The sequence below is a fragment of the Cetorhinus maximus genome, chromosome 14, assembly GCF_964194155.1.
Source record: "Cetorhinus maximus chromosome 14, sCetMax3.hap1.1, whole genome shotgun sequence".
In the NCBI taxonomy this organism is placed as follows: Eukaryota; Metazoa; Chordata; class Chondrichthyes; order Lamniformes; family Cetorhinidae; genus Cetorhinus; species Cetorhinus maximus.
The window spans coordinates 39775197-40011895 of record NC_135892.1 but is presented as its reverse complement, the minus strand read 5'-3'; the positions used below and the strand labels follow the sequence as shown (position 1 = coordinate 40011895).

The following is a 236699-nucleotide window of genomic DNA, read 5'->3' as shown; positions in this document are numbered from 1 at the left end:
GGCCTAGAAAAATTAAGGAATTCTAATCACAGGTGGTTGCACGGGTGAACATATTTTGTTGCTTTATAATCTGAAAATATATTCACTTCTCTTTCAGTTGTCCACCTGAGCTGACCTGCATCTCCACCTACCCACTGATGCAGCACCTGTGCCCATCCAACATGAGGCTTTGCTCTTTTTCAATTTTGATAACGATGTTCGTAGTGAAGTTTTGGATCAGCTATCCTCATTCTTTCCCCTCCCCCAGTCACCCATGTCCTTTCCCCCATCACTGGCATCACCTTCCACCTCTCCACCTACACCTAACAACCTGAACCCATTTCTTTCCAGGATGTCCAGGTGAATGTGCACATTCCTGACCTTCCTGAGAATCCCACCCCCATCCTCGTTGACCTCCCCGACCTCCTCCTTCCCACCCCCTGGATCCGTGTGCCTGCCTCCGAATCCCCAACAATCACCCTCGCCATCCCTTCTACCACTAATGACGCACACTCACCCGGCTCCTTCTGCCCCCTCTCATTGTCACCATTCCCTCCTACCACACCTACCCTCAGTTTGCTCCCCAGGAGGCAGTCATTGACTCTACAGACCCCTCCCTTGCACGTTCACCTGGACATTTCCCACCCCTTACTCCTTCCTCCACCCTTACTCCCTCCTGCCCCCAGACACCTTCCGCACTCTGAGCTCCCTTCCCCTCCTCCCGATACCTTCCCCCCCCTCTAAACACCCTCCTCCCCCCAGAAACCTTTCCCCCTCCAAAATCATTTCTCCCCCAGACACCTTCCTCCTCCCCTCCAGACACCAACCTCCCCCCAACACCTTCCTCCAACTCCTTCCCTTCTCTGAACTCCTTCCCCCCATCAGCTCCTTCTCTCCTCGAAAATTCCTCCCTTACACCTTCCTGCTTACACCTTCCTCCCCGCTTACATCTACCTCCTCACTTGCCGCATTCTCCCCGTTACACCCTCCACTTCCCAACCTCACGCCCCCAACACGGTACACATAGAAACATAGAAACTAGGAGCAGGAGTAGGCCATTCAGCCCTTCAAGCCTGCTCTGCCATTCATTATGATCATGGCTGATCATCCAACTCAATAACCTGCTCCTGCTTTCTTCCCATACCCTTTGATCCCTTTCGACCCAAGAGCTATATCTAACTCCTTCTTGAAAACATGCAATGTTTTGGTCTCAACTACTTTCCGTGGTAATGAATTCCACAGGCTCATCACTCTCTGGGTGAAGAAATTTCTCCTCATCTCAGTCCTAAATGGTCTACCCCATATCCTCAGACTGTGACCCCTGGTTCTGGACTCCCCCACCATCGGGAACATCCTTCCTGTATCTACCCTGTCTAGTCCTGTTAGAATTTTATATGTTTCTATAAGATCCCCCCTCATTCTTCTGAACTCCAGCGAATATAACCCTAATCGACTCAATCTATCCTCATATGTCAGTCCCGCCACCCCAGGAATCAGTCTGGTAAACCTTCGTTGCACTCCCTCTATAGCAAGTACATCCTTCCTCAGATAAGGAGACCAAAACTGCACACAATATTCCAGGTGTGGTCTCACCAAGGCCCTGTACAATTGAAGCAAGACATCCCTGCTCCTGTGCTGGAATCCTCTGGCTATGAAGGCCAACTTACCATTTGCCTTCTTTACCGCCTGCTGCGCCTGTATGCTTACCTTCAGCGACTGGTGCACAAGGTCACCCAGGTCTCGTTGCACATTCCCCTCTCTGAATTTATAGCCATTCAGATAATAATCTACCTTCCTGTTTTTGCTATCAAAGTGGATAACCTCACAATAATCCACGTTATACTGCATCTGCCATGCATTTGCCCACTCACTCAGTTTGTCCAAATCACACTGAAGCATCTCTGCATCCTTCTCACAGCTCACCCTCCCACCCAGCTTTGTGTTGTCTGCAAATTTGGAGATATTACATTTAATTTCCTCATCTAAATAATTAATATATATTGTGAATAGCTGGGGTCCCAGCACCGAATCCTGCGGTACCCCACTAGTCACTGCCTGCCATTCGGAAAAAGACCCGTTTATTCCTACTCTTTGTTTCCCATGACGAGGAAGGCAAGAGCAGGTCCAAGGCCTGAGGTTTGGGATCCGAGGCTGGGGTAGGGGAGGGAGCACAGGTTTGAGAGTGGGGCCGGCAGGAGTAGAGCGGGTCCAAGCCCTGTGGCTGGGATCTGGGACAGTGGGTGAGGGTGGGAGTGGGGCCATTGGCGCGGTAGGAGCGGGTTGTTGGAGTGGGGAAAAGGGTGGAGGAAGAGGAGGGCCAGTAGTTTAGGAGCACGGCCTAGGAATGACATTTGGGCCCTGATAGCCGCTACTGTCCCACATCAATCAATGTTTTATTAAGATTTAGGATTTGAGTCTAACTTATAAAATGTTTCCATTTTATTGTCACTGCTTTTCCATTCCAGCTGGCCCATATCTAGGCAAGATGGAGCAATGCAGGTAGGGAGGAAGGATTTCCTCATGCTTGGGCTTTAAGGTAGTTGTAGTGAGGGCGAAAAGAAGAGACTGTGGGATTTGATTTGAAACTGTGCACACAGAATCTGTCAAAACCAAGTTGCTCCAGTATCTGTCATGTTAAAAAGTCATTGGTACCAAAAATTAAATCAGATTGATTTGATCAGAATTATTTCACAAAATCATAAGAAAATTGATCAGATTCACTTTAATAAGTCAAACTTATACATATTTTAAAAATCAGATAAATCTTCTTAAAAAGTGACATGCATTGAAATGTAAAAAAATCAGATAAATCTTGTTCAAGTCATACATTTAAAAAGTCTGATAAACCATGTTTTTTAACATATTTTTATATTTTTCGTTAAAATATTTACCAAGTCAAATAAATCTTGCTAAATCCATTTGAGCATTTAAGAAGTTAGATCAATAATGCTAATAAGTCATATACATGAAAAGCAATTTAAAAGTCAGATAAACATTGTTAAACCATTTTAATATTTAAAAAGTCTTGATTAATTGAGTATTGATAAAAAAAAGACATGCTGTCAAAGCTTTACGTTTTACACTCAGGCCAGATGCAAGAATGCCAAATTTCAAAGGAAGCAACAATTTATACTGCAAGAGAGCGGGTGCTGATTGGTTTGAGATGTTGCCATGGAGAAATGCAGTAGGAAACAATTGTCCTCCATGCTTCTGTTAATCCAAAAAAGCTGCAATTGCCTGGACATATTCCTTCTGCCGCAGAGGACAGGTCCCTGCATATGAATATATGTAGCTCCTGGCAAGCATGAGCGAGCCACATTGTGAGCCCAACTGATAATCTTAAATTAGTTTGATAAGTTAAATTTGAGGAAAGTAGATGAAGGTAGATATACCTTTGTCCGACAGCTGCTTTGAAAGTTCCCTTCTGTTGCCTGTGTCCTCATTAAGTATTTGCAAAATGAGATGAAGCTTCTAGTGCCTCAAAATAGCAACCTTAAGCTTCTTTATTCAGAACAATTTGTAATTAGTGCATAATCAGCCCAAATTGTTGCAACTGCCATGTCTCTTGTTTTAAACTGCAGATTGGTGACTGACACTATAAAACCTTCATAAAAGTGGAGATTGGCTCACCACAGCTTCTGGATTTATACACTACAGTATGCATGTAGAAGTTGCTGGGCTTTCATACCAACCAATGACGGTGAATGCTGAAAGCTTCACCATCATAGAATAATAGAATGGTTACAGGACAGAAGGGAGCTATTCGATCGATCGAATCTGTGGCAGCCCTCTGCAAGAAAAATTCAGCTAGTCCAAGTCCCCTGCCCTTTTGCTGCAGGCCTTCAATTTTTTTCTCTTCAGGTGTTTATCCAATTCCCTTTTGAAAGCCACAATTGAATCTGCTTCCACCACCCTCTCACTGCAGTCCTGATCCTAATCACTTTCTGTGTAAAAAGGCTTTTCTTCATGGCCGCCTTTGGTCTTTTTGGCAATCAGTGTCTTCTGGTTCTCAGCCCTTATGGGACAAGTGTAGTGTCTCAGCCTGTGATCAGACTCAACAGCACACCACTGGAAGCAGCCAGAAAATTCTGCTACATTGGATCTATGGTGACAGACAACCTGTCTCTTGACAAAGAGCTGAGCACATGTATTCGAAAGGCAGCCACCGACTTTGACCGACTAACAAAACCGGCATAGAGAAACAACAAACTGACTTGCAGGGCCAATATATTTATTTACAGTGCCTGTATCCTTAGCACCTTGCTGTATGGCACCGAAACCTGTACGACTTACACTTGCCAACAGCAAAGACTCAATAACTCCCATCTCCGTTGTCTATGATGTATCTGTACTGTGTACAGTATTGGTCTCCTTATTTAAGGAAGGATGTAAATGCATTAGAAGCAGTTCAGAGGAGGTTTACTAGATTAATACCTGGAATGGGCAGGTTGTCTTATGAGAAAAGGTTGAACAGGCTAGGCTTGTGTCCGCTGGAGTAAGAGGTGACTTGATTGAAACATAGAATCACAGAATCTTTACAGTGCAGAAGGAGGCCATTTAGCCCATTGAGTCTGCACAGAGCAATCTACCTAATCCCATTCCCTGGCCTTATCCCTGTAACCTTGCACATTCTTCCTTTTCAGATAATAATCCAATTCCCTTTTGAATCCCTCAATCAAACCTTTCAGGAAGTTCATTCCTGACTCCAACTACCCACTGGGTGAAAACATTTTTCCTACATCACTTCTATTCCTTTTGCCCATTATTTTGAATCTTTGCCCTCTAGTTCTTGACATACCCTTGAGAGGGAACAGTTTCTCACTATATTTACCTTGTCCATACCCCTCAGGATCTTGGGTATCTCTATCAAGTGTCCTCTCAGCCTTCTTTCCTCCAATAAAAACAGTCCCAACCTCTCCAATCGATCCTCATAGCTACAGCTCTTCATCCCTGGAATCATTCTTGTGAATCTCCTCTGTACTCTCTCCAATGCCTTCACATCCTTCCTCAAGTATGAGGCCAAGAACTGGATGCAGTACTCCAGATGAGGCCTAACTCATGTCTTAGATAAGTTTAACATGACCTCCTTACTCTTATACTCAATGTCCCTATTAATAAAACCTAGGATACCATATGCTTTATTACCTGCTCCCTCAACATGCCCTGCTACTTTCAATGACTTATGTACATATACACCGAGGTCCCTTTGATCCTGCACCTCCTTTAGAGTCTCTCCCTTTATTTTATATCGTCTCTCCATATTCTTCCTGACAAAATGAATCACCTCACACTTCTCTGCATTGAAATTCATCTGCCATTTATCTGCCCGATCCACCAATATGTCTATATCCTTTTGAAGTTCAAGACTATCCTCATCATAGTTGACAATGCTTCCAATCTTCATATCATCCACAAATTTTGAAATCATGCCCTGCACACCACAGTCTCGGTCATTAATATATATCAAGAAGAGTAAGGATCCCAACACTGAGCCCTGGGGAACTCCACTACAAACCTTCCTCCAATCTGAAAAATAACCATTTATCACTACTCTCTGTTTCCTGTCATTCAGCCAATTTCTTATCCAAGTGCCTACTTTCCATTTTATTCCATGGGCTAGAATTTTGCTCACAAGTCTGTTGTGTGGCACCATATCAAATACCTTTTGAAAATCCATATACACCACATCAATAGCATTGCCCTTACCAACCTCCTCTGTTACCAGCTCAAAAAAACTCCAGCAAGTTAGTTAAACATGATTTTCCTATTTTAAGTAAAGATAGCCTTTCTAACACCTCCTTCTTCTCAATTGTAAATTCCTCACGTATACCTCGGCCTGAGTAGCATCCTCTTCCTTTGTAACGACAGATGCAAAGTACTCATTTAATACCTCTGCTACTTCTCCTGCTTCCACATGCAAATCTCCTTTTTTTTAAATCTCTAATTGGCCCTACTCTTTCTTTTACCACCCTTTTATTATTTACATGCTTATAGAAGACCCTTTTATGTTAGCTGCTAGTCTCTTTTCATGCTCCCGCCTTGCTTTTCTGATTAATTTTTTCACTTCCCCTTTGACCCTTCTTTATTCAGCCTGATTCTCCATTGTATTTTCTACCTGACATCTGTCATACGCGTACTTCTTCCTTTTCAACTTCACCTCTATCGCTCTCACCATCCAGGGTGCTCTGGATTTATTTGTCCTACTTTTCCCCTTCAAGGGATTATACCTTGACATTGCTTGCAATACTATCTCTGAAGGTAGCCCATTGTGCAGCCACCGTCTTTTCCGCCAACATTTGATTCCAACTCACTCGACTCAGATGCATTCTCATCCCGTCGAAGTTGGCTTTCCCCCAATTAATTATCCCTGCTCTGGATTGCTCCATGTCCTTCTCCATGGCTAACCTAAACCTTATGATACAATAATCATTGTCCCCGAGAGGCTTTCCCACTGATCTTTGATTCACTTGGGCCAACTCATTCCCCAGAACCAGGTCCAATAGTATCTGCCCTCCCATTGGACCAGAAACATACTGCTGCAGAAAATTATCTTGAACACATTCCAGGAACTCTCACCGTTCTTGTCCCTTTGCACTATCCCAATCCCAGTCTATATTTGGAGAATTGAAGTCCCCCATTATGATTACTCTATAATTCTTGCACCTTTCTGTAATTTCTTTGCAAATTTGTTTCTCTACACCCCTTCCGCTAGTTAGTGGTCTATATACTACACTGATCAATGTTATTGCACATTTTTCATTCCTTACCTCTAGCCAGAGAGATTCCGTCCTTAGACCCTCTGGAACATCCTCTCTCTCCAGTACTGTAATACCATCTTTAATCAATACTGCCACTCCCTGCCCCCCGACTTTTCTTCCTTTCCTGTTTCTCCTAAATGCCTTGTACCCAGGAAAACACCCAGCCCTGCCCTTCTTTGAGCCAGATCTCTGTTATAGCAATAATATCATAATTCCATTTGGCAACCTGTGCAATCTTGTTAGCCACACTCCATGCATTCACATACATGCACGTTAATCCTGATGTAGGCTTTTTAACTTTCTGCCTTGATGTGACCTCATCTAATGATTTACTATAACCTACTCTAGTTCTATCAAACTCTCCAAGTATTCTATTTACTTTGATGCTACTCTGACATATCCTCTTTATCAATTAATACTTCACTACTTCCCACTGCCAGTTTTTCACCTCTCCTTTCTGAATTTCCCCTCAGGTTCCCATCCCCCTGCCAATCTAGTTTAAACCTTCCCCAACATATCAGATCCTGAGGGGTATTGACAAGGTGAATGTGGAAAGGATGTTTCCTCTTGTGGGAAAATCTAGAACTAGGGGTCACTGTTTAAAAATAAGGGATCACCCATTTAAGACAGAGATGAGGAGAATTTTTTTTCTTTCAGAGGATCATGAATCTTTGGAACTCTTCCAGAAAAGGTGATGGAAGAAGAGCCTTTGAATATTTTTAAGGCAGAGGTAGATAGATTCTTGGTGAGCAAGGGTGTGAAAGATTATAGGGGGTAGGTGGGAATGTGGAGTTAAGGTTACAATCAGATCAGCCATGATCTTATTAGATGGTGGAGTGGGCTTGAGCGGCCAAGTGGCCTACTCCTGCTTGTAATGAGTATGTTTGTATGTTCGTAACCATTATATCACGTGGATAAAGGCAAAAGTCACCAATGAAGCAGTCCTTTCTACGGTAAACATGTGAAGCATGCCAGTGCTAATCAAGCGAAGAAGGCTTTGCTGGCTTGGGCATGTGCACAGAACAGAATACGGCCACATCCTCAAGGACTTGATATATGGGGAGGTAGCCCATGCCAAGGGACCAACAGGGCACCCAAAGGTACAGTTCAAAAATGTTATCAAAAGAGACATGAAAGCCCTCAACATCAATCATAACAAGTGGGAAACTCTAGCTGATGATTAATTTAAATTGTGACACTAGCTGAGGGCAGGAATTAGGCACCATGACTTGTGGTTTCAGAAGCTCCAAAGCAGACGCCAGCCCTGTGAATGAGCCATCAGCAGAGATCATCCCGCATCAATGGCAAGGAACAACTTCATGTGTGACACTTGTGGCGGACTTTGTCTTTCCAGTATCAGCTTGTTCAACCATCAAAAGCAATGCAGCAGCTGATTTGAACTGACTTCACCAAAGTTCTGAAGGTGCATTACCATCATCTCTTGCAGATGGAAGGATGCCAAACAAAGCACTTGGGGACACAGATTTAAGGTTTTGGACAAGAGATACAGGGGTTATGAGGAAGAACCTTTTATGCAGCAAGTGGTAATAACCTGGACCTTGTTGCCTACAAGCAGTGACAATCAATGATTTCAAAAAGAAATTGGTTAGCCACTTGAGGGAAATAAGCTTGCAGGGCTACGGGGATAGCTTGAGGGAATGTGACTGGCTGGATTGCTCTACAGAGGCCAAATTTTGAGAGCAATGGCAGCATAGTGGTAATGTCACTGAACTGGTAATTCAGAGGCTTAGTTGAATGCCCTGAGGACAGGGGTTCAAATCCCACCATAACAGCTTGTGAAATTTAAGTTCAATTAATAAAAAGAGTCTGGAATTGAAAGCTAGTATCAGTATTGATAATTATGGAACTATCATTGATCTTTTAAAAACCCATCTGGTTCACCAGTGCCCTTTAGGGAAGGAAACGTAATGTACTTACCTGGTCTGGCCTACATGTGGCATAGAGAGGGGCAACAGGTACATGGGAATACCACCACCTGGAAGTTCCTCTCCAAGCCACTCGCCATCCTGACTTGGAAATATATTGCCATCCTTCGTTGTCACTGAGTCAAATTCCTGGAACTCCCGTCCCAACAGCACTGTGTGTGTACCTACACCACATGGACTGCAGTGATTCAAGATGGCAGCTAAGCACCACCTTCTCAAGGGCAATTAGGGATGGGCAAAAAATGCTCTCCTAGCCAACAATGCCCACATCCCATGAAAGAATAAAGAAAACAAAGGCCTCTTTCTGTTGCTGGAATGATTCTGTGGGCAGCATTTTCCACTCTGGAGACTCAGTGCGGTAGTGGACAGGAAAGGTGGCGCGTTTCCTGCTGGCCAGAATGACGGTTTTCCATGCCAGATCATCCAGTTTTCAGCTCACTAAATATCCATGAACAGAAAGCACGTCAGATCCCATAGCGGGACGTGCTGCGATTCATTCACCCCACCGTGACCTCATCAGATCATCTTTCTGGACGCCATATTTAAACCGTGTCCACAGGCTTCCTTCACTGTCTGAAGCCCAGGACTGGTTGAGAGTGATGGCCACGAAAGGGAAGAGGCCGAGTGCCCCAAAGTTCAGTGACATTGCGCCGACGTGACTTCTGGATGCGGTGGAGGCACACCCAGTGATAGAAGAAGGAGGTCCACCAACCTCACTACTTCAACTTGGAAGGAGGTGGCCAGCATGGTCAGCGCCAACTCACACTTACTAAAATCGGAACGATACAGAGAAGATTAGCATGGCCCCTGTGCAAGGATGACATGCAAATTCGTGATCCAGTGCAGAAAAAGGATGAATGATCTTATCCGCACAGCGAGGGTAAGTCAACCTTCTCCTCACTCTCAGCTCTCATACTCTCGAGCCCAACAGGCATTCACAGAGTTACAGTCCACAGGGATCTCACATATTAAAGGAAGTAGGTACAGAGATAGTGGATGCACTGGTAGTAATCTTCCAAGAATCCTTAGCTTCTGGAAAAGTCCCAGAGGGTTGGAGAACAGCCAATGTAACACCCTTATTCAAAGAGGGAGAGAGACAAAAAAGAGGTTACTATAGGCCAGTTAGCTTAACATCTGTCATTGGGAAATGTTGGAGTCTATTTTAAAGGGTGTAATAGCATAACATTTAGAAATACATAATCTAATCAAGCAGAGTCAGCATGTCTTCATGAAGGGGAAATCATACCTGACAAATTTATTAAAATTCTTTGAGGAGGATTTTCAAAAGACGTTCAGTAAGGTACCGCACATAAGGCTACTTAATAAGATAAGAGCTCATGGTGTTGAGGGTAGTATATTAGCATGGATGAAGGATTGGCTAACGAATAGAAGACAGAGAGTTGGGATAAGGGGGGAGTTTTCGGGATGGCAACCTGTAACTAGTGGAGTACCACAGGGATCAGTGCTGGGGGCCTCAATTATTTACAATATTAATGACTTAGATGAGGGAAGTGAATGTACTATCGCCAAGTTTGCGGATGACACAAAAATAGGTGGGAAGGCAAGTGGTGAGGATGACACAAGAAGCCTGCAGAGGGATATAGACAGGTTAAATGAGTAGGTAAAAACTTGGCAAACGGAATATAATGTGGGAAAATGTAAGGTTATGTACTTTGGCAGGAAGAATAGAGGAGCTGAATATTATTTAAATGGAGAAAGACTACAGAAAGCTGTGGCACAGGGGGATTTGGGAGTCCTTGTGCATGAATCACAAAAAGCTAACATACAAGTTCAGCAGGTAATAGGGAAGGCAAATGGAATTTTGGCCTTTGTTTCAAAGGAAATGGAGTATAAAAATAGGGAAGTCTTGCCAGAACTTTCATCATCTCAGAGCAAGGGGGTGCCCATTTAAAACAGAGATCAGGAGGAATTTCTTCTCTCAGAGGGTAGTCAATCTATGGAATTCTTTACCGGAGAGGACTGTAGAGGCTGGGTCATTAAGTATATTCAAGGCTGAGATAGACAGATTTTTAATCAGTAAGGGAATCAAGGGTTATAGGGAAAAGGCGGGGAAGTGGAGTTGAGGATTATCAGATCAGCCATTGAATGGCGGAGCAGACTCGATGGGCCTGTGCAGCTCATGCCCTCAGCCCTTACAGAGACCCATTCAGCACCCACAGAAAGCAGGCATCCTTATCATCTGTCTTGGCATCTGTCCTGCTCATAGTCTGTCCATTTGACTTTATGCAGGAGAAGATCACCCACAACAAAAGGGAAAGATTCCAGACCGGAGGGTGGGATGCCTGAGCTCAGGCCCCTCACTCAGTTTGAAGGGCAGACGGTAGAGCTGGCCGGTGAAGACCAAGACTGTGCCTGTGCCAAGGGTGAGACTGGCGCCACCCATGCAAGTGATGACCCATCACCAGCTCATTGTTCACCCAATGAAACTGAGTGCTTAGTAATGTTGGTGACTAGCAGCAAATCTCTAATTGCTTCTTCTCTCTTTGACAGGCACCAGTGGGAAATGGAAGGGGTCCACTGGCAGCCAGCCCCTCTGCCCCTGTCCCTGGAACACCTTGGATGAGGACCCACTAGATGTAGAGCCATCATAGCAATCACCTGCACCCTTTACCAGTGCAGAGACATTTACCTCGGTGAGACCTAGTTCTAGAGCAGGCTCAGGGCCATAATCTGATGAGCATAGCACAGATTCGGGTCCACAACAGGCAGAGGCAGGGACATCCAAGGTCACTGGCACTTGGAGGACTGCTGGAGGCCAGGCTTATGCTGAGTCCAAGTCAGATGATGAGCCTGTGGACTCAGCCCTAACACAGATGTTGGAGCTGCAGTGACAGACACAGGAATGTCAGGCATGGTTGTCAGATGCGTCAACTGATTGCAACGGACAATGGAGGAGTCCATCCACATTCAGCCTGAGGTAATAGTGCCAGCATGCCAGCTCGCCAAGGTCAATGTTGGTCAGATGGCAACCACCATGGAAACCTTGGCCCAGGACATAGGTCCTTATGTGCGTCGGGAGTTGCACCCCATCATTATAGGCGTAGGCGGGATGGAAGGGTGCACTTCAATCTCACTCATAGTGTACCTTCTCCTCAAGGAGTTAGCCTGGGCCCTTGAACACCCATAGGGACGAGGACCAGCAACTGGACATCCTGGGCCATCCACCCAGGTGACTCTGAGTGTCTCCAGCCAATCCCAGTCTGCTATGGCTGTGACCCCATCAGCTGCAGCTCTTATGCACTGCAGTCTGCCTGCAGCATTATCTCATGTCCACGAGCCAAGATGTATCCTTGGCTGTACATCATGCCAAGATTAGTGCCCACCTTCCCACCTCCATGTTTTAGAGATTTCAACTTCACTGACACATATTGGTTCTTGCGTTTCCTGCTAGATGGTTAAAAATGTGCGACCCAGAAGTTGTGTGCAAAGGCCCCAGGTGGCTACCATGAACATGGGAGGGTACAGAGCTGGGCTATAGGTCTGGCTAGCATGTCCTGACATTAACCATCTGCCAGCTACCAGATGTTCAATCAAAATGCCTATATGCAGCTAACAATGGCATCCATGTATCTGGTTTCCATGTGCATATGTCAGACTGTTAGGATGAAAATGTGTAGCCCTGAAATGGGATCAGAGTGGGGCTGCAACACGTGTGATATTTGCTCTTTATTTTCAATGATTTGTGTCCTTAAGGGCTAGATGGAGTGTCAGCATTTTTGGGAGCACAAATGTGGCCAGACATCAAGGGGAAATTGGGAGACTCCAAACTCCAAACATGTCATGAGCGGCAGGCAGATTTCAGAATATGCTACTCGTAAAGTTGTTGAGGTCCATTGAAAGGTGAGCTGAACTTCAGCCTCATATCCTTCACTGAGAGTTACAGATGACTGTGTCCCGAGGATGTATGTGACACTGAAGACTGAGTATGATGAAGAGGCATCAACACTTGTCTTAAATGAATGAATGCCTATGTGGAAAAAAATCACAGTGCGGAATCAGAATCAAATCACACATGAAAATTGATCTCCTTGAGGCACCTTGTTGCAAATCAGGCATACTGACAAAGTGCACTGAGGATTGCAGTGCTGCTCCAGCCTCTTGTAGGATCCCTTTGGAGTGCCAGGTTGTGTAGGGCACCACAAGCCACAATGATGCAACTAACTCTCTGGGGAGAGTGCTGGAGAGTTCCGTCTGACCTGCCCAGACATTGAAAGCACACCTTCAATGGTCTGCTCTATTAATGAGCGCGTTGCAGAATGAACAGCGTTGTACCTCTACTCTGAGGTACTTTGTGGCCACCATGGGCATCATCAGCTTCCTTTGTGGGTGGCCTTTGTCACCGAGGAGCCAACGCTGGATATGCTGAGGGCCCTTGAAAATCTGCGAGTGACCCAAGATGTATGAGTCATGGGAGCTTCCAGCGTATCTTGCACAGACCTGCATAATCTGTTTGTGGTAGTTGCAGACCAGCTGCACATTGAGAGAATAGAACCCTTTCCTTTTGATGAATTGTAGTGGCTGCTGCCAGGGAGCTCTTAAAGTCACTTGAGTGCAGTCGATGGCACCCTAAACCTGTGGGATTCTGGGGATCACTGCAAATCTCACTGGTCTGGCAGCCTCATAGACGTTTACAGCACAGAAGGAGGCCATTTGGCCCAGCGTGTCCGTCCCAGTCAACAAAGATCTGACTACATTAATCCCATTTTCCTGTGCTTGGCCCAGAGCCCTGGTGGCTATGGTAACGCAAGTGAATATCTAAATGCTTCTTAAATGTTACGAGAGTTTTTGACTCAACCACCCTTTCAGGCAGTGAGTTCCAGACTCCCACTGCCCTCTGGGTGAAAGATTTTCTCCTCAACTCCCCTCTTAGCCTTCTACCTCTTACCTTAAATCTATGCCCCTGGTTATTGACCCCTCTACTAATGGGAAAAGTGCCATCCTATCCACCCTAAATATGCCCCTCATAATTTTATACACCTCTATCAGATCTCTTCTCAGCCTTTGTTGCTCCAAGGAAAACTACCCCAGCCTATCCAATCTTTCCTCATAGCTCCGACCCTCCAGCCCAGGCAGCATCCTGGTAAATCTCCTCTGCACTCCCTCCAATGCAATCACATCCTTCCTATAATGTGGTGACCAGAACTGCACACAGTACTCCAATTGTGGCCTAACCAGCATTTTATACAGTTCCAGCCTAACCTCCCTGCTCTTGTATTCTATGCCTCGGCTAATAAAGGCAAGCATCCCATATGCCTTCTTAACCGCCTTATCTACCTGCCCTGCTACCTTCCAGGATCTCTGGGCACACCAAGGTCCCTCTGATCTTCAGTACTTTCCAGGGTCCTACCATTCATAGTGTAATCCCTTACCTGATTAGCCCTCCCCAAGTGCATTACCTCACACTTTTCTGGGTTGAATTCCATTTGCCACTGCTCTGCCCACCTGACCAGTTCACAGATATCCTCCTGCAGTTTATAGCTATCCTCCACACTATTTACCACCCTACCAATTGAAGCCTGGCTGGCTTCATCTAGAGAAAACTGGATGTAATTGTGCGCCTTGTTAAACGGGGCGTTCGTAACCTCTTGGATGCTCTTATGAGCAAATGTTTGAGGAATCCCGCAGAGGTCCCCAGTGGAGCCCTGGAACGAGCCACTCGCAAAGAAGTTCAGAGCGGCAGTCGCTTTGAGAGCCACTGGCAATGGATGGCCTCCCAGTCCCTGCGGCATCAGCTCCTCTCGGAGAATGTGGCAAATGTGAGCCACCACACCCCTCGACATGTGAAGGCATCAACGGCACTGTCTCTCGCTCATCTGGAGATATGAGAAGCATCTTCTGTACACCCTTGGTCTTGCCAGGCACCTCCGCTCAATGACTTTTCAGCCTCACCTTCTGGGTTTTAAGGGCCCTTGTTGATCAAGGTGAGGCTGTTCCCTTTGCCCAGCCTAGCAATAACGCGCCCTTCTTCTCGTCCTTTTTAGTTGCCTGATGCCAAGATGAACACAACATTGGCTGCTCCATCTATGTTTCCCCATCTCTGCAGGAACACTGAACAGACACATGAAGGCATTAGTCTCCAAAGGTCATCTTCCTGTTGCTTACTAGGGAGTGACTGTGGAGCCAAAGGGTTACTTTCATCCCAGCATTGCATCCCCACTTTGCAGCACTATTACAGTCTAAAGAGCACTCACCACCTCACCACCCCTCCGCAGCAAATGCAACCCTAATGAAAGTGATTTGACACAGGGGCTTGAAGCCTCCGGTAGGGCACACTCAGACTATATCCTTTGGTTTACACAGCAGCCCCAACTTGCAATGATGGAATGAGAGATTGTTGGGCATGGGTAGGGGGTTCCCATATCAGAACTTGCCAGCTGTAAGGTTTAGTGGTCTTATGGGCACCAGGCATCTGCATTTTGGCCTGTGTTCCCTTTTCAATTGCTTCTTTCTGATACTTAGGATTTCCCATGACTGGGACAAAGGGTCTTTGCAAGGTAATCATACAATGGCTTAAATCACAATTATACATTCGCATGAATGTGCTATAAGGGTTTATGTGCCAAATTCCCTAAATTGACATTTGACTGCCCCTAACATGTCTTAGCTGTGCCTTCCTCTCCATTTGGAAAAATGGACATTAGTAGGGTGCCCCTTCAACTGGCCCATAAGTGCAGGGGTTGAATGCTCCCACAAGCCATGAAAGCCCTCCCCTGGCAATGTTTTTCATACTTTCTTTTTCAATTGTGTCATTGATTCAGCTTGGAAAATGGTGCTGAGGTTCTACTACCAGAGCAACTTCGACCCTCCCTCTGTGACTATGGAAATCCCTCCTATCGTGCTGGAGGAGCATCATGTTCAGGTTTCACTCCCTCCAATCATTCTCCTTCATCCCCCTCTAATCCTTGATCCATCGTTATAGTCATGGATATCTCTGTCCTTCCTCCTGAACCTTTTGATGTTTATGTTCCTATGCTCCCTGTGTTCCTATGCTCCCTGTAGACCTGACCCCTCCTCATCTGGAGGCCTTTTGCACTGTAACCTACAGAGAATGTCCCTCCCCCACCATGAGACCATCAAGTGGTTGCCCCTCCATTACCCCTTTCCCACCTACAGGCTGCAGATGCTTTCCTTGACTGACTGTGCAACTGCAGCCCAGTATGAAGCCAGAAACCCCCAGGACTGACATGTGTGAGAGACCACGCCCTGCGTACACCATGTTGGGCATGACTGACACAGGACCAACAGGCCCTCCCCTCCCTGGACTGGGACAAGGGCAGTCATTCCAAGCACAGCCCTCTAAATTGTGGCACAGAGCCACAGGACTGTCTATGCATTCTGGTCTCAACTGCGTCTTGTGCTCTTGCCCAAGACTGTTAGTGCTTTTGGGCCCCAAATAATATACGCCTCCCTCCCCCCACTGCAAGTCATGCATCTATGTGCACCCTTCCCCAGTCTTCCCCCTCAACGCTCCCCAGTTAAGCCTTTGCCCTCCAGCCCCTTCCCTTGCCTCTGTCTTGTCTCACAACCACTCTCCCCAACCAGTCAGCCTTTGCACTCCAGGACCCCACCCACCTTACCAGTGGTCTGGAATGGAGAGTCTTGGTTCTGAACCCCGCTTGAGCTCCCGCTGGTCTTGCCTGTGCAGCCTGGCAAGCAGTCTGAGCAGCCATGAGCACAGCACTTAGAAAGGTAGGCGAACATACCACAAGTATATGACATAGTCACAAGTGAAGTGCAGCTCACCAGGTGCACATCACTTATACCTAGTCGTGAATCACGCCAGTCTAATTAGCTGTCAGCATGGCCATTTGATCTGGAGTGGGGGCGTGATTTTGGCAAGCTGGCTTTTTAATGAGTATTCATGACATTTAAATACATGCAAATGTGGTTCCTGACATGGCGTGGCAGACTACATGAGCGCCATTGAAGTTCAGAGCAGCGGGAAACTGATTTTTGGACAACCACCAAATTTTCTCATCCCGCCCGTATTGACGCCCGCCGCTGGCAGGACCAGAAAATCCCACCCTGTGACTCTATGGCCAGAATTATTCTGCTGGTGAGTTGGGGGCGGGGCCCACTCGCTCAACGCGGGATGACGTCGGGGGAAACCCCCGCAGATGACATGAAAATTGGTGGGTGGTAAATAGTGAGGAGGATAGCCGTAAACTGCAGGAGGATATCAATGCACTAGTCAGGTGGGTAGAGCAGTGGCAAATGGAATTCAACCCGGAAAAGTGTGAGGTAATGCACTTGGAGAGGGCTAACAAGGCAAGGGATTACACTATGAATGGTAGGACCCTGGAAAGTACTGAAGATCAGAGGGGCCATAGATATCCATAGATCCCTGAAGGTAGCAGGGCAGGTAGATAAAGGTGGTTAAGAAGGCATATGGGATACTTGCCTTTATTAGCTAAGGCATAGAATACAAAGGCAGGGAAGTTATACTGGAACTGTATAAAACGCTGGTTAGGCCACAACTGGAGTACTGTGTGCAGTTCTGGTCACCACATTATAGGAAGGATGTGATTGCACTGGAGAGAGCACAGAGGAGATTTACCAGAATGCTGCCTGGTCTGGACGGTCTGAGCTATGAGGAAAGATTGGATAGGCTGGGGTTTTTTTCCTTGGAGCAGCGAAGGTTGAGAGGGGACCAGATAGAGGTGTATAAGATTATGAGAGGCATAGATAGCGTGGATAGGACGGCACTTTTCCCATTAGTAGAGGGTCAATAACCAAGGGGCATAGATTTAAGGTAAGAGGTAGAAGGCTAAGAGGGGAGTTGAGGAGAAAGTTTTTCACCAGAGGGTGGTGGGAGTCTGGAACTCACTGCCTGAAAGGGTGGTTGAGTCAGAAACTCCTGTAACATTTAAGAAGCATTTAGATATTCACTTGCGTTGCCATAGCCTCCAGGGCTATGGGTCAAGCACTGGGAAATGGGATTAGTGTAGTCAGATCTTTGTTGACCAGCATGGGCATGATGGGCCGAATGGCCTCCTTCTGTGCTGTAGACATCTATGAGCTAGCTCGGATTGTTTCCTCAGCGATATTTCATCTTATGCTGCCTATTTGGGTATTTCTTTATACTTGTAGGAGATGGCAGCTCTAAGACACACCCGTACCTTACGTGCTCAGTTAGGAGCCAGCCTTTCAGCACCATCTGTATGTGCAAGACATGGCAATCATATATGTATGTGTCCAAAGGCACCTTTGTTCAGGCAGTAGGATTCCTGAAGGAAACAGTCACTGATCCGGATACACATCTGAAGCCAGAGCTAGCAACTAGTTCCAGAACAGGGATGGCTTTGTCAGTGGTTGTGCAGGTAACAGCTGGCTAACTATTGGTTCCAAATTTCCCAACCTCCAATGACATTGCATTATGTAAGTCTTAGATGCCTTGTTTGCCTCAAAAAGTCATGTCACCAGCAAAACAAGAGAGTTATACACTTTAATCTTTGGGTCACATTCTTCAATCTGCAGAGTGTTATGGATGATATTTATACATATACTTTCAAGTATACCTCCTTCAAGAATGGAAAAGAGTTCCTTGAGAGAGTCCATGAATGTGTAGCTGGTCTGTAATCATAGATACAGAAACATACACGTGAATGCTCTATACCGTCCACTATTTCACAAGACAGGAAGATTGGATGGATGACTGCTGGAGAACAAGGCTGTACAGTGCACACTGGGCTGCTACCTCATTGAGGTACACAAGGATGAGACTTGAGGAATGATATGAGTTGCATACTACAGAGTTGGGAATAGGCCAATCCCTTCAATCGACAAAGTTTGCTCCAAAAAATGTTTGGAAAATCTAGATTTAGGTTTCAGTTTAGGCTTAATCACTGGAGAGATGTAGACTTTGATGGCTCTTCAAAATGATGAGGGAAATATTAGATTCTGTTCAGGTTATCTGAGCTCAATAAGGAGGAGAAACCGTAAGGAATTCCCATCTTGCAGTTTCCTGGAATTTGTTTGATCAGCTTTGGAAGTTGCACAGAAAATTTTAGGTGTTTTTTTCCTAAATTGGCTTAAGAGTTTTTATACTATCCCAGGAGACTGACAGCTTGAGATGGGAGGACAATGGTTAATTGATCTCATAGGCTAAATCAAATCTGGATGGGACTAATTGGATGGAAGTTGCCAAATGTGGATGGTAATTGCTACTTGTTACCAGTTTTCTAATCCAACTAAGCTTGGAAAACCTTTTTTGTCCTTCCAAAAATTGCTCTCTGTCCTCCTCCAACCTGTCCTCCTCCAACTAATGGCTTAGAATCTTGTGTGCAGCAGTTTGTTTTGTTACTGACAGCTAAGTAATGGATTACCTGTAGTTCGAAGTGCAAACCAGTTTTTGGGAAATATTAACAGAATTATCAGCCTTAATTGACAAAATTTAAAGATGAAGAGATCCTTCTCCCGTTACTAAGCATAACTGTTTTGCTCTCTCTCTTTCAGTTTTTTTCTTTTTTTGCAATGGAAGTCTTGAGGCAAAATAAAAGGCTATTATATTTTGGTGGGCAGATTTAAAACTTGCCAAAATGGGACCGAGTCTTCACCCACTCTTCTCTAATTAGTATCATAAGTAATATCTTCAAATTCACCAGTGACTATGACAGATGTCTAACCTCAATTTGTAAGTAATTTGTGGAATGAAAATGCAAGGCCCTTTGATCCTAACCAAAGTATCTGGAGTAACCAGATGGTTCCTAACTTGCACCTGCACCACTAAGGAGAATGTCCGGTGTCTGTTATGTATTTACTGTGTTGCTGCAATGAGGAAGGATGCTAGGTCTAAATCCAAACAGTTTATTTACAGAACTTTAACATAGAGAAGTGTGAGGTCATACATTTAGGGAGGTCAAACAGTTACAGGGATTACAATAAATGGGAATATACTAAGAGGGGTAGATGAAGTGAGAGCTCTTGGCGTACATGTACACAGGTCCCTGAAGGCAGCAGTTCAAGTAGACAAGGTTGTAAAGAAGACATATGGAATGCTCTCCTTCATTGGCAGAGGTATAGAATATAAAAGTAAGGATATAATGTTGGAATTGTATAAAACACTGGTGAGGCCACAACTGGAGTATTGTGTGCAGTTCTGGTCACCACATTACAGGAAGGACGTAATAGCTCTGGAGAGAGTGCAGAGGAGATTTACAAGAATGTTGCCAGGGTTAGAAAAGTGTAGCTATGAGGAGAGATTGACTAGGTTGGGGTTATTTTCCTTAGAACAAAGAAGGCTGAGAGGTGACTTGATTGAGGTGTACAAAATTATGAGGGGAATAGATAGAATGGACAGGATAAAATTGTTTCCCTTGGTGGAGAATTCTAGAACCAGGGGACATAGATTCAAGATAAGTGGCAGAAGGTGTAGGGGGGACATGAGGAAGAACTTTTTTACGGAAAGGGTAGTGGGTGTCTGGAATTCGCTGCCCAAGTTGGTGGTAGAGGCAGAAACTCTAAACTCTTTTAAAAAGTACCTGGATCTGCACCTTAAGTGCTGTAAACTGCAGGGCTATGGGCCGGGTGCAGGAAGGTGGGATTAGAAAGAGCACCTGGGTGTCCTCGGGCTGGCATGGACAAGATAGGCCGAATAGCCTCCTTCTGTGCTATAACTTTTCTATGGTTCTATATCCAACAGTGCAGTGCTCATTTAGAACTTCACTGGAGTCAGCTTAGGTTCTTGTGCTCAAATTGCTGGAGTGAGATTTGAACCCATAACTTTTTGACTCAGAGGCAAGGGCACTACCAAATAAGCCATGGCCAACATTTCATGATGCTTTAAAATTACTTTTTGTGGCTGTTCACTAGTTTTAAACTGTAAAAAATACTGTCCATGGCACCTAAATCTCTCTGATCCTCCACAGTTCCTAGCTTTTCACCATTTGGAAAATGTTCTCATCTAACTTTAATAGATCGAAAAGGGATAACCTCGGGACTTCTCAATGTTGAATTCCATGGTCCAGTTCTCTCCTGATTTTGCTAAACACTCTGCTAAGTACTCGGGTGACAATTTGAAAATTTATTTTTCCTTTCCAAATCAGATTTTTGTGGCCAATTAACCAAACTCTGGTGCTACAAGTTGTTGATGACATACAAACAAGATGTTTAACTAGAGGATATAATCACAAAATGGGATTTGAATGGACCCCTATAAGTTTGCCAGAGTGAAAATTCCCCCTCACCAAATTCCTCCTAACATTTTAGCTTTAAACCTAACATGAAAGCAAAATACTGAAATAAAAACGGAAAATGCTGTGAATACTCAACAGATCAGACAGCATCTGTCAAGAAAGAAAGAGTCTATGCTTCAGATCAACAACTTTTCATTAGAACTTGGAAAAGTTAAAAATGGTAATAGGTTTTAAGCAAGTGAATGGGTTGCGGGTGGAGGGTGGGTTGGAAAATGATCTGTGGTAGGGTGGTAGGAAGGAGAGATTAAATAGCAAAAGAGGCTGTGGTGCAAGGCCAAAAGGAGTGGTAACAGGACAAATAAAGAAATGAAAAAGGTTTCTGGAGGAGGTGTGAATAGCAGAATAATGAACAGCTGCATTCGAAAGCAAAACCAAGGGGAAAATCAGAGTAAAACCAAAAGCTGTACAGACAAAGTGGTCAAAGTGGGAAAGGTTGCAGTCTGAAATTGTTGTATTGAATGATGAGTCTGGAAGGCTGTAAAGTCTCTAAACAAAAGATGCGATAATGTTGCTCAAACTTCTGTTGAGTTTCATTGGATCACTGCAGGCAGCCAAGGACAGAGAGGTCAACATTAGAGCAAAGTGGAAGATTAAAATGACAGGCAACTAAAATCGTAGGGTCATGTTTGGAGGCTGAAGGGAGTTGTTCCACAAAGCAGTCACCCAATCTGTGTTTGGTCTCCCTAGTGTAGAGCAGACCACATTGTGAGCAGAGAATAGTTTATACTAAATTGAAAGAAGTACACATGAATCATTGTTTCATTTGGATAAGTGTTTAGGGCTTTGGAGGGTGAGGAGGCGGAGGGGCAGGTGTTACATCTCCTGCATTTGGATGGAAGGCTGCAGTGGAAAGGCAACCGGGTATTTGGGCTGATTGAGGAGTGGACCAGGGGTGTTGTGGAGGAAAAAGTCCCTAGAACACTGAAAGTAGAGGGGAAGGTGTTTGGTGGTGGTGCCATGCTGGAGGTGGCAGAAATGGTGGAAGATGTTTCATTGAATACGGATGTTGGTGAGTTGGAAGGTGAGGACAAGGGGTACTCTCCTGGTTCAAGGAATGAGGGGAAGGGGTGAGAGCAGAAGTAAGGGAAATGGGACCAAAAAAACTGGGGGAATTCCTTGCAGGAAGGAGGCTGTGAGGGAGTGTAGCTTAGAAATCTGTGGCAGTTTATAGTGGATATTCTTTGGTAGCCTATCCCCAGAAATTGAGACAGGGAAGTCAGGGAACTGAAGGGACCATGTAAAAAGGAGAGAAGGATGGAAATTGGAAGCAAAGTTGATTAAATTTTCCAGTTCAGACAAGAGCAGGTAAAAAAAAGCAGACATAGCTAGGGCCCATGCAGGTATTACCTTTTATTTGGAGGAAGTAAGTGTCGTTAAAGGGGCAATGTTCAGCCAGTTGGAGGAGAGTGCTGATGGGTGGAGATTGGTTGGGCCTTCATTCAAGGAATAAGTGGAGATCCTTAGATTGTCCTGTTGGGGTTTGGAGGTCTAGAGACATTGGACGTCCATAGCGGTTAGGGCCAAGAACTGGGAAACTGTTAAAGTTATGGAGGACATCGAAGATTCAAGGATGTAGATTAGAGGAGACTGGACAAGGGGATACCAATAGAGTGGAGATAGAAAGAAATTAGTCCAGTGGGTAAGGAACCAGCTGAAACAATAGGTGCTGTCTGAGGATCTTGAAAAGGAGGTAGATGTAGGCTGTTTGAGTTTGGGGAACTGTGAGGTTCATTAAAGGGAGGATCTCCAGTGGAGACGAGTTCAGTGACACATCTGGAGATGATGGCTTGATGTTCGGTGGTGGCATCATGAACCAAGGGGAGGTAGGAAGAAGTGCTGGGGAATTAGCATTTTCAGCCTCTGCTGGGTAACTGTCATTTGCCAGGCAACAACAGCACTACCCTTGTCTGGAGGTTTGATGGTGATGTTAGGGTTGGACCTGAGAGAACCTCTCTTCCTCAATTCCCACGTTTCTGCTCAACCGGCAATGCTGGGAGTGGCTTGAAGGTGGGACAGAAAACCGCATGGCCCTTTGAAAAGGCAAGCAGCAGCCAATACTGGACTGGCCGGTCACTGTGGAAATGTCTGCACAGGGAGCCATGTGGGATTGGGATGGCTCTGTAAGGGGCAGCAGGGCATGGCTAGCCCCAAGATGCTTCCCTGGAGTTCCTCACTGAGGCTGCGGTCAAGAGGCAGGAGATTTTGTTCCTAGCCTTCGGCTGAGAAGAACACCCCCCAGGAGATTGAAAGGGCATGGCTGGAGTTGGCAGAGGAGGAGAGTTGTCACAGCATGACCAAGAGGATGTGGCCTCATAAGATCTGAGAGAATGAGTGGCAAGCTGCACTTGACTGGTCTCCAACTCTGTACACAGCAGCATTCACACAATCTCAGCATGGTGCTCCTTAACATTTTGTGAGTGCCCAGTTGCATCATTGAGATGTCAGCCACCCTCACTATGGAATGAAAATAAGAAGGGGGCACCATTGAGTAGTGCAATAGCTCATGTCTATGTGAGAGTTAAAGGAGGGCAGCCTACTCAAGCATTATTCTCTCCACCTCTTGGAGAGAAGGGAGCTCGCAATGCCCTGGAGATGGTGCACACAGGAAGTAGAGTGCTGGACCTGTACCAGCTCACAGCCATGGAGGAGGCGGCACTGGGCAACGTGCGGGTGTTATCATGGCAAGCCAGCAGCAATGGAAAGGCTGGAAGCTGAGAAGAAGGTGGTCATTCGCTAGCTCTATGCTTAGGTGAAGGGCATGGAGGAGACGTCTGTCCAATGTGTGCACATTGACTCATCGTCCACTGTTACCAATGGGGTTGGTTGTGCTGATGCACCTGCTGTGTTGTCTGAGTTCTCATTAGCACTTTCTTCTTCTTGTCTCTCCTACAGGCCCTGCAGCCTGGGTCGCACAAAGTTAACCAACAAGAACACCGCCAGCCTTCGTGGCACAGTCACATCTTACCTCCACACCAACTGCCAGTACAGACAGGCACACACCTTAGTGGGGCCAAAATCTAGCTTAGAATGGGCAGCACAGGGTAAGCAGCACATCAGGAGTGAGGAGCACGGTTCGTCAGAGTCAACTGCAGACAGTCCCTTTTGGCAGTTACAACCATGCTCCACAGGGTGAAGGTGCTGGTTTCGGATGTCACATACAAGGAGGATCATTTTGGAGCATCAAGGCAAATGTTATCGGAGATCCCTGGAGCATTGCGGAGCCATGTGCAGTCAGCGGAGGAGTCCGTGTAGTGCATGTGCTCCGTCATGGCTCAGGCATTTCAGCACATGAGTTCCTCCATTGAGAGAATGGCCAACCTCATGGAGCGGATGCTGGAGTAGCGTGTTGATATGCTTAGAAAGAGTGAGATTCTCTGTAGTATTAAATGCTCAGTGTCACTGATGGCCCAGAGATGCTTGGAGTAGCTGCCAGCTGCAGTGGCTTCATCCAGCATTGAAGGGTACCATGAAATGGCAGAGGTAGTCAAGAGGCTGAAGAGGGGGCCACACCTTGGGGAACAACAGTGTCATCCTCGCTTCCATGACCCCTCTGAATCAGTCTAGCTGCAAGACCTTGTTACAGAGGCTGTCCCTGCGATGACACCAGCTCACAGACACATCTGAGATGACAACAGAAACCATGGTCTGCTCATCCAGATGCAGATGCAATGGACAGACTGCCTCCACCTGATCTGCAGTCACAGGGGAGCAATAGTAAGGGTGAGCATATGGTGCCACACTGTTAATTACAGATGAAAGGGCACCTGGGAGAAGTTCTCTCTGTTTCTTATTTGATTAAAATAGTTGCAATAATATTGTTTGATGGTATTGATCAATCTTCTGTGCATTAGTGGATTGGAAACAAACAGGTGGAAGGTGGGTGCCAATGTGTGGGCGGGGCCGGGGTTTCCATAGGCTTGTTACGGGTGCGTGGTCTCTGATGTGGGCTGATGCTGGTGGTGGAGACCTCATGTTTTCTGTCTTTGAATGGCAATGAGATTCTCCAGATCCATGTGCTTGATAGATAATTTATCTCTCTGATGGAAGTTCAGTTTTGCAGTCATCTACCACAGACGTATGAGCCCTCAGTTGAAGTGTTGCCAAATCAGCCAGGCCAGCCTGCTGATCACTGTAAAGCCTGGGACAGCATTGGCAGTCTCCCTCCAATGCATGAGCACCAGGCTCTTCTGCAGCCACTACTTTGTCTTCCTCTTCCTCCTCCCCACCCTCCTGAGAGGAAGAGTGGTGTATAATTCCCTCCTCATCTAGTACAGTCATACTGTGGAGAGAGCAGCAAACAACCACAAAACGGGACACCTGGCTGGTTTATTATGGAGGGCAAAACACAACTGGTCAAGGCAATGGAAGCATATCTTCAAGATGCCAATGGTCTGCTCAAGGCAGGTTCATGTTAGGAGATGGCTCTGATTGTAGTGCCTCTCTGCATTTGTGTCTGAGTACTGGACAGAAACAAGAAGCCAAACATATCTTTCTGGTCAGGACCAGGCCAGATGAGCAAGAAGATGCCAGGACCCAAGATATCAGGTGTACTGCCCAACTGTTTTGAAAGTGCCAATGCTGGCAGAGACTGTGCCTATCCAGGCAGATAATCTCAGACATTACACTCTAGGCTACTGTGACCTGAAATGAAAGTCTCCTACCTGCAGCCGTCAAGATCACCATTGGCCTGAATTTTTATGCATCTAAGTCATTCCAGGGATCAGCTGCATTCCTGGCTGGCATCTCAAAGTTGCCAGCTCATCACGCCATCTGCCAGGTCACTGATGCTCTATTCTGGACGGTGGATGCTGAGCGGCATATTTTTCGCAACAGTGGGAGGTACTGAGAAGGGCATCAGGCTGCTGGCATTACCTGGGCAGCAGAAGATGGCAGAGGAAGCCCTGCTGTACAAACAGCTTGCAGCTCAGGGATTGGGTATAGAAACAGGCTATTCTGACATTGTGCTGAGACTCTGCGACTGTGTTGAGCAGCTGAGCATGTTTGTCCAGCTTTTGTATGAGTTTCCAGGTGCCTCCATTAGCCCTGATAGCACACCAGGTACACCGAAACTATCACTGTGGGTTCCCTGTACCTGCTGATTGAGAATCTTGAACTGGCCCAGTGAGGCCTTTTAATTATCTCTACAACTAGCTTAATAGGCACTTAATTGGAGGAGTGGTGGATTCCAGACACCCATCCCCCTGACATCCACTGCACTTCCATTGAAAATTTCACTGCATTCCAGAGGAGGCAGGATATATTGCACCTATTCCAGACCCCATCCACAATTGCAAATCCAGCCCCTGGTGTCTGTGGTTCCCAGGGCTTGTGATATCATGGCACTTAGGAAATCATAATACGGTTGCACAAGGATTTATGAAAGGAAAATCTTGTTTGACAATTCTCTTAACTTTGAGTTTGTAACCAGCCAGGTGGATTAGGGGGAAGACATAGAAAATAGGGTATCTAGATTTTCAAAAACCATTCAATAAGGTGTCACTCAAGGGGACCTGGAAAAATTTATTAATTTTGCTTCCAATCTCCACCCTTCCATCATCTTCACATGGTCCATCTCTGACACTTCTCCCCTTCCTTGACCTCTTTGTCTCAATTTCTGATGATAGACTGTCCACCAATATCCATTACAAGCCTACCGACTCCCACAGCTACCTCGACTACAGCTCCTCACACCCCGCTTCTTGTAAAGACTCCATCCCATTCTCTCAGTTCCTTCGCCTCCGTCGCATCTGTTCTGATGACGCTACCTTCAAAAACAGCTCCTCTGACATGTCCTCCTTCTTCCTTAACCGAGGTTTTCCATCCACGGTCGTTGACAGGGCCCTCAATCCCGCGCATCCCCCCTCACGCCTTCTCCTCCTTCCCAGAAACATGATAGGGTCCCCCTTGTCCTCACTTATCACGCCACCAGCCTCCGCATCCAAAGGATCATCCTCCGCCATTTCCGCCAACTCCAGCATGATGCCACCACCAAACACATCTTCCCTTCACCCCCACTGACGGCATTCCGTAGGGATCGTTCCCTCCGGGACACCCTGGTCCACTCCTCCATCACCCCCTACTCCTCAACCCCCACTTATGGCACCTCCCCATGCCCACGCAGAAGATGCAACACCTGCCCCTTCACTTCCTCTCTCCTCACCGTCCAAGGGCCCAAACACTCCTTTCAAGTGAAGCAGCATTTCACTTGCATTTCCCCTAACTTAGTCTACTGCATTCGTTGCTCCCAATGCGGTCTCCTCTACATTGGAGAGACCAAACGCAAACTGGGCGACCGTTTTGCGGAACACCTGCGGTCTGTCCGCAAGAAAGACCCAAACCTCCCTGTCGCTTGCCATTTTAACACTCCACCCTGTTCTCTTGCCCACATGTCTGTCCTTGGCTTGCTGCATTGTTCCAGTGAAGCCCAACGCAAACTGGAGGAACAGCACCTCATCTTCCGACTAGGCACTTTACAGCCTTCCGGGCTGAATATTGAATTCAACAACTTTAGATCTTAAACTCCCCCTCCCCTCATCCCCACCCCGTTTCTTACCCCCCCCCACCCCTCCCCCGGCTTTTTTTTTCAATAATTTATATAGATTCTTCTTTCCCCACCTATTTCCATTATTTTTAAATCTAAACTAAAACCTTGTTAGTCTTTCCACCCCACCCCCACTAGAGCTGTACTTTGAATATCCTGTCTTCCATTCTTAATTAGCACTTTTCTCAGACAAATATCACCACCTTCAACACCTCTTTGACCCTTTTGTCTGTGACATCTTTTGATTATCTGCTCATCTCCACAATCACCACACCCTCAATGTCTCTCTCTCTCTCTCTCTCTCTTCCCACCCCTCCCACCCACCTTAAACCAATTTATATTTCTCCCTTCTTCTAACTATGCTTCAGTTCTGCCGAAGGGCCATGAAGGCTCGAAACGTTAACTGATTTCTTCTCCGCCGATGCTGCCAGACCTGCTGAGTTTTTCCAGGTAATTCTGTTTTTGTTTTAGGTTACTACAAATAACTGGGGATAGAGATTTTGTTAATGACAGAAAACAGACAGGAGGAATAAACAGGTAATTTTTGATTTGGAAGTTGGTAACTAATTGGGTACGCAAGGATCAGCTATTTATGATCTATAACAATGACTTAGATATGGGGTGACAGTGTAATGTATGCGTAATGAACACTCAAGAAACCAGACTCAGAGGGGCACAGATACCTTGGAGGACTGTGGGACTGGAGGACATAGGGAAGTCATGAGGCCTTAGAGGATTTGAAACAAGGAAGAGAATCTTAAAACCAAAACGCGAGTTGAATGGGAGCTAATGTAGGTCAGCGAGGAAAGGGATAGTAGGTGAACGAGACTTGGTGCAGGTTACGATAAGAGTTTTGGATGACGTCAAGTTCACAGAGGGTGGGACATAAGGGACAATCCAGGAGCATGTTAGAATAGTCAAGTCAAGCTACAGAATGAGAGGTAGGCTATTTAGGACTGAGATGAGGAAGAACTTCTTCACTCAGAGAGTGTTAAATCTTTGGGATTCTCTATCTCCAGGGGCTGTGGAGGCTCAGTCATAGAGTATGTTCAAGACAGACATCAATAGATATCTAGATATTAAAGATTTCAAGGGATATGAGGATAGAGCAGGAAAATGGTGTTGAGGTAGAAGATCAGCCATGACCTAGTTGAATGGAGGAACAGGCTTGAGTAGCTGAATGGCCTACTCTTGCTCCCATGTTCCTAAGTTCCTTTCCTAAGTCTGGAGGTAACAAAAGAAGATGGGAGATGGGGCAAAGTCAGGCAATGTTGCAGAGTTGGAAATGGGCGGTCTTAGTAATGGTGTGAACCTGTGGTTGGAAGCTTGTTTTGGAGTTAAATGTGACACTAAGATTGAAAACAGACTACTGCAATCTCAGACTGTTGCCTGGGAGAAGTATGGAGTTGGAAGTTGGGTAGTTTGGAGCGAGGACCAAAAACAATGGTTTCAGTCTTCCCAATATTTAATTGGAGAAAATTTCTGCTCATCCAGTACTGTTTATAACATTGTTAATAATAGTTTCTAACATTTTCCCTATGTCAGATGTTAAACTTTATTCCTTCTGATACTTAATATTCTTCTCTCATACCTGCCAATCCATCTCTATTTATTTAGCAGACACTGAGTTATGTTATCAGATAAACAGTCTGATAATTTAGCAACAATGAAGGAATCAAGAGAGGTGGTGATGAGGTAGAAGCTGAGTGTTGCCAACATACATGTAAAAACTAATGATGTGCTTTCGGATGATGTTGAGAGGCAACATATAGATGAGAAAAGGGGGGCCAAGGATAGATCCTTGGGAGGTACCAGAGGTAACAATGCAGGAAGGAGAAGAGAAACCACTGCATGTGATTCCCTGGCAACAGTTAGATTGATAAGAATGGAACTAGGTGAGAGCAGTCCCATCCACAGCAGTGGCGAGGCGGTGGGGGAGAATGGTATGTCAGCCATGTCAAAGGCCGCAGACAGGTCAAAAGGACGAGAAGGGAAAGTTACCTTTGACTATATAACAAAAGAAATCCTGATAAACAAGAATAATTATGTCACAGTATGTAAAGGGTTCAGTTAGTTTATTTAATGTAGCTGCAAAATGACAGCAATACATGCTGAACTATACCGAAAACATGTAGACAGTTGAGGAGCTGCATTTCTTATTGATTTCAGATCTTGATACAAGGCGATTCCAGATTGTAAACTGGGAGTTTCCACTGAGACCCTAGTGGCACAATCTACAAAATGACACAAATATAAAATATATTAAATTACTACAATTGTCAACAAAAATCACAGGAGTATTTACATATAACTCAGTGTCTGCTAAACAAATAGAGATGGATTGGCAGGTAAGAGAGAAGAATAGTAAGTATCAGAAGGAATAAAGTTTAACATCTGACATAGGTAAAATGTTAGAAACTATTATTAACAATGTTATAACAGGGCTCTTAGATAAATTCAAGGTAATCAGGCAGAGTCAACATGGTTTTGTGAAAGGGAATCATTTTTAACTAACTTATTGGAGCTCTTTGAGGAAGTAACATATGCTGTGGATAAGAGGGAACCAGTGGATGTGCTGTACTTGGATTTCCAGAGGCATTTGATAAGGTTATTGAGGAAAGTTAAAGCTTATGGTGTAGAGGGTAACATATTAGCATGGATAGAAGATTGGCTAGCAACTGGTTGGCAAGATGTAATGAGTGGTGTGCCACAGGGATCAGTGCTGGGGCCTCAAATTTTACAATTTATATAAATGACTTGGATGAAGGGACAGAGGTATGGTTGCTAAATTTGCTGATGACATAAAGATTGGTAGAAAAGTAAGCTGTGAAGAGGATATGAGGAGTCTACAGAGGGATATAGATAGGTTAAGTGAGAGGGCAAAAGTCTGGCAAATGGAGTATAATGTGGGAAAATGTGGAATTTTGCATTTTGGCAGGAAGAATAAAAAAGCATATTATTTAAAAGGTGAGAGATTGCAGAACACTGAGATGCAGAGAAATATGGGTATCCTAATGCATGAATTGCAAAAGGCTAGTATGCAGGTACACAAGAAATTAGGAAAGCTAATGGAATGTTACCATTTATTGTGAGCAGAATTGAATACAAAAGAAGGGAGGTTATACTTCAGTTATACAGTACATTGGTAAGACTGGATTACTGTGGAGTACTCTGGAGTATTGTGTACAGCATTGGTCTCCTTATTAAAGAAGGATGTAAATGTGTTGCAAGCAGTTGAGAGAAGGTTTACTAGACTAATACCTGGAATGGGCGGGTTGTCTTATGAGAAAAGGTTAAACAGGCTAGGCTTGTATCTGCTGGAGTTTAGAACAGTAAGAGGCAACTTGATCAAAACATATAAGGGGTCTTAACAGCGTGAATGTGGAAAGGATGTTTCCTCTTGTGGGAGAATCTAGAACAGGGGTCACTGTTTAAAAATAAGGGATCACCCATTTAGGACAGAGATAAGGAGAAGTTTTTTTCTCAGAGGGTCATGAGTCTTTGGAACTGTCTTCCAAAAAAGGCGATGGAAGCATTCTTTGAATATTTTTAAGGCAGGGCTAGATAGATTCTTGATAAGCAAGGGGATAAAAGGTTATCAGGGGTAGGTGGAATGTGGAGTTAAGGTTACAATCAGATCAGCCATGATTGTATTGAATGGTGGAGCAGGTTTGATAGGCTGAGTGGCCTACTCCTGCTCCTAATTCATATGTTCGTATGTAACCTCTTTGCAACCTTAACAACAAATCAAAGGTCACAACTCACCATTAAACACATACCTATGTATATTTGTTATTAATATAATACATAAATAGATACAAGGTTTGTGGAAAATACTGGAATCAGATTAACAGAGGGTCTTGTTTGGAAATTCACACTGTATGGGTACAGACTGTAAATTGGAATATTGCGAGGACCATACTGAAGTGACAGTGCATGAATTATAATGCAGAGCATGTACACAAGGTGCAATTTTATATTGAACTACACAGGGCTTTTTGTATATATTATAAATAGAAAAAGAATAATCTTGAATTTATATAGTGTCTTTCACAATCTCAGGACGTCTTATGTGCTTCACAACTAATGACGTGCACTGTTGTAATGTTCGATGCATGGCAGCCAATATGCACAAAGTCCCACAAACAACACTGACAAAATGACCAGGTAGTCTGTTTCAGTGCTAACTGGTACAGAGTGGGAATTACTGAGAGTTTGGTAAGGGATTTCGGTGAGTAAAGGAGGGAGGTTTATTTCGTCGCATTCTGAGATCCACACTTAGTGCCATGCGCCGCCATATGAACACACTCGACCTCTCCCTCCAGCAGCACCGCCGCACCCTTTTTCAAAATTGCGCGTGCCCCCAGTTTCATTTTATTCTTCGTCTCATCCGACACCTCAACAAGAAATTTTTTCACTTTCTCTCAAGTGCTAAGGAACGCAAGCTCCAACAACTCATCGACACCAACACCCATCTAGGACCCTCCACCCCTGCTTGTCCCTCCGTCCCCACCCCATCTTCCAATCCCAGCCCCAGCCGCGTATTCACTATACCCCCTGACCTTCCCCTCTCCGATGCTGAACGTTCAGTGCTCAGCAAAGGATTTAGTTTCGTACCCTTATGCCCTCATCTCAATGAATTTCGGGCTCGGCATGATGATGAACTCTTCTTCCCCCGTCTTCATCTCCGTGCTCACTTCTTTGGGCAGGAGTCCTCTCCCCATTCAACGGATCCTTTTACCCACCTCCAATATTCTCCCTCCACCTGGACCCCTCCCTCTGGATTCTTACCTTCTCTTGATCTTTTCATTGAGAACTGTCGGCGTGACATTAGTCGTCTCAATTTCTCTGCTCCTCTCACCCATTCTAATCTGTCTCTCTCTGAATTTACTGCACTCCATTCTCTCAGGTCCAACCCCAACATTGTAATCAAACCCGCTGACAAGGGTGGTGCTGTTGTTGTCTGGCGCACTGACCTCTACCTCGCGGAAGCTGAGCGTCAACTCGCAGACACTTCCTCCTACCTCTCCCTGGACCCTGACCCCACCACTGAACATCAAGCCATTGTTTCCAGGACTGTCACTGACCTCATCTCCTCTGGAGATCTTCCTCCCACAGCTTCCAACCTGGTAGTCACCCAACCTCGGACGGCCCGCTTCTACCTCCTACCCAAAATCCACAAACAGAACTGTCCCGACAGACCGATCGTGTCAGCCTGTTCCTGCCCCACGGAACTCATTTCTTGCTATCTTGACTCCATTCTCTCTCCCCTGGTCCAGTCCCTTCCCACCTACATCCGTGATTCCTCTGACATCTTACGTCACATCAACAATTTCCAGTTCCCTGGCCCCAACCACTTCCTCTTCACCATGGACGTCCAATCCCTCTACACCAGGATGGTCTGAGGGCCCTTAGCTTCTTCCTTGAACAGAGGCCCGAACAATCCCCATCCACCACTACTCTCCTCCGTCTGGCTGAACTTGTTCTCACACTGAATAATTTCTCCTTTAACTCCTCTCACTTCCTCCAAATAAAAGGTGTGGCTATGGGTACCCGCATGGGCCCCAGCTATGCCTGTCTCTTTATGGGGTATGTGGAACATTCCTTGTTCCAGTCCTACTCTGGCCTCCTGCCACAACTCTTTCTGCGGTACATCGATGATTGCTTCGGTGCTGCTTCATGCTCTCGTCTGGATCTGGAAAAATTTATTTAATTTTGCTTCCAATTTCCACCCCTCCATCATTTTCACATGATCCATCTCTGACACTTCCCTTCCCTTCCTTGACCTCTCTGTCTCAATTTCTGGTGATAGACTGTCCACCAATATTCATTACAAGCCTACCGGCTCCCACAGCTACCTCGACTACAGCTCCTCACACCCCGCTTCCTGTAAGGACTCCATCCCATTCTCTCAGTTCCTTTGCCTCCGTCGCATCTGTTCTGATGATGCTACCTTCAAAAACAGTTCCTCTGACATGTCCTCCTTCTTCCTTAACCGAGGTTTTCCACATCTTCCCTTCACCCACCCCGGCAGCATTCCGTAGGGATCGTTCCCTCCAGGACACCCTGGCCCACTCCTCCATCACCCCCTACTCCTCAACCCCCACCTATGGCACCTCCCCATGCCCACGCAGAAGATGCAACAGCTGCCCATTCACTTCCTCTCTCTTCACCGTCCAAGGGCCCAAACACTCCTTTCAAGTGAAGCAGCATTTCACTTGCATTTCCCCTAACTTAGTCTACTGCATTCGTTGCTCCCAATGCGGTCTCCTCTACATTGGAGAGACCAAACGCAAACTGGGCGACCACTTTGCAGAACACCTGCGGTCTGTTCGCAAGAAAGACCCAAACCTCCCTGTCGCTTGCCGTTTTAACACTCCACCCTGCTCTCTTGCTCACATGTCTGTCCTTGGCTTGCTGCATTGTTCCAGTGAAGCCCAACGCAAACTGGAGGAACAGCACCCCATCTTCTGACTAGGCACTTTACAGCCTTCCGGACTGAATATTGAATTCAACAACTTTAGATCTTGAACTCTCTCCCTCATTCCCACCCCCTTTCTGTTTCTTCCCCCTCCCTTTTGTTTTTTCCAATAATTTATATAGATTTTTCTTTTCCCACCTATTTCCATTATTTTTAAATCTATACCTGTAATGCCCTGTCAGTCTTTCCACCCCACCCCCACTAGAGCTGTACCTTGAGTGTCCTGCCATCCATTCTTAATTAGCACATTCTCTTAGATAATATCACCACCTTTTACACGTCTTTGTTCCTTTGTCTGTGACATCCTTTGATTATTTGCTCCTATCACTGCTTGCTTGTCCCTACAACCACACCCCCCTCCCAACTTCTCTTCCCCCCCCACCCACCCCCCCACAACCCCCAACCTTAAACCAGCTTATATTTCACCCCTCTCCTAACTTTACTCAGTTCTGCTGAAGGGTCATGAGGACTCAAAATGTCAACTCTTTTCTTCTCCGCCGATGCTGCCAGACCTGCTGAGTTTTTCCAGGTAATTCTGGTTTTGTTTTAGGTTTATTTCTTGCTCTTTTCTTTTTCTTTCAGGGCAGCTAATGAGAAACTTGAGTACCACTATGTTTTTCAAATCAAAGGTGAGCATGTTGGACGGGCACAGGTGCTGCATGGGAGAGTGATCATTGGGTGGGTGGAGATGCAGGTCAGCTCAGATGGACAACTGAAAGAGAACCCCAGCCAGCAGCATTGAAAATGCTCAGGACAGTGAGAGGAGTGTAATGGATGAAGGCTCCATGTGCATGGGAGAGTGCTTGTACGAGGCTCTGAAAGGCCCTGCCTCACACACACTTACCCCTCCAGAATTACTCATGGTCCGGCTGCGACAGGGTGGGTGGGGGGAGGGACTCGTGAAGCCTGTAAATGAAGCTGAAACATTACACATTCAGTGAAAGTGAATACATTTTCAGGTTATAAAGTGACAAAATGTGTTCACCTGAGCACCCACTTGTGATCAGGATTTTTTAAGTTTTCTAGGCCTATCACTTCTTCTAGGTGCTGCCCTGACATCCGCAGGAGGGGTGCAGACAGCCTGTGCAATGGTTGGCCCTGTTGCCTCTGATGACTTCGGCATGCGTCCTCTGGAGAGCCAAGGCCTTGAGGGCCCTGGCTTGTTTTGGCTGTCCTGCTGTGGGCCAGCTGCTCCCTCTGCAGTGACAGAGATGAGGTTGAGGGAGTCACAGGCAAAGGAGACTCTGAGGGAGTGGACAGCCTCTGAAATTCCAGCCTCTGTCCAGCTGCTGCTCCTCCTCCCTTTTGGTGCCCAAGGGCCCCAGCCTGACTCCTTGAGAGGAAGGATCACCTGGAGGAACGTTGAGTTGCCCTGTTTCCTCTCACATTGCCACTTCAGGAACTCACCCATGGCTACCGCAATGGAGCGCAGGTTTGCACGCATCTCTGCGTTCTTCTGGAACAGGGTCTCCATGGTGTCCACCATCCTTCCCATGGAGACCTTCATGCGTGCACATGAGGACACCACTTCATCAGACAGCAGGCGGATGCACTCCTCCAACTTGTAAGCCACTCTGTTGAGGGCTTCCAACAACTCTACGTGATGTTCCCCAGTCCTCTGCCGACTCTCCAGGATGAGCTGGAAGGCTAAATCCAGACTCTGACAAATCTGACTCGGACCTCACAGTCTTCCCTAGCAGCCTTCCGAGTGCCGGGGAGCTCGGCTGAACTTGCCTCCTCATGCTGTGGACATGTCTCTGTGCGGTGACAACCAGATTGTGAACCCGAGCCTGCTCTAAGTCTAAATCCCACTGGGGTGTGTGTCTCTGTGCTGGTGGAGGGTGTGGATAAGCACTGTGATGGATCTTCCAGGCTGATCATTTCCAGCTCTTCAATGGAGGAGGTTTCCTCTTGGCTGGAGGTGAGGACGTAAATGGAGCTGAGGGCCTGGCTGACTGAGGGTGTTGGCAACATAGCAGAGAAGAAAAGAAGAAGAACAAAAGTGCACGTCAGCAGAGTAAAAACCAGGAGAGAGAGCACTCACAGTTGCATTGAGAGAGGGATGATCTGTGCAGGATCCTCATGTTGGTGTTCGCCACCGACCTCACTGTCACTGCAGGCAGGGTCAACGCCCTCACCGGTTAGTGTGATGGCACACTCCTCAAAATGAGTGAGGGGCCTAATGTCGGCCACTCCACCACACCCCCCCCCCCGGTCTGGGACCTCTCCCTCCTGTTGTGAGCCACCTTCTCCTGCAATGAAAACAGATGGAGAGAGTGTGAGCAGGATGCATGGCCCTGCATGGAATGTTTGTGTGGTGAGCGGAGCCATGGATGAGATGAGGACACAAGCTCCAGAGGATATGAGCCTGATGGAGATGTGAGGGTGTGTGTGAGAGTTAGTGGTGTTGTCCATTGAGGTGAGAGATCCCTGTGGATGTGTGATGTGTTTGTGAGTGTGAGAGTTGAGAGTGATGAGGTGGTTGACTTAACCCTGCGGAACAGATGAGACCATTCATCCTCTTCCTGCACCAGGTGGCTGACCTCATTGGTGCTGACCGCTGCTGCCACCACTTCCCAGGCCAGATTGGTGAGAATCCCCTGCACTAAGGGTTCCGCTCGCCAGTCGGTGTTCCATTTTGAATACTAATGATTCCTCAGAGAAGTGCAATCAGAGCTACGTTTGTGGCACCACAGGTGACTCTGCTGTACAGGGGAGGAGGAAGAAAGGAAGAGCAGTAGTGATAGGGGATTTGTTAGTAGGGAAACAGACAGGTGTTCCTGTGGCCGTTGATGTGAGTCCAGGATGGTATTGGGACTGGTTCTGGGGAAGATGGGATCTGTACAAGCTGGATGGTCTACACCTGAACAGGGCTAGGACGAATTTCATTCCAATATTTAAACCAGATCCCGCAGGGAGATTTGCTAGTGCAAAGGGGGGAGGGGGGGGATGGAGGGGTTGGTGGGGGGGGGGGGGGGTGTCGGTGAAGAGGGAAGTGGTGGTTTAAACTAGATTGACAGGGGCATGGGAACCTGAAGGCAAATCCAGAGCAGGGGACAGGAGATGGAGAATTAGTGAGTGGCTCTGAAAGGCAGAATGCAGGTTAAAAAGTGTATAGCACAGGAATTTGACAGTGTTAAAAGGTATATATGTAAATGCAAGGAGTATAGCAAATTAAGCCAATGGGCTGAGGACACAGATTGACACATGCAGCATGATATCATCGATATAATGGAAACTTGGCTTAAAGAGGGACAAAAATGGCAGCTCAGCATCCTGGATATAGAGTTTTCCGACAGGATAGAGATAACAAAAGTGGGGGTGTAGCATTATTGGTTAAAGAATCAATTACAGCTATGAGGAGGGATGATATACTAAATGAAGCATCAAATGAGGCCATATGGGTTGAGCTCAGAAATAAAAATGGGGCAGCCACACTGCTAGGAGTGTACTATAGATGCCCAAATTGTGAGAGGGAGATAGAAAAGCAAATATATAGACAGATTTCTGAGCACAACAACAATAGGACAGTAATAGTTGGGGACTTCAACTACCCTAAATTCAGTTGGGATATGAACAGTGTGAAGGGCACAGAGAGCACAAAATTTTTGAGCGGCAGTCAAGAAAACTTTTTTAGTCAGCACGTAACAAGCCCAACGAGAGGGGGTGCAGTTCCAGATTTAGTCTTTGGAAATGAAGCTGGGCAAGTGGATGATGTAGCAGTGAGGGACCATTTTGGAGATAGTGACCATAATAGAACAAAGAACAAAGAAAAGTACAGCACAGGAACAGGCCCTTCGGCCCTCCAAGCCTGCGCCGATCATATTGCCCGTCAAACTAAAACATTTTGCACTTCCGGGGTCCGTATCCCTCTATTCCCATCCTATTCATGTATTTGTCAAGCTGCCTCTTAAACACCACTACGTACCTGCTTCCACCACCTCCTCTGGCAGCGAATTCCAGACACTCACTACCCTCTGCGTAAAAAACTTGCCCCACACATCTCCTCTATTGTTTTCTCCTCTCACCTTAAATCTATGTCCTCTAGTAATTGACTCTTCCACCCTGGGAAAAAGCTTCTGACTATCTACCCTCTCCATGCCACTCATAATTTTGTAAACTTCTATCAAGTCGCCCCTCAATCTCCGTCGCTCTAGTGAGAACAATCCGAGTTTTCTCCAACCTCTAATATAGTTGGATTTAGCGTCATTATGGAAAAGGACAAAGATAGAACAGAAGTAAAAGTTCTAAATTGAGGGAAGACAACCTCTTACAAAGCTGGGAGGTGAACTGGCAAAAGTGGACTGGATACAGCTATTAGAAGGAAAAATTGTGTCAAATCAGTGAGAGGTATCAAAACGGGCACATGTCTCCACAAAAAAAAGGGCGGTACTGCCAAATCTAGAGACCCCTGGTTATCTAGAGGCATACAAGATAAGATAAAGCAGAAAAAGAAAGCTTATGACAGTCACAAAAAAGTTTAATCCTGTAGAAAGCCTAGAGGAGTATAGAAAGTACAGGGCTGAAGTAAAAAAGGAAATTAGGAAAGCAAAGAGAGGATATGTAAATATATTGGCAGGTAAAGTCAAAGAAAACCCAAAGATGTTTTACCAGTACATTAAGAACAAGATAATAACTAAAGAAAGGATAGGGCCGTTCAGAGATGTACATGATAACTTGTGCGTTGATGCAGAAGATATGGGCAGGGTTCTCAGTCAGTACTTTGTCTCTGTCTTCACTAAGGAGAGGGATGATGCAGACATTTTAATTAAAGAGGTGGAGTGTGAAATTTTAGAATACAATAAGCACAGTGAGAAAGGAAGCATTGGAAGGACTGATTTCCTTATAGGTGGATAAATCATCAGGGCCGGATGGATTGTATCCCAGGCTGTTATAGGAAGCCAGAGAGGGAATAGCGGATGTTCTGACAATTATTTTCCAATCCCCACTAGTTACAGGTGAGGTGCCAGAGGATTGGAGGTCTGCGAATGTTGTACCATTATTTAGAAAGGGTGTGAGGGATAGGTCAGAAAATTATAGGCTGGTCAGACTGACTTCGGTGGTGGGCAAATTATTGGAAACAATTCTGAGAGACGGAATAAACTGTCATTTTGAAAGGCATGAATTGATCAGGGATAGTCAGCATGGTTTTGTTAGGGGAGGATCGTGTCTTACTAACCTAATCAAATTTTTTGAGGAAGTAACAAGGAGGATTGATGAGGGTAGTGCAGTGATATTGTCTACATGGATTTCAGTAAGGCATTTGATAGGGTCCCACATGGCAGACTGGTCAGGAAAGTGAGATCCCATGGGATACAGGGAAAGGTGGATTCAAAATTGGCTCAATGACAGGAAACAAAGGGTAATGATTGCTAGATGCTTTTGCGAATGGAAAGTGGTTTCCAGTGGCATTCCACAGGGCTCAGTGTTGGGGCCCTTGCTGTTTGACATACATATTAATGAGTTGGACTTAAATATGGGAGGCATGATTGGGAAATTTGCAGATGACACGAAAATTGGCTGTGTGGTTGATAGTGAAGAGGATAGCTGTTGTCTCCAGAATGATATCAATGGTTGAGTGGGCAGAAAAGTGGCAAATGGATTTCAGTCTGGAAAAGTGTGAGGTAATGCATTTGGGGAGGACAAGCAAAGCTAGAGAATACATAAGAAACAGAAGGATAGTGAGAGGGGCTGAGGAAGTGAGAGACCTTGGAGTGCATGTCCACAGGTCCCTGAAGGTGGCAGGACAGGTGGATAAGGTTGTAAAGAAAGCATATGGAATAATTTCCTTTATTGGATGTGGCATAGAATAAAAATGCAGGGAGGTAATGCTGGAACTGTATAATATGCTGGTTAGGCCACAGCCGGAATTTGTGTATAGTTCTGGTCACCACATTACAGGAAGGACATAATTGCTCTGGAGAGAATGCGGAGGAGATTTACAAGATTGTTGCCAGGGCTTGAAAATTGCAGCTATGAGGAAAGATTGGATAGGCTAAGATTGTTTTCCTTAGAATAGAGGAGGCTAAGAGGTGACCAAATTGAGATGTACAAAATTATGAAGGGCCTAGATAGGGTAGATAGGAAATACCTGTTTCCCCTAGCTGAGGGATCAAATACCAGGGGGCATAGATTTAAGGTGATTGGTAGAAGGATTAGAGGGGACATGAGGAAGTGTTTTTTCACCCAGAAGGTGGTGGGTGTCTAGAATTCACTGCCTAAGTTGGCGGTTGAGGCCGAAATGCTCAACTTATTTAAAAGGTACCTGGATCTACAGCAGCAGTACCGTAACCTGCAAGGCTATGGACCAAGTACTGGAAAGTGGAATTAATATGAATGGCTAGTTTCTCTTTTCTCTCTTTTTTGGCCTGCATAGACATGGTAGGCTGAATGGCCTCTTTCTGCACCGTAACTTTTCTATAGCCCTATTAAAGCTGCGAAAATTAGTTGAGACAAACAGAGAATCATAGAATCATAAAATGGTTTCAGCATAGAAGGAGACAATTCGGGCCATCGTGTCTGTGCCAGCTCTCTGCAAGAGCAACTCTTCTGGTCCCACTCCCCAGCCTTGTCTCAGTAGCACTGAAAATATTTTCTCTTCGAGTAATTAGCCAATTCTCTTTTGAAAGCTACAATTAAATCTTCCTCCAACAGCTAAATAATCCCACTACCAAAGGATCAGATCTAAGCTCTGCAGTCCAGCCATATCCAGTCGTGAATGGTGGAGAATTAAACAACCAATTAGAGGAGGAGGCTCCACAAACACCCCCATCCTCAATGATGGAACAGCCCAGTACATCAATGAAAAAGACAAGGCTAAGCATTTGCAACCATCTTCAGTTGGAAACGCTGAGTGGATGATCCATCTCGGCCTCCTCCAGAGTTCCACAGCATCATAGATGCCAGTCTTCAGCTGATTCGATTCATGTGATATCAAGAAACGGCTGAAGGTACTGTATACAGCAAATGCTATGGTTCCTGGCAACATCCCAGCTGTAGTACTAGTGAGCACTTGTCTTCCAGAATAGCTGCACCCCTAGCTAAGTTGTTCCAGTATAGCTACACCATTGGCATCCACGTGACACAAAAAGCAGGACAAATTCAATCCGGCCAATTGCAGCCCCATCAGACATCAATCATCAGTAAAGTCATGGAAGGTGTCATCAAGAGTGCCATCAATCAGCATTACTCAGCAATATCCTGCTTAGCCTGGGTTCTGCCAGAGGCGCTTAGCTCCAGACCTCATTCCAGCCTTGGACCAAATATGGAACAAAGAGCTGAATTCCAGATGTGAAGTGAAAGCGACAATCCTTGATATCAAGGTGGAATTTGACAGAGCATGACATCAACAAATCCTAATGAAATTCAACTCAATAGGAATTAGGGGAAAATCTCTGTTGCAAACCAATCATTTCAGCAGCAAGATATTGCTGCAGGAGCTCCTCAGGGTGATGTTCTAGGCCCAACCATCTTCAGCTGCTTCATCATTGACCTTCCCTCCATCATAAGGTCAGGAATGAGGATGTTCGCTGATGATTGCACAATGTTCAGCACCATTTGCGACTCTTCAGAAGCAGTTCTTGTCTACATGTAGCAAGACTTGGATAACATTCAGGCTTGGGTTGGTAAGTGGCAAATAACATTCATATCACACAAGTGCCAGGCAAAGACCATCTCCAAAAAAAGAGAATCAATCATCTCCCCTTGATGTTCAATAGCATTACTATCACTGAATCCCCCAATATCCTGGGGTTACCATTGAGCAGAAACTTAACTGGTCCAGCCATATAAATACTATGGCTACAGGAGCAGGTCAGAGGCTAGGAATTTACAATAAGTATCTCACTTCCTGACTCCACAATGCCTGTCCACCATCTACCTACACCAGATGGACTGCAACAGTTCAAGAAGGCAATTCACTACCACCTTCTCAAGGACAATTAGGGATGGATAACAAATGCTGGCCTTTCCCAGGATGCTCACATCCACAAAAGAATTTTAAAAAAGTAACCAAGAGGGTTGATAAAGATAGTGGAGTATAAAATGGATTGTACTTATCCACTTTCAAAGGGCTTTTGATAAAGTTCTGCATGACCGACTTATACGAAAAATAGAAGTATGTTATACAAATGTAACAATGGTAATTCGAGTACAGAATTAGCTAAAGAGTAGGAGGCAGAATGGATGTCCTTCTGACTGAAGATAGGTATTCAGTGAAGTCCCATCAGGATAAATGTAGCACTTCAGGGAAAACAGCATGGAAAAGTGACTTATGTTCAATTTTTAGAGAATCACAGAATTGTTAATTTGCAGAAGGAGGCCATTCTGCCCATCATTGTCTGCACCAGCTCTCTGAGCATTTTAACTTAGTGCTAATCTCCTGCTTTTTCCCTGTAACCCAGCACATTGTTTCTATTTAAATAATCACCCAATGCCCTCTTGAATGTCTCAATTGAACCTGCACCCACCACACTTCCAGGCAGTGCATTCCAAACCCTAACTACTTGCTGTGTGAAATAATTTTTCTTCACCTTTGCTTCTTTTGCAAAACACTTTAAAACTGTGCCCTCTGGTTCTCGATTTGTTTACGAGTGGGAACAGTTTCTTCCTGTCCAGTCTGTCCAGATCCCTCATGATTTTGAAAACTTCTATCAAGTCTCCTCTTAGCCTTCTCCTCTCCAAAGAAAACAGTCCCAACTTCTCCAATCTTTCCTCATAACTGAAGTGTCTCATCTCTGGAACCATTCTCGTAAACTTCTTCTGTGGATAAGCACGCTCCATTTTATACTGTTCTCCAATGTGTTCACATCCTTCCTATAGTGTGGCATCCGGAACTGTACACAAAACTCCAGCTGACGTCTAACCAGTGTCCTATATAAGTTCATCATGACCTCCCTGCTCTTGTACTCTATTTCCCTGTTAATGAAGCCTAGGATACTGTATGCTTTAGAAACAGCTCTCTCTACCTGTCCTGCCACCTTTAATGATTATGTACATATACACGCAGGTCTCTTTGCTCCTACACACCCTTTATTTTATACTGTCTCTCCATGTTCTTTGTACCGAAGTGTATCACCTCACACTTCTCCGCATTGAACTTTATCTGCCACCTATCTGCCCACACCACCAATGCGTCAATGTCCTTTTGAAGTTCTACACTGTCCTCCTCACAGTTTACAATTCTCCCAAGTTTTGTGGCATCCGCAAACTTTTAAATTTTTCCCTAAACACCAAGATCTAGATTACTTATAAATATCAGGAAAAGCAAGGGTCCCAATACCCTGGGGAGCTCCACTACAAACCTTCTTCCAGCCCGAAAAATACCCATTAACCATTACTCTCTGTTTCCCGTCCCTCAGCCAATTTTGTATCTATGTTGCTACTGTCTCTTTTATTCCATAATGTTCCTCACAAGCCTGTTACATGGCACTGTATTGAACACCATACCAATGGTCTTGCTCTCATCAACCATCTGTTACCTCTTCAAAAAATTCCAGCAAGTTAGTTAGACACGATTTTCCTTTAACAAATCCAAGCTGACTCTTCTGAATCACTCCACATTTTTCCATGTGACTAATAATTGTTTCTAGAAGTTTCCCCACCGCCGAAGTTAAACTGACTGGTCTGTAACTGCAAGGCAGAACTTCACAGCCTTTTTTGAACAAGGGCATAACGTTTGCAATTCTCCAGTCCTCCGGCACCTCCCAGAATCCAGGGAACATTGAAAGATTATTGTCAGTGCCTCTGTAATTTCCACTCTCGCTTCCTTCAATATTCTTGGATGCATCTCATTCGACCCTGGTGCCTTATCAACTTTAAGCACCAGCAGCTTATCCAATATCTCCTCCTTATCAATTTTAAACCCTCCTAGTGACTGAGTTTCCTCCTCTGTTTTGGGCATCACAGTTTAGCAAGAGCGTTAAGATCTCAGAGACGCTGCAGAGGAAGTTAACTAGGATGATTCTGGGGTGAGGAACTTCAGTTATATGAAGAGATAGCAGAAGCTGGGTTTGTTCACCTTAGAGCAGAGAGATTAGGGGCAGAGCTGGTCGAGTTGTAAATGGCAGAAATATCACCAAAGTGTAGGAAGTGCAATATCTGCCCATTTACCTCTTCCTTCTCCCTAGGTAAGATCCCACATAGTCCTTCCAGATGAAACAACAATTGACTTGTATTTCTTTCATTTAGTACATTGTATTCGCTCCTCACAGTGTGGTCTTCTTAACATTGGGAATGCCAAACAAGATTGGGTAACCACTTTGCAGGACACCTCTGTTAATCTGTATACAGGACTCTGAGATCCCAGCCACCTATCAATTTAATACTCCACCCCACTCGCACTCTGACCTCTCAGTCCTCAGCTTCCTACATTATTACAATGAAGCTCAATGTAGGCTTGAGGACCTCATCTTTTGATTAGGCACTTCACAGCCTTCTGAATTCAACATTGAGTTCAATAATTTTGATCATAACCTCTGCCTCTATTTTCTTAGGTGGGGGCATGATAGCTGTTGGTGATCCTTCTGTTTTGTCTCATTTACGCCTCCTCCAGATCTATCTTTTGTTTCTTTGCTTGTCCCATTACCATCTCATTTTGCTTTGCACCATCATTCCTTTTGCCATTTAACCTCTCCTACTTTCCATCCTAACATAGACCTTTTATTTTGTTCTCCCCCAAACCCCCTTTCCCTGTTCTGTACTTTCATAAAACCTGTTACAATTCTTTTTCAGTTCTTATGAATGCTTATTGATCTGAAACATCTGTTCTCTATCAAGTAATGCTGTCTGAACTCCTGAGCATTTCCAGCATTCTTTGTTTTTTTTTCAAATTTCCAGAATGCATAGCTATTTTGCTTTTGTAAGAGTGTTGATACAGTTATATTCATTACAATCGAGAATTCATTCTAATTAAGCATCAGAAGAGAGTTGATGCAATGTATCAACATACACTGATTCAGCACCTTTCATTCCCAATATATGACATGAGAGTCAATACATTCTGATTCAGTGTCGCTCCTCATTCACAATACATGAAGTGAGGATGGATGTGTTCTGATTCAGCATTATTCACATCTCATGCCCAATATATGACATAAGATGTGACTCAGTATGGGCTGAACTTTACAGGCCCCCGGGAGGGGTGAAGGGGGCCACAGGGTGTGATAAAATCACAGGGAGGAGAGGTTGGATTGCCTCCCCAATGTGGTTCCGCCATCAGTGTATTTTACGGATGGCGGGACCAGAAGCGGACAGGTTTCCTGCCCCCAAGGAGGCAAGCAGCCAATTTCCATAATCAAAGGCTCTATTAAGGACCGTTTTATCGCAAAATGCTGCCAGTATTTTGGCCCAACGACCTTCCCGAAGGTCACCTCCAACCCTGTGAATTTTAAAATGAATTAAGTTAAAGAGCATGGAGAGCTCGTCCACAATTGCAAATAGGAGGCTGCCTATGGTAAAATTGTCGAGCATGTCCTGCTGTCAGGCAGCTGCATGGTTGGGACCCGGTTTTTACCTGCCCCTAATTATCCTCAACTCCCTTCAACCTCCATTGCTCTTTGGTGTAGAGAATTCCAAGGATTAATGATGCTTTGAAAGAAGAAATTTCTTCTCATCTCCATTTTAAATAGGAGACCCCTTATTTTGAAACCATGCACAGGTTCTAGATTCCTCCATAAAAGGAAAATCCTCTCAGCATTTACCCTGTCAAGCCACCTCAATCTTCTAAGTTTCAATAAGATCACCTTTTGTTCTTCTATATTCCAGCATCGGCCTAACCCACTCAGCCTTTCCTCATAATACAATCCCTTCATCCCAGGAATCAACCCAGTAAACCTTCTCTGAACTGCTTTCAATGAAAATATATCCCTCCTTACGTAAGGAGACCAAAATTGTACATAGTACTCTAGGTGTGGTCTCACAAATGCCCTGTACAGTTGCAGCAAGACTTCTCTAATTTGATACCCACACTCCCCCATCCCGTGCAATAAAGGCCATCATTCTATTTGCCTTCCTAATTACTTGCTGTACCTGCATGCTGACTTTTTTTGATTCATGCACGAGGACACCCAGATCACTACCACAGTATTCTACAGTATCCATTTGAATAATACTCTGCTTTTCTATTCTTCCTGCCAAAGTGTACAAGCTCACATTTACCATATTATTCTTTATCTGCCAATTTTTTTCCCACTCACAACCAACCTATATTTATATTGTTGGCAAGCCATTAATTATTTGAGGCCCCAGCACTGATCCTTGTGGCATCACACAGCTACAGTTTCCCAACCTGAAAATTATGCATTTATCCCGGTTCTGTTTCCTGTTAGTCTATACATATTACCCCCAACACTGTGGCCAGAATTTTTCCGTCAGCGAGTTGGGGGCAGGGCCCACTCGCCGACGCAAAAATAACGCGGGATGATGTCGGGGGGAAGCCGACATCATCCCGCCCCATTTAAATATTCAGGAAGGCAGGCAGACAGCGAAATCAGCTGTCCGCCTGTCGACCTGTCAATGGCCAATTGAGGCCATTGACAGGGTAGTTAACCTAATTAAAGACCCTGCCCATCCAACCTTAAGTCTGGTGGGCAGGCCAGGAGCCCCAGCGGGCTTCTGATAATACATGAAACCTCATCCACTGGCGGGATAAGGTTTCATGTCCGTTTTTAAAAGGTTAATAAAGTTTCTGTGCTTTTTATTAACATGTCCCATCTCGTGTGACAATTGGGGAATCCCTCCCCATAGGAAGCGTACCCATCAAGGGCAAAATTCTGCCCTGTAAGTTCTTACCTTGTGCAGTAACTTTTTACTTGGCATCTTATCAATGCCTTTTGGAAATCCAAATACACTACATCTACTGGTTCCCCTTTATCCACCCTGCCTTTAAAGAACTCTAATAAATTTGTCAACCACAGTTTCCCTTTCATAAAACTACTTTGACTTTGCTTGATTTATTAAACCATAATACAATGTCCTGCTACTACTTCCTTAATAATGGATTTTATCTTTTTTCCAATGACAGGTAGTAGGTTAACTGGCCGAAAGTTTCCTGCTTTCTGTCTCCCCACCTTCTTGATTAGAGGTGTTACATTTGTAGTTTTCTAATCTGCTGGAACCTTTCCAGAATCTAGGAAATTTTGAAAGATTACAACCAATGCATCCACTATCTCTGCAGCCACTTCTTTTAAGATACTAGGATGCAGGCAAGTCCAGGATTTGTTAGCCTTTAGTCCTAGTAGTTTTCCTAGCACTTATTCTCCAGTGACAATTTTTTTACGGTCCTCCCTCATTTTTTCTCCTTGATTTTCTATTATTCTTGGGATGCTTTTAGTGTAAATTTTAGATTTGTTTACGGGATGTGGTCATCGCTGCTAGGCCAGCATTTATTGTCATCCCTAATTGCCCTTGAGAAGGTAGTGGAGAGCTGCCTCTTGAACTGCTGCAGTCCCTGTGGTGTAGGTACACCCATAGTGCTGTTAGGGAGGGAGTTCCAGGATTTTTACCCAGCGACAGTGAAGGAACAGCGATATATTTCCAAGTCAGGATGGCGAGTGGCTTGGAGGGGAACTTCCAGGTGGTGGTGTTCCCATCTATCTGCTGCCCTTATCCTTCTAGATGGTAACAGTCGTGGGTTTGGAAGGTGCTGCCTAAGGAGTCTTGGTGAACTTCTACAGTGCATCTTGTAGATGGTACACACTGCTGCTACTGTGCGTCAGTGGTGGAGGGAGTGAATATTTGTGGATGTGGTGCCAATTAAGCGAGCTGCTTTGTCCTGGATGGTGTCAAGCTTCTTGAGTATTGTTGGAGCTGCACTCATCCAGACAAGTGGAGAGTATTCCATCACACTCCTGACTTGTGCCTTGTAGATGGTGTAAGGCTTCGGGGAGTCAAGAGGTGAGTTACTTGCCGCAGGATTCCTGGCCTCTGACCTGCTGTTGTAGCCATAGTATTTATATGGCTAGTCCAGTTCAGGTTCTAGTCAATGGTAACCCCCAGGATGTTGATAGTGGGGAATTCAGCAATGGTAATGCCATTGAATGTCAAGGGATGATGTTTAGATTCTCTGTTCTTGGAGATGGTCATTGCTTGTCACTTGTGTGGCGCGAATGTTACTTGCAACTTGTCAGTCCAAGCCTGGATATTATCCAGGTCTTGCTGCATTTGGACATGGACTGCTTCAGTATCTGAGGAGTCACGAATGGTGCTGAACATTGTGCAATCATCAGCGAACATCCCACTTCTGACCTTATGATGGAAGGAAGGTCATTGATGAAGTAGCTGAAGATGGTTAGGCAAGGGCACTACTCTGTAGATCTCCTGCAGTAATGTCCTGGAACTGAGATGATTGACTTCCAACAACCACAAGCATCTTCCTTTGAGTTAGGTATGACTCCAGTTTCCCTGATTCCCATTGACTCCAGTTTTGCTAGGCCTCCTTGATGCTACACTCAGTCAAATGCTGCCCTGATGTCAAGGGCAGTTACTCTCACCTCACCGTGAAGACAGATTTAAAATACATGTTCAAAGCTTCAGCCATTTCCTTGTTTCTCATTATTAATTCTCCAGTCTCAGCCTCCATGGGACCAATGCTCGCTTTAGGCACTCTGTTCTTTTTACATACTTGTAAAATACCTTATTGTCTGTTTTTATATTGCTCGCTCATTTACTCTCATATTCTAATTTCTGCCTCTTTTTTTTTGGTTATTCCTTGCTGATTTCTAAAACTTTCCCAACCTTCTGGCCTACCAGTAATCTTCACAGCATTATATGCCTTTTCTTTCAATTTGACACCATCCTTAACTTCCTTAGTTAGTCACAGATGATGCATACTTCTTGTAGAGGTTTTACAGGGTGACTAAGCCAATGGATGAGTGCCCCTCTCAGCCGTGCACCCTTTTATGAGCCCAAACATTGAATGGCGTTGCCACCTACTTCTAACAGGACTGCCCCAGGTCCAGAATAAAGCCCATGCTTTCTCACAAAAATTGCACACCAGTCCTTAATAACCTGACAACAAAGTCGTTAACGAGTTTAGCTGGCCACTGCTCCAAATCTGGTTGGTTTCCAGGTCCCATCTTCCCTCTTTCTCAGCAAAGTTGCTGACAGTGGGAATGGCATCAGGAGACCAACATGGTGGCTGGTGTGGAAAAGTACACATCTGGCTCAGTTGCGGCTCCATTTGGCCACTAAAACCCTGCCCCACATCTCATTTCCAATACAAAAAAAAATGGAAAACTTTCATTTATACGGCCCCCATAATGCTTGGAGAATATCCCAAGCACTTTACTACAAACTGCAGAAAGCACTTCATTGGTTGCAATGTAGGAAATGTGGCAGCCAATCTGCACACAGCAAGCTCCTGCCATCAATAATGTGTTGATGACCAGAGAGAGTTGAAACAGTGTAATTCAGCACTATTTATATTTCATTCACAGTACATGGAGGAGAGTTGCTAGTTTGATTCAGAACTAGTAATTAGCCATAGTTCACAAAGGTCCTTTAGCATATCTCTCTCCATTAGGGAGAGACAATTGGTTATACATAGCTTGAAGGGCACCTCTCTGCAAGTGTGGAGCAAGGTGAGGATGCAGGCCTCCATGAGCTACCACAGCCAGTACAGGGACTGAACATTGGATATTGGACATTGAACATTGAATGTTGACATCATTCTGCAAGCTCAGATGTCATTCCAGTTAGAGAGCAATTGAGAATTGATGCATTGTGATTCAGCACCACAAAGATCACATCACAAATACATGGGGAGAGTTGATACAGTTTGGTTCAAATCGTAGTACATTTTGAACAATAGGTTAATGCAGTGCAACTCACAATTCATTTCCAATATTGCAGGAAGAATTAATGCAATTTGCAATACATTGGAGGATAGTTGATTAGCTGTGATACAGCAGTAACTGCACCTCATTCCCAATACATTGAGGGACAACTGGTACAGTTTGATTCAGCACACTCACGTCCCATTCCAAACCCATTGGGAATGTTGATATTATGTGATTCAGCAATACTCACATTTCATTCCCAATGCATGGAAAAAAGAGTTGATGCAGTTTCATTCAGAAACTGTCTCCCCCATTTATGCTTTCTTATGGTGGACATAAAGGATCCCAAGGCACTATTTTGAAGGCGACCAGTGGAGTTCTGGCCATCTTTACAACTCAAAGTGAAGCAGGGGGAAAATTCTCAAACTGCCTGAAGTCATGCCTAACACAAAGGAAGAAGGACTATCCCAGCAGACCGATCATGTCAGCCTGTTCCTGCCCCATGGAACTCATTTCTTGCTATCTTGACTCCATTCTTTCTCCCCTTGTCTAGTCCCTTCCCACCTACATCCGTGATTCCTCTGACACCCTACATCATATCAACAATTTCCAGTTCCCTGGCCCCAACCGCCTCCTCTTCACCATGGACATCCAATCCCTCTACACCTCCATCCCCCACCGGGATGGTCTGATCGCTCTCCGCTTCTTCCTTGAACAGAGGCCTGAACAATCCCCATCCACCACTACTCTCCTCCGTCTGGCTGAACTTGTTCTCACATTGAACAATTTCTCCTTAAACTCCTCTCACTTCCTCCAAATAAAAGGTGTGGCTATGGGTACCCGCATGGGCCCCAGTTATGCCCGTCTCTTTATGGGGTATGTGGAACATTCCTTGTTCCAGTCCTACTCTGGCCTCCTGCCACAACTCTTTCTGCGGTACATCGATGATTGCTTCGGTGCTGCTTCATGCTCTCGTCTGGATCTGGAAAAATTTATTTAATTTTGCTTCCAATTTCCACCCCTCCATCATTTTCACATGATCCATCTCTGACACTTCCCTTCCCTTCCTTGACCTCTCTGTTTCAATTTCTGATGATAGCCTGTCCACCAATATTCATTACAAGCCTACCGGCTCCCACAGCTACCTCGACTACAGCTCCTCACACCCCGCTTCCTGTAAGGACTCCATCCCATTCCCTCAGTTTCTTCGCCTCCGTCGCATCTGTTCTGATGATGCCACTTTCAAAAACAGTTCCTCTGGCATGTCTTCATTCTTCCTTAACCGAGGCTTTCCACCCACAGTGGTTGACAGGGCCCTCAACTGTGTCCGGCCTCATCTCCCGCGCATCCGCCCTCACACCCTCCTCTCGCTCCCAGAACCATGATAGGGTCCCCCTTGTCCTCACTTATCACCCCACCAACCTCCGCGTTCAAAGGATCGTCCTCTGCCATTTCCACCAACTCCAGCATGATGCCACCACCAAACACATCTTCCCTTCACCCCCACTGGCGGCATTCCACAGGGATCATTCCCTCCAGGACACCCTGGTCCACTCCTCCATCACCCCCAACACCTCAACCCCCTCCCACAGCACCTTCTCATGCAACCGCAGAAGGTGCAACACCAGCCCCTTTACTTCCCCCCTCCTCACTGTCCAAGGGCCCAAACACTCCTTTCAAGTGAAGCAGCATTTCACTTGCACTTCTCTCAATTTAGTCTACTGCATTCGCTGCTCCCAATGCGGTCTCCTCTACATTGGAGAGACCAAACGCAGACTGGGTGACTGCTTTGCGGAACACCTTCAGTCTGTCCACAAGCTTGAATCAGACCTCCCTGTCACTTGCCATTTCAACACACCACCCTGCTCTCATGCCCACATGTCCGTCCTTGGCCTGCTGCATTGTTCCAGTGAAGCTCAACGCAAACTGGAGGAACAGCACCTCATCTTCCGACTAGGCACTTTACAGCCTTCCAGACTGAATATTGAGTTCAACAATTTTAAATCATGAACTCTCTCCTCCATCCCCACCCCCTTTCCGATCCCCCTTTTTTCCAATAATTTACATAGATTTTTCTTTTCCCACCTATTTCCTTTATTTTTAAATGTATTTCCATCCATTGTTTCATCTCTGCCTTTTAGCCTATTTTGATCCCTTCCCCCCATCCCACCCCCACTAGGGCTATCTGTACCTTTATTATCACATTCCTTAGATAATATCACCAGCTTCAAGACCTCTTTGTCCTTTTGTCTATGACATCTTTTGGCTATCTCCACCTATCACTGGCCCTCTATGCAGTTCTACCTGTCCCACCACCCCACCCCCTCCTTAAACCAGCTTATATTTCACCTCTTTTCTATTTTTCCTTAGTTCTGTTGAAGAGTCATACGGACTCGAAACGTTAACTGTGTTCCTCTCCGCAGATGCTGTCAAACCTGCTGAGTTTTTCCAGGTATTTTTGTTTTTGTTTTGGATTTCCAGCATCTGCAGTTTTTTGCTTTTAACAAAGGAAGAAGGTTGTGGTTGTTGGAAGCCAACCATCTCAGCCTCAGGACATTGCTGCAGGACTTCACAGTGTCCTAGGCCCAACCATCTTCAGCTGCTTCATCAATGAGCTTCCCTCCATCATAAGGTCAGAAGTGGAGATGTCCACTGAAAATTGCACAATGTTCGGTCCATTCGTAACTCGTCAGATACTGAAGCAGTTTGTGCACACATACAGCAAGACCTAGACAACACTCAGGCTTGGGCTGATTAGTGGCATGTAGCATTCATGTCACAAAAATGCCAGGTAATGACCAAAGAGAGAGAATGTAGCCATCTCTCCTTGAAATTCAACAGCGTGGCCATCATTGAATCCCCCACCACTAACACTCTGGGGGTTATCATTGACCAGGAGCTGAACTGGATCAGCCAAACAAATGCCACAAGAGCAGGTCAGAAGCTTGGAATGCTGTGACAAATAGTTCACCTCCTGCCTCCCTAAACCATGTCTACCATCCACAAGGCACAAAGCAGGAGTGTGATGGAATACTCTCCACTTGCCTAGATAAATGCAACTTTAACAACACTCAAGAGGTTCGACACCATTCAGGGCAAAGAAGCCCACTTGATCGGCACCCCATTCCACCTTAAACATTCACCACATCCATCACTGGTGCACAGTAGCAGCAGAGTGACCATTTAAGAAATGCACTGCAGCAACTCGCCAAGGCTCCTTTGACAGCACCTTCCAAACTCATGACCTCTACCAACTAGAAGAACAAAGACAGCATTGGAACATCACTACCTGCAAGTTCCCTTCCAATTCACACATCAGCCTGATTTGGAAATTTATCACTGTTTCTTCACTGGGTCAAAATCCTGAAACCCAAACTGCACTGTGGGTGTACCTACACCACAAAGACAGTAGCATCTTCTCAAGGGCAATTATGCATGGGTAATAAATGCTGTTTTTGCCAGTGACACCTATATCCTATGAATCAATAAGTGAAAGTGAGCTGAGAGTTGCTACAGTACAATTCAGCACCTCATGTATCGCATTCCCGATGCATGAGATAAGAGGTAATGCAGTGTGGTTCAGCTCATATCGCATTCTTGATTAATGGGGAGAGAGTTGCTGCAGTTTGATTCAGTACTGTTCAGACATCAGTCCCATAACATGGGGAAGAGAGTTCACAGAATCACCAGAACCACAGAAGTTTAACAGCACAGGAGGCGGCCATTCGGCGCAGCGTATCTGCGCCAGCTCTCCAAATGAGCATTATGACCTAGTGCCATTGCCCTGCCTTTTCCCCATACCCCTGCACATTGTTTCTATTCAAATAATCATCTAATGCCCTCTTGAATGCCTCGATTGAAGCTGCCTCCATCACACTTCCAGGCAGTGCATTCCAGACCCAAACCACTCGCGCAAAAAAGTTTTTTCTTACATCACATTTGCTTCTTTTGCAAATCACTTTAAATCTGTGCCCTCTCATTCTTGATCCTTTTACAAACAGGAACAGCTTCTCCCCATCTACTCTGTCCAGCCCCCTCATGATTTTGAGCATCTCTATCAAATCTCCTCTTATTCTTCTTCTCTCCATGGAGAACAGTCCCAACCTCGCCAATCTATCTTTGTAACTGAAGTTATATGAGAAAGGGTGAGACTGTGATTCAGCACCACTAATGCTCAATGTTCCCCATTGTGTAGACACACCATGCAGTCTGTGCACAGGTTGGCTCTTTAAGTCACCACATGCGCACAACTGCAAATAAAACTTTAAAACAAATAGTCTGCAATTTCCAAAAACAAAATTAGTGGATACATTGCTCACGTTCCAAATAGATGGGGTGGGAGTTGATACAGTATGATTCAGCATTGCTCATACTTTTGGAGGTCAATCATCTCAGCCCCACGACATCACTGCAGGAGCTCCTCAGGGCAGTGTCCCAGGCCCAACCATCTTCAGCTGCTTCATCAATGACCTTTCTTCCATCATAAGGTCAGAAGTGGGGATGTTCGCTGAAGATTGCATAATGTTCAGCACCATTTGTGATTCCTCAGATGCTGAAGGTGTCCTTGTCCATATACAGAAAGACCTGGATATAGATCCAAGCTTGGGCTGACAACTGACAAGTAACATTTGCCCAACACAAGTGCCAGGCAATGACCATCTCCAACAAGACAGAATCTAACCATCACCCCTTGATGTTCAATGGCATTACTATCACTGAATCCCCCACTATCAACATCTTGGGGGCTCCCATTGACTGGAAATTGAACTGGAGCAGCCATATAAATACTGTGGCTACAAGAGCAGGTCAGAGGCTGGGAATTCTACAGAACTCACCTTCTGACTCCCCAAAGCCTTTAAACCATCTATAAGGCACAAGTCAGGAATGTGATGGAATACTCTCCACTTGCCTGGATGAGTGCAGCTCCCACAACACTCAAGAAGCTGACACCGTCCAGGGCAAAGCTGCCTGCTATATTGGCAAGTCAACTGCAGCAACTCACCAAGGCTCCTTCAACAGTACTTTCCAAACCCATGACCCCTACTACCTAGAAGGACAAGTAGAGCAGATACATGGGAACACCACCATGTCCAAGTTCCCCTCCAAGTCACACCCCATCCTGATTTGGAACTATATCATCATTCCTTCGCTGTTGCTGCGTCAAAATCCTGGAACTCCCTTCTTAACAGCACTGTGGGTGTACATACACCACATGGACTGCAGAAGTTCAAGAAAGCAGCTCACCACCACCTTCTCAGGGGCAATTAGGGATGGGCAATAAATGCTGGTCTAGCCAGTGATGCCCACATCCCAGCAATGAATAAATAAAGTTCATTTCTAACACATGGGGGGAGAGAGTTGCTATGGTGTGATTGAGCACTACTCGCAACCCATCCAAAATACATGGAGGTAAGCTAATACAGTGCAATTCAGCACTGCTGACACCTCATTCTGAATAGATGGGGGAAATGGTTGATAAGAGTTTGATGCAGCACTATGCACGTCTAATTTCCAATACATCTGGAGAGAGTTGATGCAGCTTCGTTCAAGACTAATCACACCTTTCTGATGTATAGGAACTTGATAATGCAACGGGATTCCTGACTACACAGCTCATTCCCAATATATGGGAGCAGAATTGATATATTGAGATTAAGCATTACTCATTTCCAATACATGGGGAAAAAGAAAAAAGAAAGTCCTGTATTCACATAGAGCTCTTCTTGACCACTGGATGTCTCAAAGTGTTTTACAGCCTATGAAATACTTTTGAAATGTAATCATTGTTGCACTGTAGGAAACGTGGCAGATAATTTGTACACAGCAAACTCACACAAACAGCAATGCGATAATGACCAAATAATCTAGGATTTTTTGCGCTGTTGATTAAAGGATAAATATTGGCCAGGACACCAAGGATAACACCCCTGTTCTTCTTCAAAATAGTGCTACGGAATCTTACATGCTCCCAAGCAGGAAGAAGGGGCCTCAGTTTAACATCTCATCCAAAAGATGGCACCTCCAACAGTACAGCACTCTCTCAGTACTGCACTGGAATGCCTTGAGTTTTGTGCTTATGCCCTGGAGTGGGACTTGAGCCAGAATTTTGAGGTGCGAGTGCTGCCAACTGAGCCACAACAAGAATTGATACCATTCGATTCACCACCTTATTCTCAGTATGTACTGGAGAGTTGATACAGTTTGATTCAACACCTTTTAGATCTCATTCCCAATACATCTGAGGCAAGTTGATATTGTGTGATTCAGTAATTTTTGTATTGCAGTATTATAACCATCATCAGTTGAAAGCTTTTCGCTAAACTTTTTACTTGATTTTCTTTGATAATCTTTTCACTAGTTGGATACATAAGCTTATCATCCCCGTATAGACTAATAACTGTTAAAAAGAAATTTGGACTTCCATTTAATAGCTGAATGAATGACACAACAAAATTTCATGTTTTAAGATGTTTACTGTAGCAAAAAGCCTAAAAGCACTATTGACTAAAGGCTGCATTTCCTGCCAACTTTTTGATTCAGCATTTCTCAGATCTCATTCCTACACATGGGGAGAGTTGATTCAGTCTAATGAAGAATGAAGTGTGAGTAACTTGAATGTAATAATAATAATAATAATACATGTCCCATTTGCATGCACAGTTGATGCGTGGCCACCATCTTTATAGGGGGCAATGCACAGTAGGGCACACGCACGGTCATCACTGGCCCTGGAATTGCAAATATTACAGTGCCGGCAACATCAAGTTAATACTTTTAACAATCTCCTCCATCCACAGCTCACTCCAAACCTCACAGACAGGGCTGGAAAGAGCAAGTGGCAAATGGGACCCAATCTATCCACTCATCCTCACACTCAACCCACAATTAAAGTGACACATCGAGTTGGTCTCTTTTTAGAAATTTATTAAAAGATAAAATATCAAAAGAAATATTTTTTGTGGTATAAATCATTTTGGGGATACATGGGCAATGATTCATTACTCATTATTAGAAGTTTGAAGACTACCAAAAAGAACCTGCCAGTGTTTATGAGTGGATTTGTGTGTCCTGCAAATGGTATTAGTAGATACTGCACATGTGCTGCAAGTGCACATGCGCAGACAGATATCAGCTGCTATCTTGCATGGTAATGTTGCGTTGTGTTTCTGTGTGTTGGCATGGCACACAATGATTGACTAAACAGTATTTTTGTAGGTAACTTGTACTTTAAACTACAGAACAGAATTTTAACACAACCAATAAAACCCACTTCAAGTATACATTACACTGTCCTTTAAGCAGACATTTACTTCTCCCAGAATCAGTCCAAAATGATCCTTAACTCCCAATCTTTTTCTTTCCCAGCCTGGAAACTTTTAACTCTAGAACTGTCTTTCAAGGTACAAGTTTTCCTGGAGACTTTTCCCTCTAGCTAAAGTTACACAAATTTTCCAGCCTTGTTTTAACTTCTCAGAAATTTGGTCTTTCCAATCCGAGTGCAAGCACCCACCCACATTCCTGTGCAGTGAACCACAGACACCTTCGGCCTCTTTCTCACCTGGACCCTGGCAGACAAATCTCATCTGTGGGTGTTTAAGTATATCTTAGATCCTTCCTAACTCAAAGTCCGTCTCCATGGCAATGTGAACTACATAGGCCTTGTATCCAGGGTTAGTTATCCCTGAAACCCCAGCTCTCTTTTATCTTGGAAGTAAATGGACAGTTTAAAGCACAACTATTTACAACCTAACATTTTCAACAATTTTCTGTGACTTTGGAGACTCACAGTCTATCCACTGTTAGCACACAGGCTGTTGACGCTGTCTCCAAGTGTAAACACCTTGCACCTTCTTTGCAGAAAACAACCTGGGCCTTCTTTAATCTCTAACAATCAAATCACCCAGGCTTGCTGTCGGGAAGGCTTTACAAAAAGTCACCTGACCTCCTTCATTTTACTTTAAATTGAACAGGCAATCCCAAAACATAATTTTATACTTCATAATTGTCATATTACAAATTTAATTTTCAGTCCAGGTACCTAAATTTATATTTAAAGCGTTAAAAATACCACTGAGATCTTCAAGTTTAAAATATTGTATGAAGACACTTGTTCTTCAATGTAATCCTGGGTCATGCACTGGCATTACCTTGTCTCGTAGCTGGTACCAGTTGTATGACTGGGTTGAGTTATCTTCAAACTTCCAGTCCTCAAAGGGAATCTGTAACTCTCCCAGAAACACTTTCCGTTTGAGTGTTGTACAGTGCCACACAGACACTTGAAGTGTCCTCATCTCCAACTGTGATCGTTCAATGTTGTACTGTGGAATGCAAAGTAGAATACTGAATTTGAAAAATTATTGATCTAGGAAACTTCTGGATAACCACCCTTAAGTTTTATTAGATTTGCCATATAGTGTCATCTTGCCAGTGACACTAAGTTAGGTGGCTCACTAAGTGGTGTAGATGCAAACAAAAAGTTCCAAAGGGACATTGACAGATCAAGCGAGTGGGAAAAGCTATAGCAGATGCAATTTCATGTTGGGAAATGTGAAGCCATTCACTTTGGGCCTAAAGAAAGATAGATCAGAATATCTTCTAAATAACAAGAAGCTAGGAACTGTAAAGAAGCAGGCAGATTTAGGGATCCATGAACAGAAGTCATTAAAAGCCAGTCACGAAGCTATGATACAAAGTGTTGATAGATAAACTATGGTTAGGTAAAGCTCTAGTTGGACTGCATTTGGACTGATGCTTCACTTCTGGGCCCCTCACCTCAGGAAGGATATTTTGATCTTAGAGAAGGTATGGTGCAGATGCACTAGCATGGCAACAGGGCTAAAAGGATCAACTTATGAGGAAAGATTGCAAATAAGAATTACATTATGAGAACTGTGCCCTTGAGTATTGAAGTTTAAAGGGATGATCTAATTGAGGTGTTTGAGATAATTATAGGATTTGAACAGGTAGGTTGTGAGAAATTATTCCTTCTATTTGGAAGCCCAAAAGAAGAGGGCATAAACTTAAAATTAGGGCTTGGCCATTAAGCACTTCTTCAGACACAGTGTGAAAACCTGGAACTCTGCCCCTCAAAAGGCTGTTAAGACTAGGTCAAATTCAAAATTTGAAAACTTATTTAAACAGATTTTTGCTAAATCAGGGAATTGAAACATATGGATCAAAATGGGTAAATGGAATTAAAGTATAGATCAACTACAACCTAATTGAATGTCCTACTTCTGCTCCCATAAGAACATAAGAAATAGGAATTTGAGTAAGCCTTTCGGCCCTTCAGCCTCCTCCACCATTGAATAAGATCATGGCTGTTTTTCTACCTCAACTTCACCATTCAGCACTATCCCCACATTCCTTAATTCCCTTAATATCCAAAAATCCATTAGCCTCTATTTTGAATACTCAATGACATCCTGGGGTGTGGAATTCCAAAGATTCATGACCCTTTGAGAGAAGAAATTTCCCCTCATCTCCCAACAGTCCTAACAGGCACCCGAAGTACCAGATTCCCCAGACAGGCAAAACATTTTCTCAGCACCTACCCTGTCAATCCCTTTAAGAATTTATATGTTTCAATTAGATCACATCTCATTCTTCCAAAATTCCGGGAATATAAGGCTAGTCTACTCAATCTCTCATCACAGGACAATTCCCTCATCCCAGGGACCAGTCTAGTGAACATTCATTGTCTTTCCTTAGGTAAGGAGACTAAACATGCAGAGAGGTGTGGCCTCACCAATGTTCTGTACAATTGTAATAAGACTTCTTCATGCTTGTATTCTAATCTATTTGAAACAAAATCTAACATGCCATTTGCCTTCCTAATTGTATGCTATAACTGCATGTTTAATTTTTACATATAAGAACAAGTACTGATCATTGCAGTACCCTGCTCATTACAGGCTGCCAACCTGAAAATGTCTTGTTTATTCCTGCTCTCTGTTTTCCTCCATTAACCAATCCTCAATGTATGCTAATATATTAGCCTCAATCCCATGAATTCTAATTTTGCGTATTAACCTCTTGTGTGACACTTTATTGAATGTTATTTGAAAATCCGATATGGTAAATCCGCTAGTTCCCCCTTATCCATACTAGCTGCAGCCTCATAAAAACTTTAACAGATTTGTCAAACACAATTTCATAGCATCATAGGCTAGAATTTTATGTGCTGCAATTGGACACGCAGCCAAACTGAACTAGTGCAAGGGCGTGCGTCCCAGCATTGTCCATGTTACAGTCGGCGGGCACGAACGGTAGTTGGAAGTACGCCTGCCAACAATTAAAGTGGCAATTAACCCAATTAAAAAGCCAGTTCAGATTTCCAGCATCTGCAGTATTTTACTTTCATACAATTAAAAATGAATTTTACATGGCACGTGTGAGTTAGCAGTCGGTGCATGGGCAAAATGGGCAGGCAGCCATCTTGGTTTTAATGGTTTCCCAATCCAGGGCATGATAAAAGTCGCCCGGATTCAAGCCAATGTGAGTAGTTAGGAGTTTAGGTGAGAGTTTGGTGTTGGTTTATTCCTGTCAGCTCAAAGCTTTTTCAGTGCTTTCTGGAGGATTCTTTTGCTTACAAGCTTTTTAATTCAGGACGCTTAGGCTTTCAAACTTAGTTGGAGACTTTCTGCCGAGTGCACCCTTCAGTGCACGAGATGGTGCCATCTTCATTTCTGCAAATGGCGATTGTATACTCTACTGGTGGGACCTCCTCTGAGGAGGAAGGGAGAGCTAGAAGGGAGGGGAGAGCAGGTATTCGCAGGCAGGGTCTAGAGAGCGACCTATGGGAAGAGAGGTGCAACCACATGGAGTGCAGGCCATGAGGAAGTGCAAGGCAGAAGGGTCTACAGAATACGCCACTATCCTGCATCCAGAATGTACAGACAGTGCTCCAGCTACCTCAACATGTCTGAGATCCAGTGCAGAAAGAGGCTCCACCTCTCTATGGAAATTGTAACCTCCATATGCCAAGATGATTGGGCCGGAGATTGCCTCCAACTGCATAGGTGGTCACCCTATGCCAGTGGCTCTAAAGGTTACAGCAGCCCTCAACTTTATTGCCTGGATCGTTACAGGGCTCAGTGGGAAATCTGTGTGGTGTCTCAATCAGCTGCCCACAACTGTGTCAAACTGGTCACTGACGCTCTCTTCAGACAGGTTATTACATTCATTTATTTCTGGACCGATGAAGCAAGCCAAGCTGAGCGAGCCAGAGGCTTTGCAGCAATTACTGGGCGCTCTGCATTCAGGGTGCTATAGACTGCACTCATGTGGCTATCAAGACACCAGCCAGTGAGCCGGGTGCCTTTGTCAACAGAAAGGGGCTCCACTCCATGAACGTGCAGATAGTTTCTGATCACATGACACAGATTCTGCAAGTCTGTGCAAGGTACCCTGGCAGCTTCCATGTTGCCTACATCCTGTGGCACTCCTGGTACCAAGGCTGTTTGTGGCTCCAGGTCAGTTCGATGGTTGGCTCCTGGGTGACAAAGAGTAGCCGTGAAAAGGTGGTTCACGATGCCACTTCGGTACCCAAGGACAGAAGCAGAGGAAAGAAACAATAGGAGTCATGCCTCCACAAGGACAGTAATTGAGAAGAGCATTGGGTTGCTGAAGATGAGGTTCAGATGCCTAGACCAATCAGGGGAGCACTGCAAAATCCATCAGAGTTTATAGTCATTGTGCGTTGTGCTATGCATAATCTGGCTCTGACATTGGGGACCCAATGGAGGATGAAGACATCGAAGCAGTTCCACAGGTCACAGAGGATGACTCGTGATGGTTCTAATGATGAGCCGGGGGAGGCCTAGGGTGAAGATGTGGATGCAGACGTGGGGAACTTTCCGGGAGGCAGGGACACCAGGGAGGTCTTGATTCGCCGCGTGTTCAGCTAGGATTCCAAGGCATGACTTGGAACTTAGGGCAAGGTTGGCACCTCCTTACTGAACATTGCTGACGAGGTCATCCTCTGACCCCAGTGTCGAATCACAACCTCTGAAATATAGTTTGCAACCCCTACAGTCTGTCACAAGCCACTCCTGTGCTCAGCACCTATGAAAAGCATGAAGGACACTCAGGCCATGAAAAAAAGTTATTTACCTGTCTTGAGGGTCACACAAAATGAACATAAATTGATCTCTTGTTAACAGTGATGCAAAAAGAACATCTAACATGTTCAAATGAAATAATCTCAGCTGTGAAAATCCCCTCTGGTGCTCATGGTGCCTTAAACTTTTGCTTGTGAGTGCTACGTCTTGGTGCTGCCCCTACAACACCCCCACACCTCACTGGCAACAGTACTGGGAGCAGCCTGCTGGCTCTGCTGCCCTGTTGGCCTTGATGACATTGGTGGTCATCCTCTGGCCGGCGGAGCCTATGCAGGTGCTGCCTGGGCCATGATTCAGTCATCGCGGTCTCATCAGCTGCAACGGTCACCGGCAGAGGGGCAGAGGAGCTGCTGCCACCATCCAGAGAGCCCTGAGGGGAGTCCGCAGAGATGACAAGCAGCTTGTCCGCCAGCGTGAGGTCAGTCTGAACCTCTCTGCTCACCATTGATGGACAGGCACCTAGCAGAGAGACAAGATGCCTCATCCATCTCTCTGTGAGAGGGCTTGCAAGTCCAAGCACAACCCCAGGAGCCCCTAATTCTGTTCCTGGAGCTGTCTCTCCATGAGAGTCGCCACTCTCTCCATGGAGGAGGCTGTGCGCTCGGAGCTCTGGGTCAACACAGTGTTCATGCTCCGCATGGACTCCTCTAATATAGAGTCCATGGTGCGCAAACCCTCAGGGATCTCTGCCATATTTTCATGTACATCTTGCTGGACATCCAGCACCTGCCACCTGATGTGATTTGGACTTAGACTCAGCTTGATCTGAGGAAGCTACCAACTCAGGCATGTATACAAGTTCTACAGCTTTGTAATACTGCTACCAACCACTGAAAAATCCCTAATAACGGCATCCTTAGGTAGCAGCGACCACAATATGACTGAATTTTACATCCAGTATGAAAGGGAGAAGAGTGGGTCTAAGACTAGTATTTTAAACTTAAATAAGGGCAGCTATGTGGGCATGAAAGCTGAGCTTGCTGAAGTGAACTGGGATACTAGGCTAAAGATTAGATCAATAGAGAAGCAGTGGCAGACATTTAAGGGGATATTTCAGAATACTCAGCACAAGCATATTGCTACTGTAAAGAAAAATTCTAAGGGAGGACCCACCATCCGCAGTTAATGAAAGAAGTTAAGGGAAGCATCAAACCTAAGGAAAAAGCATATAACTGTGCAAAGATGAGTGGCAGGTCAGATGATTGGTCAGAATATAAAGAACAGCAGAGAATGACTGAAAGGTTAATAAGGAGAATGAAATTAGAGTATGAGAAGAAGCTAGCTAGAAATGTAAAAACAGATAGCAAGAGTTTCTACAGGTATTTAAAAAGAAAAGAGTAAGTAAAGTGAGTGTTGGTCCTTTAGAGAGTGAGAATGGGGAGTTAATAATAAATAATAAGGAAATTGTGAATGAAATGAACAAATATTTTGGAAAGGGGAAAAGATATAGGTGAAATTCCAATTACTAGGGAAACGGTACTGAGCAAACTGATGGAGCTGCGGACTGACAAGTCTCTGGGTCTTGGTGGACTTCATCTTGGGTCTTAAAAGAGGTGGCTAATGATGCGTTGGTGTTACTTTTTCAAAATTTGCTAGATTCTGGAAAGGTTCCATCAGGCTAGAAAGTAGCAAATATAACCCCTCTGTTCAAGAAGGGAGGGAGGCAGGAAACAGGAAACTATAGGCCAGTTAGTTTGATGCCTGTCGTGGGGAAGGTGTTAGAATTGATCATTAAGGAGGTTATAGCTGGGCACTTAGAAAAACTCAAGGTAATCTAGAAGAGTCAGCATGGTTTTGTGAAAGGGAAATCATGTCTAACTAATTTATTGGAGTTCATTGAAGGAGCAACATGCGCTGGGAATAAAGGGGAACCTGTAGATGTACTGTACTTAGATTTCCAGAAGGCATTTGATAAGGTGCCACATCAAAGATTATATTGCAGAAAATAAAAGCTCATGGTGCAGGGGTAACATATTGGCTTGGATAGAGGATTGGCTGGATGGCAGAAAAAAGAGAGTATGCTTAAATTGGTCTTTTTCTGATTGGCAGGATGTGACAAATTGAGTCCTGCAGGAGTCTGTGCTGGGGCCTCAGCTTTTTACAATTAATATCAATGACTTAGATGAGGGGAGCGAAGGCATGGCATTTAAATTTGGAGATGACACAAAGATAGATAGAAAAGTATGTTGTGAAGGAGGTTGCAGACGGATATAGATAGGTTGAGTGAGTGGGCAAAAATCTGGCAGATGGAGTATAATGTGGGAAAATGTGAAGTTGTTCACTTTGGCAGGAAGAATAAAAAAGCAGCGTATTACTTAAATGGAGAATGACTGCAGAATTCTGAGGTGCAGAGGGATTTGGGTGTTGTAGTGCTTGAGTCACAAAAAGTTAGTATGCAGGTACAGCAAGTAATTAAGAAGGCTGGTGGAATGCTATCTTTTATTACGAGAGGAATTGAACATAAAAGTAATACATTTATACAGGGCATTGGTGAGACCACATCTCGAATACTGTGTGCAGTTTTGATCTCCTTATTTAAGGAAGGATGTAAACGCATTAAACGCAATTCAGAGGAAGTTTACTAGATTGATACCTGGAATGAGCAGGTTGTCTTATGAGGAAAGGTTGGACAGACTGGACTGTTTCCACTGGAGTTTAGAAGAGTGAGAGTGTCTTGATTGATGTATACAAGATCCTGAACAGTCTCAAAAAGATGGACATGGAAAGGATGTTTCCTTTTGTGGGTGAGTCCAGAACAAGGGGGCACTATTTTAAAATTACAGGTTGCCCTTTTAGGACAGAGATTAGGAGAATTTTTTTCTCGCAGAGGGTTGTGCTACTTTGGAACTCTTTGCCTCAGAAGGCAGTGGAGGTGGGGTCATTGAATATTTTTTAAGGTGGAGGTAGATAGATTCTTGTTAGGCCAGGGAATCAAAGGTTATTGGAGATAGATGGGGATGTGGAATTCGAAACACAAACAGATCAGCCATGATCTTATTGAATGGCGGAGCAGGCTCGAGGGGCCGAATGGCCTAACTCAGCTCCTATTCGTATGTTCATATGTTCTTATGCATTTTTATGTTAACCAATCCATTATACATGGTTGGTGACTTGATGTTTATCTAGTAAGCAAGCACAAGGAGAAGGAAAACACAACAGCTGCAAGGGTCTCTAGTGAAATGGATAGCTCCTCAAGGGTATGCATTCACAGCACAAACTATTTACAACCTGGCAATCAATACACAAAGCTCAGCAGGAATTCACAATGTTTAACCTTAAATGCCCATTATATATTCAAAGTAAGCTTATTTTAGTAATTCATTAACTGATAGACAGATAACTAATTAAAAACTCAACAGAAGTCCTTGAAACTGAATTCATTTGCCAACTTTAAAAGAAGCAATATTCTCTCATCAGCCAAGAATGTATTACCCTTAATGTTTCATTAAAAACTGGATCCACCGTGTTCTTCTTCACTGTGCTCTTCAGCTTACTCTGAGGAGATTTGTCAGGAAGCAAATAGGTCTTCACATACCTAAAAAGTACAAGAAAAGAGTCATAAAGTCTTGTGGTTTCAGTAACTATATATACAATGCTCTTTGTTCCAATTCTTAGGTTCCACTAATAATTGCACAAATTCAGGGTAAGCAAGGTTTGGAATTAAATAGCTTAGGCTAATTAACTTTTAAAAAGATAGACAAAATGGAAAAAGGGAGCGGAGACAGCACTGATAATAAAGCATGAGATAAAGACAGTCATTAAAAAAGATCTCAGCCCAAAAAATCAGGATGTAGAATCAGTATGGGTAGAGAGAAGAAAGAGCTAAGGATAGAAAACACTGATGGAAATTTAGAGCCCCCCCACCACCCCCCCAGCAGTCACTATAGTGTTGGACAGAGTATAAGTCAAAGGAGCATGTAACAAAAGCAATATAATAATCTTGGTGCATTTTAATCTTCATATAGGCTAGGTGAAATGAATTGGTAAAAGTGGTTTGGAGGATGAGAATGTTTTTGACAGTTTTCTAGAACAATGGACATGATTTTCTCACGGGCTTTGGGATGTCAATGTTGGGATGAAATAGGGGCCTCAAGCCTTCGCTTGCTGGCAGTGAGACTCACTCGGCTATTTCCTGGGGTGACTGCATAATCTTGCTGTACAATTAAGGATGGCAACAGCATGTGGATGCTGCTGGCCCAATCAGAGTGCTCGCAGCTCTGGAGCCCCCACAGCCTCACCGAGAGGGGGTGTTGCTGAGGCAGCTCAGAGAACACAAGGCTGGCGAGGTTGAAAATTTAATCCTAGAGTGGTCAAGGAGGCAGGATCTTCCAGATGGCCCATTGGGACTGTAGAGGCCACCCTCCCTGCCACGACTGCCTCTGCAGAGCATGGAGTCTCTGGCTGCAATGGCCACCCAGGCTAGCTGGCAGCTTCCCCACAATTTAGGCAACCACCCCATTGCTGGCAAAGTGCTGGTGGCTTCACTTAATGGAAGCCTTTAATATGCAAATCGGCTGTCCGCTTGCATGGAGTGGGCAGCTGATCCGCACCCGGCCTGCCTCCTGTCCGCCACTGGAAAAACCTGCCGACAGCAGGAGGGCATTGGGGAACCAACAGGGGACCAGTGTCCTCATGGAGATGTTCACTAGTGTGCTTGGGAAAAGTTTAAAATAAATTGATTTGTTAGATGCCAAGAGACTGTTTCTGCCGACTGGGGAATCTAAAATGTGGGGCATAGTCTCAGGGTAAGGGACTGATCATGAGGAGAAATTACTTCAAAGGATTGTGAATCTTTGGAATTCTCTACCCCAGAGGCTGTGGATGCTCCATCATTGAATACATTTAAGGCTGGGATAGATACATTTTTGGTCTCCCAGGGAATTAAGGGATATGGGGAGCAAGTAGGAAAATGGAGTTGAAGTCCAAGATCTGCCTTGATTGTATTGAATGGTGGGGCAGGCTCAATGGACCATATGGTCTTCTCCTGCTCCAAGTTCTTGTGTTCTTGTTAGACTAGTAATGGAGAAAAGCAAGGAACAATTAACGTAAAAATTCTAAATTGGAAGAGGGCTAACTTGAATGGGATGAGAGGAGATCTAACTAGGGTAAAATATAACCAAAGACTGACAGGAAAAACAGTAATGGAACAACAGGTAACCTTTAAGGAGATGTTTTAGGTATAGGCCAGGTACATTCCAACAAGGACAAAAGATAGGAGAACCAAAGCCTTTGATGAGGAGGGAGATAGACAATATGATGAAACCAAAAAAGAGGGTGTATGATGCATGGCAGGTGAATTCTACAAGTGAGAACCAGACTAAATACAATACATTGACAGGGGAGATGAAGAGAAAAATAAGACTGGTGAAGGGATAACAAGAGACTTGAATGGCAGTTAACATAAAAGAGAACCCAAAAATCTTCAACTAGCATGTAAATTTGAAGTGGGTAGTAAGGAACAGGCTAGGTCCTATTAGGGACAAAGGGGGTGATATATGCTTACAGTCACAGGGCAAGATTAGAATACTTAATGAATACTTTGTATCGGTGTTTATTAAGGAAGAGAATACTGCTAAAATGTCATTAGAAGTGGAGACTGTAAAATGTAATGGTGGAGTAAAAACTGATAGGTAGGCCATGCTGGAAAGGCTTGCTATGCTTAGAATGGAAAAGTCACCTGGATCGGATGGCTTGTATCCCAGTTTGCTAAAGGAAGTGGGAGTGAAGTCAGCAGAAGTGCTTGTCATAAAGTTTCCATCTTCTCTGGATTCAGGGGAGATGCCAGAAGATTGCTGATTGGCAAATTGGGCGCCCTTGTTCAGGAAAGGGTGTAAGGACATTCCTAATAACTGTAGGCCAGTCAGTTTAACATCAGTGATGGATAAGGTTTTAGAATCAATAATCAGGGAAAAAACCAACTGGTGCTTGAACAGTTTTGAGTTAAATGAGGATTGCCTGCATGGATTTGTGAAAGGCAGATTGCTACAAATACAAAGTTTATAAGTTTGTTATGTTTTGGGGGCTGTCTGTTTAATTTATGGTAAAATTGAGGAATGAAGGGGAGTATGAGGAATGACCCATTCCGAATTCTGCCTAACAACAAACCTTGGTGGTTTCCTTGTTAAAGGTTAAAAGGGAGCCCAGGTTGTCTTACTAGAAAGAAGGTGCTAGATGTTCACAGCTGTACACAATGGTAGGAGCAGTTGTGCTGACTGTGGGTAGATTGTTAGTCTCCAAATCTCACCGGGAGGCGTTAAGAATGTCAGGTTTTATAAATGGTTGTACTTTGAACTGTCTGTGTAATTCCAATATAGAATGGAGTTGGGGGTCCAGATGGTAGCTATTAGCATTTCTTCCTGGGTTGAAGGCCCATGTGGTTCATGTTGCCATGGAAATGGACTTTAGGAAGAGAAAGCCATTGCAGTATCAAGTTACAGGGTTTCTAAGATATCCCTGAAACTCACAGACACAAGTCAGTCTGCCGCCATCTGAGAGGCAGGGAGCAGGAGATAGAGGCAACTAGTCCTGCACCTGAAGCAGAGAAAATGCTGACCCTATTGTTCACCATGCAGATTATGGGTGGGAGCTCGCACTCAGATTGAAGAGACCAAGTTTGTGAGGATTTAAAGGAGGCTGCAAGATTTGCTTAGCTTGAGCTAGAGGGAAGGAATCTCCAGTATAACCCTCACAGTGAAAGTTAGTTTGTTTTCCTGGCTGGGAAAGGAAAAAGGGCACAGGCCACCTGGAGTGAAGAATAGGTTTGGACAGGTTCTGGGAGAATTAAGTGTCCACTTAAGAGACTGCATAAAGTATAACCGAGGCGTGGGACTGTCGGTCATATTAAAAGTCACATGGGGATCTTTTATGGAGTTTAAAGTATAAGTTGCCCCCTAGCAAGTGGTTAGTCAATGATCCTTTTAATTCATTTGTTTCAGTGAAAGTTTCAAAGCTTGAAATGTTTTCAGTCAGGCACTGGAAATTCAAATATCTTTTTTTAAAAGTTATCGGTCTCGACTGGAATGGTAACAAGATCATGCTTGATGAATCTAATTGAATTTTTTGATGAATTCACAAAGATGAAGGGAGTGAAGTGGTGTTGTCTATACAGATTTTAAGGAAGTGTTTAACAAAATGCCATATAAAAGGCTGATTAACAAAATTTGCTGATGTTTGCAGACTTGGAGGTGTGGCAAGGGAGGATGATACCAATCGACTGCAACAGAACATAGACAGGCTAGCAGAATGGGCAGAGAAGTGGTAGTTGTAATTTAATACAGAGAAGTGTGTGTGGTGATGTGACAGAAGTGATAGGGAGAGGTAATATATGGGGTTCATGTACATAGATCTTTGAAGATGGCTGGACATGTTGAGAGAGTAATTAGCAAAGTATATGGGAGCTTTGGCTTCATAAATACAGGCATCGAGGACAAAATGAGGCAAGTTATACTGAACCTATATAAACTTCTTGTTAGGCTATAACTAGAGTATTGTGTTCGGTTCCAGTCATATTTTGGAAAGTTGCAAATATCCTTGAGAGGGTACAGAGATGTAAATGGACATGTAAATTTTTTAAAAAGATGTACAGGGTGCTTCCATGGATGAGGCATTTTAGCAACAAGATTAGTTTGGAGATGCTGGGGTTGTTCTGCTTAAAGCAAAGGAGATTGAGGGGATATTGATAGAGGTGCACAAGATTATAACAGGTTTAAAAAAGATAGACAAAGAAAAGCTGCTCTGTTTGGCTGATGGTACATGGAGTAGGGGACAGAGATTTAAGTTTTGGGCAAGAAGGTTGGGGCGGGGTGGTAGGGTGAGGGTCAGGGTGCAGTGGTGTCGGTGGGGAATGAAGAAAGCCTTTCTTATGCAGTGAGTGCTAATGACCTGAAACATGCTGCCTATGAGGGTAGTTAAAGCAGAGATGACCTACGATTTCAAAAGGAAATTGAAAGGGTACGTAAGAGCAATTAACTGCAGGAAGTGAGCAAGGGGGTGGCTCTATAGAAAGCCAGCATGGATACAAAGGGCCAAATGGCTTTCTTCTATGCTGAAATTATTATTAGTCTTTGACTCAGGCTAGGTCACAGGCTATTTTAGATCCAGTATTGTGTAATGGGGCAGGGTTAATCAGTAATCTCATAGTAAAGGCCCCTGGGGAAGATTAAACAATTATAGAAGTACAGACATTTATGGCAGAGAGGGAGGACATTCAACTCACTGTATGTGTGCTGGCCAATAAAGGGCAATCCAGCCTAATCCCACTGCTAGGTTACAGCACAACAAGCGCATATCCAAGTGCTTTTTAAATCTATTTCCACCACCATTTCCAGCAATGAGAAACAGAGTTAACATTTTGAGTCCATGTGACTCTTCTTCAAAAGGACATAAACAGGTTGGTGAAATGGGTAGACAAGTGGTAGTTGAAATCTAATGCAGAGAAATGTGAAGTGATTCATTTTGGTAGGAAGAATGCAGTGAGACAAGATAAAATAAAGGGTACATTTCTAACAGGAGTGCAGGAGCAGAGGGACTCTGGTGTATATGTGCATAAATCATTGAAGGTGGCAGGACAGGTGGAGAGAGCAGTTAATAAAGCATATAGGGTTTGGGAAAAGCAAGGAAGTTATGTTAAACTTGTGTAGCACACTGGTTCGGTCTCAACTGGAGTATTGTGTCCAGTTCAGGGCACCACACTTTAGGGGGGATGTGAAGAGATTAGAGACAGTGCTAGAAAGATTCCTGACAAGTTGCCAGGGATGAGGAAATTCAATTATGTAGATAGTTTGAAAAAGTTGGGACTGTTTTCCTTGAAGAAAAGAAGGTTGAGAAGAGATTTGATAGAGCTATGAAAAAGCATAAGGGATCGGGAAGAGTAGATACGGAAAACAGTTTCCATGGGTGGAAGGATCAAGAACAAGAGGGCACAGATTTAAGGTAATTGGCAAAAGAAACAATATCGATATGAGAAAAACCTTTCTTGCGTAGAAAGTGGATAGAATCTAGAATGCGCTGCCTGACAGTGTGGTGGAGAGAGTGCCAATCGAGGAATTCAATAGGGAATTGGATTGTTATCTGAAAAGGAAGGCCAGGATTTTCCGGCCTGTCGTGGTGGGACCCGTCACGGGATATTCGGCAGCTCAGCCAAAAGTCCATTTTGGCAGGACCAGACGATCCCAGTGGTGTTTGGGGCCAGAAAATCTCATCCGAAGAACGTGCAGGCTATGGGGAGAAGGGGGGAGTGTAGCAGCAGGTAAATTGCTTCTACGGAGAACCAGCACAGACACGACAAGCCAAATGGCCTCCTTCTGTGCGGTAACAATCCCGCGATTCTATCTAGGTCTGTCAATCTTATCCATCTACAAACTTCATAATCTTGTTCCATACATTTAAGTTCAAATCATTGATATATAGCACAGGAAACAATTTTCTAGTTGCAATAATCGACCATTACACTTTGCTTCCTGCTACTGAACCAATTTTGGATCCAACGCATTAATTTCCCTTGAATCCATAGGATTTCACTTTTCTGACTAGTCTTCTATGTGAGACCATATCAAAGGTCTTGTTAAAATGCATGCAGACAACATCAAACACACTACCTGCATTGACCCTCTTTGTTACCTCCTGAAAAAATTCCATTAAGTTAGTCAGACACAACCCACCTTTAAGAAATTAACGTTGACAGTTGTCAATTAATCCATGCCTTTCTAAATGACAATTATCACTGTCCCTTAGAATATTTTCAATGCTTCATCCACCACTGAGGTTAAGATGGCTGGTCGGTAACTACTGAAAGGAAATAAGAGAGGCAAAGAGAGCAGTTGAGAAGAGATGGGCAAAAGTGGTTAGGATCTGGAATGCACTGCTTGAGAGTTTAGTGGTGTTGCATAAGTGACTAAAGAGAAAAAATTCTCAGCACTGGGAGAAAGGGTTGGGGAGAGGGACTAGCTGATTTGCTCTTGCAGCGAGCTGGCACAGACACAACACAGCCAACATGTAACCCACAAAAGCCAAAATTCCAACACTCCCAGCTCAACATTCAACTCAGTGAGGCAAACATCAAGCTCACCCAGCCCAAAATCCAACTCACCCAGAATAAAAGCTGAGCTACACAGTTCAACATGTAACATACTGCTTCCAACATTGAACTCACCTAGACAAATGTCAAACTCATCAAGCCCACCTTTCAACTCAACATTCTAGCATCCGACCATCCAACCCAGCATCCAAACCCCCCAGCCCTGTATCAAACCAACCCAGCATTCAACCTCCCTAGCCTAGTGTATAACCCATCAGTCCAGCATCAAACCCAATCAGCCCTGCCACTAACACACCCAGCGCAACTCCCAACTCACTCAGCCCAACAACCACCTCATCTATCTGAATATCTAACCACACAACTCAACATCCTAATCACCCAGCTCAACCTCAAACTCATCAAGCCCAAATCTGACCACCCAACCTGACATCTAGCACAATATTTCATTCACCCAGGCCAGCATTCAACTGACCCAGACCAGCATCTGACCACCTTCAACTCCACAATCAGCCACACAGCCCTACAACAAACTAACCCAATCTGGCATTCAACTCATCCTACCAGCATCTGAGTGACACGTTCAACAAGCAACATACTCAGCCCAAAATTGAACATGCCTAGCCCAGCATCCAATCACTCAGCTCAGCATCCAACGTCATAAACCCAACTCCTAAATCTATCAGCACAACATCCACATCATCTTGCTGAATATCTACCTACATATCCAGTCTGGCATACAACCTATATATGACAACATGACATAGATGGGATGGTGAAATGGGCAGAAACATGGCAGAAGGAGTTCAATACAAAAAAGTGTGAAGTGATGCTTTTTGGGAAGACTAATATGAAAAGACAATATATTATAAGTAACACAGGTTTAGAAAGTGTAGGTGAGCAGAGACACTTGGGTGTCCATTTACACAAATCTTTAAATGTTCAGAGGCACCTAATAGAGTTTTACAAGAAAATTAGAGGTTTTGACATAGAAAACAGAAAAACTATTCCGTCTGGCGAGTGGGTCATTTATTAGAGGTCATAGACTTAAAGTCATTGGCATAAGATCCAGAGGAGAACATTTTTCATTCAGAAATTTGTTGAGATGTGGAACATTCTACTGAGAATCTGATGAAGCCAATTCCTTAAATAAAGGGAGTTGGACAAGCGCTTAAGGATGAGGAATTTACAGGGTTAAAAAGCAGGGATGTGAGATTTAGCATGACTACTCTTTTAAAAAGAGCACATGCACAATGGCCTGAAAGTTCTCCTTCAGCGCCATTAATTTCCATGATTCAATGAAAAAAGATTATCTGGTCATTATCTTGATGTCTGTGGGATCTTGAAAATTGGTTGCCTCAGTTTTTACATTATAATAATGTCTAGACTTTAAAATTACTTAATTGGCTGTGAAGAACTTTGGCCATCCAGATTTCACAAAAGGCCTGGAAAAATAGAAGTATTTCCTTTTTAATAAAAAGCTTGATCTAGAAATATGCACTTACGGGTTACATTTTTTCTTTTTCTCATCTCCATAAGCTAGTTTTTTGCACGCTTTGATGTGGATTTCCAGTGCCACAGCCTTAAAGTTGTACTGGATAGAGAGCTCAATTTCACCAGTAACATTCGCATTGTCCAAAGTCTCTGGTTCCGTGCAGGTGCTGATGCTGTATACACTACCCTATAAAAACATGATGAAGGACATTACAATTCATGTCTTACAATGGTGAGGATACTTTTGACGTACACTTGCCCTCAGTTTTGATTCTGATTCTTTGTTTTCTTTTGAACCAGTGAGTTGTCTCTTCACTTTAATCAAAAAAATGCATTTTTTGCCAACTTCAGTAATTCTGCCCAAGTCACTTCCATAATATTGCTTAGAAGCTATAACAGACAACTAGGCCATTGAGCCCAACTAGTCTGTGTTGGTGCTTATCGCCCACATGAGCAGTAGACCTAATCCCAGATTCCTTCTCTGTTCCCATATACCCTCTCCCTCTCCTTCAAATATCTATCAATCTATTCTTAAATGTTAGTATGAACAAAGAACAAAGAAAAGTACAGCACAGGAACAGGCCCTTCGGCCCGCCAAGCCTGTGCCGATCACATTGCCTGTCAAACTAAAACATTTTGCACTTCCGGGGTCCGTATCCCTCTATTCCCATCCTATTCGTGTATTTGTCAAGCTGCCTCTTAAACACCACTATCGTACCTGCTTCCACCACCTCCTCTGGCAATATGGTCTTTACTTTAATCACCAACTTAGGTAGTGATTCCACAGCCTAACAACCTCAGTGTAAAAATGTTTGTCTTGTTTTCTGTTCAATATCTCTTACATTTAATAGTATATCTATGTCTACTCATTCTAGGCTCCTCAACTACTGGAAACGGTCTGTTTCTCTCTTAATCCGTCCAATCCTTTCACAGTTTTAAACACATCTATTAAATCACCCCTTAATCTCCTCCGTTCTGATGAAAACAGACCCAGCGTTTCAAGACAAAAACAGAATTACCTGGAAAAACTCAGCAGGTCTGGCAGCATCGGCGGAGAAGAAAAGAGTTGACGTTTCGAGTCCTCATGACCCTTCAAGTATCAGTTTGTATTTGGATTTCCTCATACCAGGCAATAACCTAGCTAATCCAGTACCATCTTTGTTGCCTCAACATCCTTACTACTGTCTGAAGCCAAATGTGCTCAGCACACCTGTTGTGATCTTACTAAAGGTTAAAGTGTATTAATTATTAGGTCTCAACTTTTATATTCTGTATCTCTTCTAAAGCACACCACTAAAACAAAAAATTAAAATGACACAGACTGGAAACTCAGGATCATGCTTGCAAACTGATCTGCATTTAGTCTCCCTGATGTAGAGGAGGCTGCATTGTGAACAGCGAAATCATTATACAAAATTTAAAGAAGTATAAGTAAATTGCTGTTTCACCTGGAAGGAGTATTTGGGCAATGGACAGTGAGAAGGAAAGAGGTAAAAGGGCAGAACCAGCATCTCCTGTGCTTTCATGGAAAGATGCCGAGGGAACAAGAGGGAATGTTGCGGCGATAGAGAAATAGACCACTGCGCCACGGAGGGAACAATGCCTCTACTCCATTCCTAATCTGATGTCCCTATATTCAGCCTTCCACACTGTTCCAATGAAGCTCAACGTAAACTTGAGGAACAACACTTCATCTTTAAATTATGCACTTTACAGCCTTCAACATTGAGTTTAACAATTTCAGCTCATAACTTGTTTGTTTTTGAATGGTAGCTGTTGGTTATGATTCTGCATTGTCCCAGTAATATATCTTCAGACACAGCTTTTCTTAACGTACCCCATTATCATCCCCCTTTTGCCTTGCACTATAATTTCTTTTGATATTTAATCTCTCATGACTATCACTCTATCGCAGATCTCCCCTTTTGTTCTTTTCCTTCGCCCCCCCCCCCCCGCCCTCCCCCCACCCTTGGCCTGCCTCTGTACTTGCTTTAAATCTGTTACCTTTCTGACCCTTATCAGTTCAAATGAAAGGTCATTGACCTAAATGTTAACTCTGTTTCTCCCTTCACAGATGCTGCCAGGCCTGCTTAAATATTTCCAGCAATTTCTGTTTTTATTTCAGATTGGCAGCCTTCACAGTATTTTGTTCTTGTTACTGATGTTGTTCATCGTAGGCAAGCCAGGAATAATGAGGATGTCTTCTTAAATCAGAGGTCTTACTTTGTAACGGTAGAGGAAAAACAAACAAACTAGTTCATATTGATAGGGCCTATTGTTTTCATTTTTATGCCTAAGATGATAATGCAATAAAAAAAATTACAAGGAGCAAGAGAAAGAACACTTCCATATAATATCAAAGAAAAGGCTGAAGGCACTGGAAACTGCAAAAGCTATGGGCACTGACAACATCCCGGCAATAGTACTTAAGGATTGTGTTCCAGAACTATCCACAACCCTAGCCAAGCTGTTCCAGTACAGCTACAACATTGGCATCTACCCAACAATGTGGAAATTTGCCCAGGTATGTCCTGTCCACAAAAAGCAGGGATAATCAAACCCAGTTAATTACCACCCATCAGCTTACTCTCAAAGATGGCAGCTGTTGCCAATAGTGCTATCAAGGGGCACTTACTCAGCAATAACCTGCTCACTGATGCTCAGTTTGGGTTTTACCAGGGCCACTCAACTTCTGACTTCATTACAGCCTTGGTTCAAAAATGAACAAAAAAGCTGAACTCAAGCGGGGAGCTGAGAATGACTGCCCTTGACATCAAGGCAGCATTTGACCAAGTGTGGTAGCAAGGAGCCCTAGCAAAACTGAAGTCAATGGGAATCTGGGGGAAAGCTCTCCACTGGTTGGAGTCATACCTAGCACAAGGAAGATGGTTGTGGTTGTTAGAGATCAATCATCTCAGTCCCAGACCCAACCATCTTCAGCTGCTTCATCAATGACCCTCCCTCCATATAAGGTCAGAAGTGCGAACGTTCGCACAATGTTCAGCATCATTCGCAACTCCTCAGATACTAAAGTGGTTTGTGGCCATATGCAGCAAATCGTGAGGGGAGCAGAGAAATTAAATGCCAATGTCATGCTGATAGTTCCCAACGAAAAGATCAAGAGCAGGTAACTCATGACCAAAGAGGCCAGAGGCGAGCACAGAGCACAAAGAGGAAGACTTAACATCGTGATGAGCTCGAAATTCATTGAGGCAGCATCAAAATCCTGGAACTCCCTCCCTAACAGCACTGTGGGTGAACCCACACCGCATGGACTGCAGTGGTTCATGAAGGCAGCTCACCACTACCTTCTCAAGGTCAATTAGGGATGGGCAATAAATGCTGGCCTAGCCAGCGATGCCCACATCCCATGAATGAATAAAAAAAGGAGATAAAGCTGAGTACTTTGCTAAATATAGATTGTTCAGCATCAGAGAGGGGAAGGTCAGAGGGTATTGTGAATATACAGCAAGAGGTGTGATTAGGAGAAGGGATGGGGTTAGAGGGAAGTGAAGGGGATGAAAGAACTGGAGGGGTGTTGGTATCCATGAACTTTTGGAGCTTGTGTATCTTAACACCTAAAAGGAAGAGAAAAAGATTTTTGGTAAAGCATCGGATGAGACGAAGACAGTCACTAACAATGGGTTGTGGCTGTGAAAGTAAATGTTGGCAGAAACCTTATCAAACACCAGGAGGGAAATGGATTGCCTCTGCTATTTCTACCTTTGCTTCTATGTGGTGCCGATCAAGCGGGCTGCTTTGCCCTGGATGGTATCGAGCTTCTTGAGTGTTGTTGGAGTAGAATTTATCCAGGTGAGGGTGGAGATCATAAAATCATAAGTTCATTAGAAACAGAGCAGGATTAGGCCACGTGGCCCATCACGGCTGCTCCGTCATTCAATAAGATTATGGCTGAACTGCTTATGGTCTTAACTGCCAGTCCTCCATAACCCTTGATTCCCTTGTTGATCAAAAATCATCAAGGGAGGCAATGTTTATTCTTCCTAAACTGAGGTTTTCTACCCATGGTGGTTGACAGGGCCCTCAACCATGTCCGGCCCATCTCCCGCGCATCCGCCCTCACACCTTCCTCTCCCTCCCAGAACCATGATAGGGTCCCCCTTGTTCTCACTTGTCACCCCACCAGCCTCCACATTCAAAGGATCATCCTCCACCATTTCCGCCAACTCCAGCATGATGCCACCACCAAACACATTTTCCCTTCACCCCCCCCCGGTGGCTTTCCGCAGGGATCATTGCCTCCAGGACACCCTGGTCCACTCCTCCATCACCCCCCACACCTCAACCCCCTCCCACGGCACCTTCCCATGCAACCACAGAAGGTGCAATGCCTGCCCCTTTACTTCCCCCCTCCTCAGCGTCCAAGAGCCCAAACACTCCTTTCAAGTGAAGCAGCATTTCACTTGCCTTTCCTCAATTTAGTCTACTGCATTCGCTGCTCCCAATGCGGTCTCTTCTACATTGGAGAGACCAAACGCAGACTGGGTGACCACTTTGCAGAACACCTTCAGTCTGTCCGCAAGCATGACCCAGACCTCCCTGTCGCTTGCCATTTCAACACACCACCCTGCTCTCATGCCCACATGTCCGTCCTTGGCCTGCTACAATGTTCCAGTGAAGCTCAACGCAAACTGGAGGAACAGCACCTTATCTTCCGACTAGGCATTTTACAGCCTTCCAGACTGAATATTGAGTTCAACAATTTCAGATCATGAACTCTCTCCTCCATCCCCACCCCCTTTCCGATCCCCCTTTTCCCAATAATTTATAATTAAAAAAAATATATATTTTTCTTTTCCCACTAATTTTTAAATTTATTTTGATCTATTGTTTTATCTCCACCTTTTAGCCCATTTTGATCCCTTCCCCCCACCCCACCCCCACTAGGGCCATCTGCCACTAGCTTGTCCTGCTTGCTACCCTTAATGACCCCATTAGCACATTCCTTAGATAATATCACCACTGTCAACGCCCCTTTATCCTTTTGTCTATGATATCTTTGGCAATATCTTCTTTGCCTCCACCTATCACTGGCCCCCTATCCAGCTCTACCTGTCCCACCCCCCTCTACCAGCTTATATTTCACCTCATTTGTCTATTTCCTTAGTTCTGATGAAGAGTCATATGGACTCGAAACATCAACTGTATTCCTCTCCGCAGATGCTGTCAGACATGCTGAGTTTTTCCAGGTATTTTTGTTTTTGTTTCAGATTTCCAACATCCACAGTATATTGCTTTTATCTCAATGTTTATTGGGGACAGGCGAGAGTATTCCATCATACTCTTGACTTTGCCCTGTAGATGATAGACAGGATTTGTGGATCAGGGGGTGAGTTACTCACCTCACCCAGCCTCTGACCTGCTCCTGTAGAAACAGGGTTTATATGGATGGTTCAGTTAAGTTTCTGGTCATTGGTAACCCCCAGGGTATTGATGGTGTGGGATTCAGTGATGGTAATGCCATTGTATGTCAAGGGAAGATGGTCAGATTCTCTCTTGTTGGAGATGGTCATTACCTGGCACTTGTGTGGCAGATTGTCACTTACCACTTATTACCCCAAACCTGAATATTGTCCAGGTCTTGCTTCAAGTGGTCACAGACTGCTACAGTATCTGAGAAGTCACAAATGGTGCTGAACATTATGCAATCATCAGCGATCAACCCCATTTCTGACCTGATGATGGCGGGAAGGTCATTGATGAAGCAGCTGAATTTGGTTCTGCAACAATATACTGTGACTGAGATGACTGACCTCCACTAAGCACAACCTTCTTCCCTTGTGCTCTGTTTGACTCCATCCCGTGGAGAGTTTTCGCCTTGATTTCCATTGACTCCAGTTTTGCCAAGGCTTCTTAATGCCACGCTTGGTCAAATGCTGCCTTGATGTCAAAGGTGTAGTACAAAGGGTTAGCAGATAGGATATGCTAATGTATGACAGAGATGATGTTGTAACACTATCACTAGTCAGTCATGTTTTAGACTCTCTCTCTCTCTCTCTCTTGGAATCATGCCCAAGAGCTACGTGCCTACTCTGTAACCTGTTTGGATGTAGTACTAACAAACAGGTGCTAAATAATGTCACAGTATCTCTACAATCTGTCTAAGAACCAAGTCCCATGCCTAGAAGGACCCAATCTTAGAACATGGTGGCAGCCGTGGAGACATCGTTATAAAAAGACACATTGGTGTTATTGAAGGAACCACAGAACAAAGAAACTTTTGAAAGCAGCTTGAGAAATTTCACTGATAGAATGAGGCACACTGGAGAGAGGTAACGATGACTGTACCTGGTGATCAGTCCCTGCCCTTTCCCCGCCCGTCTGACTGCCTCGAGGACCCACAGAGAAACCATCAGTGGGAGTTATGGAAATGCCATTTTCTCCAGTGCCTAGCAGTGTCAGATCTTCACAAAACAGAGCCAAAGCTCCAAGTTGGTTCCTTTCTTTATGCAATAGGTCCAGTAGCAGATGGCATTCTCTTTAGGCAGGGTGTGCAGGAGTCCACCACGGATTTTGATTAAAAGGCTTTGATACCTTTTTTAATCCGACATGGAACTCTGTTATTGAGCAGGCAGGTCAGTGTACAATGCACCCCAATTCCAAGCATCGAATCAGGTTATTCGTGGCGACTCTGAGGCTTCATATGACTCCATATATTGGGTAGGCCCATGGACAGTGGCCCCAACCATACAAAAGCCCACCAAACCAACTGAAAGGGCGGGAAACTCCACACTAGCAGCCACTTTAAGATGCGTGCGTTGTAGCGCAAAAACCCAGCATAGACACAAGACTGTCCAGCAGACTGTCCAGGAGAATGCTTCCAGTGCAGTAAAACTGGATTTTTCCAATGTTTCTGCAAATCCAGTCATTTTAATCGAGGTCACAGACCAGCAAGTATTTATGATATGTATTCCTTCCAAGAAACGGAAAGTCCAAAAAACAACAACCCTACAGAGTACTTCAATACTTCTTTTAAAATTGATACTGGAATGGCTGTTCACATATTAGCAGATAACCTCGACTGGTTTTAGCCAAGGACATTTCATCCATCAGACATCAAGTTACAAGGTCCAGGCGGCATAGACCTTCCAATCAAAGTCCTCCTCTTAGGTACAAGGGGTGACAGCTAGAAGCATAGAAAATAGGAGCAGGAGTAGGTCATTCGGCCCTTCTAGCCTGCTCCGCGATTCAATATGATCATGGCTGATCCTCTATCTCAACGCCATACACCCGTGCTCTCCCCATACCCCTTGACACCTTTACTGTCCAGAAATCTATCTATTTCCTTCTTAAATATATTCAGTGACTTGGCCTCCACAGCCCTCTGTGGTAGAGAATTCCATAGATTTACCACCCTCTAAGTGAAGAAGTTTCTCCTCAGTTCAGTCCTAAATGGTCCACCCTGTATCCTGAGATTGAGACCTCCTTGTTCTAGACCCCCCAGCCAGAGGAAATATCATCCCTGCATTCAGTCTGCCCATTCCTGACAGTCTTACAGGAAGTTGGTCAATTTTTTCTTCATCGTTTAAGTTCATTGAAATCTCAGATCTTTCATGCCTTTTCAGTCTTTGATACAGCAGTAAATGATACGGCTGAGAGTCTTTTCAAGAGTTGAAGAACATTCCTCTTCTGAAGCTTCTTCCCAGAGTTCTTTGAGGGAGCAAAAGGTTCCTCAAAGTCCTGATTTCTTCTCTTCTAGTCCCAGAGAGTCCAAATATCCATTCTCTTCAGTCTTCTCTTCTGAATCAGTATTTAGTTTAAAAGTCTTCCTTGTTCTTGCAGTTCCGTCATTCTGAAACCTACACTCAGCTTCCCAGCTGTGCTGACAGCAAAGATGATAAAGTGTTGTCTTACCCTGCAGATGATGAAGTCCTGCCAGATGCAGAAGAAGGTGCTCATGTCTCCAAGATGTCTTCCCTAAGCCGAGAATACTGAAGGAGATTGAATCTCCCAGGGCTGTGACTTGGGAGGGTGGGAGTTGGAGTTGAGTAGAGTCTGTAGTTGTAAAAAGGGAGTTACAGAAATGTAATGTGAATAGTTAAAGACATAGGGCAGAATTTTGTCTTGGTGGGCGTGCGGGCCCCACCGGCGCGGCGGCAATCAACACCCGCCGCCGAAACGGGGCCCGCCGCCATTTTGAGTGGCGGGCCTGCCCAGCAGCTTGCCCGACAGGAAACGCTATGTGCTTCCAGTGCAGAGGGTGGAGAGGGAATCCCCAACTGTCAAAGTGCTCTCTTTCACGCATGCGCGCAAAAGAGCGCACTGCTCCCTGAGGCAAAGTGCTGTCTCAGGGAGTTTACTGACAGGTAAGAGAAGTCAAAAAATAGAGAAATATTAAAATTATTAACATGTCTCCCTCATGTGACAAATAAAGCTTATTAAATTTTTAAAAAACGGACATGAAACTTCATCCCACCAGTGGATAAAGTTTCATGAATAATCTGGAGCCCGCTGGGGCTCCTGGCCTGCCCACCAGCCTTAAACTGGGATGGGCAGGGTCTTTAACAAGGTTAATTAGCCTGTCAATGGCCTTAATTAGCTGATTTCGCTGTCTGCCCACCTTCCTGAAGATGTAGAGGTGTCAGCTGTGGCTCAGTTCATAGCACCCTCGCCTTTGAATCAGAGGGTTGTGGGTTCATGTCCCACTCCCGGAAAACCAAGTACTGTGATTGTACTCGAAAGAAGTTGCAATCTGTGACTGTTGGTAACTCGAAAGAGTTTCTTGAAGATTTAGAGGTGTCAGCTGTGGCTCAGTTCATAGCACCCTCGCCTTTGAATCAGAGGGTTGTGGGTTCATGTCCCACTCCCGGAAAACCAAGAACTGTGATCGTACTCGAAAGAAGTTGCAATCTGTGACTGTTGGTAACTCGAAAGAGTTTCCTGAAGATTTAAATGGACCGGGATGACTTCGGGGGTTCCTTCTGACACCATCCCACATCATTTTCCCCTCGGCGAGCAGGCCCCGCCCCCAAATCGCCGTGGGGAAAATCCTGCAGATAGTTTCACGTTGTTGTTAAAAAGTAGGATAGCATACTTGGGTTGGGGGGGTGGGGGGGGCTGCAGTTTAGTATAAAGGGTTAACAGATAAGATATGACGTAGATGATGACGTACCACTGACACTAGTCAATCATGCGTTAGACCATTAGGTCCTGGGGATTTATCAGGTTTTAGTCTCTTAAGTTTCTCAAGTAATTTTTCTCTGCTGATATTAATTACCTTAATTTCCTCACTCTTATTAGCCCCTAGATTACCCTCTATTTCTGGTGTGTAACTTGTGACTTCTACTGTAAAGACAGACACAAAATATTTATTCCATCTCTCTGCTGTTTCCTCATTCCCCATGATAATTTCTCCTGTCTCTGCCTCTAAGGGATCCATGTTTACTAAAGCTACTTTCCTCCTTTTCATATGGTTGTAAAAATTCTTACAATCTATTTTATGGGAAGAATTTTCCCCCCGTAGTGGGGGAAGTGCAGGAGTAGACGCGCACGCGAAAGAGCACACTCATCTCCCTGAGGCTAAGTGCTGCCTCAGGGAGATCAGCGCCAAATTTAAAAATGGTGAAGGGGCAAAAATAAAACTTCCCTGAGGTCCCCTCATGTGACACTGTCACATGAGTTGGGACATGTCCATAACTTTAAAGCATACATTTATTAAAATTTTTAAAACCTTCATGAAACCTCATCCTGCCTGTGGATGAGGTTTCATGCTTTTTCTGAAGCTCGCCAGGTCTCTCGGCCTGCCCGCCAACCTTAAGGTAGGACGGGCAGGTCCATTAAGTATCTCAGTTACTTTTTAAATGGCCTCAATAGGCCGTTGACAGGTCGGCGGGCGCACAGCTGATTCAGCCGCGCCCCCGCCCACCTGAAAATTGAAATATTCCGCCCGACGTCATCCCGCGTCATTTTACCCGTCAGTGAGCAGGCCCGGCCCCCCCGCTCACCAACCTAAAGATCCTGGCCTATATTGCTGGTTAGTTTGCTCTAATACAGGTACAAAGTCTCAAAGTCGGCAACCTCGGGACCAAGGCCACACCGAATTTCAGATCTTGTCAGATTTCAGGTTGGGCAGTCCAGGCAGTGGGCAGTTTGGATCAAGGGTCATTTGGAGTGCAGAATAGCCTGGCGTGTGAAGTGGCAAAGCAGATAGCTTGTCCGGCCACCCTGCACCTAGCTGAATTTGTCCATGTAAGTTATTTTTTTATTTTACTCAATTAAAATTGATGCATGGCACATTTTAAAAATATCTGGTTTTTGTACATCTTCAGTTTTTGGACAGCTGGATTTGAGACACTGTCCCTGTATTTTCTTTTCCCTTTTTATCAACATTTTGGTAGTACTTTGCTGGTTTCTAAAACATCCCCAATACTCAGGCTTACTACAATTCTTTGCAACATTATAAACTTCATCCTTTAATCTAATACTACTCTTAACTTCCTTATAAAAGCACAGATTTATCTTTTTTGCTGAATTTTTGTTTTTTAATGCAATGTATTTTTGTTGAACATTTTGAATTATTTCTTTAAATATTTCCCACTTTCTATTTACTGCCATATTTTTTAGTCTTTTTACCTAATCAGCCTTATGCCTTTATAATTGGCTTTGTTTAAGCTTCAGATTCTTGGAAGATGGGAAGTCACCCAACATAGTATTGGAATAATACTCAAAGACGTAAGTGTTTCCAGAGGTCACCGCCAAGTACTAACCCACTGAGGTATTTCATGCTGAGTAGGAACTTGGCTTCTTCTTGGGTAGAGTTGATTCGATGTAGAATTGACTTCTTCTGTCTGCTGCAAATCTACTTCCTGCAAAGTTCCTCCATCCTTTTCGTCCTGCTTGCTGACTCTGAGGAGACTGGCTGAGGCTGATAGCTGCAGCATAATTGGAAACATCATTTAGTAATGAGCTGGTTGGAAAGTGTCAACACTGTACAGATTCGATGATGGTTGAATCAAATTTCTCTAAACTTTGGCTGAATGAAGTTACCCTTCCTTTCATTATATTTTGGCATATACACTATATTTGCCTTATGTGGGGGTGCTATATGAGCTATCATGAGTGAAATCATAAACTGCTTTATAAAGGTGGGGGAAGGTTTATGATTATCCTACGCATAAAGCTTAAAGAGGTACCCCATTTTCTCATATCCCACCCATACTAAAAGAATTTCTACAGAAACTCCGCCAGATTCAGAACGCTTAAAAGGTCAGGAAAATTTACATATAATAAAGCAGAAATTGTTGGAAATACTTAACAGATCAGGCAGCATTTGTGGAATGAGAAACAGAACTTCACCCATACATGGGGCAGAATTTTACCTGTGGCGTAAGGACTCGGCGGGGGCAGGCGGCAGCAGTCGGGAAGCCGACCACTGCCTGCGATCGGCAGCACACCACGATTTCATGCTGGCAGGCCAACTGCCCGCCCAGCGTGAAAGGCGGCTGGGGAATCAGCAAGAAGGAATGGGCTGGGGCAGGGGCATGATGTCCGCCGGGTCCAATGGTAACCTGGTGGCTGATACATAACTGGCCCAGGCAGCCCCTGGAAGGCTGCCACGGAAGGACGCTGAAGTCTCCATGGGCCCCATTGTGGTTGGACATGGCAGGCAGGAGGGCAGGTCAGTGGGGCAGTCGGCCCCATGTTTCTCAGCTGAGTGCCTCGCAGCCCCCCTGGAGGAGGTTGCAGCAAGGAGGGAAACACTTGTCTCCAGAAATAGGAGAAGGAGGTACCCACACCTCACCAAAAAGTCCTGGGAGAAGGTGGCATCCAGGGTCAACATCCACGATGTGGTGAGGCACACATGGGTGCAGTGCCAGAAGCACTTCAACGATCTGCTGCGATCGGGAAGGGTAAGTACCGTGTTGGTATGGGTCACTTTGCAGAACAGTTAAGAGCTAGCCATCCCCCTCGCACTGTGGACCTCAGAGGCGTTAGAGTGTGAGTGGCAAATGTCATTGAGGTAGGAGCTGGCCAAAGAGGTGAAGCCTGGCTGCTTGGACTGAGTGCCTTGTGACTCCAGGGTCATGAATCGAATGAGCCCTGCGAGGTGTTCCTCAGGTGGGGTTGGCCAGGCTGCAATGGCGCTGCAGGTGGAGAGTGGTCTAATCAATCCTCTATCCTTTCAGGAGAAGATATCCCATAACAACATTGAGAGGTCGTGGATTGGCGGGCGACCCCCACACCTCCTAATCCTCACAACATTACGAGCAGGAGGCCCTGAAGCTGGAGAGGCACCATGCACCTCCGTCAGGAGGCTGGGGTGCCAGACGAACTGCACTGAGGTGAGAATGTCAGTGTAGTCTCTATATTGATGTGAGCCTCGAACCTGAAATCCCCATTGATAATGGAAAGACAAGGGCACCATGATGCATATCCCTGTCTCACCAGGGTGTCAGGCATGCACACTGACAGTCCAATGACTTAAACTTAAACTAATGACATGTCCTTATTGTCCCTTTTAGGCTCACCAACAGGCGGTCGCTGTGAGGAGCCTGGAGGACCATCATGCTCACCACGCACATGTGTCACACTCTCTCTGTCAAGCAGGCACCAGGCAGATACCAGCACCTCAGTGGGCATAAGATTGCCATCTAGTATCTCGGTGCACATTGGTGAGGGCACTTCACACTTGCTTGAAATGCAGGCGGAGGCAGAGAGTGCTCAGGGCACTGGCAGTTGGAGGACTGCTGAGGACCAGGACAGTGCTCAGCTGATAGCTGATGATGGGCCTCCGGAGTTGTCCATTAGGCAGCAGATGCTGGATGTCCAGTGGGGTGTGTGGGAGGATCTGGTGGAGATACATGAGGGAATGCGTGCCACGGTGTCCGTTCTGGAGGAGTCTTTGCGGAGTATGACCACTGTGTTGAGCCTCATAGCCGAACACAATGCCTCCTCCATGGAGAGTGGTGACTCTCATGGAGAGACTGCTCCAGAGACTCAATAAGGGGTCCCTGCGGATGCGGGCCTGCAAGCCCTCACACCGGCAATGACCTCAGCTGGTCAGTGTCAGTGTGGGAGATGGATTGGGCGCCCAGTATCCCAGCTAGGTGCTTGACAGTCAATGGTGAGCAGGGAGGTCCAATGCAACCTCACGGTGGCGCACGAGCTGCCTGTCATCTCTGTGGGCTCCTTTCAGGGTGCTCTGGTTGACGCAGCAGCTCCTCCACCCTTCTGCCAGTGACTATAGCATCTGATGGGGCTGCGGCGACTGGGGAGATACCAGTCATGGCATTGGCTGCTCCCTCCCAGCTGGGGCCTTCATAGGCCCCACGGGCCAGAGGACAACCACCAAGGTCATCAAGGCCAACAGAACAGCAGAGTGAGCAGGCTGTCTCCAATGCCAGTGCCAGCTAGGGGGAAGCACCTAGACATAGCATTCGCAAATGTAAATGTAAAGCACCTTAAGCACATGACGGATTTATCAAGGGTGATATTTTGTTCCCCCATTTTGCATTAAATTTTTTCATGGTGTGATCAAAAACACTGGTTAATGTTCATTTCAGCTATGTTTCACATTCACAATTAAATGAGATGTTATTTTGTGCTATTGGCCACTGTATACTTCATTTGTTCTGTAGGTGCAAGGAAGGCCATTATGTAATGATGGATGCATGCCTCCTGAAACTTTATTGCAAAGAACAGAGTGTATGTTTCTGGCCAAGGAACTGGTCTTGTCAGGGATCATGTATGGAGCCTGCAGCCCTGGCATGTGGTGGTGGTTCTTATTTGGTAGGCTAGCTGAAGGAGCATTGGATCAAAGTGTCCCGGGTGTCGCTGCCTCCCTGGAGGTTACCCAGGTCAGTGTCTATGCCCTCAGTGTTCTCCTGACCGTGCTCGTCCTCGGACTCATTACTGGACTCATCATCTGTTGCCTGTGCAGATGCATCAAGATCTTCTTCCTCCAGTGGATTCACCCCTTACCGGTGCCAGATTGTGGAGTGTGCAGCATGCAACCACTATCAGTGACACCCGCTCTGGGATATTGCAGTGCGCCCCCTGCACAGTCCAGGCATCGGAAGCGCATCTTGAGAAGACCTATGGTTCTTTCTACCAACGTCCTTGTGGAGGCGTGGCTTCTATTGTACTGCTGCTCGGCCTCTGTTCTTGGGTGGTGGAGAGGCGCCATGAGCCACCTTTTTAGGGGATAGCCCTTGTCGTCCAGCAGCCATCCATCCAGCCGAGCTGGAGCACTGAAGAGCCTCAGCACCTTAGTCTCAGGACGTAAGCGTTATGGGAGCTGCCTGGGTACCTTGCACAGACTTGCAGAATCTGCATCTTGTGATCAGGGACTATCTGCACGTTCATGGAGTGGAATCCCTTCTTGTTGACAAAGTCACCCGGCTCACCCACTGGCGCCTTGATGGTCACATGGGTGCAGTCGGTTGCACCCTGGATGCAGGGGAACCTAGCAATCGTGGCAAAGTCTCTGGCTCGCTTTGCCTGTCTGGCCTCGTCCGTATGGTAATGAATGAAAGTCAATGCATACCTGAATAGAACTTCTGTCACCAGCTTGATGCAACTGTGCACAGCTGATTGGGAGACTCCACACAGATCCCTCACTGAGCCCTAGAAAGTACCGGAGGCACAGAAGTTGAGGGCCACTGTGACCTTCAGAGCCACTGGCATGGGGTGTCCACCTACACAGTAGGAGCTGATCTCAGACCCAATCATCTGAAAAATAGAGGTCACTGTCTCCCTTGAGAGGCAGAGCCTTCTTCAGCATTGCACTTTGGGATATATCGAGGTAGCTGTATCGCTGCCTGTAAACCCTGGCAGCGGGACAGTGCCGTCTTCTGCAGCCTCTTCTGCCTTGGACTACCTGCTGGCCCTGCGCCCCTTGTGCCTGCACCTCTTCTCCCACAGATCGTTCCCCCGGAAGCTGCACTGGGACACCTGGTCTCCTCTCCCTTCTGCCCCTCTCGTCCTCCTCAGAGGAGGTGCCTCCAGCAGAGACCACAATCCCTATTACCAGGGTTATGGAAGGCTGTCTGATACCTGGAATCCTCCAGGGGCCTGGAAGACAATGAGTCCTGAAATGAAGCCTAAAAATGCTCAGAATGCAGCTCTGAAGTGAGATGAAGCTGTCCAGCTCACAGAAGCAACCAGCAGCAAGTTAGATCCAAAACTCCTCACTCCTCGCATTGACAATGCCACTGACCTTTCTTATCCTGCTGTGAATGAGCTTTTGTTAATTGCGGCCTGTCCGTTCTCCCCGTGCGACGGCCGAAAAATCATATGGGCTACGTAAAGTTGGAGGCAATTGGTGTGTCAAGGGCCTTAACTGGCCTCTTAATTAATGGCCTCCACTCCAGCGCACGCCCGCCTAGCGAAATATCACGAGAGCGCGCGTTGGCGTCGGCACGGTCAGCCGACATCATCGCATGTTATTTCATGTTCAAGCGGGTCAGGCATGCACATGTCCGCCGAGTGAAAAATTCTGCCCATTGTATCAGGGAAATGTGGCTGGTAAAAGGAAACATAGCACATTCACACTCCATTCTTGTTAATTATCAATTGAAGATTTACGGTCTATTCTTCTTTCAAATTTCCTGGCATGCTATGTGGTTTAATGTTGCCAAAGAGATGGCAACATATAATATTGTTTTAATTTATTATATGCGATAGGGAGACATGTTTAAGTGTCAGTTTGTCTCAGCAGTAGCACTTATACCTCCCAGTCAACAATTTGCATTTATATAAAGGCTTTAAATCTCTCAAGGTGCTTCACAGGAGCATTATCAAACAAAATTTGACACTGAGTCATATAAGGAAATATTAGGACAGGTGACCAAAAGCTTGGTCAAGGAAGTATGTTTTAATGAACTTCGTAAAGGTGAAGAGGTAAAGAGGCAGAGCAGTTTCGGGAGGGAATTACAGAACTTATGTCTTAGGCAGCTGAAGGCACTTGTGGAGCAATTAAAAATGGAATGCTGAAGAGGCCAGAATTGGAGGAATGCAGCGATTTCGGAGGGTTGTAAGGCTGGTATTAAGGGTGCGGTAGGAGCTTGGAAATGTCAGTGACTCATTTACTACGCCAGTCATATTTTTGCTCTAGGCACCGTCACTTTGGTAGAAGCACAGCCAAAATGGTCAACTGTTTCGGTTGGTAGGTCACTCTTAATATTGTCAGGAAGATATAATAATTTTCATAATGTTATTGGAATTTATTGTAGAGTAATAGTGGGGTTTGCGTCTATGTTGTGTGTGAGGGAAGACTTTCTAAGATCCAGCACAAGTATGTAAAGCCTCCAGCATCTAAGCCTCAAGCTGCTGTCTACAAGGAACTGAAGCTGAGAAAAACTCACTTTGAATTCGACTGATCAGGGTATTGTTTGTTACTTTATCTGGGTCTTTTAAAATCTATGTGTTTCACTGTTGCCTTAATGGAGGTGCAACAGGGGTTTAGATTAATTGGGGGATTTACAAGTTATCATAGTAGTAATTTGTAGATCTATATACATGTTTAAAATCATTTCTTCTATTAATAAAGGTTTAATTTAATTTTGTAAGAAACCTATGAGACTTGGTGACCTTTTTACTGAATTCAAAGCCCACATCTTGAAATAAGTACAAATTGCAAATAGTTGTAGCTGCTGCTTCAAGTTTCCCTCTGGGATTTAGGCAGCTTGGCATTTACCATCTGCCTGCCATAATAATATGAAAAACAAGGTCCTTTATTATCTACATGGAATTCCAATTGCAATCTTGACTTATCCTGGCTTCACCTAATAGTCTCAGTATTGTGGACACTCTTAAAGAGACCTCTGGAGGCACAGAAAGGAAGGACTAAAAACCTTTTTCCAGGAGGAACTTTGGATCTCCCCCATCCATCCGGCCTCCCATTCCTTCAAGCCCATATTGCCGACCAGACCCAGCTGATATAATGCCCTCCCCAACTGGTGAGCTCCATCTAATATGCCAGTCTCTGCTCGTCAGATCTTGACAAATGAGTTTGGGTCCCAAAATGCCATGGTTCTCATGGCAGCAACAATGGATAAGCCGCAGCAAAGCACAGGATATTAAAAATGGGTCACAGGGACTTTCCTGACTTGTATGGGTTCAGTTATTAAAGACAGAAAATCAGTAAACCATTGTGGGCACTCCCTTTACAGCCAACAAGTAAACTAATAAATCTTCATTATGATTAAAACTGCTGGAACAAATCTATGCGATAGGGGCCTCTGACATCAACAGCTTTCTTACTTGTCACCTCTGTGCTCCCACTGTTAGTTGTCTTTAAGATGAGGACAACAGAGTTTCCACAGATGTATAACAACTTCAAAATACATTATAGATAAATCAGGAGTCATTTCATGGAATTATCCTCATGAAGCATTGAGCTTCACCGCCCTGGAATTAAGGTGTACAACAGTAAGTTGTTTTTATATAGCACCTTCAACGTATAACAACTTTCCAAGTCTCTTCACAGAAGACTAAAGAAAAAAATTGATGTTAAGCCAAAGGAGAAGATATTCATATCTGTCCATTTGGGTGGGTGATTTGGCTGCCATTCTGGACTCAAGCCCAAGATTTCTATTATCATGGCCAGGCTTTTATGGCCCCGCTGCAGCATGTCTCCCCCCGACGGATGCGGTGAGACATTTAAGTCTACATTCAGTTCAGCGGGAGGGGCCGTAAAATCCTGGCTCATGTTTTCTCCCACTTTTTTTTTACCTCTTTCTCTTTACCCTTCTTGCCTGTCATCATGCCTTCTTTTAGTTTTCCCCACTTCAGAACTCTACATTCCCAAATCCCTATGTCAATCCTTTAGTGCTTTCCCAACTTGACGCCCTCTTAGACAAAGCCTACCATTTCCTTCTGTGCCTTTCTTGGCATGCCCTGAAGGACCCATTGAAACATCATCACTGCCTTCTTATGAGCAACAACTCCAACATTGTTAATCCCACTCTCCTTTCGACTTTACCATCCAGTGAGTCCACTGTGGGGTGAATGTTGCCATTCTCCTTCCTATTCAATCACCCAACACAGTGCTGACCCTGTGGACTCAGCCAGTGGATCAGCTATCACATCATATCCCTCCAAAATGTCAGTTTACTTGTGCTATTTCCAGCACCATGAGTTCATTGCATTTATATTATGACCTGGATCAGGAGTGAAGACACCCTTGTCCTAATGAAGCCTCCTCCTGGCTGGTGATACATTCCACCACTTGTTCCATTGTAATGGTGACATGACTCTTACCACCAAATCACATTTTGATCTCTGCTTTTACTCCTGTGGCACTTTGAACATCTTACCTTGTTCCACCCATCTTGCCTCCCATTTAAAATCCTTGTTCTTTACTGCCCATCCAGTACTGTCAAAGTTTTCTCACTGAGATACCCTCACAACTTTCTTCCTCCACCTCTGCATGGAGGGACTTCTCCTCCTTGGTGAATTCAACCATCATCGCAATTCATCATGCACTTCCAAGTTCACTGCCCTCCTATACTCCCTTAATCTCTCCTACCATATAAACTCTCCTACCCACAATCTTGGACATTCCCTTAACCTTGCCATTTCACATGGTTTTGCTACTTCCATCATGTCAATCACAGATAAGGCCATCTCTGACCATTTTCTTCTTTTGCTCTCCAGCCACATATATCTTCCCCTTCACAGTCTTGCTTTATGTAGTTTCTGCTTCTGGAAAAAGCTCTCTCCCAATTCACTTACAACTGCAATTTCAAAATCTCAACTGTCTAACCTTTGGCCCTCCATTTACCACAACATTACTGCAATAATTAAATAGCTCCACCTTTGATGTCTTCATCCTCATTAAACCATTACTCTCTTTCACCCTGCCTATTCACCCTGGTACAGCCCTCATTTCAATTCCCTTAAATTCAAGAGATGTAGACTAGGATGGATGTGGTTGGAAACTAGATCTAGCTGGACCACGTAAAGCACAATTGAATCCTGCTCTCATCTGCCAAAATTGCTCACTAATCCAGCATCATCCTGGAATTCAAAGATAACCCCAAGCTTCTTTTCTCTAAGACAATCTGTCTGATTTAACCCCTCCTCCATACTTACTTCCAATAAGTGCAAGCAGCTCATGGATCTCCTTATCACTAAGATTGAGGCCGTCCAATCAGTTGCTCCTACACTTAGGAAACACAGGAACAGGAATATGCTATTTAGCCCTGATCTGTGATCTAAATCCATATACTTTCCTTTGTTCCATAATCATTAATGTCTTTGGATAACAAACATCTGTCAATCTCAGATTTAAAATCTACAGTTGACCTACCATCAAGCGTCACTTGTAGAAAAAGTTCCAAACTGCTACCATCCTTTGTGTGTACGAGTGTTTCCTAACTTCACTTCTAAAATATCTGTCTCAAATTTTTAGGCAATGCCCCCTAATTCTAGGGAGAGGTTAGTGGTGCAGTGGCTAGTGTCACCGCCTCTGAGCTGCAAAGCTCTGGGTTCAACTTGATGTCCACAGAAGGTGCTTTCATAACATAGCCAAACAGGTTGATTATCAACCTGCAAATCTTTCCAACATGCCTATAGCAGGTGGAAAGAGCAGGAGAGACATCAAGATGTGGAGTGGCTCCAGCTATAGGCTCTACCTTCAGGCTAGTGACCTATTCCAGGAAGAACTAGCTATGGAAAACTGATGTAAGCATTTGCTTCATCCATTTCTAGATGAACTAAGTCTAGTCCTAGGCCGCCCAACTAGTGAAAATAGTTTCAATCTATCCTATCTGTTTCCTTTAATATCTTGAAAATTTTGATCAAATTACCCCTTAACCTTCTAAATTCCAGGGAATACAATGTAAGTTTGCCTGGATAAGTACAGCTTCAACAACACTCAAGAAGCTTGACACCATCCAGGACAAAGCAGCCCGCTTGATTGGCACCCCTTCCACAAACATTCACTCCCCACCACTGACACACAGTAGCAACAGTGTGTACCATCTACAAGATGCACTGCAGGAACCCACCAAGGCTCCTTAGATAGCACCTTCCAAACCCATGACCACTACCATCTAGAAAGACAAGGGCAGAAGGCACATGGGAACACCACACCTGTAAGTTCCCCTCCAAGCCACTCACCACCCTGCCTTGGGAATATATTGCCGTTCCTTCACTGTCGCTGGGTCAAAATCCTGGAACTCCCTCCCTAACAGTACTGTGGTTGTACCTAATGCACATGGGCTGCAGCGGTTCAAGAAGGCAACTCCCCATCACTTTCTCAAGGGCAATTAGGGATTGGCAATAAATGCTGGCCTAGCCAACAACTCCCACATCCCATGAGTGAGTTTTAAAAACTCTCCTCGTAATTTAACCCATGGAGTCCAGGTATCATTCTAGTAAACCTACATTGTGCTCCCTCCAAAGCCAAAAAACCCTTCCTCAGGTGTGGTGCCCAGAATTGTTCATTGTACTCCAGGTGTAATTGAATCAGGGCTTTCTTTAACTGAAGCATTACTTCTATCCCTTATATTCTAGTCCTCTAGATATAAAGGCCAGCATTCTATTTGCCTTTTTGATTATTTTTTGTACACATTCATGACAATGATCTATCAACCTGGACCCCTAAAGTCTCTTTGGAAATCTGGTTTCTAGCTTTTCCCATTTGGAAAGTGCCCTATTCTATCCTTTTAAGTCACCAAGCGACCTCACATGTGACAACATCAAAATATATTTACCACAGTTTTACCCATTCATTTAATAAATCAATATCACTTTGTAATTTTATGCTTTCATCGACACTTCTTACAATGTCAGCTACCTTTGTGGCAATGGCAAATTTGGATATGTGGCTTTCTATTCCTTCATCTAAATTATTATTAAATGCAACACATAGTTGAGGCTCAATACTGCTGCTTGCAGGACACCTCTAGTCATATCCTGCCAATTATAGTACCTATACATCTTTCCTACTCTCTGTCTCCTACCGCTCAGCAAATTTGCTAACCACTGCTTAAGTGGTTAAGCAAAGTGGATAATGGGGATCCTGTAGATGTAGTATATCTGGACTTCCAGAAGGCCTTTGATAAGGTGCCGCACAAAAGATTAATACACAAGATAAGATCACACGGAGTTAGGGGTAATATACTAGCTTGGATAGAGGATTGGCTAACCAACAGAAAACAGAGAGTCGGGATAAATGGGTCTTCTTCTAGATGGCAAGCTGTAACTAGTGGGGTGCCACAGGGTTCGGTCCTTGGGCCCCAACTATTTACAATCTATATTAATGACTTGGATTCAGGGATAGAAGGTACTATAGCTAAATTTGCAGATGACACCAAAATAGGTGGGAAAGTAAGTTGCAATGGAGAAATGAGAAACTTACAAATGGATATGGACAGGTTAGGTGAATGGGCCAAAATTTGGCAGATGGACTTTAACGTGGATAAGTGTGAGGTTATCCATTTTGGTCGGAAGAATAAAAAGGCAACTTATTATTTAAATGGAGAGAAACTTCAGAATGCTTCAGTGTAGAGGGATCTGGGTGTCCTCGTGCATGAATCGCTGAAAGCTAGTATGTAGGTACAGCAGGTAATAAGGAAGGCAAATGGAATTTTGACATTTATTGCTAAAGGAATAGAGTATAAAAATAGGGAAGTGTTGTTGCAACTGTACAAGGCATTGGTGAGACTGCACCTGGAATACTGTACACAGTTTTGGCCCCCTTACTTGAGGAAGGATGTAGTTGCATTGGAGGCAGTTCAGAGGAGGTTCACTAGATTGATTCCAGAGATGCGGGGCTTGTCTTATGAGGAGAGATTGAGCAGTTTAGGCCTATACTTGCTAGAGTTTAGAAGGATGAGAGGAAATCTAATTGAGGTATATAAGATGCTAAAGGGGATAGACAAAGTAGATGTGGAGCGGATGTTTCCCCTTGAGGAGCATTCTAGAATGAGAGGCCATAGTTTTAAGCTAAGGGGTGGTAGATTTAAATTAGAGATGAGGGGGAATTACTTTTCTCAAAGGGTCGTGAATCTGTGGAATTCACTGCCTCAGAGCGCAGTGGATGCCGGGACTTTGAATAAATTTAAGGAGGAGATAGACAGATTTTTAATTAGCAGTGGGTTGAAAGGTTATGGGGAGAGGGCGGGAAATTGGAGTTGAGGCCAAAATGAGATCAGCCACGATCGTAATGATGGAGGGGCAGGTTCGAGGAGCTGAATTGCCTACTCCTGCTTCTAGTTCTTATGTTCTATGTTCTTAAGTGCCCTCCTCAGAATATTCAATCAGGTGTATCAGGCATGAACTACTCTTTAGAAATCTATGATGGCTGTCTCTGATCAGCTGAAAACTTTCAAGGTGTTCAGTCCAAGGCCCGCGAGGAGTGGTGCATAAGATACAAAACATCAGGGCCCATGCCTTCGGGGGAGCCGCGCTCAACTTGCAGCTTTTGCCTTTGCCTTTACCGGCAGTATAGTATAAAAGGTTAACAGATAGGATATGCTAATGTATGACGTAGATAGCGATGTACTACTGACACTAGTGTTAGACACTCCAAATCTCTCTCCCTCTCTCTCTCTCTCTCTCTCGAGAAGTTGGGATCATGCCTAAGAGCTACTTGCCTACTCTGTAGCCTGCTTAGAAGTAATACTAATAACAAGTGTTAAGGATATACCAGAGTATATCTACAGACTAAGAGCCAAGTCCCACGCTTAAGGTCCAAAACAGAAGGACTCAGTCACAGAACAGGCAGCGTCACCCTCCTCTCACCACACTGTTCTTGCACACATACGTATGGTGGGGGCTCTGCTCCAGGACAAAGTTCCTGTGCTCGAGATCCAATTGCCCTGGAGTGACAGTCTGAGTCCATGCAGCCACTTGTTTAACAGTGTGCATTCTGGATGATGTCATCTGACCTTGGCCATACTCTTGTCCTCCCACTCAGGTGCAGCCCACTAAAGGACTACATGAGTCGCCCTCACATCAAGATGGTGGTGGTGGTGGGGGGTGGGGGGCGGGATGGAAGCTTGGCCTCAGGAGCAGTGATTGCAGAGAGAGTGTGAGAGAGCATGGGAGCAAGAGAGTGAGTGTGAGAGTGAGAGTGTGTGACAATGCTAGAGTGTGAGAGTGAGACAGTGTGAGAATATAAGAGTATGAACTTGTGAGAGTATGAGAGTGTGACAGTGAGTGAGAGTGAGAATGCGTGAGAGTGAGAAAGTGTGAGAGTGAGAAAGTGTGAGCATGAGCGAGAGAGTGTGACATTGTGAGCATGAGTCTATGTGAGTGTGAGCATAAGTGTGTTTGAGAGTGAGTGACAGAGTGAGAATGTGAAAGCATGAAAGTGAAAAGTGAGTGTGAGTGAGAAAGGTGTGAGATTGAGAATGAGAGTGAGTGAGAGTGAGAATGTGAGAGTGTGAGAGTGAGCAAGAGAGAGCGTGAGACAGCGTGAGAGAGAGTAAGAGTGAGAGAGAGACTGAGAGAGAGTGTGAGAGTGAGAGAGAGACTGAGAGAGAGTGTGAGAGTGAGCGAGAGAGAGAGTGAGAACGTGAGAGCGTGAGAGCGAGAGAGTGAGGATGTGAGAGTGTGAGAGAGAGACTGAGAGAGAGTGTGAGACCATGAGTAAGGCCTGGGGCAGCTGGAGTGTTAGACAGGGCGGAGATGAAACAGCCTTCACAGCCATCCTGAACTCCTCCTCAGCAATATTAATCTCCAAACCTCCCAGGCCCAAAGGAGTGATTGAGTGGGCAAGTATGAGAGTGAGTGAGTGTGAAAGGCAGTGAGAATGAGTAAGTAGGAGTGAGTGTGTGAGAAAGTGTGTGTGAGCGAGTGTGAGACTGAGAGTGTGAGAGTATGTGATCATGAGTGAGTGTGAGGCAGTGAGAATGTGAGAGGATGACAGTATGAGAGAGTATGAGTGAGTGTGAGTGTCAGTGTGAGAGTGAGTGTTAGTGTGAGAGTGAGCGTTAGTGCGAGAGTGAGTGTAAGAGTGCATGTGTGAGTGAGCGAGTGAGAAAGTGAGAGAGCGAGATAGTGTGAGTGTAAGAGAGTGTGTGAGAGTGTGTCACTGTGAGCATGTGAGCAAGGTGAGAGAGTGAGAGTGTAAGAGGCTGAAAGTATAAAAGTGTGGGAGAGTGAGAGATTGGGGGAGTGTGAGTGATAAAACGTGAGACTGAAAGAATATGAGAGTGAGAGAATGTGAGAGTGTGAGTGAGACAGAGTGAGATAGAATAAGATGTTGTGCGTGAGCATGGGTGAGAGTGTGAGAAAATGAGAGAGTGAGAGTGAGAGAGAATGTGAGAGTGAGAGAATGTGAGTGAGATAATATGAGTGAGTGTGGGTGTAAGAGTATGAGAAAGTGAGAGTGGGAGAGAGTGGGAGAGTGTGACTGAGAGAAAGTGAGAGTGTAAGTGAGTCAGAGTGTGAGCGTGAGAGAGAGTTAGCGCAGCCAGGCGCAGCTGCAATTTTAGACAGGGCAAAGAGGAAGCACATCTTGCCACCTTCATACTCTCCCTGAACTCTTCAGCAGCGATGTTAATCTCCAAACCTCCCAGGCCCAAGGGACTGAGTGAGTGTGAGAGTGAGAGTGTGAGAGAGTATATAAAAGTGAGAGAGAAAGAAAGTGAGAGAGTTGGGGAGTATGGGGGTGAAAAAATGTGAGTGAGATAGTGTGGGTGTGAGAGTGAGAAAGTGAGAGTGTGTGTGAGAATGAATGAGAGAGTGCACGAGCGAGGGTGTGTGAGAGGGTGAGAGTGAGAGAGAGAGACTCTGAGTGAGAGTTTGAGTGAGAGAGTGTGAGGGCGTGAGAGAATGAAAGAGTGTAAGAATGAGAGAGTGTGAGAGTGAGGGTGTGTGAGTGAATGAGTGTGAGAGAGTGTGAGTGTGTAAGAGAGTGAGAGTGTGAGCAAGGTCAGGGGCAATTGGAGTGTTAGACAGGGTAGAGAGGAAGCACATCTTGCCACCTTCACACTCCACCTGAACTCCTCCGCGATATTAATCGATATTAATCTCCAAACCTCCCGGGCCCAGGGGAGTGAGTGAGTGTGAGTGTGAGAGTGAGTGTGAATGAGTGACAGTGTGAGAGTGTGAGAGTGTGAGAGTGAGAAAATGAGAGTGAGATATTATGAGTGTAAGAGTGTGAGTGTATATAACTGAGTGTGTGAGCAAGTGAGAGAATGAGAGAGTGAGAGTATAAAAGTGAGAGAGAGTGAGAGAGTGGGGGAATGTGAGAGTGAGAATGTGAGAGAGAGAGAGAATGTGAGAGAGAGAGAATGTGAGAGAGAGAGAATGTGAGAGAGAGAGAGAATGTGAGAGAGAAATTGTGAGTGTGAGAAATTGAGTGAGTGAGAGATTGAAAGAGTGTAAAAGTGAGAGTGTGAGTGAGAGATTGAGAGAGTGTAAGAGTGAGATTGAGAGTGTGAGTGAGAGAGTGAGTGAGGCCAGGGACAGCTGGAGTGTTAGACAGGGCAAAGAGTGAGCACATCTTGCAACCCTCACCCTTCCTGAATTCCTGCACAGCGATATTAATCTCCAAACCTCCCAGACCAAGGGGAGGGAGTGAGTGTGAGAGTGAGAATGTGAGAGAGTATAAAAGTGAGAGAGAGAGTCGGGGAGTGAGAGAGTGAGAAAATGTGAGAGTGAAAGAATGTGAGAGTAAGATATTGTGGTGTGAGTGAGAGAGTGAGAGACTGAGAGAGTAAGCGAGTGTAAGAGTGAGAGAGTGTAAGAGTGTGTGTGTAAGAGAGTGAGAGTGTGAGAAAGGCCAGGGGCTGTTGGAGTGTTAAACAGGGCAGGGAAGAAGCACATCTTGCCACTTTCACATCTGCCCAGAACTCCTCCTCAGCTATAATAAATCTTCAAACCTCCCAGGCCCAGGGAAATGAGTGAGAGTGAGAATGAGGCTGATGAGTGTGAGAGTGAGTGTAAGAGTGTAAGAGTGAATGAATATGAGATAAGTGAGTGTGAAAGTGAGTGAGAATGACTGAATGTGACAGTGAGTGAGTGTGAAAGTAAGACTGAGAGAGTGTGAGAGTTTGGGAGTTGGAGAGGCAGCAGACCTGCAAGGAACCAGCCCGGAGCGGGAGATTATAAATTTGGGCCAAGGCTTGAGGCTTACACTTGCCTGGGAACTGGAGAGATGGACCTATCAGCTGCTGGGAACCAGCCCACACTGAGTTTGAAAGAAGAGTGAAAAACACAGTGACATCACAACAAAGAAGCAATATGATTGGTTGGATAAGAGACTAGATGTTTGGTAAGTATCTGGTGAGTATCTAGTAAGTGGTTAAAGTCTATTCCTAAGGTTTAACATAGTATAGGAACTGTATTTTTGGTTAGTAAGGGACACACGGTCAGGAGACCACACCTGAGTGAGATGTAGACAGAGTGAGTAGTGAATTAGGTTCATGTGGGAAGTCGGTGCATGGGGAAAGAGAAGCTTTAAGTATATTGCAAGTCGTAAAGTGTGTTAATTATTTGGATTTATTGGGACTAGTAAGGTTTATCAATAGTTGCAAGGTTTATTAAGTTGAGGCTAAGTAAAATAAAGTTAATATAAGCAAATCAAAGTAAAATAAAATTAACATAAGTGAAGTAAAGACATGGCAAGACAGCTCGGTTGCGTGGGAATGCATGTACTGTAATATGTGAGAAGCTGTGGATGCTACCAGTGGCCTAGACAACCACATGTGTAGGAGGTGTCACCAGCTGCAGAAACTTGAGCTCTGGGTTTTGGAGCTTGAGTGGCGGCTGGAGTCACTGTGGCACATCTGCAAGGCTGAGAGCCACATGGATAGCACGTTCAGAGAGGTGGTCACACCGCAGGCTAGGAGCATGAAGGTGGAAAGGGACAACCAGGCAGTCCAAGAGAACCAGGCAGGTAGTGCAGGAGTCCCCTGAGGTTTTCCGTTTCCTCTGGTTCCTCTGAGAAGTGCAGTCATAGCCAAGTTCGTGGCACCATTAGCAGCTCAGCTGTACAGGAGGGGAGGAAGAAGAGGGGAGGAGCAGGAGTGATAGGGGATTCATTAGTTAGAGGAACAGACAGGCGTTTCTGTGGCTGTGACTCCAGAATGGTATGTTGCCTCCCTGGTGCCAGGGTTAAGGATGTCACACGTTCTTCTGGGGGAGGGTGAACAGCCAGAGGTTGTGGTCCACGTCGGTACCAATGATTTAGTTAGGAAAGGGGATGAGGTCCTGAAAGCAGATTTCAGAAAGCTAGGAGGGGAGATTGAAAAGCAGGACCTCTAAAGCAGTAATCTCAGGATTACTCCCAGTCCCATGTGCTTGTGAGCATAGAAATAGGAGAATTGAGTGATTAAACACGTGGCTGGAGAACAGGTGTAGGAGAGAGTGCATCCGATTTCTGAGGCATTGGGACCGGTTCTGGGGCAGGTGGGACCTGTACAAGCTGGATGGGCTGCATCTTAGCAGGTCCGGGCCTCACATCCTCGCAGGGAGATTCCCTAGTGCTGCTGCGGAGGGTTTAAACTAGATTGGCAGGGGGATGGAAACCTGAGAGGGAGCTCGGATTTGAGGGAAGCAAAACTGGTAAAAGGAAGTACAAAAGTTGAAAACAAAAATAAAAGACAGACGAAGCATAGGCAAGCATCATATAGGATCAGAATAGAGAATAAAGTTAAAAAAGCAGAATTAAAGGCACTCTATCTGAATGCACAGAGCGGTCTCAAAAAACTCAATGATTTGAATGCACAAATTGAGATAAATGGGTATGATTCCATTGCCATTACAGAGACGTGGCACAGAGTGACCAACATTGGGAAACGAATATCTAAGGATATTCAGCATTTAGGAGGGACAGGTTAAAAGGAAAAGGAGGTGGGGTAGCACTCTTAATAAGGGGTGAGATCAGTGCATTAGTAAGAGGATCTAAGATTGAAGGATCAAGATGTAAAATCAGTTTGGGTGGAGCTCAGAAACAGCAAGGGGCAGCAAACATTGGTGGGAGTTGTTCACAGGCCACCAGATTGTAGTGGTAGTGTTGGGCAGGCTTTAAATCAGGAAATTTGAGATGCATATAACTTGGATACAGTAACAATGGGTGACTTCAATTTACACATTAACGGGTTAACCAAATCAGCACAAATGCTGTGGAGGATGAATTCCTGAGGTGCATATGAGATGGGTTTTTGGAGCAGTACGTTGAAGAGCCAAGTAGAGGTTGGGCTATTTTGAATTTAGAGTTGTGTAATGAGAAAGGGCTAATTAATAACCTTGCTGTAAAGGAGCTTTTGGGAAATAGTGACCATAATATGATAGAATTTCACTGTAAGTTTGAATGCGATATAGTTCATTTTGAAACTAAGGTCCTAAATCTGAAGAAAGGAAATTGTGAAGATATGAGGGGCAAGTTGGCTATGGTGGATTAAGAAAATACACTAAAAGCTTTGATGGTATGAAGGCAATGGCTAGCATTTAAGACAACAAATATACATTCCTGTAAGGCACAAACACTCGAAGGGAAAGGTGAATTCAACTGTGGTTGATGAAAGAAGTAAAAATTGGATTAAATTAAAGGAAGTTGCTTATAAGGTGCCAGAAAAAGTGGTAAGGCTGAGGATTGGGAGCAATTTAGAACCCAGCAAGGGAGGACTAAGAAACGGATTAAGAAAGAGAAAAGATAATATGAATACAGACTAGCGAGGAACATAAAGGCTTCTTTAGGTACGTGAAAAGGAAAAGATTAGCTAGGACAAATGTTGACCCATTACAGGTGGGGACAGGAGAATATATAGTGGAGAACAGGAAAATGGTGGAGAAACCTAAACAGTTACTTTGCGTCTGTCTTCACGGAAAAAGATAAGAAAATCTTCCGGAAATATTAGGCAACCAAGGGCCTTGTGAAACTGTGGAACTAAAAAGTATTACTAAAGAGATAGTACATGAAAAATTAACTGGATTGAAGGTTGATAAATCTCTTGGATTGGATGAACTTGACTGCAGAATGTTGGAAGAGATGGCTAGAGAGATAGCGGATGGCAGTTACCTTTCAAAATTCTATAGATTCCAGACAGGTTCCTGTGGACTGGAAAGTAGCAAATGTAACCCTGCTATTTAAAAAGGGAGGAAGAGGGAGAATAGAGAACTACAGAACTATTAGTGTCAGGAAGATATAATAATTTCTAGAATGTTATTGGAATTTATCATGGAGTAATAGTGAGGTCTGTGTCTATCGGCCTATGTGTGTGTGTGTGACTTAATTGAATTAAACACATCTGGTCTGAAGGCTTTGGTGTAATAGAAGATGAGCTAGGTTTGAACTGTTAAGTAGGTAAACATAGGTGTCAAGGGAACATTTTCATTTTTAAATAAACTAGACTAGATTGATTTCAAAAGAGGGAGTGAAATATTACACCTAGCCAGGGGAAGTTAAGAAACAGTGTGTTTATTTTTCCCAAAGATCACTGGTAAAATTGGTACAATGAGGGATTTTTATTATTAGAAAGGTAAAGTCCAAAGACATAGGGGAGGATCTTTCCCTCATTGGTCAGGCACGGCGGATGGGCCTGGGATCGCCGCCCCCACCATTATTTCACGCTGGCTGGCCAATTAACGGGGAACTTCCAGGTGCTGGTGTACCCATGTATCTGCTGCCTTTATCCTTCTAGATAGTAACAACTATGGGTTTGGAAGGTGTTGCCTAAAGAGCCTTGGTGAATTTCTGCAGTGCACTTCGTAAATGGTACATACTGCTGCCACTATTCGTTGGTGGTGGAGGGAGTGAAGGTTTGTAGAAGGGGTGCCAATCAAGCAGGCTGCTTTGTCCTGGATGGTGTTCAAGCTTCTTGAGTGTGTTGGAGCTGCACTCATCCAGGCAAATGGAGAGTACTCCAAAACACTCCTGACTTATGCCTTGTAGATGGTGGACAGGCTTTGGGGAATCAGGAGTTACTTGCCATTGAATTTCCAGCCTCTGACCTGCTCTTGTAGCCATAGTATTTATATGGCTAGTCCAGTTCAGTTTCTGGTCAATGGTAACTCCCAGGATGTTGATAGTGGGGGATTCAGTGATGGTAATGCCATTGAATGCCAAGGGGAAATGGTTAGATTCTCTCTTGTTGGAGATGGTCATTGCCTGGCACTTGTGTGACATGAATGTTACTTGCCAGTTGTCAGTCTAAGCCTTGATATTGTCCAGGTTTTGCTGCATTTGGACATGGACTGTATCAGTATCTGAGGAGTTGTAATAGTGCTGAATGAACATTGTGCAATCATCAGCGAAAATCCCAGCTTCTGACCTTTATGAAAGAGAAATCATGTTTGACAAGCTTGTTGGAGTTTTTTGAGGACGTTACTTGTAGTATAAGATAAAAGAGAACCAATGGACACGGTGTATTTAGATTTTCAAAAGACTTTTGATAAGGCCCCACACAGGAGGTTAAATAAAATTAAATTGGATGGGATTGGGGGAAATCAACTAGTATGAATTGAGAATTGGTTAGCAGACAGAAAGCAGAGAGCAGGAACAAACCGACTATTCTCAGGATGGCAGGCTGTTACTAGTGGGGTACCGCAAGGATCAGTGGTAGGTTCACAGCTGTTCACAATCTATATAAATGATTTGGATGTGGAAACTGATTGTAATACAGTAAAGTCCCGCCGTTTGCGTTCCGCGATACCTCGGAAACAGCAAAATCGAGAAGGGGGGAGCATGTTCTGTTCCAGCCATGCAAGGGCAGTACTGGACTCTCCAGCAAAAATGTGGTGCAGTACCTGTATTGGACAGGATTCCTTAAAGGGTTAGTTAAGAATTATAGGGATTGGAAAACTAGGGGACAGGTTTATAAAGCGCATAGGCATAGCGTTAGGTTAGATGCTAATGAAGATTTAAAATTGAATAGAGACATTATTGTAGCTCTGGATGCTCTATCATGGCTGCCGTCACCCTGGGAAAAGATGACAGAGAGAAGGAACCGCGGATAAGCGAGCATTGCTCACATGATGGGCGATGCTGTCTACAAAGTAAAAAGCACGGGTAAGTGAATTCGCAAACAAGGAACTTGCAAATGGTGGGACTTTACTGTATTCCCAAATTTGCTGATGACACAAAACTGGTAGGAACATAAATTGTGAGGAGGATGCAACGAGGCTACAAGAGGCTTTGGACAGGCTAAGTAAATGGGCTAGAACATAACAGATGGAATATAATGTAAATAAATGTGAAGTTATTCACTTTGGTGGAAAAAATAGAAAGACACAATATTTCTTAAACGGTGAGAAGTTGGGAATCGAAGGTGTCCAAAAGGACTTGGGTGTCCATGTTCACAAGTCACTAAAAGCTAGCATGCAAATGCAGCAAGCAACTAGGAAGGCAAACGCTATGTTGGTCTTCATCACAAGGGGATTTGAGTAAAGGAGTAAAGATGTCTTGCTGCAGTTAAATAGAACCGTGGTGAGACCTCACATGGAATATTGTGCACAGTTCAGGCCTCCTTATCTACGAAAGGATATACTTCCCACAGTGGGAGTGCAATGGAGGTTTACCAGATTAATTCCTAGGATGATGGGATTGTCGTATGAGGAGAGATTGAGGAGACTGGGTCTGTATTCCCTAGAATTTTGAAGAATGAGGCGTGACCTCATTGAAATTTACAAATTTCTTACAAGGTGTGACAGAGTGGTTGTAGATAAGATGATTCCCCTAGCTGATGAGTCTAAAACCAGGGGTAATAATCTCAGGATAAGGGGTAGGCCATTTAAGACTGAGATGAGGAGGAAATTCTTCACTCAGAGGTTGGTGAATCCTTGGAATTGTCTAACCCAGAGGGCTGTGGAAGCTCAGTCATTGAATATATTCAAAACAGAAATTGATAGATTTCTAGAGACTAATGACACCAAGAAATATGGAGATAGGGCGGGAAAATGGCATTGAGGTAGATGGTCAGCCATGATCTAATTGAATGGTGGAGTAGGCTTGATGGGCCGAATAGCCTACTTCTGTTCCTATGAGAGAGTGTGAAAGAATGTAAGTGTGAAAGAATGTAAGTGTGAGAGAGTGTGAGTGTGAGAGAGTGTGAGTGTGAGAGCATGTGACTGTGAGATAGTGATAGAGTGTGACAGTGAGTGATGGAGAGTGAGATAGTGTGAGAGTATGCGTCAGAGAGTGAGAGAGTCTGAGAGGTAAGAGTAAGAGGGTGTGAGAACGAGAGAGTGTGGGAGAACCCTAAGACTGGGAGTGAGCTGGAAACACACACACATCCTCCCCCTCTTCCTCCTTTCTGAAAAGTATCCACAGACAAGGTGAGAGAGGCGGAATATCCAGGATCAAAGGCAACCCGCTTCCAACCCCCACTTACATAATGAATTATGCCAAGGTCAGCTTGGAGTGTGCACCACCAGAGGTGACCACAAGGTTAGCGTGAGTTAAACCCAGCTCCTTCACTTGGCCCCAGTCACCTAAACCCTTCCCTGGTAACCAGGACTTGGGGCCTAGTCTGTTTCTCTCAAGCTTTGCTTCTTATGCGAGAAGGCAAAAAACGTTTTATTTGTCAGCTCTGCTGCTTGGCAATGGTCACTTTTATTAATTTACTCATTTTTTTAAATTATCAATTTATTGCTTTGACATTGATACTTTTTTGCTCAGCAAGTTGTTTATATTTTCTTCATATCTGATATTTGTTTTGAAAGTCGTGTTTAATATTGTGCCTTGGGCAGCTGCTGCTGGGTTTCTTGCTGAAGGGGGATGAGAGGCTCACAAGAAGTCTGATTGCTTTTTGGGGTAATTTTTGCTCCAATAGAAATGTGAAATGCTCAGCATCTGTGCAGAGAGAAACGGAGGTCAGTGACCCTTCATCAGAACAATTGCAGATTGTAGGCCTGAAACGTTGACTGTTTCTCTCTCCACAGATGCGACCTGGCCTGCTGTATATTTCCAGCATTTTCTGTTTATATTTCAGATTTCCAGCATCATCAGAACTTTGCTTTCCTGTTATACGTTCCATGTTGGGCATTTGTAAGTGTGCTGAGTTTCAATTTAAAATGAGAAAATATTTATCATTAATATTTCTGTTAACAAAGCCTTCTTGTGTGGATAGAAATAGCACATGATTACAGTTAAATTGGTTGGTGCTAATTTGCTGGAAGGTTTTTCCATTTTTAAACTTGGAAGCGAAACCAGGAGTCATGCACCAATAGAATATGTCACTGTCACGGATTGTTGTTGTCGGTGCTTGTGAGGTTCAAGTCTTTTGGATGATACTGTCCGGATTTTGCATAGGGTCAGGTTCAAAGAAGTGGAGCTGGTTGCATAATATGAATGACCAAGTTGTTTGTAATTGTCTGACAAAACTATGATTGTAAAGTGTATCATATCACAGAATTCACTGAATCACGGAATTTTAACAGCACAGAAGGCGGCCATTCGGCCCATCGTGTCTGCACCAACTCTAGAAATGAGCATTATGACTTAGTGCCATTGCCCTGCCTTTTCCCCATACCCCTGCACCTTGTTTCTATTCAAATAATCATCTAATGCCCTCTTGAATGCCTCAATTGAACTTGTCTCTATCATGAAGCTATTAATGTGTATAATGTTATTGGAAATTAATTTTTTTAAATAGAGGGTTAGTATGTGGATGTGTCTTAATTGCATTAAAGCCAGCTAGTCTGGGTGCTTTGATATATATCAGTTTTGAGATGTAAGAGAGGTAGAGTGCATTTGCATTTTGTTGAATAGAACATTCAAGAAGGGGAGTGAAATCTGGCACCTAGATAGCAGAGACCAAGCAATGTTTATATTACTAATAAAATTGGTACTATGAAATGGGTTTTATTGTTAGAAGAGGTGGAGTTCAAGGGGCTGGTGATATAATGAGAATTTACCTTCAATGAGGTGCGCTGGGTATAACCGATAGCAGTTCTGCGTGTGCAGGGCAGAGGCAATGTAACATCAAAGCCTGTAAACCCATCGCTGTGGCTGCAAAGGAACAAAAGTGAAAGGAAACTCGTTTTGAAGTTGTAAGGTGCAAGTGCTTTGCCTGGTGCCTGCTTAAAGTTTATGGGTTGCTATTGCCTTAGTGGAGATTAGTCTGGGAATTTGTTAAAAGTTATGATAGTAGTAATTTGTAGCCATGTGTATATATTTAACTTGTGTAAATTAATAAATGTCTCATGTACTTTGATATAAAAGCCTCTTGATAACTAATGGTCTGATTCCTGAAATTAGAGCTGCATCTCAAACATGCCACTTAAAATATAAAAACAAAAACAGGATTACCTGGAAAAACTCAGCAGGTCTGGCAGCATCGGCGGAGAAGAAAAGAGTTGACGTTTTGAATCCTCATGACCCTTCAGCAGAACTGAGTAAAGTTAGGAGAGGGGTGAAATATAAGCTGGTTTAAGGTGGGCGGGGGGGTGGGGGAGAGAAGTTGGGGTGGGGGTGGTTGTAGGGACAAGTAAGCAGTGATAGGAACAGATAATCAAAGGATGTCACAGACAAAGGAACAAAGACGTGTTAAAGGTGGTGATATTATCTAAGAGAATGTGCTAATTAAGAATGGATAGCAGGACACTCAAGGTACAGCTCTAGTGGGGGTGGGGTGGAAAGACTGACAGGGCATTACAGGTATAGATTTAAAAATAATGGAAATAGGTAGGAAAAGAAAAATCTATATAAATTATTGGAAAAAACAAAAGGGAGGGGGAAGAAATGGAAAGGGGGGTGGGGATGGGGGAGGGAGTTCAAGATCTAAAGTTGTTGAATTCAATATTCAGTCCGGAAGGCTGTAAAGTGCCTAGTCGGAAGATGAGGTGCTGTTCCTCCAGTTTGCGTTGGGCTTCACTGGAACAATGCAGCAAGCCAAGGACAGACATGTGGGCAAGAGAACAGGGTGGAGTGTTAAAATGGCAAGCGACAGGGAGGTTTGGGTCTTTCTTGCGGACAGACCGCAGGTGTTCTGCAAGGTGGTTGCCCAGATTACGTTTGGTCTCTCCAATGTAGAGGAGACCGCATTGGGAGCAACGAATGCAGTAGACTAAGTTAGGGGAAATGCAAGTGAAATGCTGCTTCACTTGAAAGGAGTGTTTGGGCCCTTGGACGGTGAGGAGAGAGGAAGTGAAGGGGCAGGTGTTGCATCTTCTGCGTGGGCATGGGGAGGTGCCATAGGTGGGGGTTGAGGAGTAGGGGGTGATGGAGGAGTGGACCAGGGTGTCCTGGAGGGAACGATCCCTACGGAATGCCGCCGGGGTGGGTAAAGGGAAGATGTGTTTGGTGGTGGCATCATGCTGGAGTTGGCGGAAATGGCAGAGGATGATCCTTTGAATGCGGAGGCTGGTGGGGTGATAAGTGAGGACAAGGGGGACCCTATCATGTTTCTGGGAGGGAGGAGAAGGCGTGAGGGCGGATGCGCGGGATATGGGCCGGACACGGTTGAGGGCCCTGTCAACGACCGTGGGTGGAAAACCTCGGTTAAGGAAGAAGGAGGACATGTCAGAGGAACTGTTTTTGAAGGTAGTATCATCAGAACAGATGCGACGGAGGCGAAGGAACTGAGAGAATGGGATGGAGTCCTTACAGGAAGCGGGGTGTGAGAAGCTGTAGTCGAGGTAGCTGTGGGAGTCGGTAGGCTTGTAATGGATATTGGTGGACAGTCTATCACCAGAAATTGAGACAGAGAGGTCAAGGAAGGGAAGTGTCAGAGATGGACCATGTGAAAATGATGGAGGGGTCCTCCATCATTTTTCTTCTCCGCCAATGCTGCCACCTCTGCTGAGTTTTTCCAGGTAATTCTGTTTTTGTTTTGGATTTTCAGCATCTGCAGTAGTTTTTTGTTTTTACCACTTAAAATATAGGTTATTACAGTTGTTTAAAGTTTCCCTCTGGAATTTTTAAATAACTCAGCTGCTGTGTCATAACACCTCCACCACACTTCCAGGCAATGCATTCCAGACCTGAACCACTTGTTGTGTGAAAAGGTTTTTTCTCACATCATTTTGCAAATCACTTAAAGTTTGTGCCCTCACGTTCTTGAACCTTTTACTCTGTCCAGCCCCCTCATGATTTTGAACATCTCTATCAAACCTCCTCTTAGCCTTCTTCTCTCTACTCTATGCCCCTATTAATAAAGCCCAGGATGCTATATGCTTTATTAACTGCTCTCTCCATCTGTCCTGCCACCTTCAATGATCTATGCACCTATACACCAAGGTCTTTCTGCTCCTGCACCCCCTTCAACATTTCACCCCTATTTTATATTGTCTGTCCATGTTCTTCCTACCAAAATGCATTACCTCTCCGCATTGAATTTCATCTGCCACCTATCTGCCCAGTCCACCAGCTTCTCTATGTCCTTTTGAAGTTCTACACTGTCCTCCTCACAGTTTACAACACTCCCAAGCTTAGTATCATCTGCAAACTTTAAAATTGTTCCCTGCATACCAAGGTCTAGAGCATTAATATATGTCAGGAAAAGCAAGGGTCCCAATACCGACCCCTGGGGAACTCCACTACAAACCTTCCGCCAGCCCGAAAAATATCCATTGACCATTACTCTCTGCTTCTTATTGTATCCAATCTTGTATCCACATCGCTAGTGTCCCTTTTATTCCATGAGCAATAACTTTTCTCACAAGTCTGTTGTCTGGCACTGTATCAAATACCTTTTGAAAAGTCCACATACACCACACCAACAGCATTATTCTCATTGACCTTTTCTGTTACCTCTTAAAAAACTCCAGCAAGTCTAGGGAAGACTGAAAAATAACAGCCAATATCCCTGCAATTTCTACTCTCACTTCCTTCAATGTCTTTGGATGCATCTCGTCCGGTCCTGGTGTCTTGTCAACTTTAAGTACCGACTGTCTATTCAACACTTCCTCCTTATTAATTTTGAACCTGTCACCATGGCCTGGGTAGCATCTACCTCCTTGGTAAAGACAGATGCAAAGTATTCATTTAATACCTCAGCCATGGCCCTTTCATCCAAGTGCAAATTCCCTTTTAGGCTCCTGATCTGCCCTACTCCTCCTTTTACCACCCTTTTACTATTTATATGCCTGAAACCTGAGCTTTCGATGGGCTTTATAAATCGTGTCACAAAATACAAATTTTGCTAAACCTATATAAAATAGTTCAACCCCACTGTGAGTATGGTTCCTAATTCTGGGCACCTAAAGGATGTGAGAGAGAGGGTTTAAGGAGGTGGGGTTCGGGGATGTAAACAGGAAAAGCACCAAGGCCCATGATTTCTCTCCTGGCCCTGATTCAGTCAACCTATCCTTAATTATAAATTCTAGTAATTACCCAACAACAAAATGTTAGGTTAACTAGCCTATAATTGCCTGGTTTCCCTCTTTCACCTTTCTGAAATAGCAGAGTGACAAATGCAATGTTCCAGTTTAAAGAAACAAGTTCCAGAGTCAAGAGAACTTTGGAAGATTATGGTCAGGACATCTGCAATGTTCTCTCCTACTTCCTTTAAAAAGCTGGGATGGAAACCATCTGGACCTGGAGATTTGTCTCTTTCATGCATTATTCTACTGCTGTTAGCTCGCTCGTATTTTATCATATCCACATCATAGCAGAGCCGGTTAGCTTTGTTGGCTAAGCGTGTGGTGCAGAATAATATCTACAGCACGAGTTCAATCCCTGTTCTAATTGAGGTAGTTCTTGCTTTGCCCCACAGTGATGCAGTGCCAAACTACCCAGATGTCCTGGATCCTCCTCACCTCTGGCTTCATGTAAAAGCACCCGAGAGTGAGGACAGCAGTAGACACACTTCCTTGACTATAATCAAATTCTTTAGCATAGGTTTGGCTGTAAGAGTGTGACCTTTGAAATCACTTACAGCTTGGACATAATTGAACAATGAGAAGTCTACCGCTAATATGTTAATCCTGGTGTGTCGCTGTCCTGGATTCAGCATTGGTTTCCTTAGGATGCCCAGCATGCTGACCTCTTTCTCTACTGTCAAGACTGGTGCAAAGTAATTATTTAGCATGTCCACCGTTTCCTTAATTTCATTGACAATATCATGTCATCAGTTTTCCAGGATCAACATTTCTTCTGACCAACCTCTTTTTTACCTAATATGTTTGCAAAATGTTTGTGTTGTTCCTGATATCACTTGCAAGTTTCTTTTCATACTCCCCTTTTGTAGCTCTTACTATTTGTTTGTCACCCTTTGCTGTTTTTTGTATCTTTCCTATTTGCCAGGATCTACTTTTTGCATTTTTGCATGTTTTTTTTAGCTTTATATTGTTTCTTATTCTTTAGTTAGCCATGGCTAATTTTTTTGTTAAGTGGAGCTTTTTCCCTTTGGGGTATTAATTGGTTCTGTACTATATTAAATTATTTTTGAACACCACCCACTGTTGTTTTATGTAATAACTGATTTGCTCAGATTTCTATGGATCTGTCAAAGCACATTGAATTTAGCCTAACCTAAATTGAAAATCTTTGTGGTTGTTTCACATTCTCCTTTCAAACATTATGTTGACTTTGATACATTGTGATCACTATTAGTTAAATGTTCATGCACTGTTAGGCTGTTAATTAAATGTCTCATTGCTCATTACTAAATCTAACGTGACATGTCCTCTCGTAAATTCTAGGTCATTTTGCTGCAAAAAACTATCCCAGACAAATTCAACAAATTCTGTGCTAGTCTGCTTCTCCCAATCTATATGAAAGTTAAAACCCCCATTAAAACACTCTACCTTTGATACAAGCTTGTCTAATTTCTGCATTTATACAATCTACCATTTCACAGCTGCTACCAGGGGGCCTATACACAACTCCCATGACAGTCTTTTCTATTTCTTAATTCTACCCATACCGTCTCCACTGCCTGCTTGCCTCTTGTTATATCCTCTCTTATTATTGAAGTGATTTCATCCTAAATCACCAGGGTTATTACTCTCCCTCTATCATTTTCTCTCTCTTAACCGTAAGGCCTTATAACCTGGTATATTTAGTTCCCAGTCCTCACCATCTTGCAGCCCAGTAATGTCTACTATATCATATTCTACAGGTTGAATTTGCACCAGCAATTCATTCAATTTATTCCTAATGCTCCATTGGTTTGTCTCTTTGGGCCACACGCCCTAACCTGAGCACAAAAATCTAGCCTGAGGGCAGAATCGTTTCAGATTAGCACCAAGTGCGGTAGCAGGCGGGGAAAACGATGTTTTACCCACAGTCCGCAATGGCGGCTTCTCATGCCATATTGTCCCAAACCCGCCACGTTAATTATGCATTCTCGGGAAATACGCTGTTTCCATGGCGGGTGGGTTCTGATTTGCCCACCACGCCATCATCTCGCCGCTTCATCATGCTGGGCACCATATTTAAAGTGTAGCCACGTGCACACCTCTCAGTGCTTCCAGCCCAGGACTGCTGCACGGAAGACATGGCCCCGAAAGGCAAGAAGGCTGCAATCCCCAGGTTCAATGACATGTCCCTCGAGCGCCTTTTGGACATGGGAGCTCCGCTGTGATGTCCTCTACCCCTGCAAAGGCAAGTGCGGGAACATCAGGAAGGGATATCCGCTACACTCCTCAAATTGCAAGGCACAATGGAGGAGTCCGTCTGCCTTCAGGCTGAGGTGATAGTGCTGGCATGCCAACACACCAAGGTCAACACTGGTAGGATGGCGGCCGCCACAGAACCTTGGTCTAGGATGTCATTCCTGCACTGCTGCGGGGGCTGAGCTCCAAGAGGTCCAAGCCTCTTTCCTGTGCTTTGTGCAGCCTTCAGACCAAAGTGATGGTCCGACCCCAGACTCCCTGACATATAGTGATGCCTGCACCTCGATGTGCCTGTCATTGCTGCCAGAATGTCGTGGGTACGGGTCACAGATTTCAGTCATTCTGTGTACTCTCAGCGCCTTTAAGGTGGGGCCGGCCCCCATCTCTTCAGCATTCGTGACCAGTGACGCTGTGCTCCTGAAGCAGTCAGGTGTTGAAGGCTGACAAAGGATCCGAAGCTTTTGAAGTTTCATGGCTTCATCTCTATGATATGACCCTGATCACAGATCGCAAGTGAGCTGCCCTCGGCCAGACAGGAGTCAGACATTCTCAGAGGCTATGTGAAGATCTACGGAGTGTCCTCACTGCATGTCGTCATCATCCTCCTGCAATCGCGCGACTATTAGGGCCTCCACTGTGTCTCCATGACAGGGGCATTATCACAGAGGATATGGCACTGCCATAAATCAGACTGGAGTCAAACATTCATAGGTGCAATGTGAGGGCCCATGGTGTCTCCTCACTGCATGTTGTCATCATCCTCCACAAATCTAGCAGCTACAAGGGACTTCTGAGTGTGCCTGTCTCATCCAGCCAATGCGAGGGCCTCATTGCTGTCATCATCACCTTCGACGACCTCATCACCCTCATCATCATTGGTGTCCTCCTCTTCAGAGGAAACCTCCATCTGCTCCTCAGCCAGCTCCTCTCCCTGTTACAGCGCCAGGTTATAAAGGGTGCAGCAGGTGACAACGATGCGTGACACCCTTTGTGGACTGAAGGGCTCCACCAGTCCAGCCCAGGCACCGGAACCTCATTTTCAGCATCCGAATGGTTTGCCCCACCAAGTTGCGAGTTGCAGCTTGGGCCTCATTATACCTTCGCTCTGCTGCAGTCTGAGGCTGCCACACGGGTGTCATCAGCCACGTCCTCTGTGGGTAGCCCTTGTGCCTGAGGAGTCAACCCTGCAACTCTGAGGACCCTGGAAGACGTCAGGGATCTGTGACCAACTGAGAATGTAGGAGTCATGCACGCTCCCTGGAAACTGTGTGCGGACCTGCAGGATGCATTTGTGGTGGTCACACATCAGCTGCACATTCAGCCAGTGGAAGCTTTTGCGGTTGACATAGTTGACCCCTTGTTGCAATGGAGACCTGAGCGCCACGTGAGTGTAGTCAATCACACCCTGCACCTATCAGAAACCTGAGATCTGGGCAAATCCAATCGCTCTTGCATCCTGGCTGTCCTGGTCCCAGATGAAATGTATAAAGTTGTGTGCCCTCGCGAAGATGGCATCCATGACCTCATGGATGCATTTGTGGGTGAAGGCTTGTGATATCCCACAGAGGTTGCCTGTAGAGCCCTGAAAGGAACCACTGGTGTAGAAATTGAGCGCCGCAGTCAAATACATGGCCACTGGTAATGGATGCCCTCCATATCCACGTGGCAGCAAGTCCTGCAGTAAGTGGCAGATGTGTCCAACCAGTTCCCTAGACATGTGTAGTCTTCAGTAACACTGCTTCTCAGCCATCTGCAGGAATGAAAGGCAGCACCTATAGACCCTGGGTCTAGCAAGGCGCCGAGAAACGACAGCTTGCTGTGGCTCTTCAGTGGTGTGTGCGGGAGGCCCAGCTGCCCCTTCTTCCTGAGGGTGATGCTCCTCCCTCTGTGCAGCCAGGTGCCTCCATCGCTCTCTTTGTCATCTTGGCTTTCTGTATGCCACAAGGCATACAGCTAGTTCACCAGGCTCCATGTGCCTGATGTACCCCTCTTGCAGTATGAAAGAGAGAGACACATGGGTTAGCTTGGGTGTACTAAGAACCTCTCTTGGTTAAGGCTGAAGGCCCCTTAAAGCATCTCAGAGAGCGCTGGCAACCACTTGGGTAGCCAGAGTTTAGTGCGCTGCATGGCTGCCCAAAACCCCACCCACCTTCCGCCCCACTCCACCTGACCGATTGACAGCAGTTTTGCCCATTGAACTGCATGCTGTGCTCTCAGCTCTAGTGCAGACAGTCTCTTAACCTGCGCTGCAAGGCTGTTCTGTTCGCTTAAACCATGGGGGGAGACTGGTCCAAACCGGGATGCTGACAGTGCAAGGGGCTGTGAGCGCCTCCACCAGTAACTGATCCATGACCAGCTTCCGCAAGGAGATTATACAGCGTGCCCAGTCGTCTAACTGTTCTGCAGTCCACTAAAACGCTCATTAGTTTGCAGTCTGTGCTTGAGGGGTGAAAAGCTCTAGAGCATTTGGTGGCACTTTCAGGCCTCTGTGTTGCTTGAGTGGGCAGGTAAGCTAGAGGCCTGACTTCAAGCATGTCAATGAGGCTGTCTCTGAACTGCTTCAGTTGCAGAGGAATGGTCACTTAATACAAGGTTTCCCTAACGAATGGTCACTTCCCCCCCCACAACCTGCACGTGCTACCATTAAGTGCAGGGCAACCCCTGCCTCCCACCACCCCACCAAACAGTCCAGCCCATCTCCACTGTAGGGCAGCCCTTGCCCCCACCCCAAGTCACCTCAACCGCAGGGCAGCCCTTGCACACCCGCCCTCCAACACAGCTCAACCTTGAAGTCTAACAGGCAACCCGGGTGAGCACTGTGCAATGTTACTGTGCACTTACTTCTGAGGTCCCCTCAAAGTACAGCCCGCCAAGTGCACATCTTATATATGCTGTTGTGAAACATGTTGCCGTACAATCACGCCGACGTAGGCAGACAATCCAGCAGGGGAGTGGGGTGGGGGGGGGGGGGGGGGGATGGCAGTGTGATTCCAACGGACTGGCCTTATAATGATATGCAGATATATTACAATCAAGTTCCCGACATCAAATGGCAGGAAACACGGCTTTCCATCAACGGGTTGAGCAGACGATCGCAAATTGGTTTCACAACATCGTGAAACCAATTTCTGGCCTTCTCGCCATATTGTTCGCTCACACCACTGAACATGCCCGACGCCAGCTGGCAGGGAAAATTCCACCCAGAGACTCCAGTGCAGTATTGAGGGAGTGCTGCATAGGTTGGAGGTGCTATCTTTAAGATAAACCGAAGCCTTGTCAGCCCTCTCAGGTTGATGTAAAAGATCCCACATGGCGCTATTTCAAACAAATCTGCCTGTAGGAGCTTCCTGTGTATAAATTGGCTGTGTTATTTCCTACATTAAGATGCTTCAAAAATATTTAATTGGCTGTAAAGTTCTTTGGCATACCTTGAGATTGTGGAAGCTGCTATATAACTGTAAGACTTTCTTTCACTGCTAAACTTGGTGCCTTCACCTTCCATTCCATCACATTTGTTGAACTACAGAAAGCAGTAAATTCCCACCCTGCAGAACAGGGCTGAATTTCTAAATCCCAGGACCAGCACAACACCTCACCACTTCACCCCTGCCATGTTGAGGGAATGCTGGGTGCAAAGGTACTGAGGAAAATCACAGATAGCAATGGACGAGGCTCCCTGTTACAAGCAGAGATTTGAAATATTATCCCTTACATGCTTTGCAGGCATGGTATGAATGAAAGGATTCATTCTGTGGAGCTCCAGTCTTGATGGGTCCCTCAGCTACAGTGGGCACAGGTCCCAGTAACTGAGCTACAGTGTTACTGCCTAAACAAAGGAGCAGAACCCACAAATTCAATATTTTCATTGAAAATGGAACTTGTTGAGTTCCTGCAAATGGCAAACAACCTACATGCAGCGGCAAGAATGTTCATATACGGTTGTATCTCCCAGTCTTCTTGGTCCTAGAGCTTTACTTGGTAGTCTGCAGGGATCAAAGGGGAGTTTCATAGGCCTGAATCTTGTACACGTGATTGGCGGGCCCAAAATCGGATGTGAAATGCGCTTCTGGCAGCGATTGGACCCCAAATGCAATTTCATGCTGGCTGGCCAATTAATGGGCAGCTAGTGTGAAACATGCAGTGAGAAAAACTCAGCGCTGCAGGGAGAGAGGGGACGGTGGTATGAAGAGGCCGAGCAGCAAGAAAAGTGAGTGTGGGTGGGCACTTCTAATGAACTCCCTGAAGGCGGACAGCTGCTGTGGAGCTACCTCACGGAACTGCAGACTTGTAGAAATTAAATGAGAAGAAAAAAATGTGGCAAATTGTGTCCATGCAGCACATTCAAGCACCTGGCAGCAGAGCTCCAAAAACCTCAGTCCTCAGACTTTTTAATTATATTTCACTCTGGACATTTCATCCTGCCCTGGATCAAGGTTCTAGCGAAAACATGAAGGTTGTCTGGCCAATTAGCCCGTCCGCCAACTGTAAAGGTGGGTGGGCCACGTAAAATCATTTTCAATTGACTCCTTAATGGGCTTAGTTGCCCGCTTAATTGTCAGTGGGTACGCTTCCGACTGCCACGCGTGCCAGCTGAGCAAAATATTGCGCGAGTGCGTGACGAAGTCAGGATGCTCGCCCAATGTCTTCTTGCACGTTTTCACGCGTTGTTGGGTTGTGCATCCACTCAAACGACGTAAAATTATGGCCATAGAGTTTTTTTCCAAAATTGGTCTCCTTTTTTTTGTTTGTTTTTCTGCTTCTTGCAGGGGACCACTTGGCCATGCGGAGTGAAGAGGATAATGGCATGTTCAAGTTACATGGGATAGGCTTGATGGATGAGCTATTCTTTCCCTCTCCATTCTCATACATTCATATAGGCAATCTATTAAGGTCTGACTTAACTCTGGACCATACTGTAACAAAACTGTCTAACTGGACGAGGTCTCAGTGTAGGCCTTTACTCTGGATTTACACTAGGACTAAACTTGAAGTGGAAAACCTCCCTAAGTTATCAAACTATCTCTCCTAAGTATATTGTGTAGATCATACCTTGCAGGAGTTGACTAAGGCTGTGTCTGACAGACTTCTTTTCTCTTTCTTTAGCTCACAGTCTTCTTTCCCATAATCTGCTGTGAGTAATTTGCTGCCCTTCATCACATCTTCTTGGGACTTGGAGATTTCTAGAAAGACTCAAACATTAAAAACTAACACAATAAAACAGTGTATTCATCAATACTGTCAATATTTATTTACTTTAGACTAGAACACAGAATCAGATTTATTAATGAAACTGAAAACTCCCATAAAGTGCTTGAAATTCAATCAAATACACACTTATTTTTATGACTAGAAGAACTAATTTTAACCTGGGCTGTGTTGTGTGTGGGTTGAAGGGATAGGAATTGGGGGTGCTGTGTGAACATTACTTGTTGGTGTGAAGCCTGGGCTTTTTAACAGCCAATTAGTCCTCAGTTAGTATTTGATTACATCAAGGACAGTGAGTAGGAGTGGATTTGTGGCAAGAAATGGATGCTGCTGGGAAGCTGAGGGAACAATCCTCAGCATAGGATGGGCAGGAAGAAAATGGGGATTTGTTGCACAATCGATGCCAGTCAGAGTCAGGAATAACAAGAGATGCTAAAGGATTCCTTGTGGGGCCTTGAGAGCATTCCTACACCTTTTTAAACTCCCAAAGAATCCTTCCAAAAAATTTTTAAAATAGCTTATTTTTGCCTATCATGTCAGGTTTCACTGGCAGCTTTGGTGCTATGTGAATCTCCCACATTTTAAGTTAAAATGACGACACAGCATTAGTGATGTCTTTAAGCCGCAACTTTCACATTCTAATTAGGCCCCCCCACCTGTGGCAGGTGACCTCCATGTTGCCAGAATCTTGTAAAATTGCAACAGACATGAGCGCATTGGAAAAATGTAGCAAATCCTCAATCAGTATTTGAGCCACTCGCCAGCCTTGCTTGTGCTGGGAGAGCTAGATTAAAATCGTGCCTGGAAATCCCAAGTCATTTTGGATCTCAAGCTGCTTATCCTGGTTCAGATTTTGTAAATGTAGTTGTATGTTATACTGGGCTGTGGTGGCAACATCCTTTAGAATTATAACTTTAAAATGTGACCTGATATAGATCTTTCTGTTTGCTTTTTTTGTGAAATCATCATGGAAATGTTTTAAATTCAATCTTCTTAAAAATTGATTTCTTCAACTGAATCTTCCAAATCCAAGTTTCACACTAGGGCCTGGATTTCCACTACCAAGGTGGGTAGCTCAGGTCTGGAAACTTTTTGGCTCGCAGCATCTGCCTTGGTACAAAGACCCCTGAATTTTTTTTTATTCATTCACAGGATGTGGGCTTCGCTGGCTGGGCCAGAATTTATTGCCCATCCCTACTTGCCCTTGAGAAGCTGGTGATGAGCTGCCTTCTTGAACCACTGCGAACTAAATGGTGTAGGTACACCCACAGTGCTGTTAAGAAGGGAGTTCCAGGATTTTGACCCAGCGACAGTGAAGGGACGGCGATATGTTTCCAAATCAGGATGGTGAGGTGCTTGGAGGGGAACTTCCAGGTGATGCTGTTCCCATCTATCTGCTGCACTTGTCCTTCTAGGTGGTAGTGGTTGTGAGTTTGGAGGGTGCTGTCTAAGGAGCCTTGATGAATTCCTGCAGTGCATCTTGTAGATGGTACATACTGCTGCCACTGTGCGTCGGTGGTGGAGGGAGTGAATGTTTGTAGATGTGGTGCCAATATCTTTGCTCCGATGGGATGGGTGTGGGATAGAGTCGGGCTCACCGCCCCCAGCAGCAGATCGGAGATGGTCACAGGGGCAACCAAGTGCCAAGGTGGGCTGGTTAAAAGACCTGCCTCAGTTCTCTGGGATTTCATCCCAGTTGTCTGGTTACATTGTAGGCCCCCCGGCCCTCGCTCCTTACACCCCATCACCCTCCCTACTCACTATTCATGCACCCTTGCCAACTCAATGCCAACTCACGCTCTCCACCCACACTGCAATGGCTCCTTATAGCCCCCATGCCAACTCATGGTCACTCCATGCCCATTCACCCAGTGTATACTATGTACGGAACCAATTAAACCTATAGTAAAAATGGCATGTAAAACTGCTTAGAAGAAATACACATTCATCCTTCTTTGAAAAACATTGGTGTCCCTACAACCCTTTAAAATTGTTAATCTTGTTTAGATTAAGAGGTGTGAATTGTTAAAACTTCTGTTATTGATAATTTAATGGTCTGTTTGATTGATATCTTTATAGGATTGTAATAACACCCATTTTTTTTCAAAAAATTATGAATGGATGTTTTTTTCTAAGCAGTTTCACACACGCCATTGTACTATAGTGTTCATCGCTTATGTACATAGTATATACTGGGTGAATGGACATGGGGACGATAACGGGCCATTGGGTGCTCGTGGGAGGGAGTGACTTGAATTCAGTTGTGGAGCATGGGAGCTGTAAGGGATCATGGGGGTATGTGGGGCCATGAGTTGGCATTATGTTGGCACTGAGGGGACATGGGGGGAATGGGTAAGACATTTTGAACTTACCTTTCAAAAGGTTCCCGAATACAGACCACGGTTCATGGCTCCTCTGAAATCTGTGAACTACAAATTATGGAGTAACTCGTCCAACTCCATGATACCCACCCCTAGAGGGGAGCCGGCCAGGTTAGGACCACAAGGTACGGGCTTGCTATCCTTATCCTATGTCAGCAAAAATGGGGGGTTTCGGGAGCAGGGACGAGAATTCTAGAATTTGGTCCCACTCGCCATTTTTACATGGCTCTGAAGTCCTTCTGACACCATGAAAATCCGGGCCTAGGTCTGGAACGAAGCATATCAGCACATCCACAAATCTACACTAAATATATTGACCTACGTATGCTGACACACAAAAACAATCAAAACATTTTTGCTCTACACTAAAGAGAAGATATTGCACTCTGGTGGTCTCAATGCACATCAAAGAACTGTATTTCCCCTGCCCAGGATTATTCATCTATTAAAAAATCTCCCCTCCAGTCTACAATCTAAACATTAATGGGCAACATTTTCCCCCCGTTGGGGAGGGATGTGCGGGAGCGGGCGCAGGTGGGTGAGTTCCTGATCAGGGGCGCGTTGCCATTTTATGTGGGCAGGCTATGCGCGCGAAAGAAATCACAGATCACCCTGAGGCAAAGTGCAGCCTCAGGGAGATCACTGGAAGTTTTAAAAATTTGTGGAAGTGTAGAAAAAAAAATTCCTGACATGTTCCCTCATGAGACACTGTAACATGAGCTGGCTCATGTCAATTTCTTTTATTTCAATATTTCATAAACATTTTAAAGCCCTTATGAAACCTCATCCAGCCCGTGGATGAGTTTTCATGTTTTTTTCTAAAGGCCGCCTGGCCTCCTCGCCTGCCCGCCACATTAAGATTGGATGGGCAGGTCCTTTAATTAGCTTAATTACTTTTTTAAAGGCCTTAAGTGGCCATTGACAGTTCGGGGGGTGCGCAGCCGACCTGAAAATGTAAATGACACGGAGTGACACTGGGATGCCCGCCCGACGTCACCCCACGTCATTTTACGTGTCGATCTATGCCCTGCACCCCCCCCCCTCCCCCGCTCGCTGACTGGGAGATGCAGCCCATTAACTGAGGAACAGTGTTTGGACCATGCAAATTACAAGAAGCCCTGGACCAATCAAATGTTATCAAGAGCTGATCCAGTAGTAAGTTCGTTAGATGCAAGGAATGATCCCCAAATCGACCCTTTGCACTGGGATCCCACAAGGCAAACGTCACATCTACACTAACCTTTCTTCTTTACATGTACTGGTAGGCCAATTATGCATTCACAATGAGAACCCACATTTCTGTTGTATAAAAATAAATTGCATAAATAAAAGTGAAATTTGGCAGCATGTGTGGAGGGAGAAACAGTTAACGTTTTGAGTCCATTCTAATTCTTTTTCCGAAGAAGAGTCATATTGAACTCAAAACATTAACTCTGTTCGCCTGTCCACAGATGCTGCCAGACCTGCTGAGTTTTTCCAGCAGTTACTGTTATGACATTTATATGGCGCCTGGAACATAGTAAAATGCCCATAGCACTTTACAGTAGTGTTATGAGACAAAAATTGCCACCAAGCCAAGGAACAATATATTAGAGTATCTTCCATTTTTACTTCAGTTTTCCAGCAGGCTTTAAATTGTGGTAACTTGTTACCATTTGATTAGAATTCTACTTGTTGGCCATTTCATAATGGAGTCCCTTTTTTAGTTACAAAGTTGAAAGACCACTAAATCTCATTGAGTGAGCTCAAGCTAAAGCACCTCAAAGAACAAAATAATAAACTCCTTGTGAGGAAGGGAGTTCAAAGAAGACACCAAAACTGAAGAGATAGAATTGAATTGACTTACGTTTGATGTGGCCAGTGAGAGACCAGAACAAATTCTCCATAGATCTGGTGAATCCTTTCGAATGCTTTTGGTCCTATGGGTCATCAAATCAGCTTTGATCAAGTGTACAGTTCCGACAAAGTCCATTCAACTTAGCACTTAACAAAATAACATAAACACATGGGTTGTAAAATTCAATCAACTAGCACCACTTCTAGCTAGGCAGCCGTACCTTTATGTAAAAGCACAAGAGATGCCACTAGCTGCTAGTTAATGGATGCTTTCCAGGCAGGCCACACATATCGTGCAACTGGAGTTGCACACGCAGCGTGTCCCCTGCATGTGCCCAAAGAGGTTGAAAAGGCAGGATCATGATATCACGGACGTCAATGCAACGCACAAATATTAAATTGGCAACAAATATACAGGAAGCATTCCTTATTCACTCCTTAAACAACAAACATTAGCAAGCAAGATGAGCTCTGTTCTGGGGCTATTTAAAGGATCATTCAACAAGTCCCAGCCGAGGTGTTTTTGATTTACTTCACATAACATTGGTTGAAGCCTTGTGCTCAGTTGATGAAAGAGCTTGAAGGTTTTTGCTGTTTAATGAAGGACTGCTTTTGCATAAATATGGTGGAAGTAGTTGCAATGCCACTTGCTCATGCAACATAACCAGGTCAGGCGGAGGAGGAAGCAGAAAGGGGAACTTATGTGACGAGGAATGAGTAGGGTGGTCTTCTGGGAGCACTAGTCCTATGATGGGTTGAGCTAAGAGGCTTTGTTTAACTAAAGAGGAGTTGATGGAGTTCACAAAGACCTGGAGCCTCAAACCAGGGTGGAAATGGCCCCAGTGGCTGTGAAGATCACCATCTCCTTTTTATTCTTTGCAACCAGTTTCTTCCAAGCAGGAGCTGACAACATTAGCAACGTGTCTTAATTTTCCATCCACGGAAGAATCCAGAAGGAGACAGAGACACTCTAAGGAGAGGGGGCTTCATCCTCTTCTCCCTGAGGAAGGATGACCAGGATGAGAGGGCGTGTAGGTTCACCAGGTTAGCAGACTTCTGATGGTGCAAGGCACCATCAACTGCACAAAATGCACAAATGTGTTCTGCAGAGCCCCCGTATCAATTGAGAGTGGTATCATAACCACAAGGACTACCACTCTATTAACATGCACCTGGGTGAGAGCACACCAAGAATTTCATTTGGTGAATGCTGCTATGATGTTTTTGTCCCTTATCCACTATCTTCAGGCCTCCAAGGTTGACAACAGATGGCTGCTTGGAAACAAGGGATAATGCATTCACACATGGCTCATGACCCCCTTCTGTCACCCCACCATGCAGGTCAGAGGCTCTTTAACAAGAGCCACAGTGTGATACATAACACAATGAACAAGCCATTGGTAAATGTTGCTGCCTAATCACTTGGGGAACTTGGGACCTCTGCAGCACATGCCTGCAAGAGCCTCCATGTTCAAAGTAGTGTGTTGTGTCATCCATAACTTTGCATTTATGAGGGTCTAGCCATTAACTCCTGGGATATGAAAGCCATGTCATGGGAAGGAGGAGAAGGAAGAGGAGGAGGAGCAACAAGAAGAAGAGGAGGAAGGGAAGAGACCACATACACCAGCTGCAACTGGATATATTGAGAGGGACTGCAGAGTGAGGTTCTGCTTCAGTTGAAACTCCCAACATGGACTCACTATCTCTTGGCAATACATCTATTTCAGTGCCCCTATGACAAAGTTCCCTTGGCCTACATCAAACAATAAAGATCAATAGCAAGTACCTTCACACAATAACTTTATCCATCAATACATCAATCATACAAAATAAGAACTAATCACCCCATGCATTGCCTTGCTACCTGTCTTGTGGGTGCCCTTGCTTGGGCTAGTGTTCCTACATGGTGCTACCCTAGGAGCTAAAGCGAGTGGAAGGCTTTCCCTGGAGAAAATTACATATGGCCTTGGAAAATGCTGTTGGTTAGTTCTGGGTGTTGAGAAACCGGGTTCACACAGCACCACCTTAGTAAAGGAGCAGCAGTCTGGGCTGGCTGGTTGACAAGTATAAGAGGGCTGGTGGACTGGCAATTACTGGAACATGAATGTTGTCACCCTGAGACGATACAGTAGAGTCAGGCTGCTCCACAGTGTTACTACCATTCCCATATGGTGGCACCTCAGCAATACTTCTTATCTTGTGGAGTACAGATTACTAAACTGCCGTGAAAGCCAGCCTGTTACAAGAACACAAGAGATAGGAGCAGGAGTAATCCTTTTGAATCATCAAGCCTGCTCCACGATCAAGGCTGATCTTGGGTTTCAACTCCATTTCCCTGCCCACTCCCCAAATCCCTTGATTCCTTGAGAGACCAAAAATGTGTTTATCCCAGCCTTAAATATAGTCAATGATGGAGCATCCACAATCCTCTGGGGTGGAGAATTCCAAAGATTTGAGTGAAGAAATTTCTTCTCATCCAGTGTGCTTGCACACGAGCAGGGGAGAGACCTCATCCTGAGTGAGACACAGCCAGAGTGAGTGTGGGTATTGGCAATCTGGTGCACAGTGGGAATTGAACTGTCTTGCCCTGCTGAAGCAGTAGAGGCTATAAGGGAGATGAATGACTGGTAAGTCGTGGGTAAGGTCAGGTAAGTATTTACCTCTTATAGTTTAAGGTCTTTTTGTGGTTTACAGTTTGTATATTCTGTAGTAACGAGGATCAGGAAAGAAGGGCCCTAGAGTAATTGATTTAAAAGGTTTAATTTAAAGGGGTAAGTCATGGTAGGAGAGCTCAAAGCCGTGGTGTGCTCCTCGTGCTCCATGTGGGAAGCCAGGAACATTTCCAGTGCCTGGGACCAGCTTGTGTGCAGGAAGTGTGTCCAGCTGCAGCTCCTGGAAGCTCGGGTTTCAGGGCTGGAACGGCGGCTAGGAACACTGGAGCATCCGTGAGTCTGAGAGCATCGTGGATAGCACGTTTAGAGAGGTGGTCACACCACAGCTGAAGGAACTTGAAGAAGGAAGGGAATGGGTGACCACCAGGCAGTCCAAGAGAAACAGGCAGGTAGTGCAGGAGTCCCCTGGGGTCCTGCTTGCAAATTGGTATTCCATTTTGGAGGCTGATGAGGGCAATGGTTCCTCCAGGGAGCGCAGACAGAGCCAAGCTTCTGGCACCACAAGCAGCCTGTCTGTACAGGAAGGGTGGAAGAGAGGAAGAGCAATACTAATTGGGGATTCTATAGTCAGGGGAACAGATAGATTGGATCGAGTGGATTTCTTGAAATGTGTACAGGAGAACTTTTTAGGTCAATATGTAGAGGGTCCAACAAGGGACGGCACAGTGCTGGACCTAATTCTGGGGAATGAAGCCAGACAGGTGGCTGAGGTGGTAGTGGGGGATTATTTTAGTGATAGCGACCACAACATGGTACAATTTAAGTTTGTTATGGACAAAGAAATAGACAAGTTGCAAAAAAATGTTTTGGATTGGGGGAGAGCAGATTTCAGTAAAATAAGGCAGTATCTGGCCAAGGTAGACTGGGAACAGCTACTTGTGGGGAAATCTACAGAAGAGCAGTGGGGGGCATTCAAAAAGGAAATGGGGAGGGTACAGGCTGAACATGTTCCCTCTAGGGTGATAGGAAGGAGTGACAAGCCCAGAGAACCATGGATGACCAGAGATATTCAGGATACGATGAGAAGGAAAAGAGAGGCTTTTAGCAGGTACAAGGGAAGCAAATCAGCGGAAACATTAGTGGAGTACAGAAAGTGCAGGGTGGAGCTTAAGAAAGCAATTAGGAGAGCAAGGAGGGGATATGAGAAAGCTCTGGCTGGTAAAAGTAGGGAAAATCCCAAGATATTCTATAAGTATATCAATGGGAAGAGGATAACCAGGGAAAGAGTAGGGCCAATTAGGGACCAAGGGGGCAATCTATGGGTGGAGCCAGAGGACATCGGTAGAGTGTTGAACAAATACTTCACATCCATCTTCACCCAAGAGAATGAGGATGAAGGTATGGAACTCAGGGAGAGAGACTGTGAGGTTCTTGAGCAAATTGATATAGGGAGTGACAAGGTATTGGAGGTGTTGGCAGGCTTAAAGGTGGACAAATCTCCAGGTCCGGATGATTTTTTGTCCCAGACTGCTGAGGGAGGCAAGGGAGGAGATCGCAGGGGTTCTGACCCAAATTTTTAATTCCTCCCTGGCCACGGGGAGGTGCCAGAGGACTGGAGAATAGCTAATGTGGTTCCGCTATTTAAGAAGGGTGGTAGAGATAAGCCAGGAAACTACAGGCCAGTGAGTCTCACATCAGTGGCAGGGAAAATATTGGAGAAGATCCTGAAGGAGAGAATCTATCTCCGCTTGGAGAGGCAAGGTTTGATCAGGGATAGTCAGCATGGTTTTGTCAGAGGGAGGTCATGCCTAACAAATTTGATTGAATTTTTTGAGGAGGTGACCAGGTGTGCAGTTGATATGGATTTCAGCATAGCTTTTGACAAAGTCCCACATGGGAGACTTATAAAGAAGGCAAATGCACATGCGATACAGGGTAATTTGATAAGGTGGATTCAAAATTGACTTGGTTGTAGGAGACAGAGGGTGATGACAGAAGGGCGCTTTAGTGACTGGTGTACCACAGGGATCTGTGCTCGGTCCCCTATTATTTGTCATTTATATAAACGACATAGATGACTATGTGGGGGGTAGGATTAGTAAGTTTGCGGATGACACAAAGATTTGGCTGGGTGGTTAACAGTGAGGTTGAGTGTCTTGGGCTACAGGAAGATATAGACGGGATGGTCAAATAGGCAGATAAGTGGCAGATGGAATTTAACCCTGAAAAATGAGAAGTGATACACTTTGGAAGGAGTAATTTGACAAGGAAGTATTCAATGAATGACATGACACTGGGAAACTCTGAGGAACAAAGGGACCTTGGTGTGTGTGTCCATAGATCTCTGAAGGCATGTTAGTGGGGTGGTGAAAAAGGCATATGGGACACTTGCCTTTATCAATCGAGACATAGATTACAAAAGTGGGGAGGTCATGCTGGAGTTGTATAGAACCTTGGTGAGGCCACAGCTGGAGTACTGTGTTTAGTTCTAGTCGCCACATTGTAGGAATGATGTGATTGCACTAGAGGGGGTGCAGAGGAGATTCACCAGGATGTTGCCTGGGATGAAACATTTAAGTTATGAAGAGAAGTTGGATAGACTTGGGTTGTTTTTGTTGGAGCAGAGAAGACTGAGGGGCGACCTGATCGAGGTGTACAAGATTATGAGGGACATTGACAAGGTGGATAGGGAGCAGCTGTTCCCCTTAGTTGAAGGGTCAGTCATGAGGGGACACAAGTTCAAGGTGAGGGGCAGGAGGTTTAGGGGGAATGTGAGGAAAAACCTTCTTACCCAGAGGGTGGTGACGGTCTGGAATGCGCTGCCTGGGAGGGTGGTGGAGGCAGGTTGCCTCATATCCTTTAAAAAGTACCTGGATGAGCACTTGGCACATCATAACATTCAAGGCTATGGGCCAAGTGCTGGTAAATGGGATTAGGTAGGTAGGTCAGGTGTCTCTCACATGTCGGTGCAGGCTCGATGGGCCGAGGGGCCTCTTCTGCAGTGTGTGATTCTGTGATCTCAGCCCTAAATGATCAACCACTTATCCTGAGACTGTGCTCCCATGTTCTGGATTCCCCAGTGAGCGGAAAAAATCTCTCAGTGTCTGTCCTGTCAGAATCTTGTATGTTTCAAGGAGATTACCTCTTGTTCTTCCAAAATCTAGAGAATATAGGCCCAATTTACTAAAGTTCAAATCATAGAAAAATCCCCTCATTTCAGGGAACAATTTAGTAAACCTCGGCTGTACTGCCTCCAATTCAAATATGTCCTTTCTTAAGTAAAGAGAACAAAACTTCACACAATACTTTAGGTGTGATCTCGCCAAACCCTGTACAGTTGTAGCAAGGCTTCTCTATTCCTTTACTGGCAGGGCCTTGCAATAAAGGCCAACATGCCATTTGCCTTCCTAATTGCTTGCTGTGCCTGCATGCTAACTTTCTGTGCACCTTGTACAAGCACACCCAAGTCTCTCTGAACATCAACATTTAAACCTTTAAAAAAAAAGTCTGCTTTTCTATTCCTACAACCAAAGTGAATAACCTCACATTATGCTTCATTTGCCAACTTGTTGTCCAATCAACATTTCTATATCTGTTTACAGCCTCTCTGTGGCCTCCTCACAAGTTACATTTACACCTAGCTTTGTATCATCAGCCAACTTAGATATATTACTACATGTCTCTTCATCTAAGTCATTAATATAGCAAATTGCTGAAGCCCCAGCACTGATCTTTGTGGCACTCCACTAGGCACAGCTTGCTAACTTAGAAATGTCTTATTTATCCCTACACTTTGAGTCCTGACTGTTAACCAATCTTCTATTCATGCTAATATATTACCCCAACTCTGAGAGCCCTTAACTTGCCTATTAACCTAATATGCGACATCTTATCAAATGCCTTTTGGAAATCCAGGTACACTGCATTTACTCGTTCCCCTTTATCTACTTTAGTAGTTACATCCTCAAAAAATTCGAACAAGTTTGTCCCTTTTCAAAAACCATGTTGACTTTGTCTGATTATACTATGATTTGCCAAGTGCATTATTAAGACTTCCTTAATAATAGATTCCAGCACTTCCCTGACAATTGATATCAGGCTAACTGGAGTGTAGCTCCCTGTTTTCTCTCTCCCTCCTTCTTTGAATAGTGGTATCATATTTGCTAACGTTTAATCTGCTGGGACCATTCTAAAATCCAGGGAATTTTGGAAAATCATAGCCAGCGAATCTATTATCTCTTTTAGAACCCTGGATGTAGGGGTTTGTTGGATTTTAGTTCCATAATGTTCACTACTACTTTTTCTCTACTGATATTAATTTCCTTAATTTCCTCACTCTTATTAGCACTTAGGCTAGCCTCTATTTCTGGTATGTAAGTTGTGTCTTCTTCTGTGAAGACAGACACAAAATATTTGTTCAATGTCTCTGCCATTTTCTCAATCCCCATGATTACTTCTCCTGTCTCTGCTTCTAAGGGACCAACATCTACTTTAGCTCCTCTCTTCCTTTTTATATACTTACAAAAATTATAACAATCTGTCTTTTATATTTCAGGCTAATTTACTCTCATATTTCATTTTTTCCCTCTTCATCAACTTTTTGCTGGCCCTTTGCTGGTTTTTAAAACATTCCCAATACTCAGACGTGCTACCAATCTTTGCAACCCTATAAGTCTCTTCCTTTAATCTAATACTATCCTTAACTTCCTGAGTAAGCCATTTTTCTTGCTGAGTTTTTGTTTTTAAATGGAATATATTTTTGTTGAACATTTTGAATTGTTTCTTTATATGTTCCCTACTGTTTATTTATCACCATACCTTTTAATCTATTGCCTTTGTTACACACTCCAGTAATTTCTTGTTTAATGCTCTGTCCAACAGTATAACTACTGTTAGGAGCCTGAAAACCACTCCCACTGTGTTCCTGACTCTTGCTATTTATAATATCCACCCATACTGATTCAACTTCATGACCTCTGAGCCAAGATCCTTCCTCATTAATGTCCCTGTGTCATTCTTTATCACCAGAGCTATTGCTCCTCCTTGGCTATTCTGTCTGTCTTTTCAAAATATTGGGCATCCTTATTTCCCAAACTCGGTCACCATGTCACTGTAATGGCATTGAATGCTGAGATCCACATCCACAATGGCAGCTGTCTGTGCCTGGATGCCAACCTCCAAGGATCTCATGACTGCTGTCTGAGCTTACATTGCAGCACTGGCACATCTGCAGAACTCTACTTGTATAGCAGTAGAAGCTGAGACTGTGGCCAAAATAGCCATTCCATCATGGATCAGTCAAACAGTGCTGCCATGGAGGTGCCCACTTCATCAACGGATGAGCTACAATCTGGCCACAGTGGGGCCAGATTCTTCCATGCTCTAACCAGTGGCTGGATGCTACCTGGCAGACCTGCCAATGCACCATGCAACTCCATATGCATGTTCATTCACGATTTCCTGTAGCCTTCCCAAACAACATCCCCACCTGAGTTCCCTAGAGCAAAACTGATGTGTGACTTCACCCTCCAGGGAGTCCACACATGAACTGACCTATCCCCCTATACTAGCTGCAGCACACTACTGCTCAATGAATCAACACATTCAAGTCCCAATTCTATACTAGCCTCTAAGGTTTGGAAGGCACCACTGTTTGAGCTGGTGGCTGAAAGTTTAGGTCAAAAAGTGGTGCTTATTCTTCCAACCTCTCTTTCTCCTCTTGCCCTTCCATTTGCTTCTGGGGGAGATGAAGTGCCAGCAGTCCTCAATAACCTGAAAGCACAAAAGCATAAGGGAAGGATTAAGGGTAAGAGACGTGGCTGGGGAGAAAATCAGGTCATTCCATCTGCAGTTTCCATTTCATGGCACCTTTCAGGAAGAGGGGTGGGAGTTAATGGAGAAAGTACACAAGAAACCAACATACCATTGCATGGAGAATCCAGCTTCACCATAGCATAGAGAGTTGCACAGAGCTTGGAACCCATCCTTTCAAGACAAGCACTAAGGGAACACACAATGGAGATGAATTCTCTTTTCTTTTAGTATTAATGTATTGTTGGGTAAAGTTGTGAAGTTAAAGTGTGAAAGTAGTTAGTTGCTGTTGGCCTTTATTGCATATTTGGCTATGATAACTTTGCAATGGGGTCTCTAAAATGATGTGTTGTAAGAGGATGATGGGTCCATGTTGGGTTGGGGCTGTTCCTTTCAACTGAAGTGAAGTCCCACTATGCAGTCCCTTTCACTCCGTAGAGCTGGTGTATGTGGTTTCCTCTCTTGCTCCTCCTCCTCCTGTCTTCCTCCTCCGCTTCCTTCTCCTTCCCCCGGCATGGCCTCCAGATCCAAGGAGGATATGACTGGGCCATCATACCTGTGAGGTTGTGGACAACTCAGCATTGTACCACAAACACAGAGTTCCTCTCAGGTGTATATTGCAAAGATTTCCCGGAGCACCAAAGTCACTGATCAATGACTTGCTCCACAGTGTCACATGTGGATCCATGTCTCTCAACACAGGCCTTCTGGCTTCGGGTCGTGAGATGGCAGAAGTGGGGCATGAGCCATGTGTGGGTGGGATACCCCTTGACTGCAAGCAGCCATCCTTTTGTCTCTCTTGGAGGCCCAAAAACAGTCCATACTGATGATTGTCACAGGATAGAAGCATCAGGGTGCTGCCAGGATAGCAAGCATTCACCAAGATGAATTTCTTAGCGTAGTTGCACATCAACTGCTCATTAACTGAATGGTAACCCTTGCCATTGCAATATTGCTCCCAAATGACATGGAGTGTGCCACAGAGCCATATGTGTACAGTCTATGGTACTCTGCACAACCAGAAAACCCACTATCCTAGTGAACCTGCGTGCTCTTTCAACCTGGTCTTCCCTCCTCAGGACAAAGAGGATGATGTCCCCTCTCCTCCTGTAGAGTTCCTCTATCCCCTCCTGGATGCATTTGATGGCAAGTTGCGACATGTCACTAATGTTGCCAGCTCCTGTCTGGAAGGAACAGTTTGCGAAGAATGAAAGGCATCTGTAATCTTCTCACCCACTGGGAGGTCTGGCCTAACCCCAATTTGAAGCTCCAGGTGTAATGAAGGAAGTGGCACAAATCCATTACCACCTCCTTAGTAGAGCAAACCCTCCTCAGGCACTGTTCCTTGCTCATTCCAAACTAGACTGGTGCTCCAAGAAGATCCTCTCAGGCAGGGCCTCTTAAGGGGAGCTCTCATTCTCCTCACTTTTCACAGAGGATCCCCTCTCTGCCTCTTTCCCCACCTCTTTATGCTGCATGAGCAACTACTGCAAGGCATTGTAATTCTCTCACCCTTTCTGTGGTCAACAGAAGCCTTTTAACTCCTCAAGAAACTCAGAGCATGTTTCCACCAACTTTGGTGAGCACAACTGAGTCAAAGTACCTCAGCTGCAACTTGCTGAATGATTCTTTAGATAACCCCAAAACAGGGACCATCTTACTTGCTAATGTTTTTTGCTTCAGGAGTAAGGAAGGAGTTCTTTGCACATTTTTTGGCCAATTTTATTACTTGTGTTTGTACCAGCCTGTCATGGTTTTGCCCATTCACTTTGGGATGACACACCTATGGCCACCACAGGACATGATGATGACAACTTATGACATTGTCCCAAACTTTTACTTGGGAGTTATGTCTGCTTGGCACTGCTAGAAGCAGGAGAGGGCAGAATATCAGCATAAACTGGGAAAGGGGGTAGAAAGCCTACATGAACTTGGGAAGTGGTTGGAATACTGGGGGGTGGAATGGATTACTAAAATAAACTGGGGATGGGTTAGATTATAAACATAAATTGAGATATGAGGAAGAGTAGCAGCTGGATCTGAGAAAAGGAGAAGGGTACCAACATACACTGGGAGGAAACCTGTAAACTGTGCAGTCACGTACCTAAAACACCCTGCAATGGCTGCCACTAGTTGACCTCGACAGAGTAAGAGTAATGGTTTTGACTAACAAGGATTTCTAGTTTATTGATAATAAATTCGCAACATGGTCTTACCAATAAACATCCCACAGGTGGGGGAGTAGGAGGCACAATGACGATATTACTGAAAAATAAAACATTCAGCATTTGAGTTTTCTGTAACAATAATGGAAAGCTGGCTTTATTGGCATATCACCAACAATATTACCAACTTTCCAATAGGATTCACACCCTCAGTCACTCATTACTGATACTGTGCATTATTGGAAGGTTTGGAGCCAATTCTGACATCCATAAATATAATACATATGTGTATCGATGTGACCTGTACCAAATTACGTCTGTTTTCAGCAAGTTTTAGAAATTCTTGGTGCAAAGCTTAGTACATTAATTAAAGATTTTGCCAAAGGAAAGGATTTTTAAAAAACAAATGGACTGTTTGCTTCAAATATATAGGGAATGGCGGAAATCTCCCAATAAAACAGGTATAAAAAAACAAATTGTTATTTACTTAGAAATTAAGAATTCAGTAGCGTTTGAGTGCAGTGTTTAACATCCCTTCGCTCACTCAGCTGTTTTTTGCTTTAAAAGTCCCCTGAAGCTTTCCTGCTGTTAAATCTCACTTTTCTCAAGCCCTAGCTCAAACAGTAGTGACATTAAAGAGAGAGCAAAGATGTTCCAGATATGAGGCAAACCAGGAGATTAGCCAATCATGTGAAAACAGAATACAACTCAAAAGATCAACCAATGGATGCTATCAAAACATTGCGGCTTGGCATCAACTAACTGACTTCAGCTTACCGCCAACTTTTCAAGGGTAATTAGGCATGGGCAATAAATGCTGGCTATGCCAACGTCACTCACATCCCAAAGAACAAAGAAAAAAATGACTGGATATCAAATTGGGAAATTAGAGGAACTTTTTCTTTGTTAGCTATACTTGGGTCTGGGTGGGTAAACAACCAAGCAGGAATCTGCTATGACTTTATAATTTGTGCCTGCCCATTCCATTACTTTGAAGCCAATCTTAATCAGCACTTATTAGTAACACCTATTATATTTGACTCATTGGGGTAGAAAAGTGTCTTTGGGAATAGTGCAAAATGGGTGATATTGGAACAACTGCTTGATATTCAGTTTCACTTACATTTTTCTACCCCAGTAACCTTCTACAGTGATTCAAGAAAAGAGCGTTAGAAGGCAAACCATTTACAGATTTGTCATTTTGTGATAAGAAAAAGTAGAGATTAAGTGAAATTATGAAGTGGAGATGTTAGCATTTCAAATAGCTCACACAACACAACATTGGGTAAATTGTTGATTAAAGAAAGAAAGAATTTGAATTTATATAGCATCTTTCATGGTCTCAGGACTTCCCAAAGTGCTTCACAGCCAATTAAGTACTTTTGAAATGTATTCACTTGTAATGTAGCAAAATGAAGAAATTTACATATGGTAAGGACTCACAAACACTAATGAGATAATGACCAGCTCATCTGACTTAATTATGTTGGTCAATGATAAATGTAGGATAAATATTGGTCAGATCATAGAATCACTGAATGATAACAGCACAGAAGGAGGCCATTTGGCCTGTCATGTCTGTGCTGGCCCACTAAAAAAGCAATTCATCTAGTGCCACTCCCTTGCCTTTTCCATGTAGATGTGCATTTTTTTCCGCCAGGTGAACACCTCTGCTCTACTTTGAATAGTGGCATAGCATCGTTTATCTACCTGAGAAGGCAAACAGGACCATGGTTGAAAGACAACACTTTTGACAGTGCAGCACTCCCTCAATACTGCATTGGAGTGTCAGCTGAGGTTATGGTGTACAAGTCTTTGGAGTGAGAATCCATGACCTACTGATTCAAGAGTTTGCACTGATACCTTGTGTTGTTCTCTAATATAAAGGGGCAAGGTGAAGCTGACAATGTGGAATCTCATTGGACAGCATCATGATGCTGTGACAAGCACTCTCAATGAGCAAGACACCAACCTCAAAAATTATCACAGTTTTGGTAAAGCAGTTAAAAATCATAAGCTGCTAATTGATGGGCAGCTTTCCATTTAGCTCCAATTCCTCTTTACCGGTCACACCCTGAACAGTTATGAACCAATGGAAGAGATTCCAGTTTTCAAGTTCTAATGACATTGCAAATGTAAGAGAAGTCATGAGTGCATGACATTGAATTTTTTTTTTCTATTCAATTAGCTGTTTAGTAAGGGAGGGCAAAAGGTGTCTCGCGACACATTTCAAAGGTGAAGTAAAAGAAATGTAAAATAACCTGGTACAATTTTTAAAAAATTGTTGAATTCATTTTAATGGTGAGTTTCAATTATTTTTAAAGCCTTGGACATTTTTAGATCCTCTGAACATTTCACACTATCAGTATAATTCACCAGCAGAAGACACCAGGGGCAGGATTTTCACTACAGAGGTGGATAGCTCAAGTCGGGGAATTTCCCAATTCAACAGGCCTGCTTCAGTAAACAATATCCCAAATTGCCCGATTTTTGCTACAGGGGGAGTTGAGATGGGTGTTGCTGCAGGATAGAGCTGGGCCCGCCAATCCCGGAGGTAGATCCTAGGCAGCCACAGGAGTGGGCAAGTGCAAAAGCAGACTGGTTAGAAGGCCTACTCAGTTCCCTGAGACTTTGTCCCAGTTGCTTCCAATGCAATTAGGCCCTCTAGCCCTTACACCTCAGCCAACCCCATGACCCCTCATACTGTCCATGCCAACTCATGTCCCCTGCCCATCCTCCGTGACCCCTCATACCCTCCATGCCACTCCACAGCCACTCACCCAGTATCCACCTTGGGCAAGCCTCAGGAACCACGTAAAGATGAAAAAAAGTAAACTTCTACAAACCTAATACAGCTCTCACTCATATACAGTTGATAATGACACATCTGCCATTCATAAGATCTATTTAAATCTTTTAAATCTCAAGTGGTTAATCTCTTATAAAAATGAACAAACTTCTATTCAGACATCAAAAACTGCTTTAATAGCCTCTTTAAACTGTCAACCAGACTTTGAATTCAGAACCCACTGCTGAGATAATTGTAGCTTTTGGAGCTCAGCCAAGTGTTTATAATGATAATAATAGCACTTTGGGAAATGTCAACAAAGGACTCTATTGAAATTGCATGAACAGATGTTACTCTTTTATTTATAACCTGCAGCAGATGACCTTTCAATCAAAGTTGCCCATCAGAGGGTTTTTTGACCTCTCAGTGCCAGCTGCAGTTCCTTTTTTAAGTTTAAAGAGGAGGAGATTTAAAAACTTCAGATCATGACAGTTACACAGATCTTATCCACACTTCAAGAGTGTTTATGTGTACTCCATCAATTTGTGACTCCCACACTGCAGGTTAAGGCCCTTGCAACAGCCAATATTTGAGCTTGGTACTGAGTTCCCTCTGCTTCTTTTGCCAATTATCACAAGCCTGTATCTGCTGATTACCAATCCACCGACCAGTGGAAACAGTTCCTCCCTATCTACTTAAACATTTCATAATTTTAAACATCTTTATTAAATCTCACCTTAACCACTCTGCTCTTAAGGACAGCAAACCCTGCTTTCAATGATAGAGTCATAAAATGGTTACAGCACAGAAGGAGGCCATTCAACCCATCGTATTGGTGCCAGCTCTCTGCACAACCAATTCTGCTAGTCACTCCTCATCCGTTTCCCCATAGCCCTGCAAATTTTTTTCTTCAAGTGCTTATCTAATTCCCTTTTAAAAGCCACAAATAAGTCGGCTTCCACTCGTTGCATTAAAAAATCTTTCTCACACCATTGCTTCTTTTGCCAGTCAGCTTAAATCGGTGCCCTCTGGATCTTGACCCTACCACCAATGGGAACAGTTTCCCATCTACTCTGTTTAGACCTCTCATAGTTTTGAATACCTCCATCAAATCTCCTCTCAACTTCCTCTTCTCAAAGGAGAATAACCTCAGCTTCTCTAATCTATCTACATAACTGAAGTTCCCCATGCCTGGAACCATTTTTGCAAACCTTTTCTGCAACTTCTCCAATGCCTTCAAAGCATCCAATGCCTAAAGTGTGGTGCCCAGAATTGGACACAATACTCCAGTTGAGGCCAACCAGTTCTATAAATTCTCATCATAACTTTGTAACTCAAGACATAGAGTACAAAGCCCAGGATTCTGAATGCATTTTTAACCAATTTCTCAACCTTCCCTGCCACCTTCAACAATTTGTACACAAATACCCCAAGGTCCCTCTGCCCCTGAACCCCTGTAGAATTGTACCCTATGTTTATGTTGCCTCTCTTTGTTCTTCCTACGAAATTGTATCACTTCAACTCCTCTGCATTAAATTTCATCTGCCATATGTCCATTCCATCAGCCTGTCTAATTCCTCCTGATGTCTATCACAAAGAGCAAAGGTCTTAACACTGACTCCTGGGGAATTCCACTGTAAGTCTTCCTCCGGTCCAAAAAACATTTGTTCACCACTGCTCTCTGTTCCCTGTCATTCAGCCAATTTCATATCCATGTTGCTACTGTTCCTTTTGTTCCATAAAGTCTGACTTTGCTCACAAGTCTGTTGTATAGCACTTTATCAATTGCCTTTTGGAAGTCCATATACACCATACCAGCTGAATTACTCTGATTAACCCTCTTGGTTACATCATCAAAATACTAATTAAAATTACTCTTTAACTGCTGGCTTTCCTTAATTAGTCCACATTTGTCTAAGTGACTGTATCAGTTATTATTTCTAAAAACCTTTCCCACCACGGAGATTAAACTGACTGGCATGTAATTGCTGGGTTTATCCTTACACACTTTTATGAACAAAGGTGCAACATTTACAATTCTCCAGTCCTCTGGCACCACCTTGTTTGAAGTAGGATTGGAAAACTACAGCCAGTACCTCCTCAATTTCCATCCCTACTACCCTCGCTATCTTTGGAGGCATCCCATTTGGTACTGGTGGCTTACCAACTTTCACATACAGCCAGCCTTTTTAATATCTCCCCTTAATCATTTGTTAACCAATCCAATGTCTCAACTATTTCCTCTTTCACAATGACTTCAGCAAAATCTTCTTCCTTGAGAAAGACAAATGCAAATAATGCATTTAGTACCTCAGCCATGCCCTCTGTCTCCATACATTGATCCCTTTTTGCTGCCTAATCAGCTCGACCCCTTCTCTTACTGCCCTTTTAATATTTATATGCTTATAGAAGACTTTTGGATTCCCTTTTATGTTAGCTGCCAGTCTCTTTTCATATTTTTTCTTTGCCTCCATTTCTTTTTTTGCTTCACCTCTGAACTTTTTATATTTAATGTAGTTCTTGCTTGTATAATCCACACTCCGTCTGTCAAATGAACCCATTTTCTGTTTCAGCTTACTGTTATGTCATCCAGGAGGTTGTGACTTTGGTTAGCCTACCATCCCCCTCCTGGGAATGTACCAGAATGGTACCTGGATTATCTTCCCTTCAAAGGCATCCCATTGTTCCTTTGCAGTTCTGCCTGCCAGTCTTTGATTCTAACTTATCTGGCACAAACCTGTTCTCAATCCACTGAAATTGGCTCTCCTCCAATTAAGCATTTTTACACTAGATTGTTCCTTATCCTTTTCCATAGCTATCCTAAACTTTAATACTATAATCACTGTTCCCTAAATGCTCCCCTAAGACACTTGATCCACTTGACCCACCTCATGCCCCAGAACCAAATCCAGCAATGCATCCTTCCTTGTTGGGCCAGATACATACTGATCAAGAAAATTCTCCTGAATACACTTCAGAATCTGTCCTCACTCTCTGCCCTTTACACGATTACTATCCCAGTCTATATTAGGATAATTAATCACTACTCTATAATTTTTCCATCTCTCTGTAATTTCCTTGCAAAATTGCCCATTAGCTGGTAGCCTATAGAATACACCCAATAGTGTAATGACACCTCTATTGTTTCTTAACTCTAATCAAAGACTCTGTCGTTGACCCCCTCCAGAATATCCTTTCTCTCCAGTGTTAATTCTTCAGAAGCCAGATGGTGATGTAGAAAACCAGACACCATTTTTTTTGCTTAAAACTAGATTTATTTGCAGAATGCAACATTGCATATTTATGCCTCCTCCCAGTGTCCCAGGGGTCTCTGTTTATACTTGCTCAAGGTAATAATCAATCAATTTCCTTCACCTGGGTATCCTTAACCTTTATAATAATATTAACATACCATTAACCGATCCCACTCTCTTTATTAAATTAAAACTTTATAACATGCAAATAATATTTCAAAACAAATCAAAGAAAAGAGAATGAGAGAAAAATGGAGGTCTTAGAAGAGGGATGTCTTGTATTATGATGTGATTTACAGAATGTGAAAAATCATATTTTCGCTCATTCTTTTGGCCTTTTTGTGCAAGCAATCAATTTCATAAACCAATCCGGCAACTGGATTGCTCATTTTATCTTGCCAATTTCTTTTCTCTCTAGCATCCCTGATACATTAACAAGGTCAATCCTTAACCTTTTTTCAGTCACATTTTTTGTTGAATGTACATTATTCTACAGGAAACAGTTATCTATATAACTTTCAGTGGCAAACTATACTCAGAGGCCCCGTGTATAGAATTTCCCCTAGGGCAGAATTTTTCCCTTGTCAGGCGGGTGCGCGCCCGACATGAATGAGAATAAAATAGTGCGCGATGATGTTGGGAAAACGTCCCGACGTCATCACACACTCTCAGGATATTTTGCTTGGCGGGCGCACTGCTGCTTTTCTCATGCACCCTTAAGGTCATTAATCAATTAATTAAATCGAATTTTTCGCTGCCCGTCCAACCATTCAGCTGGCGGGCAGGCTAATAGGCCAAGTGGCCTTTGCATTTTTTGTGAAACTTCATCCACGGGCAGGATGAGGTTTCAGCCAGTGATTTAAAAAAAAAGAAAACTTTTAAAACTCATTTTTAACATGACTCTGCTCATGTGACAGAGTCACATGAGGGGACATGATTTCCTTATTTTTCCATTCCTTATTTTTAATGTTAAAAATTTTCAGGCCCCTGAGGCAGCTCTGTGCCTCCAGGGAGCTTTCACTGAGTGCACCCCCATGCAAGCACACATTTCAGCGCTCGTGCTCCTCCTGCCCCCCACCCTGGCAGCCCTCAGGCTCTGAGCGTGCCTTTCACGCTGGCTGGCCATTAATTGGCCAGCCAGCGTGAAATGGCAGTCGGGGCCTGATCGCGGGCGGTGGTTGGTTTCACAGCCACCCCTGGGCCTGCCTGCTGTGCCTGCCCAATGAGATAAATATCCTGCCCCTAGAACATTTGATAAGCAAAACCCCATTTCTATTGTTTCTACAAGAACCAGTCTTTCCACATATAAAGCACATTTAACCATTCTTTTATTTTCTTTGCTCCTCAGGCCAAGAGACAACATTATGCAATTTCACCCACCAAAAATACAATAAAACCAGCTGCACCTGAATACCCATTTGGAAGATTGGCATGAGAAGCGTCACTAAAAAGAATTAATTTTGTATCTGGCTGGAAACTTGAGTACACATTTCTCCATGTTTATGTTTTTAAAATGTTTTATTTGCCCTTAAAACATTCTCAATTGTAGTGTGTTTCATCATTCTACTTAGTTCTAATACCTCAAAGCTGACAGTTGGTCTTGTCTGGGTGATTAGCCAATTCAACTGCCCAATCAATCTTCTTAACTGCTCTGTTTCTTCGTTAGATGTAAGATTATCTTTCTGTGACAACCTAGCACAACTTATCAGGATATGAGTACAGTAAGTTGCCTCATTCAGTATTATTGCACCTTACATTCGCAGATATAGTAGGGCTAGTATGTGCACTTTCGTTTTGGCATTGTTTCATGCCAAGGCTGCCAGAGAATGCATGCCCAATCGCTGCCATTTTGGAGTGGTCTTTCTCACTCCCTAAGACTCCCATTCGCCGAAACACTCTCTCTCTCTTGCTGTCTCCCCTCTATTGTCAGTCAGAAATTTAGCCAGTGCTCCTAGTTCGGTTCCTATCCATTTTTCTATGATTTTATCCACAATCACCTTACCATGCATTACTGTGGAGAGAATGATTCTGGTTGCCATGTCTATGAAAGGTAAAATGATTTTTTTTCCCGTCTCTGTCACACATTTAAACTTATGGCTACTATTTCATTAAATTTTTGTGCCAGTATAAGACTTACAATGGGATGTGGCAGCATCGTCCAATACTTTTTACATATATCACATTTTTCACTAATCTATTTGATGTGAAACCTGGCTTGATAGATCCTAACTTTGTATTTTAGAAACTGTGGAGAAAAGTTACTGAACAAATTCATAGGAGTCTGCTGATGAACTTTTAACACAAAGAATAACTTGGTAGTCACTTGGTAGTACTGAACTTGAGTATTGCTGAAAAAAGAGACATGTCAAAGCTTTATGTCTGCACTCATCAGGACACCACAAAAATACTAATATAAGGAAAAAATAACAATTTATACAGTATGAGAAGAAAGTGCTGATTGCTTGGCAAGTGGACTCTGATTGGTAAAGATGTTGTCATGGAAAATGAACCAGTGATGGTCACTGACAGTTAACTGCCAAGCACTGTTTGAAATTTAACCCAGACAGCTTAACCCTGATTTGTCAAGGTCAAGGAAGAGTCATACGGACTTGAAACGTTAACTCTGTTTCTCTCTCCACAGATGTTTGTCAGACCTGCTGAGTTCCTCCAGCATTTTCTGTTTTTATTTCAGATTTCCAGCATCCGCAGTATTTTACTTTTATATTATGGTCGAGGCATTGCCCTGAGGAATGAGTCAGCAAATGGCTATCAGTTATTTTGTTTAGCTGGAACATGTTCTTTCTGTCTTCAAAGAACAGGGCTCTATGTATTAATATATGTAGCTTCCAGTAAACGCAAATGCGCCAACTGACAATCTTAAATTGGTTGTCAGCGTAATTCTTAGCATACTGAGGATTATTTAGCAAATGTTAACCAATTGCGGAATCATATCTAATTTTGGACACTGAGTGGAATCGTCCCAGATTTGTACTAAGTGCGACAGTGGCGTAAAAATTGTCACTTTACCCGCTGGCCACAATGGCGGGTTTTTGCACCATATCGTCCCCCTCTGGCTTCGTTAGTTATGCAGTCACAGGAAACATGCCGGATTGCTGGTAGCAGGCCTCCAATTGGCCAGCCATACCGTTACCTTGCCACTTCCTCATGCTGGGTGCCATATTTAAAATGCAGACTACATCCACACTAATAAAGTGACTTACTCCAGCTATTTTGCTCTTTTCAGTGACCTCAATAAGTTGACATCCCTAAACCTGAAACAAGTAGAACTTTCATACTCCCTGATCTTACTTTGATCTTACTACTGAATGAATCTAAATAACAATTTAACCAACCTGTTTCGGGTTGCAACTATTATCTAACGCGGTATAATTAAATGAATCCATGGCACTTACACTTACACATACACTTATTACCGGACTAAAGCTTCCTGTGGCTAGTATAATTCCCTCAGACTGATCATTATCACCATCTTCAACTTCTGAGTTCTTTGTTGCTTTGAAAACCGTGCTGTTCTACTTTGGGCTATTCATTGCATAATGATATTTTGAGTCACATCTGGATCACATGCTAACCGTACCCCAAACATCTCTGGGGTTCAATTGTCTATTATTACTATCCCAATTCTCCCATTGCCAGATCTGCTACAAATGCCATCATCCTGATTCCTTCTGCCTGTAGCTCTTTTTTTAAAAATATTCATTCATGGGAGGTCTGCATTACTGGCTAGGCCAGCATTTATTGCCCATCCCTAATTGCCTCTGAGAAGGTGGTGGTGAGCTGCCTTCTTGAACCGCTGCAGTCCATGTGGTGTAGGTACACCTTCCATTGACACCTGCGCGCCGTATCTGAATGATCTCGAAATGCTGCAATCATTGAGTTGTCTTTCCTTTGCGACACAGCCAAGTGTCCCATTTATGCAATCAAGGCTGCTGGAAATGATTGCTTCCCCAGGAATTTTTGAAAGCAGCATTTGAAAGCAACATTTAATCCAAAAGGATGTTTTTTTCTGAGAACCGAACACAAGTCAAGAACAGGCGCCGATCCATATATGACACCTTAGCACAACCCAGCAATTTAAATGCAAGCACTGAATAAGGAATAAGGAATCCCCAGATTGAATTTCTGAAATCTCTTACACAGTCTGTTAAAGTCCATGATATACTCCTTTGTGGAATGACCAGCAATCTTATGAAATCTAAGCCTGACCATGCCTCGTAAACAACTAATCTTTCTTGTAAATTTCATCCATGAAGCTTAATAGATCTAAACCTTCCTCATTATCCAACTGAAAGTCATCTAGTCGCAAAATACTTTACTTCTGATCTTACTTTTGTTAAGAAGCAATGATGCCAAGGCCATACCTTATTTTCTCTTCAGTAAGGACCCATGTCCACATATTGATTCAATTTTTCCACTGGTTATAAAGTTTGGATTTGGAGAACATCAGTGTGTAATCATATCCTGACCAATTTGCACTTGTTTTCAGCCATTCTTCACAAAAGTAACTCAGTTTACAATCTTCTGTCTGAAAGATAATTTCTTAATTTTCCACCTTCACTTTTAGGCAACCATTCCTTTTTTTTCATTCATGTTGGAGGTCAATCATTTCAGTTCATTCATGGGATGTGGGCATTGTTGACCTGGCCAGCATTTATTGCCCATCCCTAGTTGCCCCTGAGAAGGTGATGGTGAGCTGCCCTCTTGAAATGCTGCAGTTCATGTGGTGTAGGTACACCCACAGTGCTGTTAGGGAGGGAGTTCCAGGATTTTGACCCAGTGACAGTGATGGAACAGCAATATGTTCCCAAGTCAGGATGGTGAGTGGCTTGAAGGGGAATTTGCAAGTGGTGGTGTTCCCATGTGTCTTCTGCCCCTATCCTTCTAAATGGTAGCGGTCATGGGTTTGGAAGGTGCTGTCTAAGGAGCCTTGGTGAGTTCCTACAGTGCATCTTGTAGGTGGTACACACTGCTACCATTGTGCGTCAGTAGCGGAGGGAGTGAATGTTTGTGGATGGGGTGTCAATCAAGTGGGCTGCTTTATTCTGGGTGGTGTCAAGTTTTTTGTGTGTTGTTGGAGCTGCACTCATCCAGGCAATGGAGAGTATTCCATCACACTCCTGACTTGTGCCTTGTAGATGGTGGACAGTCTTTGGGAAGTCAGGTAGTGAGTTATTTGTTGCAGGATTCCTAGCCTCTGCCTTGCTCTCGTAGCCATAGTATTTATATAGCTAGTCTTTTTCAGCTTCTGGTCAATGGTAATCCCCAGAATGTTGATAGTGAGGGATTCAGTAATGGTAATGCCATTAAAAGTCAAGGGGGAGATGGTTAGATGCTCTCTTGTTTGAGATGGTCATTGCCTGGCACTTGTGTGGCATGAATGTTACTTGCCACTTGTTAGCCCAAGCCTGGATATTATCCAGGTCTTGATGTATTTGGACATGGATTGTTTCAGCACTGGAGGAGTTGCAAATAGCGCTGAACGTTGTGCAATCATAAGCAAACATCCATACATCTGACCTTATGATGGAAAGAAGGTCATTGATGAAGCAGCTGAAGATGGTTGTGCATAGAACACTACCCTGAGGAACTCCTGCAGTGATGCTCTGGGACTGAGGTGATTGACCTCCTACAAACACAATCATCTTACTTTGTGCTAGGTATGACTTCAAAAAGTCATTCTGATTGGCTCCAGTTTGATTCTAGGGTTCCTTTATGCCACATTCAATCAGATGCTGCCTTGATGCCAAGGGCCGTCACTGCCACCTCTGCTACCATATTAATTCTCTCAGAAGCCAGATGGTGAAGTAGGAAAACAGACACCAATCTTTTACTTAATATGAGATTTATTTATAGGATGCATCATTACATGTGTGCCTCCTCCCTTACCAACACTCTGTGTCCCAGATGTCTCTCTTTATAGACTCTTTTTGAGAAACAAAATTAATATATTAAACTAAAAATCAATAAATCAGAGAGGGTGACAGCCCCTGGTGGGGCACTGTAACTAAAACAAAAAATGTGAAAGGAAGCTTACAAAATCAAATCAAAATGTCATGTCCGGGGTTGATGATGCACCCTGACAGTCTTTATTTATATGTGCTCAATCACCTGTATATCCTTAACCTTGATAATACAATTAACATATAGCATGTGTATATTCTCCTTATTCAATACTGCCATCCCTCCTTCACTATCTTTCCTGAAGTCCTTATCTCTCAGAATAGTATGCACCCGATGCTGCCCTTCATTGAGTCAGGTCTCTGTTATCACTACAACATCATAGTTCCATGAGGCTATCTCTGCCTGCAGCTGGTCAACCTTACTTACCATGCTTTATATGTTTACATACATGCACTGCAACCCTATTTTAGACCTTATTGTTTTCCTTCTTAGTCTGCCTCCAATTAATACCACACTATTTCTTACTCTGGTGATATAGATCCCTCCCAGTCCTTCATGCACCTTATTTCTCTTTTCAAATGCAGCATCCTGGTGCCCATTCAGCCTGTGGAGGTCTCACCTCTTCCAGAATCTGTCCTGATGTCCCAGGAATCCAAAATCCTCCCTCCTTCTCCAACTCTCCAGCCACAAATTCATCTTACTAGCACATGGCACCAGGGGTTTCAGAGATCACTACCTTTGAGGTTCTCCTTGCTAGACTGTTCCCTAGCTTTCTAAAAGATTGGGATTAGATTGGATTGGATATTAAACAATATGGGGAGTGAGCAGGAAAGTGGGATTAGACTGGGTGTCTTTTGTGAAGAGAACCGCTGGGACAGGCTGTTGGACTGAATGGCCTGATTCTGTAAAATAATTTTATGTTAAAATATCTATGTGAATGGAGTTATGTAACAAGCTCAACTGGGTTCTGACTGGGCAAGATGTCTGCACCTGGGTAGCTTAAACAAGCTACTCATCAGTAATCCCTGCCTGCTGCAATACAGCATTAACAGAGCTCACTTTGGTACATAGGCTCTTACATTCTAACATATCCAACAAGAAGAATATGCATTTATATTATGCTTTTAACTTAGCAAAACATCCCAAAAGATTTCACAGGAGAGTTATCAAAAAAAAAATTATTCTGAGCTACAGAAGGTGATAATGGGCAGATAACCAAACGCTTGGTCAAAGGGGTATCTTAAAAGAGAAAAAGAGAATTACAGAGGCAGAAAGGTTTAGGGAAGAGATTCCAGAACTTAGAGCCTCAACAGCTGAGGCACAGTTGCCAATGATGAAGCAATTCAAATTGGGGGGTGCTCAACAGGCCAGAATTGGAGAAATCTCAGAAGGTTGTGGGGATTGAGGAGGTTACAGAGATAGGAAGAGACGAGACTATGGATGGATGTGAAGACGAGGATAATAATTTTAAAATTGAGAAATTGTTTAAGTAAGAGTCAATGTAGGTCAGCCAGCACAGGGTTGATTGCTGAATGGGAATTGGTTAGGGCGAATTAGCATACGAGCAGCAGGATTTTTGATGAGCTTAAGTTTATGGAGGATAGAAGATGAGAGATCAATTAGGACAGCATTGGAATAGTCAAGTCTCGCGGTAACAAAAGCATGGATGAGTTTTTAAGCAGCTGAGGCAGTGGTGGAGTTGGAGGTGGCAGTAGACGGCATGTAGTGATGGCATGAATATGTGGTCAGAAGTTCATCTCAGTGTCAAATACAACATGAAGACTGGGACAGCCTGGTTCAGTCTCAGGCTGTTGCCTGGGAGAGGGATAGAGTCAGTGGCTAGGCAAGGGAGTTTGTGGCAGGGACCAAAGATAATGATTTTGGTCTTTCTAATAATCAATTGAAAGAACTTTCTTCTCATCCAGTAATATGTTAAACAAGCAATCTGACAATTTTAGAGATAGTGGAGGGATTGGGAGAGGTGGTGGTGAGGTAAAGCTGGGTGTTGGCAGCATATATCTGAAAATGAATGTGCTTTTGGATGATGTCACTGATGTCTCGTGTAATGAGAAATGGGAGGGGCCAAGGATAGATGTTTGGGGGACATTCAAAGTAACAGTGCAGGAGCAGGGTGAGAAATCATTGAAGGTGATGGTAGGTAAGAATGGAACCAGGCTAGTGTAGTCCCATTCAGCTGGATAACAGATGAGAGGCATTGGAGGAACATAGTAACTGTGTCAAAGGTTACAGACAAGTTGAGAGGGACAAGGATAGTCACAGCCATATAGGATGTCATATGTGATTTTGTTAAGAGCTGTTTCAGTACATTGTAAACCTAACTGGAGGTATTCAAACATCAAGTTCTGTGAAAATGGGCATGGATTTGGGAGGTGACAGTATTTTCAAGAACATTAGGGATGAAAAAGGAGATTGTAGGTGAGGCAGTAGTTGGCAAGGATAAAAGGCTCAAGGGTTGTTTTGTTGAGGAGAGAGGTGATGTCAGCAGATAAAGACACCCCCCCTCCGCAACCACCAGAACAAAGCAGTTACATTCAAATGAAATCATACCATGGCTGGGATTTTCCGGCCCCACCTCCCACCACAGGAGATTCAGCCAAAAGTCCATTGACCTTCAGTGGGACTGGGTGATCCCGTGGTGGTGGGTGGGGGTGGAAAATCCCACCCCATATTTACATTCAAGGTAGTGCTTTAGCACTTAAGGGCATCCTTTTGTTGCAAATATTCTGTGCTTGAGGTTTTATATTTAAACATCAAGGGCTAGGGACTGCACACAGATGGGCAACACTGGGACCAGAATTTGTTGTACATTCTTCAACAATCAACAGGGGAGACTGGGCACTTAGGCAAGCAGCTGGAGCTGTGCCAGTTATTTATAACTCACTGATGAAGGAGACCAGCAGCCTATCTAAACTCATCCATCCAGAAAGGACAGTTCCACGTCACAGTATCCTGTTTCGTAAATGAAGTAGATTTTTTTTGCAACCACCACTCTACTAGGTGTTCCATTATACTCTTTTTAAAAGCTATCAGAATCTACGGGGATCACAACAAAATGTCATCTGTTTGGAGCACGGAAGTTAGATGTGACTTATACTCTACTGTTTCAATCATGCAGTTTAACAATCTGTTTGTTTAGTTAATATCTGATGGGTACATGCACGTCAAACTAACCCCAACATTACTCTTCACCAACTCAAGACATAGACATAGGGGTGAAACTAGTCAAGGCCAGCAGCACAAAATGTGCTGATAGCTAATCAGCTGTCAGTTTTTCGTGCAGAAGAAAATTGGACATTTTTTACCAGCACATTTAATGCTAGTGGCCTTGTCCAGATCTCTGTTATATATTAAGTATAGTTTCCCCACTGCACTAAGTTTTTAAATGTAGTATATGATTTGAACCCTCCTGTAGTTGTCATTATACAGAGCTGGCTGAATCTTCACAGATATGTGGACAAGAAGTATCTAAATGTCACCTCTCTGTAGAAATGCATCACCTTACCTCAACGTTCGAAAAGTGTGCAAGAGCTTCTCACTTATTGTTTCATGTTTACCTGCACAACAACAAAAATAAAAATACAAAACAAACAGTATAGTTAAAGAGGTGGCCTTCATTGAGGATGATTTAGTAGTGAATGAACATTTGTGACTGTCTTTTATTGACTTTCACTGATGGAGTGCTGCACTTTTGGATACTTTTTGGATACTTTTGGCTACTTGCCTTTCAGATGAGATGTTAAACCAAAGCCCCATTTTCCCTCTCAAGTGGATGTAAAAGATCCTATGGCACTATTTCAAAGAATAGCAGAGAATTTATCCCTGGTGTCCTCACCAATATTTATTCCTCAATCAATATCTCAATATCAATATCAGGCTTTCTGGGAGTATCACAATGCTGTTTGTGGGAGCTTGCTGTGCACAAATTAGATGCCACATTTTTTACATTACCAGCATGACTACGGTTCAAAAATAATTCATTGGTTGCAAACTGCTTTGAGACATCTGGTGCTGATAAAAAGCATGATATAAATGAGCACCTCAGTACTGTCAAGAGCCATTGTTGAAGGGTGGTATCCCTTGTCTCCTTAAGTCTGCTTCCTGGAACAAAAGGGTCTGGATTGTTAGATGGCTGCAGCATGAGGACAGTTCACCAGGAAGATGGCACACACCTGCATGAATTTGTTATTGTGGGCACATAACAGCTGCACATTTTTTTATTCTTTCACAAGATGTGAGCATTGCTGCTGGAACAGCATTTATTGCCCATCCCTAACTGCCCTCGAGAAGGTGGTAATCAGCCACCTTCTTGAACCACTGCAGTCCACCTGCTGTAGATACACCCACAGTGCTGTTAGGAAGGGAGTTTTTACCCAGTGACAGTGAAGGAACGGCAATATATTTCCAAGTCAGGATGGTGAATGGCTTGGAGTGGAACTTCCAGGTGGTGGTGTTCCCATGTGTCTGCTGCCCTTGTCCTTGGTATATGCTGTAGGTTTGGAAGATGCTGTTGAAGGAGCCTTGGTGAGTTATTGCAGTGCATCTTGCAGATGGTACACATTGCTGCCGCTGTGTGTCGATGGTGGAGGGAGTGAATGTTTAAGGTGGCAAATAGAGTGTCATTAAGTGGGCTGCTTTGTCTTGGATGGTGTCAAGTTCCTCGAGTTTTGTTGGAGCTGCACTCATCCAGGCAAGTGGAGAGTATTCCATCACATTCCTGACTTGTGCCTTGTAGATGGTGGGCAGCCTTTGGGGAGCCAGGAGAGTTACTCACTGCAGAATTCACAGTATTTATATGGCTAGTCCAGTTAAGTTTCTTGCCAATTGTAATCCCCTGGATGTTGATAGTGGGGCATTTAGTGATGGTAATGCAATTGAACATCAAGGAGCGATGGTTAGATTCTCTCTTGCTGGCGATGGGATTTGCCTGGTACTGGCGAATGTTACTTGCCACTTATCAGCCCAAGTCTGAATGTTGTCCAGGTCTTGCTGCATTTGGGCATGGACTAATTCAGTATCTGAGAGTCGCGAATGGTGCTGAACATTGCATTGGTGTCCAACAACCACATTGCATTGAACATTGGTGTCCAACAACCACAACCATCTTCCTTTGTGCTAGGTGTCGATTCCAACTAGTGGAGATTTTCCCTCCAACTTCCAATGGCCTCAATTGGCCTTGCTACCACATCAGGTCAAATACTGCCTTGATATCAAGGGCAGTCTCACCTCACCTCTTCCTCTTCTGATGTACTGTAAAGCATATCCAATGTGCCTCGCATCCTGACCTTGTCAGTTTGAAGTTCTCGAAAGTTTTGAAAAAACTTTTTCAACACAAGAACTCCCTGCCAAGCATTTTCCAGGGTCAAGTGAGTCAGCAACTGTAATAAGTGAGCCTTTATTCACTTGGGTCAATTAATGTTAAATATGCACTTGAACTGTGAATCAGTTCTGCTTCCATTTACTGTCAGTTTCCCAAGGAAACTCCTGTTGAAGATGGCGGGGTAAAATTGGGCTCTGTATTGCATGTTATCTAGACACTGGACATTCTCCTAACACTCAAAGAAGGTGACTGAGAAATGTTCCAGATGGCATCCCTGTAAAGGGGTTCATACCTGTGCATCTCATGTACCACAGAGACCTGGTGTACCTGGTCCTCAGCAGTAATTCCCTCTCCTCCATCGCTAAAGGGACCTTCAGCACCACCAAGCTAATCTATTTAGACTTGAGGTACAACAACTTCTCCCACTTGAGCTCGGGGGCATTCATCTCGGCGCACAGACTGATTATGTTACGCCTGGACAACTACCCCAATCTGGGGCAGGTAGACGAGGAAGCAATCAAGAGTTTGGACCTCTTCCAGGCTCTGGAGCTCAATGACAACGCGCTGGAAGCTCTGAGTGTCACAACCCTCAGCTCCTTACCGTCCCTTCACACTGTGAGGCTGAAGGGCAACCGCTGGCTCTGCAACTGTACATTCGCTAACCTCTTCATCTGGCTCAGGGATAATGCCGATGTTCTTCCTGCAGGCCTTGCTGCAATCCAGTGTTCTTTGCCCAGGGATATGAGAAAGATTACACTCAACAAGTTATCTGACAACAGCTTCATTGAGTGTGAATTCTCACTGACTCTGACAGACTACCTGATTATCTTTTTCTCTGGGGTTTGCCATCACTGCCATTACAACAAGCTTCTCCTTGGCCAATATTGTTCAGTGCTTCCAGAGACTGGGATTATTCAAGAAGGCGATGATGATGATGAAGAGGATAATTAATAGCAAGGAGCAGACACCAAATGAACATTCATTTTTTCCTAAATTTTTCATTTGCAAGGAAGTCGTGTTTTTACTTAAATATGAAGTTGCACATTATGGTGGAATATATTAATTAGTAAGATATATGCATCTGTTGGTAAAAATTAAAATATTAAATACCACCAGCATAGGAACATAGGAACACAGGACTTAGGAGCAGGAGTAGGCCATTCAGCCCATCAAGCCTGCTCCGCCATTCAATAGGATCATGATTGATCTGGTTGTGGTCTCAACTCCACTTTGCTATCTGCCCTTGACTCCCTTGTCTATCAAAAACCTGTGACTCTGTCTTGAATAAATTCAATAACCCAGCCTCCACTGCTTTCTGGGGAAGAGAATTCCACATACGAACAATCCTTTGAGAGAAAAAAAGTCCTCCTTAACTCTGTCTTAAACAGTAGACCTCTTATTCTTAAACTGTGTCCCTGGTTCTAGTCTTTCCCACAAGTGGAAATATCTTCCTGGTATCTACCTTATCCAATCCCCTCAGGATCTTATACGTTTCAATAAGATCACCTCTCATTCTTCTAAACTCCAATGGGTATAGGCCCAACCTGTTCAACCTTTCTTCATAAGATAAGCCCTTCATCCCAGAAATGAGTCATGTGAACCTTCTCTGATATATATGTATATATATATTCCAGATGTGGTCTCCCCAAGGCCCTGTAGTAAAACTTCCCTGCTTTTATATTCCATTCCCCTTGCAATAAATGCCAACATTCCATTTGCTTTCCTAATCACTTGCTGTACCTGCATACTAACTGTTTGTGATTCATGTACCAGGACACCCAGATCCCTCTGTACCTCAGAATTCTGAAATCTCTCTCCTTTTCAGTAATATGCTGCTTTTCTATTCTTCCTGCCAAAGTGGACAAGTTCACATTTTCCCACGTTATACTCCACCTGCCAATTTTTGGCCCACTCATTTAACCTGTCTCTACCCCTTTGCAGGCTCTCTACCTCCTCTCGGCAACTTACTTTCCTACCTATCTTGATGTCATCGGCAAATTTAACAGTTTGCAGGGCAGGAAGATTATGATGTAAATCTGTGTGTTACACTGATTTTATGCCACCGCTACCATTTTCAAATGTCATGTCACAATTTGCACCCTTTCTTAACCTCACACGTGACATTAAACAACACGTAGGATCCCCAACCAACGCTGCTTGTCAGTAACTACTTACAAGTTCGTTTCTGGATATTTCACATGCCCATTGATGGAATTCTATGCTATCTTGGAGCTTTCCAGGACTTGCTAAATTTTCAGTAGCCTACAGGGAGTGGCCTAACTGTTGCTGAGATACTTTTCTGTTCATTTAAAAACTGGTGTTGAAATAAGTTACTTCCAGAAATTGGTGTCCTGTTAGTCTTTCCACCTGGAAGTGAATATGACTGTATGAATGAAGAGAGGTCACAGAGAGCAGGAAAAGCTGCTTAAAAAGGAAGAAGCAGGAAGGGAAGAAGTGCAGTCAACAGAAAGCCTCTGTGAGTCTTTAGGAAGCAATTCTTTCACCTCAACTTCAATGAGGACAATGAATTTCACTAAGGAGGGCAGGATGGAAACCTGTCAATTTCTGCCACCACACCTGCAATCTCAAAGCAGGGCAAGGATTGCATTGCCTCCTAAGGCTATCAGGGTGACCTTTATTCATTTGGCTCTTTCTAGGCTGCTGCAGGCGATACAAGCAACACTTCAGTTTTCCGTACACTGCTCCATAGAAGAAGTCCCTGAGGCTCTCTACGCACAGACAGAGCTTCATCTCATTTTCTCTTGCCAGAGACCAGCAAGCTTGTGAGTTTGCACAGATTGCAGGCTCCCTTATGTGCCACTGACTGCAGACTGCAGACACATTGCCCTGCATATGCCTCAAGTGAATTCTTCAATTTTCCTGAAACAAAAGGAATTCCACTCCCCGAATGTGCAGCTGGTGTGTGCCCATAGGCAGCAAGTGCATCATGCAAGGGAATGCCTATTATACCGACAGTAATCATGATTCCCTCATTCTACTCGAGTCCTCTGTCCCACCTGCATTTGAACCATTTCCGAAGGAACTCTGCCTTACCCAGCTGAACAGGTATCACAATCTCATCATTATGAGGGAACAGCCCTTACCAATACCCATCAAGTGAAAATCTAAGGTGCAGGAGCAGAAGGAATTGGAGGAGGAGAAAGTCCAAAAGGAAGTGGAGGAACAGGAAGAAGAAAGGAAAGTACATTGTAACATTGTAGATAGCTCTTTTCTGCCGGGGCTTCAAGTGATGAAATAATTAATGAGTGATGGCAGTAACCTCAACTATATCTCCCTGGTCAGCAACAATATCATACTCCTTACCTTCCTCTGCCCCTGACTATCACACTTTCCTCTTTCTGACAACACAAAAATAAAAACCACCAAAAAATACACATCCAATCCAAATTTATAAATTCAGTCATTACATAATGCAAATGAAAATAAATTAATCAGTGTTGTGCATTCTCTTAGTGCTTGTCTTCATGGTGCCTTTGTCTCTCTAATCATTCTGATGAGGTACTTCCCCAGTGGCTTCTGCATGAATGATGGAAGGCTGTGACATTCAATTGAGGAGGTTGAAGATGGCCTTGGAGGGCAACCTTGAACAACTCTGGGCCTAGAAGGCCCTGCTTCAGCCTGCACTTTCTCTGCCTGGGCTGCAGCAGTCCGAGCTAGCTGGCTGACAAGCAACAGCAAGGGCTCTGACAGATTGGCAAGGTGGGAGCAGGAATTGTGTAATTCTGGGAGAGGACAGCAGGTTGGTGATCCTTAGAGCCAATGCTGGACTCCTGAGATTGATTGATGGACTGATGTGACATCCTGAAAGCCCCTCTGAACAGTAACACCCAGAGCAATGATGGCAATAATCTGAGTTTGCAAGGTCTCACCCTCCAGAGAGTTAGCATCTGTGCTATCCTTTCCCACTGCCCTGACTGAAGTGCACTTATACTCGGTGTCTTACCACATGCAGATCTTTCCTCTATCCTAGCCTTTAAAATAAGTGCAACCCAGTTTAACCACCATTAATATTAAAGGTAAGTCAAATTCCATTCAAAAAGGCCTCATTAATGGCTCCTAAAGATACTTCTAGCAGGGTCTCCCACAAATGAGATCAGCTAACTCAAGGCATCACACCTAAAATTTCCTGGGCATTATGGTTCAGAAACAGTGGCCTTGAAATTCTGATGGGATAGCTTTACCAGAGAAGAGGGAGGGAAATCAGTTTGTGTTTCTTCACAGAAAGGGTAGAATCTGGAACATTCTCCCCAGAAAGACTGTGGATGCTGAGACAATTAGAGGTTTCAAGACAGAGATTGCTAGACTTTTGTTAGACAAGTTCATCAAGAGCTATGGAGTGAAGGCAGATAAATGAAGCTGAGGTGCAGACCAGCCAGAATCTAACTGAATTGCAGAGGAGGCCTGCAGGAATGATCTGGTCTACACTTGATATTGTATTCCCATGTTAACAGATGTTAGGCACTGAACCCATTCAAAATCTCATGGACTGGATCATTTATATCTGCCCCCAAGATAAGAAAATTGGAGTAAGGTGATACAGAGGAGAAGCCAAGGATGGGCCCAATGATATGATTTAAAAAATCTCTTCAAAAGGGCCATCAAACCATCTTCGTCTAAAAACATAGGCCAGAATTTGACAGGATGGCAGGCTGGGGGCATGGTTGTAAAATTGGGCATCATGCCAGTAGCACCATTCCCAGAACCTACCTACGCCCACTCCACTGTGATTTTACCAGCGGTGGGGGAAGCGTCCGGCAGACCCTTCACCCATGGGCCAATTGAGGCTCTCAATTGGCTAATTAATGGCCACTTAAGGGCATCTTCCTACCACTACTGGGATTTTACCCTCAGCAGGAGAGGCCCAAGCCAGGTCACCAGGCCGCCAGATAAAAGCTGGCGAGTCTTGGTGCCAGGCTACTCAGGGCACATTCTTGATGGGCATGCAATGTCCATGAGACCCTCTCCCTGGCCAAGGTTCAAACCCCCACTCTGCATTCCCAATCCCTTGTTCTTTCCAACCATGCCCTTCCCCCCTCACCCGGGCCTGCCAGCCTGGCACTGGTGAGACCCCAGATTCGCCTTATATCCTAGCTTCAAAGCTGAATGTCTTCTTCTCAGCTTCACTGCAGTCCCTATAGTGGCCACTAGTCATGGTGGCACTGCTGAGACATGAGAACAGCAGCCCAACAATTGTCCAGCAGCTCTGTGAGGCACGGGCTCAAATCCTGCCACTGTAGCTGGTTGAAATTTAAAATTCAATTAATAATAAATCTGGATAAAAGCTAGTTTCAGTTATAGTGACCATGAAACCTTTGTCGATTGATGCAAAAACCCACCTGGTTCACTAACGCCCATTAGGGAAGGAAATCTGCCTACATGTGACCCCAGACCCACAGCAATGAGGTTGAATCTTAAATGCCCTCTGAAATAGCCTAGCAAGCCACTCAGTTGTATCAAAGCGCTACAAAATCTAAAAAAAGGAATGAAACCAGACGGACAATCTGGCATCGACCTAGGCACCAGAAATGACAATGGCACAACCAGCCTTGTCAATCCTGGAAAATCTTCCTTATTAACATCAGGAGGCTTGTGCCAAAATTGGGAGAGCTGTCCCACAGACTAGTCAAGCAACAGCCTGACATAGTCATACTCATGCAATCATACCTTACAATGTCCCAGACACCACCATTACAATTCTTGGATATGACCTGTCCCACCCATAGTGGAATTCAGTTGGGAAGGAGTAGCCCTGGGAGCCCTCAACATTGACTCTGGACCCCATGAAGTCTCATGGCATCGGGTCAAACATGGGTAAGAAAAACTCCTGCTGATTACCACCTGCTCCATCCTCCCAGCTGATGAATATGTTGAATACCACTTGGAGGAAGCACTGAGGGTGGCAAGGGTGCAGAATGTACTCTAGATGGGAGACTTCAGTTACCATCACCAAGAGTGGCTCGGTAGCACCACTCTGACCGAGCTGCCAAGTCCTAAAGGACATAACTGTTGGACTGGGTCTGTGGCAGGTGATGAGGGAACCAACAAGAGGGAAAACATACTTGACCTCACCAATATACCTGTTGCTGATGCACCTGTCGATGGCAGCATTTGTAGGAGTGACCACCGCACAGTCCTTTTAGAGTCAAAGTCCTGCTTTCACATTGAGGATACCCTCCATATCTGGCACTACCACAAACAGACCCAGCAATTCAAATCTGGGCATCCATGAGGTGCTGTAGGCCATCAGCAGCAGCAGAATTGCATTTACCACAATCTGTAATCTCATGGCCCAGCATATCCCCCACTCTATCATTACCACCAAGTTGGGGGATCAGCCCTGGTTCAATGAAAAGTGCAGGAAGGCATGCAAGGAGCAGCACCAGGCATACCTAAAAATGAAGTGTCAACCTGGCAAAGCCACAACACAGGACTTGCATGCCAAACAGCATAAGCAGCATGCGATAGACAGAGTTAAGCGATCCCATAACCAGCGGATCAGACCTAAGTTCTGCAGTCCCGCCATATGCAGTCATGAGTGAGTTGTAGAGGCCTCAGCACAGAAAAAGGCCCTTCGCTGGTCAAACAAGTACCTAACTATTCTAATCCCATTTTCCAGCACTAGGCCCATAGCCTTGTATGCCATGGCATCACAAATGCACATCCAAATACTTCTTAAATGCTATGAGGCTGTCTGCCTCTACCACCTTTTCAGGCAGTGAGTTCCAGATTCCCACCACCCCCTGGGTGAAAAATTTCTTCCTCACATCCCCTCTAAACCTTCTGCCACTTACCTTAAATCTATGCCCCCTGGTTATTGATCCCTTCAACAAGGGGATAAGTTCCTTCCTGTCTATCCTATCTGTGCCCCTCATAATTTTATGCACCTGAATCATGTCCCCCCTCAATCTCCTCTGCTCCAATGAAAATAACCCCAGTCTATCCAATCTCTCCTCATAACTAAAACTGTCCAGTCCAGGCAACATCCTGGTAAATCTCCTCTGCACTCTCTCTAGTGCAATCACATCCTTCATATAATGCAGATTCCAGAACTGCACGCAATATTCTAGCTGTGGCCTAACCAGCATTTTATACAGTTCCAGCATAACCTCCCTGTTCTTATATTCTATGCCTTGGCTAATAAAGGCAAGTATCCCACATGCCTTCTTAACCACCTTATCTACCTGTGCCGCTACCTTAAGGAACCGGTGGACATGCACACCAAGGTCCCTCTGATCCTCGGTACTTCCCTGGGTCCTACCATTCACCATGGATTCCCATGCCTTGTTTGTCCTGCCCAAGTGCATCACCTCACACTTATCCAGATTAAATTCCATTTGCCACTGATCAGCCCATCTGACCAGCCCATCTATATCCTCCTGTAATCTAAGGCTATCCTCCTCACTATTTACCGCCCCACCAATTTTCATGTCATCCACGAACTTACTGATCAACCCTCCTACATTCAAGTCTAAATTGTTTAGATATACCACAAACAGCAAGGGACCCAACACCGATCCCTGTGGAACCCCACTGGACACAGGCATCCGGTCACAAAATCACCCCTCGACCATCACCCTCTGCTTCCTGCCCCTCAGCCAATTCTGGATCCAATTTGCCAAATTGCCTTGGATCCCATGGGCTCTTACCTTCGTTATCAGTCTCCCATGTGGGACCTTATCAAAAGCCTTGCTGAAGTCCAAGTAGACTACGTCAAATGCATTGCCCTCATCTACACACCTGGTCACCTCTTCGAAAAATTCAATCAAATTGGTCAGACCTTTAGCAAAACCATGCTGACTGTCCTTGATTAATCCCTGTCTCTCCAAGTGTAGATTAATTCTGTCCCTCACAATTGCTTCCAATAGTATCCCCACCACTGAGGTTAGACTGACGGCCTGTAGTTTCCTGGTTTATCCCTTCCTCCCTTCTTGAATAACGGTACCACATTGGCTGTCCACCAGTCCCCTGGCACTTCTCCTGTGGCCAGACAGGTTTTAAAAATTATTGCCAGCACCCCTGCTATCTACTCCCTTGCCTCACTCAACAGCCTGGGATACATTTCATTTGGGCCAGGAGATTAATCTACTATTAAGCCTGCCAGACCACTTAGAACCTCCTCCCTTTCTGTGCGAATTTATTTAATTATATCACAGTCCTTCTGCCTGATTTCCATGCCCACGTTGTCCCTCTCACTTGTGAATACCGACACAAAGTATTCATTTAGAACCCTCCACACACAAATTACCACCATGGTCCTTAATGGGCTCTACTCTTTCCCTAGTTATCCTCTTACTCTTAATGTACTTGTAAAATAACTTAGGATTTTCCTTTATTTTATCTGCCAATGTTTTTTCATGCCCCCTTTTTGTTCTCCTAATTTCCTTTTTAAGTTCCCCCCTACACATTCTATACTCCTCTAGGGCTTCCACAGTTTTGAGCCCTTGGTATCTGCCATAAGCCTCCCTTTTCCTCTTTATCCAATCCTGTATATCCCTTGACATCCAGGGTTCCCTGGATTTGTTGGTCCCACCCTTTATCTTCACTGGAATATGTTGACCTTGTACTCTCCCTATTTCCTTCTTAAATGAGTCCCACTGCTCTGACGCAGATTTACCTAAAAGTAGCTGCTCCCAGTCCACTCTCTGGCCAAATCATATCTGATCTTGTTAAAATCGGCCTTCCCCCAATTTAGAACTCTAATTTCTGGCCCATCCTTATCGTTTTCCATAACAACCTTGAAACTAACGGAGTTATGATCACTATCTGCAAAATGCTCCCCCACTGATACCTCTACCACTTGCCTGGCTTCAGTCCCTAAAATTAAGTCCAGGACTGCCCCCTTTCTTCTAGGACCTGCTACATACTGGTTTAAAAAGCTCTCCTGGAAGCATTTTAAGAATTCTGCTCCCTCTAAACCTTTCACACTATGACTAAACCAGTTAATGTTGGGGAAATTGAAATCCCCCACTATTACAAACCTAATATTTTTACACTTCTCTGAAAGTTGCCTACATGTCTGCTCTTCTATTTCTCTGACTGTTTAGGGGCCTATAGTACACTCCCAGCAATGTGATTGCTCCTTTTTTTGTTTTTCAGCTCTACCCATATGGCTTCCTTTGAGGAGCCTTCTAAGATGTCATCCCTCCTTACTGCTGTAATTAATTCCTTAATCAATATTGCAATACCCCCTCCTCTTTTACCTCCTTCACTGTCTCACCTGAAGACCCTATATCCTGGAATATTAAGCTGCCAAACCTGCCCCTCTCTCAACCATGTCTCTGTGACTGCAATGACATCATACTTACATGTGTTAATTTGTGCCCTCAACTCATCTGCCTTATTTGTCAGACTCCTTGCATTAAACTAAATACCATCCAACCTTGCCAAACTCCCTTGTGCCTTAACTTGCCTATAATTTCGATGCCTTCTAGACTCACTTACTCTCTCTTCTAATTTTGGCTGTGCCTCTCCCCCTGCTGAACTTCCTCTCAGGATCCCATCCCCCTGCCAAGTTAGTTTAAACCCTCCCCAACAGCATTAGCAAACCTCCCCACAAGGATGGGGTCCCATTCCGGTTCAGGTGCAACCTGTCCGCTTTGTACAGGTCCCACTGTCCCTAGAAATGGTCCCAATGTCCCAGAAATCTAAATCCCTCCCTCCTGCACCATCTCTCCAGCCACGCATTCATCTGGACTAACCTCTTATTTCTATGCTCACTAGCGCGTGGCACCGGAAGTAATCCAGTGATTACTACCTTTGAGGTCTTGTTTTTTAATCTGCTTCCTAGCTCCCTAAATTCTGCATGCAGGACCTCAACCCTCTTTCTACCTATGTCGTTGGTACCAATATGTACTACGATCTCTGTCTGTTTGCCCTCCCCCTTTAGAATGCCCTGCAGCCATTCAGTGGAGTCACAGCTCCTGCCACAGAAACGCCTGTCTGATCTCCTTACTATCAAGCCTCCTACCACTATTGCTCTCCCCTTCTTTTTCCTCCCCCCCCTGTGCATTTGAGCCACTCACAGTGCCAAGAGCGAGGCTGCACTCCCCAGAGGAACCATCACTCTCACCATTTTCCAATGCAGGAAAATGGTTCTCAAGCGAGATGAACCCTGGGGATTTCCTGACCACCTGTGGGGTGACCACGCCTAAAAACGTACTATCCACAAAACTCTCAGCCTCGTGGATACACCTCAGTGCCTCCAGTTGCCACTCAAACTCCGAAACACGGAGCTCAAGTAGCTGCAGCTGGTGGCACTTCTTGCACACATGGTCGGTCAGAGCGCAAGGAGCATCTAGGACTTCCCACATGTTGCAGGCGGTACATAACACTGACTGAGCTGCCCTGCCATGCCTCTAGTTGAAAAAAAAACTCATTAATTTAAGTTAAATACAGTAAAAAAAGTTAAACTATTTATGTACTTTCAATAAAAACTAGAACTCTTACCTTTCCTTAGCTTAATCTATTTTAGACTGGAGAACAACTGGAGAAAAAACTGGAGAAAAACACTTACCCACTACTCACCAATCAGCTCTCACCTTTGTGCTGACCTCACTTTTTGGAGCTTCCCCGCACTCGCACTGGCTCTAATCTCTCTGCCGCTCTCTTGCGCTGTCTTGTGATGTCACTCTTGTTATTTTCAACAAGAACTGACTGCAGGACACTCTTCCCAGTGGTGGTGGACAATTAAGCAAGTAAATGGAGGAGGGGCTCCCCAAATATCCCCACTCACAATGATTGGGGAGCCCAGTATATCAGTACAAAAGACAAGGTTGAAGCATTTGCAACCACTTGCAGCCAGAAGTGCCAAGTGGATGATCCATCTTAACTTCCTCCTGAATCCCACTTTTCTTCCCAATTGACGAGTCCATTGATATCATCCTGAGTCAACAGCTTTCTTCTTCACTATCAAACACACATCTAATTTTTGTATCATCTGCAAATTTCTTAAATATGACCCCTACATTTAAGTCTAAATCATTGATATACCACAAACAGCAAGGGGCCCTGTCCTGAGCTCTGTAGAAGCCCACTGGAAAAAGCCTTCCAATTACAAAAACACCGGTTGACCATAACCTCCTATCACTAAGCCAATTTTGGATCCAATTTGCCACTTTAAACTTTCTGATCAGCCAGCCATCTGGAACCTTGTCAAAAGCCTTGCTAAAACACATGTAGACTACATCAAATATGCTACTGTCACTGACTCTTCGTTGGTTAGGGTCTAGGTCCTTCCCAATTGAACTCTCACCAGCTCTCATTATGTTGAGAGCTATGGCTCAGAAACTTCCCAAAACATACCCCCAGACTCCATGACACGATGGATGGGGTTACTAACACATTCCTATTCCCTTCCACTAAACTGGAAAATGGCTATTGTGAAAATATAAATATGGTGTCCTGGTGGCTATGGCTATGATTAGCAACACAGAGGTCTATATTCCCGCCACAAATTGAAACTAAATTCAATAAATCTGACATCTGAGCTACCACAAGAAAAAAGTGTGGGCTGTTTACAGTGCATTGCAAATACCTTGCTCCTGGTGAAATTTCTTTGCTCTTTCCTCAATAAACCACTCTCCAGATTTCACCTTCATCTGCCTGAAATACAGAATCAGCATAAATAGTTTCAAAAATGGAACTCCAGTTCCTGTGGAACACATCAGTTTACATTACATAGGGGGAGCTATTTTCCATTCAATTGTCCCTTCACGGGAATGCAGTTTTAAGGAAAACATTGTCGTGTGGAAACCTCAGTGAAAATAACATTAAAAGACTCAATTTTTTTTAATGTACTCAGTGGCTAGCACTCTCTCCTCAGAATCAAAAGCTTGTAGCTTCATGTCCCACTCCAGTGCTTTGGGCACAGCATCTTGCTTGGCACTGTCTGAGGTGCTGTCTTTTGGATGAGATGTTAAACCCCTTGTGCTCCCTCAGATGGACATAAAAGATCCCATTGCACTATTTAAAGAGAAGGGGAGTTCCCCTGGTGTCTTGGTCAAAATTTAGTCCTTAAACAATATCACTAAAGCAGATCATCTGGTTAGTATCATATTGCTGTTTGTGATATCTTGCAACTGTGACTACACTTCAAAATTACTTCATTAGTTGTATAGTGTTTTAGGACATCCTGAAGTCATGAAAGGCATTAATGCAAGTTCTTTCTTTTGTTGTCACATTCCTTGCAGTGAAAATGAATAAAAAGTTCACAGCTCCAGGCAATAACAGGTGGCATTTCCCAGGTGTCTGTAATGGAGCCTCAGCTTCTCACCATATTAATTAATGGCTTGGATTTAGATGCGAGAAGAAAGTTACTAACGCACATAGACAGACAAAGTGAGTGGGAAAAGCTGTTGCAGATGAAGTTTGACGTTAGGAAGTGCAAGGTCATTCACTTTTGATCTGAGAAAAACAATACCAGAATATTATTTTAACGATGAAAAACTAGAAGCTTTGGAAGAACAAAGGAACTTAGTTGTCCATGCATAGGTCACTAAAAGCTAGTTCACACCCAGGTACCAAATGTAATCAGAAAGGCAAATGGAATGTTAGCTTTACCTCAAAGGGATTGAAATACAAAGGAGAGGGAGTTTTTTTTTCAGTTGTGCAGAGCCTATCCGTAATATTATATTCTTTTCTAGGTATCGTACCTCAAGAAAGGTATACTGGTCTTGGACAAGGTACTATGCAGATCCACCAGAATTATATTAGGTTTGGTAGCATAACTTTGTCATGCATTCGATTGAATTTAGAAGATTGACGGGTGATTTGATTGAGATGTTTAAAATAAAAAGACTTAAAGCACTTTTCACGACCACCTGACATCTCAAAGCGTCATTACTTCAGCCAATGAAATAATTTTGAAGTGTAGTCACTGTTGTAATGTAGGAAGTGCAGCAGCCAATCGGTGTACAGCAAACTCCTACAAATAGCAAAGTGCTTTTTTGTGATGTCGATTCAGGAATAAAGATTGGCCAGGACTCTGCTCCTTTTCTTCGAAATATTGCAAAAGAATCCTTTACGTTCACCAGTATCAGAGTATTAGAACAAAAGGGACACAGTCCTAGAATTAGTGCTAGGCCATTCAGGAGTAAAATCAGGAAATATTTTCACACAAAAGGGTAGTGGTACACTTGAATTTGCTCCAACAAAATTCCACAGACAATAAGGATATCAAAGAAAGTGAAGCAAAGGCTGGTTAATGGAGTTGAAGTACAAATCAGTCTCTACAAGGGTTATGGGTGGGCAGACAGCAGGGAAAGTGGACTTAAGGCAACAATCAGATCAGCCATGAGCTTATTGAATGGCGGAGCAGGTTCAAGGAGCCAAAGGGCCTGCTCCTGCTCCTAATTCTTATGCTCTTATGATCTAACTGAATTTTGGAACTTACTGGGGGATGACGGCCTACTGTTCCTATACTGAGTAGCCTCTTGTGCTAAGGCATTCCATTTTCTAATAACACATTGTGTGAGAACACTAATTCTAATTCTTCTTTTTCTTCTTCTATTGTTGATTCTAATTCTGCTTAATGCCCAGATATTATTATTGAGCTCAATAAACCTTCTTTATTACCTCAGCCTTTCATATCTACTGGGCAAGTACAAGTTCAAGTGGATTGCCATTAAGTTACATGGCAGGGACAGTTTTCCAAATCATGTTCCTGTTGCAAAGTTTCATCCAACAAGGATGCCTGGAGGGCAATCATGTGCTGCACAGCTGTGATGTGTTCCTAAACATAGAGAGGGCTAGAATAGGAGAATGATTCAAACTGCCATACTTTACATCAGAACCCTTATTTTTCTAGCAAATCTACAATTTAAATTGCGGCCAAGATTTTCTGTGCTAGCTGGCGTCGGGCGTGTTTGGTAGTGTGAGTGGACAATATGGTGTGATCGGTTTCATGATGGCGTGAAGCCAGTGGGCCACTTTTCCTGCCATCGGACACCAGAATCGTCCCACCCTGCTGGATCTTCCACCCACATCAGCATTCTTTCCTGCCGACACGTTTCACAACAGCATATAAAAGGCGTGCACTTGGCGGGCTGCACTTTGAGGGGAACTCAGAGGTGAGTTCACAGTAACATTGCACAGTGCTTACCAGGGTCACCCCTTGGACTTCAAGCTTCAGGGGGATGGTGGCAGGGGTACTAGGGCTGCCTTGCAGTTGAATGTAGCACACAAGCATTTAGGGTGGGGGGGTAGGGTGGGCGAGGGAAGCGGCCACGCATTAGGGGCACCTTATATAAAGTGAACATTCCTCTGCAACTGAGACAGTTCATGCGCAGCCAATGATACGATTGGAGTCGGGCCGCTAGCTTATCTGCAGTGCACTAATCTCTGGCCATCCAAGTGGTGGCCAGCACTCTCCACGTTGCATTAATGGGCCTTCACACTTAAGCAGGACAGATTCTTAGTACACCCATGCTAATCCACGTGTCTCTCTCTTTCATCCTTCAGGAGTACAACATCAGGAGCACGGAGCCTGGTGAACTAGCTGTATGCTTTGTGGTGTACAGAGAGTGAAGATGACGGAGAAAAGAGCGACTGAGGCTGCTGGCTGCGCAGAGGGAGGAGCAGCGCCCTTCATAAGAAGGGGCGGCTGGGCTCCCGCACACACTGCCAAAGAGCCACAGCGAGTTGTCACTGGTTGGCACTTAGCGACACCCAGGGTCTATAGATGCCGCCTTTCATTCCTGCAGATGACCGAAAACCAGGGTCACCTAAGACTGTGCATGTCCAGGGAACTGGTTAGTCACATCTGATACCTGCTGCAGGGTTTGGCGCCACGGAGACGTGGAGGGCATCCACTGCCAGTGGCCGTGAAAGTGACCGCAGGGCTCAATTTCGATGCCAGTGGCTCCTTTCAGGGCTCCACAAGTGACCTTTGTGGGATCTCTCAAGTCTCCACCCACAGATGCATCCATGAGGTCATGGATGCCATCTTCGCGAGGGCACACAACTTTGTGCATTTCGCCCGGGACCAGGACAGCCAGGACGCAAGAGCGATTGGATTTGCCCAGATCTTGGGTTTCCCACAGGTGCAGGGTGCGATCGACTGCATTCACATGGCGCTCAGGTCTCCATCGCAACATGTGGTCAACTACACCAACTGCAAGGGATTCCATTTGGTGAATGTGCAGCTGGTCTGAGACCACCACAAAAGCACACCCTGCAGGTCTGAGCACGGTTTCCAGGGAGTGTTGCACGACTACACTCTCAGTCGGTCACAGATCCCTGGCATATTCTAGGGTCCACAGAGCTGCAGGGATGGCTCCTCGGGGACAAGGACGTGGCTGATGATACCCGTGTGGCGGCCTCAGACTGCAGCAGAGCGCAGGTATAACGAGGCTCATGCTGCAGCTCACAACTTGGTGGAGCAGACAATCAGGATGCTGAAAATGAGGTTCCGGTGCCTGGACCCTGCAATATAGTCCACAGAAGGTGTCGCATATTGTCGTCGCCTGTTGCGCCCTTTACAACCTGACACTGCAACAGGGAGACAAGCTGGCTGAGGAGGAGATACAGGAGCTGGAGGTCTCCTTGGATAAGAAGGAAGCTGACGGTGATGAGGGGGTCCTCGAAGGCGGCGATAACGGCAATGAGGCTGTCGCACTGGCCAGACGAGGCAGGCGTACTCATAGCTGCTAGATTTGTGGAGCATGATGGCAACATGCAGTGAGGGGACCCCATAAATCCTCATTTTGCACCTGTGAATGTTTGACTCCAGTCTGGCTTATAGCAGCGCGAATACCCACTGTGATAAGGTACCTGTCATGGAGGCCCTAATAGTCGCGCGATTGCAGGAGGACGATGACAACATGCAGTGAGGACTCTCCATAGATCTTCACATAGCCTCTGAGAATGTCTGACTCCTGTCTGGCCGAGGGCAGCTCGCTTGGACTCTGTGATCAGGGTCATATCATGGAGACACAACCATGAAACTTTAGAAGCATCTGATCCTTTGTCAGCCTTCAGCACCTGAGCCGTTCAGGAGCACAGCATCTGTGGTCACAGATGCTGAAGAGATGGGAGCCAGCCACACCTTAAAGGTGCTGAGAGCACACAGAGAGAATGACAAAACTCTGTGACGCCTGCCCACAACATTCTGGCAGCAATGACGAGCACCATTGAGGTGCAGGCATCAGTAATGTGTCCAGTGAGTGTGAGGCCCGACCATCACTGTGGTCTGAAGGCTGCACAAAACACAATGAAGAGGCCCTTTACCTTGTGTAGAAACGTTTCATATCTGAGTGACACTGCTCATCAGAACAAAGAGCCATAGGCAGAGAGATATTCTTGGGAGTTTATTGACAATAGTGAACATTATGTACAGATGATTAACACCCCTGCCCAGGCTATGTAACTACATCTTCTTAGGCCCTCTACAGAGGTGTCCTCCTGCTTTCTATCGGGGACCTGGGTTGGAGGGTGTTGCACGCAGCAGTCCCATACAATCGAAGGATGTTTAGGTTCACGGACTCCCAGGACACTTGCCCTTTTTGTGGTCTTGTGGAGTCCGTGGACCATGCATATATAGGGTGTTGTAGGCTGCACTCCTTTTTTAGTTATTTAACAAACCTTTTGTTACTGTTTTGTTTGCACTTCAGTCCCATGCTCCTGATCTACGGACACCCGGTGCGGAAGGGGGTCGGGAAGGAGGAGGATCTCCTCGTGAACCTGCTCCTGGGCCTGGCCAGGTTGGCCATTAACAGGTCCAGGCAGCGGGCGATCGACGGGGGAGTCCCGCCCGATTGTTTGTCCCTCTTCCGCGGCTACGTTCGCGGCCGGGTGTCCCTGGAGAGTGAGCACGCGGTGTCTGCCGGCACCATCGAGGCCTTCCGTGCCCGGTGGGCACCACGGGGACTGGGGTGTTTTGTTGACCCCTTTAATCACATCTTGGTTTGATGTTTGTAAGTTTCCTTTAAAGTTTTTCCTTGATTTTACAGCTGACCTGATTTAGGGGCTGTGCTTGATTCATCCCTTGTTTTTGTTAATTTAGTTAATTGTTTTGACTCGAAAAGAGTTACATCTTCTTAACTTTCCCAACGTTGTCGCTTCGTCTTGGTGCTCCCTGGACATCCACAGCGGAGGTGGAGGCAGCCTGCTGACTGCTGCCCTGTGATGACCTTGGCGGGCGTCCTCTGGAGGGCCTGGGACCTGGAGGGCCTCTACCTGCTTTCCAGCTATTACAGTGAAACAGTGGCACTCTCCTCGGCCTCTGGAGGCAGAACTGCTGAGGTCACAGGAAGAGGGGATTCGGATAGGAACATAGGAACAGGAGAAGGCCATTCAGCCCGTCGAGCCTGCTCTGTCATTCAATACGATCATGGCTGATCGAACACTTCAATGCCTTTGACCCACACTATCCCCATAACCATTTACGTTGTTAGTCAGAAATCTATCAATCTCTACCTTAAACATACTCAATGACTGAGCTTCCGCAGCCCTCTGGGGTAGAGGATTCCAAAGATTCACAACCCTCTGAGTAAAGAAATTTCTCCTCATCTCGGTCCTAAGTGACTTCCCCCATATTTTGAAATTGTGTCCCCTGGTTCTAGACTCCCCAACCAGGGGAGACATCTTCCCTGCATCTACCCTATCTATTCCTTTAAATATTTTGTAGGTTTCAATGAGAACACCTCTCATTCTTCGAAACTCGAGAATACAGGCCTAGTTTCCCCAGTCTCTTTTCATTAGACAGTCCCGCCATCCCCGGAACAAGTCTGGTGAACCTTTGCTCCACTCCATCTATGGCAATAATATTCTTTCTGAGGTAAGGGGACTAAAGCTGCACACAGTGCTCTCAGTGCGGTCTAACCAAGCTTCTATACAATTAAAGCAAGACTTCACTACTCCTGTGCTCGAACCCTCTTGCAATAAAAGCTAACATTCCATTAGCCTTCCTAATTGCCTGCTGCACCTGCATGTTAGCTTTCAGTGACTTATGGACAAGGACACCCAGGTCCCTTTATATATCTACACTTTCTAACCTCTTAACATTTAGGAAATACTCTGCACTTCTGTTCCTTCTACTCAAGTGGATAACCTCACATTTTTCCACATTCTATTCCATCTGCCACATTCTTGCCCCCTCACTAAGTCTGCCCAAATCCTCTTGTAGCTGCTTTACATCTTCCTCACAACACACATTCTCACCTAGCTTTGTACCATCCACAAACTTAGAAATGTTACATGTGGTCCCCACATCCAAATCATTGATATATATTGTGAAAAGCTGGGGCCCAAGTACTGATCCTTGCGGTATCCCACTAGTCACAGCCTGCCAATGTGAGAATGACCCATTTATTCCTACTCTCTGTTTTCTGCCTGTTAGCCAATCCTTAATCCATGCCAGTATATTGCCTCCTATCCCATGTGCTTTTATTTTGCTAATCAACCTCCTATGGGGGACTTCATCAAAAGCCTTCTGAAAATCCAAATATACTATAGCCATCGACTCTCCTTTATCAATTTTGTCATCCTCAAAAAACTCCAACAAGTTCATCAAACATGATTTCCCATTTGCAAATCCATGCTGACCATTCCCAATCAGATCATGATTATCCAACTATCCATTTATCACAACCTTTACAATAGATTCTAGCATTTTCCCTACTACTGATGTAAGGCTAACAGGTCTTCAGTTCCCTGTTTTCTCTCTTCCCTCCCTGTTTTCTCTCTCCCTCCCTCAATTTGTTACCTTCCAATCTTCAGGAAGCATTGCAGAATCTATAGAATTTTGGAAAATGATCACCAGTGCATCCACTATCTCTATAGCAACCTCTTTCAACACTCTGGGATGCAGAATATCAGGTCCCGGGGACTTATCAACTTTCAGTCCCATTAATCTCTCCAATACACCCTTCTTACTTTACTAATTTCCTCCGACTCTTCATTCTCCCTAGACCCTTGGATCTCTAAATCTGGGAGATTTCTTGTATCTTCTTCAGTGAAAACAGACACAAAGTAATCATTTAGCTTCCCTGCCATTTCTCTATTCCCCATTATGAATTCCCCTGACTCTGCCTGTAATGGACCCATATGGATGGACCGGGCACTCCCAGAGTCACCTGGATGGATGGCCCCTGGGAGGGGACACCTTCTGATCCTACTCCCTATGGGTGCCCAAGGGCCCTGGGCTGACTCCATGAGCGGAAGGGGTAGCTGGAGTTAGATCAAGCTGCCCTGCACCCCTCTCGCATTCACATTGTTGGAGACCAACTATGGCATCAGCGATGGAGTTGAGCCCCTGTAGCAGTGCAGGAGCGATGTCCTGAACCAAGGTCTCCATGGCGGCCGCCATCCTACCAGTGTTGACCTCGGTGCGTTGGCATGCCGGTGCAATCGCCTCAGCCTGAAGGCAGATGGACTCCTCCATCATGCCTTGCGATCTGAGGAATACAGCGGACATCCCTTCCTGATGTTCCGAGCTTGCCTTTGCAGCTCCAGCAACTGTGACATGACCGAGTCCAGAGGCTCGTCATCTGACTTGAACTCAGCAAATTGCTGTATACCGAACACCTGGGAAGTCCCTGCCACCACCTGCCATGGATCAGATGGAGTGATGTGCTCACCAGGCTGTGATCTTGAGGCTATTCTAAAGCTCAGTCCCACCGAGGTGTGTGTCACTGCGCAGCTGGGGGTTGTGGGTGAGCGCTGTGACGGGACTTCAAGAGCCGTGCCTTCAGATTCCTCTTCAAAGATTTCTTTGGGGCTTGCCTGGAGGCCCTGGGTCATGGACTCTGTCGGCTGTTTCCAGGTGTGTCTGCAGAAGCAATGGCCTGTGAAACAGGACACATCACTCACAGCATGGTTGTCTGATGGATGTTGCACTGCTGGACCCGCACTTGGTAGAGCACCATGGACCTCACCGTCAGCACAGGAAGGGTCCAGATCCTCGCCGGCCAGCTGGATGGCTCTGTTTTCAAAGACCATGAGGACCTTGATTTCAGGGTTTCCTCCACCGGTCTGTGACCTCTCCCTCTTGTTGTGTGCCAGTTTGTCCTGCATGAATAGAGATAGAGAAAGTGCAAGCAGGACGCCTACCAACCAGATGATAAGTATGCCTAGCACGTGTGGGTGGTGACTGGTGCCATGGACGGGATGAGGACAATGAAGATGTGTGTGAAAGAGTGTATGGTGACGTCCCTTGAACTGGTAGTGAGTGAGATCCTTGTGGATGTGTGATGAGCCTTGTGAGTGTCTGAGTTGAGAGTGTGAGAAGACTGACTTACCTTGACGGAGGAGGTCATTCACCCTCTTGAAGCAATGGGTGGCTGTCCTCTTTTGAAGGGTGTTGGTGCTGACCACAGCTGCCACCACCTCCCAAGCCTGGCTGATCACTCTGCTGTCCATCCTGCGGCCAGAGCTGGGATAAAGGACATCCCAGCAGGCCTCCACAGCATCCAAAAGGCGTTCCAGTGACATGTCACTAAACCTGGGGCCTGCCTTCTTTTTCCTTTTGTAGACATCTTCCTTGCAGCAGTCATGGCTGGAAGCACTGAGATGTATGCGCACGGCTGGACTTTAAATATGGCGCCCGGTGTGCTAAAGTGGCAAGGTGTGAGCCTGCCCGCCATGGGAATGCCATGTTTCCTGGGAATGCTTAAGTAATGCAGTGGGTTTGGGATGATACAGCGTGAAAACTCGCCATCGTGGCCAGTGGGTAAAACGTCATTTTATGCGCCCGCTACCACACTTAGTGCAAGTCTGGGATGATTCTGCCCTACATTTTAAAATTCCTGACTTTTTCCTTTACTGCTGGTGACAGGAGTACATGTAAGGGCCAAAGAAACCAGAGGTGTCAAATATTTCACTTGTTCCTAATTACTGGTGGTAGGACATTCAACTCAGGGGAAAAAGTGCATTTTGTAGCAACTGTCGGGTTCTGCAGCTTTAAGACAGAGATTAATTACTTAATAAACCAACTATTTAGAGAAAGGGATTGGACTGGTCAGCCCAGGAGGTGGGCCAACAATCTCTTCGACTGATTTCAAGACAGCCACTATTAATGGGATGATAATAGCTCTCTCCGGTGCCTATAACAATTCTACAAGTTGAGGCAACAACAACACAACTTGCATTTATATAGCACCCAAGGCTCTTCACAGCAGCATTATCAAACAAAATTTGACACTAAGCCACATAAAGAGATATTTGGCCAGTTGACCAAAAGCTTGAACAAAGTAGTAAATTTTAAGGAATATCTTAAAGAAGAGAAAGATGGTGAGATAGACAGATGGAGAGGTTTTGATAGGGGATTGCAAGGTTTAGGGCCTAGGCAGCACAAATCCCAGGGTCCAAATGGATTTCACTCTAAGGTCTTGAAAGAAGTGGCAAGTGAGATAGTTGATGCATTGGTTTTAATTTTCCAAAATTCTCTAGATTCGGGGAAGGTTCCATTAGATTGGAAAATAGCAAATGTAACCCCTTTATTCAAAAAGGGAGGCAGAAAGCAGGAAACTATAGGCCAGTTAGCCTAACATCTGTCATTGGGAAAATGTTAAAAGCTATTATTAACGATGTTATAGCAGGACACTTAGAAAAATTCAAGGCAATCAGGAAAAGTCAACATGGTTTTGTAAAAGGGTAATCATGTTTAATCAATTTGTTGATGTTCTTTGACGGAGTCACCTGAGCTGTGGATAAAGGGGAACCGGTAGATGTACTGTATTTAGACTTCCAGAAGGCATTTGATAAAGTGCCACATCAAAGGTTATTGCAGAAAATAAAAGCTCATGGTGTAGGGGGTAACCTGTTGACATGGATAGAAGATTAGCTAACTAATAGGAAGCAGAGATTTGGTATAAATGGATCTTTTCTGGTCGGCAGCATGCGACGAGTGGTATGCCACAGGGATCAGTGCTGGGGCCTCAACCTTTTACAATTTATATAAATGACTTGGATGAAGGGACCGAAGGAATGGTTGCTAAATTTGCTGACAACACAAAGATAGATAGGAGAGTAAATTGTATCCAGGACGTAAAGAGGTTACAAAGGGACATAGATTGGTTAAGTGAGTGGGCAAAGTTCTGGCAAATGGAGTATAATGTGGGCAAATGTGAAATCGTCCATTTTGGCAGAAAGAATACAATGGAAGTTCATCATCTAAATGGTGAGAGATTGCAGAGCTCTGAGATTCAGAGGGATCTGGGTGTCCTAGTGCGCGAATCACAAAAGATTAGTATGCAGTTACAGCAGGTAATTAGGAAAGCTAATAGAATGTTATCATTTATTGTGAGGGGAATTTATTACAAAAGTAGGGAGTTTATGATTCAGTTGTCCAGGGCATTACTGAGACCAAATCTGGAGTATTATGTACAGTGCTGGTCTCCTATTTAAACAAAGATGTAAGTGCATTAGAAGCAGTTCAGAGAAGGATTGCTAGACTAACACTAGGAATGGGCAGGTTGTCTTATGAGGAAAGGCTGGACAGTTTAGATTTGTATCTAATTTAGAATTTAGAAGAGTAAGAGGCGACTTAATTGAAACCTATAAAATCCTGAGGGGTCTTGACAGGTTGGATGTGGAGAGGATGTTTCCTCTTGCGGGAGAATCTAGAACTAAGAGTCACTGTTTAAAAATAAGGGGTTGCTCATTTTAAAAAAAGAGGTGAGGGAAATTTCTTCTCTCAGAGGGTTGTGAGCCTTTGGAACTCTCTTCCTCAAATGGCGATGGAAGCAGAGTCTTTGAATATTTTTAAGGCAGAGCTAGATAGATTCTTGATTAACAAGGGGGTGAAAGGTTATTGGGGGTAGCCAGGAATGTGGCGTTGAGGTTACAATCAGATCAGCCATGATCTTATTGAATGGCGGAGCAGGCTCGAGAGGGCCAAGTGGCCTACCCCTGCTGCTAATTCATATGTTCATATGACTGCCTATGGAAGGGTGAAGGAAATTGGGGATGCTCAAGAGGCCAGTATAGGAGGAGCCCAGATATTCCAGAGAATTGTAGGACTGGAGGAGGTTACAAAAGGAAGGAGGGGAAGAGGGCTGAGCATTGGATTAGTTTTTGATTGCTCAAGCAAAGAGCTAGTACAGATACAATGGGCCAAATTGTCTCCTCCTGCAATATAGGCTTTCACAACTGTTTGAAATGCTATTGAGCAGCCTCAATGTGACACAGCTTATACTAAGCAATGCAGTTGATCATGTAACCATTTACCAGCAATCACACACAAGAAGATAAAGACAATCAGGCTGGAATAACAGCGGTGCTTTCATGAATTTAAGTGAAGGTGGAAATTAAGTATACTCTGGTTTTAAAACAGTATCACGGAGATTTGATTTTATAAAGTATCTAAGAATAAAAAACGGAGACCACACTCAACAACAGATGGTAGGAAAGTTAATTACCCCTCCATTACAACAGTAACTACATATCAGAAGTATTTCATTGGCAGTGAAATATTTTGAGATGCCTTGAGATTGTGAAAGGTGCAATATAAATGTTAGTCCTATATCTTTCTTTAGTCTGTGACAATTTGGAAATAAAAGAAACTTTGGGTTGATTACCGAGGAATGAAAAGCATTCACACTTGAATTTACCATCTGTCCCTCCCCAATATTTGCAAGGTGGTGTTGTTTAAGGACACTAGAAATGGAACGGGTGGAGAAGGTAAAGGAAACGGTGTATGCAAAAGCATGGCTCCACGACATTATTCTCACAGTCTTAGGAATCCACCCAAATTGCAGTCCACTTGCCCGTTCCTCTACTAGTGCTGCCATCTCTGGTTGGAGGCATTCCTGTAGGTTTGAACATGTAGATATTCTGACCACCTGACGTCTGACCATGTGTTGCCTGTTTACATAACATCTGATCAAATGACAACAGTCATTGCAGTGTGTTACTTGAACGTGGCCTTACATAGAAGCTGACCTAGGAGCTTTCAACACCTAGTGTAAACCGTAAAAAGTAGTTTTAAAAGTTCTTACCAGTGAGCATGACACACTGTGCATCTCCACACCCTATTGCTTTTGTACACACGGCATTCTCTGCACACTTTGTGACTGCAGATACTACACACCACACCGACATTAAACACCAGTCCTAGTGTGTTCTGACATCGAGCACAGGATCGGCTACTGTATTCCCGGCTGGAAATTTTTGCCCCCTTTCGCCGAATTTCTTGATATTCAGATTTTAACTTCCTGCACAAAAAGAAAGTAGCATTTTCAGTGGCATAAACTGATCATTGACACAAGGGCAAGGCGGAGTCAACACTACTTTTCTCGGTCAAAATGAAAGCATAAAAGTGAGCAATGAAGATTTATTTTTATTTGTTTACAGTCAAACTTCTACCACGGTACCACTTAAACATAATTGTTATTGTGACATAACAATACACTTTCTTTCCTGTTTTTATCCATTGCTAAATGTATAAAGGTTTGTCCAACACTTTTTGGTACAGGCTGTACATCTGCAATTATTTAAAATCTCTCACCAAACATTTTATTAGAAGGGATCAAGGTGCTTCTTGGATGTTTTTAATATGTCATCTTAGCAGCATGTCCACCTCTGAGTCTGAAGTTCATGGGATCAGGCCCCACACAGGAGATTTCAGCACATAATTTACTGAATTTAATTCCCACGATGCAGGTCTTGGCGGCGGACATGGAAGCAGATGTGGTCGCTGAACGGAAGGCAGGCAGCTTGCCGAACATGATCATGCAATGGCAGAGCAATAAACATCGAGGTGGTGCAGGGCCCATCCAATCCTTTTGTGCGGGTGGGCAGTGAGGCACCGATCTTGACATCACCTGACAGAAAGGCAGGTGCTGGTGGCATCTTTAAAAGGCTGCCAGATCTATATGCTGTGCTTTCTTAATCTCCAGGTTCGCCTCAGCAACAGTGGTGAAGACTCCTCAGGCTGCACAGAAGACCCCAAAATGCCTTTGGCTGCACTGGAAATCCCTGAATCCCAGAATCTCAAATGAGGGTCCAAGAATCGGGCCTAAAGGCTGCTGCCAACATTCCTAAGAGAAGACATTGGGTGTCCTCGTGATTTAGCAATCTCCCCTTGCAGATTCTCCTCCAGTTTGCATAGGAAAGGGGGGAGCTACTCTTCCCACGAGGCAGTAGGAAGACACTTTCCTGCTTGACAAAGAGATAGCAAGCAAGCCAACAGCCATAGGATCTGATCCTGGGCTCAGTGCCGTAAATGGGTCAATAACCTTCTCCTGTCTGCCAGGATGAGTCCTACTCACAGCTCTGCTCATTGAAGCTTGCAATTTGCAACAAAGATGGATTGCCACCTGGGACGGATTAACCCTGGCATTGGACAGCATCAGAACATTGATGTATCAGGATGATAGGTATCCATCTGCCTTTGGCAGCCCCCTCCATGTTCCATGAGAGTGGAAATATGGAGGAAGCATCCAGAAGCACCCATCATGGACCAGAGGAATGCCAGCAGCATATGTGTTCAGCTGATCTTTGCGTGGAGACTCACAGTGTTCCTCCATCTGCCTGCAAAGAAATACACACACAACACCAAAGAGAGCCAAGACCAGAGGTGGAGTGGCTGGCATTTCCATGCTGACCATTGCAGAGAAGGAGGCCCTGATACTGGCAGGAGTGCAGGGTAACTGGGCGATCATGGAATGGCAAGTCTAGATTTTTGAGCGAAGAGAGTGAGGAAGCTTCGAACTCACGTGTCTAAAGCTGGACAAATGGAGATTCACAGCAGACATGGATGGGAGGAGGAAATGTGAAGTCCTTACCCCTAACTGTTTGTGTTTTCTTATGCAGGTTTTGGTACTCCAGATGGATGCACAGCCACAGAGACCAGGACCCTGTGGTCCACCTCTGAGGAGAGAATGAAGATTCCTCAGCAGGTGCACTGTTACATAATTCCTCTGCACTGTCCACCACGCAGAAGATCTCACGTCAGTGGGTATGCGTTCGCGAGCAGATTCAGGGCCACAAGCTAATAAGGACTATAGAGTAAAGGGTTACTTCTTACATTACTGCAACAATAGCTACTGAGATGTATGCAAGGAATTATCTAATAATGTTGTCAACAGAAGAGAATGAGGAAAGTCTGAGAAACGAGCAGTGTCTCTGTCCTAGTACTTCATAATCTTGTACATAGCTGAGTGTGTAAATAAAGGCTACTTCAAAAAAGGATCTTTGCCTCCAGCCAGATCTCCTCCTGAGAGTAAGACACCCAACATCTTGCAAGATAATCCAACAACAACAACAACAATAGAACCACAGGAAGGCTGAGCAAGCTAACAGAGGCTGTTAAAGCTGAGGCCACTGACAATCCGTGGACTGTAAGGGGCCAGACCCCAGGGTGAAGATGGTCCTCTGGTGTTGGCCACATGGGACCTGCTGGAGTTGCAGTGAGAGGTTGGGGGAACATTTGGTTGAGCTATCAGAGGCAATGTGCCAACGATGAAGGAGTCCATCCAGGCCATGAGTGCTGCCATGTTTCATGCATGTGAGGGCATAGCTTCCTCTATTGGGAGATAGGCAACCCTCATGAAGAGCCAGATCCTGTGAACCACTCATTGGATGCGGGAGATGCATGCAGACCTGCATATGATCACTTGGGCCATCATCTCTGCACAGCAGCGGCAAGGTGGAGAAGGACGAGGCACCTGGAATCTCCTTCAGGTGTTCTTCCATCTCTGGAATACAAAGAGGTGCAAGTATGCAAATCAGAGGGATAGGAGAGACTGCTAGCCTTATCTGGAGGCTCCTTTCCTCTCAGCTTGCCCCGAACGTGGAAAGAAGCTCATCAACCTCACTACTCTGTCCCTCCAGTAGACAACCAAGATTGATCCTGCACATGTGCAAGGGTCCATAAGCACGTCAGCCTCCAGGCCTCAGGCAGCCAGAGGACAGCCACCAAGGTCATCTGAGGCCACAGGACAGCCTGATCAGCACCCTGCCTCCACTCCAGCTGCAAGCTTAATGTACTTACCTTGTAAGTACATTAAGAAGAGCACGTAGATACACCAGAGGATCATAAGTGTTAAGAGTTTGTTAAGGATTGATAGTATTGTCTCAAACCAATGCTCAGCATTGGAGAGTGATGATCCCATGCAGGAAGGCAGTCCAGACCATGACACTAATGGGCAAGGGACTGCACGGATGGAAGAGCAAAGCATAGACATGTAGTCGTTATAGGGGATTCCATATTTAGGCGGGCTTCTGTAATTGTATCATGAGTCCTGCATGGTGTGACTCCTCCCAGGTGTCAGGGTAAAGGACATCATGGAGAGGGGGCAGAATATTCTGCAAGGGGAAGGGAGTGAACCAGAACATGTGATAAAGGTCATTACCAACAGTGTAGAGAGGGCAGGTATTGAGGTCCTATGATCAGATTTTTAGGAGCTTGGGAGGACGTTAAAAGAGTAGGATCTCAAAATTAGTAATCTGTGGATTATGCTCAGTGCCACGTGCTAGCTAGAGTAGAAATAGAGATGGGGAGGATGAATTTGTGGCTTGAGGCACAGTGAAGGAAGGAGGGCTTCAGATTCTTGGGACATTGGCACCAGTTCTGGGGCAGGAGGTACCTATTTAAGAGGGTTGGATTGCATCTCATGAGGACTTGTTCTAATGTCCTCACTAGTGTTTTTGGGGCGGGTTCATACTAAATTAGCAAAGTGGGGGGGGCACCAGCATAAGCAAGTAGGAAAGAAATATGGGCCAGGATTTTCCAGTCCCGCCCGTGGTGGTCCCCGCCGTGAGTGGGTATGGAAAATTTGGAAAGGCAGCCAAAAGTTCATTGACTTTCAGCAGGATCAGAAAATCCCAGCCATGGGCGAGACTAGAAAATCCCACCCTTAGTGTGCAGAGTGAGAGTGTTGGATAGTACAAGAGAAGTTCTATAAGGAATAAAAATACAGGTTTATAATACATGTATGTAAATATTACAAAGTGTGGTGAAAAGGGTTGGGGAACTAGAAGCACAAATAGACCTGTGGGAATAAGATGTTAGTAGCAATAACAAAAACATGGTAAAAACATGGTGAAAACTAGACGCTTAATGTTCATGGATACAAAGGGTTCAATTTACAGTCCCGCCAGTGCTGTAAACATTTTCAGCTGTTGTACTTGTTCCTCGGCTCCAGTCCACCCCAGGTCATTTATGCAGAGGTAGGATGGGGAGAATGGGCACGGTGGAGCTACTTTGTCCCATTGATGTTGGCCCTCCCAAATTAATTATTTTTACTCTAGATTGCTACTTGCCCTTATCGATGTATAACCTAAACCTTATGATGCTATGGTCACTGTCCCCTAAATGTTCTCAAATGACACTTTATCCACTTAGCCCATCTCATTCCCCAGAACCAGATCCAGCAGCGTCTCCTGGAAACATTCTGATGTAGAAAATTCCCTTGCAAACACTCAAGGAACTCTTGCCGCCGCTCTGCCCTTTACACTATTACTACCGCAGACTAGATAAAGATAATTAATGTCTCCCATTATAACTGTTAATAATTCTTGCAATTCTTTATAATTTCCTTACAAATTTGCTCCTCTATATCTTTCCTGTTACTTAGTGACTTATAAAATACACTCAGCAATGTAATGATACATTTATTGTTTGCTAATCAAATACATTCTACCCTTGATCTTTTTAGGACTTGCTGTCTCTCTAACTCCACAATATTCCCCCTAATCAATACTGCTACCCCTCCTCCTTTCTTTCCCACTATCTTTCCTGAACATCTGTATCCAGGAATATTTAGTATACAGTTCTGCCCATTTTTTGAGCCAGTTCTCTGTTCTCTTCACATCATCAGGTTGAATGTTTGTCTGGGTGGGCTGAATGCTGGATCGGTGGGGAGCGCGCGCGTCGAACGGTGGAGCGCGCGCGTCGAACGGTGGAGCGCGCGCGTCGAACGGTGGAGCGCGCGCGTCGAACGGTGGAGCGCGCGCGTCGAACGGTGGAGCGCGCGCGTCGAACGGTGGAGCGCGCGCGTCGAACGGTGGAGCGCGCGCGTCGCGTGTCGAACGGTGGAGCGAGCGGATGTGTTGTCCGTTGGAGGGGCTTGATCTTTGGGCTGGCTGTGTTGAATGTCGGCCTGGGTGCGTTGAATGTTTAGAACATTAGAACATAAGAAATAGGAACAGGAGTAGTCCATTGGGCCACTTGAGCCTGCTCCACCATTCAATAAGATCATGGCTGATCTTTTAGTGCTTCAATTTCCACATTCCCATCTAACCTCGATGACCTTTGATTCCCTTGCACAACAAGAATCTATCCACCTCTGCCTTAAAAATATTCAATGACCCCACCTCCACAACTTTGAGGCAGAGAATTCCAAAGTCGCACAACCCTCTGAGAAAAAATTTATCCTCATCTCTGTCCTAAAAGGGCGGCCACTAATTTTAAAACAGTGTGCCCTAGTTCTAGACTCGTCTACAAGAGGAAACATGCTAGAGGTCTATAGTACAGAAAAAGGCCCTTCAGCCCATCGAGTCTGCACCAATCAAACAAGTGCCTACCTATTTCTAATCCCATTTTCCAGAACTAGGCCCATAGCCTTGTATGCCATGGCATTGCAATTGCACATCCAAATACTTCTTAAATGTTATGAGGCTTTCTGCCTCTACCACCCTGCCAGGCAGGGAGTTCCAGATTCCCACCACCGTCTGGGTGAAAAAATTCTTCCTCACATCCCCTCTAAACTTCCTGCCCTTTACCTTAAATCTATGCCCCTGGTTATTGATCCCTCCACCAAGGGGAAACATAAAAACATACAACAAAAACAAACAGAAATACCTGGAAAAACTCAGCAAGTCTGGCAGCATCGGTGGAGACGTCGGAAACGTCAACTGTGCTCTTCTCCGCCGATGCTGCCAGACTTGCTGAGTTTTTCCAGGTATTTCTGTTTCTGTTTTTGTTTTGGATTTCCAGCATCCGCAGTTCTTTGCTTTTATAAAAAAATAGAAACTAGGAGCAGAAGTAGGCCATTCGGCCCATCGAGCCTGCTCTGCCATTCATTATGATCATGGCTGATCATCCAACTCAATAGCCTGCTCCCGCTTTTTCCCCATACCCTTTGATCCCTTTCGCCCCAAGAGCTACATCTAACTCCTTCTTGAAAACATATAATGTTTTGGCCTCAACTACTTTCTGTGGTAGTGAATTCCACAGGCTCACCACTCTCTGGGTGAAGAAATTTCTCCTCATCTCAGTCCGAAATGGTCTACCCCATATCCTCAGATTGTGACTCCTGGTTCTGGACTCCTCCACTATCGGGAACATCCTTCCTGCATCTACCCTGTCTAGTCCTGTTAAAATTTTATAGGTTTCTATGAGATCCCCCTCATTCTTCTGAACTCCAGCGAATATAATCCTAATCGACTCAATCTCTCCTCATATGTCAGTCCCACCATCCCAGGAATCAGTCGGGTAAACCTTCAATGCACTGCCTCTATAGCAAGTATATCCTTCCTCAGATAAGGAGACAAAAACTGCACACAATATTCCAGGTGTGGTCTCACCAAGGCCCTGTACAATTGCAGCAAGACATCCCTGCTCCTGTACTCAAATCCTCTCGCTATGAAGGCCAACATACCATTTGTCTTCTTCACCGCCTGCTGCACCTGCATGCTTACCTTCAACGACTGGTGTACAAGTTATCCAGGTCTCGTTGCACATTCCCCTCTCAATTTATAGCCATTCAGATAATAATCTGACTTCCTGTTTTTGCTACCAAAGTGGATAACCTCACATTTATCCACATTATACTGCATCTCCCACGCATTTGCCCACTCAATCAGCTTGTCCAAATCACACTGAAGCATCTCTGCATCCTCCTCACAGTTTACCCTCCCATCCAACTTTGTGTCATCTGCAAATTTGGAGATTTTACATTTAGTTCCCTCATCTAAATCATTAATATATATTGTGAATAGCTGGGGTCTCAGCACCGATCCCTGCGGTACTCCACTAGTCTGCCTGCCATTCGGAAAAAGACCTATGTATTCCTACTCTTTGTTTCCTGTCTGCCAACCAGTTTTCTCTCCATCTCAATAGGCTACCCCCAATCCCATGCGCTTTAATTTTACATGCTAATCTCTTATGTGGGACATTGTTGAAAGCCTTCTGAAAGTCCAAATAAACCACATCCACTGGCATCCCCTCATCAACCCTACTAGTTACATCCTCGAAAAATTCCAGTAGATTTGTCAAGCATGATTTCCCTTTCATAAATTCATGCTGACTATCTGATTCTGCCACTGTTTTCCACGTGCTCAGCTATTAAATCTTTCTTAATGGACTCTACAATTTTCCCCACTACCGACGTCAGGGTGACTGGTCTATAATTCCGTTTTCTCTCTGCCTCCCTTTTTAAATAGTGGGGTTACATTAGCTACCCTCCAATCTGTAGGAACTGTTCCAGAGTCTATAGAATCTTGGAAGATGACCACCAATGCCTCCACTATTTTTAGGGCCACTTCCTTAAGTACTCTAGGGTGTAGATTATCAGGCCCTGCAGATTTATCGGCCTCCAATCCCATCAATTTCCCCAACACCATTTCCCTACTAATACTGATTTCTTTCAGTTCCTCACTCACTAAACCCTGTGTTCCCCAACATTTCTGGTGTGTTATTGGTGTCCTCCTTTGTGAAGACAGAACCAAAGTATGTATTTAGTTGATCAGCCATTTCTTTGCTCCCCATTATAAATTCCCCTGTTTCAGACTTTAAGGGACCAACATTTCTTTTCACCAATCTTTTTCTCTTCACATACCGATAGAAACCTTTACAGTCAGTTCTTACGTTCCTCGCAAGCTTACTCTCATACTCTATTTTCCCCTTCTTAAACAATCCCTTGGCCCTCCTTTGCTGAATTCTACATTGCTCCCAATCCTCAGGTCTGTTGTTTTATCTGGCCAATTTGTATGCCTCTTCCTTGGATCTAATACTATCTCTAATTTCCCTTGTAAGCCATGGTTTAGCCACCTTTCCTGTTTTACTTTTGCGCCAGACAGGAATAAACAATTGTTGCAGTTCACCCATGCACTCTTTGAATGTTTGCCATTGCCTATCCACCGTCATCCCTTTAAGTAATGTTTCCCAATCCATCATAGCCAACTCGCGCCTCATACCGTCGTAGTTTCCTTTATTAAGATTCAGGACCCAAGTCTCAGAATCAACTACGTCACTCTCCATCTTGATGAAGAATTCTATTATATTATGGTTGCTCATCCCCAAGGGACCAAGCACAACTAGATTGCCAATTATTCCTTTCTCATTATACAATACCCAGTCGAAGATGGCCTGTTCTCTCTTTGATTCCTCAATGTGTTGGTCCAGAAAAACATTCCATATACACTCCAGGAATTCCTCCTCTAAGGTACTGTTACTAATTTGATTTGCCCAATATATATGCATATTAAAGTCACCCATAATTACAGACGTTCCTTTATTACATGCATCTCTAATTTCCTGTTTAATGCCATTCCCAACATCACCACTACAGTTTGGGGGTCTATATACAACCCCCACTAACGTTTTTTGCCCCTTAGTGTTTCTCAGCTCTACCCATACAGATTCCACATTGTCGGAGCTAATATCTTTCCTCACTATTGCGTTAATTTCCTCTTTAACCAGCAATGCAACTCCACAGCCTTTTCCTTTTTGTCTGTCCTTCCTAAATACTGAATACCCCTGGATGCTCAGTTCCCATCCCTGGTCACCTTGCAGCCATGTCTCCGTAATCCCGACCATATCCTACCTGTTTACATCTATTTGCGTGGTTAATTCATCTACTTTATTGCGAATGCTCCTCGCATTAAGGCACAAAGCCTTAAAAGTTCCTTGCTGTCTACCCTATCTATGCCCCTCATAATTTTATACACCTCAATTATGTCCCCCCTCAATCTCCTCTGCTCCAGGAAAAATAACCCCAGTCTATCCAATCCCTCCTCATAACTAAAACTCTCCAGCTCAGGCAACATCCTGGTAAATCTTCTCTGCACTCTCTCTAGTGCAATCACATCCTTCCTATAATGCGGACTCCAGAACTGCACGTAATAGTCTAGCTGTGGCCTAACCAGCATTTTATACAGTTCCAGCATAACCTCCCTACTCTTATATTCTATGCCTTGGCTAATAAAGGCATCACCCCACACTTATCCGGATTAAATTCCATTTGCCACTGATCAGCACATCTGACCAGCCCGTCTATATCCTCCTGCAATCTAAGGCTATCCTCCTCACTATTTACCACCCCACCAATTTTCAAGTCATCCGCGAACTAACTGATCAACCCTCCTACATTCAAATCTAAATCATTTATATATACCACAAACAGCAAGAGACCCAATATCGATCCCTGTGGAACCCCACTGGATACAGAATCTAGTCACAAAAACACCCCTCGACCATCACCCTCTGCTTCTTGCCCCTCAGCCAATTCTGGATCCAATTTGCTAAATTGCCTTGGATCCCATGGGCTCTAACCTTTGTTATCAGTCTCCCACGTGGGACCTTATCAAAAGACTTGCTGAAGTCCAAGAAGACTATGTCAAATTCATTGCCCTCATCTACACACCTGGTCACCTCTTCGAAAAATTCAATCAAATTGGTCAGACATGACCTCCCCTTGACAAACCATGCTGTCTGTCCTTGATTAATCCCTGCCTCTCCAAGTGTAGATTAATTCTGTCCCTCACAATTGCTTCCAATAGTTTCCCTACCACTGAGGTTAGACTGACGGCCTGTAGTTTCCTGGTTTATCCCTTCCTCCTTTCTTGAATAACAGTACCACATTGGCTGTCCTCCAGTCCTCCGGCACCTCTCCTGTGGCCAGAGAGGTATTGAAGATTATTGCCAGCACCCTTGCTATCTCCTCCCATGCCTCACTCAACAGTCTGGGATACATTTCATCTGGGCCAGGAGATTTATCTACTATTAAACCTGCAAGACCACTTAGACCCTCCTCCCTTTCTATGCTAATTTCTTTAATTATATCACAGTCCTTCTGCCTGATTTCCATACCCACGTCGTCCCTCTCACTTGTGAATATCAACACAAAGTATTCATTTAGAACCCTACCTATGTCTTCCGGCTCCACACACACAATACCACTATGGTCCTTAATGGGCCTTACTCTTTCCCTAGTTATCCTCTTACTCTTAATGCACTTGTAAAATAACTTTGGGTTTTCCTTTATTTTACCTGCCAATGTTTTTTCATGCCCCCTTTTTGTTCTCCTAATTTCCTTTTTAAGCTCCCCCCTACACATTCTATACTCCTCTAGGGCTTCTGCTGTTTTGAGCCCTCGGTATCTGCCATAAGCTTCCCTTTTTCTCTTTATCCAGTCCTGTATATCCCTTGACTTCCTGGGTCCCTGGATTTGTTGGTCTCACCCTTTGTCTTTACTGGAATATGTTGGCCCTGTACTCTCCCTATTTCCTTCTTGAATGAGTCCCACTGCTCTGATGCAGATTTACCTAAAAGTAGCTGCTCCCAGTCCACTCTGGCCAAATCATATCTAATCTTGTTAAAATCGGCCTTCTCCCAATTTAGAACTCTGATTTTTGGCCCATCCTTGTCCTTTATCATAACAACCTTGAATCTAATGGAGTTATGATCACTATCTGCAAAACGCTCCCCCACTGATACCTCTACCACTTGCCCGGCTTCAGTCCCTAAAATTAAGTCCAGGACCAGGACTCTCTTGTAGGACCTTCTACGTACTGGCTTAAAAAGCTCTCCTGGGTGCATATTAAGAATTCCACTCCCGCTAAACCTTTCACACTATTACTAACCCAATGAATGTTGGGGGTAGTTGAAATCCCCCACTATTACTACCCTAATATTTTTACACTTCTCTGAAATTTGCCTACATATCTGCTCTTCTATTTCTCTCTGACTGTTTAGGGGCCTATAGTACACTCCCAGCAATGTGATTGCTCCTTTTGTGTTTTTCAGCTCTACCCATATGGCTTCATTTGTGGAGCCTTCTAAGATGTCATCCCTCCTTACTGCTGTAATTGATTCCTTGATCAATATTGCAATACACCCTCCTCTTTTCCCTCCTTCCCTGTCTTGCCTGAAGACCCTATATCCTGGAATATTGAGCTGCCACTGCTGCCGCTCTCTCAACATGTCTCTGTGACAACAATGACATCGCATTTCCATGTGTTAATTTGTGTCCTCAGCTCATTTGCCTTATTTGACAGACTCCTTGCATTAAAATAAATACCATCCAACCTTGCCAAGCTCCCTTGTTGCCTTAACTGGCCTATAATTTCGATGCCTTCCAGGCTCATTTGCTGTTTCTTCTAATTTTGGCTTTGCCTCTTCCCCTGCTGAACCTCCTTTCAGGATCCCACCCCCCTGCCAAGTTAGTTTAAACCCTCCCCAACAGCACTAGCAAACCTCCCCGCAAGGATGGGGTCCCATTCTGGTTCAGGTGCAACCCGTCCGCCTTGTACAGGTCCCACCGCCCCCCAAGAAATGGTCCCAATGTCCCAGAAATCTAAATCCCTCCCTCCTGCACCATCTCTCCAGCCACGCATTCATCTGGACTAACCTCCTATTTCTATACTCACTAGCACGTGGCACCAGAAGTAATCCGGAGATTACTACCTTTGAGGTCCTTTTTTCAATCTGCTTCCTAACTCCCTAAATTCTGCTTGCAGGACCTCATCCCTTTTTCTGCCTATGTCGTTGGTACCAATATGCGCCACGATCTCTGTCTGTTTGCCCTCCCCCTTTAGAATGCCCTGCAGCCATTCAGTTACGTCCTTGACCCTGGCAACAGGGAGGCAACATACCATCCTGGAGTCACGTCTTCGGCCACAGAAATGCCTGTCTGTTCCCCTTACTATTGAGTCTCCTATCACTATTGCTCTTCCCCTCTTTTTCTTCCCCCCGCTGTGCAGCTGAGCCACTCACAGTGCCATAAGCCTGGTTGCACTCCCCAGAGGAACCGTCACTCTCACTGTTTTCCAACACAGAAAAACAGCTCTCAAGCAAGATGCTGGGGATTTCCTGACTACCTGCCTGACATCTTTCTTCTGACTGACGGTTACCCATTCCCTCTCTGTCTACATTTCCGTAAGCTGTAGCGTGACCACGTCTAAAAACGTGCTATCCACGAAACCCTCAGCCTCACGGATGCACCTCAGTGCCTCCAGCTGCCATTCAAGCTCCGAAACTCAGAGCTCAAGTAGCTGCAGCCGATGGCACTTCCTGCACATGTGGGTGGTCAGAGTGCAAGGAGTGTCTAGGATTTCCCACGTTGCAGGCAGTACATAACGTGGGACTGAGCTGCCCTGCCATGCCTCTAGTTGAAAAAAAATACCCTTATTTTAAGTAAGTTAAATTATTTACGTACTTTAAATAAAAGCTAGAACCTTTACCTTTCCTTAGCTTAATCTATTTTAAACTGGAGAAAAATACTTTCGACACCCACCTTGTCAAGGTCATTCAGGATCTTGTATACTTCAATCAAATCACCCCTCACTCTTCTAAACTCCAGTGGAAACAAGCCCAGTCTGTCTAACCTTTCCTCATAAGAAAACCCACTCATTCTAGGTATCAATCCAGTAAACCTCCTTTAAACCTCCTCCAATGCATTTACATCCTTCCTTAAATAAGGAGACCGAAACTGCACACAGTATTCGAAGCACGGTCTCACCAATGCCCTGTATAACTGAAGCATAACATTCTTACTTTTATGTTCAATCCCTCTCAGAAGAAGGATAGCATTCCATTAGCCTTCTTATTTACTTGCTGTACCTGCATACTAACTTTTTGTGACTCATCACTAGAACACCTATATCCCTCTGCACCTCAGAATTATGCAGCCATTCTCCATTTAAGCAATATTCTGCTTTTATGCCCTTCCTGCCAAAGTGAACAACTTCACATTTTCCCACATTAAACTCCATTTTCCAGATCTTTTCCACTCACTCAACCTATCTATATCCATTTGGAACATCCTCATGTCCTCTTCACAACATACTTTCCTATCTATCTTTGTGTCATCTGCAAATTTAGCTACCATGTCTTCACTTCCCTCATCTAAGTCATTGATGTAAATCGTAAAAAGTTGAGACCTCAGTACAGACCCCTGTGGGACTCCACTCATCAAATCCTGCCAATCAGAAAAGGGCCCATTTAGACATACTCTCTGCTTTCTGCCAGCCAGCCAGCCAATATTCTATCCATGCTAATATGTTACCCACTACACCTTGTGCTTTTATTTTCCATAATATTCTTTGATGTAGCACCTAATCAAATGTCTTCTGGAAATCCAAGTACAGTACATCTACAGGCTCCCCTTTATCCACTGCACATGTTACTCCTTGAAAAAACTCCAATAAATTGGTTAAACATGCTTTTGCTTTCACAAAACCATGCTGACTCTTCCCTATTGCCTTGAGCTCTTCTAAGTGCCCAGCTATAACCTCTTTAATGATCAATTCTAATAACCTCCCCATAACTGATGTCAAGCTAACTGGCCTATAGTTTCCTGTTTTCTGCCTTCCTCCCTTCTTGAATAGAGGGGTTATATTTGCTACTTTCCAGTCTGATGGAACCTTTCCAGAATCTAGCGAATTTTGTAAAATTAACATCAGCGCATCGACTACCTCATTGGCCACCTCTTTTAAAACCCTAGGATGTAGTCCATTGGGACTCGGAGACTTGCGAGCCCACAGCTCCATCAATTTGCTCAGTACCGTTTCCCTAGTGATTTCAATTTCACCAAGTTCCTTTCCCCCGTTCACCTCCTGATTTGCAGCTATTACTGGAATGTTTTTTGTATCCTCTATAATGAACACAGAAGCAAAATATTTGTTCATTTCTTCCGCCACTTCCTTATTATCTACAATTAACTCCCGACTGTCACTCTCTAGAGGACCAACACTCACTTTACTTACTCCTTCCCTTTTGTTCTTATGTGCTGAACGTTGGGCTGGGGGTGTCGAATGTTGGGCTGGGGGTGCTGAACATTGGGCTGGGTGTGCTAAGCATAAGAACTAGGAGCAGGAGTAGGCAATTCAGCCCCTCGAGCCTGCCCCGCCATTCATTACGATCATGGCTGATCTCAATTCGGCCTCAACTCCAATTTCCCACCCTCTCCCCATAACCTTTCAACCTGTTACTAGTTAAAAATCTGTCTATCTCCTCCTTAAATTTATTCAGTGTCCCGGCATCCACTGCACTCTGAGGTAGTGAATTCCACAGATTCACGACCCTTTGAGAAAAGTAATTCCTCCTCATCTCTGATATAAATCTACCACCCCTTAGCCTAAAACTATGGCCTCTCATTCTAGAATGCCCCAGAAGGGGAAACATCCGCTCCACGTCTACTTTGTCCATCCCCTTTAGCATCTTATATACCTCAATTAGATCTACTCTCATCTTTCTAAACCCTAGCGAGTATAGGCCTAAACTGCTCAATCTCTCCTCACAAGACAAGCCCCGCATCTCTGGAATCAATCTAGTGAACCTCTGAACTGCCTCCAAGGCAACTACATCCTTCGTCAAGTAAGGGGACCAAAACTGTGCACAGTACTCCAGGTGCAGTCTCACCAATGCCTTGTACAGTTGCAACAACACTTCCCTATTTTTATACTCTATTCCTTTAGCAATAAATGTCAAAATTCCATTTGCCTTCCTTATTATCTACTGTACCTACATACTAGCTTTCAGCGATTCATGCACGAGGACATCCAGATCCCTCTACACTGAAGCATTCTGAAGTTTCTCTCCATTTAAAAAATAAGTCGCCTTTTTATTCTTCCGACCAAAATGGATAACCTCACACTTATCCACGTTAAAGTCCATCTGCCAAATTTTGGCCCATTCACCTAACCTGTCCATATCCATTTGTAAATTTCTTATTTCTTCATTGCAACTTACTTTCCCACCTATTTTGGTGTCATCTGCAAATTTAGCTATAGTACCTTCTATCCCTGAATCCAAGTCATTAATATAGATTGTAAATGGTTGGGGCCCAAGGACCGAAACCTGTGGCCACTAGTTACAGCTTGCCATCCAGAAAAAGGCCCATTTATTCCGACTCTCTGCTTTCTGTTGGTTAGCCAATCTTCTATCCAAGCTAATATATTATCCCTAACTCCATGTGATCTTATCTTGTGTATTAATCTTTTGTGGGTACCTTATCAAAGGCCTTCTGGAAGTCCAGATATACTACATCTACAGGATGCCCATTATCCACTTTGCTTGTCACATCTTCAAAGAACTCTAGCAAATTAGTCAAACACGATTTACTGTTCATAAAACCATGCTGACTCTGATGGATTGCATTTTGACTTTTCAAATGCCCCATTACTACTTCCTTAATAATGGATTCCAACAATTTCCCAATGACAGACGTTAAACTAACTGGTCTATAGTTTCCCACTTTCTGCCCACCCCCCGCCTTTTTTTTGAATAAGGGCATTATATTAGCATTTTTCCAATCCATTGGAACCTTTCCAGAACCCAAGGAATTTTGGAATATTATAGCTAATGCATCCACTATCTCCACTGCCACTTCCTTTAAGACCCTGGGATGTAGGCCATCCGGTCCTGGGGACTTATCACCCTTTAACCCCAAAAGTTTGCTCAGTACTTTTGGGCTGGGTGTGCTGAACTTTGGGCTGGGTGTGCTGAACGTTGGGCTGGGTGTGCTGAACATTGGGCTCGCTGGGTTAGATGTTGGGCCGGGTGTGTTGAATGTTGGACTGAGTGTGTTGATTGTTGGGCTCGATGGGTCAGATGTTTGGGCTTGGGTGGGTTGAATGTTGGGCCGTGTGTATTGAATATTGGACTGGATGTGTTGAATGTTGGGATGGGTGTGTTGAATTTTGGGTTGGATGTGCTGTAACTTGGTTAGGGTTCATTGTTGGGCTGGATGTGTTGAATTTTGGTCTGTGTGATTTAGCTGTTGGACTGATTGATTTGGATCTTGGACTAGGTGATCAGGATGCTGAACCAAGTGAGTTATATGCTGGGTTGGGCTGAGTGGATTAGGAGCTGGTCTGGGTGACTTGTGTGTTGGACTGGGTGACTTGTGTGTTGGACTGTTGAGTTGTATGTTGTGCTGTGTGTCGGTTTGATGGTTAGATGTTGGGCTGGGTGCATGCAAATTGGTTTGGTGAGTCAGATTTGGATAAGGGCAGTATTTGGATGTTGCATTGGATGAGTTGGTTGCAGAACTGTATGGGTTGGAATCTGGGCTGCTGTTTCGATGTTCAGCTGGATGAGTTGTGTATTGGGTGGATGAGCTGCGTGGACTGGATGCTTGGCTGAGTGAACTTGATGTTTGAAGTGTGCAGTGATAGGTGAATTAGGTAAGAAATTTAACCTTCATCTGGTCCGTCTTTGAAACTCCTGTGCCTTCTCTAACAGATGACCTCATAACAGGGTGATCAATGAGTAATCAATCCTGAACTTTCAAAACTCTTCCTGGCAGAGTTACACAGAAGTTGCTTGGTTGTTAGATACAGTACTCCAATGTCATGGACACGTTTCTCACTGAGGTTTAAGTCATCTGTCTTTTGGATGAGACCTTAAACCAAGGCCTACTCCGCTGGGTGTAAAAGGTCTCATGACATTATTTTAAAGAAGAGCAGGGGAGTTATCCCCATTGTCCTGGCCAATATTTATCCCTCAACCAACATCACAAAAAACAGATTATCCGGTCTTTATCATATTGCTGTTTATGGGCGTTTGCTAAACGCAAATTAGCTACCGCATTCCTACATTACAGCAATGACTAGACTTCAAAAAGTACTTCATTACCTGTAAAACATTTGGAGACATCCAGTCGTTGTGAAAAGCACTTTATAAATGCAAATTTTTCTTTTTATTTTCATGCATGTATTTTAAATTTTTCACTTGTCTCTGTTGATTTCATTAATTTAATGGGCAATTTTGTCTACTTAAAACTTATCTTAAGAAATCATTATAATCATCCACATTACTTATAGATTAGTAGGAGCGTAAGAACCAGGGTAGACCTTTTAGCCTGTTGCCTGATTCAATTAGATAGTGGCTAATCTGTATTTTAGCCCCAATTACTGGCCTGTGTTCAATATCCTTTGCCTAACAAAAATCTGTCAATTTCGTTTTGACATTTTCAATTGGCTTAACCTCAACAGCCTTTTCTGGGAGTTAGTTCCAAATCTGCCCTACCATTTATATGAAGAAATGCATCTGGACTTCACCCCTGAATGGCCAATCTCTAAATTTAAGATTATGCCCCTTTGTTCTGGACTTCCCTAGTAGAAGAATTGCTTGCCTCACTCTACTCTATAAAGCACTTTAATCATCTTAAACATCTCAATTAGATCACCCTTCCTATGCTCAAATGAATATAAGCCTTTCCTCATCATTTAACCCTTTAGCTCCAGTATCATACCAGTAAATCTCTAAGTCTCCAAGGCAAATATAACCATCCTGAGGTGTGGTGTCCAAAACTTCATGCAATATTTCAGAGCAGTCTAACCAATGCTTTAACATAACTTCCACCCTTTGTATTCCAGCCCCTTTGAGATAAAGGCAAACATTCCACTTAGAAAACACTCTGATCTATCATTCTTCGGTCAAAATTGGATGACCTCACACTTTCCCACATTAAGCTTCATCTGCCACACTTGCGTCCAGTCTATCTTAATCTGTCAATTTCCTTTTGTAATGTCCTGCTCCCATCTTCTCTACTTACTCTGTCCCTCAACTTTGTGCCTTCAACTGACTTGGATTCGTTTCATCTAAGTTATTGATAATCAGCAAGTTTCCTGAGGTAAATTTAAATTATGCTCGGACTTCTGCAGAAGATCAGTTCCATTTATTTCCATACTGTATATAGCTTAAAATGGCACCATCAACACAGTAATTTGTAAAACCAAACCACAAAAAGAACTGATATCAAACCATCAATCCATTTGATTGGTATCAGTCCACAGATATAAATTAAACAGGTTGCCTGTCACTTGAGTCTTTCATATCTTGCAATTGAAGAAATTGATCTGCCATCAATTTTTCCTGTATAGTACCTTCAAGCTATGGTTTATCATTTGGTCAATACCACAGTGTAATGTTACTTTGCTATCAATACTTTGATGCTAAATGTTGCTTTGATCTCACCATTCATAATTCATCATAATTCTAACATTTTCTTTGATGCATAAGTCATGGTTACCTCACTGCAGCAATGATAATTCTCTTTTGCAGAATTATTAAGATTTTTATGCTACTCACCTTATCCGTTCTCGTTCAGCTTTACGTAGCATTTCATCTCGATGCAGGACTTCCAGAACCTTCTCACGTTCTAGACCTTTGAGAGATTGGATATCAATTTCCAATGCCATTCTGGCATCTATCTAGTGTGAGTGTCACTACTGTTTGACAATTCAACTCCACAGTTTTTAAATGTGTGAGTCAAAACAGGATCCCAAACTAAGGGAAAGAGAGAGAAGTGATTTTAATTGTGCAACTGTAGTAGGCTCGACTTCTTACAATTGAGTTGCGTTTACGGCTTGACAATTTGATATCAAATTCATCTCCAGCGTATTCCTGTTTCCAGTTCAAAACATTTTTTCACGCTTTCCCATTGCCACTTCATAAATTGATTGTGCCTTTTTCTTTTCAGCCTGATACTCAAAAGTTATTCTCTCTCCAGTAACTCACAAGTCAACAAAATGCCAAACTTTGATCCTTGGTCAGTACTTTTCCACCTTTAGGAACACAGTGAAGTGCCACATTCTTGGAGCAACATCCAATTTTGACCAGCCATTCTTTCATGTATGATGTGTAATTCTGAATCATAAGCAGCTTTGGATCCTACAACAAGAACAAGATATAGCAGCTATCAGCCTGATGTATTCACCATTGATATTTTTTTGAGTTGAAACTCAGGTTATTCTTTCACGGTACCTACTCATCAGAACTTTGTCCCTTCAACTGTACTCACTGTAGATTTCGTTAGCACTTAATGGACTAGCAAATTGAATATAACTACCTAGCTGACATAGTGTTATTCACCAGCTATATATCTAGTCATAAATAATTTCTACCAGTCACATTGTATTGGAAAAATAATTTTAACTAGTTGCAAACAGTATATTGACTATATTAAATTAACAGTCATTTCCTCTTTGCTGTATGTTGATTCTATATCCAGTTCTTATGCATTCCTAAGAAATGAGGTAACACGACCATAGTGTTTTATGTTGATTTCTGAGGATGAACCTGAGCCATGGAGGTAGATTGGAATTTATTAAAAACACAGTGCAACCAATTTGCAGTTGGTGTTAGGAAAGCTTTAGGAAACATTAATCCAGGACAACATTAACAGTCACTTGGAAAAGTATAGATTACTTAAGGAAAGTCAGTATGGATTTGTTAAGTGCAAATCATGTTTAACCACCTTTATTAACTTTTTTGATGAGGTAACAGAGGGTTGATGAGGGTATTGCAGTTGATGGGGGCTTTGACAGCTCAATCCAGTTCCTATCAGACATGGCCTAAGAGCACAAAAGTGAGTAGAAAAACACCAGCATCCATCATCTTGGTAAAATCAGGCCATTCTGTCAGTTGATGCACTGCAATAGAATGGAGGACTATTATCATAAACTCATTGATACAATTATCAGGTGTGCAGTAGGACATCCTCCCATAAATCACAGAATGGTTACAGCATAGAAGGAGGCCATTTGGTCCATCATGTCTGCGCTGGGTCTCCGAAGGAGCATTAAACACTCCCTGGCCTTCTCCTTGTAGCCCTGCACATTTTTCCTTTTCAGATAATAATCTAATTCCCTCTTGAATGCCTCGACTGAACCTGCCTCTACCACACTTTCAGGCTGTGCATTCCAGATCTTAACCACTTGCTGCGTGAAAATGTTTTCCTCATGTCACCATTGCTTCTATTGCCAATTACTTTAAATCTATGCCCTCTTGTTCTCGATCCTTCCGCCAATGGAAACAACTTTTGCCTCTTCACTCTGTCCAGAGCCCTCATGATTTTGAATGCCTCTATCAAATCACAGAATCTTAATGGCACAGAAGGAGGCCATTCGGCCCATTGTGTCTGCACCAGTTCTCCAAATGAGCATTATGACTTAGTGCCATTGCCCTGCCTTTTCCCCATACCCCTGCACCTTGTTTCTATTCAAATAATCATCTAATGCCCTCTTGAATGTCTCGATTGAACCTGCCTCCACCACACGTACAGGCAAATCTCCTCTGAACCTTCTATTGTCCCAGGAAAACAGTCCCAGCTTCTCCAATCTATTTACGTAATTGAAGTTCCTTAAGCCTGGAACCACTCTCGTGAATCTTTTCTGTGCTCTCTCTAATGCCTTCACATCCTTTCTAAAGAGTGGACCCCAGAACTGGATGCAATACTCCAGTTGAGGCCTGACCAGTGTTTTATACAAGATTAACATAACTTCCTTGCTTGTGTACTCTATGGGCAGAATTTTCTGGCCAGCAGGGTGGGTGGTTTCAGAGGCACCCACTCCGCTGGCCAGAATGATGGGAACTCGCGCCCGATTCTGCACTTGGAAGCTCATTAATTATGCACAGGCCGAATCACCTGGATGGGTCAGGAGCTGATTAATCTGCCCGCCATCAGTTGACGGGGTCAAAGGCCTGGGCGCCACATTTAAACGCCAGTCCAATACATATATCTCACTCTCTCCAGCCCACCTGTCTTCAGGACACGTGCAGAGGTGTCTTCCAGCCACATGAAGAAGGCCGAAAGCCTCAAGAAGAAGGGAGCACCTGCTTCACCCACCAGGTCCTCCAGGCCTTGATCAGAGGAGAGTGGGTGCACAGGCATGTCTGGTATCCTAAGGATGGTTCCAGGAAGCACAGCAGGCTCATATCTCTGGCCTGGGAGGCCGTTGCAGAGCTGGCAACCGCACCCGAAACACCATCCCGTGCAGGAAGAGGATGAATGATCTCATCCGCTCCACCAGGGTAAGTGATCCTTCAACTCCCTCCAGTATCAAACTCTCATCATGGCATCATGCACTCAAATAGTTACTTTCTTCAGGGATCTCACACAACCATTAGCGGGGGACGCATATCAACACTCATTCTCTCATGGGGACTTTTACATCACCACCATTCCACCTATCATGTTGCTCGCACTCCATCCCCTGGCTCTTCATGACACACAGGGGACATACATCTCACCCAGCCTCTGCTCCATCCCTTCTCATCACATGCCTTTCTTTCTTCTTCGTACAGGCCAAGCTGGCGCACAACAGGCATGAGAGATCGCAGACCGGGACAATGACAGCTGACATCATTGCCCTCACTGAGTTTGAGGAGGCTGCAACCAAGCTGGCTGGTGTGGATAAGAATTGCTCCTGTGGGGAAGGGGACATCAGCCTCTCCCAACAACCTAATATGGATCAGAGCTCCATTACCTCATCAAATCGTGTCAATCGCAATGAGCCTTATATAGCTCATGCTCATCAACTGAAACTCTATTTTCTATTTTCTAGGCACCAGCAGATTGAGGCCCACAAGGCAGTCCGAGCCCCAAGAACATGTCTGAAGAGGGAGCTCTGGAAGAACCGTCACAGCTCACACGTACCCTCCACCAGCTCAGAGGCACACAAGCCGGTGGGGCACAGCTATAGATTATGGTCGGGCTCACTTTCTGGAAAACAACTCACTGACACGTCCCTGCAGCAGTCAGAGGCAGGGGCAGCCCAGGTCTCTGGCACTTGGAGAGCTGCTGGAGACCAGCCACTCACTCAGAGTCAGATGATGAGCCTCTGGAAGTGGCCTCCATCTCAATACTGGAGATGCAACGACAGGCGGTGGAACATCAGGCAGAGATTCAACAGACTCAGCAGACTAGAGCAAACAATGGAGGAGGCTATCTGCATCCTGTGTGATGTCATGGCTCTGGCATGCAAGCACCTCGACGTCACCATGGGAAGGCTGGCGACAATCATGGAGAACTTGATCCAGCAGGTCTTGCCAGATTAGCGCTTGGCCCTGCAATCCATGACCACACACCCTGGTGGGCAGCATCAAGTTGTAGGTGATATGGGGACGAGGTACCTTGACCTCCCTCCAAGTGCACCATCCTCTGCAGGAGTCAGGACGGGGCCCTCGGGCACCCACGGGGAGGATGAGCATCAGCCAGACACCCCAGGGGCCTCCTCTCAGGACAGTCCAAGGGTATGCAGCTGCTCACAGCCCCCTCTGCCTGTGGCTCCCTCTATTCCAACTGCTCAGACCACTGAGGGCTCTTCTGCCCCTGAGCAGGTGACCCTCATCAGGCCAGGGCCCTCAGGCCTTAGGCCACCAGAGGACATCCGCCAAGGTCATCACAGACATCAAGACGCAGCAGCCAGCAGGCTGCCTCCACCTCTGCTGCAGAGGTCGGTGCTGCACCCAGGCGTAGCAGTAGGGTTAGGAAAATTAAGAAAATTGGATGTCACTTTTGGGCCACGTGTGTGCTATACATGTAAAGAAATTGCACTTTTCTGAATACATTTGATGGTTATGTGAATGTTTTAGTCAACTGAAGGTGTTGTGATTTTGTACATTGGAATCCTCTAATGCAGATGTTTTGCCATCCTCCCACTCAGTGATTGTGTCCCACTGTGAGATTAACATTCCTGTGATGTCAGCCTCTGTTGAACTGGTCTCCACACCCTTGTGATGTCAGGGAGATGTGTTTAAATCTTCATTGGAAGTGTGTGATGTAAGTGTTTCTAACCCTTTTTCCTCAAGGAACACCATCGAGTGAGGGCAGCTCATCAGCATTGTTATTCTAGCGGTTTTGTGTCTCCTCAGTGGTCGTGGCACAAGAAAAGACAGGATAGGGGGAGGTGATCCCTATGTCCACATCTCAGTCGCAGCAGTGTTTGCATCATTAGATGGTGGCGAAGGTCTCAAGTCCTCTCTCACATCGCTCTTGTTCCTCAGTGGACTCAGTTCCCAGAGTGAGCTCACTCACAGTGCCCCAGAGACCAAAACAGAGATCATGGCCTTGCAATTCCTGAGGCTAGAACACACTAGTGTGAATGCAGGACTCGTTCTCACTGCAAGTGGTTAGACATCCCTTGAAATGAAAGGGAATGGCATTGAGGGCTAGGAGAGATGTGGCCATATGCCCATACTTAACTTTATTCTTCCTGGAATCTGACAGCAATTAACGTATCATGGGCACATCATCCATGTCTTCCTTCCTCCATGGTGTGATTGCGCTCATACTGACCCTCAGTAGCCTCGTGGGTTTCCTGGGCCTCTGGATCTTCAACTTCCAATGAGCTCTCATCCTCCTCTAGGTCATCCTGTGACAGTGGTTCACCTCTTTGCTTTGCCAGATTGTGAAGGACGCAATAGACTGTGATAATGTGGGAAACCCTGTTGCGAGTGTATTGGAGTGAGCCACTTGAAAGGTTCAATCATCTGCAGCGCATCTTCAGAAGCTCTAAAGTCTGCTCTATAAGGGAGCGTGTGGAGCTGTGAGTAGCATTGTACCTCTCCTCAAAACGACTCTTAGGGAAGTGCACTGGTGTCATCAACCATGTTTCAGTGGGTAACCCTTATCACCAAGCAGCCATCCCTGCAGACGTAATGGCCCCTCAAAAATCTCAGGCATCTGGGAGTGAATCAGGATGTAGGAGTCATGCCAGCTCCCATGGTACCATGCACAAACATGCAGTATGTGCTTCCGGTGATCGCACATCAGTTGTATATTGATGGAATGATAGTCCTTGCGGTTTATAAACATTAGGGCCTGCTGTCATGAAGCCCGTATAGACACATGGGTGCAGTCTATTGCACCCTGCACTCTTAGGAAGTTTAAGATGGTGGCAAAGCTGGTGAATCTCATAGCCTGGCTATCTTCATCCAGAGCAAACCTGGCATAATGATGGGCCTTCCTGTAAAGGGCATCTGTGACCTCCCTTGTGCATCGATGTGTTGCAGACTGAGAGATGCTGCACAGGCTCCCTGCTGATCCCTGGAAAGACCCAGAGGCAAAGAAATTAAGTGCTGTGGTCACCTTCAAAGCCACTGGCAGGAGATACCCTCCAACTCCATGTGGCATCAGGTCTTCATGAAGAATGTGGCATAAATGACGTACCAGAGCTCAGGACAAGCGCAGACGTGCACGGCATTGCTTCTCACTCATTTGTAAATAACACTTCTAAGATAAACCCAAGGTCTGCCGATTTGTCTCCGTTGTCTGGGTTTCTCCTCCTGACCCTCCTGTTCATACTCTGGCTCCGCTTGAGGCATGGCCTCCTGCTGGAGCTGCGCATGGAGTCGCCTCTCCCTCTTTTGCCTCCTCCATTGTATTAGGGCCCTGACCAAAGCAGCATTGAACCCTGGATCCATATGTGCTTTTGCCTTCTCTCTGAAAGGAAACATTGAAGACATTAATGATTCAAGGGGCAAGAAAGCGAAGCTCAGAGGATAATACATTTAGAAACTGTAAGGGCCCATAGTTTTTCCTGACGTACTTGCATGGTGGCTAATGCCACCTTGTCCCTGAGACCATAGCACACACATCGAGGTGACTAAGATGGCATTGCAGGTATGTAACATCTTGAACACTGCGTGAGATGTTAATGTATAATTGAGATGATTGACCCAACCTAGCTCTGAGCTCCAAGCTGTGATGTGGCATATTAATGACCAATCAGTTGCTCATGGTCAATGAGTGGATGCCCTTTGGCCAATTAGGAATGTCAAATCTCGTGACAGCCCTTCATTAATGGAATGCCATATATAATGCACCAGTGCCTCTTTCACTATTGCCTGCATTCCCAAATTCTATATTCCTGTGTGTTATGCTGTGAGGTGCAGCAACTGTGATGTGAAGCCACTGAGTTCTGAGTAGCTCTTTAGCAGTGCTAATGAAGCCATTGATTTCAGTGGCTTTCATCGCAAGAGGGTCTTCCTCCTTTTTTAAGCAGACTCCTGTTCACTCTTGTGACAACAACAATTTAGAGGGTGACCTCTGAAAGGCCCACTCGTGTTTGCCCTTTCCCCTCACAGCCCTTCCTCCCTCATTGCCCACTACGTGTTCCTAATCCCCACCCTATCCTCACAGCCCACCCGCAGTTGAAGTGCTAGTTTGTGAAAGTGGAGTTCTGCCTAACTAAGACACTGCACAGTGGTGCCCTTGTGGACAACGGTCTCAGCCACCAGGGATAGAAGACCCCTGCATTCCCCAACCATGGCCGCAGTACTGGTCACTGTCTGAAAGTGGAGGCCAGCATGAGTACCACAGCACAGTGATGTTCTTCGGGACAATGTAGACAAAGAGCAGGAGCAGACCAAACTGACTGCCCCAACAGTGTGGCATTCAATCTCAACAAGACTGGCACAACGCTATGGCAGGTAGGCTATGTATGTTGCACTCACCTTGAAGCTACGAGTGAACTGAGGCCCGATTTGTGCATGCCACCCCTTTACAAACAGGTTTGAGGCTGACGTAATTTCCCACTGGTAAGATTGGAAGGTGCGACAAGATTCTGGCGAGCAGCTCTTTTAATGAGCATTCATGAGATGTTAATGAATACAAATGGCGTTCGCGCCACGAGTCGGCAGGATTGACACGTGGAATTGTGATATAGTAGCCATCACTGAGATGTGGTTGAGGGAGGGGCAGGATTGGCAGCTCAACATTCCGAGATATAGAATCTTCAGGCGAGACAGGGGAGGAGGCGTTGCATTATTAGTTAAGGAGTCAGTTACTGCAGTAAGGAGAGATGATATCTTGGAGGGGGCATCGAATGAAGCTTTGTGGGTAGAGCTTAGGAATAAAAAAGAGGCAGCCACATTGTTAGGTGTTTATTATAGACCCCCAGATAGTCAGCGGGAAATTGAGGAGCAAATATGTGCACAATTTGTGGAGGTGTGTATAAACAATAACAATAGGGTAATTATATTAGGTGATTTCAACTTTCCCAACATTAGTTGGGATAGACATAGTGTTAAGGGCTTGGATGGAGTGGATTTCTTGAAATGTGTACAGGAGAACCTTTTAGGTCAATATGTAGAGGGTCCAACAAGGGACGGCGCAGTGCTGGACCTAATTCTGGGGAATGAAGCCGGACAGGTGGCTGAGGTGGTAGTGGGGGAGCATTTTAGTGATAGCAACCACAACATGGTACAATTTAAGCTTGTTATGGACAAAGAAATAGACAAGTTGCAAAAAAATGTTTTGGATTGGGGGAAGAGCAGATTTTAGTAAAATAAGGCAGGATCTGCCCAAGGTAGACTGGGAACAGCTACTTGTGGGGAAATCTACAGAGGGCAGTGGGGGGGTGTTCAAAAAGGAAATGGGGAGGGTACAGGCTTAACATGTTCCCTCTAGGGTGATAGGAAGGAGTAACAAGCCCAGAGGACCATGGATGACCAGAGATATTCAGGATACGATGAGAAGGAAAAGAGAGGCTTTTAACAGGTACAAGGGGAGCAAATCAGCAGAGGCATTAGTGGGGTACAGAAAGTGCAGAGTGGAGCTTAAGAAAGCAATTAGGAGAGCAAAGAGGGGATATGAGAAAGCTCTGGCTGGTAAAAGTAGGGAAAATCCCAAGATATTCTATAAGTATATCAATGGGAAGAGGATAAACAGGGAAAGAGTAGGGCCCATTAGGGACCAAGGGGGCAATCTATGGGTGGAGTCAGAGGACATCGGTAGAGTGTTGAATGAATACTTCACATCCGCCTTCACCCAAGAGAATGAGGATGACGGTATGAAACTTGGGAGAGAGACTGCGAGGTTCTTGAGCAAATTGATATAGGGAGTGACAAGGTATTGGAGGTGTTGGCAGGCTTAGAAGTGGACAAATCTCCAGGTCCGGATGATTTGTGTCCCAGATTCTGTGATTCTGTTTGCATTACTTGTTTTGTGCATAGTAACATCAATTTGTTTTAAACTGTGGAATCTTGTGGCATAATTTCTTTCAGTTGATCACTGCATGTTTGAATTTCTCTTTAAATGTTAATGGTCTCTGCAGAATCATAACACTTTACTGAAAAATATCTAATCATACAATAACGTAGTTTGAAGGTGTTGACAATAAACCTCTCAGGGTGTATACTGTGTATACACTTGCATTGCTCCTGTCTTCCAGAAGGTGGGCTGATAAAACATTGCAATGAGGCAAATTCAATTTGTAAACTAAAGAGCTGGTATATTTCACATGAAATATATGGCTCAACAGAATATTGCATCCATAGCAAGTTCCACCTACTTCCTGCTGCCCCTCATAACATCAAAACTAATAAATTACTTTCTTCACTTCCTTCAGCCATCAACTAAAACTGCTATTTTGGATCAGAAATCTCCCCGTTCCTCAAATGGTCTGAGTGCCAGGGCAATTTACACTGAGACGAGCCCACTGGCACTTCTGAATGAAAACCAGTTGAACATTTGAGATGCCAAAAGGTCGAGGAGGTATTGGTTGTTCCTCACTCTCCCAAACCTATCAGGTATGTTTTGTGTGTTTCTAGAACTTGTCTTCATAGTAATAAAATTAATCCAACATCCATTTTATATACTAAGTGCACAACGTGGCATTTGAGAACACTGCATGATCCTGCTTTGCAAGGCTATTCATGCTTTGTAAACCTTTCTTCTTTTTAAAAAAACACTATTTACCAAGGAGGAAATCGACACATTGTGTCCCTTTCGCAGATGTTTTTCATGAAGACACAAGTGTGTCTTTAACTTGTATTACTCCAGGCTCCACAGCAGTATGTTTTGTCATGGTGACAGGGGTTTGACTGACATCACACTATGTACACGAGCTCCTGCTATGTGGGACAAATTTCAAGAGGTTAGGTACTGGTGCAATGGGAAAGCAAGGCAGAGAAGTTACAGATATACCACTACATTTTAGTGCCTAGCTGCAGAATGGAATTGCCAAAGAAATGCAGGCAGGTCACTTTCTCATGGAGTGAAGAGTTGCAATGCTCATGCAGGATTGTTGACAAGGTCCCAGGCTCCTGCTAATTCAATGAAAATGCTGAAGAATTCCAGTATGGTCTGAACTGAACTGGGAATTTTGAGAAAGGAGCAGGACATTAATCAAACAGGGCCTCAGTGAAAAATAGTGGGAACGGGACAAGTAATGTTAAAAAGACAAGCCTTAAGGCTTTGTGCCTTAACGCAAGGAGCATTCGCAATAAAGTGGATGAATTAACCGCGCAAATAGATGTAAACAGGTATGATATAGTCAGGATTACGGAGACATGGCTGGAGGGTGACCAGGGATGGGAGTTGAACATTCAGGGATATTCAGTATTTAGGAAGGATAGACAAAAAGGAAAAGGAAATGGAGTTGCATTGCTGGTTAAAGAGGAAATTAACGCAATAGTGAGGAAAGATATTAGCTCCGACAATGTGGAATCTATATGGGTAGAGCTAAGAAACACTAAGGGGCAAAAAACATTAGTGGGGGTTGTATATAGACCCCCAAACTGTAGTGGTGATGTTGGGAATGGCATTAAACAGGAAATTAGAGACGCATGTAATAAAGGAACATCTGTAATTACGGGTGACTTTAATCTGCATATAGATTGGGCAAATCAAATCAGTAACAATAACGTAGAGGAGGAATTCCTGGAGTATATATGGAATGTTTTTCTGGACCAATACATTGAGGAACCAAAGAGAGAACAGGCCATCCTCAACTGGGTATTGTATAATGAGAAAGGAATAATTGGCAATCTAGTTGTGCTTGGCCCCTTGGGGATGAGCAACCATAATATAATAGAATTCTTCATCAAGACGGAGAGTGACGTAGTTGATTCTGAGACTTGGGTCCTGAATCTTAATAAAAGGAAACTACGACGGTATGAGGCGCAAGTTGGCTATGATGGATTGGGAAACATTACTTAAAGGGATGACCGTGGATAGGCAATGGCAAACATTCAAAGAGTGCATGGGTGAACTGCAACAAGTGTTTATTCCTGTCTGGCGCAAAAGTAAAACAGGAAAGGTGGCTAAACCATGGCTTACAAGGGAAATTAGAGATAGTATTAGATGCAAGGAAGAGGCATACAAATTGGCCAGATAAAACAACAGACCTGAGGATTGGGAGCAATGTAGAATTCAGCAAAGGAGGGCCAAGGGATTGATTAAGAAGGGGAAAATAGAATACGAGAGTAAGCTTGCAGGGAACATAAAAACTGACTGTAAAAGTTTCTATAGGTATGTGAAGAGAAAAAGATTGGTGAAGAGAAATGTAGGTTCCTTACAGTCAGAAACAGGGGAATTTATAATGGGGAACAAAGAAATGGCTGACCAACTAAATACATACTTTGGTTCTGTCTTCACAAAGGAGGTCACCAATAACACATCAGAAATGTTGGGGAACACAGGGTTTAGTGCGAGGGAGGAACTGAAAGAAATCAGTATTAGTAGGGAAATGGTGTTGGGGAAATTGATGGGATTGGAGGCCGATAAATCTGCAGGGCCTGATAATCTACACCCTAGAGTACTTAAGGAAGTGGCCCTAAAAATAGTGGAGGCATTGGTGGTCATCTTCCAAGATTCTATAGACTCTGGAACAGTTCCTACAGATTGGAGGGTAGCCAATGTAACCCCACTATTTAAAAAGGGAGGCAGAGAGAAAACAGGGAATTATAGACCAGTCAGCCTGACGTCGGTAGTGGGGAAAATTCTAGAGTCCATTATAAAAGATTTAATAGCTGAACACGTGGAAAACAGTGGCAGAATTGGACAGAGTCAGCATGGATTTATGAAAGGGAAATCATGCTTGACAAATCTACTGGAATTTTTCGAGGATGTAACTAGTAGAGTTGATGAGGGGGAGCCAGTAGATGTGGTTTATTTGGACTTTCAGAAGGCTTTCGACAAAGTCCCACATGAGATTGGCATGTAAAATTAAAGCACATGGGATTGGGAGTAGTGTATTGAGATGGATAGAAAACTGGTTGGCAGACAGGAAAAAAAAGAGTAGGAATAAACAGGTCTTTTTCCGAATGGCAGGCAGTGACTAGTGGGGGTACTGCAGGGATCGATGCTGGAACCCCAGCTATTCACAATATATATTAATTATTTAGATGTGGGAATTAAATGTAATATCTCCAAATTTGCAGATGACACAAAGCTGGGTGGGAGGGTGAGCTGTGAGGATGATGCAGAGATGCTTCAGTGTGATTTGGACAAGCTGATTGAGTAGGAAAATGCATGGCAGATGCAGTACAATGTGGATAAATGTGAGATTATCTATATTGGTAGCAAAAACAGGAAGGCAGATTATTATCTGAATGGCTATAAATTAAGAGAGGGGAATGTGCAACAAGACCTGGGTGTCCTTGTACACCAGTCGCTGAAGGTAAGCATGCAGGTGCAGCAGGCAGTAAAGAAGGCAAATGGTATGTTGGCCTTCGTAGCCAGAGGATTCAAGTACAGGAACAGGGATGTCTTGCTGCAATTGTTCAGGGCCTTGGTGAGACCACATCTGGAATATTGTGTGCAGTTTTGGTCTCCTTATCTGAGGATGGATGTACTTGCCAAAGAGGGAGTGCAGCGAAGGTTTACCCGACTGATTCCTGGGATGGCAGGACTGACATATGAGGAGAGATTGAGTCGATTAGGATTATATTCGCTGGAGTTCAGAAGAATGAGGGGGGGATCTCAGAAACCTATAAAATTCTAACAGGACTAGACAGGGTAGATGCAGGAAGGATGTTCCCGATGGTGGGGGAGTCCAGAACCAGGGGTCACAGTCTGAGGATATGGGGTAGACCATTTAGGACTGAGATGAGGAGAAAATTCTTCACCCAGAGTGGTAAGCCTGTGGAATTCATTACCACAGAAAGTAGTTGAGACCAAAACATTGTATGTTTTCAAGAAGGAGTTAGATATAGCTCTTGGGGTGAAAGGGATCAAAGGATATGGGGAGAAAGCGGGAGCAGGCTATTGAGTTGGATGATCAGCCATGATCATAATGAATGGCGGAGCAGGCTTGAAGGGCCGAATGGCCTACTCCTGCTCCTAGTTTCTATGTTTCTAATCCATTTACAATATGTTGCTAACCCACTGTGCTACCTAGTTCACAAGGATGTTTTCCCTAACTCAATCTTTCCCTTTTACATTCCCCAACAAGCTCCTTTGAGCTTTATTACCGATGGAAATTTCTTCATTTCATCGGTAAGCTGAGTGCTGAAACAGGCACAGAGAAGTATGAAGACACAGATTTTTTGGAAATTTTGTGTTGTTGATGATTCCTTTTTGAGAAATTTGTTAATTGTCAAATTTGTGCCTATTTTATAAGAATGTGAGATTTTGGTCCTGTATTTGTTATAGACCAGAGTTATCTTTAAGAGGTTCTGTTTTTGTGTGGAATACATGATGACTTGCAATCCAACGGAAACACTGCTCACCACAGATCGAACCTGGGGGCAAGAGTGTGGGGGAAATGATGCTTGTTGGAAATAACTGAGTCATACCAAATAGATGAGAGTTTCCCTCTGAGCTTGCTGAGAAAAACTAGCTCGGCAAATTCTAGTGAAGAGGGAATGAAATGTTATTGCTTTTGTGCTCTCTTACTTTCAAACACGATATTGTAAGCATTTTATACCAAAACAGTAGCTTTATTGTTGATTTCTTCATAGGCTTTGGGGAATTGTGAGTTACATGCCGCAGAGGCATTGTGGTAACGTCACAAACAAATAATCCAGAGGCCCAGGCTATTTCTCTGGGGACATGGCTTGAAATCCCACCCCAGCTGCTGGTGGAATTAAAATTCAATTAATAAATCAGGAATTAAAAAGCCAGTCTCGGTAATAGTTACCATGAAACAAACCATTGTCGATTGTCTTAAAAACCCATCTGGTTCACTAATGTCTTTTAGGAAAGGGAATCTGCCATCCATTCCTGGACTGGCTCCAGACCCACAACAATGTGGTTGATTTTTAAATTCTCTGAGATGGCCTAGCAAGCCACACAGTTGTATCAAACCACTATGAAGTTTGCAAAAAGGAATGAAATAGGACAAATCACCCGGCATTGACATAGGCAATGAAACCGACAACGATAGACACAGTCTAGTCAAGCAACAGCTTAACATAGTCATTCTCACTGAATCATACATTACAGACAATGACCCAGACACCGCCATCACTATTCATGAATATGTCCTGTCCTACTGACAGGATAGACCTACCAGAGGTGGTAGTACAGTGGTATACAGTCGGGAAGGAGTAGCCCTGGGAGTTCTCAACATTGACTCCGGACCCCATGAAATCTCATGGCATCGGGTCAAACATGGGCAAGGAAAGCTCTTGCTGCTTACCACATACTGCGCCCTTCCCCATGGCTGATAAATCAGTTCTCCTCCATGTTGAACACCAATTGGAGGAAGCATTGAGGTGGCTGGGGCACAGAATGTACTCTTGGTTGGGGGCTTCAATGTCCATCACCAAGAATGGCTTGGTAGCACCACTACTGGTAGAACTGGCTGAGTCCTAAAGGACATAGCTGCTAGGCTGGCAGGTGGTGAGGGGGCCAACAAGAGGGAAAACCTACCTGACTTCGTCCTCACCAATCTACCTGTCGCAGATGCATCTGTCCATGACAGTATTGGTAGGAGTGACCGCTGCACAGTCCTTGGAGATGAAGTCCCAACTTCACATTGAGGATATCATCCATTGTGTTGTGTGTCTCTACTTCTGTGCTAAATGGGATAGATTTTGATCAGATCTAGAAACTCAAAACTAGGCATCAATGAGGCGCTGTGGGCCATCAGCAGCAGAATTGTATACAACCACAATCTGTAAACTGATGGTCTGGCATATCCCCCACTCTACCATTATCATCAAGCTGGGAGATCAACCCTTGTTCAATGAAGAGTGCAGGAGTGCCTGGCAGGAGCAGCACCAGACATACATAAAAATGAAGTGTCAATTGGTGAAGATAGAACACAGGACTACCTATATGCCAGACAGCAAAAGCAGCATGTGACATACAGAGCTACACAATCCCACAACCAGCACATCAGATCTAAGCTCTGCAGTCCTGCCAAATGCAGTTGTGAATGGTGGTGGACAATTAAACAATTAGCTGAAGGAGAAGATTCCACAAATATCTCCATCCTCAATGATTGGGGAGCCCAGTACATCAGTGAAAAAGACAAGGCTGAAGCATTCGCAACAATCTTCAGCAAGGAGTGCCAAGTGGATGATCATCTGCCTCCTCCTGAGGTCCCCAGCATTACAGATGCCAGTCTTCAGTCAATTCGATTCACTCCATGTGATATCAAGAAACGACTGAAGGCACTGGATACTGCAAAGGCTATGGACCCTGACAATATTCCAGCAACAGTACTGAAGACTTGTGCTCCAGAACTTGCTGTGTCCTTTGCCAAGGTGGTTCCAGTACAGCTACAACACTGGCATCAACCCAAAAATGTGGAAAACTACCCAGTATGTTCTGTCCACAAAAAGCACAACAAATCTAACCTAGCCAATTACAGCTCCATCAGTCTACTCTTGATCATCAGCAAAGTGATGGAAGGGATCGTTGACAGTGCTTTCAAGCAGCACGTACTCAGCAATAATCTGCTCACTGACATTCAGTTTGGGTTCTGGCAGGGCCACTCAGCTTCTGACCTCATTAGTCCAAACATGGACAAAAGAGCTGAGCTCAAAGGTGAGAGGAGAGTGGCTGCCCTCTACATCAAAGCAGCATTTGACCAAGTGTGGCATTAAGGAGCCCTAACAAAACTGGAGTCATTAGGAATCAGGGGGAATATTTTCCACTGGTTGGAGTCATACCTATCACAAAGGAAGATGGTCGTGGTCATTGGAGGTTAATCATCTCAGTCCCAGGACATCAATGCAGGAGTTCCTCAGGGTAGTGTCCGAGCTCCAACCATCTTCATCTACTTAATCAATGGCCTTTCCTCCATCATAAGGTCAGAGTGGGGATGTTTGCAGATGATTACATAATGTTCAGCAACATTCGCAATTCCTCAGATACTGAAGCAGTCCGTGCCCATATGCAGCAAGGCCTAGACAACATTTAGGCTTTGGATGATAAGTAGCAAACAGCATTCATGGCGCCAAGTGCCAAGCAACAACCATCACCAACAAGAATCTAATCCCTTGATGTTCAATGACATTACCATTGCTGAATCCCCCACTATCAACATCTTGAGGGTTACCATTGACCAGAAACTGAACTGGACAAGCCATAAAATACTGTGGCTACAAGAACAGGTCAAGAGGCTGGGAACTCTGTGGAGAGTAATCACCTCCTAACTCCCTAAAGCCTGTCCACAAGTCAACCGCATGATGGAATACTCTCCACTTGCCTGGATGAGTGTGATTCAAGAAGCTCAACACCATCCAAGACAAAGCAGCCCACTTGACTGACACCCCATCATCAACTCCCTTCACCACTGACACACAGAGGCAGCAGTGCGTACCATCTACAAGATACACTGCAGGAACTCACCAAGGCTTCTTCGACTGCACCTTCCAACCCGCGGCCTTTATCAACCAGAAGAACAAAGGCAGCAGATACATGGGAACACCACCACATGCAAGTTCCCCTGCAAGCCATACAACATCTTGACTTGGAACTATATCAGCATTCCTTCACTGGGTCAAAATCCTGGAACTCCCTCCCTAACAGCACTATGGGTGTACCTAGAATCACAGTATCACAGAATCACACAGTGCAGAAGAGGCCCTTCAGCCCATCAGGTCTGCACCGACACGTGAGAAACACCTGACCTACCTACCTAATCCCATTTACCAGCACTTGGCCCATAGCCTTGAATGTTTTGATGTGCCAAGTGCTCATCCAGGTACTTTTTAAAGAATGTGAGGCAACCCACCTCCACCACCCTCCCAGGCAGTGCATTCCAGACCGTCACCACCCTCTGGGTAAAAAGGTTTTTCCTCACATCCCCCCTAAACCTCCTGCCCCTCACTTTGAACTTATGTCCTCTCGTGACTGACCCTTCAACTAAGGGGAAAGGTGCTCCCTATCCACCCCGTCCATGTCCCTCATAATCTTGTACACCTCGATCAGGTCGCCCCTCAGTCTTCTCTGCTCCAATGAAAACAACCCAAGTCTATCCAACCTCTCTTCATAACTTAAATGTTTCATCCTAGGCAACATTCTGGTGAATCTCCTCTGCACCCCCTCCAGTGCAATCACATCCTTTCTATAATGTGGCGACCAGAACTGCACACAGTACTCCAGCTCTGCCCTCATCAAGGTTCTATATAACTCCAACATGACCTCCCTGCTTTTGTAATCTATGTCTCAGTTGATAAAGGCAAGTGTCCCATATGCCTTTTACACCGCCCCACTAACATGCCCCTCCGTCTTCAGAGATCTATGGACACACACGCCAAGGTCCCTTTGTTCCTCAGAACTTCCTAGTGTCATGCCATCCATTGAATACTTCCTTGTCAAATTACTCCTTCCAAAGTGTATAACCTCACACTTTTCAGGGTTAAATTCCATCTGCCACTTATCTGCCCATTTGACCATCCCGTATATATCTTCCTGTAGCCAAAGACACTCAACCTCACTATTAACCACCCGTTCAATCTTTGTGTCATCCGCAAACTTACTAATCCTACCCCCAACATAGTCATTTATGGCCTCTATATAAATGACAAATAATAGGGGACCAAGCACAGATCCCTGTGGTACGCCACTGGGCACTGGCTTCCAGTCACTAATAGCATCCTTCTGTCATCACCCTCTGTCTCCTACAACTAGGCCAATTTTGAATCCACCTTATCAAATTACCCTGTATCCCATGTGTATTTGCCTTCTTTATAAGTGTCCCATGCAGGACCTTGTCAAAGGCTTTGCTGAAATCCATATAAACTACATCAACTACACTACCCTCATCTACACACCTAGTCACCTCTCAAAATTTCAATCAAATTTGTTAGGCATGACTTGCCTCTGACAAAGCCATGCTGACTATCCCTGATCAAACCTTGCCTCTCCAAGTGGAGATAGATTCTCTCCTTCAGGATCTTCTCCAATAGCTTCCCTACCACTGACGTGAGACTCACTGCCTGTAGTTCCCTGGCTTATCTCTACAACCCTCCTTAAATAGCGGAACCACATTAGCTGTTCTACAGTCCTCTGGCACCTCCCCCGTGACCAGAGAGGAATCAAAAATTTGGATCAGAGCCCCTGCGATCTCCTCCTTTGCCTCCCTCAGCAGTCTGGGACACAAATCATCTGGACCTGGAGATTTGTCCACTTCTAAGCCTGCCAACACCTCCAATACCTTGTCACTCCATATATCAATTTGCTTAGGAACCTCACAGTCTCTCTCCCCAAGTTCCATACCTTCATCCTCATTCTCTTGGGTGAAGACAGATGTGAAGTAATCATTTAACACTCTAGCAATGTCCTCTGGCTCCTCCCATAGATTGCCCCCTTGGTCCCTAATGGGCCCTACTCTTTCCCTGGCTATCGTCTTCCCATTGATATACTTACAGGATATCTTGGGATTTTCCCTACTTTTACCAGCCAGAGCTTTCTCATATCCCCTCTTTGCTCTCCTAATTGCTTTCTTAAGCTCCACCCTGCACTTTCTGTACTCCACTAATGCCTCCGCTGATTTGCTTCCCTTGTACCTGCTAAAAGCCTCTCTTTTCCTTCTCATCATAACTTGAATATCTCTGGTCATCCATGGTCCTCTGGGCTTGTTACTCCTTCCTATCACCCTAGAGGGAACATGTTGAGCCTGTACCCTCCCCATTTCCTTTTTGAACGCCCCCCTCACTGATCCTCTGTAGATTTTCCCACAAGTAGCTGTTCCCAGTCTACCTTGGCCAGGTCCTGCCTTATTTTACTAAAATCCACTCCCCCTAATCCAAAACATTTTTTTGCAACTTGTCTATTTCTTTGTCCATAATAAGCTTAAACTGTACTATGTTGTGGTCGCTATCACTATCTACATCACATAACTGCAGTGGTTCAAGGAGGCAGCTCACCACCACTTTCTCAAGGGCAATTAGGGATGAGCAATAAATGCAGTCCCAGCCAGCCAGACCAAAATCCTGTGAAAGAATGATTAAATAATTTTTTTTTTAAAATTTGTTCTCTCACTTGCAGCCACTATTTAGAGACTGAAGGTGCATGTACATTAGAGACTAGCATAAAGAAAGAATAGTCACATGGTAAGACACATAGGCACAGGAGCCAGAGCGGCAGAAAGGATAGCGCAGGCATCAACTCTCCAGAGGGCAAGGTCACACATTAGTTCTATCGCCAAGGAGTAAGATGACAGCTTTGATGTGCCAAGTTACAGAAGACAACTACTGAGTGTACACAACCAAATGTGCCAGGAAGTCTGCCAGAAAGCCTACGTGCACCGTCAAGGAACATGGAAGAGTCCACCAGCTTGGCATAAGGCTTTGCGAGAGCTTGAAGCCTGTTCTTTCCAACATGGAAGAGTGGTCAGCCCCAACAGCACGTCAGTTGTATCCATTGTAATGCAACAAATGATGGCATCTCATGCATTGTTCCTAATTGATGTTGAGATAAGAGGATTGCTCCCTGAAAATTCTCAATGGCAATGGCCTCCTGCTGAGAGCTGTTCTCCACCTTCTCCTCATCCTTCTAAAATTTATTCTGCTTTGTGTAGCCTCTTCATTCTCCCAATCATCAATTCCCAAAGGAAAGCCTGCCTGACCACCCATATCTGAATGCAATTTGTTTCAGCAGAAGATTTTAAATGGCTAAAGAACTACTGCAGCATCAGCCACTGCCTGCCAATCATTCAAACCAAATGCAGGAAAGCTCCAAAAACACGTACAATTACATCAACAGCCAGAAGAAATAATCCAGCAATTAGTCTGTAAGTAGTTCATGATCTTAAGTAGTGCTGGTGGGGATTCTTCATTCCATTTAGCCTGTGTTGGCTGATGTGCACAGTTCACAAATGATAAATCCAACATCAAATTATAGTTGCACACTGAGTCATGCAATGATCTGCCTAATCTGCATGTTTTCAGTTCACCGCACAACAGCCAGTACATCTGTCACATTCCACCAGAAATGATAATATAGAAACACAGTAAGTTTCATCTTGATAGTTTGTTCTAGATTACATTTGCAGCATAACAGACACAGTACAGTTACAGTACAAGCCACTAGCAGAATTTAGCAGTCAGAGATATGTGTGTGGAAGGAATTCCCTAACTGGTTGGCCTGCGCTAAATATTAGAAAACAGACAAATATGCTCAACAGTTCATCCAAAATTCTACTCTGGAATTTCCTCCCTAAAGCTCTTTACTTTTCTTTCTCTCATTCCTTTAAGACACTCCTTAAAATCTACCTCTCTGATCAAACACTTAGTCACTCTCCTTATATCGTCTTCTTTAATTCAATGTCATTTTTTGTCTGTTTATGTACCTGTGGATGTTTTCCTATATTAAAGATGATATACATGGAAGTTGTTGTTGCTGTTCTAGTGCTGAAACCTTTCACTATCCAGGATGTTGGACATTTAAAGATTACCCTTCAACCACATGATAACATAACAAGACTTTCAGCCTGCAGTCTCTTAGAATGCTGAAAACAGCCTACCTTGAACTACCTGCTGGGCAGCCTTGAATTGTAAATCCTGCTCTTTATACAAAGACCTGAGCTTCTTTGTTCAAGGCCAGTTGTTTGCAGGGACTGCTGGTCAAACAAATAGAGTAAATGTCGAGCATCATCCAACTCTGGAGGGTTTGAGTGGCTGGAATCCAATTATTCCCTCTAACTAAATTACACAATCTATCTCCTATGCAAGACTGAGTGGTATTTCCCTTATGTCTACTTTGTTGACTTCACAACACTTTCTATTAATCAGTTCTGGGTCTCCCATTAGCAGCTATACCTTAAATCATTGCTGATTCAGCTAAGCAGCCCACTAAGAGCCCAATCAAGAAATAGCAGGTGTCACTTTGTGATCAGCAATCCCTCCAAGAAGTCTTAGAGTCATAGAGCCGTTACAGGACAGAACAGCCTATTTAACCCATCAAGTACAGGCCAGGTCTCTGCAGAGAAATCCAGTCAGTCCCATTTCCCCCCTCTATTCTTATAGCGCTGTAAGTTTATTTCCCTCAAGTAGCCTCCAATTTCCTTTTGAAATCATTGATCATTTCTGCTTCCACCACCCTCTTAGGCAGCGAGTTTCAGCAATAATAATTCCCAGGCCTGATTTAATGCAACCAGCCTTTAGTTGGTAGGAATAGCTGCTAATGGGAGACCCAGGACCTTGTATATAGCAGTCTTCTTGGACAATTAAATCTCATCGATTTATCCCCCCCAACCCTTGTTAGAATTCAGTTACTGCAGATATGTGTTTATGTTAGGAAAATGTGTATTCAATGAAGTTAGCTCAGCTACAATGTTGACGGCCTGTATGCATTATTGAAACAAAAAAACAAGACAGAGGTGGCCACTTCTCCTTAGAATTCCATTCCATTCAATTAAGCTCAATTGTAGGCTGTTTATTCAAATAGAAAGACTGAATTCCCTTTTTCCAGAACCTCTGCTCAACTCGATGCTTCAATGAACATTTACTGAGTTCAGCCTCAATGTATGACATAAAAACTTATGAAGCTGGCTTTACATGGTTGGCAAACACTAATACTATTCATTAGAGCAATGGGAAACACACGCACATGTTCTACAAACAGCCTCACTTTTCTTCCTTTGCATGTGGCAAATCAAACACTCATGTACCAAGTTGCAAAGTTTACAAGTATCAAATCTAAGTTTAATGTGCTTGCACTTGACTTGTTTTTTTAACTACTATTTTTACACAGGCGTGAATGCGTTTAATGCAAACACATTTATTTGCAGAATGAAACTGTGTCACAGCATAGCAGATGAAGCATTTTTCCAGTTGGAATTTCTACCCAGCCAAGACAGACTTTTGATCGAGGACATTTCAGCTCATTCTAAGCATTTGTGTTAATCGTATAGTGCAGTCATTTTTTGGGTGGAGATGCGAAAGAAGCAGGAAAAAGAGCCATGAATATACTGTCACGCTCCCTCGCGATATCCTGTTCCTACTTTCAGAATGCAATGATGAAATCTTACCAGCTTTAAAATAGTCCCAACCCTGATGGTGCTAGGTGGCTGCATCTTCTGGGAGGCAGCCATTAAGTGGCCACCTCTGTCTTGTTTTTTTGTTTCAATAATGCATACAGGCCGACAACATTGTAGCTGAGCTAACTTCATTGACAACACATTTTCCTAACGTAAACACATATCTGCAGTAACTGAATTCTAACAAGGCAGGTTCCAACATGTGCTTTCTGACCTTCAATCCCCAAGTCAGGTGACCCCCCTATATAGTACAGAGTACTGTATAGTATCTAATATTGGAGTCCACTACCACAATCAGCTACAATCATGACAGCCTCCACGTTTGCTTTCCGATTAAGGATGGTAGGTGGATTCATGAAGCAGGAGGCCCAATCAGAGGGCCCATAGCACTGCAGGGCTGATAGACGTATCAGGAGATAGCTTCCTTTGACAGCTCCTCTTGACACTTTTGACTGGTCCTCTGGACAGGTTCTCGTGAAAGGTCCTTTGACAGGTCCTCTTGATAGTTTTAGCACTTGATTTTGACAAGACTATTGACAGTTCCAATGAGCTTGACAGTTAATGAGTTTATGTACTTTTTATGCACATTCATGTTCATGGCTACTTCTAACAATTCCAAAGCACACCTTACCTCCTCCAAAGGGCGTCTGACATCCCTCAAAGGTGGTCCAGGACGAGATCCAAAGGGATACCTTACCTCTCCAAAGGGGTACCCTGACTATCCAAAGAAAAGTATGAAGTTCAGACTTGCTCTTACCAGGTCTACTCAGCACACTTCACGTTTCACATTCCTGGGCTACCAAAATCCGACTTCATTGGAGGCAGCTGATGATGTAAATGGCCAGCTGCCTCTGTGAACCATGTATATGCGAAACACAAACCACCACCATTCCGGCACCAGCAAAAATGGTGGTGGGGTTGGGGTGGGGGTGGGGTCTGTCTTAGGGTTTTCAGGCATTTCTGCCATTTTCGCCACATCTCCATCATGGTGAAAATCCAGGCCTTAGTTTCTCTCTTTGAAGACTTCACAGACTTCTAGTTCCACTGAACAAGTATTCCCAGTTGTGCTATCACCCAGTTCACCCCAGCAAGTTTCACACAGCTCAACATTAGAGCCAGGATTATGGGTTAAATTCTGAGATAATTGGGGATTTAAATATTTTAATTACTTACCTGGCAACTTCACGGATGTTTCTCTGTCACCTGCACACTCACCTGAGGTAAACGCAAAAGTAGGCAGGATTACCTTGAGTTTCTGACATCACTTTTTGGGACTTTAACTCACTGGCCTACACCCTAGCCTGCCCCCTCTTGGCAGTTATAATCCTACCCAATGTCATTTTAAATTTTAAAAATTGAGCAGAAGTACAGCATTGCCACAAAGCTGTGCCAGAGAAGCCCAAATAGGTGAAAAAGCAACAGCAGTTTGAGGCTATTCTAGGACAACCAACTCCCCAACTCCTCACAAACCTTTCCATTGTCCAAAGTTTAATGCTGGTGTGCTACGATGTTAGTGCAAGATGATGTTTACACATGGAGATGTGCCAGACTATGGTGCTAAGCACATCTTCTGTGGAAGCGTCATTAAAAGCAGTCAGGATCACAGAATCACACAGTGCAGAAGAGGCCCTTCGGCCCATCAAGTCTGCACCGACATGTGAGAAACACCTGACCTACCTACCTAATCCCATTTATCAGCACTTGGCCCATAGCCTTGAATGTTATGACGTGCCAAATGCTCATCCAGGTACTTTTTAAAGGATGTGAGGCAACCCGCCTCCACACCCACCAGGCAGTGCATTCCAGACCGTCACCACCTCTGGGTAAAAAAGTTTTTCCTCACATCCCCCCTAAACCTCCTGCCCCTCACCTTGAACTTGTGTCCTCTCGTGACTGACCTTTCAACTAAGGGGAACAACTGCCCCCTATCCACCCTGTCCATGCCCCTCATAATCTTGTACACCTCTATCAGGTCACCCCTCAGTCTTCTCTGCTCCAACAAAAACAACCCAAGTCTATCCAACCTCTCTTCATAACTTAAATGTTTCATCACAGGCAACATCCTGGTGAATCTCCTCTGCACCCCCTCCAGTGCAATCACATCCTTCCAATAATGTGGCGACCAGAACTGCACACAGTACTCCAGCTTTGGCCTCACCAAGGTTCTATACAACTCCAACATGACCTCCCTACTTTTGTAATCTATGCCTCGATTGATAAAGACAAGTGTCCATATGCCTTTTTCACCACCCCACTAACATGCCCCTCCGCCTTCAGAGGTCTATGGACACACACCAAGGTCTCTTTGTTCCTCAGAGCTTCCTAGTGTCATGTCATCCATTGAATACTTCCTTGTCAAATTACTCCTTCCAAAGTGTATAACCTCACACTTTTCAGGGTTAAATTCCATCTGCCACTTATCTGCCCATTTGACCATCCTGTCTATATCTTCCTGTAGCCCAAGACACTCAACCTCACTGTTAACCACCCGGCCAATCTTTGTGTCATCCGTAAATTTACCAATCCTACCCACCACGGTCATCTATGTCATTTATATTGTTATACAATAAGTGGAGGTGAAGAATTAGGAGGAATATTTGGAGTTTGCTCTGTCAAACCCTTGTAAGCAAGTTAACAACTGTGGCAATTAGTGGCTGCTGAAAGCTCTGCTGAAGAAAGTTTGCTGGAACAGTTAAAACATGAAGGCAATCATGATCTCATCTATGCCTTTGGAAAGAGACCGGAAATATTTGTGAGTGTGGCAGGACGTTCACTGTTTGAGCTTTCATAATCTTCTGCAAGAGGAAATTCTCCACAGGATGAATGCATTCTTCAATGAAAATGTTTGTAAACCTCATGCAATGTATAGTTGTCAAAACACGACCGTCTTTTTTTACAGATGCGCAATCATAGAGCATGGGTTTAGGTAAAATAGTTGCTCACTACACAAACACAATCTACTTGAGAACAGAACTGATAACTTGGATACACAGTCACACACGGGTGCATACTCTAAGCATGCATGCCCACATATACAGACTTGCACACAGACAAAACACATGCACACATGTATATAGTAGTTACAGTAATAGACTACAAATCCAGCAGTCATGGGCTCAAATCCCACCATGGCAGGTTGCAAAACTGAACTCAATAAATCTTGTCATTTACAGACTAGCACAAGTAAAGTTTTCATGTAAAGCTGCAAGATTATTGAAAAAACACAAAAGGTTCACTAATGCCGTTCAGGTAAGGGAATCTGCCACCCCTACCCAAGTCTGGCCTGCTTTTGATTCCAGTTCAACTCCGAATGCTCTCAGAGCAATTAAGGAATGAGCCGGCATCCCCTCCCCCAACCAGCCCAGAAGGAAAGTCATCCATAAGCCAACATGTACTGTGGAAGCCTGTCTCACAGCCATAACATGCTGTTGGTGGGCTAAATTGTTTAGGGACAGTGGGAGGAAGCCCCACACTCGGGACTTCCATCAGTCTGGTAGCGCCAGAGCACTGTAGTGGGCTGCCAAAACTGCAGGAAGAAGCCCAAATGTTATCATGGCTGCCAGGATAGATAAGCCCTGGGTTTTGGGACAAGGAGGGATCCTAGAGCCCAGGGGAGGGTGGGGGGAGGGCAGTGGACGTGCTGGGTTTTGTAGAGCAGGCAGAGCGGAAGGAAGTGAGGTGACATCGTGGTGGGGGGGGGGGGTTGAGGGGCCCACTGCGCACAGTGCACCCTCTGAATGAGGTGAACCCCCTTCCTTCCCACCTTTTCTCATGTAGGCGTGGTAAAACAGCCTGCCCACTCCCGCCCGACTGCCCACGCCAACCATATTTTTCTAACAAGCCTAACTGACATGGAATTAATCATTTAAATATGGTGGGTGGGCTGCTGATTTCGGTGCCCACTCACCTAGCGTATTATGGGGACTGAATCGGGGGGGGGTGGAAAGTGGTGTGCTAGCCACCCAATTTCTTTAATGTGCCCTTACCCCCACGGCCCACCATCGAAAACACGCCCGACGGGGGCATGTAAAATCCAGCCCAACATATGGGGCTGTCACAAGAAAAATCACCTTAAACTGTCAGGCTCAACTGGTTGACCAATATCATGCAGGGAAGGGGCCCTGATCAGCTTGACTCTAAATGCCCTCAGGGCAACCAGCATTAGACATTAAAGATAAAAACAAAAAGCTAAAAGCTACTGCAGATGCATTAAATGTTGCCCATCCAGTGTTACCTACATTCAAAGAACAAGTAAAAATGTTATCTATTATCACCTAGCGAAATATAAATCAGTTCTTCTTGAAACTCTTGAAAGAATCCAGATACTCCAGTTTTCCACAGTATATTCTTGTCACCAGTTATGTGAATCAGACAACTAGAAATTGGTATTTTCTTCCGCAACCCAAAGAATCTAGTTCTCTCCTGTCCTTAAGAATCTTAAGGGCTACACTTAAAGCTAGCACACATTTCACAACAGAGTACAGAGCTCTCTAACCAATTGACAGGAAGCATTCAGCACTTTGCCAGTTAGAAGTTATCATCTGTGCAGCACAGAATTAAACTTACCGGTTCCCTGTAATTTACTCCTGTTTCAAGGCCCTGTCAGCAAGCAACCTTCTTGTTGGAGTTACATTTTTCTTTAAGAAGGTACAACTCTCAACAAAACTAACTCACAAAAGAAAAAACGTTGAAGTTATCCCTCACTTTGAATTGCTCGATTATTTTTTGGCTTCCGTTTGCACTCATGCACTCATCGAACCTTTGAAACCACAGACCACAACATGAATATCATGATGCTGATATACAGAGTACTAAAAGATGAAGATAAACTTAAAATAAACCATCTCGAGCTTTTGAATTTAATGTACAGAAGCAGCCTCTTAGTGGGACACCCCTGTGGTAACACATTTTCTTTAACACGGTGCATGTTTTATTAATTAGCATAAACTGCAATTCTACAAATATGATCTAAAACTGCATGATCGCTACACTGACTTTTTAAAAATTTCCTACTATACTTCTATGGAAAATATTAAAGCATCTATTTCGGTGACTGATAGAAGTAGCCCTGAGCTTGAGTTTACTTCTAATTTGCAAATTAAGTTTGAAATGAAATGGGCAGTATCTGTTTTGAAGCAAAATGTCTCCTAAAATTGATTTTAGTAACTGCTGAAGGCAGAAAGCCCAGAATATCATACAATCATGGTTTACCACCATCAACAACAATAATTTACAGTAAACAACATCTTCTGCATGGAAAAGCAACCCAAGATGCTTCATAAAAGTATCAGACTAGGCTGACATTGAGCCAAAGCAGCGGGTGTAAAGGAAAATTACCAAAAACTTAGCCAAAGAGGTTAATTTTAAGGTGAGTCTTAAAGGAAGAGGAGGAGATGGAAAGGCAGTGAAGTTATAAAATAGTTACATTGTATTACATACTATTTACAGCACAGAAACAGGCCAACTGTTCCAACAGGGCCATACCAGCAGTTCATGATCCCTTTAAACAGTGATGGCGGGGGAGAATCCTTCATGTTGTTTAACATCACTTGAGCTTCAAAATGGTAGCACTGGAATCAAATCAATCAGTGTTGCACATTGATTGACATCATGATCTCCCTGTTCTGCACAGTATTGGCGGACATTAAATAGACATGTGCCAACACCTTTACAAAGGTGGTGACCAGTGCACTTCCCAACAAATGTGTATGTGTAGGCCACAGGTGCCTAAAGGACCTCATAGCACCCAAAATACAAAGCCAAAATTACACCCTTCCCAAGGATTTTAAAGAAGAAGAGGGGTGCAACAAAGGATGTTGTTGAAGGGATGAGGTGCTCAACGGAAAAGAAAGTACAAAATGAACAGGGAAGATACATTGGGGGGTATTTACCAAATCACACCAATGGAAATGGTGTTGCCTGCCCTCACCAACCACTACATCCCCCTCAATGGGGCCTATCTGACTGGCCCTCACGTCACCAGACCCCATTTACCTGGTTGGAAGGGCACCATCCTTCCATGGCATCCTCTTCTTCCAGGTGCAGCCCCATCATAGGCCACTGCTCCCAGTGGTGCTGAGCTGTCAGCCTTCCTATTGGCCAGCAAGTCCTAGGGGTGGGCAGCCATCCTAAATAGGGACAATTGCCTGCAGCTGACAAGCTTTGACCTGGTGTCCTGCAGATAGCTTAAGCAGTTTTCAGGGCCTGCAGAGGGATCCCTGCCGCTACAGCAAAATGCAATCCATAGAGTTATTATGGCACAGTGGAAGCCATTCTGTCCATTGATTCCATGGTGGCTCTCTGGGAAAAACCCAGTCAGTCCCATTCCCCTGCTGTAACACAGCAGACCTATAAGTTTGTTTTCCTCAAGACCCATCCAATTTCATTTTAAAAACATTGATTGACTCCACTTTCACCACCCTTATAGGTGGCGAGTTCCAAATCATTACTCACTGTTTAATAAAGTTCTTCCTCACATTCCCCCTGCATCTCTTGCCCAAAACCTTAAATCTGTGTCCCCTAGTCCTTGTACCATCAGCTAATGGGAACAACGTTTCTTTATCCCCCAGGTGCCTCTGTCCCTGTACACTCTTTAGAACGTTGCCATTAAATCTATATTGCTTTTCCCTATCCCTAATGCCAAAAAGTATCACCTTCTCACTATTAAGTTCCATCTGCCACTTGTCTGCCCATTCTGCTAGCCCATCTATGTCCTGTTGCAGTCAATCAGTATCATCCTCATTGTTTGCCGCAACTCTAAGTTTGGTGTAATTGCCAAATTTTGAAATTTTAATCTGTATTTCAATATCCAAGTCATTTCTATATTAAAAAACTCCTAACATTGACCCTTTGGGAACATCACTGTCTTCCATTCCCCAATCTGAAAAACAACCATTTACCACAATTCGCTGTTCTCTGCCCTTAAGCCAATTGTTTATCTAAGCTGACACTGACCCTCTTATTCCATGAGCCTCAATTTTGTTAACCAACCTTTTGTGTGGTACGTTGTCAAACACTTTCTTAAAACCCATCTAGACAACATCCATTGCATTCCCTTCATCATTCCCTTAATTCATCAAAAAAATTCAATTAGTCAAACGCAAACCTTGGCAAGTGCCTGTTAATTTTTTTCTCCTGATTATTGTTTCTAAAACCTTATCCACCACTGATATTAAACTGGCAGTTTGTAGTTGCTGGGAAGGTGCTTACATCCTTCCTTGAAAAAGGGTGTGACTTTTTACACTCCCCAATTCTCTGGCACCTTCACCATATCCTGGGAGGATTGGAAGATTATGCTTCCGTTGTCTCCACCCACACTTCCTTGGTGCAAACTTTCCAGGAAAGGTGACTTATCCGCTCTAAGCATAGCCAGCCTATCAATTTTCACCCCACCCATTACTACTTCCATCTCTGCTTCTAATTATATTTTAATCAGCATCTTCTTCTTTAGTAAACAACAAAATATTCATAAAGTATCCTAGCCTTACCCTACACCTCTAAGCATATATCACCCTTTTTGTCCCTAATAGGCCCCACTCCCCTCTTATTACCCACTTTACATGCCAGTAGGAGATTTTCTAGCTTCCCTTTTATGTTAACTGCTATTCTATTTTCATACTCTGTCAATACCAGTCTTAACTTCCCCTCTCAGCTTATTGTATTTGGCCTGCTTCTCACTTGAAGAATTTGCTTGACATGCATCATACGCCTTTTTTGTTTAATTATTTTCTCTATCTCCTTTATGTTCAAGGAGCCTTTGTTTTGGTTCCCCTTCCTTTCCACCTTGTTGGAATGTACCCAGTCTGTAGCTGAAACATCTCCTTATACAATTGTTCCATTATAGATTTTTCTGCCAGTCTTTGATTCCATTTTGCCCTGGCTAGATCCCTTCTCATCACATTGATGTTAGATCTCTTCCTGTTTGGAAATTGTATTTTAGATTGTTCCTTGATCTTCTCCATTACTAATTTAAACGTTACCCAAATGATCCCCCTCCAGACACTTGCTCACTTGGTCCACCTCATTCTCCAGTACCAGATCCAACAATGCCCCCTTCCTAGTTGGTCTGAGAACATAATGGTCAAGCTGGTTCTACTGAACACATTTCAGAAATTCCTCCCCCTCCTTTCACTTTGTCACAGAGTCATAGAGGTCTACAGCACAGAAAAAGGCCCTTTGGCCCATTGAGTCTGTGCCAGTCAAACAAGTACCTAACTATTCTAATCCCATTCTCCAGCACTAGGCCCATAACCTTGTATGCCATGGCATTGCAAGTGCACATCCAAATACTTCTTAAACGTTATGAGGCTTTCGGCCTCTACCACCCTTTCAGACATCGATTTCCAGATTCCCACCAGCCTCTGGGTGAAAAAATTCTTCCTCACATCTCCTTTAAACCTTCAGCCACTTACCTTAAATCTATGCCCCTGATTATTGATCCCTCCATCAAGGGGAAAAGTTCCTTCCTGCCCCTCATAATTTTAAATACCTCAATCATGTCCCCCCTTAATCTCCTCTGCTCCAGGGAAAATAACCCCAGTCTATCCAATCTCTCCTCATAACTAAAACTCTCCAGCCCAGGCAACATCCCGGTAAATCTCCTCTGCACTCACTCTAGTGCAATCACTTCCTTCCTATAATGCGGATTCCAGTACTGCATGCAATACTCTAGCTGTGGCCTAACCAGCATTTTATACAGTTCCAGCATAACTTCCCTACTGTTATATTCTATGCCTCAGCTAATAAAGGCATCATCTCACACTTATCCCATATGCCTTCTTAACCACCTTATCTACCTGTCCTGCTACCTTCAGGGACCGGTGAACATGCACAGCAAGGCCCTTCTGATCCACGGTACTTCCCTGGGTCCTACCATTCATCGTGTATTCCCGTGCCTTGTTTGTCCTGCCCAAGTGCATCACCTCACACTTAACCGGATTAAATTCCATTTGCCACTGATCAGCCCATCTGACCAGCCCGTCTATATCCTCCTGTAATCTAAGGCTATCCTCCTCACTATTTACCACCCCACCAATTTTCATGTCATTCGTGAACTTACTGATCAACCCTCCTACATTCAAGTCTAAATCGTTTATATATACCACAAACAGCAAGGGACCCAACACCGATCCCTGTGGAACCCCAATGGATACAGGCATCCAGTCACAAAATCACCCCTCGACCATCACCCCCTGCCACTCAGCCAATTCTGGATCCAATTTGCCAAATTGCCTTGGATCCCATGGGCTCTTACCTGCGTTATCAGTCTCCCACATGGGACCTTATCAAAAGCCTTGCTGAAGTCCAAGTAGACTACATCAAATGCATTGCCCTCATCTACACACCTGGTCATCTCTTCGAAAAATTCAATCAGATTGGTCAGACATGACCTCCCCTTAACAAAACCATGCTGACTGTTCTTGAATAATCCCTGCCTCTCCAAGTGTAGATTAATTCTGTCCCTCACAATTGCTTCCAATAGTTTCCCCACTACTGAGGTTAGACTGACTGGCCTGTAGTTCCCTGGTTTATCCCTTCCTCCCTTCTTGAATAACGGTACAACATTGGCTATCCACCAGTCCTCTGGCACCTTTCCTGTGGCCAGAGAGGTATTGAAAATTATTGCCAGCACCCCTGCTATCTCCTCCCTTGCCTCACTCAATAGCCTGGGATACATTTCATCCAGGCTTGAAGATTTATCTACTTTTAAGCCTGCCAGACCACTTAGAACCTCCTCCATTTCTATGCTAATTTCTTTAATTATATCACAGTCCTTCTGCCTGATTTCCATACCCACGTCGTCCCTCTCACTTGTGAACACCGACACAAAGTATTCATTTAGAACCCTACCTACGTCTTCCGACTCCACACACAAATTACCACTATGGTCCTTAATGGGCCCTACTCTTTCCCTAGTTATCCTCTTACTCTTAATGTACTTGTAAAATAATTTTGGATTTTCCTTTATTTTACCTGCCAATGTTTTTTCATGCCCCCTTTTTGCTCTCCTAATTTCCTTTTTAAGTTTCCCCCTACACATTCTATACTCCTCTAGGGCTTCCGCCATTTTGAGCCCTCGGCATCTGCCATAATCCTCCCTTTTTCTCTTTATCCAATCCTGTATACCCCTCAACATCCAGGGTTCCCTGGATTTGTTGGTCCTAGCCTTTATCTTTACTGGAATATGTTGACCCTGTACTCTCCCTATTTCCTTCTTGAATGAGTCACACTACTCTGACACAGATTTACCTAAAAGTAGCTGCTCCCAGTCCACTCTTTGCTCTAACATTATCCCATGCTGTTATTATGCAGTGGCACCACGAATGGCATTCTCCACTAACAGAATGCTGCTGTCAAGCCAAAGTTATGTTCTGCCTATCATACAAATGAGTAATGTGCTTTGTGAATTTCAGTGCCGGTGTGATGTCAGGTATGTAGGCCATATGGCCCAGTGACTGCAGGATTGTATCAAACAGCATGTTTCTTCAGCTGTTCGCAAAGTACAGAGCACACCCAAACAGCGAAAGCTTGCAAAACTCAAAACATAGTGTCCAACATTAGATGCGATTCCACGATTGAACAACACTTGCTAAAAAAATCCTGATTGTGCTAAGAATTACACTGAAAACCAATTTAAGATTATTAGTTGGGTTCGCAGTATGGCTCACTTATGCATGCTGGAAGCCACATATATTCATACATAGGGCCCTGTCCTTTGCAGACAAGAGAAGCATGTCCACACATTGCACCTTTTCCAATTAAACAGAAGTTTGAGGGACAGCTATTCCATGGTTCATTCCCCTTGGCAATGCCTTGACCAATCAGAGTCGACCTGCCTGGTTTGAATTTGAATAAAAGCTTGTCAGTTAACTGTTCCCTGGTTCATCCTCCATGGCAGTGCCTCTGCCATTCAGAGTCCACTTGCCAACCAATCAGCACTGCCTTCTCATGCAGTATAAATTATTTTTCCCTTTATTATTGGTATTCTTGCGAACTATCCTGATAAGTACAAGATGAAAAGCTTTGACAGCATGTATTTTTTCAGCAATGCTTAAGTTCTGTACCATCAAATTACTATTATCCCAATCCATATAAGGATCCCTAATATCACCGCATCTATTTTCTTGCACATCTGATTTCCCTGCAGATTTACTCCTCTCTCTCTCTTCACTTTTTGGAGCCTATAGAATACCCTCAGTAACATAATCATACCTTTCTTGCTTCTTAACACTAACCAAATAGATTTGCCTTTGCCCCCGGAAGGACATCCTCTTTCTAACACAACAATAGAAATCAGCACTGCAGCTTCACCTCCCTTTTATCCTTCCCTATCTTTTCTGAACACTTTGTATCCTTGAATATTCAGTGCCCAGTTCTCACCATTTTTAAGCCCAGTTTCTGTTATTGCCAATACATCATATTCCCACGTCTATTTTTGCTTGTAGCTTACTAACTTTATTCACCATACTTTGTGCAACTATATACATGCATTCTAAACCTCTCTTTGCATTCCTTGTAGTCCTTCTTTAGCGTACTGCTCCTATCTAATATGGTACTACTTCCTTCTCTAGTATTATCCAACACTATCATTTTATGCATCTCATTACTTATTCTACTTACAGATGTTGGTGTCCATCTCCCTGTCAATTTAGTTTAAACCCTCCCCAACCACACTAGTGACCCTCTCTGCAAGGGCATTGGCATATATTTGTCCCTCAACCAACATACTAAAAATAAAGTATCTGGATGTTATCACATTTCTGTTGTGGGACCTCATTTCCTGCATTACAATAGGAACTACACTACAAAAGCATTCCATAGGCTATAAAGCACTCTGCTTGCCCTGGGATCTTGAAAGGCACTATATAAATTCAAGTCATATTTTTCTGAACTACTTGGAAAGAATCACAACCCCTAGAGACAGATCTTTTTCTTCAGCTTTAACCAAAGAGTCAGGCCAGCAGTTAAGTCACCAACAGTGCCCTGGAGCACTGTACATCTGACTGGCTCAGGTACCAGACCACCAAATCTACCGTTGCTGGGTGAATCACCTTGGGGAAAGCCTAACCTTAAAGAAGATCCTTCCACAAGCCAACAAAGCATAAAAAGAATAACATGCGCAGTTAGTCGGAGGACGTTATTAGACAATTGCTCTGTAATAATCAAAAATTTTAAATCTTTCTATACATACTATAAAGGGTTCCACTCCCTGAACATGCAGTTGGTATAAAATCATTCACAGACATATTGGTGAATGGCCATCATCCCGTAGCAGTCACGACGCTTTTATCCTGAACCAGTCAGCAGTTTCCAACATCTTTGAGCCACCACATCAAACCAGAGAGTGACTGCTCAGTGACATGGGTTACCTGCCGTACCCGTGGCTCATGACTGCCCTTTGCCACTCAACCAGATAGGGACAGCCTTCCTACAAGAGCCACACTGCAACCAGGAAAGCTGTGGAGTTGTCCTGAAACAATAGTTAGCCTGAAACAATAGGCAGAATAGGACTAAGTCCCATGGTGGGGTCGGGGACAGGAGTGTTTCTTGCTGTGGGGACCGATGGGAAATCCCACAGTATCTTGCGGCCCCGGCATCATTACTTATGCAGTCGGGGGGGTTTCCTGATGTGTTGTGCGGTGGGATGGGCTGGATAGCGTGTGCCCCGCCGTCATATCCAGGTGCCATATTTAAAATGCACTCGGACATCCTCATTGTCAATGCAACCAACCTAACCCAACCTACAGAGATGTCTGGAGGAAGAGGAGAAGGTCCAGTGCCAAAGTTCAGTGGCACCTCCCTACACGTCCTCCAGGACTATGTCAGGGTCAGGAGGGATGTACTCTACCAGCTGATGGGAGAAGGCAGCCAAGCAGGGAAATGAACCCTGTATGGGAACAGGTGGCCAATGCCATAAATGCCCAGCGCAGATTAGCAATACAATGCCAGAAAAGGATGAACAACCTCATTCGCTCTGCCAAGGTAAATAAAGCTTCAGCTACCCGCACTAACCACAATGAGACCAATAAATCTCAGGGTACATGGGCCTCTGTGGCAATGGCATAGTCATGCCATGGAGCCCCACTGAGTGACCACTATGCCTTCTTAATCTCTCCACATACACAGAGATCAATGTTGTATGGAAGGGGGTGAGGGAATGGGCTTAGGTGCAGAGGGCACTAGCAACCTCCGCAAATCAGATGCCTCTGAGCTTTCTCCTTGCATGTGAATGGGCTCATCCACAACATCCACAGCTGGCCTCCAACCCTTTTGAACAGCTTGCAGATCATTAATGCTAGCCACACAACAATGGGTTATCTCAAGACTGGAAGTATGAGAATTGAATGTCAAATTGCAATGTACAAATGGATGCAACTTACAATTCCTCTCAAACCCATCTTTTCTGTTTTCTTTGAGCAGGAGAAGGTAAGGCACAACCGGCAAGAAGGGGAGAAGACAGCAGGGGGTGGGGGGGGGTGCCATACCTGAGTGCTCTCGGAGTTCAAAGAGAGGGCAACCCAGCTGGCAGGCATGGAGTAGGACCGAGCAATTGGCACACTTGGGCCTCCACCCAGTAAAGATCCATCCATGGTATAGGAACCTTTGAGTCAAATGTGCCTCCTCGTTGGAGGCAGGTCATGTTGTCACTTACTCTTTCCTCTCTCACTTACAGGTGCCACCAATAAGAGGCCCAAGCCCAAGGCTGAGGCCCATCTGTCAGGCCATGGCAGATGTCCTAGGCCAGAGAGGAGCCAGGAGAGAGGACAAGAGGAGAGATGTGCACCTGTAGAGGCATCACAGCAGACACCTGCACCCTCCACCAGCCCAGAGACACAAACTTCAGCGGGTATTAGTTCTGGCTTAGGAAGGGTCTCACATTCTGGCGGTCACTGCATGGACATGTATCTGCAGCAGGAGGAGGCATGGTCAGCCAAGCTCACCAGCATTTGGAGGACTGCTAGCGAGGAGGCATCTGCGAGGTCAGGGACTGATGACAGGCCTTTGGAATCAACTTTTCAACTAATGGTGGAGAGTCAGCAAGAGAACATCAAGCAGAGGTGTTGAAGGCCCTCAACAGAGTGGCATGCGAATCGGGGTAGTCCATCCGCCTGCTTTCTGGTAAAGTGGTGCTGACCTGTGTGCACATCGATGTCTCCATGGGGAGTTTGGCGGACTCCATGAAGATCCTAGTCCAGCAGATCCTTCTGGAGATGCGTGAAGACCTGCAATACAGTGCAATAGCCATAGGGGACCTGTTGTAGTTGGCATGTAAGAGGAGGACCGGGTACCTTGATCACTCTCCAGGAGCCCCTTGCCCTCAAGGAGTCAGTCCTGGGCCTTCAGGCACCCTAAGTAAGGAGGGGCAGCAGCTGGGTACACCCGAGTCTTCCACTCAGGCATCTCAGAGCTTGCCCGGATCTTCCGAATCCCTTTCGCCTGTGGCCTTTGCAGTATCTTGTGCCTTCAGCCGTTTCTTGATATCACGTGAAGTGAATTGAATGGGCTGAAGACTGGCATCTGTAATGCTGGGGACCTAATTTGGAGGCCAAGATGGATCATCCACCGGCACTTCTGGCGGAAGAGTGTAGCAAACGCTTCAGCCTTACTTTTTGTACTAATGTGCTAGGCTCCCCCTTCATTGAGGATGGGGATATTTGTGGAGCCTCCTCCTTCAGTGAGTTGTTTAATTGTCCACCACTATTCACCACTGGATATGGGAGACTGCAGAGCTTAGATATGATCCGTTGGTTGGGGGATCGTTTAGCTCTGTCTATCACTTGCTGTTTTACATGCAAGTAGTCCTGTTTTGTAGCTTTACCAAGTTGACATCTCATTTTTAGGTATGCCTGGTGCTGGCCCTGGCAGGCACTCCTGCACTCTTCATTGAACCAGGGTTGATCCCCTGGTTTGATGGTAATGGTAGGGTGGGGGATATGCCAGGCCATGAGGTTACAAATTCTGTTCGAGTACAATCCTGCTGCTACTGATGGTCCACAGTGCCTTATGAATGCCAAGTCTCGAGTTGCTAGATCTGTTCGAAATCTATCCCATTTAGCACGGTGGTAATGCCACACAACACAATGGAGGGTATCCTCAATGTGAAGGCAGGACTTTGTCTCCAAAATGACTCTGTGGTGGTCACTCCTACCAATACTGTCATGGACAGATGCATCCGCAGCAGGCAAGTTGGTGAGGATGAGGTCAAGTATGTTTTTCCCTTTTGTTGGCTCCCTCACCACCTGCCGCAGTCCCAGTCTAGCAGCTATGTCCTTTAGAGCTTGGCCAGCTCTATCAGTAGTAGTGCTACCGAGCCACTCTTGGTGATAGACGTTGAAGTCACCCGCCCAGAGAACATTCTGTGCCCTTACCACCCTCAGTGCTTCCTCCAAGAAGTGTTCAAAATGGAGGAGCATTAATTCATCAGCTGTGGGAGGGTGCTATGTGGTAATCAGCAGGAGGTTTCCTTGCCCATGTTTAACCTGATGCCATGAGACATCATGGGGTCTGGAGTCAATTTTAAGGACTCCCAGGGCAACTCCCTCCCAACTGTATACCACTGTGCTGCCACCTCTGCTGAGTCGGTCCTGCCGGTGGGCAGGACATATCCAGGGATGGTGATGGTGGTGTCTGGGACATTATCTGCAATATATGATTCCATGAGGATGACTATGTCAGGCTGTTGCTTGACTGGTCTGTGAGACAGCTCTCCCGGTTTTGGCACTAGCCCCCAGAGGACTTTGCAGGGCGACAGGGCTGAGTTTGCTGTTGTCGTTTCCGGTGCCCATTTTATTCCTTTTTTGAGGCTTTGTGAGGTTTGATACAACTGAGTGGCCATTTAAGAATCAGCCACATTGAGTGAGTCTGGAGTCACATATAGGCCAGACCAGGTAAGGACAACAGATTTCCTTCCCTAAAGGTCATTAGTGAACCAGATGGGTTTTTGCAACAATTGATAATGGTTTCATCATTAGGCTTTTAATTCCAGATTTTTATTGAATTTGAATTCCACCATCTGCCATGACAGGATTCAAACCCAGGTCCCCTGTGTATTACCCTGGGTCTCTAGATTACTAGACCAGTGACAAAACCACTATGCCATTGCCTCCCACAGGAGAACAGTCAAAGGAAGCTGGGGCCCTCCAGGCCTCAGTTCTCCAGAGGACAGCCGCCAAAGTCAGAGGCAACAGAGCCAACTAGTCAGCAGGCTGCCTCCACCCTTGCTGTGGAAGAAGTAGTAGACCACGGAAAATAAAGAAATTTTGACCACAACTGGTTGCATGGGTGACTGCAGCAGTTTGAGAAAGTTACTCACTGTTATTCACAATAAGAGGTTGTGGTGGAAGAATTAATTCAGGCTGGTCTTTTGGTTCAAGCTGGTTTTATTTTCAAGACACCTCCTCAGTGCCACTAACTTCCAAGTAGTTTCCACACAAAGTGTTCCAGCTCTATCTTTTTATTCTATTTAGATGGGATAATCAATGCCCATCACCTGTTTAACTAGCAATTGTCTTTAACAAGGTGATTGCCATGCAGTGTGATTATTTATACATTGACACTCACCACTGGCTCAGTTCATAGCACCCTTGCCTTTGAATCAGAGGGTTGTGGGTTCATGTCCCACTCCCGGAAAACCAAGAACTGTGATTGTACTCGAAAGAGTTGCAATCTGCGACTGTTGATAACTTGAAAGAGTTTGACACTCACCACCTTCTCAAAGGCAATTAGGGATGGGCAATAAATGCTGGCCTAGCCAGCGACGCCCACATCCCATAAATTAAAAAAAAGATTGTCACAATTATGTTATGTAAATATAATCACTTTCACTGAAATAATGTCTACTGTCTTGTTTCAGTATGGTTCTTGGGGCTTAGCAAATGCCCCCCACTCCAGCACCTCTCTTGAGGACAACTGACCCCCAAGGTGAGTCTGCAGGAAGAAGGGAATGTGACAGGGCCTTTGTGAGCCATGTGTAAACATTCTCCCATAGGCTGAGCCTTCATCCATCAAAGTGTCATATTCCAGGTTCCCAGCATTGTCAATGCTGCCCACTGGGGTTCCCTTTCAGTTGTCCAGCTGAGGTAACCTGCATCTCCACCCACCCACTGGCCCAACTCCCATGCAGCATCTCGGGACCTCCAACACAAGGCTCTGTTTAGTTTCGGCCAGACCAGCATGGTGGTTGTGACATTCTTCCAGCGCTCTGGCACTGCTTCCCCTTCCCCAGTCACCCACGCCCTTTCCCCCATTATCATCGACCCCCTCTGGCATTACCTTCAATCTCCCCAACGTTACCCAGAACCCGTTCCCTTTTCCTTTGATAATGTCCAGGTAAATGTAAAACATTCCCTTACTTCCCAGAATCCCACCCCTGTACACATAGACCTGCCTGCCCTCCTCCTCCTGCCCACTCCCCAAGTCCATGTTTACCTACGAGTCCTCACTAACGACCCTCACCGCCCCTTCACGTGACACCATCACACCCTCACCATCCCACCCTACTGGCTCCCTCTGCTGACTCTAACCCTGACCATTCCCTTGCACCACACATCCCCAAAGATTGCTCCCCAGGAGTTAACAGTTGACTCCACCGACCCCTCCCTGTGAGCCCCTTCACACACCTGGACATAACACCCCCTTCACACACCTGGACATAACCTCCCACCTTCACACCTAGACACAACCACCCGCCTTTCATATACTTGGACATAGCAGCCCCCTTCACAAACCCAGACCTAACTCCCCTCCTGCCTGGCAACCAACATGGACCTTCCCAGCCATCCCCTCCATTCTCTTTGCCAACTCGCTACACCCCTGTAAGACCCTTTCCAGCACCCCAAACATCAATGCCCCTTCTAGGCCTCCACACCCACCACATCTTCAGTCCTCTCTTAGCCTTCCTTGACCAACGCCCACAAACAGTACCTTGCTGTCCAACAGTACTTCCTACTGCCTTCCATCCCACAGCTCGAGGATCCAATTGCATGAGGAAGTTCCTGGAAGAAGGTCCGAAGCTGAAGCGAGGTTACAGCGTGGAGAACTCCCAACTTCTGGAAGTTGTTTCCTGGAGAAACCACATGGTTGAAGCCCCATCCATGCTGTGCTGCATATGGAGCTGTTTTGGAAGGGTGTCCACGAGCTGACCAAGGCCCTTAAGGTAAGTCTCGACTTTTGTACAGCAAGCTGGTCCAGACATGTTCTGGACCGGTGTGTTTTCCCGTGGGCATCGTGGAGAATTGAGCATAGGGGAAGATCTCAGGCCTTTTTCTACATCCCATTCGCAGAATGCAAATCGGCTTTAAGCTGGCCTCTAGCAGGAAGAGCGATCCACCATGCCAGCCAGTATCGGAAGACCTCTTTGTCACTTCACGCCGGCATGAAACCAAATTTTGGACCTCCCGCCAAATTCTCCCCCACCCGCCAATGATCCCACCAATGGGGGCATGGGAGAATTCCGTCCAATGACTCAGCTGGCTGGATTGCCCAGGGGAACCCTCCAATACTCACCAGAGCATGTCTCCAGGTTCATAGCAGTCTGTTGTATCCTTCATAATGTGGCATCATGAGGGTGCAGTTCTTGCCACCAGGCTTTCAGTGACCACCTTGGATGGTGCAGTTGGAGGGGGAGGAGGTGGTGGAGGAAGACAAGGAAGAGGAGAAGAAAGGGTGGAGGCATCCAGTACATCATCACTCTAGACAGGCTGTCCCTGAGCATCTCATCAGATTCCAGTTCCCCTGAAAATATCCCCTACTATTGTTGCTCCACCATCTTTCCATTCCTCTCTTACGGACCATTAGAGCATTCTCTTGGCCAAAGTCCTGAAATAGAAGACACCACAAAAGCACCATTGTATACCAATTTTATCCAACAACACTTCCAAAAATACCTTAACTATTCACCCTTATTGCTTGCCTAACCTAGTGCTCCTATGCAGTGCTACCCCAATGGCGGCAGCATGGTCAGTGAAAGGACGCTGACTTTCAGTGGAGGAGACTGCAGATGGCCTTGCAGGATACCCTCGAACAGTTCTGGATTTGAGGCCTGGCTTCAAGATGTACCACCTTGGCATGGGCAGCAGCAGTCAGGGTTGGCTGTTTAATAGGCAACAGAAGGGGCACTGGTAGAGTGGTAGTGGTGAGAACAGTATGCTGACATTCTGAGAGAGGACAGCCGGTTCGTGTGCCTTTCAAGCAGCTAGCGCTCCTCAACAGTCCTAGGGGCTGAATTATCCCCCCGTCGGTGGGGGAAGTTGATGGGTGGGTGTGTACAGGCGCGCTTCCGATTGGCGCCCCCAATCGGAGGAGTGGCACCATTTTACGTGGGTGGGCCAATTAAGGCATGCGCGCGAAAGAGCGTACTCATCTCCCTGAGGCTAAGTGCTGCCTCAGGGAGATTGCCTCTACTTTCAAAAATATTAAAAATAGAAAGAAAAAAATTCCCTTACATGAATTGGGACATGTCCATAATTTTTACAAAATCTTTATTAAAATTTTTTAAAGCCTACATGAAACCTCATCCTGCCCGTAGTTGAGGTTTCATGTTTTTTCTACTTCCCGCTGGGGCTCCTGGCCTGCCCAGGTCATTACTTAATTGACCCTGTCAATGGCCTCAATTGGCCATTGACAGGTCAGCGGGCGTGCAACTGATTTTGCTGCGCTCCCGTCTTCCTGAAAATTTAAATCAGGCGCGGTGACGTCAGGAGTTCCCCCCGACGTCACCGCATGTCATTTTACCTGTCGGTGAGCGGGCCTCGCCCCCACTCGCCGACTTGTAAAATCCTGCCCTTGGAATCTGCTGGAATACCGATTGCTGTTAAAGTGTTTAAGTGATTTAAAGCAAAGCGACTTATGGTGAGGACTTACTGTATTGTACACCTAAAGTAAGTCTCCCCTCAGCTTCAATCTTCCAAAGAAAGCAATCCCAGCCTGTCCAATCTTTCCTCACATAGTAAAATCACAAACATGTAGTTGCAATATTGTAGATTTTTGTAATAAGAACCCCATCTTCCCTGTTAAATGGATACAAGAAGCCTTGAAGATCGCTGCCAAAAGTCACCTGACCTATTTCAATTGCAATGTGATCAAGCTTTAGAAGACTCTAAGTAAGTGGACTGCAGGTAGACATATTCAGACATATGAAGACATTTGAAATTCAATTCTCATTTCCACAAAGGGTAAACGGAAACTCATTGTGGTTTCCCTGGTGGTGTGAATAGCTCTTTCCTATCTCCTCAACCCTGGCAGAATGGGAACCATTCCAGTTAATGGCTGAGACATTTAAAAGGTTAATTACCTTAGCTAAAAAGACAATGGATTGGTCTATGCCCCCTAGACTAACACAATACCTAATGTGGAAGCATGTTTCAACAACTTGGGATAGCAGCTATTTTAAGTTTTGGAACTGTATAAAGTCTGGCTGCGAACAGCCTTTTGTGTGCATAACTCCAGGAAGAACTCTGAGCAAAATCAAAGAGGGTTCTTGGCCAAGGGAAGGACAAAGAGGAAGTTTTTTTTAATTCATTCATGGGGTGTGGGTGTCGCTGGCTGGGCCAGCATTTATTGCCCATCCCTAATTGCCCTTGAAAACTGAGCTTCAGAGGGCATTTAAGAGTCAACCACATTGCTGTGGATCTGGAATCACATGTAAGCCAGACCAGGTAAGGATGGCAGATTTCCTTCACTAATACCCTAAGGATCCTAATAAGGTATTAGTGAAACAGATAGGTTTTTATGATAATTGACAATGGTTTCATGGTTATCATTAAACTTTTAATTCCAGACTTTCTAACTGAATTTAAATTTCACCATCTGCTGTGGTGGGATTCAAACCCCAGTCCCCAGCACATTACCCTGAGTTTCTGGAGTACTAATCCAGTGACAATACCACTATGCCATCACCTCCCCACAAAGAAATCAACTGCAGTTCAGGCAATCTACAAGTGCCATAACTGCGGAATTAGTGAGGAATAGAAAACTTCTCCCTCCCAAAAACCTGCTGGCCTGCTGAGTAGCTGTGGTGTTGGGAGACATAACACTCTTGAGGCTAGAGCGTTGCTGGGCTGTGCAGGGAAGTTGTCTGTAATGATAACAATCTTCCTTTTCTTTCACAGATATATTTTGCCCACTTTCCTGATCCATGCCTCAAAAATGAGGTCATCCAGGCGGTTTGTTAGCCTCGTATTGTATGGGTACTGTCCTGATATTCACAAAGTAATGTGGCTTCTTGGATTTTCCTATCACAAGAAGTGGCAGCTTTTTGATGCCATCTGTCTTGGCACAGACCATAGCAATGACATGTTCCTTATCTGCTTTCCTATGTTACATAAACATCAAAGAGATCTCTGGCAAAAGACAGTAAAGCAATGCGGTTTCATCCACATTAAAAATGTCTCATTATATATTGATAAATTATCTGTAAATATCTCTAAAGAGCTAGGAACCAATTAGTTATGAATTTATGTGTTATGTGCAAATGTTCCAGGGGGTCACATTTCATGGCTACATTCGGCCCTCATGTGAAATATAACAGAACCAGTTCAATCTGGTCTTTCTATTGTACCAGACAGCATGACAAAACTAAGCATAAAGAGTTTCTGATCTTTCCAAGCTGAAAGTATGTGTATTAACAACATCTGGGAATCAAAAGACAACAAGAGCACATAGCATGGTGGCAGCAAGCATCTGTGAGTAAACCTAAAATATTTTCCAGTCATACAATCCTGAAACATTAACTCTGTTTCTCTCTCCACAGATGCTGCCAGACTTGCCGAGTTTTTCCAGCATTTTCTGTTTTCATTTTATTTTAAAGTAATTAGTGCTGATTTGTAGAATCAACCCATGTTAGTACCAGAAGAAAAACTTAGTGAATCATGCAAAATGAAGAATGAAATGTCGACTGGTACAGCATTGAATGCACAGCTACAGCCCACAATGAATTGGGAAGCAAATGATGTCACAAAGGCACTTGCATTGTTTGAACAAAAGTGCAGATTGGCATTCAGTAGTTTCCTAAAAGTCACTAGCAATGAAGAGAGGGTTAGCTATATCCTTTTGCAGGCAGGAGATATGAGATTAAATTTATTTAACAGCTGGGAATTTACTGAAGAGGACAGCAAAGACCCAGACAAAATTTTTGAAAAATTCAGCGCCCATCTCCAGCCAAAATTGAATTGTCGCATCTACCAGTATGAATTTCAAGGCCTCAGACAGGAATTAGGTGAGCCTATTGATAATTTTGTTACAAGATTTAAAAATGCAGCTAGAAAATGTAAGCTTAAGGACCCTGATTGATCAACTAATTTGAGGTTCTGCACACCCTGAAGCACAGAAATCGCTAATCAGGAAGGACGAGCTCGCAATATTGCAGACTGTAGACACTGCCAGAGCACACAAAACCATGAGCAGACAGATGAAGACACTGAGTACCCAAACTGATGCCTTCGGTTAAGCCAAGTGAAATACAGCAGGATTAATGCAGTGCAGCAGCAACAAAAGAATGTATACCAAACAGAAAGAAAGGTGTTCAGGAGCAATGGACAACCACATGAATTC

General features: G+C 44.6%; 1 protein-coding gene, 1 non-coding gene and 1 pseudogene across 2 annotated transcripts; 2 read left to right on the top strand and 1 right to left on the bottom strand.

Moving 5' to 3' along the window:
• Positions 1–9431: 9431 nt before the first annotated feature.
• Positions 9432–9535, top strand: LOC144690222 (U6 spliceosomal RNA). Its single transcript, XR_013578818.1, has one exon. It is a non-coding gene; the product is annotated as a U6 spliceosomal RNA (small nuclear RNA).
• Positions 9536–29498: 19963 nt separating this feature from the next.
• On the bottom strand, positions 29499–218873 carry sytl3 (synaptotagmin-like 3). The gene is made up of 14 exons (XM_078556832.1): positions 218718–218873; positions 193463–193637; positions 192295–192876; positions 174032–174247; positions 161632–161699; positions 148263–148314; positions 132827–132875; positions 122198–122270; positions 117815–117945; positions 84073–84237; positions 73357–73532; positions 65251–65353; positions 57844–58014; positions 29499–29673 (listed from the first exon to the last, which is right to left on the bottom strand). The coding sequence occupies exons 3-14, from the start codon at positions 192402–192404 to the stop codon at positions 29605–29607; spliced, it is 1383 nt and encodes a 460-aa protein (XP_078412958.1). The 5' UTR covers positions 192405–192876; positions 193463–193637; positions 218718–218873; the 3' UTR covers positions 29499–29604.
• Positions 150381–151028, top strand: LOC144689606 (leucine-rich repeat-containing protein 38-like; annotated as a pseudogene).
• Positions 218874–236699: the final 17826 nt, after the last annotated feature.

What these genes read in the sequence shown, in the direction of transcription:
- sytl3 (XM_078556832.1), bottom strand. Translation starts at nt 192,404, where the DNA reads ATGGCATTGGAAATTGATATCCAATCTCTCAAAGGTCTAGAACGTGAG. An exon ending in CACCTGTGGGATGTTTATTG is followed by an intron (nt 122,271 to 132,826) that starts GTAAGACCATGT and finishes GATGACCCATAG; the next exon opens with GACCAAAAGCATTCGAAAGG. An exon ending in GGTACCAGCTACGAGACAAG is followed by an intron (nt 29,674 to 57,843) that starts GTAATGCCAGTG and finishes GTCATTTTGTAG; the next exon opens with ATTGTGCCACTAGGGTCTCA.